The sequence below is a fragment of the Tursiops truncatus genome, chromosome 19 (genome assembly GCF_011762595.2).
Source record: "Tursiops truncatus isolate mTurTru1 chromosome 19, mTurTru1.mat.Y, whole genome shotgun sequence".
Lineage (NCBI taxonomy): Eukaryota > Metazoa > Chordata > Mammalia > Artiodactyla > Delphinidae > Tursiops > Tursiops truncatus.
In genome coordinates this window covers 45,336,635-45,611,075 of record NC_047052.1, presented here as the reverse complement: position 1 = coordinate 45,611,075, position 274,441 = coordinate 45,336,635, and the positions used below count along the sequence as shown (strand labels likewise).

The 274,441-nt window shown below is 51.8% G+C and overlaps 16 protein-coding genes, 3 long non-coding RNA genes, 1 other non-coding gene and 1 pseudogene across 59 annotated transcripts in view; 14 read left to right on the top strand and 7 right to left on the bottom strand.

Moving 5' to 3' along the window:
• Positions 1–46,333, bottom strand: part of PAK4 (p21 (RAC1) activated kinase 4) — a 46,543-nt gene extending 210 nt beyond the window's left edge. Inside the window, exons 1-11 of one of the 5 annotated variants that reach the window (XM_033846248.2) lie at positions 20,748–20,865; positions 16,884–17,057; positions 11,323–11,396; positions 9,739–9,996; positions 6,442–6,903; positions 5,809–6,249; positions 4,301–4,434; positions 3,949–4,075; positions 2,708–2,833; positions 1,319–1,453; positions 1–795 (exon numbers count right to left, since the gene is read on the bottom strand). The exon at positions 1–795 is cut by the window's left edge and continues 210 nt beyond it. In XM_033846248.2, coding sequence (XP_033702139.1) covers positions 640–795; positions 1,319–1,453; positions 2,708–2,833; positions 3,949–4,075; positions 4,301–4,434; positions 5,809–6,249; positions 6,442–6,903; positions 9,739–9,942 — 1,785 coding nt within the window. In that variant the 5' untranslated portion in view covers positions 9,943–9,996; positions 11,323–11,396; positions 16,884–17,057; positions 20,748–20,865 and the 3' untranslated portion in view covers positions 1–639. Of the gene's footprint in view, positions 796–1,315; positions 1,454–2,125; positions 2,372–2,707; positions 2,834–3,948; positions 4,076–4,300; positions 4,435–5,808; positions 6,250–6,441; positions 6,904–9,738; positions 9,997–11,322; positions 11,397–16,883; positions 17,058–18,929; positions 19,091–20,747; positions 20,881–46,166 lie in introns of those variants that run through there. The other 4 variants (XM_033846246.2, XM_033846247.2, XM_033846250.2 and 1 more) reach the window with 4 other exon arrangements.
• Positions 21,048–24,038, top strand: LOC117309262 (uncharacterized). The gene is made up of 2 exons (XR_004523552.2): positions 21,048–21,481; positions 23,411–24,038. It is a non-coding gene; the product is annotated as an uncharacterized lncRNA (long non-coding RNA).
• Positions 46,194–63,304, bottom strand: ACP7 (acid phosphatase 7, tartrate resistant (putative)). Its single transcript, XM_033844020.1, is given in 18 exon segments — positions 46,194–46,442; positions 51,347–51,463; positions 52,593–52,730; positions 55,990–56,061; positions 56,180–56,247; positions 56,339–56,396; positions 56,488–56,595; positions 56,679–56,725; positions 56,728–56,792; positions 56,891–56,953; positions 57,172–57,199; positions 57,202–57,291; positions 58,374–58,556; positions 58,864–58,906; positions 58,908–58,991; positions 58,993–59,072; positions 62,679–62,841; positions 63,224–63,304. Coding segments are annotated over 18 exon segments (1,737 nt in total).
• A 591-nt stretch (positions 63,305–63,895) lies between these two features.
• LOC109550841 (F-box only protein 27) lies at positions 63,896–77,692 on the top strand. The gene is made up of 7 exons (XM_073796819.1): positions 63,896–64,004; positions 64,095–64,154; positions 74,377–74,778; positions 74,883–75,009; positions 75,093–75,188; positions 76,350–76,357; positions 77,394–77,692. Exons 1-7 carry the CDS (start codon positions 63,896–63,898, stop codon positions 77,690–77,692), a joined length of 1,101 nt encoding a protein of 366 aa, XP_073652920.1.
• A 23,339-nt stretch (positions 77,693–101,031) lies between these two features.
• On the top strand, positions 101,032–130,273 carry LOC117309231 (F-box only protein 17). 14 transcript variants are annotated; one of them, XM_073795839.1, is made up of 9 exons: positions 101,033–101,172; positions 121,461–121,913; positions 122,537–122,648; positions 123,599–123,658; positions 124,175–124,207; positions 124,604–124,699; positions 125,176–125,311; positions 127,264–127,351; positions 127,443–128,406. In XM_073795839.1, the coding sequence occupies exons 2-9, from the start codon at positions 121,478–121,480 to the stop codon at positions 127,493–127,495; spliced, it is 1,014 nt and encodes a 337-aa protein (XP_073651940.1). In that variant the 5' UTR covers positions 101,033–101,172; positions 121,461–121,477; the 3' UTR covers positions 127,496–128,406. The 14 variants fall into 14 exon arrangements, with proteins under 14 accessions (XP_073651939.1, XP_073651940.1, XP_033701977.1 ...); XM_073795838.1 differs by lacking the exon at positions 127,264–127,351 and having other exon boundaries at positions 101,032–101,188; positions 127,443–130,273; XM_033846086.2 differs by lacking the exon at positions 127,264–127,351 and having other exon boundaries at positions 121,461–121,826; positions 123,629–123,658; positions 127,443–130,273.
• On the top strand, positions 115,139–115,245 carry LOC117309331 (U6 spliceosomal RNA). The gene has a single exon (XR_004523619.1). It is a non-coding gene; the product is annotated as a U6 spliceosomal RNA (small nuclear RNA).
• MRPS12 (mitochondrial ribosomal protein S12) lies at positions 129,300–132,612 on the bottom strand. Of its 3 annotated transcripts, none has more exons than XM_033846099.2 (3): positions 132,301–132,612; positions 131,947–132,014; positions 129,300–129,990 (listed from the first exon to the last, which is right to left on the bottom strand). In XM_033846099.2, the coding sequence occupies exons 2-3, from the start codon at positions 131,993–131,995 to the stop codon at positions 129,620–129,622; spliced, it is 420 nt and encodes a 139-aa protein (XP_033701990.1). In that variant the 5' UTR covers positions 131,996–132,014; positions 132,301–132,612; the 3' UTR covers positions 129,300–129,619. The 3 variants fall into 3 exon arrangements, with proteins under 3 accessions (XP_033701990.1, XP_033701988.1, XP_033701989.1); XM_033846097.2 differs by having other exon boundaries at positions 132,306–132,612; XM_033846098.2 differs by having other exon boundaries at positions 132,310–132,612.
• Positions 132,545–145,996, top strand: SARS2 (seryl-tRNA synthetase 2, mitochondrial). 4 transcript variants are annotated; one of them, XR_012327970.1, is made up of 19 exons: positions 132,545–132,877; positions 136,864–136,959; positions 138,481–138,510; positions 139,089–139,229; positions 139,312–139,366; positions 139,681–139,744; positions 139,983–140,088; positions 140,774–140,821; positions 141,069–141,177; positions 141,496–141,541; positions 141,626–141,713; positions 141,811–141,920; positions 142,587–142,680; positions 142,776–142,868; positions 142,981–143,046; positions 143,134–143,297; positions 144,493–144,548; positions 145,707–145,747; positions 145,909–145,996. XR_012327970.1 is itself a non-coding variant. In XM_033846081.2 (17 exons), the coding sequence occupies exons 1-16, from the start codon at positions 132,611–132,613 to the stop codon at positions 143,275–143,277; spliced, it is 1,557 nt and encodes a 518-aa protein (XP_033701972.1). In that variant the 5' UTR covers positions 132,545–132,610; the 3' UTR covers positions 143,278–143,297; positions 144,493–144,632. The 4 variants fall into 4 exon arrangements, 2 of the variants coding, with proteins under 2 accessions (XP_033701972.1, XP_033701971.1); XR_004523507.2 differs by lacking the exon at positions 144,493–144,548; XM_033846081.2 differs by lacking the exons at positions 145,707–145,747; positions 145,909–145,996 and having other exon boundaries at positions 144,493–144,632.
• On the top strand, positions 132,887–136,857 carry LOC117309234 (large ribosomal subunit protein eL39-like; annotated as a pseudogene).
• On the top strand, positions 145,318–147,787 carry CCER2 (coiled-coil glutamate rich protein 2). The gene is made up of 5 exons (XM_033846096.2): positions 145,318–145,451; positions 145,707–145,747; positions 145,909–145,996; positions 146,325–146,788; positions 147,444–147,787. The coding sequence occupies exons 1-5, from the start codon at positions 145,376–145,378 to the stop codon at positions 147,531–147,533; spliced, it is 759 nt and encodes a 252-aa protein (XP_033701987.1). The 5' UTR covers positions 145,318–145,375; the 3' UTR covers positions 147,534–147,787.
• Positions 147,788–147,794: 7 nt separating this feature from the next.
• NFKBIB (NFKB inhibitor beta) lies at positions 147,795–156,348 on the bottom strand. Its single transcript, XM_019941142.3, has 6 exons — positions 156,084–156,348; positions 150,438–150,543; positions 150,022–150,355; positions 149,130–149,218; positions 148,782–149,039; positions 147,795–148,012 (listed from the first exon to the last, which is right to left on the bottom strand). Exons 1-6 carry the CDS (start codon positions 156,260–156,262, stop codon positions 147,917–147,919), a joined length of 1,062 nt encoding a protein of 353 aa, XP_019796701.1. The 5' UTR covers positions 156,263–156,348; the 3' UTR covers positions 147,795–147,916.
• A 270-nt stretch (positions 156,349–156,618) lies between these two features.
• Positions 156,619–175,973, top strand: SIRT2 (sirtuin 2). Of its 5 annotated transcripts, XM_073795835.1 has the most exons (17): positions 156,633–156,721; positions 157,555–157,601; positions 158,571–158,676; positions 160,751–160,799; positions 161,059–161,172; positions 164,566–164,607; positions 164,768–164,874; positions 165,003–165,059; positions 165,732–165,800; positions 171,059–171,188; positions 172,997–173,056; positions 173,381–173,436; positions 173,590–173,666; positions 173,753–173,804; positions 174,831–174,901; positions 175,049–175,115; positions 175,236–175,973. In XM_073795835.1, coding segments are annotated over exons 4-17 (1,059 nt in total). In that variant the 5' UTR covers positions 156,633–156,721; positions 157,555–157,601; positions 158,571–158,676; positions 160,751–160,798; the 3' UTR covers positions 175,392–175,973. The 5 variants fall into 5 exon arrangements, with proteins under 5 accessions (XP_073651935.1, XP_033700111.1, XP_073651936.1 ...); XM_073795834.1 differs by lacking the exon at positions 158,571–158,676 and having other exon boundaries at positions 156,619–156,721; positions 161,059–161,163; XM_033844220.2 differs by lacking the exon at positions 158,571–158,676 and having other exon boundaries at positions 156,620–156,721.
• Positions 174,014–175,280, bottom strand: LOC141277146 (uncharacterized). The gene is made up of 2 exons (XR_012327969.1): positions 175,187–175,280; positions 174,014–174,324 (listed from the first exon to the last, which is right to left on the bottom strand). It is a non-coding gene; the product is annotated as an uncharacterized lncRNA (long non-coding RNA).
• A 230-nt stretch (positions 175,974–176,203) lies between the features above and the next one.
• Positions 176,204–185,360, top strand: RINL (Ras and Rab interactor like). Of its 8 annotated transcripts, XM_033844217.2 has the most exons (14): positions 176,204–176,347; positions 177,420–177,511; positions 177,711–177,870; positions 179,145–179,247; positions 180,206–180,278; positions 180,362–180,426; positions 180,682–180,831; positions 180,917–181,315; positions 181,717–182,034; positions 182,295–182,426; positions 182,578–182,741; positions 182,824–182,871; positions 184,079–184,152; positions 185,184–185,360. In XM_033844217.2, the coding sequence occupies exons 2-13, from the start codon at positions 177,459–177,461 to the stop codon at positions 184,112–184,114; spliced, it is 1,701 nt and encodes a 566-aa protein (XP_033700108.1). In that variant the 5' UTR covers positions 176,204–176,347; positions 177,420–177,458; the 3' UTR covers positions 184,115–184,152; positions 185,184–185,360. The 8 variants fall into 8 exon arrangements, with proteins under 8 accessions (XP_033700108.1, XP_073651934.1, XP_033700103.1 ...); XM_033844219.2 differs by lacking the exons at positions 176,204–176,347; positions 177,420–177,511 and adding an exon at positions 178,340–178,609 and having other exon boundaries at positions 177,796–177,870; XM_073795833.1 differs by having other exon boundaries at positions 176,204–177,511; positions 182,824–184,152.
• Positions 185,361–192,186: 6,826 nt separating this feature from the next.
• LOC141277145 (uncharacterized) lies at positions 192,187–197,832 on the bottom strand. The gene is made up of 2 exons (XR_012327968.1): positions 194,935–197,832; positions 192,187–192,530 (listed from the first exon to the last, which is right to left on the bottom strand). It is a non-coding gene; the product is annotated as an uncharacterized lncRNA (long non-coding RNA).
• HNRNPL (heterogeneous nuclear ribonucleoprotein L) lies at positions 197,131–211,593 on the top strand. Of its 4 annotated transcripts, XM_073795827.1 has the most exons (13): positions 199,420–199,713; positions 201,643–201,761; positions 202,382–202,619; positions 202,750–202,837; positions 203,847–203,941; positions 204,028–204,100; positions 207,396–207,467; positions 207,579–207,859; positions 208,935–209,056; positions 209,347–209,548; positions 210,389–210,446; positions 210,549–210,644; positions 211,223–211,593. In XM_073795827.1, the coding sequence occupies exons 1-13, from the start codon at positions 199,453–199,455 to the stop codon at positions 211,279–211,281; spliced, it is 1,764 nt and encodes a 587-aa protein (XP_073651928.1). In that variant the 5' UTR covers positions 199,420–199,452; the 3' UTR covers positions 211,282–211,593. The 4 variants fall into 4 exon arrangements, with proteins under 4 accessions (XP_073651930.1, XP_073651927.1, XP_073651929.1 ...); XM_073795829.1 differs by lacking the exon at positions 199,420–199,713 and adding an exon at positions 197,131–197,163 and having other exon boundaries at positions 207,396–207,859; XM_073795826.1 differs by having other exon boundaries at positions 199,409–199,713; positions 207,396–207,859.
• A 2,538-nt stretch (positions 211,594–214,131) lies between these two features.
• ECH1 (enoyl-CoA hydratase 1) lies at positions 214,132–224,280 on the top strand. The gene is made up of 10 exons (XM_033844395.2): positions 214,132–214,274; positions 214,677–214,884; positions 215,010–215,098; positions 221,985–222,109; positions 222,193–222,241; positions 222,372–222,436; positions 223,175–223,245; positions 223,336–223,407; positions 223,669–223,819; positions 223,998–224,280. The coding sequence occupies exons 1-10, from the start codon at positions 214,142–214,144 to the stop codon at positions 224,100–224,102; spliced, it is 1,068 nt and encodes a 355-aa protein (XP_033700286.2). The 5' UTR covers positions 214,132–214,141; the 3' UTR covers positions 224,103–224,280.
• Positions 224,281–224,425: 145 nt separating this feature from the next.
• Positions 224,426–234,826, top strand: LGALS4 (galectin 4). 4 transcript variants are annotated; one of them, XR_004523239.2, is made up of 12 exons: positions 224,426–225,582; positions 225,685–225,820; positions 226,144–226,232; positions 227,828–228,032; positions 229,405–229,539; positions 230,273–230,394; positions 231,626–231,652; positions 231,776–231,814; positions 231,986–232,015; positions 232,318–232,406; positions 232,595–232,760; positions 232,842–232,981. XR_004523239.2 is itself a non-coding variant. In XM_033844396.2 (11 exons), exons 2-11 carry the CDS (start codon positions 225,776–225,778, stop codon positions 232,986–232,988), a joined length of 972 nt encoding a protein of 323 aa, XP_033700287.1. In that variant the 5' UTR covers positions 224,426–225,582; positions 225,685–225,775; the 3' UTR covers positions 232,989–234,826. The 4 variants fall into 4 exon arrangements, 2 of the variants coding, with proteins under 2 accessions (XP_033700287.1, XP_033700288.1); XR_004523240.2 differs by lacking the exon at positions 231,776–231,814; XM_033844396.2 differs by lacking the exon at positions 230,273–230,394 and having other exon boundaries at positions 232,842–234,826.
• Positions 234,827–239,420: 4,594 nt separating this feature from the next.
• On the bottom strand, positions 239,421–241,768 carry LOC117308997 (galectin-7-like). Its single transcript, XM_033844510.2, has 4 exons — positions 241,658–241,768; positions 241,152–241,240; positions 240,232–240,433; positions 239,421–239,606 (listed from the first exon to the last, which is right to left on the bottom strand). Exons 1-4 carry the CDS (start codon positions 241,670–241,672, stop codon positions 239,493–239,495), a joined length of 420 nt encoding a protein of 139 aa, XP_033700401.1. The 5' UTR covers positions 241,673–241,768; the 3' UTR covers positions 239,421–239,492.
• A 12,398-nt stretch (positions 241,769–254,166) lies between these two features.
• LOC101336034 (galectin-7) lies at positions 254,167–256,462 on the top strand. Its single transcript, XM_004314360.3, has 4 exons — positions 254,167–254,225; positions 254,643–254,731; positions 255,450–255,651; positions 256,277–256,462. Exons 1-4 carry the CDS (start codon positions 254,211–254,213, stop codon positions 256,388–256,390), a joined length of 420 nt encoding a protein of 139 aa, XP_004314408.2. The 5' UTR covers positions 254,167–254,210; the 3' UTR covers positions 256,391–256,462.
• A 122-nt stretch (positions 256,463–256,584) lies between these two features.
• The window catches only part of CAPN12 (calpain 12), a 23,166-nt gene continuing 5,309 nt past the window's right edge, over positions 256,585–274,441 (top strand). The window contains 20 exon segments of the mRNA XM_033845422.2: positions 256,585–265,749; positions 266,282–267,592; positions 267,594–267,686; positions 267,986–268,055; positions 268,239–268,357; positions 268,542–268,675; positions 269,548–269,716; positions 270,821–270,895; positions 270,967–271,052; positions 271,123–271,197; positions 271,825–271,988; positions 272,070–272,172; positions 272,174–272,288; positions 272,744–272,755; positions 272,952–272,980; positions 272,982–273,090; positions 273,092–273,159; positions 273,337–273,376; positions 273,455–273,514; positions 274,044–274,101. Coding sequence (XP_033701313.1) covers positions 267,425–267,592; positions 267,594–267,686; positions 267,986–268,055; positions 268,239–268,357; positions 268,542–268,675; positions 269,548–269,716; positions 270,821–270,895; positions 270,967–271,052; positions 271,123–271,197; positions 271,825–271,988; positions 272,070–272,172; positions 272,174–272,288; positions 272,744–272,755; positions 272,952–272,980; positions 272,982–273,090; positions 273,092–273,159; positions 273,337–273,376; positions 273,455–273,514; positions 274,044–274,101 — 1,747 coding nt within the window. The 5' untranslated portion in view covers positions 256,585–265,749; positions 266,282–267,424.

Sequence of the window (274,441 nt, the reverse complement as noted above, 5' to 3'; positions counted from 1 at the left end):
GTGCAGTAGTCATGTTCTGCAGAGGCTGGGGGTGGGTGGGAAGCCCTGACCCCTGTCTCCGCATCCAGCCACAGAGAGGGGTGTGGGGCGAAGGGAAAAGGCCACTCTTCAGACATTCATGATCGACCCCCGCAATGGCTCAGGGGAGAGGGGCTGTGGATCAGGCGAGGTCTCAGAGACACGCACTCGCAGGCTGGAGGACAGAGGAGCTGGACCTTCTACATGCACACATGCGTGTACACACACACACACACGCGTGCGCACGCACACACACACACACGCACACACACCTCTTTCGTAGTGTTGTCTCCACCCCTGGCGGCCCCCACTGCAGGTTTCCAGTGATGGGAAGGCTGCCCGTCCTTCCTGGAGACAGGACAACACTGGGGCGGGCCTGTCCCAGAGGGTTGGCGGGTCCTGGGAGCCTCGTGTGCTCCCACAAGTCCCTGCGCTTTTTTAAAAGTCCCAAAATCAAAACGGCAGTTCAGTAGTAGGGTCCCGCACACCCCCCAGCAAGGAGGGCAGAGCCATACAGAGTGTCTCCTGGGCTGGGAGGGGCAGGGGCCGGCCCTCCACTGGCCTCTGGCAGGGCAGGGGTGACCCAAGGGGCTCTTTGGTTCAGGGTCAGGGCGCTGGGCCTCATCTGGTGCGGTTCTGGCGCATGAGGGGCACGATGCTGGCGGGCGGGCCCGCTTTGGCCAGGAATGGGTGCTTGAGCAGCTCAGCCGCCGTGGCCCGCTGTGCCGGGTCACGCACCAGCAGGCGGTCCAGGAAGCCCTTCAGGGATGGCGACACCTGTCAGGAGGCGGGCGAGAGGGTCAGGGGGTCTGAGAGCCAGCTCCACTGCTCACTCGCTGTGGGGCCTCAGTCTCGTCCTCTGTCAAATGGGCTGACAACACCTACTGCCTAGGGAGGGGGCAAAGAGGTCCCAGGAGCTTGGCCCCAGGGGCTCATTCCCTCCCCATTTCCAAGGTTCGGCAGGACCCTGGCAGCAGCTGGGCCCTGGAGGCACCCCTTTCTCACCAGGCAACTCCTTCACCACGAAGTCCCCTCTCCTGGACCTGGCTATGCTGTGTGCGTCTAGCCAGGCCAGCCTAAGTACAACTTCTGGGATGTGGGGTGGTGAGGGCACAGAGTTTACACAGACACTCGAGGCCTGGGGGACACGGGGGTGACCCAGCGCACAGTAAGCGCCACCTCGGGAGGGAGCCATCCATACCCCAGTGCTGCCCGCACCCAGCGCTCTGCTTGGGTTCGGGGCTGGGTGGAGCCCTGTCCCCCCACCCCCACCTGCCTGCCGCCTGCGGGAGGGGCCCACCTTGTGCAGGTTCTTCAGTCGGGGTGGCAGGTTGTCCCGAATCATCTTCATGGCTTTGAGGGGTGGCTCATTGAAGTAGGGGGGCTCCCCATCCACCATCTCGATCACCATCACCCCCAGAGACCAGATGTCCACCTGCGGTGGGGACGGGGCAGCAGGGCTGAGCTGTGCAGGCATGGCCAGTGCTCGAGCGACACCCACAGAGGGATGGCCCTGGTTCTGTCTTTGCCTCTTCGCTCCTAGAATCCTTGGGCCCTGAACACCCTCGCTGATACCTAGCCTGCCGGACCCTATGCACTCCTCACCCAGGGAGCCCTCTGAAGGGTTCTGCCCACCCAGCATCTATCCCCTTCTTTTTTGCTAACCCCCCTCCTTCCCCTGGGTTCCTCTGGAGAACTCCCTCTCCCCTACTTCAGTCCATGGAGCATGACCAGGTAGCCTAATCGGCAAGAGTCCGGACACAGTAATTGGTTCAGGAACGGGCACAGGACCCAAGCTGAGCCAGTCACAGTCAACCCTGAGACTTCAACCAAAATATTCAGGAAAACAGTAGGGCTCATGTGATGTGTTCCGGAGTTGCCAGGGTCATGTCTGTGCTGACCAGGGGAGCACCTGCCTGAGTGAAGACTACAGGGGGGAAATTCTAGGGACCCACAGCTTTCCATTTTGCTAAATCCGTTTGAGATAGTTTTGTCACTCACAGGCAGTCCTGATTGAGATGGTCCCTCAGAATCTCCTCCCAGCCTCCCCTCCCAGTGTGATCCCACTCCTGCCTGAGGTTCCCCCAAGATATGCTTCCAAGGGCACCTTGGCCAGGCCCTGGGTCAAGCCTTGTTGACTGTGGAGGAATCCTCAGGGCCACAGGCCACAGCTCAAAGATCAGGCAGGTAACGGCAGGGAGTGAAGCAGGTCAGTGCAGGCAATAGAGCTGGGTGGGGACTACGGCCAAGACGAAGGCGCCCCTGCACTTGCTAACGTGGAGCAGCCCCTCAGCGCCTGCTGACTGTTGCTGTGCGGGAATTTGGCCTCCACATGGCCAGAGCTCTTGGTTTTCTGACAGAGGATAAAATTCAGACTTTCACGTGAGAGCTCTTTTTAAAATGCTCGCAAGAGCATCTTCAGAGCACGTCAGCCAGTTTGTGGCCTCTGCCCCAGGCTGACAGGCAGGGCCAGGGCCAGGGCCACTTCTGCTCAGCATTCTGTTCCCAGCTAAGCACTGGCCTGGCTCCAAACTAGAGCCCAGTCAGCAATGAGTGCACGCAGCCATGCCTACTTCTCCCCCAGACTGTTCCCAGGGACTGAGCCCCCTCACCCCCAGCACTCTGGCTGTTCCGGACTGTCACAGCGTAAACCAGTGCCGCGCGGCACGGCCGGCCACCTCTGGCTCACCTCTGGCCCGTAGGGGAGGCGGGAGATGAGCTCCGGGGCCATCCAGTAGGGCGTGCCGACCAGGGACTTCCTCCGGGGCACCTCCTTGCTCACCTGGGCACAGAACCCAAAGTCCGACAGCTTCACCTGCAGTAGGACGTAGGCAGTAGGGTCAGAGGTGCTGGTGGGGGCAGGGTGAGCAGAGGCATCTACCTAATTGATTCCTTGGCCTCGGACGCGCTGGGTCTCCACGATGCTGCCCAGAGGTCAGAGCCTCTGGGGAGCTCTGCCGTCTCCTGGCTGGGGCCCTCAGCCGTGTCACCTGCCCAAGATCGCACCATCTGCCTCCGTGACAGGGTCTGCGCTGGGGCTCTCGGGGGAAGTGGCCCGAGTCCCAGGGGTACCAAAGGCTGGGCGGGGACTCAGACTGGGGCTGGCTCCCAATGCTGTGCCCTGGGCCCCTGCTTCCCGGCAGGAAGCACACCTTCAGCTGGCAGGTGTCCAAGGGGGGTACAAGGGGACACAGCCTGCCTCTGCAACAGCTACGTCCCCAGACCAAGGATTTATACCTTTGCTGGAACTGTGGGCCCTATCTGGACTCTCGAGGATGTCTGTGGACCCTCCCACCCCCAGAGAGCATGCTGACACATGTCCCCTAGACACATCTGCAGACAACTTTAGGTGTTCGTGGACCCCAGCTGAGACTCCCGGTGACACTGAGCCTTCCCCCCACCCCCCGCCTCTGCTGACTGGCCTAACGTTCCTGGGGGAGGGCGGGCAAATCACCAACAAGAATTTGGTGAAAGTCAAGGGCCCCCTCCCACTGAAAATCATGTTCACTCTTGGAATATAAATGCAGGTTCTGGTCACTGTGGACCACCCATGGACCTCAGACTCAGAACTTCAGCCCAGAAGATGGGAGACGGGACTGGAGTCCACAGCCCACGCCTGGATGCCAGGCTAGGAGCAGGTTCTCACGTGGCCGAGAGGCTGGCCACCCAAATGGAGTCTCCCCTCTCTGGGCCCAGGGCTAGCCTACAGTTCCCAACGGCCCGTGCTGACGGCAGAGCCCCGCCAGCCTGAGCCCCTGACCGCAGGGGCAGAGGCCGCACTCACGTGGACCCCTGACTCTGGACTGCTGCCCAAGGAACGAAGGAACTTACTGCTCCTCACGTGACTGCACTCGGGGGTCAGAGCACACCCTACCAGCAGAGGGAGAGCTGGGCAGAGGCGGGGGAAGGCCAAGCCACCCCGTTCCTCACCCTGCCATCGTGGGTCAGCAAGATGGAGTCGCTCTTGATGTCCCGGTGGATGACCCCCTGGGCGTGGAGCACGGACAAGGCCTGCAGCACGGCCAGGCACACGGCGGCGATCTGCTCCTCGTTCATCCTGCGGGGGTGGGTGGGTAAATGACGGGGACAGACAGGGCCCCGCCCTGGGGTTTAAGGGGGACACAACACTACCCTGGGCTTTGAGGGGGACATGGCCCCACCCCAAGGGGTCTGGAGGGGGCCAGTTCTATCGTGGGAGAGGTCTGAGGGGGCCCAGGTCCACCCTGGGGAGCCGGGGGAGACAGCAGGCTGGCTGTCACAGGGCCCAGCTGTCCAGCAGTACCTGGTGTGGGTGACGATGTCGGTGAGGGCGCCTCCCTCCAGGAACTCCATCACCACCCAGAGCTCGTCCCCGACCAGGTAGCTGTTGTACATCTCCACCACATTCTCATGCTGGTAGTCCCTCATGATCACCACCTGGGCATGGGAGGCCGGGTTGGCGCAGCGGAGGGAGGACGGCCAGCCCCTGCCACCGGAGCCCTCCCCCCTCCCTCTCAGCCTGGGTGTGGACCCTGCCACACTGCGGGTCTGCTTCCACCCGTCACTCCTGCTCATCGGGGTCCCCCTGGGCTGTCCTCCCACGGCCAAAGTCAAGAGACCTCAAAGGCAGCGTGGGCCTGACGTCTGCACTCTATTCCAGGGGTGCTCCCGCCCCGCACACACCCCACACTTCTGACGCTGGTCTCTGACCAGCCCTGGGCTGGGCCGCGAGTGGCTCTGATGGCCAGGCTGGTGTCGGGAGAGGGAGCTGGAACGAGGGCGTCTAAGCACAGGGCTGAGACCAGAAGGCCAAGCAGGTACTAGGCAGGTCAGATAAAAGGCAGTGGGGGGTGGGGGGGTGAGGGAAGAGATTTCAGGGGCAGGAAGGCCTAGCAAGGCAAAGCCTCACGGAGCTGGGGGAACACGATGCTCACAGGGGCCACATTACACGGGGCAAAGCTGAGGAGTGTGGAGAGGTCAGGAGGCAAGAGCTAGAGTCGGACGACCCTGGACCTGACGTCCTCCTGGGATTCCTGCATCAGAGGCCGGGGGCTGCTCCCAACACAGATTCCTCTCGGGAAGGAGCCAGGGGTCTGCCTTTGCAACATGCTCACTGGTAGTGAGCCCCCCAAGGGCCAAAGCCTGAGGTCAGACAGAAGCGAGGCCTAGATGGGGGCGGATCTCAGATGCACGGCCAAGAGGCCAGGCCTTTGTCCTGAGGGCACCAGGGGGCGCTGCAAGGGGCAGTAAAGGGGTGTGTGGCAGCCCTTTGGCTGTGGTGTGCGGAATGCCCAGGGGGCAGGGCCGAGCAGCAAATGGGCTACGGGCTACGTGGGGACAGGAACGGGGATGGGGGAAGGAGTGACAGGCTCAGGACTGACAAGCCGGGGTGGGGGCCAGGGAGGTCCAGAGCTCCGGCCTGCGGACAGGAGTGGCGGGGCCTCTCTGAGACAGGGAACCAGGAGAGGCAGGTTTGGAGTACACGCTTCGGGGCCAGAATGGGACTTGGTGGGTATGAGGGGCCTGGAAGGCACGCAGAGGGTGGGGCTCAGGGGGATTAAGGGAGCCTGGAGCTGGGGCTCGGGGCCTGGCCAGGAACAGGACAGCCGTGGCCATGGGTATCGTGGGGACAGAGGAGACAGCCTGGGGAGGTGTGACGAGTGAGGACAGGAGCCGGGCCCAGGACCCAGCCCTGGGGAACCCCATCCCCGAAGGCCCTTTCCCCTCCTCACCCCTATGTGCCCTCAAAAGCCATGGGGCGGAGGAGCCCCAGGAGGCGAGGTGAAGGCGGGGGCGGGGCAGCAGGCCCACCTCATTGAAGAGCAGCTCGCGCCTCTGCTGCTTGCGCAGGTCCATCTTCTTGACGGCCACCAGCCGGCCCGAGCTGCGCACGGTGGCGATGCACACGATGCCCGTGGAGCCCTCGCCGATCTTGATGAAGTTGTCCAGGTAGGAGCGAGGGTCGCCGGGGTCCACCACCAGTTGCAGGGCAGCCCGGAACTGCTCGTGGGACACTCGCTGGGGTTCCCGCTGTGGCGAGCGGGGTCCGGGGGGTCCGGGGGCGGGGGGCGCAGGGGGGGCGGCGAGGGTGCGGGCTGGAGGGGCCAGCTGGGGCTCGGAGGCGTGGGGGCCCAGCACTCCAGGGCTGGGGGGGCCGTGGGCTCGAGCGGGGGGCCGGGAGGCAGAGGAGGACTGGGGGACGGCCAGGCCCCCCACCGATGGCCCATTGGGGGCCACGTTGTGAGGCTCCCCCTGCAACAGAAAAGAGAGGCGGCTGTCAGTGGAGGGGCCAGAGGGACGGGGACCCCGGCTGTGGGACAGACACATGGTGGTCAGGATGCAGATGGACGGTGGGCTGGGCACAGGTTGGAGTCGGTGGGTGGCAACGGGGAAGCTCCGGGCAAGGGGACAGTGGGGCGGTCCTGGGGCAGGGGGAGCAGTTACCTGGGCGCCCCGGGATGGGTGGTCCGTGTCGGCCCGCGGGTACGTGTTAAAGGGCCGGCCAGCTGCCACTTTCGCCCCGCTGGCCAGACCGGCAGGCTGGTGGGGGGTGCCGACGTCAGGCCCAGAGAGGGGCCGCTTGTCCCGGGAGGACTCCTGGGGCCCCCCTGAGCCCTCCCTGGACGACTTGGGCCTCTTGTCCGGCCCCACCCGCCGCCTGTCTCCACTGCTGCCACCCGCCTCGCTGCGACCGGCGACCCGGCCTTGACCGCCCGCCTTCTCTGGGCCCCCTCTGGCCGTGGTGGCCTGCTCCACGGGCATCCCGTTTTCCTGGCGGGCACGGGCGGGTGGCGGCGGGCTGTCTCTCCGCAGGGAGTTGGAGCGCGTCACCGACATGTTCTCAAACTCGTCGAGCAGCAGCGTGAGGGCCCCATCCTTGGCGCCTTTGCTGCCCCGCACGATGGTCTGGGGTCCGGGGCAATGGCGGGGTGGGGGCCGGGCAAGGAGGAGGGGGACACAGGACGTGTATCCGACACACGAGGACAGGACAACACAACACACACACAGAGACAAGACAGAGACGGAATGAAGAAATGCCATGGGTGATGACAGGGCGGGGCGGCAGGGGGCGCGGGCAGGAGCAGGGAGGCCCCTGCTGCCCCTCCCCCAGCACCTAGCCTTGGGTGGCAGGAGGGGAGCGGGAGGAAAGCCTGCCCATCCGACAGGCTGTCGCCCCCCCCCCCCGTGGGCTGCACCCGTCTTTTTCTTGCTCTCCGGACTGGGGGGCGGTCCCTGCCCTGTGGGGTGCAGGGGAAGAAGGGCAGAGACTATGCCACCCCATAATCAGCCCTGGAGAGCTGCAAATTACAGGATGCTGGGGCCGGGGCCCAGCTTGGCAGTTCCTCCCCTGCAGCCCGCCAGGGCTGTTAACTCCAAACCACGCTCTCTGTCCCTCTGGAGGCTGAGGGCGGGTTAACGGGAGAGTCAGAAAGGTTTGGGCCCGAAGTAGAGGTGCAGGAGTGCCCCAGGAGCAAGGCTGGCAAATGCGAATGCCTGTGTAAAGCCTGTCCTGAACCCACCCTCACCCGCCATGGCCACCATCCTGATCCAGGTCACAGCCTCCAGGGTTCCCCCTGCCCCCGACTCAGCTCCAGGCACATGGGCCTCCTAACTGCTCCTAAAACACACCGGACACACTCCAACCTCAGGCACTGGCTGTTCACACTGCCTGGAACGTCTTCCCCCAAGTTTGCCCTGAGCTCCCCTCCCCAACACACCCCCCTTTCAGGTCTTTGCTGGAGGCTTTCGCTGACCACCCGTGGTCTGAAACGCCAGCCCCTAACACTCCCTATCCCCCTCCCCTGCTTTCCTGTTCTCTAGAGTACTTAAAACCAGCTGACGTAAAGCATGCGTACAGCTGTCCATGGCCTGCTCCCCCAGTGCAATGATCGTGAGGGAGGCCATGGTTTCCTCCTGTCTGTTTCTGTTCTGGCTGGTATGCAGAAGGTGCTCAATAAGTATTTGCTGAACCCGTGAGTGAGTAAGGCAGGCAGGCTGGGAGGAGGCTGAGGGGAGCAGAGCCCATGCCCCTCAGCCCTGTGCCGTCAATCACTGGCAGGCAGGGACACAGGCTGCCAGACATCCTAAAGCCAGAACCACTTCAAATGTGCAGAAAACACAGATCCCACAAAACCCTCCTACAGGCCGCCGTACCCCTGTGGGGCCAGCCCCTGCCCCCGGCCTCTCCTGGGCTTGGCTGCCAGCCTAGAGGCCTGGCCTTGCCCAGGGGCCCAGCGAAGCAAGGGAGACACCTGGTCAGGCTTTGGTGCTGGAATAAGAGGTCGAGAAGTCCCTGGGGGTTGGGGGAGGGTCTGGGAGGACTAGGGAGTTTCTCAGCCGAGGGCAGCAAACACAAGCGCCCACAGGGGCCCCAGGAGAGTGCCAGCCCGTGTGGCACCTTTGTGTGGCTTAAGGTGCCCCTTCCTCCTGGCAGACACAGTCGCAGGTAGGGCTCGTGGCTGGCAGGCCAAGCAGGGGCTAGATTTTAGGAAGCGCCCTAGTGCGGGCATAACCAGCAGACAAGCAGCCACAGGGCCGGGTAGGGGATGGAACTGAGGTGGGCTGGGTGGGGCCTGCGGGCCCAGAAGAGCTGGCACCCCGCCTGCGGTGGCAGCTGCCCCTCCAGTGGCCCCAGCCGATCTGTCAGGAGAAGCCAGAAATAGAGATTTGGATGTGAAGCCTCTTGCTTTTTTAGGCAGTGGCAGAGAATTCAAAGTATCCAAAAGCCCCCTGCCTGGGGCACATGAACGCCTCAGTGGGCTGCCAGCTGGAGACCCTGGGGGAGAGCTTCCGCGCCCCGCTGGCCCGGGGCGGGGCAGGATGAGTCAGCCCTGGGCCTGCCCCCTGGCGCTGAGCCTGCTGACCAGCCGGCCCACCTTCACCCCTCCGAACAACCCGGGTTGCGGTCCCTGGCCCATGGCCCTTCCTGGTTCCCACTGCCCTTGGGATAAAGTCCGTGCTCCAAGGCCGGCTTCGCAGGCTGCGGGGTGCCGCACCCCCTGCCCCCAGAGCAGCCTCACCATAGGCCACGCCCAGCACTGGGATCACGGAGACAGGAAAGGAGTTAAGAACATGGGCCTTGGAAACGGACCTTGATTCAAATCCCAACTCTGCCCTTTTGCTCAGATGGCAGGGAAAAAACCCAAACCAAAAACCCCCAATGCTTCATGTGGGCCGTTTCCTCCACTAAAAGCCCTGCCTCTCCACCATTTGCCCCAATGACTCCTCCTCGTCCTCGGCCCTCAGGGCTCAGCTCCGGTGTCACCGACTCCAAGAAGCTGGCCTGGACCCTGGGGCTGGTCAGGAGCCCCCTCTGGGCTCCCCCAGCTCAGCCCTGAGCACTTGGGGCAGTCGCCATGAGGGAACGAGTCTGTCCCTCGTCCTGAGATGAGAGCCCGGTGAAGGCCCAGGACAAGTCTGTGGTGCTGGGGACCGGAGCACAGAGCTCAGGGCGTGAGCCTCCAAGGACAGGAGCACGACTTGGGGCTGGTGTGGGGGACTGTCGGAGGGTCAAGGTCAGTGTAGGGTTCTCAGCAAGGTAAGGGGGGCATCAGCGTTGAGGCCAAGTGAGGGATCAGTGGGTGGAGGGGTGAGTGAAAGGTGAGGACTGGGGCGTGTCTGTGTGGAGCTCAGCAAGGGAGGGGGAGGTGTTGGCCGCAGGGTCAAGTGTGGGGTTGAGGGCTGGGGTCACCCCAAGGGGGTTGGCGTGGGTCAGGAGAGGCGTGGTGGGCACCAGCATACCTTGGGGGCCCCAGGCTGGATGGAGGTGATGCAGGCGGGGTCGATGAGGGGCTTGGGCCGGCGAGCTGACTCCTCGATCAGGCTCTGCCACTGGCGGGGCAGCCCCGTGAACTTCTGCTCGTGCTGGTCGAAGCCCGTGTGCACGCGGTGCTCGAAGTTAGACGGTGCCGAGATCTCAACCCGCTTCTTCTTCTTCCCGAACATGGCGCCAGGCTCTCAGCGTGGTGAGGGTGCAGAGTTGGGCTCCTGCCGGCAGGCCTGTGGGAGGGGACGGCTCGCCAGAACGTGCTATTCTCCTCGATCCTCTGGCCCCGCCCTGGTCCTATCCATCCTCCTCTCCTCCCTGGTCTCCCCACTCCCCCCCGCCCCTTCCCAGTCTGTCCCCCACATGCAGCCCAAGGGACCCCGTGAACACCCGAGTCAGGCCCCTTGCTCAGAGCCCTCCTGTGGCTCCACCTCACTGAGGAGAGCAGCTCAGTCTTCCCGCGGCCCGCCCCACACGACCTGCCCCATCACTTCTCTGCTCTCATCTCTCCCTCTCACTCACACTGGCTTCCAAGCCTCAGGGACTTGCACTGGCTGTTCCCTCTGTGGGGAATACTCTTCCCCAGTATCCACACACATGGTCCCCTCCCTCCCTTCCTTCACAGTCATTGGTGACTCCTTTCCTGAACACCCCAAGAAAAGGAGTCCCCATTCCCCACTGTCCTTCCATCACATTTCATAGCATGTTTAACTTCTGGAAATTCTGCTGCTCAGTCTTGTGTTTACTAGTTCAGTGTTTAAAACCCCCATCACTAGACTTTCATGCCCCAGGCCAGGTCTCACCTGCCCAGTTTCCTGGCATCCCACTCCCTTGTCTCGGCCACGCCCAGCACACAGTATGTGCTCGGTGACTGGTTCCTGAAGGCCAGCTGACACTATCCCTGCTTTTCCAGCCTGCCCTCTGGGCTGCAAGCACCACATACCTTTGGTTACTTGTTCAACAAATGGTTACCAAGCCCCTGTCCTATGCGTGACCCCTAGGTAGCCGTACTGCTATATGCCCACTTTACAGATGAGGAGACTGAGGCTCAGAGGAGGGAAGTTCCTCACCAAGATCAGAGCGGGGAAAGAGCCACTTCATAACAGATACTAACAGACCAAACAGTCCCTGTCTTTAGGGCCTGTGGTCTCCAGTCCTGTACTCAGAACAGCACCGGCACAGAGTAAATGCTCAATGAGAGCTGATTTAAAAACCAAAGGGGCCGAAGAGGACATGTGTGATGGTGGTGTCCCATAGGGGGACCAGAGAAATGATGGGTGGGGAGCCAGATGGCCAGAGTGCAAATCTCTCTCTGTCGCCTACTACGTGTGACCTTGGGCAAGTGACCTAACCTGTCTGTGCGCTGGATCAGCCCCCACAGGGCTGCTGGGAGGATCAATGAGTTAATACGAGCAGAGCTGGGTGCAGGGCTGGGACACGGAGGGAGGGCCCCGTCGGCATTTGCCCTTCTGATGAGTAGGATGACTCCTAGCCACGTCTGGGGAAGGGGGCCCAGGGGTTGCCCCCCAGCCCGCACATGGGCCCTGAGTCCCACAGACCTGGTTTGACGCTGGCTGTGCTAGAGGTGCCCTTGGGCACGAGGCGTCTCCTCTTGGGGCTTCGGGTTACTCATCTGTAAAGTGGGAAGAAAACATCATTTGTCCATTATTCGTTCGTTCATTCATTCAGCAACAACTCACTCCTTTGTGTCCAGCCTTGCGCTGGTTGGTGCCAGGGATACGGCGGTGACTGAGACAGCCCCTGACAGCCCAGAGTGGTCGGCGCTGGGGTCACAGAGTGCCAGACCCAGCCTGGAGGGATGGCAGGCTGGGGATAAGGGAGGTTTCCCAGAAGAGGGCCCGTGTGAACGAAGACCCAAAGAACTAGGGGAAATGCACTGGGTGGGGATTTCTGTCTGGTTTATGGCTGGCTCCCCAGAGCCTGGCACAGTGCCCAGCACAGGGTCGGCCCCAAGCTCAGTGAGTCTCGTGACCTAGCAAGGATGCTTGCGTGTGTCTGGGATGCGGCCCCTGCAGCCCCTGCAGCCCCTGGTTCCACTCCCGGATCCTTTCGTGGAGCAGCTCTGTGAGGTAAGGACGAAGAGGCTGCCATCCCCAGGCCAGAGGTAGGGCCATCAGTGGGCAGTGATCCAGGGGAACCGGTTTGGCAGCAGGAGCCGCCCAGTGGGAAGCGGGTGGGGACCCAGCAGCCAACCTGCCTCAACTGGCCTGGGCCTCCCGGCCAGCAGGTGACCAGAGCCAGGGCTCCCCCAGGGGTCCAGTTTCCCTGCCTGCTCTGGGGTGGAACAGGCCTGGCCAGGGTGAGGGACCCTCTGCCCCAGCCCGTTCTCTACCCTGCAAGCCAGGAGCCCCTTCAGCAGCGGTCCCGCATTCCAGCCCCCGGAACGCTGCCTATCCCGCCCGCCCAGGCCTCCATTCCTGGCCCACCTGCCAGAGGCCCTGACCTACCCTGTCCTCTCTCCAGGCTTCTCTGCCCTCGACTCTCTCCCAGTTCCAGCTCCTAGCCTCATCCCTACCCGCTGATCTTCCCCCATCTTCCCCGCTCCACTCCATCCCTCCAGATGTGTATACCATGTCCCACCACCTCCTCACTGCCTTCCCAGATTTGCCCCCATTTGGCCCTGGGCCCAGCCTCACTCCTCACCTTGGCCTCTCTCACTCTGCCTGCCCATCCTCCGCCCCCCAGCCCAGGATCTGCGGGCCCCAAGTCAGCTCCAAGCTCTCTGCACGAATAGGGTTAGCCACAGGACCCCTCACTAAACCCAGGAGAGGGAGGGGCTCAGGATCCAGACGGGGTGGGCAGGAGGCAGCCTGGAAGACAGGGCAGCCGACCCAGAAGCCCTGCCGCAAACCCCCAAGCCACCTCTGCACCCCGCCCCCAGCCCCGCCCCCAGCTGCCTGTGTGACCCGAAGGGGAAGGGGACAGAGGGGCACACCTCCGGATATTTGCCCGGGGCCAGCCCTTCCCTCTGGGCGCTGCATGGAGGGCAGGACAAACAGAGGAACCAACCGTGTTTATAATGATCAGGCGGGAGCCCCACCCTGGGGCAGCTCCAAGCACTGCCGGCTCCCCCGACCAGAAACCCCCCTTCCCACCAAGTCCCCAAGCTCCTGACTTTATGGGGGCCACGGAAGGGAGAGGAGCTGCTACATATAAAGGGGCCTGTGCCAGTAGCAGAGGAGGCGGGCAAAGAGTAGGTGCTGGGGTTCTCAGGCAAGCCCAGAATTTAGGGGTCAGACAGCTCAGGGCCAAGAGCCCAGCTCTCTGCCTGTGAAGTGTGGGTGAGCTGACCCACCGTGGGAGCTCACTGCATGGCCCTGGGCTAGCAGCTCAGCTGCTCTGTGCCTCAGTCTCCTCTTCTGTTAAAAGAGGACCATGACAGTACCTGCTTCCTGGAGTTCTTATAAGGAGTCACAGAGAACCCAGGCACTGATGGCCCCAAGGCCAAGCGCACACAGCAAGGAAGCGCGCGGTAAATGTCGGTCACTATCACAGCAGCAGCCAACACTTAGGGAGCACCTACCGTGCCGGCCCCTCTCCTAAGCACTTGACCCGGAGTCCCTCGTTTAATCTGCACGCCCGACCCCAGACAAAGGGGCCGTTTTGGGCTTTGTGTTACAGACAAGGAAGACAAGGCACAGAGAGGGCACCCCACTTGCCCAGGTCACACAGCTTGGGAAGCAGAGTGGACACAAGACTCCAGCCCTGTCTAACACAGAGCCCGGGCCCCGCCAGTTCTCAGAATTACGGCAGGTGCGTCCTTGGAGACTCGTGTGTGCCCGGGTCTGCTTGGTGTCCTGTGTCTAATCGCATTCCATCCTCACCGCTAACCTGTGAGACAGACACGCTCATCATCCCCAGTTCACGGGTGGGGAGACTGAGGCTCAGAGAGGGGAAATCCTTTATTCAGGGCACCTAGAATTTGAACCCAGGCAGTCGGGGACCGAAGTCCAGGCTCTTACCCACCTGTCCTGCGGTGGTGCTTCTGTTTTTGTCATTAGCATCATGGTCCTGGCCTCCAACCCTTCCTCCCTCCTTCTCCACCCTCTCTATCCACACCCAGACCTTGCTCTTCCTCTCCTGTCCTGACCCCACCTGGGGGTGAGGGTCCCCAGCTCCTCCAACCTGCCCAGGCCCCCAGCGGTAGTGTGGGAGGCAGCACAAAGTGGGGCTCCAACCACCGCCACCCCCCACCCAGGAATAAGGAATTACTCGCCCTTTCCACGGGCCTTTGGCCTGTCGGTCTGCAGCAGAAAAGCTGTCCAAGCACCAGTCCCCACCCCAAATGCGGTTTACTGAGGCTAGCCCCAGTACTCACACCCCTACCACCACCACCAGCACCACCACCATGGGGGGCCCACGACCCTGCGCAGATGCCAATGCTGAGCTCACCGGCTCCCCGGCACTTAGGTGGAGTGGCTATTTCACTCCCATTTTGCAGATGTGGAAACTGAGGCTCACAAAGGTGAAATCTCTCGCTAAGGTCACCAAGCAGAGGTGGGCCTGGAAGACAGTCTGATCCACTACAGAGTCAACATCCTTAAACTCCTCCCCGTGGCCCACGAGGTCCTGAGAGATCTGCCCATCAGCTCTCCTCCCACACGGCCCCTCGCTCACTCTGCCCCAGCCACTCTGGCCTCTTCACTGTTCTTCAAACGTCAGACATGCCCCCACCTCAGGGCCTTTGCACTGGCAGCTTGCAACCCCCCCCCACCCCACCCCGTGCTGGAACTCTCTTCTCTGATCTCCATATGGCTCCCTCCCTCCTTCCCTCCACCCACGTCTGCACACAAATGTCCCTGTTCCTGTCCTACCACCCTCTATGCCCCTTTCCTTGCTTTATGTTTCCTCACTGCGTTCACCATATACTGTGTGTGTATGTGTTTGCGTGCGTGAGCTTCTTCAGTGTCTGCTTCTTCCACCAGAACGTCAGCTCCACCAGGGCAGGGCCTGTCCTCTGTCTTGCTCCCCACTGTACCCCAATGCCTACAATACCGCGTGGCAGGCACTCAAGGAACACCTGGTGAACGAACACATTCGCCTGCACCCGCTATGCTACACCCCTGCTCAGACACCTCAGACTCTGCCAGGCAGTACCTGTGAAACTCTGGCAGAGAAACCCCTGGAACTCAGAGGCAGAGGGTGAAGCAGTGACCCCAGCGACACGGCACAAAGGAGCACAGGGTGCAGCCTGCAGCCACCAGCCGGGGCATAGGTGCCTCCGAAGCCCAGTGCTTGATCCCTCAAATGCAGGCACATTTCCCTCCTACTCTAAAATGTTTTATTTCAATTAAAAAAAAAAGTCTTTTGAATTATTTCACATGCGGGATGGGCAGTTTCCGACCTGTCCTAGCAAAAGCTTCCCATTTCCCAGTCACCCCCACGCTCACGTGTTCCACCATCAGACCTTTCATGACACGAAAATGGCACCGCCCTCCCCACCAAGGAAATCAGCGCACGTGGAAGAGCCAGATCTGCTAGTGTGACAACACAGTCAAGGGAGTGTGTGTGCGTGCGCGTGTAGAGGGCTCCTTCCCTCCTGCCCTCCACCTGCTCCAGCAGCCCTGAATAAAGCTGCCCCCCCATCACCCCGGCAGTGGAGGGAGCGGACTCAGCCAGGGCCCCAGGGCGCAGGGGCAGAGCAGAGGATGCGGCAGGGGCCACGGCCACCCCTTCCTAGTCACCAAAATGAAACTAAAGCAGGAAGGGGGCGATGAGGAAGGGCTCACTGGTCCCAGCCTGCGCTCAGCGCTTCCACCGCTGGTTCCCGCCCACCCTTCTGCCGTGATCTCCACCCACCAGCTCCAGAAGCCCCCTCCCTGCCTCAGTTTACCGCCTACCTCCCTGGGCAGTGCTCTGATGATGGAGGGGGAGTCTTAACGTGGCAGCCCATGGCAGGCTCTCGCTGCCCCCCGAAACCCCACACCGTTCCTCCTTCACACCTTTGCTCAGCTCTTGCTGCCCACCTGCGTGTCCCCCACCCCCACCCCCCATTCTCCTCCTGCCCTGAGCCTAGTTCCACCAAGGAACCCTCTGGCACCTTGTCCCCAGACCCTGCCTCACGCTTTGGGGCTGACATGTACTCAAGCCCCTCCTTGGCAAACACCTACTCTACCCACAAATGATCCATCACACTCAGCCCCCCACCCCTCCATCCAATCATCAATGTCTACCGAGGACTGATCTCTGCCAGGCCTGGGGCAGAGGCGCCAGGAGCGTCAGGAATATCCCTGCCCTTGCAGAGCTCACATCCTAGGGGAAAGGAGACAGTCAATAAATGAGATAAATCAGAAAAATAGCTAGTAAGTCAGGTGGTAAGTGCTGAGGAGAGAAATACAGCAGGGATCAGGAGGGTGTGGAGGGTGAGGGGAGGTGGGAATTTTCAGTGAAGTGGTCAGGGAGGGCCTTGCTGAGGAGGTGACGCTTGAGCAGGGACCCGAGTGGAGAGAGGAGAGGAGCCCTGTGGGTAGCTGGAGGAGGAGCACCCAGGCAGTGGGAACAGCCAGTGCAAATGTCCTGAGGCAGGAACGTGCTTGATGTGGCCAAAGAGCAGCGAGGAGGCCGAGTGGCTGGGGCCGGGTGAGCGAGGCGAGAGAGAAGGGCAGATTGTGTAGGCACTTGTGGGCCGTGGGTAGGACTCTGGCTTTTTAAAAATTTTTTTATGTGGACCATTTTTTTTTTTTTTTTTTTGCGGTACACGGGCCTCTCACTATTGGGGCCTCTCCCGTCACGGAGCACAGTCTCCGGACGCACAGGCTCAGCGGCCATGGCTCAGCGGCCATGGCTCACGGGCCCAGCCGCTCCGTGGCATGTGGGACCTTCGTGGACCGGGGCACAAACCCGTGTCCCCTGCATTGGCAGGCGGACTCTCAACCACTGCGCCACCAGGGAAGCCCTATGTGGACCATTTTTAAAGTCTTTATTGAATTTGTTACAATATTCCTTCTGTTTTACGTTTTGGTTTTTTGGCTGTGAGCCATGTGAGATCTTAGCTCCCCGACCAGGGATCGACCAGGGATCAAACCTGCACCCTCTGCATTGGAAGGCAAAGTCTTAACCACTGGATCACCATGGAAATCCCCAGGACTCTGGCTTTTACCTGAGTGAGACGGAGCAACAGGAAGGTTCTGAGCAGGGGAGGGATGTGGCCAGACTCAGGTGTTCACAGGCTCCCGGTGGCTGCGTGTGGGGGCAGGGCAGGAGCAGGGACACCTGGGAGGAGGAGGATGCGACAGTCCAGCAGGAGAAGAGGGTGGACGGGACCACATGGAGCCTGTGGAGGCGGAAGGAATAGGCAGGTTCTGGGCACCCTGTAGAGGTTGAGACGGCAGGATTGCTGAGGACTGACACCACCTTTTGCAACAGCTGGAGCGTGAGCTCCACGGGGGCAGGGGCTTGGTCTGGTCTTGCCCGTCGCCGCATCCCCCAGAGCCTGGCATCCTGGCATCCAGTCCATTCTCTCCCAGCCCTTAGCATCTCCTAACATGTTATATGGTTATGACTGTGTCTGCTGTCTCCCTGCTAAGTCGGTGGCTCGGCGCAGGCAGGAGCAATGCTCTGGTTGGTTACAGGCTGGATCCCAGGTCTCCCCTCAGTGGCTGCTGGGTGGATGGAAGGGACACGTGTTTCAGCGCTGACTCTGGCCTATGCCTGCACCAGGCATGCAGACCAGGCCACAGTGAACCCTCCCAGTGGTTCTTGGGTGCGTGGGTGGAGAGTCCTCTTCCCTCCTGTTTCCCAAACTAGGAAACTGAGGCCCAGAGAGGAGAAGTCACTGCCCAGGGCTGCCCAGCGCCAGGGCACAAAAGCGTCAACTGACCCACGGAGAAGGCCTGTCACTGCCCCCTTAAGCCTCCCGCTTCCCAGCAGCCCTGGCTCCAGCCAAAGCTTCTACTCCAGACAAAGGACCTCAGAGGTTTATGGGACAGGAACATGAACAAAGACAACTCTACTTCCGATGACCAAAACCAAGATCAGAAAGGCTGCTGTGGTCAGCAGGGAATCTGAAGAAATGTTAAACAAAACTCTGCAGGGCTCCCCACCTGGATGAAACTCCCCACTGTGACTTAGCAAGGCCCTGCCCAGCTGGGCCCTGCCACCAAGGGACCCCATCTCCTCCCTGCACTTCACCCCAGCGACGCTGGCCTCCTCCTTTTCAGTCTTGGACACATCAAGCTTGTTCCAGCCTCAGGGCCTTTGCACCCATTGTTCCCTCTGCCCACAGCTGCATGGCTCCCCTTTCTTGATCTTCAGGTCTCAGTGCAAAGAAAACCTCCTCTGGGAGGCCTTCCCTGACCCCCTGACAAAATTTGCACCCCTGCTTTATGCTTCTCCGTGGCATTTATTATCATCTGGCATTATATACCTGTTGACTATTGGTCCCCCCTCCTTCCCCACCCCCCAGCAGAGTATGGGCTCCCCAGGAACAGGGGCCTTTGTCTGTCTCATTCTTGTCGTACCCCTGGCAGCTAGAGCAGGGCCTGGCACACAGCAGGTACCTGGTAAATATCTGTGCAACGGATGAGTGATGTCATCGCCAAAGTGATGAGGCTGGACCCTGAGGAGGTGCAGGGAAGGGTGGTGGGGCAGAGGGCGGCCAGGAGTCCCCAAGGCCCGTCCACACTGCCTGGAAATCTGACCTTGATGCCTGTGACGGAACTGAGCCTCTTTAGAGACTGAATCCAGCTATTCAGTGAATAACCTGGTGTGTGTTCCAAACACAAGGAGCGCCCGGCTGTGAGCCCACTTCCCCAGGCCCTCCCCACCACACGGCCTAGCCTGGGAACTGGAGGAAGTGGTGGTACATTTTGGCCAGAAGCAAGAAGAACATCATACAGGGGGTGTGCCGCCAGAGATCCGCGCTCCCCACGATGGGTGAAAGCCCATAAAAAGACACAGATCGAGGGCCACCCGAGCCTTGGGGAGCAGGGCCTGGAGTCGCATGTGGGAAGTGACGAGCAGCCTGCTCTCCGTGTTCTGGCCACGTAAGCGCCATCCTCCCCTCAGCAGGCCTCTGCACTGAGTTCCGGACAAGGACTCGGAAGGCAGCCGACGAGTAAGAGCAGACGGCCCAGGCTCGTGCCCGCTCCACCACTGCCAAGCTGTGTGCCCGTGAGCAAGTGACTCTGGGCCTCCGTGTCCTCACCTGCAAACTGGGGGTAACGATGGTCCCTATCTCCTGGGAGTGTTTGGACGAGCGAACCAGATGACCCATGCCAAGCGCTCAGAACAGCGCCTGCCGCCGAGTGGGCCCTCACTGCTACAGCCCAGCTGCTGTTATCATTACTGGCACTGCTGCTGCTGCTGCTGAACGAATAAAGGAAGGAACAAGTAAAGGACAGAGGATGCTGAGCACGGTCTCCCAGAGCAAATGTGCCAGTCTGACTACCTCTGTTTAAGACCGTCCTTCTCCAGGGCTGGGATGGGGGAGCATAATGGGCCCCCATCATGCTCTGATGACCCCTGCCCTCCCAAAGGACAGGGCCTGGGGCGCTCTCAGCCACCCTGCGTCCCCGGCCTTGCCCAGCACAGGGCGAGGCACAGCTCAGAGAGTGTGGCTGAATGCACAGATGGCGCTTCCTTTACCCCGAGGTGCTCTAAGCCCCCAGGGAGGCCAGGCGGCTCCTGTGGCAGCCCCAGGCTCAGGTGCCCCCTCCCCGCCTGGCCAGGCTCAATAGAGCACAGACACAAAGGGCACTGCTGGTGTCCCTCACCCCCCAGAGGTGCCCAGGGTGGGGATGGATGCCACAACAAACCTGAGAGTGTGGGTGAGCCCCCAGGGACGGGGGAAATCAGATTCGACTTCATTCATTCCTCCCCTGAGGTGGGGCAGGAAGGAGGGAGGGGGCAACAGGTAGAAAAGAGGCTCCAGTGGCCTCCCAGGCCCCTCCAACCTAAGTCCTTCCCCGCCATACACACACACACACACACACACACACACACACACACACACACACACACACACACACACACACCCCCAAGACACAGAAGCAAATGAAGTCGCTCCACAGTGCACAGCTGTCCTCAGAGACTGACACAGACGTCCAGCCACACAACCACAGAAACACGAGAACACACACACTGGTTGCACGGAAAAGTCCCCAAGCAGCCCGAGACGGAGCAGCCGCTTGCCCCACACTAGCCGGGTACCCTGCTGGCGGCTGTACAGGGGCCTGGGCGCAGGAGGGAACATCCCACCCCAAGCCTCAGCAAGTGGGCCGGAGGCAACTGTGAGGTGTCATGGGAGAAGGTGGGAAAGCAGTCTTAAGAGGGGCCTGGCTCAGAGGAAGTTCTCAGAACGAAAGGGCCACAACACTGGGGACCCACGGCTGGGACCCCAAGAAGTCAAGGACCCGGGGCCCCTCCACAAACAACGTAAAGACCCGTTCACCCCTGAGATGGAGGGACTCCAGAGAGACCCAGAGTCACATACAAGGATCCTGGGGGAGCCAAATAACATAATGATACGGACTTCAGCCACCACCTAGAAACACAGCCACATGCTCACACACACATAACCCCACAAATGCTCCGTATGGCTGGACTCACTAGGAAGGCAGACCCCAAGACCCTCCACACACCCAGGAGCGCTCCTGAGACAGTTAACCATGAGACCCGCACACAGACCCAGGCATGCCCACAGCCAGCCCCAGGGTCACCAGTGGCCCAGGGAGGCACAACCCCTTGGAAACACCTCCATGCAGACCAGACCCCAGGAATGCGCTCCCACAGAGATGCTCAGGGGGACCCGCGCCGAGGTGTGGGCTAAGCCCCAGAAGACAGACGCCTGCCACCGCCCACACGGGCACACACACAGCCACCCCGCCCCTGGCCCCAAGACAGGTGTGGCCCCTGGCGCACGTGCTTACGCTGGCTCAGGTGGCCGTGTGTCCGGACTGCCCTCCCGCACACCCAGGCAGCCCTCCCCCTCCTCCGCTCCTCCCCAAGGCCTGGGCCAGCTCACCTCCACCATCCTCTTCCCTCTGTCCTGGGCCACCCGCAGTGGGGCAGGCCGGCAGACAGAGGCTTCCAGCTGAAAGATCAGGGAGCTGGGATCAAGGGGTTCCCCTGCCCACGGAGGTGAGCTGGCTGGGCTCTGCGCCCTGGCCTCCCTGGCAGCGGCTGGTGACGCGGCCCTGCCCTGGCAGGAGTTGAGCTTGGCTGTGGCTCCAGCCCATGGGAGGGGGAGGGGAAGGGTGGAGGGTGAAGGGAGGGCCGGAGGGAGGCGGGGCTGAGCCTGGAAAGCCTGAGCCATGGGGCCCACAACTGTCCCAGCGGAGGGAGGGCTGGGCAGGGACACAGGAGCAGGGGACCCAACCACAGCCCCTGCTTCGGCAGGGTCAGTCTCCCACCACACACGCACACCCCCATCTCACTCCCTATGCCAGGCCAGGTGCCAGGGGCCAGAAACAGTGGCTCAGCATGGGGCTGAGTGCCCGAGAGTGGCTGGCGGGGCAGCCAGGTGTGAAACACTGGCTGGGGCTGTGGTGCAGGACACAGAGATGGGGGATGAGTGGCCTCTTTGACGGGGAGGGTGGCTGGAGATCCGGGGCTTGCTGTGTCCCCCTCTCCCTGCACACCCAGGCTGCGATGCCAGCAAGAGCCCCAGAGGGTGCAACGAAGGGGGGCCCTGCTGCTCTGCCCCACTCACCCATCAGGATGAACCCGAGACTTGCGGCCTCACCAGGGGAGATCACGGTAAACAGCCGCCACCCCCATGCCACGGAAATACCTAGGCGTGAGAGTGGGGCTGGATGGCGGGAATGTGGAGAGGGAAAGGTGGGGACGGCTGCGACTCCTGTGTCGCTATGCTGGCTGTCTTGCCAGGATGTAACTAACCTTTCTGAAAATAAGTGGCCCAACTTTCCAGAGAACTTCCTCTGGGCCAGGTCCTCCTCTCAGCATCGACACACATTAAGTCATTTTAGCTCACCACTGCCCTAAATGGGCAGGTACTTTATCAGGCCCATTTTACAACAGAGGAAACTGAAGCCTGGGGAGGCCGAGTGACTTGCCCAAGTGGGCCATCTGTCCCAGTGCCTGTGTCCTAGACCAGCCACTCTGAGCAGGAGGCTAGGGGGCCCAGAACCCCTATCGCAGAACAGGAGAGAAGGACGCTCAGAGAAAGGGACTCTAGAAGGGGTCGTGCAGGCCCACCCCACCTCTGCCTCACACCTTCTCCCCGCTTCAGATCTCACTTTCTCTGAGAAGCCTTCCTTGGCCCGGGGCACAGCTCCTGGCACGAAATCTGTTTCTTTCTGTCTCCCCTGTGGGGGGCAGGGGCCGGGGCTGCCCAGTTCATCCCTTTACTGCAGCCCCTCCTGCAGGAAGCCTTCCCTGACACCCCGGGCTCCATCCCCGCGCTGACCCTCAGGCTGTCACCGTCCCTGACCTGTCTCCCCCATTGGTTCACACATTCGCCCCACTCCTGGCACATACCAGGCAAGCCTGTCGGAGGCCCTGGCAATTCAGCAGTGAACAAACCCGACCAAACTGCCTGTCCTGGGGGCGGACAGAAGAGTAGGACTGCTCCCTGACTTGGGTTGGGGGGGTGGTCGTGTGAGCGGCAGCAATGATCAGATTCAAGCAGGGTCCTGGGCCCTGGGCGGGTACTCGGCTGACGGGCAGCCCAGGGAGAACAGTGAGTGCGCAGGTGGCCTGGGCGGCAGGTGGACAGAGGTGCCTGGGTCCTTCCCACTCCCCTGCTCCGGCACCCTACCACGGCTTCTGCCACAGACCGACTCCTCCAGGACTTTACCACGGGGACCAGGAGGACTGACTGGCTCCAAGGGCCTGGAAATCCCATCTACCCCCTTCTGTCTACCACCTGCTCAATAAGCCAGGGGCTCCCGGCCAGGCCTGGGGCCACGGCAGGGCAGGTCTGGCCCCTCCCGCTCCCCCCCACGCCCCAGATCCCAGGCCGCCCCCTCCCCCATCAGGGTGGAGCACCTGTCAGGCAGCCACCCAGAGAAGAGCCAAATGGGGCGGGCTCCCCAAACCGGACCGGCTGGTTTGGGCTCTGGTGAAGGAGGCGGTCAGGACTGGGCAGTTCTGACCAGCCAGGGAAACTAGGTCCCAAGGGAAGGGACCGGGGAGGGGGGAGGAAGGAGGGAGCACCCCTCCTCCAGGAGGACGTCTCACTGGAAACAAGGGATCCTCCTGGGACAGGCCTCAGGGGCAAGGAGAGGTCGGTTCAAGAGCCTCTCACACCGGAACAGATCTTCATTACCAAACTTTATAAACACACCCCAAGCTAGAGACTAAACCAATGAACCCCCATAAAATCCATCGTTGGGATTCTCAACTATTAACATTCTGCCACATTTAGGCTTCATCTATCCCCTCCCTTTCCTTTCCTTCTCTCCGTCTCAGTCTCTGTCCCTTTATAATACGGAACATAGTTCAAAAGCCAATGGCACCAAAGGGAAAACAGGGACAGGACGATGCCCTCCTGCCCTGCCCCACCCCAGCTCAGCCCTGGAGCCACCTCTACTGGAGTTTCTTTGTTTTCTTTCTGAGAGAGCTTATGCACGTGTGTGTGTGCACACGCGCGCACAGAGATGCTTACGCACTTTTAAAACAGCCAGAAATGGCAGCGCACCACTCGTACGATGCTTTTGCCAACAGCATTCCTCGGCCCCGCTGCGCCGTTGGCACCAGGAGGAATTTGGCAGTATCCAGTCGAGGTGAAGACACACTGGGGACCTGGCAAGTGCTCTCCCACGTCTACACCCAGGGACACACATGAGAAGGTTCACACAGCACAGTCTGAATCGGCGAGGGACTGGAAACAACACAAACGCTCGTCTACAGGAGGATGAAGTGTGATCTACCAGCTCCGCGGAATAGTACACAACAGTGAGAATGAATGACCCACAGCTACATTGGATGGACATCAAAAACAATATTAAACAGAAGAAGCAAAACAAAAACCGATACATCCTACGACTTTGTTCAGAAATAGCTTAAAACCAGACAAAATGAAATATGCTCTTTAGGGAAGCATACAGAGGTAGCAAAACCAAAGAGAAAAGCAAGGCAGCGACTGCCTCAAAAATCAGGGGAGAAGCTGCCTCCGGGGGGCAAGAGGGCTTGGGACGGGCTTCTGGGGGGCTGGAACCATCTGTGTCTTCAAATGGAGGCGGGGGTTACGTGGGTTTTCCCTTTAAAGTAACTGGTCATACTATACATTTATGCCTTAGGTAGGCTAATAATTTAAAATTAGGATTTTAAATAAAAAATATATATATGTCTAGTGATCTTTCCATGCTTCCATCTCTGCAAAGCACAGCCTTGTTGCTTTAGCAGCTGTGTGGAAGGGCCACGATGTCTTGAGCCAGTCCCCACGGGGCCAGGTCAGTGGTTTCCAGGCATTTGCTCTTACAAACGGTGCAGCAACGATAACCGTGTGCAGATGTCATTTCACAGGTGTGCCAGCATCTCTGTGGGCCAAATGCCTACAAGTGGGATTGCCGGGCAAAGCTCAGCACTGCCAAGTCGCCCGTTCTCAGCCCCTCCCTCGGCCTCATGCCCAGGGTGTTGTCAAACTCTCCCATCTTCCTCAGTCAGACAGGTGAAGTCTGGCCCCTCTCGGCCTAGTTTTCATTTGCGTTTTTGTACTTAGTAATTGTGCATCCTTTCATATTTATAAAAGCACCACAATTCCTTTTCTGCTAAGTGTCTCTTCAAAGCCTTTGCCTCCTGCATGCTGCGCGGCGTGGCCAAAAAAAAAAAAGTTTTATTTTGGAACTTGCTGGGTCCGTGCTTCCAGTGCAGGGGGCGCGGGCCTGATCCCTGGTTGGGCAGATCCCACATGCCACGTGGTATGGCCGGAAAAAAAAAAAAAGCCTTTGCCTGTTTTTCTGCAAGGGTCAGGGAGACCTCTGTAAACCCACCCCAGCTATCCCCACGTCTCCAGCCTCATCTCCCCACCACCACCCCCAACCATGGGCTCCTTCCCACATTCATGGAGTTTGTCAACAGAAATCCAATGTGCATGCACCAAGTCCAGTCCCAGCCGGTGTGACGGGGCAGCATGGCCCCTGCCCGCTGGGGCCTGCAGTCCAGCATCGCCTGATGAAGTGTGAAATTCCAGCGGAGACGGGTGGCTGGAGGGCTGAGAGTGTGGGGGAGCCAGGCTGGAGCAGGGCAGGAGCCAGGCCACCAGGGAGGCGGGGGAGCAGAGGCAGGCGCTGAGGACGGGCTGGTATTTGGGAGATGTAACTCTGGCTGCCTTGTCTGTGGAGGATGGGATCAAGGGGGCCTGAGAGGGTGTGCGGACAAGTGATGAGACGGAAGCCGTGTTCCAGGAGACTGATGAAAGCAGCCAGTATGGCTGGACACGGAGAGAGAAGCGCAGACCAGAGCTATGTCTGCCCCCAAAAAAGCAACGCTTGTTGATGAGTCAGATACGGGGGGCTGAGGGCAAGGCAGGTGTCAAGGGTGACTTTGAAAGTAGGTAAGCCCTGGTGCCATCTTCTACCAAAGGGAGCGCGAGAGGGGCTCCAAAAATGCCAGGCCCAGGCCCTAGAAGAACTCAGCTGTGAAAAAGGTGAACAAAACGGGAAGACCACTTTCCCCAGTAGTTGCCCCGCTAGTTTAAGACCAGCTGTACAGACACAGCAATCAAGACAGTGGGGATAAACACAGTAATCAAGACAGTGGGGATAAACACAGAGCCCGGGGAACGGAATAGAGAACCCAGAGACAGACCCTTACAAATACACCCAACTGGTTTTTTTTTTTGTTTTTTTTTTTTTTGCGGTACGCGGGCCTCTCACCGCTGTGGCCTCTCCCGTTGCGGAGCACAGGCTCCGGACGCGCAGGCCCAGCGGCCATGGCCCACGGGCCCAGCCGCTCCGCGGCATGTAGGATCTTCCCGGACCGGGGCACGAACCCGTGTCCCCTGCATCGGCAGGCGGACCCTCAACCACTGCGCCACCAGGGAAGCCCCCAACTGGTTTTTAAAACATTGATTTTTTTCACTGTGGTAAAATATACATAATATTTATCTTTTAACCATTTGTAAAGTGTACACTTCAGTGGCCTTAAATACATTCACAATGTTGTGGAACCACCTTCAAGGTCTATGCCTCAAACTTTTTCATTATCCCCAAAAAAGATCCTGTACCCATTAAACAATAGCTCCCCACTCCCTCCTTCCCCCCAGCCTCAGGTAACCTCTATTCTACTTTCCTTCTCTATGAATCTGCCCACGCTAGGTGGAATACGTAAGTGGAATCTCACAATATTTCTCCTATGTCTGGCTTATTTCACTAAGCATGTTTCCAAGGTCCACCCACCTTGTAGCATAAATTAAAACTTCATTCCTTTTTATGGCTGAATAATATTCCCTTGTGTGTATGCACCAAATTTTGTTTATTCATTCATCTGTTGATAGACACTTGGATCGTTTCCACTTTTGAGGTATTGTTAATAATGCATCTATGAACATTAAAGTATACAAATATCTGTTCAAGTCTCTGCTTTCAATTCTTTTGGATGTGTACCTAGCAGTCGAATTGCTGGGTCATATGGTAGTTCTATATTTAACCTTTTGAGAAACCACCAAACTGTTTCCCACGGCAGCCGCACCATTTTACATCCCCACCAGCAATCCATAAGGGCTCCAATTTCTCTGCATCCTCACCAATACATGTTATTTTCCTTTCTTCTTTTGATAATAGCCATCCTGGTAGGTGTGAAGTGGTATCTCACTGTGGTAACTTATTTTTGACAAAGAAGCATAAGCAATTCAACGGAGGAAAGACAGCATTTTCAACAAATGGTACAGGAACAATCAGACATCCCTATGCTAAAAAATGAACCTTCATCTAAACCTCACACTTGCACAAACCTTCATTCATAATGGATCACAGGCTTAAATATAAAATGTGAAACTATAAAACTTTTAGAAAACAAACAAATCGTCAGGATCTAGGGCTAAGCACAGAGTCCTCAGACTTGATACCAAAAGCATGACCCGTAAAAGGAAAAATTAATAAAGCAGACCTCATCAAAATTAAAAACTTCTGCTCTGCAAAAGTCCACGTGAAGAGGATAAAAAGCCACAGGTTGGGAGCAAATATTTGCAAGCACATATCTGACAAGTGATTAATATCTAGAAGTGATAAAGAACTCTCAATACTCAACAGTAAAAAAACCCCCAAACAATCCAATTCGAAAATGGGCAGGAGACATGAGACATTTCACCAAAGGGGATACACAGATGGCAGATAAGCTCATGAAAGGATGTTCAACATCATTAGCCATTAGAGAAATGCAAATGAAAGCCACAATGAGTTATCATTACATGCCTATTAGAACAGCCAAAATAAAAAATAGTGATAACACCAAATGCCGGTGAGGACACAGAAAAACTGATCGCTCATACACTGCTGGTGGGAATGCAGAATGGAACAGTCATTCTGGAAAACAGTCTGGCAGTTTCTTTAAACATGCATCTACCTTACTTTCCAGCAATTGCACTTATGGGTATTTGTCCCAGAAAACCGAAAATTTACACTCACACAAAAACCTGTATGAGACTGTTTATAGCAGCTTTATTTCTAATAGCCCCAAACTGGAAACAACCCAGATGCCCCTCAATGGGTGAATGGTTCAATAAACTATGGCACATCCACTGCTGAGCAAGAAAAAGGAATGAACTATTGACACAGGCAACAACCTGGATGAATCTCCAGAGAACTATGCTGAGTGAAAAAAAGCCAACACCAAAAGGTGACGTACAGTATGATCCCATTTACATAACGCTGAAATGACAGAGTAATAAAAATGGGGAACAGATAGATGAGAGGTTGCCAGGAGTTAGGGACAGGCCAGGGAGGGGATGTGACTATAAAAAGGCATCAGGGGGGATCCTTGTGATGGAATGTTCTATATCTTGACTGTATCTGTGTCAATATCCTGGTTGTGGTCTTGTACTAACCATAATTTTGCAGGATGTTATTATTGGGGGAACTGGGTAAAGGGTACGGGGGCTCTCTCTGTGTTATTTCTTACACGTCCAAGTTAATCTACAATGATCTCACAATAAAAAGCTTAATTAAAAATATTAATAATTAAAAAAATATATTAATAATTTACTGAAAATGCCAGACCCTTTCCCACCTTAGAAGATGCTATTCATTCTCCTTGGAATGCACAGCTTTCCACACACTAACTCCTACTCCTTTTACAGCCCTCAGCGCAGATGTCTCCTCCTCCAGGAAGCCTTCCCTGATTTCCTAGGGTGGAGCCAGGGCTTGCTTCAAGTTCTCGGGGGGGTGGGGGGAGCTTCCTCCACCAAAGCCATGACCCTCGGGCCTGTGCTTTCCTCAGGGTCACTCTGGGCTGTCACTGCTTAGTGCTGTGTCTGTCTCCCATCACTGCACATGAGGGCAGGGCCTCGGGCAGACAGGTCACCATCCTGTCCCAGGCATCAGCCAGCACAGGGCTGGACTCAGAGGAGGCACACAGTGAAAGAGTGAGGGACAATAATGACAATAATACTCTCAGCTAACACTTGTTAAGAGGTTTCTATGTGCTAGCTCTCTTTTGAGTGCTTTACATGGATAAAATAACCTTTATAACAATCTCATTTTACAAATGGGGAAATTGAGGCCGAGGGGGGCTGGAGGGGAGCCACAAGCCCAAGGTCACACAGCTAGTAGGTGGCGGAGCTGGGTAGCAAACCCAGGCCTTCAGATCCAGAGCCTTTGATAGTCATCTCCACCCCACAGGGCTTCTCCATGAAAGGCTGGATGAGACTGGCTAACAGGGGAAGCAGAGGGGCAGAGGAGGCAGGGGAAGAGAAGAGACCCTCCCTGCACCCAGCCCCCAATCCATTCCCATGTGTGTGGGGGGGTCTCACCCTTCTCCAGGGAAGGCCCCTCCGTGGAAGTGACAGATCTGGGATGGTACCAGAACCCCCTTCACACCTTACAAGTGTCAGGGAAGGCCCCTTACAGGTCATGGGCTTACAGCTGAATCCCAATTGTCAACCTGGGAAGCTGGCAGTGCCCTCTCCGGACAGGGACTACCCACCTTCATCTGAGGCAGAGGTGTCACACCCGGCTGGAGCAGGGGGGTGGCAAGCCGAGAGGAGCCCCAGAGCGCCCTCCTGCGGCTCCACCGGGGCAGGGATGCTTTCCTCTGGCTATGGGGAGAGGCTTCCATCTGACCCATGCTGGGGAGCATGCGACTTCACTTAGCCACCCTATTGAGAGCAAGCTGCAGCTGAGTGCTGGCGGTCTGGAGCCATTTACATACAGTGTTAAAACCTGCAGAACAATATGGGATACTATTTATGGAAGCAACAAGGAAGCACAGTGAGTACCTGCGGGAGGGGACCCAGGGGACTTTAACCACGGCAAGCGTTTTTTCTCTCTTAGCTGGGCAACAGGCCCAAGGGAGTCCATCAGGTGATTCTCTGATCTCTTGAGGGCAACTGTAATCTTTCATGATTCACAAACGAACAGGCAACAATTAAAAGGAAGAAAAGAGGGCTTCCCTGGTGGCGCAGTGGTTGAAAGTCCGCCTGCCGATGCAGGGGACGCGGGTTTGTGCCCCGGTCCGGGAAGATCCCACGTGCCGCGGAGCGGCTGGGCCTGTGAGCCATGGCTGCTGAGCCTGCGCGTCCGGAGCCTGTGCTCCGCAATGGGAGAGGCCACAACAGTGAGAGGCCCGAGTACAGTAAAAAAAAAAAAAAAAGGAAGAAAAGAGGGCTGAATTTATTTGATAAACCTGGAAAGAGCACACGAAGGAGGGGGCTTCTAGGGTGCTGGCAACGCTTGTCTTCTTGATCTGGTGGTCGTTAGAAGGGCGTGTGCTTTATGATTATTCACTAGACTGAACAGGGAGGTCTCACGCAGTTTTCTGTACACGTGTCATATTTTACGCTCTGGTGCAGGAAACACCAGGGGTAGCAATTCTGACAGCTGGAAGCTTCCTCCATACCTGCAGGTGTCCGCAGACAGTCTCTTTCGCTCTCTGTCCATCTCTCTCTCTCTCACACTCACACACTCCCAAGGCTGTAACTGCTGCCGCGATCAGAGCAGTAGCCCCCCTTGGCCCCTTGCAGCTCTTGGGCTGTTTCCTGCAAAGGAGACAAAGGCCTGGAAGCAGCCAGACTCAGCCTCAGCCCCAACACCCAGGTCTCTGCACATGCCCAGCACTCTGGTGTCCTGCGTGGATCACACTCCCTGTGGAGCCTTTCTGGCCACGGGGAAGTATCTATCCACGGCGTCCCTACCCTGGGGTGCCACAGCCGGTCACCCAGAGTGGAAGGAGTTAGTTAAGATTTGGTAGGGTCCCCATGGTGGGGACAGCCCTAGGTGGCTCACCTGTGCCCTGCGCTGGAGACAGAGGACACCAGCGAGGCCAGCTACAGAGCCTTACGCGCGCACCACACTAGTGCAAGACAAGGCAGCGAGCAGGGTGCTGTGAACGCCTCCACGTTGCAGAGGAGGAAAGTGGGGCTCAGGGAGGGGAGGTGCTGGCCCAAGATCACACAGCATGTATTAGAGCCAGGATTCCATGGCAGGTGTGACCCAGGCCAGAGTCCACTCACTTAACCACGTTCAGGCTCTTATTCGTCCCGTTCAAGGCTCTTATTCGGTCCCGCACTCAACAATTCTTTATTATGCACTCAGTATGTGCCAGGCATTGTTTTAAGCACTGGGGATACAGCAGTGAGTAAGATAGTCCCTCCTTCCCAGAGATGATATCCTAGTGAGTGAGACGGAGTTAAGACAACACACAAGTAAACAAAAAAGTCCGTAACAAGTGGGAGAGGGGACAGTGGGGGGAGGGGTGTCTCTGAGGGGGCGGCATTTGGGCAAGAGCAGGGGAGTGAGGGAGCCACGTGCAGATCCAGGGAAGAGTTTTCAGGGTGGAAGGAACCACAACTGCAAAGGCCCGAGGACTGAAGCCTGCCTGGCACATTCCAGAATGCCGGAGGAGGCTGGCCAAGGAGGCTGGCGTGGCAGGAAGGGAGGAAGGGTGGAAGGGGAGAGTGGCCCGGCTGAGGTCAAAGAGAGTCTACACTAAATGCAGAAGAACAGCAGCTCCCGGCGCCCAGGCCTCTTGACCACAGCCCTCCAAGGGAGGTGTGGTCCCCCCACCAGCATCATGTTACGGAGGAGGAAGCCCGTGGGGGATGGGAAAGCTTCCCAGGGTGGCCCTGCTGGCCAAGGGCAGAACTGGGGCAGGAGTCCCTAAAGCTTAACCGCCAGGCCAGGCTGAAGGATGGGGGTGGGGCTGGGGGTCAGGGACGGCTCTCAGCTGGGCGCCTCTGGTCCCAGCAAAGCAGGAGCCCAAAGCTGTGCACTTATGACAATGGTTCACTGGAAGCCAGGGGCTCACACACAGCCATTTGCTCCCAGGCCCCGGCCATTCTGCAAGTCAGGCCTTTGGCTTCCTCCCGCTCCGCTCTGCTGTAGCTGGGTACCAGCCTTACTAGGAGTGACTTAAGAACTTTTTTTTCAATCCACTCACTTAAAAAAAAAACTTAATTATATTTATTTTAAAATAGTCACTCAGACACAAATGTTGGCCTGATGTTCCCACAGAGCACCGCCTATGAAATAAGGGAACCTGAATCCAGTAGCGCCTCTAGGCCTAAGGCCCAATATACAGGAAGTACAGGGGACAGAGGAACATGTGAAATGACACCACAAAGATGCATCAGTGAGATCCAGAGTGTGGAAACTTCCAGAGGAGAGAGGACCAGGGTTTTTGACGACCCAATAAGCAAGCACAGGAAAGAGCCGCCAGGGGAAACCCTATGGACTACAGAAGCCTTCAGGGGCCTATCAACCGAACGCAAAGCAGACCCTGTCTGGATGCCAAGTCAAACAAACACATGAAAAAGGATGATAAGACAGCTGGGGAAATGTGAGGATATTAAGGAAGTACTGGTTCTTTTTCTCCTGTGACAATGGTATTGTGTGTGTGTATGTGTGTGTCTGTGTGTTTTAAGGATTCCTTATCTCTCATAGGCAAAAAAAATCTGAGATACTTATGGCTGAAGTCTATGATGTTTGAGAAGTGCTTCAAAAGAATCAGGGAGGTGGGGATGGGGCACAGATGAAAAAGCCTGGTGGTGACTGATAACTGCTGAAGCTGGGGACGGGGACGTGGGGAGGGCAGCAGACCACTCTTCAGAGCATGTGTGGACACTTCCATTATACAAAGGTTTTAAATGTTTTGCAAAAGGAAATGTGACCTAGTCATAACAGTGAAGAATTATGGATCGCTCACCCCGTGAACCTTAATTACTAAATCCAAACACATATCCTGCCTCTAATAACTGTAACAGTAATCACGGCAACAGTAACCAGAATGACATAATGATGACAGCCCTGTGCTGAGTGTTACACACACGCTGACTCAATTCTCCCAGCTACCCTGGGAGGCAACAAGAATCCTTCTCCTCTGGCTCCAAATGGGAACCAGTGCAGAGATACCCAGGGCTCAGGGCCTGGCCTCAGGTCACAGAGGAAGCTCTGTTGGGGGTGGGTGAGGCTGGCAGGAGAGCTGCATGCCCAGCCCTTGCTGGGATGGGGTCGGGGAGAGGAGGCCAGGGAGCCCTTGGTGAGTGGGGACACACAGGGGCACTGGACTCTTGGTCCCCCTTGTTCCCATCAAACAATAACGGCTCCTGCAATGCAATATTCACATATTAGCACAAACCTTTCCTGAAATTAAACCAGGAGCCACCCCACGGGAGCCTGAAATGGTAACCAGCAACAGATGACAACACCACATCTGGGGCCCACGGGACTTGTTAGGCTCCACCCTCTGGATGGTCCTCCCTGCAAGGTTGCAGAGCCAGCCCCAGTACTCCCGGCCCCTGACCATCAGTGGGATGGGTGCCCTGCCTCCCACCCTCTCCCACACCAGGTGCCAGGAGGAGCAAGGGAGGCTGGAGTGTGTGTGGCAGGGGGAGCCTGTGGAAGGAGGGAAGCCCTCCTTCCTGTTCTTGTCCTGGGCCTGTAGAAACCATCTCCCCTCTGTGGCTTCAGCAGGATCCTGGCTCTAAACAGGGAAGCTAAGGAAGCCTCTTCAGGGGAGGAGGGAAGCAGAAATTGAGGGAAAGAGGGAGAGAGATAGGAGGCAGAGACACAGGTAGAGAAAGACAGGAGCGGGGCGGGGACAGAGCGATAGCTGCTCAGACAGAGGTCTGGAGGGCCCAGGGATGGGAAGACAGGACAGCAACAGAGGCTGCACCACCAGGCACGGACGCCTTCTTTGGGCCTCAGCTCCCTTGACAGTAACATGGGAATAATAATCATATCTTCCTACAGTGTGCTTATGGAGGTGACATGACTTAATCACGCCATGTCAGAAACCCAGGAAAGTGCCCAAAGCCAGGAAATCGCAAAAGCTAATATATGTTTCCTATCATTCTGTAAGCCAGTGGCTCTCATCTCGGTTCAGAATTGCACTAGAGTAACCCAGGGAGCTTGAAAAAACCTCACAAAACCCAATGCTCAGGCCTCACAGCCAGAGATTCGGATTCAAATGGTCTGACCTTGGACCCCCGCATGGATGCCTGCACCAGGTAACCCTAATGTGTGGCCAGAGGTGAGCACGGGATTAGGGGTGGGGGGCCTGGACACACAGTCCCAGGCCTGCGTCCTCGAGGGGTGGTGTAAAGTGAGACAGACTGATGGGGGTGTAGGCCTTAGGGGCTGAAAGGGAAAGGGCGGGGCAGGGTGAGTGCCCAGGAGGCCCCCCTCTCTGCCTGCCCACCCTCCCCCACCATAGCCACCGGGAGTCTGGGGCCTGCTGAAGAATGCAAGGAATGAAGCCAGGCCTGGCACGGCCATCTCCAGGTCCCCGCCCCTTTCACAAACTCCCAAGAGCCCTCCCCTGGTCAGGTCACTGGCCAGATTGCCAACCACCGCCCCCGGGAAGGCCTCAGCAATCACTCAGTCCTCCGGGCCTGAAGCCCGCGCCCAGCCCTCTCCTCAGAGCGCCCATCCTGAACCCCTTCTCCTCTTGGGTCCTCCGCAACCCCAATGCTGGACCACAGGGCGCAGCCCAGGGGTGAAGCGCTTATCAGTGGTGGAGGGAGTGACACTGACAGCCAGCCTGTGGCTGGCAGAGCTTATCACCTGCTCTGGAGGCAGGAGTGGCCTGAGAAGGCTTCCCAGAGGTGGTGACCTTTAGGCCAGGACCCAAAGAATAAATGAGGTGAGAGCACTAAAAAAAAGGCCAGCGAGGCTGAAGTGCAGCTGGCAAGGGAGGGGGGCAGGGCCTTGCTGACCAGAGGCGGGACTAGGTCCCCCACCACCCCAGCAGTGGGAACCACAGAGGATTTTAAGCAGGGCAGGGACCCACTCTGACCTCACCGGCATCTGCTGCCCTCCACCCCGTTCTCTCCCAGGGACGGAGAACCGCAGCTGGCCTCCTGGGGGTGCCGGGGTATCCCCAGATCCTGCCATGGCTACGGGGTAAGGGCTGGACCCTGGCTCCTTCCCGCCACGCTGTAAGGAGACCCCAGCACTGCTGCTTCCTGCATCCCTGAGTCTGTTTCCCGATAATTAAACTGTAAGCTGATTAGTCAAGGAAAACCTTTAATTAGCCCTTGAAATCATTCAGGAAAATTACAACCTCCTCTCTGGCACCCTGCCTGCCCTCTGCCAGGGCCCAGGGGCGGTGCCAGGGAGAAAGCAGGGAATGGGGGAGGTGGGCTCCTGCCTCTGCTGTGAGAGCCTCACCCAGTAGAGCCAAGCCCAGTGAACAAGGCGCCTCGTGGGAGAGGAGGCCACAGGCTCCCCCTGCCACAGCACAAAGTGCCTTGGAATAAATCCAGCAAGCGGCGGGCAAGGCCCAGGCTGGAGAAGTGCGATACTTTGCTGAAAGACACCAGAGAAGACATACATAAACGGAGAGACGGACCACGTTCATGGACTGGGAGACTCAATGTCACGTCTGTGTGTGCGGCAAGATGCTTGTCTCATCTCTAAATGGAATCATGAAAAGTCAAACAGCCGAGACACTCGGGAAGAAGGACATGTGGAAGGGCTTGCTCTCCACACCAGCGAGACTTACTATCAACTACAGAAATTAGGACAGTGGGGTACTGACCCAGGAATAGGCAAACCAAGCATAAGAAAGGAAGAAAGTACCCAGAAACAGGCCCACTTATACAGAGAGATAATTTATGACACAGGTGGCAGGGGAGAAACGCTGGTTTGTAATAAATGGCACACGGATGACTGAGGATCCAGATGGACAATGTGAAACTGGGTGCCTATCTCACACCACACACACACACTCCAATTCTAGCACAAAGGAAAACTAGACGTGAAAAGCAGAACTATAAAACTATAAAGGAAATGGGTGATAACTGACTGCATTAAAATTAAAGGCTTCTGTTCGTCAAAAGACACAATAAAAAAAGTGAATGGACTTCCCTGGCGGTCCAGTGGTTAAGAATCTGCCTTCCAATGCAGGGGACGTGGGTTCGACCCCTGGTCAGGGAACTAAGATCCCACACACCGCAGGACAACTAAGCCACAACTACTGAGCCCGTGGCCTCAACTAGAGAGCCCATGCGCCACAACTAGAGAGAAGCCTGAGTGCTGCAATGAAGAGCCCGTGTGCTGCAAGTAAGATCTGATGCAGCCAGATGAATAAATAAATAAATATTTTTTTAAAAAGAAGTGAAAAGACAGGCCATGGACTGAGAGAAGGCAGGAGTACCATCTAGGAAACACTTGTTCTTGACCAGAATCTAGAATTTAACTCACAGAAATTCAAAATAAAAATGCAGACAGGGAATTCCCTGGCGGTCTAGTGGTTAAAAAAAGTACAGACAGCCAGAGGAAACAGAGGCAAGTGACCCGAGTGGGCCATTCATAGGAGGGGCGCTCCAGATGTCTGAGGAGCACGTGCAAAGCTGCTCCAACACCCCGAGGAGATACCACCACATCAGGTTACTCACTACTGGTGCCACCCTCACCGCCCTCATCTCTGAAATGGGTTGAATCCTTCCAGGAAGGACTGAGTAGAAACAGCGTGGGAGTTGTGTGCGGGCACTGGGCCTGGCACGTGCAAACCCGCGATTAGTTCTCCCTGTTAATCAGCCTCAGGAATGAGGACTCCCCAGGCCCAAGGTCTTTTCAGGCCTTCTCCTGCCTCTGACCTGGGAGGTCGGGGGTGTGGCTAGAAGGCTAAGAGTCCAAGAGATAGGCTCCATCTGGGTAGCAACTGCGTCTGTTTATCTACCACAGTGTCCCCGGAGGCCACAAAGGGCCAGGCGCTCCAGAGTATTTGTTGGAAAAAAGGGTAATAAACCAATCACATTCACATTTCTATGCCAGGCACTAGGATACGTATGTTAGGAGCAGAACTTTACACAAGCCACAGGACACGCAGAGGAACCTCAGTTCTAGAGGAAGAAGCTGAGACACAAAGAGGCCCGAGTGGCTGCCGAGATTCGAATCCAGAGCCGTGGGAGAATGCCAGTCTTCCTTCAGCTCCTGGAAGGCTCCCCGCGCTCTCCCGCCTGGAACCTCTGCACAGGCAGCTCCCTCAGCCTCGACAGTCACCCTCCTCCTCCCTGAGCTCATCCTTCAAGCAGCAATTCCTCCTTAGGAAAGCCTGCCCTGTAATTCTCACGTTGGGGGTGGGGCGGGCGGGTGGGGGAAGGACACCCCCCACATCATACACGCTGGCAATGACACTCTCCGCTTATTATGGCTTGTTCGTTCATTCGGCCCACCAGTGTTTACTGAGCGACTACTACAAGTCAAGCCCTGAGATACAACAAGGGACGCAAGAATCCCCCCCCCACCGCCTTGCAGCTAAGTCATTCGGGGCGGGGCGGGGGGGGGGCGGGCCGAGAGGACACTAACCCACACGCCCACAGTCATAACTAAGGATCAGTAGTGACGGTGAGTGGACCAGGAGAACCAAGCAGGGGAAGGTGGGGAGAGAGAGTGACAGCACTACTGTAGACAGGAGTCAGGGAGATCTTCCTGGATGCAGGGATGCGAGGTACTGCAAACAAAAGGGAGCAGCATGAACAGAGGGCCTGAGGCAGGACCAGCCTGGAATGTTCCAGGAATAGGGCGGCAGGAGAGGAGTGAAGGCGAGCAGGGAACCTGGGCCAGGATCTTGTGGGGCCTTGGAGGCGTTCCCAAAAGAGATGAAGCCACGGGAGGGCGCCCAGCAGGGCAGGGAACCCCTGGCTGGGCACGGGGACAAACTGTGGGGGCAGCGGGGGAGTGAGGAGGCGGCCACATGGCCCAGGCAGGAGTGGAGGGTGGCTGGAACGGCGGAGACAACGAGGAGTGGGAGGCGCTGGGGTCTAATCTGAGGCAGAACAGCCGGCTTTTTTTTTCAGTACGCGGGCCTCTCACTGCTGTGGCCTCTCCCATTGCAGAGCACAGGTTCCGGACGCGCAGGCCCAGCGGCCATGGCTCACGGGGCCAGCCGCGGCATGTGGGATCTTCCCGGACCGGGGCACGAACCCGTGTCCCCTGCATCGGCAGGCGGACTCTCAACCACTGCACCACCAGGGAAGCGCCAGCCGGCTTTCTTGACATCGTGGATGTGGAGGATGAGGACAAGAGGAGCCAGGATGACGCCAGATTCCCGGTCCCATGGAGAGGACGGATGGGGTGCCCGTGAACGAGGCAGGGTTGCTGGGAGGAGATGGGGCTTGGGAGTCTGGTCTATTTTACCTGTCTCCGCATCACTCTTTGGTCAAGGTCTGGGTCGCCTGCCAGACTGAGCCCAGCGAGGGAGCCTGCTGTGTTCACCTCCGGGTCCTGGCACCCGGGGCCCCAGCACAGGGCTTATCAAGGAGTAAGCATGGGACTCCCATAGGTGGGATGGGTAAGAGCTGGCCTGGATAGGAGCCCGGGGAGGAGAAAAGGACAAGAGGACTCATCTCAGCGATAAGAAGCACACATGTTACTTCTGTAGGAGAAGAGAATATAAAGTGTTCCAAGGTCAGTTACAAAGTCTGAGAGACCCAGTGCAGGGAGGACGAGCAGCGCTGCTGGGTGGGCGCGCAGTTACGGCCACTCTGGACAGCTGCGTGGCGGGCTCTGCTAAGGGGGTGAGACTCGACCCTCTGAGCTGAGCACCGCAGCCCGGATGTGATCCCTGGAGAAGTGCATGCACACAGGTCCCAGCAGATGTGTTGAAAGAGCACAGTCACCCCCGCGCAGCAGGGGCGGAGAAGTAAGTTATGATTAGCAGGCTGCCCAGCAACGAGGGCGAATGAACCACTCACACCCATAACCACATGGCTGTGCCTCACAGACCAAGGATGAGGGAGGGCAGACCCAGACGAGGATGTGCTGCAGGAGTCCCTTTATGTGAAGTCCCCAGGCCGCGAGGTGGCAGGCTATAACTCAGGATGCACACCTCGTAAAACCTCTGGAAAAGCGGGGGCCTGGTGACCCCCAAGGTCAGGGAGGTGGCCTCTACTGGGGTCGTGGTCAAGAGGGCATGGGAGGCTCCTGGGGTGCTGTGTTCGCAGTCTTCGCCTAGGTGTGGTGAAAATGCTGCTCACCTTATAATTACCTGTTAAACTGACATGGGCACTGATGCACTTTTCTATAGGCATGTTACCCTTCACCACTGTGGAAGGTTTAAAGAGGTGGAATCAGCAAGGTACATAAATACACAAATAATCTGGGGCCAGATTTGGAGGAAGGGAGCTGGGGAAGTGGCTGCAGGCAGCAGAGGAGGGGTCCCTAGGGAGAAAGAAAGCGAGCGAAAGAGAGCGTGTACCTGCGCACAGGACTTGGGGGGTTGTCCTCACCTGGGGGACAGTAGGAGCCCAGCCCTCCCGCAATGCCCTACTTCCTCCCCATTCCCAGCACTCGCGTGCAGGGCTGGCAGGAGGGGCGGGGGAGGGGGAGGAGGCTCAGGCGGCTTCCCCATGTGTGGGAGTGGCTGAAAGCAGCCAGGGGAAGCAAGCCCGAAACTGCCACACAATGCCGCTTTATCAGAGTTTCCAGGGCCGGGCTAGAGCGCTGGAGTGGGAGCAGAGGGCCCAGGAGGGAGGCTCTCTATGTGGGGCCCCTGCCCGGCGTCCCCACCTGCCAAGGTGTGCCCTCCAGAGCTCCCCTGCAGCCGGCTGGGAAGGCAGGAGCCTTCTAATCCCTCCGCTCAGTTAGCGGGTGGCAGGGGGAGCCCGGGGCCAAACCCCAGCCCTGCTGGCTGACACCAGGCTGGTCTCCCAGGTTCTCCATTTCCTCCCCTTAAAAGTGGGATAATAAGAACATCTACATCTAGGACTTCGCTGGTGGTCCAGTGGGTAAGACTCTGGGCTTCTACTGCAGGGGGCCCGGGAACTAAGATCCCACATGCCGCTAACAAAAAACAACCACCACCAAAAAAACAAGAACGTCTACATCTTGGGGTTGCTAGGAGGATGTGACAAGTTCGTTCACTCAAAGCACACAAAACAGTGCCTGCTAATACTAATAATATAGAGTAATACTGTGAGTACTAATACTGGCAGCTATCCGTCTTTGAACACTTACTATGCATTTTGTCTGATGAGTATGCATTTATATCCTCAAAACAACCCTGTAAAGGAGGTATCATTATCATCCCCATTTTATAGATGAGGACGCGGAGGCACAGAGTGGTGAACTGACTTGTCTGGGATCACACAGCTAAGAGTGGCGAAGTTGGCTCCAGAGTCTATGCCCTCAATCTCCACTGCACCCGACAGGTCAAGAGCTCCAGACTGGAGCGAGGCAGGCCTGGATTTGAGTCCCAAACCTGCCACTCACTCACTGTGGGGTTTCCAGCCTATGCCTCAGTTTCCTCTTTTTAGGGAAAGCAAAAATATCACAAATAGACAGGAAAGGAAGTCCAGAGGGCTTTCAACAAACACAAAGATGCTCCCTTTTACTCATATTAAAATCAGGGGACTTCCCTGGTGGTCCAGTGATTAAGACTCTGTGCTTCCCCGGCAGGGGGCATGGTCGGGGAACTGAGATCCCACGTGGTACAGCCAAAATTAAAATAAAATAAATAACAAGAATAATTTTAAAAAATCAGAACCACAATAAGGACCACTTACTGTGGCACCTGCCTGACTGGCAGAGGTCAAAGTATCAGATAACACCCATCCACATGGCGAGAACATGAGGAGACCACGGCGCCACCGGACACTGGGAGTGGGGTGCAAACAGGAGCGTGCTCTCAGGCAGGCTGGGACACTGCCAGCAGAGCTCCCGGGGCACGCATCTCAGACCCCCGAGCACCTCCAGAGGTGTGCCCACAGCTCACACGCGTGTGGGGGGACACCATGCCATGGAACCTCACACAGCCACAGAAAGCACGAGGAAGCCCCCTACATCCTGACACAGAACTTAAGAGTGAAAAATGCAAGGGGCAGGACAGAATACAAACATGGGAAGTCGGCTCCACGTGAGCAAAAACAAAAGCGGGGGAGAACACGTGCAGAACAAACACCCAAGAAAGAAAAGAAACCAGGAACAATGCTGTCTCTGGGAAGGGGCCCGAAGACAGAGACGGGGTGGGAAAGAGACCTTATCGCTGTATATACCCTTCTGCGCTGTGCGTGGTTTCTCAACTGCAAATAGGCAATACATGCAGACAGGGCAAAAACGGGCCTCTTAAAATTAAAATGCAGGAAAAGATTAATGAGGTTAATAACACCTCCTCCTCAGGGCTCCGGGCCGCGCCACGGCGGGATGCTCAAAGAGCACACATCTGGCGCCTGGCACTCAGGGACCTGGCGGCTAGCACGGTGTCACGAGGGGCTGGGAGCAGGCGAACAGGAGGCTGCAGCCCAGAGGGGCACACATACCACGAGCTTACTATGTACCAGGTAATGTGCTAAGCACTCGACAGCACGGTCTCTTCCAATCCCCCCGACAGCCCATTTAACAGGTGAGGAAGGTGAGGCCCGGGGGTGCTCTGGCTCTTCCAGTAGAGGGTCGGGCTGAGGGACGTGTGAGCAGAATGCGTGGCCCTGGCAGGGAAGGTGCCATTGGGCAGGACCAGAGGGCCCCGTGAGACAGGCTGCAGTGAGTGGTGGCTTCTGACACATCTGCTGTAGCTGGCTCCCCTGGGACCTGGGAAAGCTCCCCTTCTGACCCTCCCTGCCCACCCCCACCAGCGTTCCTGTGGGCCAAGGCTGCTGGCAGACAATAAGCCCCAGCCCCGGATGGGTGGCTGGGCCGGGAAGGGTCCCATTTCCCTGGCTGTGACTTGGAAGGAGGCTGCTTCCTGCTGGCAGCATCTGTGGCCGCCCGGCTTGGGTGATGGGAGAAACAGCTGCTGGGGACACCCCGACCGGCGTCTGGCCAGGAAGTCTGGCTCACTGTGAGCCAGCAGGACAAGGAGGGGTGAGGCAGTAGACACGAAAGGGAAGGGGGCTGTGGGAGGTCGTGAGGGAAGTAGGGACCCAGTGCCCAGAAACCACCCAGGCTGAACAGGCCCCCGAAGAGTTTCTATCTAAACAGGAGCCTGGAAGAACAGGAAGTACCTTGTCTTACCAAGACCACTTCCAAAACACTGCAGGGCACTGGAGCCTGAAGGCCTGGAGTTCAAGTCCTGCCTCTGCCACGTGCCTGCTGTGTGACCCTAGGCAGGTCACGTATCTCTCTGGGTCTCAATTCTCTCATCTCTAAAAAGGAGTTGATACCAGTACCTACCTCATAGGTTGCTGTGAAGATCAAATGAGTCCATACGGCTAAAGGACTCACAATCTTGGCCAGCACACGGGACCCTCCAACACCGCCACCCTCATGCTACCCACTCTCTTCTGCTTGGACTATCCCGGCAGCCTCCCCTCAGGTCTCCCGGCCCCCAGCCTCCCTGATCTGTTCCCCACATGGCAGCCTGAGCAATCTTTATAAAAGGCAAAGCAGATGTTGCTTAAAGCCCTCCGATGACTCCCATTACACACAGAATGAAGTCCACACTCCTCACCCCAGCCTGTCACCCCCTGCTGTATCTGCCACACCTCCCCACCTCCTTGACCTCACTGCCAGCTCTGCCACACTGGCTTCCTTGGTGGGAACTGAACATCCCAAGCTCCTCTGGACCTCAGGGCCTTTGCACTTTCCATACCAACTACCTGTTCTGTTCTTTCCAACTCTTCCCAGGCCTGGCTCCCTCTCATCAATCAGATGTCTCCTTCTCCAGAAAGCCCTTGTGCTGGCTCCCCAGGCTGGGTCAGATGCCTCCTCCGGATTCCTACAGTCCCTGTGCGTCCCCCATCACAGCCCTAACCATTCTGCTTGTGCATCCCTATCCCAGACCAACCACTGTGGGCTGTCACCGTCTGGGGACAGGTCTATCTCCTTCACTGTCCTGTAACCCATGAGGGCAGGGCTTGGACTGTGTTGGTCACCACTGGGACCAATGATCTGACACACACCAGTGTATCAAGGCTTTGCCCATCCCTTTCCGAGCTGCACCTCCTTCCTCTTTGCCTCCCTCCTGAGGAGGTTTAAGTCAGTACCGTTTCCCTTCCCAAATGTCAGCCCTGGGAGATGATCCCCAAGGAGAGTTGGGTCAAAGTTTCAGCCACTGTCCTGGATACCCTAGAGGGCGAAGGTCAAAGCCCAGCCTGCCTTCTCCTCTGGGTGTGAGGGCTCAGCAGGTGTCAGGCCCCAGCTAAGCCCGTCACATGAACCATGCCCCTGTTTCCAGCCTGGGGTGAGGGGGGCAGGCAGGTGGCATGAAACCTACCACCTCATGGCTGAGTAAATCGTTTCAGCAAGGGCCGCAGACTTGCCCAAAGCAGACACGGAGGCAAGGGAACCCTCAAGCACTGCTGGGAAGCACATTGGTACAAATGCTTAGGGAAGCAATTTGGAAGGTCCAGCATTTCCACTGTGAGACATATACCTGAGAGAGACTCTGGCCGTGGTACACAAGGAAACATGTCTAGAATGTTCATTGAAGTGTTGTTTGTTACAGTCCCAGTGGGAACCACCTAAATGGCCACCGAAAGGTGAATGGGTAACTCCTGTGTGTCACTAATACAAAAAGAAAACGCAGAAAGGGAAAACGAATGACCTGCTCTAGACCGACACACGTCCACATGGAGAAAAAGCCAAACTAACGCAGAGCAGAAGAAGCAGGCTGTTTACTGTGGTACGCTTTATATGATCTGTAAAACTGTAAAACACTGGGCAACCCTGGCTGGCCATCAGAACCACGTGCCGATGCTGGCCCCACGCCAGACCAAGGGACTCCAAGCCAGAATTTCTAGGGTGGGCCTGGGCAGCAGTATTTTTGAAAGCTCTCCAGGTGACTGCAGTATGTAGCCAGGGTTGAGAGCTATTACTCTATTGTTTGTGAATCCATCCGAGGGCAGGAACAGTAGGCAAACCTGCAGAGGAAGGCTGGACACCAAATCCAGCCCAGCGGCTACCACTGGGAGGGAGGACAGGCAGGGAGGGCGGGGCAGAGAAGAGGCGCCTTTAACTGTATCCGCTGTGTGCTCTGTCCCAGGCTGGACACTGGAAGCGTGGGTGTTTTGCTACATTGAGAGCTCTACTTTTTTCCCTAGTCTAAAAATGTATCACAGGAACAAAACTGGCAAATAAGAAATCACTTGCTCAAGGTCCCATGGCTGGTAAGTGATGGGGCAGGAGGCCGAATGTCTAGTGCCAAAGCCCTATAATTCCCCCATTATCTGTGCTAAGCCCTGAGATGCTGAGCGAGTTGCCGCCGTGAGGGACCGAGGCTGGCTGGCCTCATAGGGCTGCCTGGCCCTGTACCCACCCAGTGACCCTGCCAGAGCCAGGTGGGGGAGGGGCAGCTCCCAGAGTAAGCCAGGAGGCAGGTGGAGAGAGGCCCGGCCACCACCTCTGAGGCCCTCCTCAGGTAGCGGTAGCAGCAGCGGCCTCAAGACCAGAGCTTACACAGCACCTACTGTGTGCTAGGCCTCGGGCCAAGCGCTTTATGCTCTGCATCCTCACAGCAGTTCTATGAAGTAGTCATTATTGTTGTGCCCATTTTGCAGAGGAGGAAACTGAGGCCCAGAAAAGTTAAGCGACTTGCCCACGGTCACACAGCCTGTGAGTGATGAATGTGAGCCAGGCATCCTTGCACCAGCGTCCTTTCTCTGAACCACTCCCCAGTACTGCCTCGGAGCTCCACACACACAGGGCAGCTACTCATCTGCCCCTGCTCCACTGCCCACCCTCCTCCAAGGCCAGGAACCCTAGGGGTCTCACACAGGCTACATGCTGCCGACAAGCCCCCAACTCTGCATCCCTGACCTCCACTCACGCCTTTTCTTCTGCCTGGCGCACCCTTTCCCATTCCTCCTACTCATCCTTCAGAGATTACCCAGGGGACTTTCCAAGGGACAGAGTACCAGGCCCAGGGTCTGGGCACTCTCCTGGTCCTCTGACCATGTCCTCGCAGGCCACGTCACTGCTGGTAGAGATGTAGCCATGTATCACTGGCTAGGGGTCTGGTTCCAGTCCGCTCCCACCAAGGGACACTGAGGGCCCTCAGGGGCCAGGGGCCCGTGTGTCTTGTCCGCTGCTGCAGACTCAGCACCCAGCACCACGCCCGACATTCAACCACCACCAACCCAGCACCCTCCATGGACCAGGCAGTGATTCAAGTGGGGATTCAGGGAAAGAACAACATGGAGAAATTCCTGCCCGTGAGGGGCCCACATTCTAGTGGGAGGCAGACAAGAAACTGCGTGTTGATAAATAAGTTAAAGACCGAGTGAAGGGCTGGGAGAGAACAATAGTGAGATAAAGAATGTGTGTGGAGGGCGGTTGGGAGTTCCCTGGTGGCCTAGTGGTTAGGATTCAGTGCTTTCACTGCAGAGGTCTGGGTTCGATCCCTGGTCCGGGAACCATCCCACATGCCACACAGCACGGCCAAAATACCACAAAACAGTGTCTGGGGGCAGGGTGGTCCTGGTCAGGCTGTGAGTGAGTGGCTCGTGAGTGAGAGGGTGCAAAGTGGGGAAGGGATTCCAAGCAGAGGGAACACGAAGGTCAAAGACCTGGAGGCAGGCATAAGCCTACAGAGTTGAAGAACAGCAAACAGGCCAGTGTGGTTGGACCTCGGGGAGGGACGCGAGAGAGCAGGAGGAAAAGAGGTGGCAGTGACTGAAGATCATGAGGAGAGGTTGGGGTTTTAAGGACAAAGAACACCCAACTTTGTACAGGGTACCACCCAACAACACCCTCCCCAGACAGGAGCCTGCCAGACTCACTTGGACTCCGGGCCACCCACAAACACCCCATCCCATCGGCCCAGGGGACCCTCTCCTCCCAGATCACACCCTTCCACCGAGGCCAAACAGACAATCTGTTCCTGCCCAGGGAGCGGCCCAGCCTTGCCCAGCCCCCTGCTTCCACGAACAGACCTCTGGCAATCTACAGTGTGGCGACCAGGGGCAGGAGCTCTGGAATCATTCAGATCCAGCCTGGAATCTGCCTCCATCACTTACCAGAAGCTCTTTGAGCCTCACTTTTTGTGGCTGTAAAGTGGGTGTATCTAGATTGTAGTACAATAAGACCAGGCGCTGAGCACAGTGTCAGCCCTCATTAAGTATTAACTAACATTATGAGTATTTGAGAGGCAGCAGAGCATAGAACTCTGGGCCCAGAACTCCAGAGTTCCAATCTCAGCTGCAAAACGTACTCATGAGGTGGCCCTGGGCAAATCACTTGGCCTCTTAATAATGGCACCAAGCCCATAAGGTTGTGGTCAGGATTAAATACGTGTAAAGAGTTTAGAACAGGGTCTGACACATAGTGCTTTATGAGTGCTTGGAATTCTTTTCATTATCTGCGGGAGGGGGGCTTCCTTCTCCCCCACCAGAAAGCACCTTTGATTTCTTTCTTGAATGTCCTACCCCTCCTCTCCAGCAATATGTCCCACTTGGGTTTTAACTTTCGACCCTTGGGAACATCATCTGTCGGACCATCAGATTCTGATTTTTGCTCGCTTTGGTCACGCCCCACCTTTGATCTCATAAAGATGCCCCCCAACCTAAGTCTCCTGCATTTGCTCCACTGGCTGCTGCCTTAACTCCAACAGCCGCCCCCACGGTTGTGACCTCTGACCCTCGTAGGCACATCCTCCCATCAAATTATTAATTTGACCCCCTTTTTTGACATTCACCCCGTGCCCCTCCAACGAACTCCCACTTCAAATTTCGAATTTTGCGCCCCCCTTCGCCACGCCCCCTTCGTTAGTTTGACCTCTGACCTCCTATACACCTCCCTCCCTCCCGCTCAGCGTAGACCCACGACCCCCCCGGACGCGACCCTTCCCTCCACAAGTGAACTTTGACCCCAGCGGCCCCGCCCCCTACTCGCCTAAACGCTCTACAACCGCCCGGCACACCTCAATCCCGTGGCCAGACCACTTATCCTACCGGCTCGGCACCGCAGTCGCTCGCGGCCTAGCTGCTCGGCCCGGAAATCGGCTCCCTCACGCCGCCCTCAGCTCTCTTGCGCCGCCGCCACCACGGCCACTGCCGCCGCCATGTTGAATCCCCAACGAACATCCGGGGCTTTCCCCCCTCGCCGTCCACCAGTCCCCATAGCAACGGGGCTGACTGGGCCGGGGGCAGGGCCCGCTCAGGGGCGGAGCTGGGCTCCGGGCAGCGCCGCTCCAGCCTCTGATTGGTGCTGATAGTCCAATCGGAGACCTTCAGGCGGAAAATGCCAAGCAGGGATTGGAAAATTTGGAAAGGGTGCGGAGAGGCTGGCTCCCAGCCCACTTGGATTCTTAAAGGGGAAAATGGCTATCCTCTGGTAACAGAACTTCCCACCTTCCCTCAAAAGGAGTTAGTGGGTGGAAGGCAGTAATGGTAATAATGGCCAGAAACAGTTCGTAAGCATTTACTATGTGTCAGACACCCCGCCAAGTGAAATTTCTCGCTGAATACTCACAACAGACGTATTGTATGTTAATACCCATTTTACAGATAAAACTGAGGTTTAGAGGGGCGAACGAGCTGGTTCGGGATCACAGGAAGTAAATAATGAGTTTTGGACGACGTCTGGCAGTCTGTCTGAGTCCGGGAACTTGGCCCGGAATCAAGGCACAGTTTGATTTAATCTTTTTATAAGGTTTTTTTGTGTGTTTTTGTTTTGTTGTTTATAGTATTTATTTGTAAAAAATTTTTTTGAAAAAAAAACCCCGTAATCTAAACTCGGACATCTTTTTCTGTGATTGCACTCATTGAGCTCCAGCCACTTTGCTCTTCCAAAAAAAAAAAAAAAAAATCAGGTGCTCTCCCACTTCAAGGTCATTGCATTGCATTTTCCTTCTGTCTGGAATAGACTCTTTCCCCAGGTATCGTCATGGCTACCTCCTTTCTGTCCTTCAGGGTTTTACTCAAATGTCATCTTATCAGTGGGACTGTTCCTGCCCATGCTGACTAATGCAGCAAACATCCCTCTCACATGCTACTAAAGCCCTTACCTTGTCTGCTTTTTCTTATTTTCTGTTGCTCAAATCATCTTCTAACATACTAGATGATTAGATAATCATAGTTACTGTTTTTTGGCTCTCTCTGCTGCTGTCGTGTCAGCACCATGAGAGCATTGATTTTTGTCTGTTTTGTTCACTGTACTTGCCCATTTGTTGAATGGATGGTTGGATAAGTTGTAAATCCACCTCCGCAGAGGTACTTTTAAATATTTAGTGCATCTCCCTTGCCCCAGCACAGTGTCTAGCACATAGTAGGCATTTAATTAATACCTGCAGAAGCAATGAATAAGTGATTGCATAATGTCTTTTTTTCTGTGCATTTACCTACCTTTTATTTATTTTTAAAATAAATTTATTTTATTTATTTTTAATTTTGGCTGTGTTGTGTCTTCGTTGCTGCGCTCAGGCTTTCTCTAGTTGCGGCGAGCAGGAGCTACTCTTCGTTGCGGTGCGCGGGCTTCTCATTGCCGTGGCTTCTGTTGTTGCAGAGCACGGACTCTAGGCGCGTGGGCTTCAGTAGTTGTGGCCTGCAGGCTCTAGAGCACAGGCTCAGCAGTTGTGGCGCCTGGACCTAGCTGCTCTGCGGCATGTGGTATCTTCCTGGAGCAGTGCTCGAACCTGTGTCCCCTGCATTGGCAGGTGGATTCTTAAGCACTGCGCCACCAGGGAAGCCCCCTACCTACCTTTTAAAACAGAATTGGAAACACATTTATAAAGAATTTTGTATCTTTTTAAAACAAGACTATAAATATCACCAGTAACTTTCCAGGTCATTAAATATTCTTCAAGAACATTTGTTTTAATGGCTGCATAAGATGCCATTCTATCAATGAATGCTAATTTGTCTGAACCACTCTTTCTTGTTGAACATCTAAACTGTGATAAATATTTTGCTATTATAAATAATTTATCCCACCCCCAAAATCCAAGCAGTTAAATATTTGTGCACATCTTTAATTATTTCCTTTGAAAAGATTACCACAGTTGGAACTGCTGGGTCAAAGGAAACGTACATCTTTAAGATTTAATAATAGTAACAGTTCCCATGCTTCAAACATTTCTGTGCACTATACATGGTGCTAAGTTGCATAATTTAATCAGCAGGGGCTGTGATTATCCCTGCTCCACAGAGGAGGAAACTGAGGCTTAGAGAAGTAACTTCATTTGCTCGAAACCCCACACTGGGTTCATCCCTAGCTTTGATGCCCAAGCAAGGCTCTCGCTAACGTCCCTCTGCTGCCTCCCCACGGCCTGGGACACACATTGCCAAGTTGTGCTGCAGGGATCCAATTCACACACCCGCCAGTGTTCGGAGAGAATATGCCCTTTAAACTACCTTTGCCAGCATTAAACATTCTTGTTCTTGTGCTCTTTTGAAGTCTTTCTGCCTTACTGAGTCTCCGTTTTTAAAAAAAAAACAAGTCTTGGGACTTCCCTGGTGGTCCAGAGGTTAGGACTCTGCCCTTCCACTTCAGGGGACACAGGTTCAATCCCTGGTCCCTGGGCGGGGAACTAAGACTCTGCAACCCCACCTCACCCCCCCCCCACACACAAAAAAACAAGCAAGTCTAGTAGCCGAGACGATGGCACTTTATCCAAATCCCAGTGATGGGAGGATGGCCGGGTACAGCCTTTGTCTCTCTCTTTTTAATTTTACATTGGACTATAGTTGATTTGCAGTGTTGTGTTAGTTTCAGGTGTACAGCAAAGTGATTCACTTACACATATACATATACCTAGTCTTTGCCTCTTTAATACCCTGCACACAGTGCAGGGCATCAGGCTCTAGAACCCATGTTTGGGGAAGCCCTCCTGTAACTTAGTTGGGGATTTCAGTCAGCGATCAGAGCCCTGGAACAAGCCCAGTGGTAGATCTGCTCCAAGGGTTTCCTCAGGATGGGCAATCAGGCCCTTCTACTTCAGGGCCCTGGGAGAGGAAATCGGGCCCAAAGAGCCTCCTATAGCAGGCTTCCTGGAGGGGTTGGTGAGGAGGTGACCCTCAATAGATGGAAAAGGTGAGGAGAGTGAGGACGATTTGGCCTCATAAAAATGATAAATTTTGGGCTTCCCTGGTGGCGCAGTGGTTGGGAGTCTGCATACCAATGCAGGGGACACGGGTTCGAGCCCTGGCCCAGGGAGCAGCTAAGCCTGTGCGCCACAACTGCTGAGCCTGCGCTCCAGAGCCCATGAGCCACAACTCCTAAAGCCCGGGCGCCTAGAGCCCGTGCTCTGCAACAAGAAAAGCCATTGCAGTGCGAAGCCCGCGCAACGCAACGAAGAGGAGCCCCTGCTCGCCGCAACTAGAGAAAAGCCCGCGCGCAGCAATGAAGACCCAACACAGCCAAAAATAAATAAATTTTTTTAAAAATGATAAGTTTCAATACATCATGGGAAAAGATCAGTGGCAATATATAGATGGCAAGCAAAGCTTCCTGTCCTTTATATGTAAAGAGCATTTACAAATTTGTGGTCCAGTGGTTAAGACTCCACACTCCCAATGCAGGGGGCCCAGGTTCAATCCCTGGTCAGGGAACTAGATCCCACATGCCGCAGATAAGCGTTCACATGGCACAACTAAGGAGCCAGTGAACTGCAACTAAGGAGCTCTCGAGCCACAACTAAGGAGCCCATGTGCCACAACTAAGAAGCTGGTGAGCCTCAACTAAGGAAACTGCCTGCTGCAACTAAGGAACCCAACTGCTGCAACTAAGATCTGGCACAACCAAGTAAATAAAAAAAAAAAAGAAAGAAAGAAAGAAACTGCAAGGAGCCTTGGGCCTAGTGGAGCCTGGGGGGGAATAAGATGTGAGGAGGCTGAAACTGCATGGCGCAATGGAGGAATACATGTGCCATCAGCCAGAGCTAGGGGCTCACAGGCTTCTCTCAGGGGAGCCCTCAGCCCTGGGGCCAGAGCCCAGCCTTTGCCTAGGACTTCTGGAGTCAGATCCTGTCCATCCCCAGCTCAGAGCCCTCCCCTGGTTCCATGTCACTCAGGATAAAGGACAGAGTCCTCCCTGTGACCCACAAGGTCCCACGCGATCTGCCCCAGTCACCTCCCTGCCCTCATCCCCACTCTGCCTCTCACTCCCTCTGCCCTCTGACAGGATGGGCGTGCTTCTGTCTCGGGGCCTGTGCATTAGCTGTTCCTCTGCCTGAACTGCTCTGCGCACATGGCTCCCCCTTCAGATTCCTTCAGATCTAAACATCACCCTCTCAGTGAGGTCTCCCTGACGACCCTCGTGAAAACTGTCACTGCCCCCCACTACTCTCTATCCCCCTTCCTGCTTTTTCTGTGCATTTATCACTATTTACCATTATATGTTTTACTTATTTATTGTGTTTGCTGTCCGACACCCTGGATAGAATGTCAGCTCCATGAGGGCAGACATCTCTGTGTTGTTCACAGCACGGAGAACAGGTCCTGGCACATGACAGGTGCTCAATAAATACCGATTGAATACAGGAAAGGAAGAAGGGAAACAGGGGGAGGGGGAAAAATTTAAAAAGGGAGGAAAATGGCAGCCCCGTGAGCTCCTAAGCTTGTCACCTGCCCCAGTTGGAAGTTAGGAGTGTTAACACTTCCCGCCTTCCAGGATAAGTCAGTGCCAGGCTGGGAAACTGAGGCATGAAGGACACTGGTTACCGCTCCTTGGGCCATTGGAGACAGGCCTCTGATTGGCACTAAGGGCCGGCCTGGAGGAGAAAGTCACCATCGCCACCTGCTGGACAATGGTGTCATGACAGCCATGCCCACCCTGCTGACTTGGGGCTGGTGATGGCCCTTGCTCCGTGGTCAGGAGAGGAGTCGGCCCAGTGGGGCATCCCCAGCAAAAGTTCAGAGTCCACGGAGACACAGCCATAAGCCTCTTTACTCCTGAGGCCCTGTGGACACTCTGCCCAGTCAGTGCTATGCAGGAGGGCAGGGTTGTGCCACCCAAGACCTGTCTTGCTTCACTTTGTCCGTACAGCTGCTCTCCCAACACAGCAGGTTGGGACCCCCACCTCTCGGGGAGGAGAGAGCTGCTCCAGCTCCCTCAGGGCTGTATCCACCCCACATGGGACCTAGGAAGGTAGAGGAGTCAAGGACCTCCCTGACACCCTCCCGGGCCTGGGTACCCCAGCCAAGGTAGCAAGGCCCAGGGTTCCTGATGAGAGCTGTCTCCATCCCCAGAGGTACATCATCCAGCCAAGCAGAGGTCTCACCACCCAGACATCGTCCACAATCTTCCCATCATGCAAGGGACAGAAAAAAAATAATAAAATAAAAGGAGGTAATGAAGGCTGAAAGCCCAGATTCTGGGGCCAAGTGGCCTGAGTTCAAATCCCAGCTCTGCCTCTGATAGGCTGTGTGACCTTGGGTGAGCTATTAGACCTCTCTCGGTGTCAGTTTTCCTCAACTGGAAAGTGAGGATGATAGTAATAGTACCTACATCATAGCTATCATGAGAATTAAGTGAGATATTTGGAAAAGGCTGGAAAGGGAACCTGGCACAAGGCAAGGACTGGGTAAGTGTGGGCTATTATTATTAGAGCACAAACCCTGGAGTCAGACAAAACTCACTTTATATCCCAGCAAAGCCACTCCCTATGTGGCCTTCAGCACATGCCCCTACTCTGAGCCTCACTTCCATATTGCATAAAATGGGGAGAACTGAATAGATAACATACACAAGAGCCTGCCTGTGGTGTATGGGCTACACAGTAAATAGTAGTTATTTATCATGAAAAGAATATGGTCTTTGGGGTCAGATCTTAGTTCTGCACCCTCTGGCTGTGTGACCCTGGGAAAATTACCTCCCCTTTCTGAGCTGTAAAATGAAAAGAAAATTTGTCGCATGGTATTGTTGTGGTGATTAAAGGAACTAACTATAAGGCATCCAGTTCAGAGTCTGGAACACAACAGGTGTTCAATCAGTCAGTTATTAGCACCTTTATAAAACTACAATGGCAGAAATAAAGAAAGGTGAGCCATGATTATTTGGGTCCATCTAACCTTAAGCCATCCCTACCACACACACACATCATATTGCTTTCCCTTTACCTGTCTCCCACAACCTAGCTTTTTCTTCCCCTGCTTCATGTGATAAATACCTATAGAATCGACTGTGTTTTAGAAACTGTTCTAAGCACTTTATATATAATAAGTCATTCAACCCTTGTGAGGTAGAGACTATTAATATCCCCATTTTTCAGATGGGAAAACTATGGCTCAAAGTTGCTTGAGGTCATCCAGCTGGTAAATAGCAGAGGCAGGATTTGAACCCAGGATTTCCAGCTCTCACGTCCACTTCTGAAACCACTTGGCTCCAGAGCATGCTAGGCCTGGTTACTCAGGCAGGTGATTGGGCCACTGCTCACTGACCTGGTCATCAGACACCTGCTGGATGTGGACACGGGTCTCACTGAGGTTGTATAGCCGTGTGTACCCGTTCTCTTTGATGCGCACGGTGCTCCAGGGCCGCGGGAAGAGGGTTAAGGGGGTCAGCCGCTCCTCACAACCCTGCCGGAGAGAATCATTTAGACCCAGGGCTGGCGCAGGTGGAGTACCCACTGGGGAGCAGAAAAGACCTGCCAGGCTGGGACCCTGCCACCCCCAAGGAAGACAAAGCCAGTTAAGACTTGATCTTGATAATGCTCACAGCTGAGTGTTTTGACCCAACCAGGCTTCCTGGTTCTCTGACTTCTAGAACAGTGCCTGGCTGTACAAGACTGTCCACTGCAGCATTTTCTCGAAAAGCCCTGAGCGGGAAGCCAGCCAAACGGCCATCAGTGGGGGTAAGTTAAATAAATTATAGGGTAGCCATCACAAAGTGGGGTGGTAGAGAAAAATGGCCAAGACGTATGGTTAAGGGGAAAATGCAATTCACAGAATAGAAGAAATTGGTGGCTCTCAACCATCGCTGCACAGTAGACCCTCCAAGAAAGCTATTGAAATCGTCATTGCCTGGGGGAGAGGAAGTGCTTATTCTTGCAGTAGAAACCCAGGTAATGTGAGCAGAAAGGATGAGGGAGCATCAGCCTCAAAAACAAAAAAAATCACCATTTTGCAGCCATCATCATAGTAACTGATTGAAGCCAGAACCATCAATGGATGGTCAAAGTAGCGGCGAAAATTTGAGGAATATCAGGATGTTTGTGGAGTCTCAAAGTACCTCCAGGAGACCCTTGTTAATTTTAAAGGGGAAAACCGTGACTATGGTGGAGAAGATGTGTAAACTGAGACTTAAAGGGGCTAAAGAGATACCACGCACCTCCTCATAGGGTGCACTGAAAAGAACACAATATCGCTTTTTATTCTTACCCAAAATGTGTAACTTCAGTCTAATCACCAGCAAACATCAGACAAATCCGAACTGAGGGATAGTCTACAAAACAACTTTGCTATGCTCTTCAAATTTTTCAAAGTCATGAAGAATGAAGAAAGAGTGGGGAAATGTTTCTGATTAAAGGAAGGGAGAGGGGGCTTCCCTGGTGGCGCAGTGGTTGAGAGTCCGCCTGCCGATGCAGGGGGCGCGGGTTCGTGCCCCGGTCCGGGAGGGTCCCGCGTGCCACGGAGTGGCTGGGCCCGTGAGCCATGGCCGCTGGGCCTGCACGTCCTGAGGCTGTGCTCCGTAGCGGGAGAGGCCGCAGCGGTGAGAGCGAAGGGAGAGAGATAAGACACGGAAGTAGAATGTATGATCTTAGACTAGATTCTGGACCAGAAAAAAAAAATTCTTTAATTTAAAGGACATGAATAGGACAATTGGCTAAATTTGAATGAGATTAGATAATGGTATATTATCAATGTTAACTACCTGAATCTGATTATTATACTGTACTGATGTAAGAGAATGTCCTCGTTTTCTTAGGACATACAGATGGAAAGATAAAGGGGCATCATTTCTGCAACGTACTCTTCATCGGATCTGAAAATAATAGTAAGATGTATACACACACACACACACACACACTTAGACAGACAGACAGACAAAAACAGAGATTGAAACAAGCGTGGTTAAATGTTCACATTTGGGAAATCTTGGTAAAGGGGATATGGAACATCTTTGTATTATTTTTGCTACTTTTCTGTTAGTCTAAAATAATTTCAAAATTTAAAATGAAAGAAAAAAGCTAATCTGCACTGATTAAGGTCAGAATAGTGATCACCTACACCTATGAGGAGCCACCTGCACTGATAACATTCTATTTCCTGCTGCAGGTGGTGGCCGCACAGGGGTGGCAATGCCAGGGCCGAGCCCTCGGAGATTCTGGTGTTTGTTCTGGGGTTGGGCCCAGGCACTGGAGTTTTAAAACCTCCCCAGGTAATTCTAACGTGCACCAAGGCTGAGAACTGCTAGGGTGTGAAGCATGATCCAAGCTGTTTTTAAAAAGTGGGTGATGCCGTAACACAACTCCATTGAGACAATGACTCATTTGCATACATGGAAAATATTCTCAAATGCCACCCGAGATGTAACCGTTGAGAGTGGGACTAAGAAGGGTGTGGAGAGTTTTACCTCCTGCCCTCTGTTCTGTTTGAATTTTTATCATGAGAGGTTCTTACTTTGATCTCACTAATTTGTAAGAAACAGCTTAAAAAATAAGCCCTCGCTTCTTGTGGAAGTGACTGATTCCAAGGCTCGGCGGGTGGGGGTAGGGGGACAGAAGATGATCCTGGAGCACCCTGTAGTGCCAAAAAGTAAGAGAGAGCCCACAAAACGACAGGGACACATCGAAAGGACACGGCCTGATCTGAAGAGTTCCCAGTGGCCAAAGTTAGAGCAATCTAGGCAGCAGCGTAAACGGCAGGAGTATTGGATTAGAGCCCACGGGAGAAGATAATTACCCATGAGGCCATACTAGTATAAATCCATAACTAACTAACCAAATAAATGGGGCAGAAGGGACAACTCTTCCTCATGGGAGGATGCTAACTAATAAATCGAGGAGGAATGAGGGAAATAGAAGATCCCCAGTGGAACATCCCAGTGATCACTGTAACAGACAAGACCCACTGATGGGTTCAAAAATTAGCAGGTGAAAGTTAGAGGAGAAACAGGACATTTGCAGGGTCTAAAAGCATCTCCCCCAAGATGTTTATCAACTAAAAAGGGAAATACAACAACTTTACAGAGCAAGAACCCAGCAGACACTTCCTTAAACAGGTGATTCAGAGAAATCCCTCCAGGAATGAGACACAGTGAGGACAGGGACCCCCCCGGTATGGCCCGCTGAGAAGGACAGACCATCATTTGTGACTGTGTGGCCCCAAATGCATAACCCGAATCTTGGCAGGAGAAAATATCAGACAAACCCAGATCCAGGGGCATTCTGAAAAAAACAACTGACCTGAATGAAAGACAAGGGAAGAGGGAGGAACCATCACAGTTTGGAGGAGACTAAGGAGACACAATAACTAAATACAGTGTGGGATCCTGAAACAGAAAAAGGTCATTGGTGGGAAAGCTGGTGCAATGTGAATGAAGTCTGGAGTCCAGTTACAATGCTAATAATAAGCCCTCTGCCCTGGATCCATCCAGTAGACCTGGGCAAGCACCCCCTGCCCCCGCCACTTATTGATCCTGCGATTCTGAAGGAGTATTTTACTGTCTGAGCCTCTGTTTCCACATCTGTGCAATGGGCATGCTATTGATACTAGGTGCATCTAACCACCTAAGAGATAGCAGCTGTATAAAGGATGAGGCACCCAGGCTGGTACAAGTGCAGCCCTCAATAGATCAGAAGCCAAAGCAGCACCCCCCTCCCCCCACCCTGCTCGCGGCAGATCCGGTGATGATGTGGACGGGGGCACAAGGGTGGGTGTTGGGCATCTCTCGGCTGCCATTAAATACCTGGAGAAGGGACAAAGGGGAGGGGCCTGTCATACCCAGCCAGGCCCCGCGGTTCTGACCTTGAGGGGGCGGTCCACTGACACCAGCCACATGGCTCTCAGCCCACCCCAGGCCTCACATGGTAGTTGTAAATTGGCCACAGGCATTCATAGGAGCGTTCGTGAGCCCACAGCTGCAGGTCCACCCCTGATACAAAGCAAGAGGGGGGTCAGGTCCCTGAATCCAGGAGAGATGGGGCGTGGGGTCTGGGGCTGGGGAGTCCCCTGGGGTCACTCACCGTATTTATAGAAAAGATCCTCCAACTCATAGAACTTGCCAAGGAGGCCTCTGCGAACCTGGGCCGGATGAGCAAGGAGGTGAGGGGTGACTCGGGCCAACCCCCCAACCTGGATTTCAGCACCTTTTCCCCAGGGAGGGGGTCCTCACCTTGCTTTCATGCCAGGTGCAGTCATCCCAATCAGCACTGGAACAGTACATGGGCCGGTGACCCATGGTAATGATCCAGGGCGGGGCTGCTGGGTTCTTATTGGCTTTCTGCAGAGAAGGGCGCAGTGTGAGGGGCAGGGGTTGCAGGAGGGGGAGGCGAGGCAGGTCCAAGGGGGACATCCACAGGTTACCTGGAGGTCGCTCTCCAGCCAGCGAAACTGTCTCTCTACCAGGTGGCGCCGTAATGGAGAAAGAAATATACCTCGGTGGAGAAGGAAATGATGTGTACCGGGCCCAGATCCCAGCTGGAAGGGTCAAAGGGCAGGGGTCAAATATGGGGTCTCTCCTGCATCTCCCATCCTTCAGGGGAGGGAGGCCAGTCCCCCAGCTTCCCTCAGGTTACCGGTACCACAGGCCTTCACTGTCCCCTGGCATGACGAAGCGAGCTTTGTAGTTGGAGAAGTTGCTGGATAAAAGGAAGTAAAACGGTGGGGAGAAGGTCTGGGTGCCCCCGCCCACCCCCACCTCCCACTGTCAGGCCAGGCCTGGCTCCCAGCCCAGCCCTCATCTCCTTTCCTCTCACTTCCACAAATGAGCTGCTGCAGTACGAGAGACTAAGGTGAGACACTAGGAAGGACTTTTCTTTGGCCAGGCCCTTGCCCACCCTGAGCCCTCAGGCCTCACTAGCGGTCTTCGTGATTCCCAGGACACGCATGTATGGAAGGCTGGCGGCCACAGGTTCGAGATTCATGAACTTGTCCCTGACGTGAGCGTTGCCCTGATTCATGTTGTAAAAAAAGTCTCCTGGGGGGTGGAGGAGAGAATGAGGACCCAGACCTGGCTCTGCTTTCTCCAGATTTGAGAGACCTGGTTGGTCACGTGCGGGCTGTGCAAGTCCTGGTCGCCCCCACTGTGAGGCGTCCTGATTCTCCGATCCCTACCTCACACCCACCCACATGTGCGCTTGGAACCATTTCCTGAGCCTCTGGTCCCCGAGGGCCCCTGCAGGACCTTGCCGGTCTCCTGTGCTCTGAGCACACCAGCCGCCATCTCACCCCTTCTCAGAGTAATAACAACGTTAAGACTGACATAGTCTGGGAAATTCCCTGGTGATCCAGTGGTTTAAGACTCGGTGCTTCCACTGCAGGGGGCACAAGTTCAATACCTGGTCAGGGAACTAAGATCCTTCATGCCCCTCGGAGGGGCCAAAATAAACAAATAAAAAAATATATAAGGGTGAATTAAAAAAAAAAAAGACTGACATAGTCTAGTCAGGTACCAGGCACATTTTCAGATGCTTTACATGCTCGATCACCTGAATCTTCAAAACACCCTCTGAGGTGGATGTTATTATCATCCCCATTTCAGATGGGGAAACTGAGGCCCGGAGGGGTTAAGTGCTCGTTTAAGGTCACAGAGCTGGTTAGTGAGGATCCAGGAATCGAACCCTGGGAGCCTGATTCCAGAGTCTACTATGGCTTTGAACTATATCGGCCCCAATCTCCATCTCCCATCTGGTTCCCGTCCTCTCAAATCACAACAGAAATGATCATGACAACAAACACTTATGTAGCACTTACAACAGGACAGGCAATATCGACTTATTTAGTCATCACAAGAGCCCTGTGAATTCTAACCTAGTCTTAGCCCTTATAACAATAATACAGAGGAGAAAACCAACGCACATAGCTCGAAGCGTCAAGACTGATTTTAACCTGGGCAGCCTGGTTGACCACAGCACCGTCTCTGTGGCCAGTCTCATCCCCCAGCCTGCAGAGCCACGCTAGCCCCGGCCCAGGTCCCCTCCGCGGTCCTGGCGTTGCCTCCCACCCAAGCTTCCCCTCCCCGACCCCAAACCTCCAGGCGCACCCTGGCTGATGCCTCACCCACATGAAGAACAGTGTCGTACCTGCCCTGCTGGGTGTCACTGCACAGTCAGGGTAGGGCCCTAGGATTGTCAGTCCCTATGTCCCCAAACACAGCCAGACAGGGGCTCCAGTGGGGCCCAGTCTTCAGGGCCCTGAAGAGGAACCGACGGCTCCAGCCCTGAGTACTGCCGCAGCAGTAAACTGAGGGGAAAGGAAAAGGTCACAGTCGGCTGGGGAGCGGGGTGGGGGGCACCCCAGGATGTCTCCTTCACCCCCATCCGTCTTCAACTGGTGTGGGGATTGAATGGGTCTGCCCTATGCCCCTTCTGTCCACCTCACCCCAGGTCCCCAGCCTTCCATTTTCATCCCAGGGTCTTATACAATAGGCTTGCAGGTAAGCAGAAGGGGTACCAGCCCACCTGAGCCACCCGCCAATAGCAGCTTCTAGCCCACATCCCACTCCTCTTCCCATTGCCCCCTCAACACCTGGGCCCAGGGCCCCTCTCACCATACTGGACCCTGGGCAGCAGCCCCTGCAGTGTGATTCGGTCGGTGTATGTAGAGCTTCCGCCAGAGGATGCCCCCATCCATAGAGGGGCTGGAGGTGCCCTGAGCCCGGAGGGGCAGGGGCCCCCCCTAGCTGCAGCCCGAACAACTGCACTTCCGAGGGGGTTGGGACCCATGTGGTCCAAGTTACAGTCATGCAGCCTGTCTCACCTGGAGAGAAAGGAAATGGGGGTCGGGCAGTGAGGCCTGGGCAGGGGTGGGGAGGGATGTGAGGAGAGTGAGGGGCAATAACGAGAGACTGAGGGGCTCTTGAACATTTAGTAGTTAAGATCACAGGTTCTGCAGCTTTCCAAGTTCAATCCCCGCTCCACAATTTCCAAGCTGTGCTTTCCTTGGGCAAGTCACTTCACCTCTCTGAGCCTCAGTTTCCTTCTCAATAAAATGGAATAATAATAGTATCTTCCCTATAGGGTTCTGTGAGGCTTAGATGAATAAGTAAAAGTAAAGTAATATGTATAGCTGATTCACTTTGTTATAAAGCAGAAACTAACACACCATTGTAAAGCAATTATACTCCAATAAAGATGTAAAAAAATAAAAGTAAAGTACTTGAAACAGTGCCTAGTACAGTCAGGGTTACATGAGTGAATGAATATTATTATTAATATCGTTACTGGGTGCAGGCCTGTTCCGCGTATTTTACACATGACATAGTTTAGGGGTTGTCAACTCAGATGTCTAGAGGCCAGCTAGGTAATACACATGGGGACAAGGGCCAGCTGTAAGGAGTAAGGCAGCAGGGAGACGTGGAGTATGTTGCAAAGCGTAGAGCCTGCCCTGCCTCAGAGAGGAGCCATCGTTCAGCTCTGGTACCACTCAATCTGTCAACTTCTAGAGCAAATCTTTATACGGTGTTTTTTTTTTTTTTTTTTTGCGGTACGTGGGCCTCTCACTGTTGTGGCCTCTCCCGTTGCGGAGCACAGGCTCTGGACACGCAGGCTCAGCGGCCATGGCTCACGGGTCCAGCAGCTCCACGGCATGTGGGATCTTCCCGGCATGCACCTGCATCGGCAGGCGGACTCTCAACCACTGCGCCACCAGGGAAGCCATATACGGTGGTTTTTATAGCCCAAAAGCATGTAAGAGTAGATATACAAACTTTTAAGTGATAGCTCCTAATTCTTAAACGTCAGCAAATCAAGGTTTTAAAAATACCATGTGGTATAGGATGACGTTAAGAGCATGAGCGGGCTTCATATTTATACATTCATATATATATAGAAATATAGGTGTGTACATATGCATATCAACATATCCTCATGTATTGTCAAGCCCTGTTTGTGAGAGGGCCTAGGAGCAGCGACGCCTCAGTAGCAGTGAGCACACCTAGTGCTCAGATCTTAGTTTCTAAATACCCATTCTCCAATCAAAGGAACCAGGGCTCCTTGGAGAAGTAGTTGATTCCAGAGATGGGGTAGGAAATATACAAGATGAGTCTGGGATAATTGGTGGTGCCAGAAGGTGAGGCAGTACTCAGGACACGATGGGAGTGGGGTTGTGGAAAGAACACAGAAGCCAAGCTGGAGGAGTTCTAAAAGACCAAGTCAGAGACAATTTGAGCCACAAAATAAATAGCAATGGTACTGAGTTTAATTCATGGGATAAAATAAATATCCGAGAGTCCATACCAAATAAATAAATAACCAAAACAAACAAACAAATAAATAGAGGGGGCGGGGAGGGATAGCCCTTCCTTACAGTAAAATTTCAATTAGACAGAGAGAGGGAATTAGAAAGTTACAAAATCACAATTAGGCACACCCCATGCTAATAATTGTGGCAGACAAGATTTACCAATGAATGCTAAAATTAGTGCACAAAAGTTTCAGGAGAAACCTGATTTCCAGCCTTAAGGAATCTTCCCCTAGATATTCATTACAAGGATATTTATACAAAGGAAAGAATAAAAGCTTTACAGTGGAGAAACCCAGCAGGCACCATTTTAACCAAGCAATGAAGGTTCACATTACCAGTGACAGCAATAAGACATGTCAGTGTCATGAACACTCTGATACCATGCACTGAGAAGGGCACTACATCCCACTAGGACAGTCTTGCCAGAAAAATACGTAATTCAATACGTATTCCAATCGTGAGAAAATAGCAGATAACCCCCAAATGAGGACTGTTCTATAAAAACCAAACAAAATCAGAAAGACAACAGCTCAGTACTCCAAAATGTCAAGATGTTCACGTTAGGAGAAACTGGGTGAGGGGGATATAAGAACTCTGTAATATTTTTTGCAAAATTTCTGTTAAATCTAAAATTAGTACAAAATTTACAGTTTTAAAAACAAATATGACAGGCTTTTGAGCCAGCCTGCCTGGGTTCAAATTCCAGGCTATGTGACCTGCGGTCAGACTCTTCATGTCTTTGAGCCTCAGTTTACTCTTTTGTAAAATGGAAGGAACAATAGTACTTACAGCTTAAGGTCCAATAAGAGGTTAAATGAGTCTTCCATCTGAATCGCTTGTAAGAGTATATTTGTTATTATTATCATTATTGTGTAGGCCAAACAAAGGCCAGCTGTGATCTCACTGGGTTTTCACAGTGAAATGGGTTTTATTTTTGTTCCATTTTACAGAAGCCTCCAGGCAAAGTGCCTTGTCCAAGGTCACTTAGCCAGCAAATGCCAAAGCCAGTTCATTCGTGTGGTTTCAGATTCTCATTGCAACTAACCCTTAAGAAACTACCTTAAAAGTGTCAAGGACACACAAAAGAACAAGGAAAGACTGAGGAATTGTCACAGATAGGAGGAGTAATTAAGGAGACTTAAAGAGAGATAAACCAATGCCTCTCCTCACTATATTCCCTTTCTTTTTTTTTTTTTTTTTTATGGTACGCGGGCCTCTCACTGTTGTGGCCTCTCCCGTTGTGGAGTACAGGCTCCGGATGCACAGGCTCAGCGGCCATGGCTCACGGGCCCAGCTGCTCCGCACCATGTGGGATCTTCCCAGACCAGGGTACGAACCCATGTCCCCTGCATCGGCAGGCGGACTCTCAACCACTGCGCCACCAGGGAAGCCCTCCCTTTCTTTTTTAAAGTGTAGTTATTTTTCATGAAAAATGTCATCTACCTTACTAATGAATGGGTTTATTATTGCTCATTTTTAATGATTGAATCAATAGTTTTAAATGCCTCCATTTTAGTTTCTGTTATGGCAACTATCATGGATGTAACTCACATAAACTGAAGCTCTCTAAGGTTCTTATAATTTTTTTAGCTGTGCCAAAGCGTCCTGAGACAAAAACGTGTGAGAAGCACCGCCACACGCCAAGTTCCCTTTTGCTGCTTCACAGCTGATATTTCACTTACTCGTCACTCTGAGGTCACACTAATATTACCCCATTGTCCAGATGAGGAGACTGAGGCCAGAGAGGTTAAGTCACTTGCCCAAGTTTACACGGCAGGTAAGCAGCAAAGCTGGGGTTAAAACCCAGGAAGTCTGGGTGCAGAGGGTCCAGAGTCCAAGGTCCTACTACCTCCTTGCACCTCCACCAGAAGATCAAGGACCAGGAGGGAGCTTTGTGGGAACACCGCGATGAGCGAGGACGACAGCAGCCCCCTTAGGAGAGCGCTTACTATAGGCTGGGCTCCAGAGGCATGTCCCACACAGCCAGATGCGCCGCTGCTTATAATCTCCATTTAACAGAGGTGGACACATGAGGCTCAGAGAGAACCGCCAGCCTAGAAATCAGTGTGGGATTCCTGATTCTCACTGGGAAATGCCCAGGGAGAGGTCGCAGACACTCACCTGGGTAGGACAGGTGGGCTTGCTCAGGGGCAGCGCTGGGAGCCTTTGGGGACCCCTGGACTCCCAGGGAGAAACAGAGGAGCGGACAGCAGCAGGACCAGCAGGGACGAGGGGAGCACACGGTAGAGGGAAGGGGGGAAGCAGAAAGGGGAAGGGCAAGGGTCTAACGTGTATGAGATCCCTTCAGAACAGCAGGAGCGGCTGGGGAGGATGGGGAAAGAAGGGGGATCAGGCAAGATCACACGGAGGGAGGGAGGACGGCAGGGAGGTCTTCACAGGGATGGTTATCCAGATGCTGGAGAAAAACAAAAACAGTCATCACTACTGAGAGGCGAATGCCCTCTGAGCCTCGCTGGCTGCTAAGCATTTTACATAGATTAACTCATGGGAGCCTGACGACATTCCTCTGTGTGGTGGCCACTGCTCATCAGCCCCATGTCACAGATGACGGAGCTGATCAACGGAGTGACTCAGTTGCGTGGCTCAGGTGTGATGGAGCGGGGATTGGAACCCAGGGGTCCTGGCTCCAGAGCCCTTGCTCTTACCCACCGCTCACTCTCAATGCAAGAGGCTTGGGAGTGGGGCTGGGGGGTCTCAGTGTAGGAAGTTGCCTTTGGCAACCCCATCCCCAGCATTCCACCCTGCCCTCAGAGACCTCATCACCCTCTACTCCATCCTCCAACCTTCCATTTCCATCATAGTAACCTCAATCCCCCCACTCCATCCCCAGACGGCCCAAGAATTCCGTCCCACCTGGAGCAGCCCCGTCCTCCTTGCCCCTTACCCAGCATCCCATTCTGCCTTCAGTGACCCCAATTCCTCCCCATCTCCACCTGTCTCCCCTGACCCTGCACCTGTATACCCACCCTCCTCCTCCCCAGCCCTTCCCTTCCCGCTCCAGTTCGGTCTCCAGCCCCTCGAGGACCTGCCTGCCTGCCTGCCGGGGCAGAGCCAGGCCGGGACTGTCAATCTGGGGGCCGGGAGCTGGGCCTGGAGGTTCCCCCCAGGTCCCTGGCTCACCCGCTGGGGCTCCAACTCCCAGCATGCGCGTCTCGGGGCACCAGTGGGACAGCGGTATTTTATGAGTTTGTAGGCGCTGAGACATCCCGCCGCCCACAGCTATCCCAGCCCCGGAAGAGCCTGCCTTCTCCAGGTGACGGCCTCCCCAGACAGCTGGCGCCCCGGGTTCCACAGGTCCGGCTGGTCTTGGGCGGCCCATGCCCACGCGCCCACCTCCCCCCGCCCCCGCCTCCCCGGGCTGGGCGGGGGAAGGGGACCTAGGTAAATTTGATAAGCTGCTGCCGCCACCTCCAAGCCGGCCTCCAGGTGAGCACCCGGACAGGAGGTCTTTGCTCGTCCCCCAGGAGCCCCATCCCGCAGCTACGGAGCCCCCAGGGCACTGACACCGGTCCCCAGCTCTGGCCCTGCCGGATCCTGAGGTACCCAGGTGTGCTGGCACCTGCGCCTGCGACCGAGGTGGGTGTGGGGAGATTCTCCCATCCCTTCCCGCGGCGCCGGCTTTGTATTCTTGGCAGTTCCTTCCGCCTTCCTCACTCTGCAAGCTTAGTCCACGCCGGTTCCTCCTCAGGCCCCCGGGCATGCTGAAAACAGAAAATCAAAGTCCACCGAATGACGGTGCTGCTTCTGAGTCGTGCGCCCGAGGCCGGTTACTCGACCCCGCTGGGCCTTGGTTTCTTCACCTGTGAAATGAGGGTGATAACAGTATGGACACTATGGGCTACTGTGAGGATTAAACCAGTTGACACATGAAATTTCACGCTGAGAACAGGGACTGGCCCAGAGTAAGGGCTGGATAAGAATCCGCTGTTATTTTTATTATTATTAATACATGAGTTCCAGAAATTGCCCTGGGGTCTAGGTGCGAGCAAGTGAGTATTTTCTCTGTAAACCTTTGTGAGCTGTTTGAAGGTTGTGAGTGGCTTGCTGCAAAATACCCTTGGGTATTTTCCCAGAGCAGCAGGAAAAGTCAGAGGGTCCAGGTTTTAGTTGTTTGGTCTTCCTGTCTGCAGATCAAATGACTCCACAATTTGGCTTTGTCAAGTCAGGTATAGCAGTGTCTGCTGATTGGGAACACTGATTCCATAGACTGACACTGAGGGTGTAGGGGTGGTTCAAGATGGGCTTTTGCACTGTTTGGACTTTTTTCCCCCACCTTCTGGAGTCTCCATTACAGCTTAAAATGTAATAAAAAGCAACTCTCTTGGCCATATTCAAATACCCTCAAGACCCTGCTCACCCTCAGCAATTTTAACTTCCCCTTAGTTCTAGTTTTTCTGGTGGTCTTCCAGGAGCTGTGGTTACGAACGTTGTTTTTGTTAAAGTCACCTGTGGCAGGCTGGTGAAGCCCTTCTCCAAATCATGTTTTAACATGTATTAAAAAGAAAAAAAAAAAAACACAGGATACAAAAGAAACGGATGCTATTGAATTACAGATACACGATTTTTTTTGGATATGTAATACAGTAATATATGTACTTCTTTATCAGTGCATTAAACTTCAAGATGTAGGGACAGGTCCAAAATTATAGTAATATAGAAACTTTGTTGAGTGTATAGACGATGTTTGAGAGTCTTGCGACGACTACAGTGGGGTTGGAAAACAACTGTTAATTTCTTCTCATGACAAAGCCAGAAATCTGCTAACTGTCCTGTGGTTGGCCCTTCCAACACTCACCCCCCCCCCATGGCAGAAGGACCTGGTAAATTTCAATTACAGCAACAGTTTATAAACATTACCCTCTTAAAAAATTTTGAGGACCCCAAAGAGCTTTTGTATGTGTGGGTTATATCTTTTAATACTTACCATGTAAGAAAATAAAACTGGGAAGTGTTTTTTTCTTTTTTCTTTTTTTTTTGGCTGTGCTGCGCGGCTTGTGGAATCGTAATTCCCCGACCAGGGATTGAACCTGGGCCCTCGGCAGTGAAAGCACTGAGTCCTAATCACTGGACCACCAGGGAATTCCCAAAATTAGGAAGGTAGGCCTTGTTACCATCCCAGTTTACAAAATGAGAAAAAAAGCTTGGGGAGGGCAGCAGCCTGCCCAAAGTCACACAGCTGAACCCCGGTCCACAGGAAGGAGGCTCCTGAGCCCGCCTCTAACCTGCTGTGCGGGGCATCTGAGCAGGGCAGTAACGGAAGGGAACCAGTCTCAGCCAGGAGCTGGCTCTTGGGGGGCAGGTGGAGGCAGGTGCCCTGAGCCCCAGGTCCTTCTCCACCAGCAGTCCCTGAACTTGGCATGGAGCCTAGGGGAGCCGTTGGCATCAGTTCTGAAGCCGAGACTGCCAGGTCTCAAACCTTAGCTGGGACAAACCAAACACTCCATACCTGCCCCCTCCCTCCAATGCCACTCCCCACCCCAAGCTACCTTCCTGGGAAGGCACACGCTTTGGGTTACGTTCTCCTTTTTCTCCATATGTTTGGCCCACAATTATTATTTTTTAAAAATCTTTAAAAAAAATTAATTATTTATGTTTGGCTGCGTTGGGTCTTCGTTGCTGCACGCGGGCTTTCTCTAGTTGAGGTGAGGGGGGTTACTCTTCGTTGCGGTGCACGGGCTTCTCATTGCGGTGGCTTCTCTTGTTGCAGAGCACGGGCTCTAGAGCGCAGGCTCGGTAGTTGTGGCACATGGGCTTAGTTGCTCCGCCGCATGTGGGATCTTCCTGGACCAGGGCTCGAACCCACGTCCCCTGCATTGGGAGGTGGATTCCTAACCACTGTGCCACCAAGGAAGTACCTGGCCCACAATTATTATATAGCATTTTTTAAATGTGTTTTTAAGTTTTATGGAAATGATATATTGTACTCACCAACCCACAGCTTCATGTTTGCCCTGAGGCTGTGCTTTTGGATTAGTCCATATTGTTACCTGGAGATCTTGTCCTCTTGTGTGTCAATACTTAACTCTTCTTTAATGCCCTTCAATAAAGTTTTATAAATTGTTCATAAAATATTGCGTATCTTTTGCTGGATTTATTCTGAGCCACCTTAAGATTCTGTAAATCGAATTTAAAAATTTTTTTAATAAAAAATATTCTTAAAGAGTCAAATTTCACCATCTTAACCATCTTTGAGTTTAATAATGTTAAGTACATTCACATTGTTGTGTAACCCAGCTCCAGAACTCTTTTCAACTTGTACAATTGAAACTCTGGACCCATTAATCCGTCTCCCCACTGCAACCCCCAGCAACCACCATTCTACTTGGCCTCTATGCGTTTCCCTACTCTAAGAACCTTATATAAGTGGAATCATACGGTTTTTGTCTCTTTGTGCCTGGCTTATTTCTCTTAGAGAAATGTCCTCAAGGTCCATGTTGCAGCATGTAGCGGAATTTCTTTCCTTTTTAAGGCTGAATAATATTCCACTGTGTGTAAACACCACATTCTGTTTATCCAGTCATCTGTCAAGGGACACGTGGGTTACTTCTGCCTTTTGGCCGTTGTGAATAATTCTATGAACATGAGTGTACAACTATCTCTTCAAGACCTTGCTTTCAGTTCTCTTGGGTATATACTCAGAAGTGGAATTGCTGCATCATATATGGAATTTAATTCTTTTTAACCTTGAACTTTAACACACACACACACAAGGAGAGAAAATGGCATAATCAAATCTCATGTCCTCATCGCCCAGATTCAACAATTACCAGCTTGGGGCCAATCTCATTTTTTGTTTGTATATTTGTTTTACCTTTTTATTGAAGTATAATGTACACACAGAGAGTGTAACCTGACTCCATCTATAACCAGCCACAGACTGAGAAAAGGCATTTGCTCCTTTTCGTCTGGTGTATTTACCTTATCCATAGCCTTCTAAAGTCCATCCATGTTGTTGCACGTGGCTGTAGCTTACTCTACAGGAGCCCTCCAGAAGACAGCCTTTTCTGAAATAACCATCCCACAAGGTGGAAGTCCCTTTGCTACTGAGTCTAATTTAGTTTTGAAGCATAAAAGCAAGTCATCTGGGAATTTCCTGGCAGTCCAGTGGTTAGGACTTGGCGCTTTCACTGCGGGGCCCCGGCTTTGATCCCTGGTCAGGGAAGATCCTGAAAGCCGCACTGCATGGCCAAATAAATAAATAAATAAATAAAGCAAAAACCATAAAAAAAAAAAAAAAGCGAGTCATCTACCAGCATTTTTGTAAAAGCATCAGTGTAAGACAATAATTGTCTATATATGCAAAAGACTGAAAAAGAAATTTGTTGTGACTTACAACTTTTTAAGATAACAGCTAAAACGATGACTGACATCATACCAGGACACTTCAAATTTTAAGAACTTCCTGTAATTTCTAGAACATTTATATTAATAATATTTACCTTTACAATGTAACTTAAGATTTATTATTACTCATTTGGCATTGTTTCCCAGGTCATTTAATATACCAAATATACCTAACTAGTTTCATACCTCCCTTTGGGATGTTCAGGGGCCCTCACTGAAGCATCCCAGAGTTAGCTGGAGGTCAAAAGAACTTCATTTAGAATTTGATTTGAGAAAGTTTGTCAAAGACATCAAAATGTTTTAAATTTGGTCAAATAGAATCAGAAGTCACTGTGAGGCAATACTGATACATATAACCAAAATGACGATAAAAGATCTCAAAGGCAAGCGCAGGAAGTCACTGGTAAAGAAACTCTACAATCTCTTATCAAAAGCAGAACCATATTTCAAGAAAACTTTGTCCTCTCAACAGAGAAAAAACCAAATTCTAGTTTTACATCATTTTACCTTTATTATTAAAATTCATTTATTTAATTAAATTAAATCGAAACTTAATCTTGATCATGCATAAAACTCTCTTCTCAGTATTCCCTTTTAAAAATTAATTTCTAGAAATATATGCCATTTCATAGTACAATCTTTCAATAAAGCACAAAATATATCTATTAATAGTTTCATACATATTTAGTCTCTCTGTAATAAGAGGTCAAGAGTAGGTAAACAGAGGCCTCTTTAGCAATTAATGTTTTAGTATTTTATCTTATTAAAAATGATCTAGACATTCAATGAATTTCCAACATTTGATTTGAGTTAGCAGAACTCTAAAGTTTCAAACTGCCAAAAATCTGGAGAAACTGTTTGCAGGTAGACATACAATAAAACATATTATTCTTAAAGCATCACCCAAAAGCTTTTATCCCATTTATCTCTATTTAATTACTTGTGAAAATAACATCATACCATTAATTATCTTGTTGACAAATTTTATAACATAAATAACACGAGCTTATTGACTTTCAGTAACCCTAGGTACAATAAAAGTATTATACTTAATTAAAGTTGATGACTCTAAAGACATGTCTATATTAGTTAAACCATCAGTTTAAACTTGTTTTTAGTCATTAAAGATTAATTCTAGATCATGTGATCCTTTAAAAATTTGGGTTAGTTTTTTTTTTTTTTTTTTTTTTTTTTTTGTGGTACACGGGCCTCTCATTGTTGTGGCCTCTCCCGTTGCGGAGCACAGGCTCCGGATGCGCAGGCTCAGCGGCCATGGCTCACGGGCCCAGCCGCTCCGCAGCATGTGGGATCTTCCCGGACCGGGGCACGAACCCGCGTCCCCTGCATCGGCAGGCGGACTCCCAACCACTGCGCCACCAGGGAAGCCCAGCGCTTGCTTTTAAGTCCATTAAACAGAGCTCTTTTACAAATTAATTTTGATAACACCGTCTGGAGGTAGGGACATAGCATATTTACAACATACACACAGACACGGATACATCCAGACAGACACAGAGACCTCATAATTTTCCTGCTTGAACTTAAAAAGCCTCTTTCCCTTCTTTTCCTTCCTTTCAGTTTTACGTTCTACTAACTGAGCTAAGGCTGTATTCTCAGATGATGTGGGCTGTGTTTACATTTCAAGGATGTAATAAACGTTATAACTTCAAGCTTTCTCCTAGGAGTACTTTTTTTCTTTAACTGGCTCCACCTCACAGCATGTAGGATCTTTGAACCTATGCCCCCAAGCAGTGGGAGCGTGGAGTCTTAACCACTGGACCAACAGGGAAGTCCCTCCTAGGAATACTTTTATTCTCTTGGGGTCAGAACTTTGAAAAGGTGTTTTTTCAAGCTGACTTTCTCTAAAATGTGAAAAGAGCTCCCTCCTGGCCATTTAAGAGTTAAGATAAGTGCATTGGCTTTGTTCCAATTGTACATGAAACCAGGCAGAGTTCCCGCGAGTGGCTGCCCATCCAGGAGCTGTTTGGCCTTTGAGGCATGGTTTCCCATTACTAATTTGGCAGCCTAATTCAGATATGATCTGAACAACTTTCTGAAGGCAGTTGTGATGGAGTGAATGCGTGCTGCTTCTGAGTCTAGTTCACCAAGGGAGTTCTATCCTTGGGTTGGTTTGACTCTCTTACGTGTCTCAGTTTCTCCCTCCAGTGGTCTAAAACTGTCAGGGGTTCTCGGGGCACTACATGATCAGCCTTTATTATGCCCCGATGACAAGCAGAATTTACTTACTGATTGTAGTGGATCCTCTGTGGGACTGCTACAGGTCACGAGGATTGATCCTCAGACACTTCCCCTAGGTTCTCAGTCACCTCAGACCACCTCGTGGCCAGAAGGAGCAGTTGTCCCTTTTCCTTCAGAGCTGTGCAGGCTCAGTCTCTCATTTCACTAGCAGACAGTTTGTTCAGACCATATACACATAATCTTCCCAATTTAAGCCAAATTTTACAAAAGGACAAGACAACCCAATTCGCTCCAGATTTCCCCCTAGGTCCTTGCCTAGCAAATGTACCTGAACCCCTTCAGGACTCCAAGTCCCAAGAAAAAGAGATAAATTTCAGGAGTAAAATTCAGGACAGCGTTTAAGCAATGATGTCCGGATATCAGGAGAACTTGGAGAAGCACCTGAGGAATACCAAGAAGCTGGTGGGGCTCAAAGTTTCAGGGTGGGGGGCTCCTGGTGTCCTTTGGTGGGTGTCTCCGATATCCTGCAGACTACGCCAAGAAAATGTCGATGAAAATTCAATAAACTCTCAAGTTAAAAAAGAAAGAAAAAAGGGAATTTTCTTCAAGCCAAACAGGGTTATAATGCTGGAAGCAGATTCTCAGAAAGCTCTGAGAACTATTCTGCCTGTTAGAAGTCGAAGGTACAGTCATATACATTTTCTCGACAAAGGATTGTACAACAAAATGACATATTTTACATCAAGTTCACCAAGGATACCTTGCCCAGATAAGAATATACAAAATGAGTAGCAAGTCACCATGACCCCCACAGAGCTGGGAAAGAATTCTATTCTTCAGGAAGGTACATTGTGAACCTTCAGAAGAAAGGGGGAAAAATGATCTTTACAATTGAGCAGGCACTGCCGTCTTTGAGGAGCTCTGGGCGATTGCATAATGCAGGCACACGTTGCATTAGGGAGGGACAGAGGAGGCCCAAAAAAGCACATGGAGAGAATTTTATTTTTAATTTCTCTTGTCCTGCCTCAAAATATACATTTTATTTCATCACACCACGATCTCACTAACGCGGATTTATTGTGATTGTTACTCGTTTCTTCTTGGGGTTTTATTGTTTGTTTGTGTAGCCATATGGCTTATCACAGGACACTAAGTACAGTTCTCTGGGCTATACAGTAGGACTTTGTTGTTTACCCATTCTAGATAAAATAGTTTGCATTTGCTAATCCCAAACTCCCAATCCTTCCCTCCCCCAGCCCCCTCTCCCTTGGCAACCACAAGTCTGTTCTCTATATCTGTGAGTCTGTTTCTACTTCATAGATAAGTTCATTTGTGTCATATTTTAGATTCCACATATAACTGATGTCATATGGTATTTCTCTTTCTCTTTCTGACTTACTTCACTTAGTATGATAATCTCTAGGTCCATCCATGTTGCTGTAAATGGCATTATTTCCTTCTTTTTTATGGCTGAGTAGTATTCCATTGTATATACGTACCACATCTTTATCCTTCATCTGTCCATCTGTGGATGGACATTTAGGTTGGTTCCATGTCTCGGCTATTGTAAATAGTGCTGCAATGAACATTGGGGTGTATGTATCTTTTGGAACTATAGTCTTCTCTGGATATATGCCCAGGAGTGGGATTGCAGGATCATATGGCCACTCTATTTTTAGTTTTTGAGGAAACTTCATAATGTTTTCCATATCGGCTGCACCAATTTACATTCTGCAGCATGGCCAAAAAAAAAAAGTACTGCTATGGGCAGCAGGGTGTGGTTTCTAAGATATGCTTCAAATTGCCTGGAGGAGCAAGTGGGTGGGAGTAGAGATGAAACCAGATTGGTCAGGAGTTAACTGCTGGAGCTCCTTACACTATTGCACTTTGGAATATGTTGGAAAACCTCAATAGTACTAATTTTATCGACAGTGTATGTAACGAAAAGAAATTTGGCCCATGTAATAGTCAATCCGTCTCTCAGAATTCAGGATCTCCCCACCCAGATTGCTTATGGCCCTTTTCCCCTTGCCTGCTCTGTTTCCCAGAACACTGATCACCTACACTACACACTACACAATTTCCATGTCACGTCCACTGCTCATCATGGCCCATGTGAATTACAGTCTGATTTAATGTTTATTCCATCATAAAACTCTGAATCTTTTCTACAATTGTGAAGAGGATGTTGGGGGTTGGCAGATTATATTTTTAATGATTTCCCCAACAGTATATAACTTGCTTATTCTGTCTCCTGTTTACCACGTCTCTCCCCCTTGAGGGTAAGTTCCATGGGGGCAAAAAACCATGTCTGGTTTTACTTGCTGATACTGAAAAATTATATGTGTAGCACACATTTTATTTTTATTGGGTAGAGTTGGTATACAGATTAAAAGCAAGGATTCTAGATGCAGCCTGGTTAGGTTCAAATCCCAGCTCTGTCACCTACTAGCTGTGTGAGCTTGGGCAGGTCACTTGGCCTCAGTTTTCTCACCTGGGAAGTGGGGACATAGCCATACCTATCTCAGGGGGTTGCTACCCTGACTGGTAGTAAGAGGCTCCATGAAGTTTGGCTGGGGTTATTACTGGTTACAGCACTCATTTAGGGAGTCAGATCGAAATGCATTTAGCTCCTGCTGGAGCCTGCTTTCTCCTGTGCAATGATCTCTGAGTTAGTGATGCTGGATCCTTAAATGTGATAGGAATTTTTACAGGAACTAAGGAATATTGTTGCAGCAAAAATAGAAATGAAGTTTTCCCTCCCCTGAGAACAAGGAAAATAAAGGGAACGGTGAACAGGCTAGAGAAGAAACATAACCTGGCCTGAAAGAGTTAGTCATGTTGCAGTGTAAATAGAAGTGAGAGTTTTCTTTCTTCTTCTCCCGAGACCAGGGAAAACAAAGGGAACAGCGAACAGGCTAGAGAAGAAACAAAACCTGGCCGGGAAGAGTTCATCACTCCTTGTTTTACTTCAACTGTCACTAATTTGTAGTAACTAGATTTGTACCTTACAAAGCGAACCTCACACCCTGACACTATGTAATTTACATTCGGCACCTATCACCCCTAACGCTGTGTGAGTTACATCCCGCGCCCCTCACTCCCTAACCTTATTATGTCGCGGCACTTATATTCTATACGCCCCTTGTAACAAATCACCTCTTAGAGTTTTTGCATTTCAGAGACAAGGTCAGCAGCCGATAAACGGGAGGCAAACGGACGCAATTACCAGGCTGCCGGACCCCAATTATCGCGCGGCCTGACGCCAGCTCTGACTGTTTTGAAATAATGCAAAGGAAAGGAGGAACGCAAGACCTTCACTACTTTGATCCTTATCACATACCCCGGACTTCGAGCCCCACATATAAAATCTTCTCCGATTCCCAAGGATTCCCACAGTTCTTGAGGCGCTGGCCTGCTGTGTCTTCCCTTCTGCCCGGCCGAAAAATAAAGCTATCCCTCTCTTCCTAAAATCCCTGTCTCCGTATTTCTGTTCGGCCTCGGTGCCCAGGTAAGCCGATATTTCGGCAACAATATGAGGCCTCCCGTCCGGAGGCCTGACTGGAAAGCAGCAGTTGTTCAGCACCAAGGGCTTTACAGCCTGGTTAGGGACACTCCAAGGGCCCACTGGGGCGGACGAAGAGCGAGAGACTCTGCATCCTGGCGTTCCTACTCCCTCCCTCTTCTGCGGATTCTGTGTGGTAGTTTCCTCGGGATTTGAATACAGCCCAAAGGAGAGGGTGTCTGGAGATTACTGGAGGCGGGGACGGGAGGTCCTGGCCTGTAAATTGGCGCGAAGCAGAGGGAGGAGGGTGCAGGTCGGTGAGAAGGGAGTGGCTCTCAGAGACTGGCAGTTAGAGGGAGGATGGGGCCGCAGGGTGGTGCCGGCTGTTAAGAAGGGAGGGGCGGGTGAATTAAAAGGGGGGAGGAAGAGATAAGGGCACGTGAAGCAAGGTGGTGGCCCACCCAGGAGGAGCGCTCGCTGAGATGCAGGGTGGGACTCAGGGCTCCGCGCGGCCCCAGAGCCGGTTGGCTGTCCAGGGCTGTGTTTGGGGCGCATGGTGGAGAGGGGAGGGGATGGGAGCCCGGCAAGGATAGGTTGGGAATCTGGGGACTTGAGGACAAGACTGGGGGTGGTGAAGATGGGGAGGCGGCTGACGGGGTTTGGGGGCTGACAGTCTTGGGGTGTGGCTGGCAGGGGCGGGGCTGACGGAGGCTGCAGGTCTCTGACATCTTGGCCCTGGTTGTCCCGCAGTCGCAGCGGAGCCTGGCGAGAAGACCTCCTCCAGGGGCCAGCCTGTCGGGATCCCCTTGCTAGAGCAGGAACCCGAGGAGCCGCTGGGTCTGGGCCAGCTGCCCACGGAGCTGCTCGAGATGGTGCTGAGCCACGTGCCCCCTCACGTGCTGCTCGGGCGCTGCCGCCGGGTGTGCCGGCGCTGGCGCGACCTGGTCGACTGCCAGGCCCTGTGGCTGAGCATCCTGGCCCGGAAACACGCCGCCCTGTGGCCCATCGTCAGCACCTGCCTGCCGGCCGCCGACGACCCCAGGCCCTGCGTCCTGGGCCGCTTCTGCGAGCGCAGACCCATAGGACGCAACCTCCTCCGGAACCCCAGGGGCCTAGGTGGGGAGCCCAGGAAAGGGGTCCTCAAGGGAGCCGGTGCGAGGGTGCGGAGGCCTGCGACCGACCTCTAGGGTTTGGAGGGTGGGGCGGCGATGGACCACAGGGGAAACCCCTGGGCACAAAACTTTTTTACTTAATAGATGGCTCCCAGAAACAGCCTATGCTGAGCGGTGGGGACGGCTGGACAAAGGAGGGAAAATGTAAGGGCATGCCTGCCCCTCCTTGTGATGTCCACTTCCTACCTGCCTACTACCTACCTGGTTACAGGTAAATGTCCCTCCCCATTCCCCAAGGGCCAGGGCTGTGGGGGTGAGTACTTGGCCTGCTCTCTTGACCTTTCTCTTTCTTAGGTGGTTTCAAAAGAAGGAAGTGTTGGACCTGGAGGAAGAGGGTTTCTGGCCAGAACTCCTGGACAGTGGAAAGATTGAGATCTGTGTCTCTGCCTGGTGAGTGTGATGATCAAAACTGCCCTTCTGCTGAGCGCTGACTGACGGCAAGCACGAAGCCAGTGCTCTGAAGTTTGAGCTGTTTCAGCACCCTTCGTGATCCTTGATCCTGTGGGAAAGTGTATTTTAAGACCTCAAATTGCGAAGTTCAGAAAGGGAGGTGACTTCCCCTAGGGGCACAGCCAGGGCTTGGCAGGACCTGGCAGGAGGCTCGTACTTGTCTGACTCTTGTGCACTGTATGATGGTCTTGAAACTGAGGTCCATGAAGACTTTCCAAGGGATGCATGACCCAGATAATTTTAAGGGAGGCAAATTACAAATTCTCTACACTTTTATGTTCCCTGTTTTCAAATTCATCAGCTGCAGATCACATCTATGGTGGGAGCATCATTGGTTATGCCTTCCCAATTCCTATCTCTCATCCCTCCAGTTTTACAGAAAAAAAAAAAAAAAAGCCCCTCACTAAGATGTATGGTCCACAGATGTAAAGACCTCTGGGGAGACAGGCAAAGTGACCATTTTGAAATTTCAGCCTTACCACATTCAGTTTCAATCAAGACATCTTAAACTCCCCCCGCCCACCCCACCCCGAAAACCCACCTCATTAGGAGATATATTTACAGTAAGCTTCTGTTTTTCACTTAATCATTTGTAAGTTATTGAAGCACATTTGTGTTGCTTAGAGCAACGGTGTAGCTTTTCATTGTAATAATCCGTGATTCCCAATTTTGCCATACATCACCCAGGAACACTGAAAACTCTTGATGCCTGGGTCACACATCATATTCATTAAATTGGAGTGTCTGGGGTGAGGGAGTCAGGCATCAATATCTTTGAGAAGTTTAGAGCCAACTGCAAGGTTAGAGGGCACAATTCCAAAACCACCCTCAGACTCAGTAACTGACTAGAAATAAATAGAACTGAATGAAAACTCTTATTACAGGGAAAAGATACAGACTAAAATTAGCCGTGGGAAGATCACAGGGCAGCATCCGGGGGAAGTATCCAACACCAGACTTCCATTGCCCTCTCTCTCCCTGTGGAGTCAGGACACCTGACTCTGCTGGCCTCCATGGGTGACTACGCATGGAATATTGCCAACCAGGGAAGCTCGCCTGAGTTTATAGGGGCTTTATCATGTGTATCATCTCGGCCTCCAGGTCAACCGGTACTGCGTGATTCATCCTAAGTCATATTGTTGGTTTTGCTGGAGTGGCTGGCCCCCATTAGAGACTATCTATATGGATGTGGCCAGCTCCCACCAAATCACATTGGCTGGCTGTCCACTATGACCCAAGTCTGTAGGCAAACAAGGTTATTCTTGTCAGACATAACATTCCAAGGGTCCAGAGATTACATCCCAGTAGCAGAGGGCAAAGACCACAGCTTTGGACAGGCCAAAAAATTTTTCTACACGATATCTTTTCAAGAATGAAGATGATTCCAATCTGTAGCTATAACTGGAACCACTAGTAGGTAATAATCGAAAAGAAAAGATGTTGACACCTAGAGCTTTATGGTCACAAGAAAATTTTAAATGTCTAATTATGTTCTTTGTGTGTGTGTGGTTGGCACAGAACAGCATGAAAGTCCAAAGAACATAATATTATTATATAAGGACAAAATCTGGGAGAAGTAGAATGGACATCTAAGTCTAAGAAGTGGAGTGATGTGAAGTCTCTGTAAAGAAAGTTACTTCTCTGTGTATTTATATAACCAATTACTCTTGCTTTTAAATTTTTAATTTCTAATATCAAAAATGCACATATCTTGGGTGTGAAATTCAAAGAATTATGACCAATTGAACACTTTCACTTACACCAAGAACGGGATGTTGCCAGCCATCCCCACCCTCAGCGTGCCTCATGCCCCATTCCCCATCACTTCCAACACAAGGGTACCGCCATCCAGAATTCTGTTACCATAGATAGATTCCCCTGGATCCTTTTAAACGACTGATAAGAAAACTGTATCTTAAAACATCACCATTGTACCCATTGGAAATGACATCTTTTGCTACCAGTGAAATATAGAATGAGAAATAATATGGGAGGAGGTACCTTGAAGAGCACAGCTCTAGGTCATTCCTCCTGAATGTGCCTGCAGACCAGCTGGGAAGCACATTTGGGACAGATGGATTCATTGGGTATGCAGAGGGGCCAAGCTCCCAAGTGACCTAATGGTGCTACTTCTGGGGACCACAGCACCATTTTGGGTTTGTATACATGGGAAGGCCATTCAGGTCGGGGAGAATGGGCGGCAGGTCCAGCCTGTAAGGTTTCCCTTCTCCCACAGCTGGATGGAACAAAGAGGCACTAACCGTATACGTATATATCAGCTAATTGTGCAAATTCTAGACGTCAACCAGGCTGTCCTGCATCATTTCTCTTCGAATCCTTTTCCCATCCGGCGGTGGAGGAGAGTCCCCTTTGAGGTCAGTCTCTGTGGGGAAAGGATGGTAGGGCCTCCGCTGATCTACTGCTGCGTAACAAACTGCCCCTGAATTTAGTGGCTTAATATTGACAGCAGTCATTTTCTCACCTCTCGTGGGTTCTACGAGTAGGGCTCTGCTGGGCGTTTCTGGCTCTGGTCTCTCATGTGGCTGCATTGCAGACACTGGCTGGAGCTGAAGGGCAGGGTAGGGTGTGAGTGTGTATACAGCTGGTGGCTGGCCAAGCAGCTCTTGGTTTAATCTCAGAGCTTGGCCATGGGATCTCTCTGCGTGGTCTAGTTCAGGCTTCCTCACAGCATGGCGGCTTCAGGGCAGTCAGACTGCTTCTTGGTGGCTCAGGGTTCCACCATGAGTCTTCAGGAGAAACCAGCAGAAGCTGCCTTGCCTTTCTGACCCAGCCTCGGAAATCACTTGGCAAAAGTCACTCAGTACCACTTCCACCACACTCTGGGTTACAAGGAAACCCACCCAGATAGAGTCAAGGGGACGGAAATTAGACTCCACTTCTGGGTGAGGAGTGGCATTGATTCTAGAAGTACATGTGGAACTGGAGACATTGTTGCAGCCATTTATGGAAAATACACCTGTCAGAAGACCCCCAACTCAGCTTTTGAGGGGAAGGCTATGTCACAACGAGGCTTACCTTTTTCTGTCTGTAGGGCAGCCATGTGTTCTCCAACCTCAAGAAGGGCGTTCGCTTTGTGTCTTTTGAACAATGGGTGTCGAACCTGGAGTTTGGGAACGAGCAATATGGAGTCCTTTTTACCAACTCCAGTGTGATTGTGCGGGTCTGTCTGTCCTAGTCGTGGGCTGTCCTTGCAAAACTACCTGACCGTGCCTTCCAGGAGCTGGGCCCATTGGCTGGACCATCTCAGTAATCAAGGGCTTGTAGCTCCCTGGCATCCTGGGATCTCCTGGGTCCATTCGAAGTTCCTGCTGGGCCCTGTCTTCAGGTTTTGGAAACTACTAGAAGAAAGTTTCTGCTGCTCTCTAAGGCAGACCCTGTTCTACTGAATGGAAACCCACGGTTGATCACAGGGAAATGCTGGATCCTGAGAGCTCCACGATCCCCCAGAGGCCCTCTGGTTCAGCCCCAGTGCCCTCTGCCCTTGTCTCCTCCTGTTTCTGCTGCAGAGGCTATATTCGTCCCTTCCAGGAGGCCCTCTTTCACCTCTGAACTAGAAGCTCATCCCTATGGCTGGGAAAATTCCAGCCCCCCTTGGGTGGTGAACTTAACCTCATGGGGTTTCAAGCAAGACTGGGACCAGGACTCACAGCAGGAAGTCAAACTAGTGCAAAAATTGTTTGGAGACAGAGGGTTCTGCCCACCCTGCGAACAATGAAGCGGTTCCCTGAGCCCAACCCTACCCTGAATTGTATGGGGTATATAATAATTTTGTTATTTTGAAATGCTTTTTAAACATGGAGAGAATAAATGAGCAATATATCTGCCGATCTTAGGTAATAAATGTATCATTTTGTCAAAAGTGTCTCATGTCTTTTTAATAGAAATACAATGTTACAGCCTTGGTGAATACTTGGTTCAGAGTAAGGAGTTGTCCCAGGTGAGGAGGGAAAATTGTACAGAAGAAAACACCATAGAAGGTGTTCCCCATTTGAGAGCATGGAAGTGTTAGCATCCCATTTCCCAAGCCCTAAGAAAATCATGGAGTCAAAGATTATCAGTCAGGGGTAAAAGCATTAGGCAGGTGGTGGATGTGGGTACAGTGTCACAGTGACACCACATTTGTGACATTCTAGTCATGATGAGGGTGAGAGAGGACCATGCAATGGCAGGATCTGGCTGTCCTCACCCCAGTCCAGGGGTCGTGGCTAGCCTCACTGCTGCAGGATCCCTAAGGAGTTCCAGTCTCCTGATGTAATGCAGGTGAAGCCTGCCGCTGCCTTTGATGTAACTACCCTGAACTGCCCCACCCACCTGCAGTATCAGCATGGGACACACCCACTGAGGACAGTGTTTTGCTAGTATCATCAAAAGGGGAGTGTGACAGGTTGAAACAGACCTAAGAACCATGACCACATGTAGTGTGTGGTCCTGGAGTAGAGACTGGTTCAGACAATTTAGCTCTGGAGGATATTTTTAGGTCAACTGGAGGAATTTGGATACGAGGAGTATGAGACAGGCATTTACAGGTAGTTATAGCACATAGAGCTTTCCCCCCTGAAACATTGAATACATTTCCAACTCGATGCACCATCAACATCACTGCAAAATCCTTCCATGTGTATTTTCTACAAATGTGGACATTCTTCTACATAACTACGACCAAACCATTGGAACAATGAAGGTCACATTGATTAAATAACAGAAAGGCTTCACATAGCTTGTCTCTCTTCTTTGAAAGGCCTGTTTGCAAGGTGGGCTGGAATCTGGGAACTTGATTTGGTAGTTGTCCACCATTTCCTAACAGATAAGAAGGCTCATTGTTCTTAGACTGTGCAAACACGATGGTTTCTCCTCAACACCTGTTTTCATATGGGGAGCCTGGAATTTTGGTACATGCCAGGCAGAGGGTCCTCTGTGTCTAGGGCCCAGTGAAACCCTAGTGTGCTGGGTCCCTCATGAGATCCCCTGGACATCACACACATGTGGCTGCATTTTTATTGCTGGGAGAAGAGTACACTCTGCATGTTCCCCCACCGGGGAAGGGAGAGGACGGAAGGAAGAGGCACATGGATTCTTCCAGTCTCTGCTTGTGTGTTTTTCCCTTAGGATCCACTGTGCATCCTTACGGTACCCCTGTAGTTCATCTCTGGAGTGAGTCCAACTATATGCTGAGTCCCCCAAGTCCTCCTGGCAAATATCCAACCATGGGGGTAATCTTGGGGCCACACAAACATGTGTACAGTTGTGGCAGGGGTGGCATTGCTAGAAGGATCCTAGCTACCTAAAATATGGCTACTCTGTTTGGGGGAAAGGGACGGGGTGGGGAATGGTGAACCCCCAGTGCCTGGTGGCCACGGATTTGCTCATGGTTTGAAACAGCTGAGCTGCTGTCTGTTTGAAACTGAGTCCCCCTAAAACTGTAATCCCTACCAAGTCTACGATTAACCTCTCTATCCAAAACTTTATTCCTTTTCTTGTTCCACCCCTGTTCCCCTCAAGATTGAGGAGTATCAAAGAAAAGGGGGGATTGGAGCTGAGGAGGACCCTGCAGGGCCCCCCCGAGTAAAAAGTCTTTCCAAGGCCCCCGTTTCTTGTTTGTAGGGAAAAGGCCTCAGCCTCCTAGACCTTCCCTGATTTCTGATGAAAGAAATTTTCACATATTGAGGTCTGGGGAAGACGGTGTGGCTTATACATGATGTAACTCAAATTTTATGCTAACTAAAACAGCCTGTTTACGGCCTATCAAACATACATTGTACATCTGCTTTAATTATTAAAGAAAAACGTGCATTGACCAGAAGTAAAAATGTCCATCTTAAGAATAAAGATTAAATGCCCCCCTTCCTAGGACGCCAACGCTGGTACTGCTTCCATGATAAGACTCCCTTGCCAAGGTCATACTGATTCACTGTGTACATGTTGATCTTTTTCTTTTCTTTTCTCTTTTTTTTTCTTTTTTTTTTTAAACCTTGAAGGAATGTATCTCTGACTTGTTCGGTGTTCTTTGTTCTGACAAGTGATTAAACCGTGTTGAAAACCATGCTTCTCTGGAGCAGTTCCTCAGAGTTCTCTGAGAGGGCATCTCCGGGCTATAGTCCTCAGTTTGGCTCAAATAAACTCTTTTCTATTCCTATTATAGATTGTTTATTGATTATTTTTGTCAACTGTTCCAAAGGGCAGATTCAAACAGTTACTAATTAGGGAAGTGAGGGAATGCAGAATGAAAGGAAAAGGAGTCAAGGAACAATAATGCAGGGGAAAAAAACAGAGTCCTAGCTCCTCCTCAAGGGATATACATAACAATCTCATACATATTTTTGAGTTCTTCTGCAGGAACTAAAGCCCCCATGCAGGCAGAGGATGGCAACTACATGCTGAGACTCCAGACTTGGAACCAGAAGACTGACGATCGAGATTCCTTGTACACCACCCTGTTACCTCACCACCGGCCAATCAGAAGAAAGTCATACACCCTGCAGCTCTCAGCCCAAATGTTACCTTTCAAAAACTCTTCCCTGAAAACCTCAAGGAATTCAAGTCTTTTGAGCATGGGCTGCCTGTTCTCCTTGCTTGGCCATTGCAGTAAAACTCTCTGTGCTCCAAACTTTGATGTTTCCGTTTGTTTGGCCTCACTGTGTGTCAAGCACATGAACTTGGGTTCAAAAACATGTTGTGAGAGGTAGAAGTTACCTATGCAATGAAAACAATAGGTCCAGGGGCTTCCCTGGTGGTGCAGTGGTTGAGAGTCCGCCTGCCGATGCAGGGGACACGGGTTCGTGCCCCGGTCCGGGAAGATCCCACATGCCGCGGAGCGGCTGGGCCCGTGAGCCATGGCCGCTGAGCCTGCGCGTCCGGAGCCTGTGCTCCGCAACGGGAGAGGTCATCAACAGTGAGAGGCCTGCGGAAAAACAATAGGTCCAACCCCTGGGGAGTTGGCCCACAGGACCCCCTGGCTAACTTTGGCCCGGAAGTGAAGATGATAATGCAGCCTGATGATGCCTTTGGTTTTTCCCACTTTCCTCCAGGTGGGAGTTTGGGGTGGGTCAAAGACAATAAATATTAGTTTGCAGTTGCTCCCTATTCTAGGTGGGAAGAGAAAAGGGCCGAACTTCCCAAAGATGGGTTTCAGGTGAACCTAAAAGTTTGCACTGCTTTCTCCTCCGAGTAGAAGGAAACTAGGTTAAAATCCATTCCCAAGACTGGATCGAAGCTTTAGGTAAGCCAGAAGAAAAAGAAGAAAGGAAACATTCCAGCTCTTAGGCCTGGGGGCTGCAGCAGCCCTCCCTGTTCAGGTGGCCATGATGCTAACCCTGAATGCTGAATTTACTTCTAGGGATTTGAGTAAACTCCCAAGGAGGAAAAGAAAAAGGGAAATCTACAATACAATATGGCCTCTCAATGAGATCTCAAAGGAAAGGGGAAATTTGTATTTTCTGGGTATTTCATCTGCACGTATGATTTTAAAAGATCAATGATCAATGTATACATATATATACGTACACACGTATTATATATATAATACATATGTACTTTATCCACACACACAATAGTTTGTTTTCTCTGTATTACTGTTACCAAAAGCTCCGCCTCTCTGTATACCGGTGATGAATCGAATCTCCGAGACAGAGTTTTGGGTGAAGTAGAAAAGAATCGCTTTATTGCTTTGCCAGGCAAAGGGGGCCACAGCGGGCTTCTGCCTCGAAACACTGTGTCCCAACCTGGGAGGATTTGAGGAGGGGTTTTATAACAATGATTCAAAGGTGGGGTCTCTGAAAAGATTAGGGTGTGTGTAGGACCTGCACTCCTTTAATCTTGTCTCTCAGGTGTTCGGTCTTCTAATCTTTCTTTTTTTAAAAAAGCGTTTATTTATTTGGCTGCACTGGGTGTTAGTTGCGGCACACATGCGGGATCTTTTCTTTAGTTGCCGGGGATGGAACCCAGGCCCCCGCATTGGGAGTGCAGAATCTCAACCACTGGACCACGAGGGAAGTCCTGGTCTTGTAACCCTGATGAACTTCTCTGGTCCCTTTAATCTGGCCTCAGCCTCCCTTGATTAGCAACTGTCCCTCTGGAACTCAGGGAAGGTCATGAAGGCTGGCGTGTTGCTTACAAGAAACGGGGACAAAAGGGCCTCACTCGGTTTCGTTATGACATTTTGACAGCTTTTAAAAGACGTTTCTGGGGCTTCCCTGGTGGCGCAGTGGTTGGGAGTCCGCCTGCCGATGCGGGGGGTTGCGGGTTCGTGCCCCGGTCCAGGAAGATCCCACGTGCCGTGGAGCGGCTGGGCCCGTGAGCCATGGCCGCTGGGCCTGCGCGTCCGGAGGCTGTGCTCCGCAACGGGAGAGGCCACAACAGTGAGAGGTCCGCGTACCGCAAAATAAAAAACAAAAAACAAAAAATATATATATAAAGGAGAGGTGCCAGAGTTGGGGGAGAGATATGATCTTTATCTTTCAGAGCTACTGGAAGATTTCCTCTCCTCCCCAGCTGAAAGAAAAAAAATGGGAGGAAGCCCAGTGTCGTCTTTCCAGGCTGCTGGACCACTTTGAATTCAAACTGTGAGCCTACCTCTGATGTCTATCCCTCCAACTGGTCACATCTGACAGATCTGACTAGGAGACAGCAGGAGGGGACCCCAGTCACAAATACGTCCAGGTGTTGTCCATGCTAACGAGGTGGATGAACCACCTTCATGGCAAAACAAACTGTTTGGAACTGATTGCCTCAGGCGTTCCCCCTGAAAGCTAGGACTGAGCTGAACCATTTGGACTGGTCTGGCAACCCTGGAGTGGGAGGACCCAGGGCAGGCGGCCACACTGGGGGCTCTGTTAACCCATTCTGCCTGACCAATGCGTGTCCTACTTGGGGTGCCCTAACGATTATAAATTCTTTGCTTCTAGGGGTACCATGTGTGCCCTCTGGGGTTGTTCTTCTCATGTGTGTGGTGCCCTGACATGCCTCAGCCCTGGAAGGCTTTGAGGTCAGCTTCACCTTCTTGGCCAGAGTGTGCAGTGCCTGAGTTGATGCCTCGGGCCAGGAAAAAAAGTTCAAACAGAAACTTGAAGACTAGAAACTTGAGGAAGCCACCTGATTTTCTGAGACAGACCTTTATGGTTAGTGGGATTTGCTTTACCTGGCTAAATCCAGGACTCCAGGGACTTCCCTGGTGGTCCAGTGGTTAAGAATCCACCTTCCAATGGGGGGATCCCTGGTCGGGGAAATAAGATCCCACACGCCGCGGGGCAACTGAGCCCGTGCACCGCAACTACTGAGCCCGCACGCTCTGGAGCCTTCTAGCCACAACTAGAGAGAAGCCCGCGCACCACAACGAAGACCCCACCTACCGCAACTAAGACCCGACACGGTCAAATAAATAAATAATAAATCCAGGACTCTGGAGGGCATAACTGAGGCCAATACTGCAGGTTAATCTCACCCTGTGAGGATCTACTGATAAGAATTTTGCTGTAAAGATGCCCTGGCCAAGGGTCAATGTAGTGGACTGCAGAAAAGAGTTATCACAGCAGGCCAGAGGCCCCATTTTTAGAAGAGCCTGCTTACGAGGTTGGCCGGCATCTAGGAGCTTGGTCAGAGTGTCCCCATCATTCTCTAATTGATAAGGATGGCTCACTGAGCTGGAATTGCAGACATGTGGTTTACGCTGAGCACTTTCATTCTTTCTTGGAGTCTGGAATTTTGGTATATGTCAGCAGACGGTGCCTATGTGAGCAGCCCCCAATAAAAATGCTGGATGCTGAAATTCTAATGGACTTCCCACGATGGAAACAACACACACGTGTTGCTGCATTTTGTTGTGCTCTGTGAGCCCTCATGGAAGGAAGAGAGCGTAAGGAAGCCTGCACATGATTACTCCAGAACCCACCCATGTCTTTTTTCCTTACCATCTGGCTGTGTGTCCTTAGTACCTGTTGTCATAAATCTTCGCTGAGTACAACTGTACGCTGACTCCCATGAGTCATTCTAGAAAATCTCTAAACATGGCAGTGGTCTTGGGGACTCCCAACACTGTACCTCTAATCCTTAGATTCCATCCAAGTTTTGCCAAATGTTCCAATGGCTTGTTTTGTTTTGTTTGTAGCAAAAAGATCCAGGTCAAAATCATGTGCAATGGCTTGGACGTTCCTTAAGAAACTAAAAATAGTGTTGCCATGTGATCTAGTAATTCCACTCCTGGGCGTATATGTGGACAAAACCATAATTTGAAAACATAGGGACTTTCCTGGTGGTCCAGTGGGTAAGACTCTGTGCTCCCAATGCAGGGGGCCCAGGTTCGATCCCTGGTCGGGGAACTAGATCCCACATGCATGCCGCAACTAAGAAGTCCGAATGCCTAAGATTCCACATGCCGCAACTATGAGCCCTCATGCCGCAACGAAGATCCTGTGTGCCGCGACTAAGACCTGGTGCAGCCTAAATAAATATTTTTTTAAAAGATACATACATCCCAATGTTCATTGCAGCACTGTTTACAATAGCCAAGACATGGAAGCAACCTAAGTGCCCATTGACAGAGGAATGGATTAAAAAAGATGTGGTACATAAAAAAAGATGTGGTACATATATACAAAGGAATATTACTCAGCCATAAGAAAGAATGAAATAATGCCATTTGTAGCAACAGGGATGGACCTAGAGATTATCACACTAAGTGAAATAAATCAGACAGAGAAAGGCAAATATCTTATGATATCACTGATATGTGGAATCTAAAAAAATGATACAAATGAACTTATTTACAAAACAGAAACAGACTCACAGACTTAGAGAATGAATTTATGGTTACCAAAGGGGAAACGTGGGGAGGAAGGATAAATTAGGAGTTTGGGATTAACATATACACTACTATATACAAAATAGATAACCAACAAGGACCTACTGTATAGCACAGAGAACTCTATTCAATATTCTGTAATAACCTAAATGGGAAAAGAATCTGAAAATGAATAGATACATGTATATGTATAACTGAATCACCTTGCTGTACTAACACCACATTGTAAATCAACTATACTCCAATATAAAACAAATAAATTTTTAAAAAGGCAAAAAAATCACGTGCAGTGGCTTCTGGTCGTCATGTCTCCATAGTCTCCTCCGGTCGGCAACAGTTCCTCCATCTCTTTTTTACTTTCATGATATTGACAGTTTCAGACCTTGTAAGCCAGTTTTGCCTTGTAGAATGTTCCTCAATTTGTTTTTTTCTGACGTTTCCTTATAGATTCAGATTATGCCTCTTTGGCAAGCATATCACAGAAGTGACTTTTTTGTCCTCATTGCATCCCATCAGGTGATACATGATTTCAATTTGTCCTGTTACTTACGATGCTCACCTTGATCACTAGATTTAAGGTGGTGTCTGTCAGCCTTCACTGTCAAGCTACTCTTTTCCCTTTCTAAATAGCGTTTTGTGGGTAGCACCATTAGGCCTGCTTGTAAGGTTGACCCTTGACTGACTTCCGGAGACTTGCATTTTGGGAGTGACAAGGACTGATAAGGGTGATTCTCTGTGCCTGGAATTGTGTGAACAATATGGTTTATGCTACTTTCCTTCTGGAATTTGGGTACATGCTACCAAATTAGGAATTAGGTACATGCTGTGTTCAGCATAAACCACATTGTTTGCACAAATAATCCAGCCACAGTAAATCACCCTTATCTGTTAGGGAATGGTGGGAACACTTCCAAAAGCCAGGTTTCCAGATGCCAGCCAAGAGCCAGTCTTTTTTTTTTTCCTCTATAAATTTATTTATTTTTGGCTGCCTTGGGTCTTCGTTGCTGCGTGTGGGCTTTCTCTAGTTGCAGTGAGCTGGGGCTACTCTTCATTGCAGTGTGAAGGCTTCTCATTGTGGTGGCTTCTCTTGTTGCAGAGCATGGGCTCTAGGCACACGGGCTTCAGTAGTTGTGGCACACGGGCTCAGTAGTTGTGGCACATGGGTTTTGTCGCTTTATGGCACGTGGGATCTTCCCGGATCAGGGCTCGAACCTGTGTCGCCTGAATTGGCAGGCGGATTCTTAACCACTGCACCACAAGGGAAGTCCAAGAGGCAATCTTGTAAGCTGGTCCTTCTAAAGATAGAAGCCTCAGGCCAGCTGTGTTGACTCTTTTCTTCACAGTTCTCCATTCAGTTCTATGTGAATGTAGCCACAGCCCCAAATCTCTTTTAGTTACTGTTCTAAAATATGAGGAACTTCCTTTTTATCTCTCTATTTGAGCAGCCCAACCCTCTCTCCCTTGACTAGAGGGTTGCAAACTTCAGGCCAGCTGAATCAATAGCTTGAGTGTGATGCCAACATCTTCCATATGATGTTTGCATCTGGGTTGCCTTCTACTGTCTCGTGGAGACATTGTATGGAAGCTTTTGAGAAGGAGTCTGAATGACAGGAGCACACAGTGTTAGCTTGTCCAACTTTCCTAGGTGGTGAGTGTCTGGAGTCTTGTTACCTTAGACTACAGGCCACAGGCAGAGAAGAATCCCTTAGTAGAGTCCAGTTCCTTCCATCCCTACTTACAAACTGGCCAGTTCCTGCCTGAGCTCATCTCTCTTATAAGGATATTGCAAAAAGCAAATATGGGTAGTATACACACCAACAATACTCTGAGTTTTCCAACCAGTTCCCTAGGGCTACAAGTTCAGGTGAACAATGGGCCGCTAACCTCACTGTCAAAGAAGAGAGTTCTACAAAATGTTTTCTCCTGGCACAATAAAGGCCACCGGTTCTCATCCTACAATAGCCAGTCTGCCACCTGCTGCATGATCACTAAGACAATGCCACATGTCTCAGAGTTTTATTTTCTACATCAGCATTCCACTTCTGGTATCAATTTCTATATTAAGATGCAGCCTAGGCTGTTGTAACAGACTTGAACACACAGTATCTACAAAACATGGAAGCTCATATCTTAGTTAATAATTTATAGGTTGGTGCGCGGTCTGGGGCAGATAGATGGATCTGATCCTTGACCTATCATTTCTACCATCTTCAACATGTGTCTTCCATCTCCAGATCCAAGAAAGCTGCTAAAATTGCTCTGTCTCAACCAGTGGGGAAGGGGAGAAGGGGAAGTATGGGAAATTGGGATTGTTTTCAAGGAGATGAGCTAGAAGTCACATACGATATCTCTACTCACATCCCATATCCCACTGGCCTGAATTTAGTCACATGGCCACATCTAGCTGCAAAGGAGACTGGGAAAAGTAGTTTGTGACTGGGTGGCCAGCTAAAACTTGGGGGCTTTTAATAGTAAAAGGAAGAAAGGGAAAATGGAGGGCTTCTCTGGTGGCACAGTGGTTAAGAATTCGCCTGCCAATGCAGGGGACACGGGTTCGAGCCCTGGTCCAGGACGATCCCACATGACGCGGAGCAACTAAGCCCCTGCGCCACAACTACTGAGCCTGCACTCTAGGGCCACGAGCCACAACTACTGAGCCTACGTGCCTAGAGCCCGTGCTCCGCAACAAGAGAAGCCACTGCAATGAGGAGCCCACGCACCACAACGAAGAGTAGCCCCCACTCGCCACAACTAGAGAAAGCCCGCGCACAGCGAAGACCCAATGCAGCCAAAAATAAATAAATAAATTTTTTTAAAAAAAAACAAGAAAGGGAAAATGGATATGAGGAAACTGTTGAAGTTAGCAGTCTCTGTCATGGACCATGTGAGATTAACTACTTGATGTCCTCCAATGTCCATCCTGCCCTTGATATCTCTGATCACAAGGCTTCCTAAAATAAAAACTATATATCCCAGCTTCCCTTGCAGCCAAGTGTGGCCATGTGACTAAGTCCCAGCTGGTGGAATGTAGGGAAAGTGATGTTCACAACTTCTAAGATAACGACTTTAGGGTGGGGGGCAGCATGCCCTTTCTACACCTTCTTCAGCATTCCTGCTTCTCGGAAGGTGGATGTGATGGCTGTAGTTACATCGTGGGCCATGAGGACAAGAGCCACATCCTAATTAATGTTGGCAGAATGAGAAGCCAGAAGCAGCTTAGATCCTAGAGCCACCATGCCCAACCTGCACAGCCTACTCCTGAATTTTCCCCTAGAGAGAAATAAACTTATATCTTTTTTTTAAACATCTTTATTTGAGTATAATTGCTTTACAATGGTGTGTTAGTTTCTGCTTTATAACAAAGTGAATCAGTTATACATATACATATGTTCCCTTATCTCTTCCCTTTTGCATCTCCCTCCCTCCTACACTCCCTATCCCACCCCTCTAGGTGGTCACAGATCACCGAGCTGATCTCCCTGTGCTATGCGGCTGCTTCCCACTAGCTATCTATTTTACATTTGGTAGTGTATGTATGTTCATGCCACTCTCTCACTTTGTCACAGCTTACCCTTCCCCCTCCCCGTGTCCTCAAGTCCATTCTCTAGTAGGTATGTGTCTTTATTCCCGTCTTGCCCCTAGGTTCTTCATGACCTTTTTTTTTTTCCCTTAGATTCCATATATATGTTTTAGCATACGGTATTTGTTTTTCTCTTTCTGACTTACTTCACTCTGTATGACAGTCTCTAGGTCCATCCACCTCGCTACAAATAACTCAATTTCGTTTCTTTTTGTGGCTGAGTAATATTCCATTGTATATATGTGCCACATCTTCTTTATCCATTCATCTGTCGATGGACACTTAGGTTGCTTCCGTGTCCTGGCTATTGTAAATAGAGCTGCAATGAACATTGTGGTACATGACTCTTTGAATTATGGTTTTCTCAGGGTATATGCCCAGTACTGGGATTGCTGGGTCGTATGGTAGTTCTATTTTTAGCTTTTTAAGGAACCTCCATACTGTTCTCCATAGTGGCTGTATCAATTTACATTCCCATCAACAGTGCAAGAGGGTTCCCTTTTCTCCACACCCTCTCCAGCATTTATTGTTTGTAGATCTTTTGATGATGGCCATTCTGACCCGTGTGAGATGATATCTCACTGTAGTTTTGATTTGCATTTCTCTAATGATTAATGATGTTGAACATTCTTTCATGTGTTTGTTGGCAGTCTGTATATCTTCTTTGGAGAAATGTCTATTTGGGTCTTCTGCCCATTTTTGGGTTGGGTTGTTTGTTTTTTTGATATTGAGCTGCATGAGCTGCTTGTAAATTTTGGAGATTAATCCTTTGTCAGTTGCTTCATTTGCAAATATTTTCTCCCATTCTGAGGGTTGTCTTTTTGTCTTGTTTATGGTTTCCTTCGCTGTGCAAAAGCTTTTAAGTTTCATTAGGTCCCATTTGAAAATAAACTTAAATCTTGTTTAAGTTACTATGATTTCGAGTGTCTATTTTACACAGTCAAACCCAAATTCTAATGAACACAGAGAATGTCGTAGTTTCATATTCATCTTTTGCAACTTGCTCTTTTCACTCAACATTACATTTCTTACATGTATCCATATGGATTTGTGTATATCTAATTCATTAAAAATTGTTTTTACATGGTTCCTTCAGGAGTTGTTTCCCTGAGACTCTTTATTTTATTGTGGTAAAATAAACATAGCATGAACGATTTTTTTTTTTTTTGCGGTACGCGGGCCTCTCACTGCTGTGGCCTCTCCCGTTGCGGAGCACAGGCTCCGGACGCGCAGGCTCAGCGGCCATGGCTCACGGGCACAGCCGCTCCACAGCATGTGGGATCTTCCCGGACCGGGGCACGAACCCGTGTCCCCTGCATCGGCAGGCGGACTCCCAACCACGGTGCCACCAGGGAAGCCCAGCATGAACGATTTTTAAGCATACAATTCTGTGGCATCAGGTACCTTCACAATGTTGTACAACCACCACTATCCATTCCAGAACTTTTTTATCATCTCAAATAGATATTTTGTACCCACTAAACAATAACTCCCCATTCTTCCTCCCCACCCCCAGCCCCTGGTAACCTCTATCCTACTTTCTGTCTCTATAAAATCACCTATTCCAGGCACCTCATAAAAGTGGAATCTTACAATATTTGTCCTTTTGTGTCTGGTCTAATTCATTCATCTTAACTACTCTATGACGTAGCATCTGTCTCCTTGTTGAGGTCATCTTTGTCATCCTTTAATGAAGTCTCATAATTTACTCCAAAATGAACTTGAACATCTTTTCTTGGCATTTGGGCTCTGCACCTTACTTTTTGTTGTATAAGAGAATGGAATCTTTTCTAAGAATTATATTTTCTAATTGGTCATTGCTATTATTAGAGGAGTCTTAATGATATTTTTGTATGTTGATCTTTAATCCAGCAGACTGGCTGAAATTTCGTTTTTGTTTTTTACAGGGAAGTTTTCTAATTAACTTGGATATTTTGAAGGTTTCCAGTGGGGTCCTTATATCACGCTGATGCTTCCCTTTTATCTCTAGTTGGTCACAAAGGTTTTGTTATAAATGAGTGTTGAACTCCATCTAATGTTTCATCTCCCTTAATTTGATAATATGGTGTGTCACATTAGTAGATGAAAAAAATGTTTTTTGATGTGAAATTGTCATAGGTAGGAAAGTGGACTGGTTGCTATGATATGCCACCCAAATACCCCCTTCAGGATGGAGGAATTGTTTCCACCAGCTGTCAGGAGTGTTGGCAGCTGGTGGCTTAGAGCTGAGCATCTGTCTGGTCAATGCCCTCAGCTGAAGAAAACCATCTCGCTTAAGCTTATGTCCCTTTCCTAGGGGCAGCCCATATTCCATGTCTGGTCAATGAGGGGACAAAAGCCTGGCTCCAGGGACTTCCCTGGTGGCCCAGTGGGTAAGATTCCACGCTCTCAATGCAGGGGGCCCAGGTTCGATCCCTGGTCGGGGAACTAGATCCCACATGCTGCAACTAAACACGCCACAACGAAGATCCTGCGCAGCCAAATTTAATTAATTAATAAAATTTTTTAAAAAAGCCTGGCTCCATGCCTCAATTAGGGACAACCCAGAAGGCCAGCCCGCTCCAGTTTCCCTGTAGGATGGACTGAGGCCCTGCTGCAACCACGTCAGCTTCTCCCTGTGCCTTTCCTGCCTCCTCTCTTCCTTATAAATGTTGCCCCAGAGAGCTCTTCCCAGAAGCCAGGTGTTTGGGCTGCAAATCTCTACCTCAAAGTCTGTTTCCTAGGAAACCCTACGTGTCAAAAATGTGAATGTTATGTGTGTTTATTTATTTATTTATTTTTGGCTGTGTTGGGTCTTCGTTGCTGCACACGGGCTTTCTCTAGTTGCGGCGAGCAGGGGCTACTCTTCGTTGCTGTGCACGTACTTCTCATTGCTGTGGCTTCTCTTGTTGCGGAGCACCGGCTCTAGGTGCACGGGCTTCAGTAGTTGTGGCGCACGGGCTTAGTTGCTCCGCGGCATGTGGGATCTTCCTGGACCAGGGCTCGAACCCGTGTCCCCCGCATTGGCAGGCGGATTCTTAACCACTGTGCCACCAGGGAAGTCCCATGTGTGTTTATTTTTAAACAAAAAATAAATAAATATTTATGTGTCCACAAACTAAGTTCTGGAATAGAACATTGCCAGTGCCTTAGAAGCCCCTTGTGGGTCCTTCCCCGTCCTTCCCCTTCCAGCTTACTCAGATATCATCACCATCTTGATATTTGGTAATAACCTCTTGGTGTGTGTGTGTGTCTGTGTGTGTGTTTAGTGTTTTGTACCTATGTATTGCATCTATATCTATCTATCTATCTATCTATCTATCTATATCTTTGCTTTTGAATTATACAGCATGTATTCTATGACCTGCTTCTTTCATTCAGCATCGAAGTGAGATTCACCCAATTTGATGACATAGCTATCGCTTGTTAATTTTGTTCATTATGTGAATAAACTACAATATGCACGTCTGTTCCACTCTTGACAGACATGCGTGTTGTCTCCAGTTTCGCGACTATTATTACTCACTGCTGCAATGAACGTTCTCGTACCTGCCTCTGAGGTCATGGGCACAAGTGTCTCTAGGGCAGGGTTTCTTAACCTCAGCACTCCTGCCATTTTGGCCTGGATAATCCTTGGCCGTAAGGGACTGTCCTGGGGTTCGTAGAACACTTAGCAGCATCCTTATTTTCATATTTAAACAATCATAAAAAATTTCAATCCAGGACTTCCCTGGTGGTCCAGTGGTTAAGAATCCACCTACCAATGCAGGGGACACGGGTTCGAGCCCTGGTCTGGGAACTAAGATCCCACATGCCATGGGGCAACTAAGCCTACACGCTCTGGAGCCCTTCAAAATACAGGCAAAATCTGCCGCCTCTCTGCCACCACCTGGCTCTGGTCCCGGGCACGATTACCTCTCACCTCAGTGATGATTCATCTAGTTCAGAGACAGCAGGACCCAGGAAGGCGCCCCGCACGTAGTAGGTGCTGCATGCAGTAGGTGCTCATGTCCAGGCTGACTGATTGGCCTCCTCCCCCCCTCTTGGCTGGGCTGTGAATTCACTTGGCCAGCGTCCTGCCATCCTTCCACTGTCCCCCTCCAGCACCCCTGCAAGAGCCCGATCTCTGATCTTCCTCCACGTTGACCCCTTGCATCCCCTCCTCCAGGCCATGGGGCCTCTGGGGTTTTTAAGAATTTGAACCTAGAGAATTCCCTGGTGGTCCAATGGTTAGGACTCAGCGTTTTCACTGCCGTGGCCCAGGTTCAATCCCTGGTCAGGGAAGTAAGATCCCCTAAGCCACATGGCACCGCCAAAACAAAAACAAAAACAATTTGAGCTCAGCTGCTCCCCTCACACCCAGGGTGGTTAATTCCAGGCTGGTTGTACCCTTGCCACACTCCCATTCCGTTGACATAATAGTGGCAGTTGATCCATCCCAGGGACAACCTCCAAATCTCTGATCTCCAATCCCTGTGGGACCTTCTAAGACATCCCCGTTCATCTCCGGATCACAGCTCTGACTTCAGCCTGGTCAGGAGCAGAGCCAGGCAAAGGGATGCTACATGATGCCATTAACACACTGGACGTCATTTAACTACCTCCTGGGATTATGGCCAGGCCCAACAGTGAGACTTAGGAAAGAAGGCAGAATAGAGCTGGGCAGTAAACAGACCAGCTGATGCCAATCCAGATGTGAACAACCCGGCTAGTGCCGCAGACTTTCTCTGATTTCACTGGCTGTGAAATTGTACACGTGTCAGGTAATGGTACAGCCCGACATGGGATGCAACCCAGGGGACAAGAACTTGGTAGCCCGCGAAGCCGCTTTGTTTTGGTAACTATTTAAAAGGGGCCCCGTGGGTTTTTTCATAACCAGCAAGTCAGAGCTCCTGTTCCAGTCCCAAATTCCCGGCCAAGAATCGCCCTCACCTCACTAGTAAAATTTTCCTTATGAGTGTCTTTTAATGCCCAGTTAGTTGTAAGAAGGCTTACAATCAGAGAAAGTCAGGTGAACCCACAGAATTAATAGTTTTGTGTTATGTTTAAGAATCATCTGGGATATTTGGTATTTAATATATTTGAAATGTTTAAGAGAATCTGGCATAGGAGAAAATGTGACGAATGTGTCCTGTAAGTGTAAGTCTTCCAACTTGAAGTGTGTAATTGAGTAATACATTATTTTAGACGTGTAATTTGTCACTGAAATGTGAAAGGGAATTTTTCAAACAGAGTAAATGGTACTAGAATATTTAAAAGATCTTGACACTCTTGTAATTTATTGTAAGAGTTAAATACTTGGGAAGGTTTCGCTTTTTAGAAGCTTCTGTTGAGCGTCCAAAGAAAATTAAACAGTTAAGGACTTCCCTGGTGGCACAGTGGTTAAGCATCCACCTGCCAATGCAGGGGACTTGGGTTCAATCCCTGGTTAGGGAACTGAATCCCACATGCTGCGGGGCAACTAAGCCCAGGCGCCACAATGAAGAGCCCGCGTGCCGCAACTAAGAGCCGACGCAGCCAAATAAATATTAAAAAAAGGAAGAAAAGGAAACAGATCCTGCTCGGAACAAAGAGTGCCAGCCTATCTGCTTGTTCAGAGCCAATACCGTGGACAGTTTTGAGGAAAGACCACATCAGTGGGCTGCTGCGGTGGGTGCCCCCCCATCTCCTCACTGGTCCTGAATCATCGGCCATCCCGAAACTGGCTCCACCTCCACCCAAAACCTCAGCAGCTCTGAGGCAATAACTCTGACTCTTCACATTGGCAAATAAGATCATACTCCCAACAGGAAAGAAGAATACACATTGGAACAGCCATCGTCAAGAAACAAATTCAAACCCACGGTGTCAGCACATTTGTGACATGTGTCAGTACAAGTAATTAGTTTTACAATCATTATAATATCACACAATTGCCTCATCTATTCGTTAAGGTATTTACAATGTTTGCAAAGATCTGATATTAGATTTGTGAAGGGTTTAAGTGATTACGTTTGGAAGGAGTGTTTAATTGGTTAGGGAATTCTGATATAGAAGAATAACTGCTTAACGATTTTATCAAAGAACAAAGATTAGCTAGTATTCCTGTTGACACGCCAGCCCCGTGGCTGTGAGCAAATCAGCAGCAGGGAGAAATGGCTGCTTGCATACGTTACTGGTGAGTAATGGGTAATTCTGCAGTAGCTAAGAAAATTTTATGCTGCACATACTTTTTCATAAGTATCACTTTTTTATTGAGATAGAATTCACATAACAAAACAATTAATCATTGTAAAGTGTTTGAGTCTGTGGTTTCTAGTATATTTACAATCTTGTGCAATCATCACCACTATCTAATTCCAGAACGTTATCCTCTCCCCGTTCCCCGCAATTCTCCCAGCCCTTGGCAACCACTAGTCTACTTTCTGCCTCTGTAAATTTGCCTATTCTGGTCATTTCCATGTAAATGGAATCGGTACAGCATGTGGCCTTCTGTGTCTGGCTCCTTTAACTTATCAACAGGATTTCAAGGTTCATCCACGTGGTAACATGTGTCCATACTTCCTTTCTTTTTCTGGCTCAGTAATCCCATTTCAATAATCCCATTGCATGGAAATATCACATTATGCTTATCTATTCATTAATTAATGGACACTTGGGTTGTTTCCATCTTTTGGCTATTATGAATAATCCTGCTATGAACACTTGTGTACAAGTTTTTGTGTGGAGATAAGTTTTTCTTTCTCTACAGTATATACCTAGGAGTGGAATTGCGGGTTTTATGGGAACTCTAAGTTCAACTTTTTGAGCAACTGTCAGATTGCTGTCCAAAGCCGCTACACCATTTTATGTTTTCACCAGCAGCGGTGTATGAGGGTTCCGATTTACCTGCACCCTCAGCAACACCTGTCATTGTTCCTTTTTAAAATTACAACCATGCACATATCTTGTGATCCAGCAGTTCCGCTTTTAGAAATATACACATACTATGATGACACACACTGTACATGGCAACACTGTTGGTAACAACAAAATATTAGAAATACCCTGTATTTCCATCAGTAAAGGATGAGAGTAAGACATGGGGTACCCCCATACATAAAAGTAAATAAATAAGGAAGCTCTCTATGTAATGATATGGAAAGATCATCAAAGTATATTAAATGAGGGGAGGTGGGGGAGGGATGGATTGGGAGTTTGGGATTAGCAGATGCAAACGATTATATATAGAATGGATAAACAACAAGGTCCTATTGTAGAGCATAGAGAACTATATTCAATATCCTGTAATAAACCATAAAGGAAAAGGATTTTTAAAATATATATTATACGGTAAAAGCAAAGTGTCAAACAGGGAGTACATGGTATGTTATTGTTTATTTGAAGAGAGTGTGTGTCTGCATAATTCCTCGTACATGTATAGAAAATCTCTGCAAGAACATGTCTGAATCGAGGGGAAAACTGGGGTAGCTGAGGGCAGTGGTAGAAGAGAGATTAGCCCTAGAAACCTTTTTTATACTTTTAAATTTTTATACCTTGTAAATATATTATCCAATTCAAAATAAATACAATGAGAAACTTTAAAACACTGAAAGCTAAACAAAACAGATCTGTAGGCCTGACAGAAGCTGGAGGCGACTTCTGCGTCATCCAGTTTGACCTTCACGCCACAAGGAAAATGACAACACGGTGAGACAGCAAAGTGACCTGCCTCGGGTCACTCAGTAATCAGCGGTGTCACCAGGAGATAAAGTCTGACCCAGAGCCCCCCCACCCACCGTCTTAGCACCTTAGAGGTTATGATACATTCCCATTTCTATAAAGTAATGGAATAAAAAAGGAAATCAGCTGACAGTGCAAAGGGATGGGGGAGGAGACTGGATTCATTTCCTGTTGCGGCTGCAACGAATGACCATAAACTCAATGGCTTAACACAACAAAAGTTATTCTTTTACAGTTCTGGAGGTTACAAGCCTGTAAAATATTTTGTGCCGCATTCGGCAGTATTCACAGGTCCCAAGGATTAGGGCACAGATATATTCAGGGGGTCTTTACTCAGCCTACTGCAGAGACCACCCACATGTAAGAGATTCCCACACTTTTCTGGTAGGCAAACCTGCTAGAGGCTTGGGGATATGAATCAGAGTGAAGAGGTCATCGCACTCAGGACAGGACTGCAGGGAAGAGGGAGCCCAGCATGACCCGGGCTGTAGGAGACAGGCAGGAGTGAGAAAAAAGGGCCAAGGCAGGCTCAGATGATAGTTTTTCCACACTTCCTGCACCCTCTCCTCCCCCCTTCCCCAGGGCACAGGCCACCCAACATTCATGGGCAGGACAACAAGAATCGAAGGGCGCTTCCCTAAAGAGATCCAGCTCTCTGCCAGCCTGAGGTGGTAACTAGGCTAGGTGTCAGCTTCTGGAAAAAGCCAGTCCTATTTCGGCACTTGTGGAGGAGGGGAGGGGCAGCCGGAAGTGGGGCTTCTGGTCTCTCACCATCCACATGTGAGGCTGGCCCGACAGCAAGCCCCACGCCCAGACACAAAGCTCCCATTCACCCTGAGACCTGGCGGGAAAACAGTCCAACATTTATAACAGGAAGCACAGTCCCATCACCTACCAGACACCAGCCTTGCTCCTCAGTTGAGAATGGCAAGGAACAAGCTAGATCATCAGACAGGAAAAGAAAACTAGCCCCGAGCAAGACAGAACCCAAAGGAAATCACCAATTCAAGACCCAATCAAGGGGACTTCCCTGGTGGCGCAGTGGTTAAGAATCCGCCTGCCAATTCAGGGGACATGGGTTCAATCCTTGGCCCGGGAAGATCCCACATGCCACAGATCAACTAAGCCCATGTGCCACAACCACTGAGCCCGCTCTCTAGAGCCCGGGAAACACAACTGCTGAAGTCTGCACACCTAGAGCCCATGCTCTGCCACAAGAGAAGCCACTGCAATGAGAAGCCCGCACACTGCAATGAAGAGTAGCCCCCGCTCACCGCAACTAGAGAAAGCTGGCGTGCAGCAACGAAGACCCAACGCAGCCAAAAATAAATAAATAAATAAAGTTATTTTTTTAAAAAAATAGGGAATTCCCTGGAGGTCCAGTGGTTCGGACTCTTCACTTCCCCTGCACCGGGCCTGGGTTCCATCCCTGGTCGGGGAACTAAGACCCCACAAGCTGTGCAGTGAGGCTCAATAAATAAATAACAACTTAAAAACATTGTTATAGTTTCTTACCCTCAAACTTTCTTCATAAATTAGGCCCCAGTCTCTTCAAGCAATAAGACCTGACTGAACTGACATCAGGTACTCATAACTATTCCACTAAGTAGTTCTTTCTACACACAATTTAACGCAGAAATATCACATGATCATGGAATGCTGCCCTGATCCTGCTGGGAACACTGCAGATTGCTGTCTACATGTTATATGCATTCTACTGCCTTCTAAATTTGAAAAGTAAAAAATAAACAATCCGGAATCCAGACCATCCAGTCCTAGGCCTTTCAGATAAGGGACTGTGTGTGGATCGATACCGTACACGCTACCAATAATACAACAATTTTACAACCCACCGCAGAAAATGCTTCGAAAGGCAGATGGTACAAATAACGAGAGCTGACGTTTACTGCGCGCTGCAGGCACGGACCTCACGCCGTCCTCATGATGGCGTTGTGGTGCCTTTCTGAGGCTTCCGGCGGAGGGGACCTGGGGAACCGAGGCTTAAACCCTTTCCTGTGTGACCACCAAGCCAGTGACTTGCGCCTCGTGCAAAGCCTACGTATCTCTGGGCCTCAGTTTCTCAGGAGAGGTGCCCATGGAATAATGCATATTCCATTTAGCATAGTTGATAGGGACAGAGTAAAGGGACAAAGTAGGTGATTAGTTAATCCCACTAGGGGATTTTAAGTAGAGAAAAAAGTATGGGAGACCCCTGTAAGTTAATGATCACTCAAGAAAGCATGTTTGCTTAACTACAACACCAAGCAGCCTCGCTTAGCAACAAAACCATGCAACAGAAGCATGAGACATGCCCCAAAACAATAAAACGATGGTGGCATGAGACCCATGTCTTGCCCAGTGAGCTCAGTAGGTTAATGATTCCTAGGACATGCTCCTCTGGGCACACTGAAAACAAAAATATAAGGAAAGGGTGACATTATACTGAACCCTGAGATGATTTACATTTTTTTAGCATACGTTACCGCCTTTTTGCTCATTTCCATTGCGCCGTGACAGTCCCGGCTTGACCATGGAGGGACAAGAAAACTCCCCCACCTCACATGGAGGAGGAGCTGATGATGGAAGCTCACCATCTACTCAAGAATGAGGAAAAAGGTGGTCTTCTCCCCCTCTCCACTTTTCCTTTGATTATAAAACTGTAGCCCACTAAGTTCTCCAGGCGTGGTACTCCCTTGCCCACCAGCTTGTAGGCCTCAAAAGTGTCCTATACTAATACTGTAAACTCTTTTCTTACCTGTCACTCTGCCTCTCCCTGAAGTCTCTCTACTGGGAGACAGAGGAACCTAGGCTCTGCTAAGTACAGAGACGTGTTCTATCAGTTTCAGTGCCCGTGATGAGTGAGCGCTGGGGTAACTGGGACTGGTGACGATTTCCTAGGTTGTGGGAGGCCTGGAGCTCAGAAGACTGGCTCTGGGGAGGCTAAGGTCAGTCCTTGAGGTTCCTTGCGCAGTACAGGGCAATCCGAAGAAACTGTGCAGGGCCAAGGGCAGAGGTCAAGAGAGAAATGGGTCTTGGCCCCATCCTTCCTGTGAACCTCGGATTAATTACCTTGTCTGCAATTTAGGGGAGGGGGCAGGTTTCTAATGTAGGAGCGCCCAGGTTGTCACCCCAGAGAGGTATGTTTGGCAGAGAGGCTCAACTTAAGAACAAGCCTGGGCTTCTGAGACACTACCACCCTGGGGACACAATGTAAATTCGAGAGAACCCCTGTGGATAGAAGCTTCTATCCAAGTGTTTCACACCAAGCCCAGGGTCGAAGTCACAGCTCGGCCATTTACTAGAAGTTGACGTATGGTGGGAGGGATGTTGTGAACGGCGAGGCGGTTGTAGGCAGGTGGCGGGAAAAGGAAGGAAAGACATGATTTAGGGGGGTGGGGGCAGCTGGGACCATTTCCACGGCGGGAGGCTCCCCGGGAGGTGGGACTCGCCCACCGGTGGTGCCTGCGCTAAGCGCCGGGGAACCCGGGTCTCAAATCGCGGGGCGCCTGGGCAGCACGTAACCACGTGGAGAAAATGTAAACTCTCAGAGGAGCGGGCCCCGAGATGCACGAGGGCGGGGTCTGGGTCTCCTCCCCGCCAGCCTTGCGGCAGCTGGGCCCTCCTCCCAGCGCCTACAACCTCCCAGACCCCGCCCCTCCCTCGCTCCGGCTTCGCGCAGCCGCCCGCCCGCGGGATCTCACAGCCGTCCGCCCCGGAGAGGACCGACTGCCCAGAGCGCGGGTCCCGGGGCTCCCTGGGCGCGGCCGTTCCCGGGGAGCCCCCCGACTGCCTCTCAGAGCAGGGTGGGGAAGGGGATCCTAGCCCGCCGCCGCCTCCGAGCAGGCCGCCAGGTGAGCGCCGGGACAGGTAGGGACCCAGGTCGGGACCGGTGTCCCGTCCCCACTCGCGGCTGAGGCGCCCCGGGAAGGATTTCCGCCCCAGGCCCTGCCCGGAGGGGCGTGTCCCGAGAGTCCTGCGCCCTAGTGCCCCTTCCCGGCCTGCCCCAGCCAGCTTCTGCCCCTTTAAGTCCAGAGTTACACAATCGCACGTTTGAAAGCCCCAGATCGTTCGGAAAGGGCTTTGCTAAAAGCAGTCCTCTAAAGCCCTCGCCTCTCCGCTCGGCTGCTGGCCCGCGGAGGCCACCATTAAATAAATCCCCCTCCGAAACGTACCCGACCAACACGTGTTCGCAGCAGCTGGTGAAAGGCCAGACCACTTTTTACCAATTCTGGTTTTTGTTTCCTCTGACTGGCGGAAAAATCTGTGAATCAGAAGATCTTAGAGCGCCGTTTCTCGATTTAGCAACTTGGGCACAGTATGTTTTTAGCTGCGGCCGCTCCACCCAATTTAAATTTTGTTCTAAGTTAACCTTTGCAGTAATATTTGTTAACACTCCGTATCTTGATCCTTCAACTTTAGACAGCAGCTGTTTACCCCTTATTTTGAATATTACCAATATTCAAATTTACAATATTACCAACCTACTTTTAAAATAAATAATAACAATTTTTTAAATGTCCCAGTAACACAAGAACAAAAGACAAACGGGACAAAGCTTTGCATGAAATATCAGTCGTTTAAACAGCGCACCCTCCCCCGCAGCCAGTTTTAAAACTTTGTAATTAAATTACTTTTCAGAAATGGCAAAAGTAACTTGTGATCCGTGGTGCATGGGTTTAAACCTTTCTCTGCTTTTTATTACTCTGGTAGTTACTTCCAAATTTTTAAAGCAAATTCTTCCATTGTTATTTCTTAGTTTATCAATCATCTCCACGGTTTCCCTCCTTCCTAAATAATCATGACATTCCTTTTAGTTTCTCTATTGGCACTTTTGTAACATGAAATAATTTTTGTAAACTTTTGTTTTTCTTGTTCCATTAAATATATCTATATATAACTATATATATATATATTTGTTATATATATATGTATATAATCTGTTGACTCCCATTTTTGTATGGCCTGACTGAGGAATCTACTTTAAAAAATATACATATTTTTAATTTATTTGTTTGGTTGCACTGGGTCCTAGTTGTGGCTTGCGAGCTCCTTAGTTGTGGCATGCGAGCTCCTTAGTTGTGGCATGCGAACTCTTAGTTGAGGCATGCATGTGGGATCTAGTTCCCTGACCAGGGATCGAACCCGGCCCCCTGCATTGGGAGCGTGGAGTCTTAACCACTGTGCCACCAGGGAAGTCCCTAAAATATTTTTAATAAAGTATTTATATTTATTTAAATGCTATTTTTTCAATCCAGTCAAGTTATACATATGATTCACAAATCAAATAGAAAAATCTGCCTTAGTTTTTTCCTATGATAAAAGAAATATAATCTCTTTAAGAAAAATGGAAAAGGCAGGGGCAGTGTTTTAGATTAAAAGAGATTAGAGAGACATGAGCACCCCCAGCAGTGTGTGAGCCCCATCTTTGTTAGGAAGATACAGCTCCAGAAGACCTTGGGACAATGGGAAAAAGTGTTCATGGAGTGAAGATTAGATGGTAGAATGGATTTCTCTTAGTGGATTAAATGTTAGTATAGACTTATAGAGGGTCCTTATTCTTTCTTAGAAGATGCATGTTTAATAGTTCATCAAAAGAGACATTGTAAATCAACTATACTCCAATAAAAAATAATTTAAAAAACAAGCAAAAACCCGGTGGATCCCTGAAGTTACCCAAAGTCATCTTGCCTTGGCAACAGTAGCTAGTCCTCTGGAGTCACAACATACCAAGACAGAAAATGTAAAATGCAATTCAAATAAAATGCCACGTGGTTCAAGACCATCAAAAAAAGAAAAAGGTTAATCAAAAGAGAGGGAGGGAGAGAAAGCCAATATGGCAAAATATGGAGCACATTGAGATATTCGTTTTAACTATTTTTTTCAACTTTTCTGTACGGTGACATTTTTATGGTAAAATTTGATGTAAATAAAGTAAGACAGTATAGAAACTCAGAGATGAAGACGTGCACAGTGGCACAAACCCTGGAGTCCTCCACACTGAGGTTCAAATCCCCGACCTGCTTGCCTGTCAGGTGACCTTGGGTCCGTTGCTTCCCTCCTCCAAGCCTCAGTTTCCCCAGCTGAAAAATAGCGCCTGCCTCATGGGGTTGTTGTGGGGCCTTCTGTGAGATCTTGTAAAGCACTTTCCACGTGCCTAGAGCAGTTAGAGTGCAGTTAACATTAGCTGTTAGTATTTTGTGAAGGATTTTTCTTAACTACCATGGTCTGCTCACCTGGGAATAACTACTCATAACATCATCACTGCTCTTGAGCCCTTCCTTCTACTCCTTTTTTTTTCTGGAGATAGATTTTGAATTTGCCATTTTCTTTTTTTTTAAATTTAATTAATTTATTTTTTGGCTGCATTGGGTCTTCACTGCTGCACACGGGCTTTCTCTAGTGGCGAGTGGGCGCTACTCTTCATTGCGGTGTGCGGGCTTCTTATTGCAGTGGCTTCTCTTGTTTCAGAGCATGGGCTCTAGGCGCGTGGGCTTCGGTAGTTGTAGCTCGCGGGCTCTAGAGCTCAGGCTCAGTAGTTGTGGCGCACGGGCTTATTTGCTTTGCGGCATGTGGGATCTTCCCAGACCAGGGCTCGAACCCGTGTCCCCTGCATTGGCAGGCGGATTCTTAACCACTGTGCCACCAGGGAAGTCCCAAACTCGGCATTTTCTCTTGCCGTTTTTAAGTTCACTGAATGGCTCTGACCTTGCCGTTGCTGCAGTTTCATGTCCTGCTGTGCTTCGTTACTCCCTAAGGATCCCCTTAGCCCACATTCCTCCAGTCATGGCTTTAATGGCTGCGTGATTCTGACATAAGGAGGTGCAGCCACAGACTCCAGTCCCGTAGATGGACTTAAGTGCTAATCGTAGTCACAACGTTCACAATGGCAGCTAACACTTGTCGAGGGCCAGGCCTTGATCTCACTGAATTTCCCCATCACCATGAGAAGTGAGAGTTACTACAAGTCCACAGTGTCTTAGCCAAAACTTTTGAGGCCCAATGCGTTTGGGAAGTGACTATGAGGCAAGCCATAGGAACCATCCTGTACATTAGATAAGATTCCTGGTGGGGCTGGAGAGTAATCAAACACACTGACATTTCTTCAGTGAAATGCAAGTTCATACCATAAATAAAACCTTCCATCCGTTCCAGGCAGCTCTGCCACCAAATGGGTCTGTGAAAGACTTGGTTTGCAGAGCTTTTGGATTTAGGGATTGTGGACGGGAGATGTGGACCTGCACATTTCCGATTTTCCAGAGGGGAAATCTACGCTTCGAGAGGGAAAGCCACATGCCCCAATTCACGAAGAAGTTTGAATTAGGGCTGGGGCGAACCCGGGGCTGACTGAGTGTGGAACTGGCAACATTTCACCTCTCCCCAGTGCCACCTCCTCTGCAGGCTGTCACCAGCAGTTCCCAAAACCAGTGTCCCCGGCTAGCCCTGTGATGCCCCAGAAATGTCAGTGCTGCCCCCAGGGAATGAGGTGATGCACGTAAAGAATTTCTCAGGATGCCTTACACAAAGAAAGCATCGACAAATATGAGCTATTATTTGCACTAAGATGCAGTGCGACTGTTTCCTTCTTTGACTTAAATAATCATGGTGTTCACTGATAGCACTAATAATTGTTAAATGGCGAAATATAACACTCATACAGAAAAGTACATAAAATGTACATGTACAGTTTAACAAATAATTATGAAGTCTATAACCAGCACCCAGGTCAACAAGGAGAACATTACCAGCCCCCAGATGCTCCTCTGGTTAGTAGCCCTTTCCATCCCCGCAGAGGGAACCAGCGTCCCGACTTTTATAATGCTTGTCTCCCTGCTTGGTTTTTTTTAATATGTGTGTACATCCATAAGTAGTATTGATTAGTTTAGCTTGTTTGTAAACTTTCTAAGAGTAGAACAACTGGTGTGAGTATATAATTTATCATCTAAACCAGGGAATTTTGGAAGCGATAGGGGTCACTATTAACAATGACCCTAATTACCCTGGGACACTAGGTGTAGACAGGACTGCCCCAGGCCACCCAGCTGTCTGGTTGTCCTGGGACTCGCACTCTGGGTGACTTGTTGTGTCTGGCAACTTCACCCAAAATTATGCTTTTGAGGTCCATTTGTGTTGTTGTGTTTACTTGTCGTTAACTCTTTTTTATTGCTACTTAGTATCCCATTCTGTGATTGCCTTAATTTGTTTATACACCTTACAGCGGATGGGCACCTGGGTCATTTCCAGGCTGAAGCTGTTAGGGGCAATGCTGTCGTGAACATCCTAGTATGTGTTTCCTGGCTCTGGGGTCAAATTGCTGGGTCATGGAGAAGGCACATTTCTAACTTAAGTAAAAAATGCCTTGGGACTTCCCTGGTGGCGCAGTGGTTAAGAATCCGCCTGCCAATGCAGGGGACATGGGTTCGAGCCCTGGTCCAGGAAGATCCCACATGCCGTGGAGCAACTAAGCCCATGCGCCACAACGACTGAGCCTGTGCTCTAGAGCCCACAAGCCACAACTACTGAGCCCACGTGCTGCAACTACTGAAGCCTGTGTGCCTAGAGCCCGTGCTCCACAACAAACAAAAGCCACCACAATGAGAAGCCAGTGCACCGCAACAAAGAGTAGCCCCCGCTCACCGCAACTAGAGAAATCCCGCACGCAGCAACGAATACCCAATGCAGCCAAAAATAAATAAATTAAAAATGTCCAACTAGGGAATTCCCTGGCGGTCCAGTGATTAAGACTCCGCACTTCCACTGCAGGCGCGGCAGGTTCAATCCCTGATGGGGAACTAAGATCCCACATGCCCTGTGGTGCGGCCACATAATAAATAAATAAATTTTAAAATACCCAACTAGTTTCCAAAGTGGTTCCACCAATTTTTACTCTCGTCAGGTGTGTATGGGAGTTCTCACTAGTGGCATTTTAAGTAAATTATGGTGACATTGCACTAGTTGGCTGGTTGGTTGATTGATTTTAATACGCATGATGTTCGTGACATTTAAACTAGAATATACCAAAATCAGAAGTAACTTTGCCTCCCATTTCACCCATGCTGTGGCCCAGAAAGCAGCTGAATAACTGAGAGGGGGATGACAATGAAAATGACAGAGAAATAGGGAAATTCAGTATGGTCTGTTACTGTCTGCTATGAAAGATGGTGTTTAGCTCACTGTGTATTCGCTCCACTAATTTTTAATAATTGTACTTTTTAAAAGATCATTTCTTATTTACCTTTGTAACTTTAAATTTTATGCTTCACTTGTATTTCTTATTCTGGCAACGTTTGATTCCCATGATACTGAGTGAGTGAGAGAAGCGTCTTGGCTTCCCCTCCTCCCACCTTTTCCTTTCCCATCTTTTGTCAGTTGTACACTTGCTTTCACACTGTCAAGGTTGATTACTTCTACAGTCTGTTCCGTTACACTATTTAAGTCTTACATGCTTTAACTGTAAAGTTTGCCGGGTTTGGGGTTTGTTTTTTTTTTCTTGGACAGCTTTATTGAAGTGCAATTTACATACCATAAAATTCAGCCCTTTTAAGTGTACAGTTCAGTGATTTAGTGAATTTACAGAGTTTTGCAGCCATCGCCACAGTTTTAGAGCATTTCTATCACCTCCAAAATATCCCTTGTGCCTATCTGTGATCACTTCCTGTTCCCATGTCCAGTCCCAGGCAACTACTAATCCTTCTGTATGTCTTTTCCGGACATTTCATATGAATCCATCATACAATACGTGATCTTTTGTGTCTGGTACTTTCACTTAGCATACTGTTTGGGGGTTCATTCTCATATTGTAGCATGTACCAGTACTTCATTCCTTTATTGTTGAACAGTATTCCACTGTATGACTATACCACATTTTGTTTATCCATTCACCAGTCGATGGACATTTGGATTGTTTCCGAAGATATAATGTTGCTATGCACTTTTGCAGTCAAGTCTTTGCGTGGACGTGTGTTTTCATTTCTCTTGGGTAGATAGCCTAATAGTAGAATTGCTGGGTTTCATGGTAAGTTTATGTTTAACTTTTTCTTTTTTTTAATGTTCAACTTTTAGATAAACTGTTTTCCAAAGAGGCTGTACCATTTTACATTCCCACCAGCAGTGTGTGAGGGTTCCAGCTTCTCCCTGTCCTTTGCCAATCTTTTGGACAATAGCCATTCTAGTGGGCATGAAGTGGCATCACATTGTGATTTCAAGTTGCATTTCCTTAATGACTAATGATGTTGAGCATCTTTTCACGTGCTTATTAGTCATTTGTATATCTTCTTCAGTGAAATGTGTATTCAAATCTTTCATCAATTTTTTTTTTTTTTGCGGTACGCGGGCCCCTCACTGCTGTGGCCTCTCCCGTTGCGGAGCACAGGCTCTGGATGCGCAGGCTCAGCTGCCGCGGCTCACCGGCCCAGCCGCTGGGCGGCATGTGGGATCTTCCCAGACCGGGGCACGAACCCGCGTCCCCTGCATCGGCAGGCGGACTCTCAACCACCGCGCCACCAGGGAAGCCCCTTTCATCAATTTTTAAATTGGATTGTCTTATTATTGAATTTTAAGTGTTCTTTATATATTCTAGATACAAGTCCTTTATCAAATATATGGTATGCAAATATTTTCTGTTAATCTATAACTTGTCTTTTCATTTTCTTAATGATGTCTTTTGAAGTACAAAAGTTTAAAATTTTGATGGTGTTTAATTAATCCATTTTTTCTTTTATGAATCCTACTTTTGGTATTGTATCTAAGAAATCTTTGCCTAACCCAAGATCATGAGATTTTTCTCCTGTTTTCTTCTAAAAATGTTATAGTTTTAACTCTTACATTTAGGTCTCTGATTCATTTTGAGTTGATGTTTGTGTATGGTGTGAGGTAAAGGCCTAAATTCATCCTTTTGCATGTAGATTTCCTAGCACAATCCAAAAGATTGTCTTTTTTTGAAAAGACAATCTTTATGTTAAGAGACCAGATCTTAAATGTTCTCACCAAAAAAGGAAATAATTATGTGAAGTGATAAAGGCATTGCTAATAAATAATCATATTGCAATATATAAATGTATCAAATCAACAGGCTGGAGAGTTCCCTGGCTGTCTAGTGGTTAGGACTCCTTGCTTCCACTGCCGGGGTCCAGGTTCGATCCCTGGTCAGGGAACTAAGATCCCACAAGCCACGTGCTGAGGCCAAAAAAAAAAAAAAAAAAAAAACCAAAAAACAGGCTGTACATCTTAAATTTACACAATATTAATTATATCTCAATAAAACAAAAACAATATTTTCCCCATGAAAACCAATAAACAGAGCTAGTATAAGGAGAATGCCCCTAGCCTCCAGGTCAAATGGATTCCTTTTTCTTGTACGTTATCAAATGGATATAACATGGATATGGTTCAGTGTATATCATATTTGTGCCATGACTTTCTTAAACAGTTTTTTGTTTTTCCTGCAGTTCTTTTAAATAGCTTTACTTTTTCTCTTTTGAGAGAAGGATTTTCCTGTTTTTAACTCATCCCATCTATTTCTTGGAATTCTTTTTTTCTTCTTGACGACAGTCTTCCTTTTTTTTTTTTAAAAGACATTCTTCCTTTTTTAGTATGCTGTTCTTGTTTTGCTTTGAATTTCTTCTCAAATCTACGTGTACTCAGGACCAGCTACATAATTTGCAGGGCCCAGTACAAAATGAAAATGTGGGCCCCTTGTTCAAAAACGATTAAGAATTTCAGGTTGGCAGTAGCAGACCATTAAACAGGCATGGAGCCCTTCTAAGTACAACTCCAAAGGTCACACACCCATGAAGCCTGAAGCCGGCCCTGAGTGTACGAATTAGGGTTTTTCTTTTCCTTTACATTCTTTTGGCCCTCTGAACTGTCTCTGTTACCTCTGGGGTCAGTTCACTTTTGCTCTGCATGTTTATCTTTTTTTTTTAATTAATTAATTAATTTATTATTTATTTTTGGCTGCATTGGGTCTTTGTTGCTGTGCGCGGCTTTCTCTAGTTGCGGTGAGCAGGGGCTACTCTTCGTTGCAGCGTATGGGCCTCTCATTGCGGTGGCTTCTCTTGTTGTGGAGCATGGGCTCTAGGCGTGCAAGCTTCAGTAGTTGTGGCACACGGGCTCAATAGTTGTGGCTTGCAGGCTCAGTAGTTGTGGCGCACGGGCTTAGTTGCTCCGCGGCATCTTCAGGAACCAGGGCTTCAACCCGTGTCTGCTGCATTGGCAGGCGGATTCTTAACCACTGCGCCACCAGGGAAGCCCTGCATGTTTATCTTACTGGTTCTTTTTCAGGCTGCTGGTTTTCTTTAAGCATCTGGTGATCCCTGCTTGTCCAATCACATTTTCAAACGAACAAGGGGCTGGGTGACTTATTTAAGTAACTGGTATGAAATTTGGGGCTTTCGTAAATATGGTCCTGCTTTCCCACTGGCCTCTTTGCCCAGCTGAAGGTATGACTGAGAACCCTGTGTTTGGAGGCAGCACTTGTCAGTGATAACTTGGGGGAAACCAGGCTGCTGGGAGCTCACTCCCAGATGCCAGAGTGGGGAAGGCTATCTCAGGAGCACCAGCAGCCTGGGCTCTTCCTGGATGCTTCATGCAATGTTTTCAAAGAACAGTCATCCAGTATTGTTTTGTTTTTCCTGTATGTGAATGTTGGGCAGCTTGAGATCTGTGTGGCAAAGCGTGGGGGAGGAAGGTGAGGGAACAGGGAACCAACAGGCACAGTTTTTCAGAGATGGACTAACCTCTGTCCTCCCTCTGCCCTCTCGACTCCGACCTGCACTTCTACCACAGCCTGGGCCCCTCTGGATCCTCAACTCTGGGTCCAGAGCCTCTGGGGGTCCTTGAGGCTCCATTGTCCCCACCTTGAGTTCTGTCCTAGCCCCTACACTTCCTTCTGCTTTCTGTCTTGCAGAAATTTATCAGCATTTCTTTCTTGGTGATGGTCTCCCTCCTGTTCACTTTGCTTTTTAATTTCTTTGCTGTACATAGGGAGGATGCCCTTTGAGAGGGAGATCAGACTGCCCAGATTCCCATCGCCACTCCACTTCTGACTGCTGTGTGACCTTTTGTGCCTCATTTCACCTCTCTGGGCCTCAGTTTCCTCATGGTGTGAAGATCAACTGGGATAATACAGAAGCCACAAAAGGCTGCCCGCAATCAGTTCCTGGGTCTGCAGATCTGTCTCACCTGGCCCACACTGTTCTTTATTTTTTTTCTTTAAATGCACTGCTAACATTTAAAAATTGGGTGATTTCACATAAAAACAGGGATTTCCAATCACTTGACAAACTGGAAAATGTAGCCGAACTGGGCCCACCTTCCTACTGGGCAATAAATCAGCCCCAGTGAACACTGGCACAGCCTCCAGCCTGGGCTCTTCTCTCCGGTTTGCTTCCACCCAGTTGGTCTCACTTTGGATACTGCCTGTCTCTTGTAGGCATTTGAACTTGGGATTCCTGGGATTCTGTTTTGAGAGCCTCTAGCACAGAACTAGCTATTATTATTATGAGGCCAGCCGGGGCCTTGAACGCAGCCCTTGCTCTGATCACCAGGCCCTGCTACCCCCGGCTTGCATTCACCCAGAAAGGGTACCATTTTTTAAAAATCTACCTAAAAACTCTTCCAGGCCAGTAGAGGCTCTGATTATCAATAGCTCAGTCTGCCTTCTTAAAGGAGAAGACACACCAGATCTTTGTACATGCAAATAATTCCCCAAAGCAAAGAATTTTCAATCTTGTTTTATTGATGGTTTTTCTGTAACCATTTGTCACAGGTTAGAAACAACACCGGCGCCACAGTTCAGAGTCAAGAGTTAAAATTAATAAGGGAGAGAATTCCCTGGCAGTCCAGGACTGCACACTTCCAATCCTGAGGGCGCGGGTTCGGTCCTTGGTCGGGGAACTAAGATCCTACAAGCCGCGAGGGGCAGCCAAAAAAAAAAAAATTAATAAATGAGGATGTCAGGTAGAGGAAAATCTCCCCGGGGCATCAAAAGGAAGCCATTCTGTCTAAAACTGAAAAGACTCACAATACGAGGTGCTGACAGCTGCAGCTCTCATACATGGTTGATGGGATCGCCAATGGCACAATCACGCTGAAACAAACGATGGGCGTGTTCTTGTAAAGTGAAATACACACTTACCATGTGATCCAAGAATTCCACTCCTACATAGTTACTCATGAGAAATGAAAACATATGTGCACACAAACACTTGGGTGTGCACGTTCATAGAAGCTCTATTCATAATAGCCCCAAGTTGGAAACAACCCAAATGTCCATCATGCTGGGTGGGTAAACAGGTCGTGGTGTAACCTGTTCAATGGAATACTACTCCGCGATAAAAGGGAGTGAACTGCTGATGGATACATGCAACGATGTGGCTGAATCACAGAATGTGATGCTGAAGGAAAGAAGACACAGGGGCACATTCTATAGTTATCAGTCAGGGTCCAGTCAGGAGACTGGAACCACACAGGAATTTGAAGGGAGAATGTTTAATATACAGAATTATTAATTATAGCAGAGGGTTAGAGTTAGAGGGATTAGCCGCTAAGAAATAAGAGAATGATAAAGAATAAGAAATAGCAACTACAAGGAGCAGCCACTACCCCTAAGATCTAAGACAGAGAGCTTGAGAAAGATGCCAGTCCCAGGCCATCCGTGGCAGCCCCAGAATCCCTGCTGTTTTTGGAGAACACTTGGAGATGGCTCACTAAAGGGCAAAAGAATCCCTTTGTGCTGCACCTGTAGAACTTGCTGGAAATCCACCCTCTGGAACTTGCCAGAAGTCAGTCCTCTAGGATGCCAGGGAAAGCAGTTCCCAAGGAAGTATCCCACCAGCGGCACTCAGCTAGGAAACCAGCTGAGGTGGGTGCCAGGGGAGGGTGCTGGCTGAAGGATGCTGCTGACTGCCCGACACCGGAGAAGCATGCATGTACGCCTGGGAATGGGGCAGGAGAAGCTGCCTATCCCGGCAGTCTGGAAGTGGGAAGCAAAACCCCTTCCTCTGTATCACAGACTCTAGGTCCATCCACCTTACTGCAAATAACACATATATATGGAATCTAAAAAAAAAAAAAAATGGTACTGATGAACCTAGTGGCAGGGCAGGAATAAGTACGCAGACATAGAAAATGGACTTGAGGACACGGGGTGGGGGGAGGGGGAAGCTGGGGCGAAGTGAGAGAGTGGCATGGACATATATACACTACCAAATGTAAAATAGATAGCTAGTGGGAAGGAGCCGCATAGCACAGGGAGATCAGTTTGGTGCTTTGCGACCGTCTAGAGGGGTGGGATAGGGAGGGTGGGAGGGAGGCTCAAGAGGGAGGGGATACGGAGATATATGTATGCATATTCACTTTGCTGTGCAGCAGAATCTAACACTACTTCCTCCTGCAGTGCCTCTCTGGCTCCCTCTACTGGAAATATTTAACATGTCAGCCGGCAAAGGGAAAAGATTTACACGCCCAGATTCCAATTTCTCAACTTGGAGCTGTGAGGAAATAAATTAATAACTGGCACACCATATGATTCCATTTATATGAAATTCTAGAAGAGAAAACTCGAATTTATAGTGACAGAAAGCAGATTAGTGGCGGGGATGGAGGTGGGGCTTAACTGGGAAGGGGTAAACCTTTCAGAGTGAAAGAAATGTCCCACATCTTGGCTGTGGGCATGGTTGTACAGTTGTACACAGTTGTTAGAACACAAATTGTACACTTGAAATGTGTGCATCTTATTGGATGTAATTTATACATCCATGAAGGTAATTTTTTTAAAAAGGTACCCATTCTGGGAAACAGGGCTCCCTGTGTGCAAATATAAATGGAACATGTACGTGTACACACACAGCAGAAATGCACCACAAAACCCACCACCAAGATTCCCCAGCTTATGCAGGTGCATATCTCTCCATGGGGTGTTATTGGAAGTAGTTTCTGGCTTTGGCTTGGTGGTTTGCTCATGCATTCTCCCTGAGGAATTCAAGTGCAACATGGGTGCCCTGGGTAGTTGGCAGAGTTTTGAAAGGGTGATGAGGTAGATGTGTGCCCACCCCCTCTCCCACTTCCCTTCTCCCCAAGGGGGATCCACAGAGAGCATCTCACTAGGTTCCTAATTCTTTCAGATTATCAAATCCTCATCCAAAGGGCGAAAGCCTACAGCTCTTTTATGACCATTGAGAGTTATTCCTTGAGTCCCAGGCATGGCTTAGGGATATTTGTCCTTCGCTGCTCACATCCATCATTTGAGGTAGAACAATAGTTATCCCCGTGTTACAGACAAGAAAACTGAGGCTCAGAGGCCAGCAACATGCCTAAGTGATGGCCTGCCCAAGAAGAGGCAGAACCAGGATTTGAACGTTGATCGTCTGCCTCCATAGTGGGAGCTCCTGACCATCAGCTATCCTGCTGGGAGCAGCAGCCCAGGATCCTGGAAACCTTCAGTTGCTCCCTGCCCTCGGTAGAGGGTCCTAATAGGCTTTACAGACACTGAATCTTGTTTTTTTTAACTTATTTATTTTATTTTTGGCTGCATTGGGTCTTCGTTGCTGCGTGTGGGCTTTCTCTATTTGCGGCGAGTGGGGGCTACTCCTCGTTGCGGTGCGCGGGCTTCTCATTGCAGTGGCTTCTCTTGTTGCAGAGCATGGCCTCTAGGCATGCGGGCTTCAGCAGTTGCAGCATGCGGGCTCGGTAGTTGTGGCTCATGGGCTCTAGAGCGCAGCCTCAGTAGTTGTGGCATCCGAGGCATGTGGGATCTTCCTGGACCAGGGTTCGAACCTGTGTCCCCTACGCTGACAGGCGGATTCTTAACCACTGTGCCACCAGGGAAGCCCGGACACTGAATCTTTGGCAGTTGGGTCTTTTCTACCCCCATGATTATATTCTGAAAAAATTCAACGATACAGAGAAGCGAATTCAAGCATACAGAAAAGCTGATTTTTAAAATTTTTTTATTTTTATTTTTTGCCACGCTGCACAGCTTGTGGGATCTTAGTTCCCTGATCTGGAATGGAACCCACGCCCTCGGCAGTGAGAGCTCCGAGTCCTAACACTGGACTGCCAGGAAATTCCCAAAGCTGAAATAATTATACAGTGGATAAACACTGACTCCTAAGAAAGGGAGACAGGGACAATACCCATGTATTTTTTTAGACCGATACTGAAATATTACTATTCACAGTAACTGTTCAGTCTTCCAAATTCATAAAACAAAAGTTAACGACATGATATTTCAAGTACCAAAATGTACCGGGGTTTGATCCCTGGTAGGGGAACTAAGATCCCACATGCTGCGCCGCACGGCCAAATAAAAAGAGAGAGAGAAGGACAATTCCATCATCGTGATTTGTACAACAACAAAGAAGATAAAGTGTTTACTTTTATGTGGCAAAAAGCATTAAAAAAAAAAACTGGCTACTCAGGGAAAAGTATGTGCTAGCAGGAGACCACGTGGAGACGGAGAAATGCTGGGGAGCCCCCAGCTGTTTGAGTCCCCACCTCTGGTGCTCGACAGAGTGATGAGCCTTCAGGTGACCCAGCACCAGCCCCTGCCTGAGGACCGCTGCATGAGAGCCGCTGAGAACTGATTGGCTGAGCCCAGTCAGTCCCTAGAGCCATAAAAAATAATCATAAATAATGGTTATTATAAGTATGTGCCACCAAACCATGGCAATGGTATCACCACTGAGTCACGGAGGTATTTTTGTGCAAAATTTTCCATCACTATAAAAAGGCCCTACTTGATTGGAGGAACCACTGAGGAGAGAGAGAAGCTACCGCTTAATGCTCTCATGGGGCCCTTAAGTTAAAAAGAATCCTATCGTGCTCACTTTGGCAGCACATATACTAAAATTGGAACAATAGAGAGAAGGTGAGCCTGGCCCCTGCACCAGGATGACACGCAAATCTGTGACGCGTTCCATAGTTTAAAATCATAGTAATAATAATAATCCTATCTTTTGTTTGATAACAGTGGGGAGAGCTTTTTGGACATCCCTTGGTTCCTTTCCATGGACTACCATCTCTGTTTTTATTGTTGTTATCGTTTCTAGTAAACCTTTTCTAGAAAGTACACAAACTGTACAGCCTGATGAATTTTTACAAACGAACGCACATGTAACCAGCCCTCAGATCAAGAAACAAGAAGAGGGCTTCCCTCTTCTTGGCGCAGTGGTTGAGAGTCCGCCTGCCGATGCAGGGGACATGGGTTCGTGCCCCGGTCTGGGAAGATCCCACATGCCGAAGAGCGGCTGGGCCCGTGAGCCATGGCCGCTGAGCCTGCGCACCCGGAGCCTGTGCTCCACAACGGGAGAGGCCACAACGGTGAGGGGCCCCCGCACCGCAAAAAAAAAAAAAAAAAAAAAAAAAAAGAAAGAAAAAAAAAATCTTTCTAAATGTTTCTAAAGGCAGTTCCTCTGCCCAGGTGGAACTTTTTTTTAACTTATTGAAGTAGAGTTGATTTACAATGTTGTGTTAATCTCTGCTGTACAGCAAAGTGACTCAGTTACACACATATACATTCATTTTTATATTCTTTTCCATTATGGTTTATCACAGGATATTGGATATAGTTCCCTGTGCTATACAGTAGGACCTTGTGGTTAATTCATTCTATAATATTTATAATAGTTTGCATCTGCTAATCCCAAACTCTCAGTCCATCCCTCCCCCACCCCCCTCCCTCTTGGCAACCAACCACAAGTCTGTTCTCTATGTCTGTGAGTCTGTTTGTGTTTCACAGATAAGTTCATTTGTGTCATATTTTAGTTCCACATATAAATGATATCATATGGTATTTGTCTTTTTCTGATGTGCTTCACTTCGTATGATAAGCTCCAGGTCCGTCCATGTTGCTGCAAATGACATCATTTCGTTCTTTTTTATGGCTGAGTAGTATTCCATGGTATATATGGACCACATCTTCTTTATCCATTCCAGATGGAACTTTTTTTTTTTTTTTTTTTTTTTCGGGACGCGGGCCTCTCACTGCTGTGGCCTCTCCCATTGCGGAGCACAGGCTCCAGACGCGCAGGCTCAGCGGCCATGGCTCACGGGCCCAGCCGCTCCGCGGCACGTGGGATCTTCCCATACCGGGGCACGAACCCGTGTCCCCTGCATCGGCAGGCGGACTCTCAACCACTGCGCCACCAGGGAAGCCCCCAGATGGAACTTTTAATGCTGACTGGAATTCTCTTGGCCACCCTTTGTGAGGGGTACCTGTCCCCTGAAATGCAGGTCACTGAGCATCGTTACATTTAGCGAGTGCTGCGTAACAGACCACTCAAGATGCAATGACTTAAAACAATAACCATTCCTTTATTATTCTGGCGGCTCTGGGGATTGACTGGGCTCAGCTAAGCAGCTCTCAGGGGCTCTAGTGCAGGTGCCATCAGGCAGTGGTTGGGACGGGGTCATCTGAGGGCTCATTCACTCCTCTCTGTAGCACCTTGGATGGGGAGACCCAAACAGCTGGGGCTCCCAAGCATGTCTATCTCCCGGTGTATCTCCAATGTGACGACTTCAGGGCAGCCAGACTTACATGGTGACTCAGGCCGTGGTGTGCTGGAGCTGGCTCGCACCGGATCCTGGAAGCACGTTGTGGACAGCTCTTTCCAACGCCAAAGTCCAGGGACATCATGTTGGTAGCTTGCTGTCAGCCATGGAAGGTGTATTCACACCACAGAAATCAGCAAACGTTACACACCCAGACTCTTTTCTTTTTTTCCCCTACAGAGCCAGTTGTTAAACATTTTAGGAGCACACCACTGGACTCACGGCACCCCATGCATGCATCCCCAGAGAGTCAGGCAGAGGCTGTATCCTCTTTCCTGACCCAGCCTCTGAAATCCCTTAGCAATGTCACTTCTGCAATGCTCTGAAAGGCGAAACAATCCCAAAGGCCTGCCCATGTCAAGGGGAGGGCTGTGGACGCCACTCCTTAATGGAGAATGACCAGTTCCCGGAAAAGAGCACATCAGTTTGCATACGTTGTTATAACCATCTGGGGAAGATGTCTGCCATGCATCACAGGTCCCTGGAAACTGAATATCAGTAGCATCCCCCAGTCACTGTGACAACCAATACAATATCCTCCCCACTAAACACACACACACACACACACACTCCCGAACACCCTAGCAGCAGGCAGCGCCGTGCCATTCTGACCCAGCCAGTCGTTGGCATTCAGCCGTGTTGGACATGTTGGCTACAGGGCACCTCGTGGTCCTCAGGAGAGCATCACACACAAGCATTTTGAATACCCAGGGCTCGTATGGTACATCACTTGAAGGTCCTTGCCCCTCAGTGAAGTCTGGCTGCCCTCGTTGTGTGAGGGGACCACCCCCAGCTCCAGGGATCCCCTGTTTGCCAGTGATCGGCACACATCCATACCGGGCAAGCTGGTGGATTCGCTTGTAAATTGCAGCTAATTATTAATGCAGCTAATAACCACCTGGGGCAAAGCACACCCTAGTCTCTAAAGCGTGTCTCCACAACTTCAGTTCTCTGTTGCGGGGGTGAAGGGGAATCGGGCTTTGTGCCACGTGCACGGACCACTGGCTTGATAGAGCCTTAATCCTTAACAAGACCTTAATCAATTTATTTCAAAATAGTAACCGCTGACATGAATGGAGCACTTACTGGCATTAGATAGTATAACAAGCATTAGATCATTGAAGCCTCTTAACCCAGGGCAACCTCCAAGGATTGTTTTGGACATTAAAACACGATGATGGGATTCAGTGCGATGATCCAGCTTAAATGCTCGGCACGGGTGGTTTAGTCAGGGCTCAGTAAATGTCACCAGATGAAAATATTGTAGCTAAGTGGTTGCTCACCAGCTTTTTATGGTGTGTAATAATAATAGCAACTAACATAATTTAGTGTCTAATATTATATCAATACCACTTTTATTTATGAAACACCAGCGATTATTTAAGCGCTTTACAAATAAATATTAATTCGTTTCATCCTCACAATAACCCTATGAAGTGGGTAAGGTTAACATCCTCATTTTCAGAAGAGGAAACTGAGGCATAAAAAGTTGAAGTGATTTGCCCTTGAGGCAAGAGGCTTAGCTGGGACTCAAACCCAGGCTGGCTGGACCCAGGCATGAGCATTTCATCACTAAGCTCTTCTGCCCTGATGGGGAAATGAAATGCGTTTCTCACTAGGTCTTGAGCTATTCACTGAGTTCTTGTTAAATAAAGGTGTTTCACCTTGCTATGCCTCAGTTTGCTCATCTGTGAAGTGGGTTTCTTTAGGGAAGACTAAAGTAAGAAAACGGGAAGGAGGAGGAGGTGATGGTCATGAGGCCCTGAAATTGTAAATAATGTGGCCAGGGACAGTCTCATGGAGAAGTTGACATCTGAGCAAAGATTGAAGGGAATGTGGAGGTGAGCCAAGAAATGCTCTGGTTCCAGGTGGAGGAAACAGCCTGTGCAAAGGCCCTGAGGTGTGGAGGCCGGTGTGGCTGGGGCAGAGTGAGTGAGGGGGAGATGAGGGCAGGGAGGTGATGGGTACGGATCGTGTGGGGCTTGTGGGCTGCACTGAGGACCTTGCCCTGACCCTGACTGAGGTGGAGCCACAGGAGGGCTCTGAGCAGCGCAGGGACAGGACCTGACTCAGGTGTTCACACCTGACAGCTGGGGAAAGGAGCAGGGAGACAGTAATGGTCCAGGTGAGAGGTGATGGAGAATAGAGGCGGTTCAAAGACTCATCCCTGGGACTTCCCTGGTGGTGCAGTGGTTAAGAATCTGCCTGCCAATTCAGAGGACACGAGTTCGAGCCCTAATCTGGGAAGATCCCACATGCTGCAGAGGAACTAAACCCGCACACCACAACTACTGAGCCCGCGTGCCACAACTACTGAAGCCCACACACCTAGAGCCCGTGCTCCGCAACAACAGAAGCCACCTCAACGAGAAGCCCATGCACCCCAACAAAGAGTAGCCGAGTAGCCCCCGCTTGCCGCAACTAGAGAAAGCCCATGCGCGGCGACGAAGACCCAACGCAGTCAAAAATAAATAAATTTGTTTTTTAAAAAAACACCGATCCCTGACACTGAAATCAGAGGGAGGAGGAAGGAACAGCTGAGGAGACCGACTAGGAGCCACAGGCAGACGGGAGGGGTCCAGAGAGACATGCTGGCCCAGAGCCAAGTGAGAAGAGCGTCACCTCACTGTGTCAGGTGCTGCTGACAGGTCAAGCAAGGTGAGGATTGAACAGTGACTACTGGCTCAGCACCAAGGGGGGTCATTGGTGACCTTGACATTTCAGGGTAGAGAAGGAGGGCAAAGTCTGATTGGAGAAGGTTTGAGAGAGAATATCAGTAGAAAATATGGAGGCAGTGAGCGTGACAACTTTTTGGAGAAGATTTACTATAAAGAGGAGCAAAGAAATGGGGTCAGAGCTGGAAGGGGAGGTGGAGTCAAGAGGAGTTTAATTTGTTTTCAAATGAGAGATGACTCTGTGCGAGCTGACGGGAATGATCCAGTGCAGAGGGGGAAGCTGAAGGTGCAGCAGACAGAGGGGAGAACCGTGAGACGGTGACCTGGGGTGGGCGCAGTCACGGTGGGAAAGCACAGTGGTACATGGGGCGGTGGGGGTCTCTGGATGTTCACTTCCCATCGATTTTAGTTTTTCTGCAAAATAAGAAGCAAGGAGGGAATTCCCTGGTGGTCCAGTGGCTAGGACTCCATGCTTCCACTGCAGGGAGCATGGGTTCGATCCCTGGTAGGCAAACTAAGATTCCTCCATGCTGCGCGGCGCGGCCAAAAAAAATATAAATGAGAAGCAAAGAGAGAGTGAAAAGGTGGAAGGAAGTGTGATGTGTTGGGGATAGGGGAGAAGGTGTGAAATAGTTATCTACAGAGAGGAAGAGCAAGAGGATAAGAGACCATGTAATCTGATTGCCAGGCAGCACTGTGGGTACACTTGAGCATCAAGTGCACAAACTTAAAGTGAGACCAGCCAGTGGAGTTGTGTGTTGTTCTTCAGCTGCTTTAAACGGTGCGGGTACAGGCACAGGTAGGTGGAGGGCTGGATTTAACCGGGGCACGCGTTGGAAGAAGCCAGAGGAGGCAAGGGTGTATGCAAAGAATGTTTTAAATGATTAACCAAGGAATTTAAGCTGGATAAGGAAGACTGAGGACTTGAGGGGGTGTGGGGCAGTGAAAAAGAGGTAGGGACAAAGGATGGGAGATCATAGTGGTTGGAAGGACTGTGTGTGTGGGGGGGGGGTAGGTCTAGGGCACTGGAGGGAGAGAGCTGGAAAGAGAGGAGGTGATGCGTGGGGAGTGAGAAGCCTGAGACTGAGGTTCTGAAGAGGCTGTGGTTACTGAGACAAGGTGTAGGTGCGACCACGGGATGGAGGGGCTAGAAGAACAACTGGTCAGGGAACAAGAGAGGCCTGGTGGCAGAGGAAGGATCGTCATCCTGGATACGGAAATCACCAAGAATGTTGATAAGAACAGCTTGAGTGGCTGTGAGCCTGGAGCTAAAATCATGGAGAAGTGAGGGGTAGTCATCTGGGTCAGCAGATGATGACGACAAGGTGACAAACGATCTACCCTGATGATGAGATTCATAGCTGCGGCATTTGGGGGAGGATGGAGGGAGAATCTCTGGAAACAGCACCAGGGAGCAAGGAGATTTACCCACTTGGAAGGCCCACAGGACAGCTGGGTTCTGGTTAGAGCAAAAATGTGACAAGAATCTTCAGCGAAGAGATTGAAGAAATAGATTTTGCTGAAGGACAGGATTCCAAAGGCCCTAGAGTTGGGACAGGTTGGGGGATGGGATGGAAATGGCTTCCTCCTCGGTGGATTTTTCTCATGGGTCTTCAGTGTGTATATGGTCATATGCAAAGTGCTTAGCCAGAGGAAGAAGTCGTGGTTAGCAGTCCTGGTGGGGTCGTGATCAGGCCAGGGGTTTGTTGCTTGAGGGGGAAAGGTGGGGAGAAACCGGTCCCCGTTCCAGAGCCAAGTGGTAGGAAATAGATGCTGCATTTTCTTGGTTATGGCAGTCCCCCGGTCGCCCGTGTACCTGGTGAGGTCACGGTCAAGTCGCAGGGGACTTGCGTCCTGGAAGGAGAGGTGGAGGGAGGCCGGGCTGCTCTGACCCGCCGACCCCTCTCGACCTGCAGGACTCTAGCGGCCGGAGATGGGCGCCCGGCTTTCGCGGCGGCGGCTGCCCGCGGACCCGCCCATAGCCTTGGACGCGCTGCCGCCGGAGCTGCTCGTGGAGGTGCTGAGCCACGTGCCACCGCGAGCGTTAGTGACGCGCTGCCGCCCAGTGTGCCGCGCCTGGCGCGACGTGGTGGACGGGCCCACCGTGTGGCTGCTGCAGCTTGCCCGCGACCGCAGCGCGGAGGGCCGCGCTCTCTACGCGGTGGCCCAGCGCTGCCCGCCCAACAGCGAGGACGAGGAAGAGTTCCCGCTCTGCGCCCTGGCGCGCTACTGCCTGAGAGCGCCCCTCGGCCGCAACCTCATCTTCAACTCCTGCGGAGAGCGTGGGTGCCGGGTGCACGGGCTAGCAGCAGGGGCGGGAAAAAAGAGACCAAAAGGATGTGTGGCCTGGGGACCCCAGGCGAGGTGGAGTGAGTGGCCGCGGCCAGGGTGAAGCAGACAGGGGCGGGGCCGGGAGCCAGGGAACGTGGTCGAGGCTCTTGGGAAACTGGGTGGGAGGAGCCAGGGGCTGTGGGCCGTATAGCGAGCCAAGATGGCTGGGCGAGACAGAGCAGAAGGATCCAGGGGACTGGGCCGGGAAGCTATGCTTGAACTGTAGATTAGGTGGGCGCGGTTAAAGGGGGAGGAGCCCGGGGAGGCCTGGGGAGAAGCCGATTGGGTGCTGGCAGGGGCGGAGCTTGCATAGAAATATAAGGTCGTATTGAGAGGCTGTGGGGAGGGGAACTGAATGAGTGGGCGGGACCAAGGTAGGAGGGGCCCGGAAGCGGTGGTGTAAGGAGCCTGGGGCGGGGCCAGAATTGAAGCCCAGTAGTTTGAGAGTGAAGGGAGGCAGGACAGGGGGCGGGGCCTAGAGAGGCTGGGGAGAAGCTGAGTGGATGGGCAGGGCTGAGTGACGCCGTTGTGGGGTGGGACCACGAATACAGCCTGCTGGGAGGGAGGAGCTGGTGGGCGGAGCAAGCTAGGTGGTGGCGGGTTCTCTGCGGGGCGAGCTGGCGGGCGAATTCCTGGTGTTCAACCCTTTTGTATCTCACAGAGGGCTTCAGAGGCTGGGAGGTGGAGCACGGCGGGAATGGCTGGGCTGTGGAAAAGAACCTAATACTGGTGCCGGGCGCTCCTTCCCAGACCTGCTTCGTGACTTCTTTCGAGTGAGTGGCCCTTGATCCCTGGTGCGAGGGAGGGGGACTCTACCCTACCGTCCTCATCCTCACCCTCACCCACTTTCAGCCTCTCCTTCGCACATTCATTTGTTCAGTCAACCAGCTAATATTTGTTAAGGGCCTACCAGGTACCAGGCACTGTTTTACATGTCAGAGACACAAGGAAAATTCAGAAAGATCAGGAAACTGCTCTTTTTTCATTTGCATTTTAGATGTAGGGTTGGGGAAGCCATTAAACGCATAAACAGTAAAAAAAAAAACAAAAACATAATAAACATTTAGAGGGCTTACTCTATGCCAGATGCTTTACATGTAAATTTTTAAATCCTGGCAATAACCCTATGACACAAATACCATTATTATAAATGGTGGATCTGGGATTCGAACCCAGGTAGTCTGACTTCAGAGCTTCTGATGTGGTAAATGCTGTGAAGACATAAAAACAGTTTGATTGGCTGATTCTCTATCCTCATACCCCATACCCATTTTCCTTGTGCCCTCCCCCCACAGTCAACCATTCTCGTGGCATCTAGCTTTCTAGTAGTTACCAGTATATTAGGGGTGACGGGATATCTCATTGTTATTTTAATTTGCATGTTTCAGTTTACTAATAATTAAACATCTCTTCATGTGCTTGTTAGCTTTTTGGATTCCCTCTTTTGTAAGTTGCCTGTTCATATTTTCTATTAAGGTTGATATCTTATTCTCGTTGATATACAAGAATTTCTTGTATATTCTAGCTGTCAGTCCCTTGTCCATCCTGGACATTATAGAAATCCCCCACTCTACCATCTGCATTAACTATGTCCATGTGTTATTTGGTATTTACATATGATCAAATTCATCTTTTTGCTTTAGAATTTGTTCTTTGAAATTTTGTTTAAAAAATCCTTCCCTACCCTTAGATCCTAACAGTGTTCTCTTATACTCTCTTCTAGTAACCTCATAGTTTTATCTTTTACATTTAGATCTTTAATCCACCTTGAATGTGATGTTCGGTAAGGATCCAGTTTTCTTTTTATCCCCCTCCTTATATTGAGCCAGTTTTCCCAACACCATCTACTAAAGAATCCTTCCCTTCCCCCATGGAATGGCGGTGCCACCTCTATCATTTATGAAGTTCCCATACAAACCTAGGTCTGTCCTTGAGCACTCTGTTCAGTTCTGGTCAGTTTATCAGTTCTTCTGATAAATCACTATTTCTGTTATTATGGCACATTGAAATTCGAGGAGAAGGACTGTTTACAAAGGTGCAGGCAGAACACAAGAGATACTACAGGACTCTAGGCTAGTAACAGTGGGGGGAAGGGACTTTACCACCCCTAGGCCTGGCAGGGGTAAGGGGAGGAAGCAATTACTGAAACATGAAGACAGAGAAGGCTGGGAGGAGAGGGCACTGTGGAGAGGGCCCTTTCGTTGAGAAATACAACAGTCCCACGATGATCCCTTGGGAGGGAGCCAGGAGAATAAATACCCTGATTTCACTCTCTTCTCCCTTCTATCTGCTGCTGGAGCTTCCCATTGGCGGACCCAACAGGAAGTAGAGGGTAAGGGAGACCCTTCCATACAGGCAACACAACCTTAGACCATGGGCCTCTTGGTGCTTGAGGAGACCCCAGAATTCTCTGCTCAGATGTCTAGTATGTGGGCCTCCATTTGTATTCATGTCCTGGTCCCCACAAATATTAGGGGCAGGCCTGCATACAGTCAGCCTCCTGGAGTCCACAGCAGAGTGAAGGGTGGAGGGGATCTGAGAGGCCAGTGGGGTTGCACAGCCCATCATACATCTTGTCTGGTAGAGCAACCCTGATGGGCTGCTTTAGACAGGGTAGTCAGCGGAGGCTTCTGGGAGGAGGTGATTTCTGGGAGGAGGTGATTTCTGGGCTGACTTGAATGATGGGACTCTCTACCCCCCCACCTATCCTATCATCCCCCCTTCCTAGATGGTGCTTCAAGAGGCAGCTTGTGGACTTGGTGATGGAGGGTGTGTGGCAGGAGCTGCTCGACAGCTCCCAGATCGAGATCTGTGTGGCCGACTGGTGAGTGGAGAACCCCCCGTGGTGGCAGCAGTTCTGCAGAAGGGAGTCATTTCACACCCCCATCGACCCCACGGGCTGGCACTGCTACTGTGCCCCCTTCATAGTGAGGCTGACAGAGGGGAAGCGATGCTCTCATAGTAGCAGAGCCAGGGAGGGGCGGAACTTTGGTGAGCCCAGAACCCCCAGATTCCTACACCCTCAAGCTCCTCCCCAAGGTTGTGGTTCCTCCCCAGGACGCCATTACCTCCCCACCCCCGTCCATATACACCTGACCCACAGCCTCCTGAATCTGCCCCCAGGAGCACCCAGGCTCTTCCCCCAGGCCCTGGCTCCACCCCAGGGGCACCTAGGCTCCTCCCCCTAGGTTCCCAGGCCTAACCTCATCAAAGTGCAGGGAGGCCAGACCTCAGTCGCCCTCCCCAACCCAGAGACCTGAGCGGGTGGTGAGGCTATCAAGGCTCACTGCCACCCGGCAGGTGGGGTGCCCGGGAGAACTGCGGCTGCATCTACCGGCTCCGGGTCCGCCTCCTGGACATGTACGAAAACGAAGTGGTCAAGTTCTCTGCATCACCCAACCCGGTCCTTCAGTGGACTGAAAGAGGCTGCCGACAGGTGGGTCCAGACTACCTTCCCTCACCCAAAGGCACACCCACCTCTCACCCTGCTCAAATTCTGCTCTCAGCACTGCTGGGTATCTATAACAACAGCTAACAATCATTGAACCCTTATTACAGGCCTGCCCAAGAGTTTCACCCATTAATTCATTTCATTAGCACAATGGCCTCGTTGTTCAACAGACATTTTTGAGCACCTACTGTGTGCCTGCTATGCTCTAGTTGCTAGAAATGCAGCAGTGAACCGAAGTCCTTGCTCCATCCCCATTCTAGAGTTGGGGAAACTGAGGCATGGGAGGTTAGGTGACTGGCCCGAAGTCACGCTAAAGCGTGCAGGGCCTGATTCAACCCCAGGCTGGCTCCTGAGCCTAAACTGTCATGGTCATCATACCTCACTTATCAAAGTAACCTTTTAGGTGGTCTTTTGGTTTCCATTCCTGATCTCTTCCCACCCACCCCCAACCCAACACACAGACTCAGCATCCAGAAAGCTCCTATTAAAAAGTGAGTCAGGGGCTTCCCTGGCGGCGCAGTGGTTAAGAATCCACCTGCCAATGCAGGGGACACAGGTCCGAGCCCTGGTCTGGGAAGATCCCACATGCCGCGGAGCAACTAAGCCCGTGTGTCACAACTACTGAGCCTGCAGTCTAGAGCCCGCGCACCTAAAGCCCATGCTCCGCAGCAAGAGAAGCCACCGCAATGAGAAGCCCGAGTACTGCAACAAAGAGTAGCCCTCGCTCGCCGCAACTAGAGAAAGCCCGCGTGCAGCAATGAAGACCCAACACAGCCAAAAATAATAAATAAATAAAATAAGTTTATTTTTATTTTATTATATTATTTTTTTTGCGGTACGCAGGCCTCTCACTGCTGTGGCCTCTCCTGCTACGGAGCACAGGCTCCGGACGCGCAGGCTCAGCGGCCATGGCTCACGGGCCCAGCCGCTCCGCGGCATGTGGGATCCTCCCGGACCGGGGCACGAACCCGTGTCCCCTGCATTGGCAGGCGGACTCTCAACCACTGCGCCACCAGGGAGGCCCATAAATTTATTTTTTAAAAAAGGTGAGTCAGACCACGGATCTCACCTGCTTGTAACCCTTCCGTGGCTACATCTCAGAGCAAAAGCCAACATCCTATCATGCAGCTATAAAAAGGAATGAAGTACAGATTCACACTTGAACATGCGTGAGCCTTGGAAACTGTGCTAAGTGAAACAGAGGCCAGACACAAAAGGCCACATATTGTATGATTGCATTTATATGAAATTTCCAGAATAAGCAAAGCCATAGAGACAGAAAGCAGATAGATTACTGGTTGCCAGAGGATAGGGGGAGGGAGGAATTGGAAGTGACAGCTAAGGGATTCGAGGTTTTCTTCCTAGGGTGATGAAAATGTTCCAGAATTAGTGGTGATGATTGCATAACATTACGAATATACACACACACACAAACAAAAAAACCACTGAATTGTACAGTTTTAAATGGTACATTTTATGTTGGGTGGATTTTAGCTCAATTTAAAAAATTAAAGAAGATTAAAAAGCTAGAAGCCAGGGACTTCCCTGGCAGTCCAGTGGTTAAGACTCCACGCTTCCACTGCAGGGGGCGTGGGTTCAATCCCTGGTCAGGGGAACCAAGATCCCACATGCCGAGTGGCGTGGCCAAAAGAAAAAAAAAAAAGCCAGAAGCCAGAGTCCTTCTGTGGCCGATCTCAAAGGCCCCACACGATCTGCCCGCTACCTCCCTGACCCCACCTCTTACTTCTCCCCTCACTCTGCTCCAGGCACACTGCCACCTCAGGGCCTTTGCACTGACTGTTCCTCTGTCTGGAACACTCCAGATCCCCACTTGGCTCCCCTGCCCCATCAAGTCTCTGTCATCTCAGTGGGGCCCTTGCTTTACAATCCCACCCTCCTGCAGTATTTCCTCCGCCCTTTCCCCCATCTGTCTTCAGCGTCACAGTCTAGACTCAGCTTCGCCAGGATACGATCTTTTGGCTGCTTTCTTCACGGCTATATCCCCAGCGCCTGGAGCAGGGCCAGGTACCTACTTGGTGTTGGGGAACATCTGTTGAGGTTGCGGAGGAAGAGGAGTCCATGGAGCCTCACTCCCTCACTCTCCTTCCCTGCACAGGTCTCCCACGTCTTTACCAACTTTGGCAAGGGCATCCGCTATGTGTCTTTTGAGCAGTATGGAAGAGACACGCGTTCCTGGGTGGGGCACTATGGTGCCCTCGTGACCCACTCCAGCGTGAGGGTCAGGATCCGCCTGTCCTAGCTAACCAGCCTGATCCAGCCTTCCGGGACAGACTGCCATCTGCCAGACACCATCGTCAATCAAGGTCGGCTCTGCAGCCACGAGCCGGAGGATGCCCGAGGACAGTGGGGGTCCCGTGTAGCCTGTTCCCGGAATGTTTCCAGTGAACCCCACTTGCTGCTGCTTCAGTGTGGTGGCCCCCATGCTATTCGAGAAACCAGGGATCCAACCAGGCTGGTCACTTGCTTCCCCAGCTTCCCAGGGGGAGTGTCAGAGAGTAACTCAGAGACCTGTACGTTACTTGCAAATTTTTTTCTCACATGTGTGGATATCAGTTGACAGACTGAGTCAGAAAACAAAGGCCAAACCAGGATTTCAGACAGAGGAAAGCTGCGGGCAGTCGTGGACAAGGACTCTTCTCAGCATGCTTTGGGGGCAAGGTGATTGCTGACAGGGAGCAGAGGTCCTTGAGGGGACCAGCAGCAGCCTCAAAGTGAACTCTTCCTGTTGTTTTGGGGAGTCTCTGGGATTTGGCAGCGGGCCCGTGCAACCACCTCCAGCACCATGCCCATCAGCACCTCCCCTCTGGGCCAGGTGCCATTTCTTTCAGAATTTCTGAGGCCAGTTCTGTGCTGACCCCCAAACTGTATCCTCCACCCCTACCTCCTGCCCCTGCCTCGGGGGCAGCTCGCCTCCTGTCAGGCGACAGCCTCCTTTTCTCCACACTTGAGCCCGCTTGGAGATGGACCCCAGGAGCAAGGCATGCTGTGAAGGAAAGCTCTCCTTTCCCCAACTGAGCGCAGCCAACAAGCTCGCTCAATAAACTCGGTGCTAAGCATGACGTGATGGGGGATTTTTGTCTGTAACTGATGCACTTTTCTGCCCCTAGCTCCGATCCTAAAAGGCCTTGTGGGATGTTTCCAATCGTGAGAACTTCAGGTGTGCTAAGTGCCATGCAAGAAACAGAGGTGGGCTTTGAGAACCCAGAGACGGGCTACAAGGGCTCACCCAACAGCTCCTGTGCCCGATCTCAGCTGTTCTCCCAGCAGCTCTCACGGAGGCACTGTCATCACTGCCATTTAGTCCAGACAGAAACGGGCTCAGAGTTTAAAAGGCCTGCCCAGCGTCACCTGGCCAGGAAACAGGGGAAGCCGGACTTATACCAGACATTGGGTTCCAAAGCCTGAGGATACAAGCTCAGCTCCCAAATTTTCAAACCTAACATGGCCAAGCACATGATCACGTGAGGGCAGCACCACTCTCAGTGCCATTTTCCAAGGGAGGAAACTGAAGCCAGAGGGGGAAGCAAATATACCCAGAGTCACAGAACAAGGAAGAGGTGGAGGCAGGATGTGAACCCAGGTGTGTGTGTCTGAGAATGACAGAAGAGCAGCACACACCATTAATCCTTGCAACACCCCTTCGTGGCCAACATTACAATTACTGCCACTTTTCAGATGAGGAAGCTTGACAGCAGGGCTTTCGTGCCCAGGCCCTCAGCCTGCAGGAAGGGGAACTGGGCCTCAGTGCTGCCCACTAACTCCAAAGTTTAAAACAGAGTGGCCACTGCATGTGTTATACACATAAAGCACCCAGGTTAATCTTCACCAAACCCAACAAAGGCGATACTGCAAGTGGAGCTATTTTTTTCTGCAGGAGGAAACTGAGGCCAGAGGGGATGTCGGTGCCCAAGACCACACAGAGGGCAAATACCATGCAAATACCACAAGGGGGTGGGGGGGGCGTGTCTCTGTGTTTATTGCAACCCCTTCCCAGTAGATGGCACTACAGTGTCTCGTCCCAGCAGAAGAGGTCCCTGGCGCCAACATGGAAACCAAGAGTGTTGGGAGAGGGGCGCCTTTTTTCTGACTCACACCCAGGACCACTATGGGTTAAGGGTGGTCCTGATGGAAGAGGCGGCCAGGCTTTGAACCATGACCAGCTACTTCTAGAGTTGTACTAGCTTCCCAAGGACACTGCAGGGGCCCCGAGGGGAAGGTTTTGTTCTGCGGTGATCACCCACCCGCCGTGTCCCGGGGGAGGTGGGGAGGGAGTCACTTCTTCTTCTGCACGTGGCCACAGTCGTACTTGCCCCGCACGATGGTGAGCTTGACGCCGGGCAGGTCCTGTGTGCGGCCGCCCTGCACGAGCACGATGTGGTGCTCCTGCAGGTTGTGGCCTTCTCCGGGGATGAAGCAGACGGCCTCCCGACCGGTGCTGAGCCGCACGCGGCAGCATTTGCGGTTGGCCGAGTTGGGCTTCTTGGGCTTGCGGATGAACGTGCGCAGGACCACGCCCTTCAGCTGTGGCCGGCCCTCCGTGGGGCCCACTTTCGTAGGCGGATGCTTTGGAGGACCCCGCCGGTGCATCTGGTTCAGGGTGGCCATGGGACGCGGGGCCCAAGGCCGCGGGGCCAGGGCTAGGCCTGGAGAGACACAACCGGGAGGGCCGCGGTTATTATCCCAGCGAACAGATGATAGCATCAGCCACTCCGCTCTGGTGTTCTCGGCACCGTTCCAAGCACTTCGCCAGGGTGCATTTGTTTACGGCTAGGGGTACTCACGGCTGAGAGTAATATAACATTTATGGAGTAACCACCACGTGTCAGGTCCTATTTTAAGCATTTTCTATGAATTAACTCATTTTATTCTGCAAAGAAGACATTAATTTTAATGCTGTTTAAACAACAGTAAACGCAAACAGGCTCCCACTGTGTCCTGTACTGTTCTATGCATCGTACCTACGTTAATTTATGCTGCTCCACAGCGACCCCAAGGGGTATCCCTGGGAGGTGTCACTCCTCCTCCTCCCGTCGCACCCTCTCCTATCCCGGTGAGCAGATCCCATCAACTGAACCTTCACAACTGATCAGAATCCCTTTTCTCCCTCCCCCATGGCATCCACCCTGGTCCTGTCCACCCCCGTCTCCCACTGGACTCTCCTGTCCTCCTTCCTCCTCCTCCCAGGTCTCCCGACTCCTACTGTCTGCTCCCCACTCGAAGCCACAGGGACCCCATGGACACCTGGGTCAGATCACATCCCTCCCCTGCTCAGAGCCCTCTTGTGGCTCCATCTCAGTGAGGGTAAGAGCCGAATTCCCCCCCGGGGGCCCACGAGGCCCCACATGGTCTGCGAGCTATTTCTCTGACCTCATCTCCTCACTTGCCCCCTCGTTATCCCTGCTCCAGCCTCAGCCTGTGTCCACGAACACATCAACAGAAAGGAGGGCAGTGTGGCTGCAGTGCAGTGAGAGGAAAGGCAGGTGGGGGAAAAGGGCAGGAATATGGTTCTAAGGTAGATGACAGGATGTGCTCATAGACAGGAAATAGGACATAAAAAGACTCAAACAACTGGATTCTCTTCAACAAACATTCATTGAGCACCTACTGTGTCTTGGCCCCAATCAATAATGGAGACGCAGTGGTGACTGAGACAACCCTGGGCCATGTCCTCTTGGAGCTCCCAGGCCAGAGCTGTGAGGTGCATCCTCTCTCTGTGTCACTAGCACGAATGCCCTCTCACACCCAAATGTCACACTCCCCTCCAGATTCAGGGCAGGTCCTGGCCCTACAGTCCATTTCCATGTGTCCTTATGCCTCAAGTTACAGCACAATCCTCAGGACGAGACATTCCTAGAAGTCTCTTCCGACGGGTCTGCCCTTGACCAAGACTGTTCACCTCTCAGTGCCTCAGTGTCCTCATCTGTATGGTGGGCACCACAGTCAGGTCTCCCTCCTGAGCACCGTGTGTGAGAGGCTTCCATGAAATATGCATGTCAAGCCAGCCCAGATTCCCCAAGCAGGGCACAGATCTGTCTTGTCCAGTCCTGTGACCCTTGGTGAATAAAGGTCTGCAGAGTGACTGAGTGGAATATTTCTCATAAGGGCACGGCCCAGGAGGATCATTTGATGTTTGTGGAAGAACTAGGTTCATAAATAAAGTGTCCCTCTCAGTGCCTGGCATGTAGTAGGCTCTTGAAAAACATCAGTTGGGGACTTCCCTGGCGGTCCAGTGGTTGAGACTCCACGCTTCCACTGCAAGGGTGCAAGGGGCGCGGGTTTGATCCCTGATCAGGGAACTAAGATCCCACAAGCCGTGTGGCTCGGCCAAAAAAAAAAAAGGAAAAGAAAACGTCAGTTGAATGAATGACTTCAAAGTCTTGCTTGGATGTCTCACCCATGGGAAGTATTTAATATCATTTGGTGAAAAAAATAATTGATCCGAACTCCTGATACCCACCAGACGCCTAAATGCTACTTCCTACCTCTTGCCCTTGCAACCCCTGCTCCGCCGAAACTCGGGGCTAAGGCAGAGGGACACAAGTCCCAGGGGAAATAACCCTCACGCAGCCTCGTCTCTGCAGCCCAAGCCCCCCATTTACCATGATTTAGGGACGTGCGGAGGCCACGGAGAAGGCCGGACCAGGACATCCCGCCGCCTGCAGCGTCCCTGTGTTAGGGGATAAGAGACTCATTAAGCAGGAGGAAGGGAAAGTGGCCGTAGTCGGGGGAGGGTCCAAATTCTCCCCATCCCACTCTCAGAGCCTTCCGGTTAAATCTAAGGAATTTCCTCTCATTGTAAAACCACAACCCCTAACGCTGCTAACAGAAAATCCCTCCGTAAATTTAGTCTTGCTCTGAATAGGCTCTCCCAACCGCCCCCGCTCACAAACAGAAGGAAACTAGAAACTGAGAGGAGGCCCGGGAAGTTTGGAGGACCCGAGAAGTCTGCCGACCTTACCGACCCTAGCCGGGTCCACAGACACGCCGAACGCTGCCTCTGGCACGGTCTAGGGATTATCCCGGCAGGGATTGGCTGGTTCTGCCTCTCCCGTACACTGAAGGGGCGGGGAACAGACGACGATTGGGCAACGACAGTGTCAATCTCGGTCAACTGTTCTCGCTGATCTTTTTTCTTCAGGCATGGGAGAGGGCTCACCCCTTCCAGGTTCTGATTGGCTAGTCCCAAGAATAGCTGCTTTGCAATTAGTCTAAACGCGTAGTGGGCGGGACGAAGAGTGCGTGTCTCTTTGTCCCCCTTCCAAGATGGCTGCGTCCATAATGCGGCGCTTGTGGCCTCTGGTGGCTGCTCGGGGCTTGCGGCTCCGGGGAGGCTGCGTTTGCAACCAGAGCCCAAGGAGAAGTTTCGCTACGGAGAGACGAGACCGGAACCTCCTGTACGAGCACGCGCGTGAGGGCTACAGCGCGCTCCCTCAGCTGGACATGGAGCCGCTGTGCGCATACCCGGAAGAGGCCGCGCGCGCCCTGGAGCTCCGCAAGGGGGAGCTGCGGTCGGAGGATCTGCCCGCGATCGTGAGTGCGCTTGCGCCGGCCGGTGGTTGCGAGGCCGGGCCGCTTTGTCTATTGTCTGTTCGTTTTACGGACGAAATGGGCTAGCAAGAAACTCTCCAGCAGGGGCCGGTCTTATCGCAGGAATTTTAGTTCCTTCCCAAGTTTAGCCAACGTGTTGTACTTGGCACCTAACTACGTGCCAGTTAGCCAGAGTGCTAAGGCCCTACTGTCTAGATACCCATGATGCGCTTGCCCCATAAAGCGTGCTGGGTACCCACTCTGCGTTAGGAACTTACTGTCTGCCAGCGTCCTCTGTGCTTAGACCTCATGCCAGGCTTATCCTAAGGCCACGAAGGAAAATGGGGGACAGGGATGTGAATCAGCGGCGGGGGGGTGTGAATCAGCGGTAGGGGCGGGGGTTGCCTCTTGCCTTTGGAGAATGAGAGGTAGAGTTGTGCACCTACCCCACAGGTAGTAGCCAGTTAAATAGTGTTATTTAATGAATGAATGTGCTTTTGAACAGATATGTAGGGAGCACCCCTGTTGTGTTCCAGATGTTGAGAATAAGGCAGTGAATATTATTATTAATAATAATAAAGGTAGCACTTATATAGTACTGCATGCTGGGGAACTAGAACCAGGGTCACCATACTTCTAGACCCTGCTGGGGTGCTGAGGATGATGGGGACCCCAAATCCTCCCAGCCCTCTCTTGGGCCCCCCTACCATCCTATTTTAAGTGCTTTACACAGATGAGTCTCATTTAAATTTCACAACTTTATGACGTGGGTACCATTATTTCCCCTATTTTATCAGAGGGGAAGTTAAGGCTCAGAGAAGTTAATTAAAAAAGAAAACCTAGGAACTTCCCTGGTGGCGCAGTGGTTCAGAATCCGCCTGCCAACGCAGGGGACACAGGTACAAGCCCCGGTCCGGGAAGATCCCACATGCCGCGGAACAACGAATCCCATGCGCCACAACTACTGAGCCTGTGCTCTAGAGCCAGCGAGCCACAACTACTGAGCCCGTGTGCCACAACTACTGAAGCCCGCGTGCCTAGAGCCCAAGCACCGCAACAAGGGGAGCCACCGCAATGAGAAGCCCGCACACTGCAAGGAGGAGTAGCCCCCGCTCGCCACAACTTAGAGGAAGCCTGTGCACAGCAAGGAAGACCTGACGCAGCCAAAAATAATTAAAAATTAATTAATTTTTCAAAAAAGAAAAACAAAAAATATATGGCAGTTCCTCAAAAAATTAAACATAGAATTACCATGTATTCCAGCAATTCCACTTCTGGATATATACCCAAAAAGAACTGAAAGAAGGGACTCAGATATTTGTATGCCCATGTTTATAGCTGCGTTAGTCACAGTGGCCAAAAGGTGGAAGCAACCCAAGGGTCCACTGATGGATAAATGGATAAACAAAATGTGGTAAATACATACAATGGAATAACATTCAGCCTTAAAAAGGAAGGACATTCTGACACATGCTACAACGTGGATGCACTTTAAAGACGTTATGCTGAGTGAAATTTGCCAGTCACAAAAGGGCAAATACTGTGTGATTCCAGTTGTGTGAGGCACCTGGAGCAAATTCACAGAGACAGAATGTAGAATGGTGGTTGTCAGGGGCAGGAGGGGAGAAAGTTTAATGGGTACAGAGTTTCAGTTTGGGAATGTAAAGAAGTTCCAGAGATGGGTAGTTATGATGATAGCACGACAATGTGAATGTACTTAATGCCACTGAACTGTACACTTAAAAAAAATTTTTTATTGGAGTAGTTGCTTTACGATATTGTGTTAGTTTTTGCTATACAGCAAAGTGAATCAGTTATACATATACATATATCCACTCTTTTTTGGTTTTTTTCCATATAGGTCATTACAGAATATTGAGTGGAGTTCCCTGTGCTATACATTAGGTCCTTATTAGTTATCTATTTTATATAGTGTGTATAGGTCAGTCCCAATCTCCCAATTTATCCCTCCTCCCCGAACTGTACACTTAAAAAATGGTTAAAGGACTTCCCTGATGGCACAGTGGTTAAGAATCCACCTGCCAGTGCAGGGGACATGCGTTCCAGCCCTGGTCCAGGAAGATCCCACACGCCACGGAGCAACTAAGACCATGCGCCACAACTACTGAGCCCACGTGCCACAACTACTGAAGCCCATGCACTGTGTGGAGGCCGTGCTCCACAACAAGAGGAGCCATCGCAATGAGAAGCCCTTGCACTGCAACGAAGAGTAGCCCCCGCTCACCACAACTAGAGCAAGCCCACATGCAACAATGAAGACCCAATGCAGCCAAAAATAAATAAATTTTTAAAATGCTTTTTTAATTATTAAAATGGTAAATTTTGGCGGTTGGATTTACTCCTCGCCATGTCTTCTCACAAGACTTTCAGGATCAAGCGATTCGTGGCCAAGAAACAAAAGTAGAATCGTCCCATTCCCCAATGGATTCGAATGAAAACTGGTAATAAAATCAGGTACAACTCTAAGAGAAGACATTGGAGAAGAACCAAGCTGGGTCTGTAAGGAGCCTCACATATGAAGTGGCGCACATTGTCAGAACATCACTAGTGTCTGGAACAACTGCCTGTGTTTGATGCTCTCTCCTCTTTTCTTGATCTTTCCTCACCACTGCTCACTGTGTAGCTCAGTAATAAACATGTGAACCTTTTGTTGGGAAAAAGAAAAAATAAAAAGGTAAGTTTTATGTATATTTTACCTCAGTTTACTAAAGTGCTGGTTTAGAGACCCTAAGTTACATTTATAACCCACAAACGGATCGCATTCCAAAGCTTGAAAAGCACTTCCTTAGGGCATCAGTATGGAGAGGAATATGGCGTGTGGCTTGTCAGGCAGTAGCAGGGCATGCAGTTTGTTCCTGGGGGCGCTGGGGGCCAGGGGTGCTCTCAGGCAGGAGAGGATTGTATAAGAACTCTGGCTGGACTGGAGAAGGTGAGCCTGAGGGCCAGGAGGCTGGCACAGGGCTTCTGGGGGGTGATGACGGGATCTGGGGTGGGGCAGGAGTGGGGAGATGAGGAAGGACAGAAAGGTCAGGACGTGGTACCTGGCTGCGGGGCTGGGGTGGAGGGTGGGCGTTAGTGGGGCTGTCCCTGAGGAGGAGCAGATGTGGGGGAGATACTTTTCCCAGAGTCACTCTTGCACACGGTGAGCTGGGAGGTGTCCAGGAGACATCCAGGGGGAGCCACCAAGTGGGTAACAAACCATCCTGTGATCTCCCTCTCTCCCCTCTGGCTTCCCCTCCCCCTTCCAGGGAGGTAGGACAGTGTTGCTTGCACCATTTTGTCGAAGGGAAAACTGCAGCCAGAGAGGACAGAGGGCTTTGCTCGGGGATCTGGGCTCACAGAGGGACTCCACAGCAGTAGGTGTGCCCAAAGAGTGAGGGCTGGAGGGGGCTGCGTCTCTCCCGCCCCTCCTGACCCTCCTGACCCCCCTGGGTTGGTGAGTGCAGGTGTAGCTGCCGTGGCCGCCCCATAGGACAGAGGCTGTTTTGCTCTCACATGAGAGTCAAGAGGTAAGTGCGGCTCAGCTCCACGTCCCCCAGCGTCCAGGTCCTTTCGTCTTCTTGCTCTGCATCCCTTAGGGGGTTGTCCTGTTCACCTCTCCTCAGGGTCCGTCGTCCAGTCCAAAGGGAGTGAGAAAGTCCAGAATGGGGGCTTATCTTTAAGGAGGCAACTCAAGAGTGACACCTACCACTTCAGCTCATGTCCCTTGGTCAGTCTTGGGCCCACAGACACATGTAGCTGCCCGGGAGGCTGGGAGTGTGTCTTAATTCTGGGCAGCTGTGTGCCCGGCTAAACATCAGAGGGTTCAAGTACTGAAGGGAAGGAGGGGAGAATGGCTACTGGGGGACAGTGAGTGGTCTCTACCTCACCCCACTGCTGGTCCAGGGGGCCGAGGGGACGAGGCTCCAGCCAGAAGGGGCAGGGGACAGTGGCCGCTTCACATCTTTCCCTCCTGTGTCCACCCCCAGATCTCAACATGGCAGGAGCTGAGGCAGCAGCGGGAGCAGATCCGGAGCCTGGAGGAGGAGAAAGGGGCCGTGGCTGAGGCAGTGCAGGCCCTGCTGGTGAGCGCGGGGGTCCTGGGTGGGTGGGGTGGGGTGGCAGGAGGATGCCTCTGGCTGCAGGTAACAGGAAACCCAATTTATGGAACGTGAAGGAGGTGGACATTCATTATGTCACGCAACAAGCCACCCAGGGCCAGGCATCCCTGGGACTGATGAATTAGCAGCTCCCCCCAGCATCCCTAAGCCAGGTTCCTTCCCTCTCTCTCCACCTGCAACCTCACCATGTTGATTTGACCTCAGTTGCCCCCTCAGGGTCCCAGGGTGCCTGCCGTAGTACAGCGTCTCCTGGCATGTCTCTGCCAGAGGCAGAAAACAGGACTTCTCTGGCTTGAGTGCCTTTTCCAAGAGCAGGGAGACCTTTCCTGAAGCATCCAGCAGAGTCCCCTCATGTCTCACGGGCCCAGACACCCCACAGCCACACCAGTCAATGACAAGAGGCAACCTTGGCTGGGCCCACGTTCCCTGAACTGCAGGCTACCCAGGGGAGGGTGAACTGAGTCAGGGATCTCTGGCTAGAAGGAGGAAGGAGGGCAAATGGTCTTGGGTTAGACAGCCAACAGCGTCTGCCACAGAGGGCTGAAAAGCAGTCATTGTAATAATAGCAGACGTGTCCATAGCCATCGCTGCCTGCCAGGCGCTGTCCTAGGTGCTTTCCTTACTCTCAATCGTCACAGCTCTGTGAGTCAGGAACAATACAAACCCGGTTCTACAGCTGAGGAAACCGAGACCTCAAGAGGTTCAAATGTGCCTGTCTCACAGCTAGGAAGCAGGAGAGGTGGGATTGGCACCCAGGCATTTGGGCAGCTTTTCACCACTCTCCCAACCCTAACTACATCTCCCAGTGACCTGCTGTGTCTTGCCAGGCCCTGGGCTACATGCATCACAGGTGAGCAGCCAGTGAAAACAACAAGATTGATCACAGTTCATGTTCAGTGAGCACTAGCTCATCTTCTCAGGAAGCCAGGCAACAGCCCTACTAAGGAGCTCCTGTTAGCCCATTTCACAGACCAGGATACCAAGGCTCAGCGAAGGGAAGAGATTTGCCTAAGGGCGCACAGCTGGTAGGCACCCAACATTCAGACCCAGATCTGCCTGATTCCCTCTGGTGCTCAGGACCACAGAAGGTTCAGAGTATCACAGACCCTTGGTCTCAGGCCTCCAAATGCATGCTCACAGACCTTACCGCTCCGAGCCTCAGTTTTCTCATCTACAAAACGGGCATCACATTGACGCGCGAAACTCATGGAGTGGGTTATGAAGAAATAGGATCATATGAGAGTCCTCTGCACCTGGCCAGGCATGAGGCAGCACTCAATAAATGGAGCTGCAGGCATGATTACTATTATGTTACCTTGCCTCCTCCCAGCTTTACTGACAGAGAAACTGAGGCACAGAGTGGAGGAGGGTCCAGCCAGGCACCGGCAGAGCAAGGAATTCAGATCCCCTGGCCCTGACCTTTCACCCCTCCTCTCCATCCCCAACTTCATCAACCTGATCACCGCCTCCTTCTCTTTTCTACAGGTAAACCAGGACCACAATCAAGTGCAGCAGGTACTACAGGGAGTTGATATCCTGTCCCTGGTGAGGGGTGGGCAGCAAAGATCCCATTATCAGCCAGGAAGTCTCCATTGTATGTAATAGAAAACATAACTCAAATAGGAGTAAGGAAAATAACATCAAGAGGCTCTATTGATTCATGAAACTAAAAAGATTGGCTTCAGGTACAGCTGGATCCAGGTCCTGGCCCATATTTGCTTCTGCTTCCTTCTTATTCCCAGACCAGCTTTCTCCCCTTGGGGCAAGGGGAGGCAGGGTCTGGTGCAGAGAGGACCATTTTCCTGACAGCTCCAGACACAGCCCTGGGGCTGACTCTCATGAGTTCGTCTTGGGTCATGTGCCTGTCTTTAAGCCAATCACTATGGTCAAAGCAATGGAATGTTCTAGTAGACCAGGCCAGAGCCATGTCCCTGTGGTGGTGAGGGGAGGTTCCTGGAAGGAAATACAAGATGTTGAGTGAAAACAGGCAGCAGCAGACATCCACCACAGAGGTTGTGCTAGCTGGGATCAAGGTCAAACTGGTTGAGGGACCCCACCCGCTCCTGGGCTGACCCTGCCTGCCCCACTCCCAGGACCCCCAGTATCAGAGTCTGCGGGCACGTGGCCGGGAGATCCGGAAGCAACTCATGCTCCTGTACCCCAAGGAGGCCCAACTCGAGGAGCAGTTCTACCTGCGGGCGCTGAGGCTGCCCAACCAGACCCACCCAGACGTGGTGAGCGTCGCGCTGGGCAGCGGGGGAGGCCAGGGGTCCACCTAGTGCCACCGTCCCAGTGACACCCACTGTTTCCCTGCAGCCCGTCGGGGACGAAAGCCAGGCCCGAGTGCTCCATGTGGTTGGAGACAAGCCAGGTGGACCACAGCCCAGGCCAGGGGACCCCAGGCTGGGGGCGGGGGCTCCTGGGGTCTGGGACCATGGCTGGAGCCTGTAGAGCCCCAGGGCTTTCTCATTTCTCACCCTGTCTCATATGTGTGTGTGTGCGGGTACACGTGTGTGTGTGTACACGCACACATGTATTTGTCTTTTTTTCCTCCCCCCTCTCTTTTCCTCTCCTTTTCTCTCCCTCCCTCTGTCCTCCTCTCCTTCCGCTCTCTCTCTAATCCTCTTTCTCTCTGTCCCTGTCTCTCCTCCCCCTCTTACCCCATTGCTTTTCATCCGTATATAGCTTTCTCCTTCCAACCCCGGGGCCACCTGGAAATAGCTGAGAAACTCGACATCATCCGTCAGAAGTGAGCCCCCCTCCCAGCCCCCATCGCCCAGCCCTCCCAACCCAACAGCTGGCTGCCGGCTCTGCCTCATTGGGCTCAGCATGGGATGTGGAACTGCCAGGGCCTTGCCCGGCATGAATGTTTGATGCCTGGCCCCCCGCCTGGCAGCTGGGCCTCTGCCCCGGGGTGCTTGAGTCCCCCTCTTCCCCCACCAGCCCTGGCCCACGTGCTCCCGCCTGTCTGCCCATCTGTCTCCCAGGCGTCTGTCCCACGTGTCTGGCCACCGCTCCTATTACCTGCGTGGGGCTGGGGCCCTCCTGCAGCACGGCCTGGTCAACTTCACACTCAACAAGCTCATCCACCGGGTATGGGCCTGGATGGGAGGGTTGCCTGGAGGGGGTGGCATTGAAGCTGAGCTCTGAAGGCTCAGGGTGGAGAGGAGGGGGTGACCTCTGCTCCAGTCACTGTTTTCAGAGCTTTACATGTATTATTGACATATTTAATTCTTAGGGCAACTTTACGAGGTGAGTGCTATTATTATTCCCTTTAAAGATGGAGGAGGGAGTAACTAGCCAGCGTCTCCCAGCTAGCGTGTGAAGCCGCACCTGTAACCACTGCCCCTCACTGCCTACTTGCAGTGTACAGGGAGTGTTGGGGAAATACAGCATCCGTTGAAACTGGAGGGGTCGGCAAGGGATGAATGCTGGGGATGTTGGCCATGGTGAGGGACTCAGACATTTCCTGAGGGCACTGGGGAGCCACAGAAGGCTTTCAGCAGGGGAGGGACATGGTCAGATCTAAGTGGTATATCCAAGTGAGGAAACCAGGAAGCACCAGCAGAGGGGGCCCCAGTGACAGGGGCCCAGGACCCCGGGTCCAGCTCCAAGCCCACTGCTCAGGCCTGCCTCGATTTCCTCTGAAGTGAAATGGACTTTGGAGTGACACGGGGGAGCCATTGGCCCACCCTGCAGCGTCCTTTCTTCAGGCCTGAGCTTGGGGTCTGGTGGGGGTCCTGGCTGTGCTCCTCACCCCTCCCGTCCCCCCTCACAGGGCTTCACCCCCATGACGGTGCCAGACCTTCTCCGAGGAGCTGTGTTTGTGAGTGAGGACTCTGTTCCCCATGCCCAGCCGTGTGTCAGGCCCCATTCTGAGGGTTCCAGGTGGAGAGACCAGCCTGTCTCCCCCGAGGAACCTGCCCTGGGGCTGCGTTGAGGGGGTCAAGCCATAACAGGGAGCTCAGGGTGATTCCAGATGCTTTCAGGGGAGGAGCAGGGGTTGTGACTGCAGAATGGGGGCCACCCAGGTTACCTGACTCCTGACCTCTGTGGCCTGGCCTCCTCCCCAGGAAGGCTGTGGGATGACACCAAATGCCAAACCATCCCAAATTTACAACATCGACCCCTCCCGCTTTGAAGACCTCAACCTGGCCGGGACAGCAGAGGTGGGACTTGCAGGTGAGTTCCTACCTGGGCGCAAGAGTGGGGTGAGGACACCTCCAGTGTCCTCAGAGCAGGAGGGGATCGAAAGGGGACAGCCAGGAGCCTCCTGGCGGGTGATGGCTGCACGCCCAGGATATCTCAGCGACCCCAGGGCCTACGTGTACAGTTGTGTAGGTTGTTTACTGCACAGTGGTACGGTGAGGATCCAGCCACATGTCCTGACTTGAGGTTGCGTCTGCTAGAGGGGACGCCTTTTCTAATTCTCACAAAGGTTTCCTATGGCTGGATGGATGGTGGCCTTGGCTGACCCATTCTGTCCTCCTCTCCTCCCAGGCTACTTCATGGACCACTCTGTGGCCTTCAGGGATCTGCCAATCAGGTGATGCCCAGTTCCTTTAGACCTTGTCCCCACCAGTGACATTCCCTCTCCTCTCCCTGACCCCACCTACCCTGCTCCCCCCAGGATGGTTTGTTCCAGTACCTGCTACCGGGCGGAAACAGACACGGGGAAGGAGCCGTGGGGGCTGTATCGAGTGCACCACTTCACCAAGGTTGGCATAGCTAGGACTGGCAACAGCCCAGCGCCCCAGCCCGTCGAGCCCTACAGCCTAGCGCCTCCTGACTCCTGTGCCCCCCGCCCTGCCCCAGGTGGAGATGTTTGGGGTGACAGGCCCTGGGCTGGAGCAGAGCTCGCAGCTGCTGGAGGAGTTCCTGTCCCTTCAGATGGAGATCTTGACAGAGCTGGGCTTGCACTTCCGGTGCGGGGAGGGGCCGGGGGCTGAGGTGGGTGGCAGAGGATGGGGGTGAGGGAGGAGGGAGGGAAGGGCTGGCTAGGTGCTCCCCCATCTTGAAAATCCTCACCACCTCTTCTCCCTCTGCCCCCTTTTGCCTGTGTTACGATTATATATAGGATGTCCGTCTACCTATCAGTCTATAAATCCCGCATAGGATCGTAATGGCCGCATAAGCTGCGCAGGGCACTCCAGCGTCCAGACCAGGCCCCTTCCCTCCTGTTGCTCCCCATCCCTAGGGTGCTGCCTCATCTGCGTGGTCCAAGATGGCTCTTCACCCTCCAGGGGGCGAGGGCACACCCCTTCCCTTTAAGGGGGTGACTGGACGTCACAAGCCCCACCTCCTCGCACCCTGTCAGTCACACGGAGCTTTCAAGAGAAGCTGGGAAGGGTGGACTTTTATCTGGGTGACCCATTACAAAAACCTGAGGGTGCTCCTGTTACAGAAGGAAGCACGGCGATGGTGAACAGCCCACTCGGCCACCTCTTCCCCTTTGCCGCTGTCCTCTACCTTATCCCTTGCATTTCCCTCTTTTGGCTGCCTCCTCTTCCATCGCCTCCCCTTGCCCCTGCCCCGCTCCTCCACCACCTCTCACCTGCTGGCCCTTGCCATGTCTTTCTCCTGGGCTGCAGGGTCCTGGACATGCCCACCCAGGAGCTGGGCCTGCCCGCCTACCGCAAGTTTGACATCGAGGCCTGGATGCCGGGCCGAGGCCGCTTTGGCGAGGTGAGCCCCCTGCCCGGCGGGGCGACAGGGTGGGAAAGAGGACCCCACCGCCGCCGACGGCCCATCGTCTCAGCCCACCCCACCCCCATGCCCAGGTCACCAGTGCTTCCAACTGCACGGACTTCCAGAGCCGCCGCCTCCACGTCATGGTCCAGACGGAGGCCGGGGAGCTGCAGTTCGCCCACACGGTGAGCCACACACCCTCGCCCACCCTCCCCAGTGCCCCGGCGCCCCGGGCCCACCACCTCAGCCCCTCCCTGGGCCGGCCGGCAGCTGGGTCTGAGCGTGCCCCTCTCGCAGGTGAACGCCACAGCCTGTGCTGTCCCCCGCCTCCTCATTGCGCTCCTGGAGAGCAATCAGCAAAAGGTGAGGGGGCAGCGGGAGGATCTCACGCAGGGAGGCGGAGGCTGCAGGGCTGGCAGGGCAGCCGCCTGAGGCCTGCTCTCTCCCCAGGACGGCTCGGTGCTCGTGCCCCCTGTCCTCCAGCCCTACCTCAGCACCGATCGGATCACGACCCCCACCCACGTGCCTCTCCAGTACATCGGCCCCAACCAGCCCCAGAAGCCCAGGCTCCCGGGCCAGCCTGCCTCGAGCTGAGGACTCATCCTCGTTGGCCAGTAGGGTTGTCGCTGTTTCCTGGAGCTTAGGGGGTCGCTGGGCCCCTGGGACCTGTTGTCCTGAGCCATCCCGACATTTGCCTTCCTCATGTCAGCTCCCCGCCTGGGCCCCTGGACTCCAGGGTCCACCACTCCTGTGCCCCTACTTCCTCAGGATCAGTCAGTGACCCTGTTGTCGTTGGAGCTCCCAGCCTGTGCTGGGAAGCAGTGTTTCCTCCAAGGGGACTTGGAGGTTCTAGGGATGGGGGAAGGCCTCCATCCCTCCTTCCTTCTTCCCGCCCTCAGTGCTTAAGAGAAAGTCCCCCAATAAATAGTGGAACAAAGGCCTTTGTGGGTCTGTGAGTTAGGGGGGTGGCCTGGCCAACCTGCTAGGGATGCTGGGCTATTGCTCAGAGGTGCTGAATCCTCAGGGGGTCTGTGGCTGCAGGAACCAAGCCAGAAGTGTCCAGCGTCCCCAGAGCACGTGGAGGGTAGCTTGGGGGCCACTGAGGGAATTGAGAGGATGCCGAGGCCTCTCCCCTGACTCTGGGACAAGTGGCACCTCACGTCCAACCTCCCCCCTCATTCCCCAGCTCCGGGTGGGGTCCAGGAGGCAGCCCAAACTCGGTGAAGCCAGAACTCACTCCTCCCCTAAGTGCCCCTGTCTCAGTACCTGGAACTGCTCTCCCAGCTCCTCAGGCCGCAGCCCTGAGAGTCATCCTCGACTGTTCTCTCCTCTCCACATCCACATCCCATCCTTCAGCAAACCCCGGCAGCTCCTCCTTCAAAATATTTCCAGAACCCTCCTCTGCCCTCTCGTCCCTGGCCCCTCGCTGGGCCTGTCCACTGGTATCTCCCATTTGGAGAGTCGCGGCAGTCTGTCGGCCGTCTTCCTGCTCCCTGTCCCCCGCACAAAGCCAGAGGGACCCTGTGGACACCTGCGTTGGGTCACATCCCTCCCTGCTCAGGGCCCTCCCGTGGCTCCATCTCAGGGGAAAGGGCAAGCTGTCACCATGGTCCACGGGGCCCCACGTGACCCGCCCCCCACCTTCCTCTTCAACCAGCCTCTTCCCTGTCGTGCTCTGGCCACCCCCCAACCTGCCTTGCTGTTCTCATTCTCAGACTTATTCCCAGCTCAGGCCTCTGCACTTGCTAGACCGCTCCCTGGCTACTCTTCCCCTAGATCTTGTGTGATTGCTTGCGTTTTGTCACTCAGGCCTTAGCCCAGATGTCACCTCCTCCGAGAGGACTTCCCTGACCAGCGTGGCCAAAGTAAACACCCCAGCACTCAGCATCTGTGCCGCTGTGCTGTGCTGCGCCGCAGCCTCCTTCCTTGAGTGTTGTCTTTCCCCATTCTCAGATGTCTGCTCCAAGAGGCCAGGGAAGTTTGCCAGTAGCCCCATTCATTGTTGTAGCACCAGGGTCTAGAAGAGGACTGGGCATGTAATGGGCGCTCAACAAAAATGACTGGGATGAGGGAGCTCGGACCTGTGTAGTTCGCAGTGCCAAGCACTGCCCACGCTAACGTGCAGTAACTGATTTAATCTTCCCCGTCAAGCTGTGGAGTAGGTTGTCACCAGCCCTGTTTCACAAGTGAGGAACAGGTCTTAGATTAAGCAGTTGTCCCAGGGCTGCACAGCTGGTAGTGGAGGAGCTGGGACTCAGGTGGGGCCCAGATACAGCTCTGAGGAAGTAGATTTATGAGACCCACTTTCCAGAGGAGAAAATGGGCCAAGGAAAGGAAGGAGTTGCCTAAGGTTGGTCTGTAAGTGGCTGCCTCTGGATTCAAACCCAGGTCCCGCCTCCCAGTGGGGCCTTAAGCTCATCAGACCCTGTTTACCTGGGCAGAGAATCCCCCCCCCCCGCCCCCGCGCTGGAGCTCAGGGGCTGGAAGCTGGAGGGGAGGGTGCAGGGAGTGGGCCCCCATGAATAATTGAGGGTCTCAGGCGGGTCTCCGCCCCGCAGCTGTTGCCCTCCATCTGGCGGGGAGCGGGTGGTGGTGACGTCACTTCCTCCCGTGGGGGCCACTGGGGGCGCGGGTTATAAGGAGCTGCCTCCCCGGCCGCACGGTGCGAGGACCCTGGTCCGGACGCCCCGCCATGCAGCGCCGCGAGCCCACCGTGCCGCTCTTGCTACTGCTGCTGCCTCCTCTGCTGGCGCTGCTGCTCGGGGCGGGTGAGCGCCTGAGACCAGGGCGACCCCCCCGGCCAGCCTGGGGAGCGGGGGACTCGGGTGACCGGGGGCGGGGATGGCGCACCCAGCGGGGCCAGACTAGAGCTTTCACGGGCTGAGCTTCCAGGTGGAGACGGCGCACCTGGCAGGGGGGCTGGGGGAGGGGACTTGTGGGTACCGGGACGACCTCGGAGCTGGAATCAGCACCCGGGACAGCGCCCGGAGTACGAGCCCAGCGCCCCCGTCCTTCCTCCACAGCCACCGCGGCTCCCCTGGCACCGCGACCCTCCAAGGAGGAGGTGAGGACTGCGGCCCTCTTGCCCTGCCTCATCTCCCTGGGGCCCTGGTCCCCCCTGCCCAGCCCCCTCCATGATCTTTTGTCTCCCCTCCAACCCTCCCACTGTTCTCATGCCCCCCATCTGCCCTACCCTCAACCTCCCCTCTGACCCTTCACCCCCAGCTGACCCGCTGTCTGGCAGAGGTGGTCACAGAAGTGCTGATGCTGGGCCAGGCCAAGCGAGGCCCCTGCATGGCTCTGCTCCACAAAGGTAAGGAGGGCCCAGGCCCCAGTTCCTCTTAGGAGCTCCCACCCCACCAGGGCTGCCTGGAGGAAGGGGTGTCCTCTTCTCATCCTAGAGCCATTGTCTGGGCTGGCCCAGCATTGTCAAGTGTGTCCAGACTGAAGGAGCCTGGCCCCTAGCCCCACCCTCGGGGCTCCCTGCAAGGGTACAGGATGGGGGCAGAGAGTGTCTCCCAGCACCTGACTCTCCCCTCCCAGGTCTGGGCAGTGCCCCTGTGGGACCTCGGGCAGCCCCAGAACTCCTCTAGGGCTGTTTTCTGTTTGGCTGCACAGAGAACATCCTCTCTTTCCTCTAGAAATGTGTGAGACAGAGTCCTGCGGCTGTGGGTCCACTGAAGAGAAAGGCCTCCTGGTTGGGGATTTTAAAAAGCCAGAGGCTGGGAAGACAAGGTCCAGCCAGGAGGTGAGGGACGAGGAAGAGGAGGCAGCAGAAAGGACCCACAAGGCCGAAGTGTGGGAACAGGCCATCCGCGAGCAGCTCCACGGCCGGCTGTGCCAGGAGGACCACAGAAAGGAGGAGGAAAAGGAGAGAGGGCCCGTGGAGACCATTGAGGGCCCGTGGAAGCGGGTGGCAGAGCAGACCAGCGATGAGGAGACGGCCCAGTTCGAGGCAGAGGAGAAGGGGGTGCAGGTGCTGGGCAGGGGCCACAGCCTGTGGCCGGGTGCCGAGGCAGGTGGAGAGAGGCACGAGGACCGCCACCACCTCCACCAGGCAGAAGCTGAGCCCAAGCAGGAGAAGAGAGAGGCTTCGGACAGGGAGGTGAGTGGAGGAGGCAAGGGGGGAGTGGGGTGGAGCAGATGCCAGTGGACTTCCTACCGAACAGCCACCGGTGTTGGGCCATGAACAGCAAGACCCACCACAAACGGGCCGTAGAGACCAGGACTGACACGAGGACTAGGCAGCAGCATCTAAGCGGGGCCTTCACTTGACCAGGAGGGCTTCCGTACTTCCATTGCAGTAACCAAGAGGCCACCATTACCACACAGAAGTGCCTGGGTTAGCCACCATTGCTAGCCTGTGACCAGCAAGTTGGCCACCATGAGAAGTAGCTGCCGCGGCTGGTTCACTGGGCTCTAGATGGACACCACTGCTGGGTCATGAGAAGCAAAGGTGGTGGCAGTGACCGAAATGGCCATCACCTCACAGATGGGTCACAGCATCCCAGCGGAGCGCCTTTGCTAGTCCTCTGTCTGCCGCCGTTGGCTATGGCACACACCACAGGCCTCACCGCTGGCCACGTTAGCTGCCGTGACCCTTCCAGGGTTGCAGCAACCAGCAGGGCGACCATCGCGGCCCACGATGACCACTGCTGGTTGCCACTAAGTGAACTGACCTGGCCCACATTCATGGGCAACCACTGAGGTGGCCTGCCTTTGAAGGTGGGTGCTGAGCACCCCACTTCTGATCCCCCCAGGAGCATGACGTGGAACGGCTGGAGCACACGAGAGATGAGCTGAAGAAGGCGAAGGAGATGCTGGGAGAGGAGCTCAGGAGGGCGGGCTGACCCCTGACCTCGTGTCCTCCTTCCTCACACACCCTCCGGCTTAGGACTGTTGACACCCAAACCCTTCCAGTCCGTCACCCCATTCTGCTCCCCAACCTGCAGGAGTGGGGAGAAGGGTGCACCTTGAAACCAGGCCTGAGGGGCCAAGTCTGAGCTGGGTAGAGGGGCTGGGCTCAGACTGACTCAGGAAACAGCCCTGACACCAGTCTAACGCAGTCCAACCCTCCCGAGTGAATAAAGCACAAAGAAAACCACCAAGGCTTATCGTGTAGCACTTGATTTTAGAGGGACAGGAGCTGAGGAGTGGGCGGGAGGCCTGGGAAGGAGACTGTTGTCAGAACTGGGATTTTTTTATTAAATTGGAAACTCTATTCACAATTAAGTCAGATGGGGTCATCAGGGAGCGGTTTCGAGGCTGGGGTGGGAGGTAGCTGGTTTGGGCTCCGGCCACTGTGGACCACGATGTCGTCATATTCATCCTGGGGGCAGAGGGGGCCAGGCAGAGGGGCTCAGGTGGCTGCCACCTTGCCCGCTGCCCAAGTTCTCCCACCCACCCTGAGAACCGGGTGCTGCCTTGAAGCCCAAGTTCCCCGCTCCCAGTTCAACTTCCCTGCTTCTAGTTCTCTAAGCACCACTTTCCAGGTCACCTGTGTTCTCCCAGCACTACCGCGTGGGCTCCAGCCCTGCTGCCTCTCCAGCCCTTCAGCCGCCGCAGCCTGAGGTCTCCCCCTCCGCCCCTTCCCTCTGCCTCTACCCAAATTCCTCAACCCCCACCATTCAACGACAACCCCTGCCCCCAGCAGTGTCTCTGCTGCCTGGGTTCTCCAATAAAGCCTCCTCACCGCTGGCTTAGGTCTCTCCCGACCGCTGCCCGTGTTTGAATCACTGCTGCCCAAGGTCATCTTCCCACAGCCTAAATTCTCCAGCTCTTGCTCCCACAAAACAACTCCCCATGCTGCCACCCTCTGCTGCCTATGTTTACCAACCACTAGGACCAAGGTCTTTTCTCTCCCTCTGCCTGAGTTCTACCTTAACTTCTCAACTGCCACTGCCTGAGTTCTCCCCGCCACCCCTGTCCAGGTCTCCCCTGATCGCTGTCTGGTATCACTTTCACTGCTGCCTGAGTTCTCTAATCACAGCAGCCCAACGTCAGTCTCAACGTGCTGCCTAATTTCTCTTCTCCCCCTTCCACCTGCCCGTTTACTCTGACCCCCAAGCTGGGCCGCCCAGTCTTTCCTCCTGACTCACGCCCTCGTCCCCGCTGTCGCTGTCGCTACTGCTGCTGCAGGGGCCAGGCTTGTCCTCGTCCTCGGGCTCAGGGGCTCCGTGTGCACGGAGGAGGCGGGCGAGGATGGGGTTGGTCCGGAGCATGGCGCTGCCGAGTGGGGTGCGGCCACCGTACATGCGGGTGGCGGGGTTGGCACCGGCCTTCAGGAGAAGTTCCAGCACATCGGCTGCCTGGGCCTCCACTGCCAAGTGCAAGGGGCTGCGGCCACATGTGGGCTCCTGTGGGGTGCAGCAGAGAGGTTAGAGGAGGCCCTGCCCCGCTCGGGGACGATCCCCACCCTGCCACGCCTTCTCCTTAGGGCAGCTCACCGGTTTGTTGAGGTCAGCTCCGGCCTCCCAGAGCAGTCGGACCATCTCCGCGTCTTTGTGGATGACAGCCACATGGAGTGGGGTGTGGCCTGGGGACAGAGTGACCTATGTCAGATGATGGGGGGGTGGGCCTGGGCCCCCAATGCCACGATCCTAGGGGATGGTTCTGTGGCCTGAGGGTGATGGAGTTTGGGGTCTGGCTCCTGAATGCCTGGGTATATCAAAGAGGCTCCTGCATCCCAAATGCCTAAGTCTCAGGTGGTCTGGAACTTGCTGGTGGTGCCAATGCCTGGGTTGTGGGATGTCTGGGGCCCATGCGTGAAGAGCCCAGGGGCTTTGGACAGGAGGCCTGGATCTTGGGGCTAGGAGACCTGAGTCTCTGGTCTTACTTCACAAAGAACCAGGACCCCAAATTCCTGGGTCCTGAGTAGTTGAAGGGCCTATGACCTTGGGGGGTGGGGTGGGCCATGAACACTGGACCCCACCCTTCTACCTGTGGAGGGGCCTGGTCCCAAGTAGTTGGGTGGGCTTAGAGACGGGGGAGCTGAGACTCAGATGCTAGGGCCCTGGGTAGACAAGGTCTATTTTCCCATGAGGCCTGGCTGAGGAGGGCTGTCCCTGAACTCCAATGTCAACCTCTGGGAACCTGGGCTGCCAGAGTTTCCCAGAGGGCTTGGCGCTTGAGTTCCCTTGTCCTGGGTGGCCTGGGGCTTGTGGTTCTCAATAAGCTGGGACCTGAGCAGGAGCCCTTGGGCCTGATGCCTGGGTTCCCTAAAGCCTCGGTATTATTTCCCAAGGGGCCAGGCTTTGAGTCAGGAGAGCCGAGCCCAGAGCCAGGCACCCTTACCCTGCCTGGGAGCCCGGGCCCTTCCCAGTGACAGAGGACACTCACCCTCATAGTTTTCAGCCTCCAGCTGCAGTTTCCAGTCCTCTTCACTCTCATCCTCTTCCTTCTCCAGGTCAGGTTCAGGGTACAAGGCAACAGAGGTGTGGTTGGTGTCAGGGGTGTGGTCAGAGCCCTGAGCGAGGTAGGTGTTGGGGACTCCCCTGGGGCACTGGGGGCGGGGCTGGAGCAGCACACGAGCGCAGGCGTGTGCCCCGACGCGGCAGGCCAGGTGCAGCGCCGTGTGGCCCCCACGCTCCGCCACCAGCAAGCTGGCACCCGCTGCATACAGCTTCTCCACCGTGGATGCCTCTTCCAGGATGGCTGCCAGATGCAGGGCTGTCTGCAGGAGCAGAAGGCAGGGGTTAGGGGGTCACACAGAGAAGCCTGGCCCCCAAGCCCTACGGTGCCTACGGGTGGCTCACCTGGCCCAGGTCATTCTGCAGGTACAGGTACTCAGTCCCAGCGGCGAATCCTAGGAGGAAGTCCAGGAAGGGCTCGTGCTGGTGAATCACGGCCAAGTGCAGGGCCCTGAGGACAAGGACGGGGTCAGAAGGCAGAGGTCTGGCACTCTCTTTTTAGTTTGCTTGGGTGTTTGTTTGTTTTTTTTGGTTTGTTTGTTTTACTTCTTATGAGGTCAAGTACTCTAGCATGCGTTCATTCAACAAACGTGGAGCACCTGCTGGGTGCTAGGCATTATGACCACAGTTCTGGAACCAGCTGTCAGGAACCTGGGAGGGTCAGGTCAGAGTTAATTCAGCAAATTTGTTTAATCAATGTTTTGGTTTGGTTTGGTTTGGGGGTTTTTTGGTTACACCGCACAGCATGTGGGATCTTAGCTCCCTGACCAGGGATAGAACCCGAGCCCCCTACAGTGGAAGCGTGGAGTCTTAATCACTGGACCAGCAGGGAAGTCTCCAGTGTTTATTAAGTAGACTTCTACTCCCTCCCAAGATGAAGTAACATGGACCAGATTTCACTCCCATCTCCAACCAACCAAAAAAAACCAGACATAATACAGTATATGAAACAACAGTTCCCAAGATACTGGACATCATGCAATGAATGACAGCAATTCTAGGGAAACAGGCAGCACACTCGATGAGCCCTTCAGTTGACTGCCACAGCTTTCTGTCTTGAGAGTTTCCAAGCCATGATGCAGAAAGGGGAATGCAGGCAGATTTGCCTGAGGTGAGGAGACAGAGCTGAGTCTCAGGAGAGCAAGGCAGCTGGAGTCACAGGACAGGGAACCAGAGAGGAGACAGCTGCCCAGGGATCGCAGAGGGGCCTCTTGAGTATTTAGAAGAATACTGGTCAGTGCAAGGGTGTAAGGAAACTACCCCAGGCTGGGGGAAAACCATCCAAAAGGATTAGAGAGATATGCCTGGTGCTCACACAGGGCCGGGACTAGGACAAACCCACAATTCACAGGATATTGGGTAGAATACTCCGGAAGGTCTTACTTCATCAGTAATGAGGAATAATGAGCCCCAGATTAGGTGGGTGCTCAGGACCCACCTAACAAATCATAAAAGCAAAACCCCAAAGGATCAAACTACTTACAAGTAATTTAACCGCATCCCAGAACAATATTTAAGAGTATTTATAGGAATACAAAGCTAGCTAGCCTGACAAGGTAAAAATTACAATGTCTGGCATCTAATCAAAGATTAGATGGTTAAGAATCCGCCTGCCAAAGAAGCAGGAAAGCATGATCCATAGTGAGAATAATCAACCAATGGACATTGACCCAGAAATGACTCAGACGGCAGAACTAGCAAACGAGAACATTCAAACTGTATCTTATACATGCAACAAGTTAAGTAGAGACATGGATAAAAAAAAGAAAAAAAAAAAGACTCAAACTGAACTCCTAGAGATAAAAACTACAGCACCTGAAATGAAAAAGACACTGGATGGAATTAACAACAGATTACACACTACCAAAAAAAAAAGATTAGCAAACCTGAGGACTTCACAATAGCAACTCTCCAGAATGAAACACAGAGAACACTTCAGAACGGAAAGGACATCAGTGAGCCGTGGGCCAACTTCAAGCGGCCCAGTCTATCCGTAACAAGTTCCTAAACGAGCAGGGGGATAGAAAAAACGTTTGAAGAAATAATGTCTAGAAAGTTTTCCGAGTCTGATGGAAACTATAAACCCACGGCTCCAAGAAGCTCTATGACTCCCGAGCACAAGAAATATGAAAAGTATATCGAGGCCCCACATGAAAAACCTGTTCAAAATCAACAACTAAGATAAATATCTTCGGAGCAGCCAGAGGAAAAGATACCTTAAGTATAAAGGAATAAAAATAAGCACGACAGCAGGTTTCACAAAGGAAATAATACAGGAGAACACGATGCGGCCACATCTTTAAAGTACTCAAAGACGGACTGTCAACCTAGAATTCTTTAACCCAGCAAAAATATCTCTCAAAAATGGAGACAAAATACAGCTGCTTTCAACTATACAAAAGGAACTCATCACCAGCAGACCCACATCACAAGAAATGTTCAAGGAAACCTGTAAGCAAAAGGAAAATGACGTCAAACGAAAATATGGATCTATACAACAGAATAAAGAACACTGAAAACAGTAACTATACGGGTAAGTACATAAGATTTTCTTTCTTAATATGTAAATTTCTTTAGAAGATAATTTTTTAAAAAGAATTGACTGTTTAAGCAAAAATTATAACAGTGTCTGGTGGAGTTTATAACACATGTATAAGTGAAATGTACGACAGCAATACAACAAAGGCCAGGAAGAGACAAATGGAAATATACTATTCTAAGGTTCTTTTATGCTATGAGAAGCGGAATCATATCACTTGAAGGCAGACCATAATAAGTTAAAGTGGCACACTATAAGCCCTAAAGCAGGAGTCAGCAAATTTTTCTGTAAAGGGACAGATAAATAATTCAAGCTTAGTGGACGACATGGTCTCTCTTTCACCTACTCAGCTCTCCTGTCAGGATGCAAAAGCAGCCATTGGCGATATGTAAATGAATGGGCATGGCTGGATTCCAACAGAACTTACTTAATGGCGTCTGCAATTTGGATTTCATATAATTTTCACTTGCAATGAAATGTTTTTCTTCTTTTGATTTTCTTCCAACCTTTTAAAAATGTAAAAACCATTCTTAGCTCACAGCCATACAAAAGCAGGTAGCTGGCTGGATTTTGCCTGTCTTTGTTGGCAAAGACCATAGTTTGCCAACCTGTCTTTCAGAGCAATCACTAAAATAAAAAACAAAGAGTTAAAGGTAATAAGCCAACAAAAGAAATACAACGGGGCTTCCCTGGTGGCGCAGTGGTTGAGAGTCTGCCTGCCGATGCAGGGGACACGGGTTTGTGCCCTGGTCCGGGAAGATCCCACATGCCGCAGAGCGGCTGGGCCCGTGAGCCAGGGCCACTGAGCCTGTGCGTCCGGAGCCTGTGCTCCGCAACGGGAGAGGCCACAACAGTGAGAGGCCCGCGTACCGCAAAAAAAAAAAAAAAAAAAAGAAAGAAAAGAAAAAGAAATACAACGGAACAAAATTTGCTCGTTCCAAAAGACAGAAAAAGAGGAAAAGGTAAACAAAGAAGAGATAAGTAGAAAACTAATAACGAGATGATAGACATAACTATATCAATAATTAAATTAAATGTAAATGGTCTAAAAGCTCCAATTAAAAGGTAGAAACTGTCAGATTGAATAAAAAAGCAAAACCCAACTATATGCTACCTGCAAGTAACACCCTTTAAAATAAATTTTAAAATAGGTTAAAAATAAAAGAATGGAAAAAGATATACCATGCTAACACCAGTTAGTCAAAAGAAAGCAAGAGTGAAGGACTTCCCTGGTGACACAGTGGTTAAGAATCCGCCTGCCAATGCAGGGAACACGGGTTCAATCCCTGGTCCGGGAAGATCCCACATGCCACGGATCAACTAAGCCCGTGTGCCACAACTACTGAGCCCGCGCTCTAGAGACCATGAGCCACAACTACTGAACCCATGCGCTGCAACTACTGAAGCCCGTGCGCCTAGAGCCCGTGCTCCACAACAAGAAGCCACCTCAATGAGAAGCCCATGCACCGCAACGAAGAGTAGGCCCCACTCGCCGCAAATAGAGAAAGGCTGCCCGCAGCAATGAAGACCCAACGCAGCCAAAAAATAAATAAATAAGACAGCATACACGAAAGCCCCTAACGTTGGCTAGCATAAAAAACAGATACTCAATGAAAAACAAGTTTAAAAAAAAAAAGAAAGCAGGAGTGAGTATTTTAATATCAGAGTAGATTTCAGAGCAAGGAATATTACCACGGATAGAGAAGATTATTTCCTAATGATAAAGAGGTCAATTAAGGAAGAAGACATAATAATCCTAAACATTTGTGCCCCTAATAACAGAGCGTCAAATTACACGAAGGAAAACCTGATAGAACAAGGAAATCCACAAATCCACAATTATTGTTGAAGATTTCAATACCCCTCTCTCAATAACTGATAGAACAAGTAGACAGAAATCATCAGCAAGGATACAGTAGACCTGAACAACAGAAGAACCAAAGAAACCAATACAACCTCTAACTGACACTTGGAGAACACTACACCAACAGCAGCAGAATACACATTCTTTTCAAGTGCACACACAATGGAATTAAACTAAAAACCAATAAAAGGAAGATATTTGGACTATCTGGAAACTAAATAACATACTTCTAAATAATCCACCAGCCAAAGGAGAAATCAAAAGAGAAATTAGAAAGTGTACTGAATTAAGTGAAAATAAAAACACAGCACACCAGAATTTGTGAGATACTGCTAAAGCACTACTCTGGGAAATTTACACGAAACACCTATACTAGAAAAAAAGAAAGGTCTCAAATCAATGACCTCAGCTTCCACCTTAAGAAAATAGAAAAAGAAGAACAAATTAAACCTAAAGTAAGCAGAAGAAAGTAAATAATGAAAGTCAGAAGAGAGATCAACAAAATAGAAAGCAAGAAAAAAAAAAACCTATAGAGAAAATAAATGAAACCACAGCTGGTTCTTTGAGAAGATCGGTGTTTCTTGAGTGCCTCCTATGGGCCAGGCACTGTTCCGTCACTGGGGATACAACTGTAAACACAACACACAAAAACCCCAGGGACATTCCCTCAGTTGGGCCTTTACAGCATTGTTCTTTCTACCTGGAATGCTCTCCCCAGATTATCTACTTATCTCACTTTCCTACTTTATTTTTCTCCAAAGAACTTACTATCTTCTGACATACCATTTTTCTTATTTTTTTTTCATTTTTCCATCTTTGTTTCTTCCTATCTTTCTTCTCTTCTGTCTCTCTTTCTTACTTTGTGTCTATGTGGCTTTCTGTTTCTTTCTTTCCTTCCCTCTACCCTTCTTTCTCTTTTGTTCCTCCCACCCTTCCTCCCCTCCTTTCTGTAAGTCTGTCTGCCCTGCCATCTATATACCCCCACTAGAATGTAGGCTCCACAAGTCATAAGTTTTTGTGCTTTCTTCACTGCCTTAATCACCGGCACCTAAAACAGGGCCTGAAACGTTGTCGGTGTCGGATAAATATTTGTTTAACAGATGAATCCCTGCTGTCATGGAGTTTACATTTTCTGTTTGAATGTAAGGTTTGAAGATTAGTGCTCAGAAGGTGGGATCTTAGAGTCAAAAGCCAAGTATTAATTTCGGAAATCAAAATCTAATGCGTCTAAGTTAGGAGCTAAGGATCAAAGATCATATTTAGAGGTGAGATGTCAGGAGGAGCCTGCCCGAACTTCAGTTCTAACATAGGTCTCAGGACCGCAGTCAGGAAGGTCAAATCGAGGCTTGGATGTGGAATCAATCAATGGATGTGGAGCTCTGAGAACCAGAGTTCCAGAAAGGAAGGGGTTAGGATCAAAATTAGATTGGAAATTGATTTATCAAAGGTTAGACTTGGGGGTTAGAGGTCAGGGAAAGCATTAGAAGACAGATTTAGGATTGAGAGGTTGGGAAGTCAGGATCAGAGACTAATAGGGAGTCAGATGTGGGATTTTAGGGCCCGGTGTGGCAGCCTAAGGTTCACTCACGTGTCGCCATCCTCAGTGACGTAGCCAAAGACGAGGGGCGCCCACGACAGCCCCGGGCCCAGCTCCGCGCCTAGCCCCGGTCCTCCGGGGGCCGCCGCGTCCGGACCCAGAGAGCCCAGGCCGCTGTCGCACCATTCGTCGGCATCCGCAGCTTTCCCCAAGCACGCGACCCCGGCCATGGCCCCCAAAGCCTCAGGGGACCCCAGCGGCCGCCCGCCAGTCGCTGGGCTCTGCCTGGAATTCTAGCGCTTCCGCCCTGGGGGGAATTCCCCAACACGCCCCCTGACTCAGCCAATCAGACTGGGCTAAATAGTAAACGCCCCGCCCCCATACCACACCGTGACCAATCAGAGTATTCAGATGGACTGCGACTCTCTACCCTTTCCCACTCTTTCCGCGCGCCCTTTACCAACATGGCTGCGGGAGCGGGGCACTCTGGGATGCGTAGTCCAGCCCTCTCGTGTCTTCCTTACCGCAGAGGGGCTAGCTCCGGGAGTTGTTGGCGGCCGCGATGGCTCCTGGGAGTTGTAGTTCTTTGCCCTGTCTCGGACCCCTCCTGTTTCCGGTGCCGTCACGGGGCAGAGCAGTCGGTGACAGTACCGAGGGCCCCCGCCCCGCGCCCATGGCTGAGCCGGATCGTGAGTCGGGGGCCCTGGTGGGAGGGTCGGGCCGTGCCGGGGCCTGGCTGAGGGCTGCAGGCCCCGGGGCCCGAGGGCGGGCGTGGTGGGGCAGGAGATGGGGGCTGCACGGGGGGGAATGGAATTCAGGGGCCGTTGCAAAATGATCCATATTGCTAGCTTGGTGGGTTTCTGGGTCGCGAGGTTTTAAGGGTCCGTTTGCCACGTCCCCCAGGTTACTAATGATCGCGTCTTTCTCTCACTTTAGTTGCTAAGGACCCTCGTTGCTAGAGACTTAGAATGCCGCGGTCCAGGTTGCTGAGGGTACCTGGTTGTTAGTGGGAACTGTAGGATGCTAGGGGACCCCTGGTGTCCCCTCCTATCTCTTCCTTCCTCTCCTAAACCTACCATCCCACCCTCCCTGCCCCCCACCACCCAACACCTCTTCCAGGCGGAGTATCTCTTCTTATCTTCTCACTTGCTTTCTACGCTTCCCTCTGCTTGTAAACCTAACCCTCCCCGTACACACTCACACACTACTGCGTCCTTCCTAACTCCTCCTAAGTCTTCCTCCATACCCTGTATGCTTTACTTTCTTTTCTCTCTCCTAAACCTTCCCGTCCCAGCCTCTTTGTCCCTCACTAACCACCTGTCCTCCCAGCACTCCCCACTCTGATAAGATCTGCTTTTCCCCATTCCCTCCCTCCATCTACTCCATTTTTACACTTCCACCCCAGTATAACTAGGTTGGTGGGTCTTCTTGACCCCCTCTGCCCCCCGCTGCTTTGAAACCCTTCATTCCCCCTTAACCACTCCCTTCACCATAACCACATCTGCTCCCCCTCCTCCCCCAGCCTCTGACCCTGTGGAGACCCAGGCAGGGAAGGTGCAGGAGGCTCAGGTGAGATGGAGGGAAGGGTGGAGGGAAGGAGAGAGATGGACTTCCAACACCCCACACGGGGGGAGGTGGCAGAGGGGAGACAGATACCCCAGGGCCCTCAGCTCACTGCCCCAGTCCCTCACCCCACCTCCTGGTTCATCCTCCTGGGGAATGGTGGATTCTGGGGACTGTCAGAGAAGGGTGTGCAGCCTCAACCCCAGGCCTGCCCTTCCAAACTTTCCTTTCTCCTTGCCCTCCCCACCGCGGCCCCCATCCCTTCTGAAACTCATTTGCACTGGGCATGGAAGAGCTTTGGTCCCTGAACTCACAGATCTCACAGGACAAGTGACTAGACAATGACCCTATGGGGTGATAATGAAAGTAGCTCAGGGCACTCTGGGAGCCCAGAGTAAACTTTGTGGGGGTCACACAGATTCCTGCCAGTCCCTTCCCTGGAGGAATCCACAGGCTGATCTAGGAGTCAGATTGAGATACAGCACATGGTAGTTAGTGTAGAGTGTTTTAGAATCTTCTCAGGCAAGGTGAGAAATGGTGTCCCAGACAGAGGATACAGCTTTTGCAAACACTGAGGGGCATGAAAGAATGTGATGTGTTCAGTAATCAGGTGGCTGGGGAGGTCAGCTAATTATATTCATGGTTAGCATTTATTGAGTACTTACTCCAGCCGGGTACTCTGCTTAGTGTTTGATGTGCCTCATCTCATTTCATCTTCCCAGCATCCCTGTTGGGGGGCAAGGTCTACTGTAGCCATTTTATAGATGAGGAATTGGAAACAGAGTTGTTCAGTAACTTGTCCACTGTTCCTTGGCTAGAAGGGCAGGGACGGGTTTGCGACCCACGGCACCCGGCACATTGCGTCCCGGACACTTCTCTGGAAGCAGGCTCACAGAGGCCCCACCAGCACCTCCAGCTCCCCCTTAGGCCCTGTTGCTCCCACGTTCTCAGCAGGGCCCTGAAATCCTTCCACAGAGCCTCACTGTCTGCAACCTGAAATCATGCCAGCCCACCCACAGACGCGAGATCGCAGTTCAGATGTAGGCCAGTGCAGAAGCTGTGATGAGAGCACCCCACAGAGGCACGGCAGAGCCACACCGAGGGGATAAGAGCTTCCTGTCAGGCCGGGCTTCTCCCTCGCCTGGCTCCCAAAGCACGACCACTGTCAGGGAAAAAGGTTTCATGTGAAAAAGCGATCCTCAGTCCCAAAGAGATTCGAGGATGTAAATTGCAGCATTGTCTCATACAGAAAAACTGGAAACAGCCCAAACGGCTATCAGTTGATGGGTTAAATGAACTATGGGGCATCCTCACACTGCAACGCTATGTAGCTGGTAGGTCTATGATATATTGTTTGGCGCAAAATGCAAGTTGCAGCATCGTACTGTGGTATGACCCATTTCTGGGGAAATAACGAGTTTTACCCGCAGAGACAAAATCTGGAGTAATTACCATTGTACTGTTAATAAGAGTGGTTAGCTTGAAGTGGGGGAATGGGACGGGGGTTGTGGGTGAGGGAATCATGAAGCAAGTGCCCCCAAGTTATACATTGTCTAATGGTCGAAGTTTTTGTGCAGCATACGTAGTCCGAAAGTAACAAAAAGTTTTCACTATGTTTGGAAGGGAGGTTTCTATTCAGAAAGGCTTGGAACCAGAGTTGTGAGTGATGGAGAGGGGTCGTTGGAGGGGTTTTAAACAGGAGAGCGAATTGGTTAGATTTTTTTTTTTTTTTTTTTGGCTGCACCACTCGGCTTGCGGGATCTTAGTTCCCCAGCCAGGGATTGAATGCAGGCCCTTGGCAGTAAGATCGCGTAGTCCTAACCACTGGACTGCCAGGGAATTCCCCAGAATTGCATTCCTACCATTGCATGAGGTCCATTACAGGGCCCAGGCCTGGGCTAGCACACAGCACAGCCGGTGTCCGTTTGTCCAGTGGTGGATAGTTCTGGAACTCCCGCCGAGTGCCAGACCCTGTTCTTGGTGCTGGGCTTCCAGCGGTGATGACGAAAACTCCCAGGCTTCTTGGAGCTGACATCATGGTAGACGCCATAGATGTTCGTGATCAGATGATTAGACTGGAGAAGCCACAGAGAAGGGCCTTTGAAGTGGAGGGGAGCGGGCCGACCCAGGCAGGCCATCACACACAGGGCAGCAGAGTAGATCAGAGGTGAAGACTGAGGCTGGGAGCCTAGGGAGGAGGTCGGGGCAGGACCGCGGGGAGGACAGGCTGGGCCACGTGGAGCCCTGGAGAGGGGACGTGTTATGGCAGGAGGGCAGGGGAGGGAGGCAGGAGGCGTCTGGCAGACCGGGGGCCGGAAGCCACACTGAGATGGGGCCCAGGAGGAGGAGCAGGTTTGGGGGAGATGCTGAGGCCAGTTTGGGACGTGGTGGGAGTGAGGGACCGGGGGTCACTTAGAAGGAGGCATACCAGGAGGCTGCGGGAACCCTGGATCTGGAGGACAGACCAGTGGCGTGGATGAGGCCGACCAGGGAAGGTGAACAGAGAAAGTAGGGAGGGCCCAGGACAGAGTCCCAGACCCTCAATTTGGAAGTCTGGCTGAGGGGAGGAGTCGATAAAGGAGATGGAAGGGTTGGAAAGGTGGAGTGGGGGGCTTCAGGCAGGAGGGCTGACGGCCGCAGGGTGAGGACCGAGGCGTTATTCACAGGAGTGACGTAGGTGAGGAGGGCTGCAGGACTGCTGGCCGGGGCAGGGGACTAAGGGGTTGTAAGGCGAGGCCGTGGACACCGGGAGGTGATGAGAACATAGCCAGTGCTTCCTGAGCGATCACCACCACACACCCGCCCCAGGGCTGTTCTGAGCACCTCCCAGAGGTGAACTCACTTCATCTCACAGTAGCACTCTGAGATGAGTGTCCTCTGAGCTCCATTTCTAAGAGGAGGAGCTCGGAGACTCAGAAAAGCCAAGTCACCCACCGGAGACTGTGCTCCTTGCAAGTAGCAGAGCTGGGTTTTCCAACACAGGCAGCCTGTCCCAGAGCCCACACCCTGGCCCCCAGCGCTGTCCCCTCCACCCCTCACTTCCTCGGGCCCAGCTCCCAGCCAGAGCCTTTTCCCCAAACCCGGTGTCACCCCCACTTCCTTCCCTCCCTCACCCCACTTCTGGGGCCTGATCACCCCACCCCCACCCCTTCCAGGACTCAGATTCAGACACTGAGGGAGGAGCGGCTGGCGGAGAAGGAGAGAGTGAGTATCTTCCTTGAGAGCACGGTTCTGGGGGGCGGTTTAGGGCAGGGATCTGGGTGCTCACCTCCGCCAGGGGTGACATTCAAAGTATGTAATACCAGATGCAGTGTGAGCGCCTGGAGGCCCCTGACTGGGCCAGGCATTGAGCTCTTAGTTGCGGGAAGGCGGCGGGGCCCCAGGGCTGGGCAGGGGCACTCGGGGCCTCTGGGCACCCTGACTGAACACCCACCCGGCTGCTGTCTCTCTTCTTTTTGGCCAGTGGACTTCCTGCGGAATTTCTTCTCCCAGACACTGGGCCTGGGCACCCAGAAGGAGCGTCTGCTGGACGAATTAACCCTGGAAGGGGTGACCCGCTACATGCAGAGTGAGCGCTGTGAGTCCTCTGCCTGCCCTGGGCCCCTTCCCCTCTCCTGGCCCCAAGTGACTTAATTCACAACTTTCGTCTGCAAGTCACAAGAACCTCAACTCAAACCGGCTTATGCCAGAAAGGGAGTGTGTTGATCCTGTAATGAAAACCCCGCTTTAATCGTGGCTGGATTCAGCGGCTTCCACGCTGTGTCAAAAATCTGAACCCTCTCTGGTGCAGCTCTTCTCTGTGTTGGGGTCAAGGTTGCTCCTGGCAGTGGCAGATACAAGTTCCAGCAGCCTAGTGGCTCCCACTGAAGAGAGCACCTTTCTCCCAGTAGTTCAGGCAAAAGAGCAGAGATCGGCTCCAATTGGCCCGGGTTGGGTCACATTCCTACCCCTGAACCAATCACCGTGTCTCTGATTGGCCAGGCCTGTTTGACAGAATGAAGACGCTAATAATAGTAATTACCTTATAGGGTTATGAGGGGGTTACATAAATTCATAGATGTAAATGCCTGGAACCGGGCCTGGAACAGAGCAAGGGCTGCCTAAGTGTTCCCTGTGACGATTATTACAGGAGGCTTGTTTCAGGTGTGGTGTAGAGGTGCCTCTTTATGGGGTCACCATGTAATTTATATTTCTCGCCACGAGTTGAGGTCGCCAGAGGCTGAGAAACCGAGCCCTCGGCAGTCCTCGACTAGAACAATCCACTCTTTGAGGGTCCTGGACAGCCTTTTGTTGAGGACGTCTTCTCCAGTTTCCCTGTCCTCCAGCTGCTGCCGTCTCTCCGAGGGCAGCCAGGCCAGCCGTCCTGAACCTCCCTCTCCTAGGGCAGGCCAGACAGCTGTCTGCAGCCATCTCTTGGCTTGGGTGGGCCCCCAAGAGAACGAAGGCAGTGGCATCAAAGCTTTCATTCCTTCTGTCCTCCTGCACATGGGTTTTAGGATAATTGATTCATGAGGGCGCCTATGAGGGGATAATAATAAATAATAACAATGGGGACTTGCATGGCGGTCCGTTGGTTAAGACTTCGCCTTCCGACGCAGGGGGTATGTATGGGTTCGATCCCTGGTTGGCGAGCTGAGATCCCACATGCCTCACAGCCAAAGAACCAAAACATAAAACAGAAGCAATACTGTAATCAAAATTCAATAAAGACTTTAAAAATGGTCGACAGAGGGGCTTCCCTGGTGGCGCAGTGGTTGAGAGTCCGCCTGCCGATGCAGGGGACACGGGTTCGTGCCCCGGTCCGGGAAGATCCCACATGCCACGGAGCGGCTGGGCCCGTGAGCCATGGCCACTGGGCCTGTGCGTCCGGAGCCTGTGCTCCACAACGGGAGAGGCCACAACAGTGAGAGGCCCGTGTACCACAAAACGAACAAACAAAAAAAAATGGTCCACACCAAAAAAATCTTAAAAATATAAAAATAATAATAACAATGAATTGAGCTCTCGCTGTTTGCCAGGCACTGGGCTAAGCACTTGACAGGTGTCCCCTCCTTTGATCTTCACATGATACCTGTGAGGAGTGATCTGGACAGAGGAGGAAACTGAGGCGCAGAGAGACTGTGACTGGGTACAGGGTCACACTTCTGGCAAGAGGCAGAATCAGGGCTCGATGCCAGGCCGCCTGAATCCAGGGCGCACGCTCCCTTCCACATGGCCCCTGGTGGGTCCACTGGGCCGAGTCCAATGGCATTCTGAGACGAAGCCAAGGGCTGTGGCTGTAGCAGGCCTCAGCCTTTGTCACCCTTGCTGTCCTCCTTTGCATAGAACACCCCAGAGGCGCCCGGTTCACAGGCGCCTCACACCCGTGTCTGTCCATCAGCTGAGGGGCAGATGCCAAGGGTGCTGCGTGGCAGGGCTGCCAGCCAGCCAGCCACTGAAGAGGCAGCTGGGCTATTTCTGCACAGCCCCACGTGCTTGTGAAGTGATGCCACCCCTACCACGCCTCCCCATCTTCTTCTCTGAAAGCTGGTGACGATGGGGGAGTAAAGCGCTTATAGGTGTACGAATCATGGGGCTAAAGAAGTTGAGCACGAGTGACTTGTAGAATCATCAGTGCTGGGCACTGATCTAAGCTTCCCAGGGATGAATTCATTCTCTCAACAGCCCTGCAAGGTCAGTACTGTGATTATGCCCATTTTACAGAGCAGGAAGCTAAAGCCCAGAGTGGTGATCTGAACTAAGACGCCCCCGCTGGTATGCAGAAGAAGTAGGATTGGAAGCCCTTATCCACTCTGCTGCTCACTGGGCATGGGCTGAGAGTGGCCAGTCTTTGGTCTTCACCTGAAAATTACCAGACTTCCGGCGGCTGATGTGCATTTGATTATGGAGGGAAGGAATAGGATGAAGGAATGTGTATCATATGCTAGAAATAGATGGCCATCCAAGATTATGTCCAAAAGATGAGGGGTGGCCAGAGATTTTTTTCACAATAACCTGCAGCTCTTCCGGGGGAACCCCCCACCCCACCCCTCTCACTAAGATCTCATGCATTTTTGTCTAGATCTAGCGAGGAGAAATTTCTCTCCAAGTGGCCTTTTCTTGAATCTTACTACATTGCTATAATTTCATTTCTTTTAATATAAATTTATTTATTTATTTTGGCTACGTTGGGTCTTCGTTGCTACGCGTGGGCTTTCTCTACTTGCAGTTTGTTGCAGTGCGCATGAGAACGTTGTGGTGGCTTCTCTTGTTGCGAAGCACAGGCTCTAGGTGCGCGGGCTTCAGTAGTTGTGGCTCGCGGGCTCTAGAGCGCAGGCTCAGTAGTTGTAGCACACAGGCTTAGTTGCTCTGTGACATGTGGGATCTTCCCAGACCAGGGCTCGAACCCGTGTGCCCTGCATTGCAGGTGGATTCTTAACCACTGCGCCACCAGGGAAGTCCCCATTGGTGTAATTTCAAACAGTGGATTCTTTGACCCCATGCTGGCTCTTCCATCAGTCACCTGTGTGACCCCTTCCCCTATCTGAGCCTCAGTTTCCTCATCTATAAAGTGGGATGTTAACACCTCCCTCCTTGAAATGGTTGGGAGAGCCATTCAGGGATCTGAAATGCTTGCCCCAGGGCCAGGCACAGAGTAAACGGCTTCAGGGACTGTGGTGGGTGGTATTATTTAAGGGTAAGAAAGGGAAGGGGAAACTTTGGTCTTTTAATGTAATCATTACATTCAGTCTGTGATGATATATTTGATTATTAGACAGCAGAGCCACTAATAATTTTTTAAGCTGTCAGAAGTTCATTGTGAACACCAGCTCAGTACTTAGTTTATGGCAAAGACAACTGTCTTAAGATAAATGGTCACATTTTGGAGCAGTGTTTGATGTTCAAAACAAAATGTTACAACGGTAAACAAACGTAAACTGAAAAAAAACAAAAACAAAAAACCCATGCTGCATAAACTCTTCTCCTCCAGGTCGCAGGGTTATCTGTTTGGTGGGAGCTGGAATCTCCACTTGTAAGTGCCCCCCTCCCCCAAGAGAACTCCCTGGTTGGGGGTGCCCCTTCGAAGAGCTGGGGAGGAGCTGTATGGGGGCCCTTGCCTGGGAGGGTCAGTGTGGTAGAGAAGGGGCCAAGGTCCCTCATCGATTGAATGCCCGCTGCCACTCCTCCCCCAGCGGCGGGCATCCCTGACTTCCGCTCCCCAAACACGGGCCTCTACGCCAACCTGGAGAAATACCATCTTCCCTACCCGGAGGCCATCTTTGAGATTGGCTACTTCAAGGTACGTGTCCTGCAGGGAGGAACGTCTGTAATGGGGGTGGGGGGTGGAGGCGTGGCCGCCTCTCTCCAGCTCTCATCTCACCAGGGCCATCTGGGTGCCCACCTGCCCTCCGGCTCTCTCTCCCACAGAAACACCCAGAGCCCTTCTTTGCCCTCGCCAAGGAACTCTATCCTGGGCAGTTCAAGGTGAGCTCTCTTTTGCGGAGGCGGTGACAGGAAAGGTTGGGGGCCAGCAGGCATGGGAAAGCCCCCTCCAGGGCCCTTCAGACAAATATGATAGCCATTAAACACATGGGCTCTGGGGAAGTTCCCTGGCCTAGTGGTTAGGATTCCGGGGCTTCACTGCTGTGGCCTGGGTTCAGTCCCTGGTTGGGGAAATGAGATCCTGCAAGCCGTGTGGCACCGTCCAAAAAAAAAAAAAATATATATATATATATACACATGGGCTCCGGGCCCAGACGGCCTGGGTCCAAGTCCTGGTCCCTCATTTCCTGCTCTTGTGTCCTTGAGCCTCTGTTTTCCCTTATGTAAAATGAAGCTGTTAATAGTCCACGGGAAGGGTTGTCGTGAGGCTTAAATGAGTTAACGATACATGCAAGAGCCCAGACCCCAGAGCCAGTCCTCTCTGTGCAAACCCCAACTCCACAACCTGGGTGACTCTGGCAAGACAGTCACCCTCTCTGTGCCTCAGTTCCCTCACCTGTGAAATGGGGATAACAAAGGTGCGCGCCTCGCGAGGTCGGTGTGACGATTCCGTGAGGGAAAACAGGCGTGGCGCCTGGAACGGTTCCCGCACACGGCGGTGCGCGGTCAGTGTCTTCCGTCTTCATCGGCACTGTCATGATTGCTCCCCTCCAGCCCACCGTCTGCCACTACTTCATCCGCCTGCTGAAGGAGAAAGGGCTGCTCCTGCGCTGCTACACGCAGGTAGGCGGGACCGCGGGCGTGCTGGGAGGAAGAGCGTGGGCTGGAGGGGCCCCGAGAGCTCAGGCCACGGCTTCTCTGTCACGTGACCTGCAGTGACTCACGTCCCCTCTCTCAGCCTCAGTTTCCCTTTCTATAAAACAGAGGCCAGAACAGCTTTGCCCTCTCAGGCCTGTGGTGGTGTGGCAGTGACCTCCCTCAGGGCCATCCCAGGAGTACTTCTCTGAGCAGACACTATCGGCACCATAGATTTCGTATTTGGCGGGGCTTTCCAGCAGATGACTCCAAACTGAGTTGATTTAATATGATCACTACACCTGACAATTTTCCGGCTGGTAGCTGTAAACTCTTAAGGAAAGAGCACTATCGTTTTTTTTTTTTTGTGGGGCACCTTTTAAAAATATATTTATTTATTTGGCTGTGCTGGGTCTTAGTTGTGGCAGGCGGGCTCCTTAGTTGCGGTTCGCTGGCTTATTAGTTACGGCACACCAGCTCCTTAGTTGCAGCAGGCGGGCTCCTTAGTTGTGGCATGCATGTGGGATCTAGTTCCCCAACCAGGGATCGAACCCCGGCCCCCTGCATTGGGAGCGTGGAGTCTTAACCACGGCACCACCGGGGAAGTCCTGGGACACCCTTTTGTAATTTGCACAAAGGCCTTGTGCGTACCGTGGGGCCGTGGCTCATACAGGTCAGGTGCTTGGCGGAGGGCCTCGCCGGGGTGTCCTCAGGGAAGGACAGCTCACATTGTTGGCTTCCGAGTTGGTGAGCCTTTTAGGATCTCGCACCCCTAATAGTGAAAAATGTTTGCACCTCTACCTTTGTTTCATAAATACGTATTCAAATTACATGATGTACTATAGCCCTGATACCATGCCTGCTCTAATTCATACCTCAGAACCCAAAATTACGAAATAGAGAGAGAACACATGGATAGAAATAGGTGTTCTATTATTTTCTTCCTGCGCCTGGCAATCGGGAGCCTGCAGCCTCAGAAGTTGCCACCAGGGGGAGGATGAAATCTTTGTAGGTCCGGAATTCTCAAGTGGGGTACGTGCTCCCACCCAGGGCTGGCGGGGGAGGGGATGGCCTCCTCCTTCCAGCAGGAGCCCCAGTTCAGAATAAACCTGACCTTTCTTCCCAGAGAGTCAGTTTTTTCCATGAGATGTGACTCAGACTTGATACGAACAGCTCACCTGAAGCCAAGTGCCTTCATGAAATCCTCACCATAGCCCTGCTGGCAAACCTGTTTGTAAGCTTCTGTCCCAATGTTTACTGAGTGCCAACCCAGTGCCAGGCCCTGCAGGCAGTGAACGGAGGGAGCAGACATCCCTGCCCTCCTGGAACTGACACTGTAGTGTGGGGAGAGACAACGGACGAGATGGGTGAGTTGCGTATCTACGCTGATGCTGAGAGGTCTATGGCGCGCAGCTGAGCAGGAAAGGGGACTCAAGCTCTGTGTGTGCGGGGTCGGGGGTGCTGTATTGAACAGGATGTCAGGGAAGGCCTCACTGAGAAGCAGGACATTTAAACAGAGACCTGTAGGAGGGGAGGGAGGGAGCCATGGGATCATCTGTCGGGGGAGAGTGCATTCCAGGCAAAGCGAACAGCCAGTCCAGAGGTCCTGAGGGGAGGCTGCATTTGGCGTGTTCAAGAAGCTGGATCTGGACTTCCCTGGCAGTCCAGTGGTTAAGACTCCACGCTCCCAATGCAGGGGGCCCAGGTTCGATCCCTGGTCAGGGAACTAGATCCCACATGCCACAGCTAAGACCCGGCACAGCCAAATAAATAAATATTTTTAAAAAGAGAAAAGAAGAAGAAGAAGAAGCTGGATCTGAGTGAGCAGGGAGGACAGTAGTAGGAGAAGATGGAGGAGACGAGGTCAGGGAGGTGACGGGGGTGGACCGTGTGGGGGCTTGGGGGCCACAGGGAGGGCTTTGTCCTTTCCCCTGAGTGAGATGGAATCACAGGAGGGCTCTGAGCAGGGCAGGGATGTGACCTGACCCAGGTGTTCACAGGGTCCCTCTGGCTGCGTGAGGGGGGCAGACTGTGGGAGCAGTGGGGGGCGGGTACCAAGACCAGGGAGGAGGCTGCAATGATGTTCCAAGCAGGAGAGGATGGAGGCTGGGCCGGGGAGGGGGCCGCCGAAGGGGAGAGGTGGGCGGCTTACGAACCCGTTTTGAAGGTGGAGCTGGCAGGACTTGCCAATGGGTTGAATGTGAAACGATTCGTGAGAGAAGGAAAGGAGTCAGGGATGACTGGCTCCCTGTCAGCCTGAGCACCTGCTGCCTTTTATTGAGATGGTGGGACGTGCAGGCATGGGGGGCAGAGGAGGAGCTTGGCTGAAGGCATGTCGGGGTTGAGATGCCCATTAGACAACCACCTGGGGACATGGGCAGACAGCTGGACACAGGAGTCTGGACTCAAGCTGGAGAGCAGCAGATAGACGACGTTTAAACCCTCCAGACAGGATGAGATCACAGGGGTCCCAGCACGAGAAGCCCAGGCCCAGGCCCAGGTGGCTCATGGGGGCAGCTCAGAGGGCTCGCTTCCCAGCTCTGTCTGAGGCAGAACCCCCTGCCGCAACCACGAAAGCACACCAGCTGTAGGCTATTTTTAGACGAAAGCCAACACCAATGCGTTGTGAGGTCAGCGTGAAATGTGGTGGCATTTCCCCCCAGTTGCAATTCTTCATGTGTGGATTTAAGCACGCATACGTATTCAAAATGGCGCATTACGTAACATAGACAAAGGTGGAAAAAATTTTTCCAGTCTCACGTTTCACGAAACCTTTTTTTTTTTTTTTTTAAACTCATCACCCTCTTCTTTAACCTCAGCCACTTTTTGAGTCACTGACCCAGTTTTCTGGAACACATTGTCTTCACGTCTTTCTGAATTGTGACGATGCAGCACTTTCGAAGCCACGCGCGATGCTATTTTTATCTCAAGACACAAGTATCCATTCAAACATGAGAACAGTTGTCGCCTTCGTTCAAGTCACTGTGATCTCCTCAGCAAACCAGCTTATCGCTCTTTTAAATCTATATCTATGGCATTTACATCATACATAGGGTTTGTACTTGGCTTTCTTTCATTTAAGCCCTGTCTGGAGGATCCTTCCATATCTGCACCCACATAGCAGTTTCATGCTTTTTTAAAAAAAAATTATTTATTTATTTTATTTTTGGCTGCGTTGGTCTTCGTTGCTGCAGGTGGGCTTTCTCTAGTTGCGGCGAGCGGGGGCTACTCTTCGTTGCGGTGCGCAGGCTTCTCATTGCGGTGTCTTTTCTTGTTGCGGAGCACGGGCTCTAGGCGCACGGGCTTCAGTAATTGTGGCATGCAGGCTCAGTAGTTGTGGCTCGCAGGCTCTAGAGCACAGGCCCAGTAGTTGTGGCACATGGGCTTAGTTGCTCTGTGGCATATGGGATCTTCCCAGACTAGGGCTTGAACCCGTGTCCCCTGCATTGGCAGGCGGATTCTTAACCACTGTGCCACCAGGGAAGTCCCAGCTTCATGCTTTTTAAAAGCATGTCAGAGACGTGATGTCTTGAAACCAGAAGTGAGCCAAGGTTTAAAATTCAAGAGATTGCAAATGAAAACCCAGACATCAGGCTCCTCTTGAAAATCGGGAAGAGCTGGCTGTACCCTGGGTGGCTTTCTGTGGGGGAGAGTGGTTGGCTGGAGCTGAGCGGCCGCTGCCCACCTTGCCCAGGGCCCGCCTCCTCACCATGACCTCTTTCCTGCCTGATGCTGAGGCCAGACATCAGTTGCTGTGTGTTGCCATGCATTCATTGCTGCTTGGCCTTTATAGCGAACCTCTTGGGCCATATTCCCCAGCCCCAGCTTCCCTCCCGGGGGCCACGGCTGCTGCCTACTTCTTGGGTCTCCTTTGAAGATATTCCATACTTAGGCAAGCAAATACACAAATTCATATATTGATTTTTTCACATCCTGTACACACTGCCTTTGTGCTTTGGGCCTTCTAACATCTTGGAGAGATCCCTTCACACCAGTACATACGGGTTGACCGCATTCATTTTTGTTTGTTTGTGGTTTCTCCATCAAAAGTGGCATCAAGGGAATTCCCTGGTGGTCCAGTGGTTAGGACTCTGTGCTTTCACCACTGAGAGCATGGGTTCGATCCCTGGCCAGGGAACTAAGGTCCCGCAAGCCGCACAGCATAGCAAAAAAAAAAAAAAAAGTGACATCAAAGGGTAACACAGAGGCGTGTAGGCAGACCTTTGACGTGCCATTTAGTTATATGCGTGCATACTGCTTACTTACGTGTCCGGGAGTTGGTAACTAAGTCAAGAAACAAAGGCAAAACTAGCATTTCTAGTAAAGGGGGGAGAGGGAAAGCCACAGAGAGTCTGGGGACAGTGACTCTTGTCTGCATGTGTTGGGGATAAACTGATGGCTGGCTGGGAGCAGAGAGGGCAGTTGGGGCTGTCTGCCCTTGCAAGGGAACCCTCTCAGTTGTTCACGGAACCTCCAGGAAACCTCGTCAGGTCAGCTGGGGGCTGCATATGCCCGGCCATCTCTGTAACGTCTGCCAGTGTCCTCCAGCAGCACCTGCCCCAGCAGCATTCCTCGTGGGCAAACGAAAGCTGCTCCGGAGGGGCTGGAGAAAGCGCAAGTGTCTATGTGAAAGAGAAGAATATTCTTGCCTGTTGAATAAGGAAAGTATCTCTGTCTGAAAAGACTACAAGTTAATATACTATCAATGCAGCAGATCATAGTAAGGTTAAGTAGGAAAACAGTGTGATGAAAACCCAAAAAACCCTCCTGATTCATTGATTTATGTTAATGCCTGGCCAGGGCTGCCACAGACAGCTGTGCAGGTTGGGTACTGCACAAGGATGCCATATCTGAGGGGGCTGCGTTTACAGTGGAGACACTGGAGAGTTGTATGTTTATTTCAGCAAATTTCTGGCAGGTGCCACTAGAGTGTCTGGTTCTAACAAAACACATTTGCAGCAAAACGGAAGCAAAGTGGCCCAAATTTGCCAGGGCTGGTTGGTGGCAGTGGGTCTGGGCTCATAGAGATTTGAGTTTGGGCCCCTGCCTTTAAGTGTCCATGACTTACCTTTTCAGAGGCACCATCAGGATGAACAGAAGAGTTTTAGACACACCCTGCCCCTTGCTTCTCCCTTCCTTCTTCCCTGTCCCACTTGCTTTCCTCAGCCGCAACTGCTGGCTATGCCTTCTGCCCCTTGGGGGGTGTGGTTCGCTCCTGACCCTCTCTCCTCCATCTCTCCCTCCAGAACATAGACACCCTGGAACGAGTGGCGGGGCTGGAGGCCGAGGACCTGGTGGAGGCCCACGGCACCTTCTACACGTCTCACTGCATCAGCCCCGTCTGCCGGCAGGAGTACGCGCTAAGCTGGATGAAAGGTGAGGGGCTGGAGGTTATTATCCCCGAGGGCAGGCCTCCCGTCCCCTGTCTGCTCCCCAGCGCCAGGGACAGGGTCTCCACGCGCGGACGCCAGCTCTGTCCTGCACAGCTCTGCAGCTCTTTTTAGCAGATAATGGCAGCCCCCAAAGATTGGAGGTGGCAGTGGGGGTTCATTTCTCCCGACACCACCTCACAGCCAGGTTATGATGGATGCAGACTCCAGACACAGAGACGTGCGTTAGCAGACAGGCCCCCACGTGGTCCTACAACCTGTTCTGTGAGGTCATGAAACCCTAGCTCTTTGTCCTTTGGGCGCTCTGACCCCGTCTCACATGAGGGGCTCATCCAGGCAAGCGCAGCTACACTCCAAGAAGAGCAGAAGTATCTGAGAGAACTTTCTGGGGTGAGGGGAATGTCCAACACGGCAGCCACTTGCTACATGGGGCTGTTGAGCTCTTAAAATGTGGCTAATGTGACCGAGGAACTGAATTCTTAACTTTCTTTAATTTGTATTAATTAAAATTTAAAAGTCACATGTGGCTCTAACCAGCATACCGGCCAGCACTGCCCCAGAGGCACAGGATTCAACCGGCCAATTAGCTGGATTCAGGCGAGCAGAGGCCATGGCGTGTGAAGCTGGGCACAGCCCTGGTTAGGAATGAAGCCTGGGGGCTGTCCTTAAGGATGCAAACTCCAGGGCTTGCTAAAGTCCTCATCCCTGTTCTTGCCTGGGCAGAGTGTCCAAAAAGAGAAGGAGGAACAAAAAATCCAGCCAATCCACATTTCCTGAATGCCAGTGAGAGCTGATTTCTGACATCCATTGTGCTAATTAAGAAGCCACTTACTTCATCCATGGAAACCCATTTCTGATGTTCTTTATGCTGATTTCACAAAGCCTCTGGTGTCCCTGTGTGATAAGGACAGCTGCAGCGCTGATAGTAGGGCCCCTGGAGTGTGGCCCTTCTGACAACATGCCAGCTGCCCGCCCCTGGGGTGAGGATTCCTGAATAGCCCAAGTGCACGCAGCTGGGGGTGATGGACAATTAACATTACCCCATTATGTCTCTCTTACAGCAGTAGCACAAGCGTCACCCGCAAAATGTCATGTACTGTCAATGCAAAAATATTCTCAAGTAAATGACAGACCTGAAAGCAGTGCTCTGTAAATATCTGTTGAAGGAATGAGTGAATAGTTGAATGAACAAGCCAGGATTCTGTGGGTTGCAAGTGACAGAATGCTTTCAAGCTTCCTTAATCAATAGGCAATGAGGACGATTGTCATAAGCATGGGGTGTGCGTGGGGGCAGGGGTGTGTCTGTCACAGAGCCCGAGAGTGGGAAGCAGCTGCACCTAAGGTTCTGTCCCCGTCCCAGCATCATCTGCATAATTCTTCCCTCTCTGCCACTAGGCCTGGCGCCTACCAGGCCTCTCTGACCCACGGGGAAGTAGGGCTGCCCTCAAAGACCCACTGGCCGAGCTTCACTCCCAAGTCCAGATCCCCCGGGTCGGGGGTTGGTGGAACCCAGCTGCCCCTTTTAGGGGCGAGTGTCTGCTCATTTGTTTGTTTGTTCATTTAATAGCTATAGGCTGGTGCTGGGAGCCACCCCAGGAATGTTGGGGGCAGGGGAGGGACAGCTGTCTAAGAAGGGAGGTCCCTCCTGAGCAGGGCAAACACCCCAGGAGGCCCGCCCGGTGACTGAGGTGTGTTTGTGTTGACAGTGAAGGAAGGATGGGGTGGGCAGGCAGGCTGCGGCCCCAGCCCAAAGCCTCTTACCTCCTCTTCTCCCTCCCCGTTCCCCACGCTCAGAGAAGATCTTCTCCGAGGTGACTCCCAAGTGTGAGAAATGTCGGAGTGTGGTGAAGCCTGGTGAGCCTTGGGGCCGGGGACCAACCGCGGTAGACTCAGGCTGGGACCCCCTCAGCCACTAACCCCTTCCCAAGAAGGCCACGCGCCCTATCCGTCCATCCAGCCCCGTCACCCTCTCTCCCTGACCAGTGCCCGGAGTCTGCCCCAGGGAGAGTGGGTACCATAGCCCCTAGTCTGTCCCCAGCGCTCCACACTCCCGTCCCAGCCCTGCGGTCCACCTTCTGCTCCTGCCTGTCCTCTCTCTCCCTCCCTGTCTCTGCCCCCCTGCTTTTTCACTGTCTCTATCTCTCCCTGTGTCTGTCTGTCCATCTATCTCCACCTCAGATATCGTGTTCTTTGGCGAGAACCTCCCGGCGCGTTTCTTCTCCTGCCTGCAGTCAGTAAGTATACCCGCCGCGCCCCCCATCTCGGTCCACGCAGGGGCAGCCTGGGTCCTGCCCTGGGGAAGGTGGCTTCCCCAGGTAGCTGCGGGTGGGCTTGCAGCGGGGGCCGGGGACCGCAGCCCAGCCTCACTGGCCGCTCCCCCTTCACAGGACTTCCTGAAGGTGGACCTCCTCATCATCATGGGCACCTCCCTGCAGGTGCAGCCCTTCGCATCCCTTATCAGCAAGTAGGTTGGGGTTCTGGGCTATGGGGGGCTGCTGGGGACTGGGGGAGCCGGGACAGGCCCTCACCACTCAGCTCGCCCTCCACCAGGGCGCCCCTCTCCACCCCGCGCCTGCTCATCAACAAGGAGAAGACTGGCCAGGTGAGTCCTTTTAGTCACACCCTGCCACCCCCACACAGGGGCCCCACATTGCCTGCCCCCGGCCTCCTCAGGAACCAGGGGACAGGTCTCTGGAGAATCCCGATACTTTGGACCCCTCAGCTCAGACCTAAGGGTTCTGGAATCCACAGTGTTCAGGTTCCAGGCTGCCCTGACTCCAAGATTCCACAGGCCTCTGTGCCATTCACCCCTTTTTTTTTTTTTTAATTTATTTATTATTTATTTTTGCCTGCGTTGGGTCTTTGTTGCTGCGCATGGGCTTTCTTTAGTTGCGGCGAGCGGGGGCTACTCTTTGTTGCGGTGCACGGGCTTCTCATTGCAGTGGCTTCTCTTGTTGCGGAGCACGGGCTCTAGAGCGCGTGGGCTTCAGTAGTTGTGGCACACGGGCCCAGTAGTTGTGGCTCGCTGGCTCTAGAGCACAGGCTCAGTAGTTGTGGCACACGGGCTTAGTTGCTCCATGGCATGTGGGATCTTCCTGGACCAGGGCTCGAACCCGTGTCCCCTGCATTGGCAGGCAGATTCTTAACCTCTGCTCCACCAGGGAAGTCCCTCATTCACCCTTTTGAACGAGTGACAGAACCCCAGCTCAAAGCGACTTAAGCCAAAACGAGAATGTCGTGCTTCCCGTGACTGAAGAGTCAGGGCTAGCTGGCCCCTGGGCCTGCAGCAGTTCTGTCAGGAGTTACCCGCTCCCTCTCTCATCTCTCTTTTCCTGAGGTAGCTTCACTCCCAGGCAGGGGCTCCCTCCTGGGGACAGATGTTTCTCCAACAGGCAAAAAACGTACGGTGTGCCAGATACCGTGCTAAGCATTTCCTCTGTATTAACCCGCTGACAGTACAACCCTAGGAGTGGGTTTGATGATCACCCCCACTCTACAGAGAAAGAAACTGACGTTCAGAGAGGCCAGGCCACTTGAGCAAAGTCACAGAGCTGGGATTCCAACCCAAGCCACCTGGCTCCAGGGTCTGTGCTCTTAGCTCCCCCCGACTCCACCCCCTTCCCCACAGATGGACCCTTTCCTCGGGATGATGATGGGCCTCGGAGGAGGCATGGACTTCGACTCCAAGAAGGCCTACAGGTGAGGCCCTCCCGTGGCAGTGCGGGGGCAGTGGAGCCTTCAAAGGACAGGGCCAAGGTGGGAGGGAGGGCACGGAGGCACAGGGCAGGGCAGAGCCGACAGGGCCCTGGGACAAACCTGGGAGCTCTGACTCTCACCCGCCCACAGGGATGTGGCCTGGCTGGGTGACTGCGACCAGGGCTGCCTGGCCCTTGCCGACCTCCTCGGATGGAAGGTGAGGAGCCTGGGCCACCCCCGCCCACCCTGAGCCCAGTCCCTGGACCCCCGTCCCACAGGTCCTCTGACCTTATGATGCATGATGACCTCTGACCTCTGTGAACTTTGTCCCCTGCAGAAGGAACTGGAGGACCTTGTCCGGAAGGAGCATGCCAGCATAGATGCCCAGTCGGGGTCAGGGGCTCCCAACCCCACCACTTCAGCTTCCTCCAGGAAGTCTCCACCTCCTGCCAAGGAGGAGGCCAGGACCACGGAGGGAGAGAAACCCCAGTGACAGCCGCATCTCCCAGGCAGGACGCCCAGCTTTGGGACAGCTGAGCCCCAACCAGGCCTGGCCCCCTCTAACTTACAGCTCTTTTCTGGGGAGCTCAGAACATTTCCTCAATCTACTAACTACTCCCTCCCCAAACTGGGGTCCCAGCACCCCTGACCCCGGCGAATCTCTAACATTTTTAGGGGCTGAGGCTTGGGCAGCCAGTCTCTAACAGCCCGCAGCCCCTAATCACCCTTAGGGCCAAGGATCAGCCTCCCCTAATCTCTAACTGCTCAGGGGGCCAGGGGTACCTCCAAACTGCTAACTGTCCCAGGACGAGAGCCCCAGGGCCCCCATGCTCTCTACTGTTCCCAGGGGCTTGAGGCCAAGTCGACGAAGTCTAACCTACCCTGGGTGAGGAGGTGCGCCCTCCAGACGTAACTCACACCCAGTGGGGGGGTCCAAGCCTCAAGGCCTCCCAAGTCTCTGCCTACAACTCCCAAAGTGGGTGCCAGGCCCCCCAACTCGGGACCCGCTTCCCAGACGGGGGTGGGCAGATGGTGTCGCTTATTAGAGACAAATTAAAAACAAAAAACAACTAACCATCAGCTGTCTGGCCTCGCTGTTCTTTCCTGCGGGCCCACAGGGAAGCTGCCGGAGGAAGGGACTAGACCTTGGGCCCCTAAGAAACAAGAACATCCACAGGCTCTCATGAGAAAGGGTGAAGGGTGCCGAAGGGTGCCGAGAGGGGACTCCTGGGGCCGTGGGAGCCTCATGGGTCTTACCCCTGGACTCCCAGACTGCCAGGGTCCCTTCCTCCAGAGCCCGGTCACCTAAGGCCTGAGCCCCCGGAAAGAGGGAGGAGGGTCGATTTCAAATAACCCCAGCCCCGCCTCTTCCCCCTGCCCACTCAGCTTCCTCTCTCTGCGAGGAACACTTTCACTTCCTGCTACTCCAGGCCTCCCCTCGGAGAACAGGTAGGGGTCCCCAGGGACTGAGCAGCTGGCATCATCACCCCCCCACTGACCCACTGCCTCCCTGAGGTATCAGGCAGCTGCCGCCGTCCCATCGTGCCCAGCACCACCCATCTCCTTCTCCCCTTCTCATGGGACCCAGGCAAGCATCTGTCTCCCTCCCCCCACCCCTCCTGACTGCTCTCCCCTGGCCAGGGCACCTGCTCTCTGTCCCCCACTTCCTAATACCCTGGTCAGTGGGCTGATTGATTTGTTTAGCTGTTTATTTTCCATCCCCTGTACCCACCCCAAGAAGAATGGAAGCCCCTGGGAGCAGGGGCCTATTCTGCCCATCACCCTCTTCCCCAGGCACCCTTTTCCCCTACTCTGGGCCTGTACTCAATAAATATTTGTTGGATGGATGGGTGCACGGATGGATGGATGGATGCATGGATGGACCTAGGACTCCTACTCCTGGGACTGCTGCAGGGAAAATATTTTAGAATGCCCACCTTAACTGATAACCCACTGTAGGACTCTCTACCTGGTGAGAAGGGTTGGGGTCCGATGGATAGAGGGACAGATGTGTGATAAAGCAAAAAGAATAATAGTAAAATCTAGGTAGCGGGTATGTGGATGTTCCCTGTAAAATTATTGCAGCTTTTCTGAATGTTTTAAATCTCTCATAATAAAACGTTGGGAGAAAATATCTGAGGGCTCCTCTGTGGTCTGGGAAGGGAGGGAGAGGAAATGTGGTATAACATTTGTCACCGTTACAGAGTGCCTGCTGTGGGCAGAGCCCTTTTCCGGGCACTGTATTTTGACAAGGTTGTTAGTTAGCTGGTCCACATTCATAAGGCTGCACCGGATGTTATAATCTGAAATATTACCCTACCCCTTGGTAAATAGCTATCAGTTTGAGTCATCTTCCTCCCCCACTACGTCAAGACTCAAGACTCCTGGGATCCCCAGATCGCCCCACCATCCAGCAAATAAAGAATTAATACCTGGCACAGCAACGGGTCTCAAGTCCATTCTGATTGGTCAAGGTCTCTGCCATGCGGGTTGTAAATAGACTTATCTTTCTCCCTGCCAGAGGCCAGACCATGGCTCACTGGCCTTCTGCAACCTGAGGATGATGGTACAGCCAGAGGACAAGGCCTCAGCAGGCCCCACCGATGGGGAGAGGTGAGGGCTGCTGGGGCTGTCTCCAGCTCCTGCCCCTGGATTCAGAAGCCCCTTCCATCCAGTTCCCATCCGCCACAGGACCCAGAACCCCATCTCTGACCCTTTGCCCCTGGGCTTCCCCTTCCTGTACCTTTGACCCCATCTCAGTGTCCAACTGCCTTCCTCTGTCCCCTGGTCTCCTGGTCCCTGTGTGTCCCAGACTAATCCCATCACAGGCGAATGGAGCAGGTGAGACCCCCTTAAGAGTCCTTGGGACCCCAGAGCCACTCCTTCGCCTTCAGAGGACATGGGGGGTGTGGCAGATCCCAGAGCTGGATGCCCAGGATGCAAAAGCCCTTCTGGAGCTGTGGCCACCAGGGGTAAGTGCTCACAGCCGGGGACCCTCTCTGACCCTCCCCATGACACTCTGAATCAGTTCGGACCCTGCTGGTTGCTAGTGACAACCACAGCACAGACCAGGCAAACTGAAAGGCTACTTATTGATTCAAATGACTGAAAAGCCCAGAAGTAAAAGTAATTTCAGGAATGTCTGGATCCTGAACATCAGACAATGTATACATTTCTCTTCATTCCACTTCTTGGCTTGGTTTTTCTGTTTTTCCCTTTTTTTTTGTTTTGCCACAAGGCTTGTAGGGTCTTAGTTCCCTGGCCAGGCGTTGAACCTGGGCCCTCAGCAGTGAAAGCGCAGAATCCTAACCACTGGACCGCCAGGGAATTCCCTTGGCTTTGCTTTAAACTGCAGGGAATTCTAAATATTTGGGGATGCAAGTAAACACTTGTTCTGTAATAGCTTAGATAAATAGGCATTTATCTTTCTAACATAACCAGAAAGGTAGCTGCAGGCTCCAGTTCTGCTCCTCGGGTGACATCAAGGCCATCTTCTCTGCAATTCTCCTGGACTTCCCTCATGGTCATCCAGTGGCTGCCCCGGACCCAAGCACATGTGTGCATTCCAGGCAGGAGGAAGGAAGAAAGGAGGCACCAGTTGCATTGTTTTCTTTTACTAGGAAAAACAAAAGCCTTCACAATTGATTCAGAATATACAGATAAGGCCCAGGTAGCAACATTTTTAAAAGCTCACCTGGGAGTTATACAGAGGTGAGAACCACTGCCTACATCACTCATTATCCATCTTCTATGGCTGGGCCTATTAATGCCCTGAATAAAGCTGGAGTTCTGCAAGGAATAGGGAATAGATCTGGATAAAGCAACTAACAGGTATACCACAGTTTCCTCCTCAGGGAGGCTTTCTCTTTGTAGTTAGAGAGATGGCTGGCCCCAGCTCAGGGCCACATCTCGCCAGCTTAGCAACCTCCGTGTAAAAAGAGGCCTCTTTCCAAAGAGCTCCAGCAAAAATCCTGTGGAAGATTTCCATTGGCTGAGCTTGGTGCACGTGCCCATCTCTGAACCAATCACAGTGGTCAGAGAACACTGTCAATCCTATTGGCTAGGTCAGGTCATGGACCCACCCCTAGAGCTTGACAGGAGAGTTAGTCACCCACAGGACCTAGAGTAGAGAGTGGAGTAGAGAGTTTTCTAAAGGAAATTTGAGGTGTGGAACCCAAAATAAGGGCAATGGAGGCTAGGCAGGCACAAATCCTCTTCAAGCTGAACTTTGCCTCCATTCCCCCAGAGTTTCCTGGTCATAGGACATGATCCCAGACAGGTCCTTGTGTTGAGGACAGGACCTTCACCAGGGGAAATCAACACCTACCAGATCCTGAAGCTTCCTGGAGGTGAGGAGCCTATACCCCCAAGTTTGCAGTCCACAGCAAATTTATCACCAAGATTGGTCAGTTTTAATTCTAAAATATCTCCTGAATCTCCCCAATGCTCTCTACCTCCATCACCCTAATCCTAGCCACCATCACCTCTTGCCCAGACAATTTCAGTAGCCTCCTCTCTGGTCTTCCTGCTCCCACCCTTTTCTTCCATTCTGAACACGGCAGCCAGAGTGATATTTTCAAACATCAATCAGATGTTATACATTCCTGCCCTAAACCCTGCAAAGGACATGCAACATCTTTAGATAAACATTAAACTCCTTACAACCCATCATGGCCTATAAGGTGATGAATGATTAGCTCCCGCCCACCTCTCCATCTACAGCCCTTCATTCTCTCTACTCTAGACACACTGTTTTCTCTGTTTCTTGAGCATTTTAAATGTGTCCCAACTTCAGGGCCTTTGTATTTGTTTTTCCTGCATGAATGCCCTTCCTTGAATGGTTAGTTTAGTCTCCATCGTTTAGGCCTCTGTAGAAATGTAATCTTCCTTGGCCACCACAGCTAATGAGAGCCCTGGTCACTTTCAATCACTCCATTTCATTCATAGCACTCAATACATTATACACTTATCTTTATTTGTTTACTCATTCATTTTTGTCTCCCTCCACTAAAAGGTAAACTACAGGAAGACAGAGAATGTATCTGCCTTTTGACAACTGTATCCCTAGTGCCTGAAAATGAATAGGTGCTCAATAAATATTTGTCTAATGAATGAATCCTATTTGGTGGCATAAGTGGAATGCAAGCCTAAAGTCACAGGAAAAGATAGGGACTGCAAGGGTAGAAATTTCCTTGTTCTGAAGGTTCTTGGGGGACCTGCAGGACTGGGGAAGAGAGAGTCCCAGGGAAAAGAAGGCTGCTACCCCTCGAGTTTTCTAACTTGTGCCTCCTTGCCCTCTCCCCGCAGGTGTGTCTCTGGAGTCCTCTAACCTCTGCATGTCAGACCTGCCCCATCTCCTGGCCTTCCTATCAGCCAGCAGGTACAGGTCACCTTTCAAAAGGGCTAAGGGGGATCCTTCCCTATGATACCTCACCCATACTGTGACTCCTCATTTTTTCTCAGGGATGTTTTGCCCAGAACACTGCTCTTGCCCCCTCCCACTCTAGGGCCTGGAGACCAAAACACAGGTGAGGCATGATTCTCTAATGGAGGAAGAGGCCACCTTTCCACCTCCTTAGTCCAGGAGGATGGTACTTGAGGGACCAAACTACAGGGTTCGAGGGAAGATAAGGCTGGGGTTTGAGAAAGGTGGGGGGGTGCTCGACTCCTGGGCCCGAATGAGGAGGTGCCAGGGACCAAGCCTCAGTTCTTCCAGTAACGAAGCTGGACACTAAGGCTGGCCCCTTGGACACCTGGGACACCTCACTTCTGCTGGCCCCCAGATCCTCTGCAGATTGGCAGCATCCAACTCAACACCTCAGGGAGGGTGTTCTTTGTGGTGAACAAGCTCTACCTGGAGACCCACAGAGGGTGGGAGATGGAGCAGATGCCCCCAGAGACAACTCCAGAGACTGCCGAGAGACATGGTCCAGGTTAGATGAGCAGGGCCCCGGGCCCCTGAGGGATGAAGGAGCTGCCGCCACTGTTTTGTGGAACTCAACCCTCTCTCCCCATCAGCCCCCAGGACTCCAGCCCCTCACCAGGTCTCCTGGGTGGAAGGCCCACTCAGCCCAGAAGTACACCATCCTAGGCCAGCTCTGGCCAGCCTGGTGGAAGAGAAGAAGGAGGATGACTACAAAGATGAAGAAGAGGGAGCTGAGGATGCGCTCACGCGTCACATCCGGGCTCTAGCCAGGGCCCGGAGCAGCTACGTGGCCAGGCAGTTCCGGGGCTTTCGGGTGCGCCTCACCTCAGAGGCTGAAGGTCCCCACAGGCCTGGGGACCCGGCCACAGAGCTGCTTCAGGATATGCGGCACCTCCTTGCTGACCTCCAAGATCACTTAGCAAAGGACCCCGATGTCAGGGCTGTCTTTGAGAGCAGGGCTCCCGGGGCCCCCCAGAAGGACGAGGATCTAGGTAATGAGGAGGGCTGAGAGGGAACTTAGGGCCACTCTCCCAACCCGCACAGGTTCACGTTTGCCATCTCTTGGCCCTACATAGGTGTTCACACCCAACTTCCTTCTCTCCATCTGTGTGCATACCTGTTTCCTTTTCTACTCACACGCCCTTTCCTACATGTAATAATACCTATTCTGTTCACCACTGCTCCATCTCACACACGTGTGACAGCCATACTCTCTCTCCCACGCGCTCGTTCACACCCAGGCTCCTTCCACACGTGCTCACACCTAAGTCTACACAAGTGGGTGGCCACAGGCTAGGAAGGTGTTGCGGTTGGCGAGGATGGGTCGCTGGAGAGAGAGGGTAGGCATAGGTCAGCCTGGCGACCCTTCCTTCACCCATCTCAACCCCTGCAGGCCCCGCGGTGGAGGCGGCCCTGTGCCGGGCGGTGCTGGCGCCTCTGAAGCCGGCCCTGTGGACTCGACTCCGCACGCTCCGCGCCCCAGCTCTGCGGCAACTGCGGCGGCGACAGATAGCCCTGCGGGCGGAGGCGGGGCCTCCGGGAGCTCAGGGGGCGGGGCATGAGAGGCGGGGCCCCGTCCCCGCCCTGCGAAGCCGCATCCACGCGCGCCTGGCGCGCCTCCACTCAGCCTGCGCCCCACGCCGCAAGGCGTCGCTCCTGCTGGCGGTGTGCAGTGACGTCTACGAGGGCCTGGCTCGGGACGAAAACCAAGGTAAAGGAGGAGTCTTGAGTCTACCTGAATGTGGAGTGGCTTGAGGGTTACAGGAGCCAGGTAGAAGGCTCCCGTGCACACGTCGAGGGGAAGATGGCATGCTCTAGCAGGAGGCGTCTACGCGGGCCGCGGGAATCTAGTAACGGGCGTTTGCATGCCCGGCAAAGTGGAAGGGCAGCCAGCACTTGCGGTCCTGGGGATCGGATGGAAGGTGCCTGCACGCCCCGTCCACCCCAGAGCCTGTCCTCCGGCTCCCCTAGAGCCCCTGGGGGCCGACGCCTTCCTGCCAGCGCTAACAGAGGAACTAATCTGGAGTCCGGACATTGGGGAGACTCAGCTTGACGTGGAGTTTCTCATGGAGCTCTTGGATCCGGACGAGCTACGGGGAGAGGGTGACGCCCCAGCCCCAGAACGCCGGGACCCAAGAGGGGGCGCCCTAGGCCGCCCGCCTGCAGCGGGAGGGAAGGCGGTCAACCTGCAGGGAGCCTGCAGGCGGCCAGGGAACCTGAGGGGGCTGCGCTGACCTCCCCTTCTTGCCCCTAGCCGGGTACTACCTGACCACGTGGTTTGGGGCCCTGTACCACATTGCCCACTACCAGCCCGACACGGGCCGCGCGCCCCAGGGGCTCAGCTCTGAGGCTCGGGCCTCCCTGCGCCAGTGGCACCGCAGGCGGACGCTGCATAGACAGAGCCCCACCGAAGCCCAGGTGATCGCCCCTCTGGACTGCGGGTGGAGGGGAGGGCTGGATCTGTTGCCTTTCTGACCCAGGCTCCTGCCTCTCCCCACAGGCCAAGCTGCCCTTTGAGGAACCATGGGCAATAGAGATTGTGCAAGAGGCCAGTGATGATTAGAGTCTCAGACCCTTCTGCTCCGCAAGCAAGATTCAGGAGGCACCTAGGGCAGCACCAATTTCTGACCCCTGTAGTTTAGACTAGAGGCAGCAAGAAGGAGGGGCTTCCAGGAAAAGGAAACGGGTCTGAGGGAAGACCTCTGAGCCTTTGCATTGGCTGTCCCTGCTTCCTGGAATGCCATTCCCGGATATCCACACTGCTCCTTCCCTCCCTTCCTTCAGATCTTTAGGCAGATGTCACCTTCTCAGTGAGGCTCTCTTCCAGACACCCCTGTCTAAAACCACAGCTTCTCTGGCTTGCCCTTTCTGTGGTAAACAGAATAATGCCCCCCCAAGATGTTCACCCCCTAATCTCCATACTCTGTGAATATGTTAAGTGGTAAAAGGGACTTTACAGATGTGATTAAATTAAGGATCTTGGACTTCTCTGGTGGTCCAGGGGTTAAGACTCCGCGCTTCCACTGTGGGGGCTGGGGGTTCGATCCCTGGTGGGGGAAGTTCCGCATACCGTGGGGTGCGGCCAAAAAAAAAAAAAATTAAGGGTCTTGTGATGGGAAGATTACCCTGGATTCAGGTGGGCCCGATGTAATCCCCAGGGTCCTTATTAGAGGGAGGCAGTGGGGTCAGATTCAGAGGAAGAGATGTGATGATGCAAGCAGAGGTCGGAGTGATGTGTCCAGGAGCCAAACAATGTAGGCATCCTCTAGAAGCTGAAAAAGACAAGGAATGGATTTCCCCCTGGAACCTCCAAAAGGAACTCAGCTTTCGATTTTGTTTTTTTTTAATTAAAGTATAGTTAATTTACAATGTTGTGTTAGTTTCAAGTGTACAGCAAAGTGATTCAGTTATGTACATATATATTCTTTTTCAGATTCCTTTCCATTATAGGTTATTACAAAATATTGAGTATAGTTCCCTGTGCTATACAGTAGGTCCTTGTTGTTTACCTATTTTATGTATAGTAGTGTATATATATTAATCCCAAACTCCTAATTTATCTCTCCCTCCCTCCCTACCTCTGCTATCCCTTTTGGTAACCATTAGTTTGTTTTCTATGTCTGTGAGTCTCTTTCTGTTTTGTAAATAAGTTCATTTGTATCTTTTTGGGGGGAAGGGATTCCACATATAAGTGATACCACATGACATTTGTCTTTCTCTGTCTGACTTACTTCACTTAATATGATAATCTCTAGGTCCACTCAAGTTCAGCCTTTGATTTTAGACCCTAAGACACATTTTGGACATCTGACCTTTAGAACTGCAACAGGTAATAAATGGGTGTTTTTTTAAGCCACTAAGTTTGTGGTAATTTGTTACAGCAGCCATAGGAAACACTCCCCTACCCTGATCTTTTTTTTTCCATAGAAGCTTTCACTTCCAATCATTCCATATAATATACTTATTTACTGTGTTAATTGTCCATAATCTTCTCCCTCCCCTTAGGACAGTGCTGTCCAATAGAAATAGAATACAAGCTACACATGTAATTCTAAATACTCTCATAGCTACATTAAAAAAGAAAAAGAAAAAGAAAAAAGAGAAAAATAAAAATAAAAAAATAAAAAGAAACGAGTGAATTTAACTTTAATAACATATCCGATTTAACCCATTATATCACTTCAACATGTAATCAATATTTTTGAATTATTGAGATATTTAACATTCTTTTTGTGTGTATCCTAAATCTTCAAATTCCAGTGTGTTTTACACTGTAGCACATCTCAAGTGCTCAATAGCCACTCAGGGCCTGTAGCTACCATTTTTAGACAGTGAGTACAGCCTTAGGACGTCAGCTCCAGGAGGCTATGGATCTCTGTTCTGTTCATAGCTGTATCCTCAGTGCCTAGACAAATGCCTGGCACACAGTAGGTGTTCAATAAATACTTGTTCAATGAACACATTTTCTGTGGTAGGCTGAAAATGGCTCCCCGCAAAGATATCCATGTCCTAATCTCTGGAATCCGTGAATGTTACCTTATTTGGAAAGGGGTCTTTGCAGATGTTATCAAATTAAGGATTTTTTTTCCCCATGCCCTGAGGCTTGCGGGATCTTAGCTCCCAGACCAGGGATTGAACCTGGGCCCATGACAGTGAAAGCGCTGGGTCCTATCCACTGGACCTCCAGGGAAGTCCCAAATTAAGGATTAAAATGGAGGGATTATCCTGGAATATCGAGGGGGGCTCTAAACGCAACCACATGTGTCCTTATAAAAGGAAGGCAAAGGAAGACTTGACACGAACAGGAGAAGGCACTATAAAGGCAGAGCAGAGAGAGATCTGAAAATGTTGGCCTTGCAGATTGGAGTGATGTGGCCACAAGCCAAGGAACACTTTCCAGAAGCTGGAAGAGGCAAGGAACGGAGCCTGCAGAACAAGTGTGGCCCAGCTGACACCTTGATTTCAGCCCAGTGATACTGATGTTTAATTTCTGGCCTCCGGAACTGGAGGAGAATAAATTTCTGTTGTTTTAAGCCACCGAGTTTGTAGTCATTCGTTACACCAGCCCCAGGAAACTTACAGAGTCTCAGCACTATTAATGAAAAGGAAAAATAAGAGTAGAATTAATACTCAACCTCATTCCAGCAACAAGGACATTTGTCTACTAGAAAAATAGGAAAATCCCTCTTAATCCATCTAATGAAGAGATGCATTGCCATTAAAAATTTACATTTTATAATGATCAAAATGCTGTAATTTTAGATGTCAACTGAAAAATGTCCCAGGGAATAGAGTTTTTTCACAATTGTTTTTGAAAGCCAAGAACCTTGAGGATGGCTGCATTGGGCAGTGAAGCAGGAAGAAGGGATTGGAGAGACTGCAGGACACAGTATCTGATCTTATGTTCATACAGCACTGAGGGGGGTGGTCAGACCCCAGGAGATGGGAGGGGTCATGTCCTGTAAGAAGGAGCTGACCTCCAGGGCAAGCAGGGCATCAAGAATTTCATTGATTTATTATGTGTTTATGTATGTACATATGTATTTATTTATTTTAAATTGTAGCAAAAATATATAATTTACGCTCTTATCTTTTTTTAATTTTTATTTATTTATTTTTGGCTGTATTGGTTCCTCGTTGCTGCAGGCGGGCTTTCTCTAGTTGGGGCGAGCAAGGACTAGTCTTCGTTGTGGTGCACGGGCTTCTCACTGCAGTGGCTTCTCTTGTTGCGGAGCACGGGCTCTAGGCGCGCGGGCTTCAGTAGCTGTGGGTCGTGGGCTTAGTTGCTCCACAGCCTGTGGGATCTTCCCAGACCAGGGCTCGAACCCATGTTCCCTGCATTGGCAGGCAGATTCTTAACCACTGCGCCACCAGGGAAGTCCCTACACTTTTTTCTTTTTCTGTTTGTTTGTTTTTGTTTTTTGGCCATGCCGCATGTGGCATCTTAGTTCCCCAACCAGGGATGCAACCCGAACCCACTGCACTGGAAGCTCAGAGTCAACTACTGGACCACCAGGGACATCCCCCATCTTACACATTTATAAGTGTGCAGTTCAGTAGTATTAACTATATTCACATTGTTGTGTAACAGATCTCTGGAACGTTTTCATCTTTTAAATCTAAAACTACCCATTGAACACAGCTCCTATTTCCCCTTCCCCCCAGCATCAGGCAACCACCGTTCTAATTTCTGTTCCCATGATTTTGACACCTCTAGATATCTCATGTAAGTGAAATCACACAGCATTTGTCTCTTGGTGAACTGGTTTATTTCACTAAGCATAAAGTCCTCAAGCCTCATCCATGTTGTAGCATAGGACAGGATTTCCATCTTTTAAACTTTTTTTTTTTTTTTGCAGTACGCGGGCCTCTCACTGCTGTGGTCTCTCCCGCCGCGGAGCACAGGCTCCAGATGCGCGGGCCCAGCGGCCATGGCTCACGGGCCCAGCAGCTCCACGGCATGTGGGATCCTCCCGGACCGGGGCACGAACCCACGTCCCCTGCGTCGGCAGGCAGACTCTCAACCACTGCGCCACCAGGGAAGCCCTAAACTTTTCTTTTTTTTCTTTCTTTCTGGCTGTACCACACGGCATGCGGGATCTTAGTTCCCCGACCAGGGATCAAACCCATGTCCCTGGTAGTTGAAGCGTGGAGTCTTAATCGCTGGACCACCAGAGAAGTCCCCCATCTTTTAAAAGACTGAATAACATTCCATTGTTTGTATATATCACATTTTGTTTATCTAGTCATCCTTCTGTGGACAACTGGGTTGCTTCCACCTCTTGACTATTGTAATACTGCAATGAACAAGAGGGTGCAAATATCTTTTTTGAAATCTTGCTTACATTTCTTTTGGATATATACCCAAAAGTAGCATAGCCAGATCATATGGTAATTCTATGTTTAATGTTTTACAACAGTTTTTAATTTAATTAAAATTAATTTTTTAACAGTTTATCTCTAGGCTGTTTTCCTGAACAGCTACACTACTTCACATTCCGACCAAGAATGCACAAGGGTTCTGATTTCTCTACATCCTTGCCAACACTTATTTTTCTCTTTTTTGGATAGTAGCCATCCTAATGGGTGTAAGGTGATTACCACTGTAGTTTGGGCTTGCATTTTCCTAATGATTAGTGACGTTAGGCATCTTTTCATATGCTTGCTGGCCATTTGTACATCTTCTTTGGAGAAACGTTTATTCAAGTCTTTTGCCCATAATTAAATCGGGTTATTTGTTTTGCTGTTGTTGTTGAGTTGTGGAAGCTCTTTATATCCTGCGTGAGTATGTCTTGTGGACAGCCCCACTTGCTGGATTTGTCTGATGTTTCTTCACGATTAGATTCCAATCCTGCAGTTAAATGAAGAATACTGTGGAGGTGAGGCTTGGTCCTTCTCAGTACCTCCCATCAGGCACCCCGTGATCTGTGATGCTAAGTTTGCCCATTGAGTTAAAGAGTATATTAGTTTGATTGGACTGCTGTAGCAGAATACCACAGACTGGGTGGTTAAAGAACAGAGATTTGTTTTCTCATGGATCTGGAGGCTGGAAGTCTATTAAGGGGTCAGTAGGGCTGATTTCATTCTGAGGCCTCTCTCCTTGGCTTGAAGATGCCCATTTTCTCCCTTTGCTTCATATGGTCTTTCTTTTGTGTGTGTCTGTGTCCTAATCTCTTCTTCGTATAAGAACACCACTCACGTTGCATCAGGGCCTGCCCATATGATTTCATTTTCACCTCTTAAAGGCTTTTTCTCCAAATATAGTCACATTTGGAGGTACTGGGCGTTAGGACTTCAACATATGAGTTTGGTGGGGACACACAGTTCAGCCCATAATAGGAAGTGACTGTCAGATTTCTTCCCATTTGAATTATGATGTTATCCGTAGGTGGTACATTGAGACCCTGTGAATAACCTGTCCCCCAACAACTTTTTTACCCAATGCTTTCAGCACCTTTTTTTTTTTTTTTTTAGATATTGGGGGTAGGAGTTTATTAATTAATTTATTTATTTTTGCTGTGTTGGGTCTTCGTTTCTGTGCGAGGGCTTTCTCTAGTTGCGGCAAGCGGGGGCCACCCTTCATCGCAGTGCGCAGGCCTCTCACTATCGCGGCCTCTCTTGTTGCGGAGCACAGGCTCGAGACGCGCAGGCTCAGTAGTTGTGGCTCATGGACCTAGTTGCTCCGCAGCATGTGAGATCCTCCCAGACCAGGGCTCGAACCCGTGTCCCATGCATTAGCAGGCAGATTCTCAACCACTGCGCCACCAGGGAAGCCCCACCTCTTTTTGATCCTTGCTGAATCATTGGATTTATTTGTACTATTATATTCTATTCATGGCTGTTTTCCACTTCCTGGAGTAAAATGATGTTTCCTGTATAAATAAATGTGTTGAATTTTTTAAAAAAAACAATGAATCGATTTAAAGAAAATGATTAAGTAGCTAAGCGTACAGGTGATGCGTGGATACGAGGCAAAGTATGGGAAAGTGAAACCAAATGGCTGATGTTTGGGGTATCACTGGTTTAGGGCTTTGGCTACACTTTGGAGCTCTGGGCTTCGTGCTGGATGCTTCCTCTTGGCCTCCCATTCCCACGGTGTCCCAAACTGGCCACAGCATCTCCCTGAAACCCATTCCTTCTAGTGCCCATCTCAGGGGGCCCCCCGATCCCCTGGTCCCTAGGCCAGCCAAAGCCTGAGCCTCGTCCTGCACCCTTCCTCTCCCCACTCCCTCCCACCCCATCCTCCCTTTCCACAGCCCCATCCTGGTCCAGCCCCAGCCTCCCTCTGCCTCCTGGTTCCAAGTCCTGGGGATCCTCTGCGATACCCACCCACGTGGCAGCCAGAAGGGAATTTTAAAAATAGATCTCAGAGGTCTATCTCTCAGACCAGAAATTAGGTTTGCAAGAAACACTATTTTATTTTTTATTTAGAGAGATACACATTCCATAGGCAGAATGTCGACCATCTCAGGTGGCGTGGGGGGTAGTTGGTTTTTAAAGGCTGGGTAATTTCATATGCTAATGAGTAGAAGGAATAGTCTAACTATTTGGGGGAAGGGGCAGGGGTTTCCACGAATTGGGCCACTGCCCATTTTTTGACCTTTTTTGGTCAGCCTCAGAACTGTCATGGCACCTGTGGGTGTGTCTTTTAGCATATGCTTATGTATTACAATGAGCATATAATGGGGCTCAAGGTTTATGGGAAGTCACATCTTCTGCCATCTCTGGCCTAGTTGATTCTAACTAGTTTTTGTTGTATTCTCAAATGGCGCGTCATTCTTTTAACAGTTGTGCCCTGCCCCCGTCCCTCCTGCCTCACCTGGAACGTCTTCCCCAGACGCACGCTTGTCTGACTCCCTTGTGTTTTGCAGGGCTTTGCTCAACTATCACCTTTTCTATGACTTCTCAAAAAGTACAGCCTCCCTTCCTGTTTTATTGTTAATCTTGTTAGGGAGCTGTTGACCAAAACCGCCCAGCTTGGCCAGGCAGGATGATAACCGCTTGCCTGAGTTGTCTCACAACAGAAGGTCCTAGTAAAGAACGAGGTGCTGCCACTGAAAACTAACTGGGAGAATTCGGGAGGGGCTGAAAGGAGGGAGGACGTGCCCGCCCATAGTATCTCTCGTAAAACCAGCCCAGAAAAGTTTGGGAGGGGCCAAAAGGTGGAGGGAAGAGATGATATATCCTGCCAACCTCCCAGAAACGCTCACACTGGAATCCATCTAGGCTGAGTGATGTGCGCGCCACCAGGAAGGACCCTGAGTCAAAATGATTGGCCAGGGACAACCTGGAAACTAACCCTATTATAAAACCAGAGACTGTGAGCCACGTGGCAGAGCAGTTCTCCTGGGTTCCCTAACCCTGCTGCTCTCCACCCGGATGCCCCTCTCCAATAAAGTCTTTTGCTCTGCAGCGTGTATTTCTCCTCGGACAATTCATTTCTGAGTATTAGACAAGAGCCCTCTCTTGGGCCCTGGAAGGGGTCCCCCTTCCTGCAACAATCTGATACTATATATCAATGGTTTTCAACAGCAACTTGTTAAAAATGCAAATTCTAGAAATAAACCCTGGCACGTATGGTCAAATGATTTTCGACAAGGGTGTCCGTATCATTCAATGGGGAAAGGACAGTCTTTTCAACGAATGGTATTGGGGAAGCTGGATGGATATCCACGTGCAAAAAAGAATGATGTTGGACCCTTATCTAACACCCTATATAAAGATTAACCTAAAATGGATCAAAGGCCTAAATGTCAAAACTATAAAACTCTTAGAAGAAAACATAGGGGAAAAGCTTCATGATATTGGATTTGGCAATAATTTCTTGGGTGTGATGCCAAAAGAACGGGCAACAACAAAAAAAAGTTAATTGGACTACATCAAAATTTAAAAGTGTGCATGAAAGGAAACAATCAACAGAGTGTTACATCAACCCACGGAATGGGAGAAAATATCTGCAAATCATAAAGGGTCAATATCCAGAATACATATAGAATTCCTAAAACTCAGCAAAAACCCCACAAAAATCCAATTTTATTTGTTTGTTTGTTTATTTATTTATTGGCCACGCTGCATGGCTTGCGGGATCTTAGTTTCCCGACCAGGGATCGAACCCGGGCCCGGTGCCCCCAGCTCTCCCCTGGGCAGTGGAAGCACAGAGATCCTAACCACTGGACTGCCAGGGAATTCCCCACAATCCAATTTTTAAATGAGCAAAGGACTTAAGTAGATATTTCTCCAAAAAAGATATGCAAGTGGCTGATAGGCACATGAAAAGATAATAAACGTCACTAATAATTAGGGAAATGCAAATCAAAGCCACTATAAGCCACTATTTCATGCTCATTAAGGGACAATGTATGTTTTGCCTGTTTATTCTCTGGCTCCCCCCACCCCCCAGCACAGATAATAGCTAATGCTTAGTGGCTTGTATGCCTGTTGGCGGAGGTCATCAAGAGGACACACGTGACTGCCAGTTGACCTGAGAGCTGGGCCCGGGCAGTCAGAGTCTCCTCACCCGCTCCCCTGTCCTTGGAATGTACGCTGCCCACTCTTCCCACAGTGGGAGCTGTTCCAAAGACACAGCCTTGGGAGAGAAGGGTTTTGTTGAGACCATCTCGACGGTATGTGTGACTGAGCCCAGTTAAGGCCTCTGTATGTAAACTCTGAAGATTCTGGCAGGTGGGTAAGGAGATCTACTTATCTTGTGGCTGCCCAAGATATGAAAAAAGTTCGTATGAACTTTCCCTTGCTTCTTAAACCTGCCATCTACCAATCTGGACATGCCTCTTTCTTGGGTCTCTCCTTGCCTTCTGTGTACAGGGGCCAGTTTGCAAACCAACAATGCCACAACCTTAGGAGGTAAAGATTGTATTATCAGCACCCCCTTTTAACAGAATAAGACTCAGAGATAAGGGGTCTTGCCAAGGCCACATAGCTAGGAAATGGCAGAGCCAGGATTTGGACCAGGCCATCTGGCTCCTCAGCACGTGTGTGGCCCCAACCTAGAAAACCAAATCATCTGGGCTGAGAGAGGATAAGTCAAACATCATCTCCCCGAGGGTGGGAATTTTGTGTGCCTTGTTCACTGCTGAATCCCCAGTGCCTAGAACAGGGTCCGGCACAAAGCAGTACCCAGTAAATATTTGTCAAATGAAGGAATAAATGAATTAAAATAAATACTAAATTTTCAGCCAGTTTTTATTGTTGTTGTTGTTAATAGTAATAGTAGTTGGACACCGTGGTACAACTACTTTGGAAAATAACTTTTCTTTAAAAGTTAAATATATACCTACCACATGATCCAGACATTCCACTCCTAGGTATATACACTAAAAAAATGAAAACATATCCACACAAACACGTGTACATTGATGTTCATAGCACCTTTATTTGTATAATTGCCAAAAAATGCAAACAACACAAACGTCCATCAGTGGGTGACTTGATAAACAAATTGTGGTGACTTGATAAATAAACTATTCCACACAATGGAACAGCACTCAGAAATAAAATGAATGGGCTTCCCTGGTGGCGCAGTGGTTGAGAGTCTGCCTGCCGATGCAGGGGACACGGGTTCGTGCCCCGGTCTGGGAAGATCCCACATGCTGCAGAGTGGCTGGGCCCGTGAGCCATGGCCGCCGAGCCTGCGAGTCCGGAGCCTGTGCTCCGCAACGGGAGAGGCCACAACAGTGAGAGGCCCGCGTACTGCAAAAAAAAAAAAAAAAAAAAAAGAAAGGAAAAAAAAAGAAATAAAAAGGATGAATTATTGTTAAACATGTATGAATCTCAAAATAATTATATTGAATGAAAAAAGCCAGACATGAGAGTACATACTATATAATTCCATTCTAGAAAATGCAAACTAACCAACAGTGATAGAAAGTAGATTAGTGGTTGTCTGGGGATGTGTGTGTGGAGGGGTGAGGGATGAAGCGTTTATCAAGAGGCAGGGGGAAATTTGGAGATGATGGATATATTCATTACCTTTTTAGTCATTATCTTCTTTTTTTTTTGATGTTCCTGAGAATTTATATTTTATTTATTTATTTTTAAATTTTTATTTTTTTCATGGTTAAGCCATTCATTCTTCTTTTTTAAATGTATTTATTTATTTTAATTAAAAAGAATTTTTTGGGGGGCCGCACTGTGTGGCTTGCAGGATCTTAGTTCCCTGACCAGGGATCAAACCTGCGCACCCTTGCAATGGAAGCACGAAGTCTTAACCACTGGACTGCCAGGGAAGTCCCCTCTTTTTATTTTTTTAATTTTTAAATTTTTTAAAAATTAATTTATTTTATTTGTAATTTATTTTTGGCTGCGTTGGGTCTTCATTGCGGGCTTCTTCTAGTTGCAGCGAGCGGGGGCTACTCTTTATTGCAGTGCACGGGCTTCTCATGGCAGTGGCTTCTCTTGTTGTGGAGCATGGGCTCTAGGCGCGGGCTTCAGTAGCTGTGGCACACGGGCTCACTAGTTGTGGCTCGCGGGCTCTAGAACGCAGGCTCAGTAGTTGTGGCGCACGAGCTTGGTTGCTCCGCGGCATGTGGGATCTTCCCGGACCAGGGATTGAACCCGTGTCCCTAGGGATCTTAGTTCCCTGACCACGGATCAAACCTGCGCACGCTTGCAATGGAAGCACAGAGTCTTAACCACTGGACTGCCAGGGAAGTCCCCTCTTTTTATTTTTTAAATTGAAGTATAGTTGATTTACAACATCATGTTAGTTTCAGGTGTACAGCACAGTGATTCTGTTATATATTCTTTTTCAGATTCTCTTCTTAAATTTTTTTAAATTAATTAATTTTTTATTGAAGTATAGTTGATTTACAATGTTGTGTTAGTTTCAGGTGTACAGCAAAGCGATTCATATATATCTATATCTATCTATCTATATTTTTTTTCAGATTCTTTTCTCATATAGGTTATTATGAAATATTGAGTATAGTTCCTTGTGCTATACAGTAGGTGTCCTTGTTTCTTTTGGTCATTACTTGATTGTGGTGGCGGTTTCACAGGTTTATACGTAAGTCAAAACTCATCAACCGTATTCTTTAAATATGTATGGTTTCTTGAATGTCAGGCATATCTCAATAAAGCTTGGGGAAAAATAAGTCACAACTGTGTGATGCAACTGAGAACTTTTCCTCTACCACAATGGCTTCACCCATTGACCCCTAAAGGCATCTGAGTTTTCAATCTGAGGCCCAATAGACCATGAAGATATTTCTGCTTGGAGCCCTGAAGAGGCTTTAAAAAAAGAAAAGAAAAGAAAGCTGGCCTATTTCTGCTTTGGGGCCTGTCACATTTCTCTCCTGAAACCCTGAGCCCACAGGGGACCAATTTCTTGACTAGGGAAGAAAAAAATGAGAATAGGCATAGGAAAAAAAAGAAGCCCAGCAGATGGGAACATGGCTAGCTACCCCACTCACAAGTAGGCAGGAGGAGAGTGGATATGGGGGGAGGGTGGCTGTAGTTCTCCCAGGAAGCAGGGAGAAAGTCACTGCTGAGAGTGACGAGGAAGACGCTGTTAGAGAGGTTTGAGGAGAAGATCTGATACATCATCTGGGAGAGTCAAGGGACCAGGGGCAGAGGCAAGATTCGTTAGGCAGCATTCCAAGTCGGTGGGTATGAATTTAAGGCGAGAGCAGTTAGCATGATTGTGTATTTTTTTCCATCCACATTCATCTGCACAGATGCAGGCATGCGATAGATGGAATCTTAGATTTAACAAGGATTGTGGTTTTGCCAGATGAGTAGGGTGGAGAGGGGGAAGTGTGTAGAGAATGTGCGTAAGGGGGCGATTATAGTGGTTTGTCAAGGAATTTAATCTGTGTGAAGGTATGAGGGGGTGGAGGGGTCATGGAAACATGGTAGGGCTAATGGATTATCGGAGTTGAGCTTCTGAAGGGAGTGAACTAGAAAGACAGGTGACCGGGAAAGCGCAAGATGCATGAAACTGAGGTTCTAAAGAGGCTGTGGTAATTGAGACAAGGTCTAGGTGTGATCATGGGAGGGACACATAATACTGTACATCAACTATAATTTTTTAAAAAAATTATTGTTTTTTTAAAAAGTGTTTTTTCAAAAGGCTACAAGCCAGGGGAATCCCCACCTCCACCTGGATGGGCTTGCTGTAGGTGTTTGAGAGCAGTTATGCACACTCGCGACACTGATGTGGATGGCGGGTCCTGGGATGCCATGGAACAGGCCTGTGTCAAAGAGAGAGGGAGAAGAGATGCTCCTTAAAAAAGAAGCATCTCATAGTGGATAGAGGACCAAAAGGAGCTGGGGAGGTTGGCCACCACTATGAGCCCTGCAGTTGGGGTGGTTTTGAATCATGAGGAGTTTTGACCCCTCAGCCCATCTGGGCTCTACTTTCAAAACAGATCCATAACCTGCTCACTTCAATCCCTCCACGGCCCCCATCCTGACCCCGTCCACCTTCTCCAGCTCATTCCCATTGAATTAGCCTCCTGTCTTCCTGCTCCCACCCCACCTCCCACAGTCTGTTTCCCACACCCACAGCATGCAGCCACAGGGCTCCTGTGAACACCTGAGCCAGATCAGGGCCCTTACCTGCTCGGAACCCTCCTGTGGCCTCACCTCAGAGTAAAAGTCAAAGTCCTCCCCTCCCCATGGCCCAGGAGGACCCTCACAGACTGCCCTCTCCCCCTTTTCTGATGTCATCACTTACCATTTACTCCTCCCTTCCTCTACTCCAGCCACAAAGGTCTCTAGCAATTCCTGGAACACACTAGGCACATTTCACCACAGGGCCTTTGCACTGGATGTTCCTTCTGCTTGGAATGCTCTTCCCCCAGTATCCACATGACTTCCTCTCTCTCCTATTCAGACCTTTGCTAAAATGTCACCTTCTCAGTGAGGCTTCACCTGAATACCCTTTTGAGCAAACTGCCCTCATGTACTCCTCAGCCTCCTTCCCTGTTTTATTATCTTCATAGCAGTTATCACCTCTGATACATATTTTACTGATGTATTGTGCATCTTTCACTAGAATGGAACCCCTGGAAGGAGGGAATTTTTTCCTATCTGGTTCACCATTTTTATCCCAGATGCCCCAAAGAGTGTTAGTTCAATAAACATCTGATGAATGAGTGAATGACCCCAGGGTAGGTCCTTAGAGGGGTGAAAACATACCCACTTTTGGCCCCCAAAGAGCCCAGATTCTAGTGAGGAGACAAAAATTAAATAACTGGTTGTTTTCACATGGCAATAAGAGCAAAGAGGGAGATAAATGGGAAGCCATGATTATAACTGTGTATGGCGACTAACTAGGCTGGGGTGCTCAGGAGGTGACATTTGAGCCAAGGCCTCTCAAATGAGGAGCAAAGATCTGGGAGAAGGGTGTTTTAGACAGAGGGAACAGCCAGTGCAGAGTCAGGAATGAGCTCTGGGTATCTGATGAACAGAAGGAGAACCAGTGTTTGTGCCATGTAGAGGACAAGTGGAAAGGGTTAGGCATGGATTTGGATGGGCCCACAAGGGTTGGATTACGCAGTTCGGGACCTAAGGAGGGGAGGACTTGTTCTTTCACATGCTGCCCAGCTGTGGTGAATTTCAGTTGGTCTTTCCCCTCTCTGAGCCTCAATTTCTGAAATGGAGGTGGACCTGAGATTCCCTCTGCTTCCAGACATTCTCAGCACTTCTCAAGACCACCCAGTGTTGCAGGTGCTATTACCAACCTCCTACCGGATGAGGAAACAGAGGCCCCAGAATGCTAAATCACTTTTCCAAAGCCACAGAGTAAGTAGGTGCACCGTCCATGTTTGAACGCTGGCAGTCTGACCCCAGGACTCATGCTCTTAACCTCCAAGGGATATTGCAGACCCCATCACCGTAACAGGCACTGCAGTGCACTGGTTATGTGTCTTTGGTGGCAGACAAATCCTGCTATATGCCACTTACAAGCGGTGGGATCCCGGGTAGGTCGCTAGCGTCCCCTGAGCCCATTTCCCCGTCTGTACAATGTGCACCGCAACATTTACCTCAACCAACAGAACACTTGGCTGACCAGGAGGAATGAGGCGTGATTCCCAAACAACTGTGCGACTTTCTGTGAGGGATGGGGGGCGGGTATTGAGGGGCTGGGGATGTTTGGGGAAAAGGGACGCGGAGTCTTCCCGTTCCTTTTTTGCGTTGTTTCCTCCATTCAACCGCAGAGCAACTCTCGATCTCCCCCCTCTACCCCCCCATTTTTTTTTTCCCCCGGGCTGGAAAGAGGTCGTGGTCCCTTTAAGTCCCGCCCCTCCCTCCCCCAAAACTTCCCAGTGTCTGCTCTCTTTTCGATCTCGGACGGCCGGCCAGGCTCGCCGCCGAACTGGTAGGGGCTGGGGGCGAGGGGTCAGGGAGGAGTGAGGGGGGATCCCAGGGAGGCGCCGCCCGGGGCCCGCGACCACGGCCCGTGTGCAAGGGGTGGGGGAGGGGCGGAGGCCGGGAGCGCGGGTGTGCAGATAACGCGGCAGCCCGGTCGCCAGCCGTGGGCGCGCTCGGGCGGCCAAGCTGCCTGGAACTTGCCGCGCGTGGGACGGTTCCGTCGCGTCCCGTCGGCGCGCGCCGGCGCGAGGGGCGTCCGGGCCCGGCGCGGGGGCGGGGAGGGGAGGGGCCCCTCTCTCCCCCTCCCCCCACCGCATTCCTCTGACGTCTGGACCTCGCGACCCCGCCCTTCAGTCGGAGCCGCACCGCCTTAATTCCGTCGCACTGATCACGTGTTGGAGGCGCTGCGCCGTCCCCCATCTCCGTTCGGCCGGCTCTTTCGGATCTTTTCGGGGTGATTGGGAGCTGATTTACATCTCCACCAGCCCACTCCAACTTTCGTATCTCCTCAAACCCGCGGACCTACCAGGACGGTCCCACTCCCTTAGTGCCACTGACCCCATTTCAAACTTAGTTTCCACTAGGACCCCTATTTCGGGAACCCCCTTTCACCCGAGTGGAAAGGTTCCAGAGCATCTTTGGTGGGCGTCCCCGCATTTACCACGTCTGTCTCCTCGCTTTCTAAGAGCAGCGTCCCCTCCTCCTCTCCCCCCTCCTCCGCCAGCAGGCAGCCCCATAAGGTTAAAGCCCTTAGGGCGGGATCCTAGGTCACCCCCCAGCCCCGCCCCCAGGTTCCGGCTGTTGGGCGTCGTTGCACCTTAGACTTGGGAAGGTGTACTCTGCGGGGTGGCCCTACCCGCCTCGGAGGAAACAAGGCCCGCCAGACGCTTAGAATACCCTAACTACTCCCCTTTGCAGAGTGCTGGCACTGTGCCGGGTGCTGTACCTGGCGCTTGGTAGGGTGGCCAGCTTCACTAAGGCCGAGGCAGAGACCACCGCTCCCTTGCTCACACAAGCACTTCAATGCTACGGAAAAAGCCACCAAATTGTGACGACCCAGAGTAGTAAGGGCTGTCGCGTAAGAACCATTGGCCTGAGCGATCAGGGGTTATTATGGGGGAAGCCGAGGGTCTGGGCTGGTAGGGATAAGGAACGCTTCTCAGAGTGAGCAGAGCACGAACAAGAGAAATTTATTCTTTAGCTCTGGCAGGAGGAATAGCGGAGAAAGTGTTCTAGTTGGAAGGGCCTGCTCGGGCCAAAGATCCAGAGGTGCGCGAAAGATCCTTCCCTTTCTGCAAACTGAAAGGAGTTATTTGTGGTTGAATTTAGTGGTAGAGTGGTGAAAGGACGCCGGAGAACTGGACTGGGTCATAAGATAGTCGGCAATAGCAAATGGTTTTATACTGAAGGAAAGGGTCAGATTGGGTTCAAAAAATTTTTCACTGGCGTTGTGAAGGTTAGAGATGGAGAGGAATAGAATATAGTGATGGAGACAGAGCTGCACTGGCAGTTGCCCTTCTAACTTAGTTTGCCCTTGCGGGGCTGCTTACAGCAGTAAATAAAGACCCAGGATACTTCAGGCCTTCCCTCCTTTAGAGGGTCGCCCCGCCTCCAGAGGCGCCTGAAAGCGATTCGCGCATGCGTCCTCTCCTCCGATCCTTTCCTAGACTGCGCCAAAGAGCGCCTACGGGTCAGGGATGGGCTCTCCTTTTTCACCCAATCAAGGGCCACCAGTGGTCCTACCGTCTGGTGAGAGGACTCTTTCCACTCTCAACTGACTAATCGGGCGTCTTGCAGAAGATGGACACCTGCAGTAGCCAGTGGAGAGAGGCAAAGGGGAGGGGCCTCCTTGGTTCCTTGCGGAGAGGCGCGGGAAGGTAGTCGCTGTGACGTAAGACTAAGGGCTTTCGGTTTGATGGATTAGCGAGAAGACCAATGAAAGTGGGAAGGAGGCGGGGCTTTGGGGGAGAGTGGGGAGCGCCGCTCCTATCAGGTGCTCCTAACGAGGCCAGGCGGTATCAGAAATCTGACCAATCAAGTTGGAGTTTATTTTAAGGCGGCGGGGTCGGAGAAATGACTGGCAGAAAGCGCTCGCCTATAAGGAGTGTCCCAGACAAACAAGGGCGGGCACTCCTGCAGAACGGCGTGAGCTTTACCCAATCGTTGAGCAAGGCGTATGGAGGCTTCCCCTCCCCCAGCGGCGGGACCACTGGCTCCCCCTATCGGGTGGGGGCGGCCGGTGACGGGCGTGTCCCTCCCCCAATGAGAGGCGGGGGGAGGCGGGTTCTGGACCGCCATGTCGCGGAGGCTGCTGCCCCGGGCGGAGAAGCGGCGTCGGAGGCTGGAGCAGAGGCAGCAGCCGGACGAGCAGCGGAGGCGGTCCGGAGCGATGGTGAAGATGGCGGCGGCGGGCGGCGGAGGCGGCGGTGGCCGCTACTACGGCGGCGGCAGTGAGGGCGGCCGGGCCCCTAAACGGCTCAAGACTGACAACGCTGGCGACCAGCATGGAGGCGGCGGCGGCGGTGGAGGAGCCGGGGCGGCGGGCGGTGGCGGCGGGGTGAGGCCAGGGCCCTAAGCCGGAGACGGCCGGGAAGGGAGAGGAAAATTCTCACGTTGAGAACATTTATTTTGGGGAGAGGGGGGCTATGCGCACGCGCCCAGGCCCTCGCGCCGTGGACGGGGTGGGGGAGGGGAAGGCGTTGGGGAAACGGCGGGGTTTGCGCGAGGACAGGCGCTTGCGCGTGCGCGCTCTACAGAGCGGGGTGTGGGGGGGCGGAGGAAACTGCTCGCGCTGCAGGTGGCGCAGTGCGCAGGCGCCGCGGGCTGGCTTGTGGGGCCCGGGCACGCGGTCGGGCCGATTTTTTCTTTATCATTTTCTTTTCTGACCCCATGCGCAGGCGCACTTCTCTTGCCCGGGCCTTGTGGGTGGTTGGGGGCGGGGGCACCGCGTGAGCGGGGAACGAGTGGGCGGTAGCTTTTTTCCGTGCCTGAGTGGGGTATTCTGCCTGATCGCTATTTGATCTTTGTAGCGTCATGGTTTGTCTCAGTACAGAGATTGATATCTTTGAGGATATTCTCCCAGTCCAGAATATCTGCCTCATTTTTGTGGGCATTATAAACCGGAAGAAAGCGTTGTGAGAGGTCTTTTTAGCCGTTTGGAAGTTGAACCAAGCTTTCGAGTTATCACAAGTTTGCTTACATTTTCTGAGGGTTAACTGGGTGCCGTAGGTTTGATGAACCCAAATGTTCCTTGAGGGGTGGGCACTTTGTAAGGGATTCAGCCTCTTCAGTCTCCTGCTCGGAAAAGACAACCAGTTGTTACTCCTGGCTTGGAGCCCATTCCCTCCTCCTTGGAAGTTCCTGAAGCCTTGTCTCGTTCAGCCATTTGCAGAGTTTTCCACGGTTTAGCGGTGCTCTGTAGCCGTGATTTACTAGCATTTAAACCATGCCAGGCCTTGTTGCACGCATTTGAAAGGTATCTTAATTGAATTCTTAACACTCCTCTATGAGGTAAGGAATGGGCTTACTATTCCCCATTTACAGAGGCGAGGTAAATTCCTTTAGGTCTTGTAGCTAGTCTGAGGAGGGGCAGGGATTAGAACTCAGGACTGTGGAGCTCCAGGTCGCTGATCTGGTAACCCTCAGGCGAGTGTGGCTCCTGTGGTTTGTGTGGTTCATTCCTGAAATAGAATCCAATTCTGCCCATGTTACATGGGCTTCTGCTTGGTGGTTCTCACATGGGAGGCTGGGCCCAGAGCCCAGGAGAGGTGGAGAAAGTTACTTTGCTCTTTCTTGATTCCCAGACACTTTTGTCTGTGGGTGGAAAGATACTTCTCCTGGGAAGGGAACTGTCTTGATTTTTAGTGGTACAGGTTGGATCTTCTCTTCTTTTGAAAGACTTTACTGTCTTTTTCGTTAGTCTGACCTAGGTAGTATTTTCCAATACAGATTTTGGTGAGAGAGTAAAGACTAGACGCAGACAAGACTGGCCTGGATGCCACGGTGTCTGAGGCACCTGCTGGACCTGGGGATGAGTGGTGGGGAGCAGCAGTGCTTGGCTGTGTGGTGATCGTAGGTTCCTCCACTAGGGGAGGGGCAGAAAAACTTGGGTGAATGCAGCAGAAAATTGAGTCCCCTTTCCAAGCCACTCTTTTCCCACATTTCTTTGACCAGTGGGAAGAGACTGGTGCTGGGAAGACTGTAAGATGGGACTTGGGACTTGTCTGGTCTTCCATTTTGCCTTCATCAGAAACTACAGTAAGAGCCATTAGGTATGTGGCCATACACTCAGGCCTTCTGCTCTGCTGGCCCAGAATCCTTTTGGGGTGATTGGTTGAATTGCTGCCTCTAGTTGCCTGCCCTGTGTGTCTTTTCTGGGTGACACACTCGAATGTTTTATCTGTCTGAGTCCCCAGTGGCACAGAAGCCAATAATCCACCATCTTGTACAGCAGAAAATGAAGTCTTATTTTTGCTTCCTTTCTCAGGAGAACTACGATGACCCGCACAAAACCCCCGCCTCCCCAGTTGTCCACATCAGGGGCCTGATTGACGGCGTGGTGGAAGCTGACCTTGTGGAGGCCTTGCAGGAGTTTGGACCCATCAGGTACTCAGCTCAGAGGCCAGGGGTTGGGTATTCAGCTGAGTTAACTCCTTGGTGTCCTGTGTGTCACCGGGTTTCTGGTTAGAAGTAATTCGGCCATTTCGGTCCAGGTTCCTTTAGCTAGGTCCTGGACCTCCATTACTCCTGGGGTTAGCCATTGTACTTGGATAAGTTACAGCAAGTTCCGTGTCTTTTCCTCCTTCCTTTTTTTTTTTTTCTCATTCCTTTTTTTTCTCTCTCTCTGCCTTGTAATTTTGGCACATGGTGAGTAATGGGAATAGAGTGGTGAACACCACTGTCTTTATTCCTCCCAGACAGTTGCCTACCCAGAGTGGTCAACACTGTGATAGGGGAAACCCAGGCGTCTGTGGGAGGCATCTGACTCGATCAGGTGAGGGAGGGGTTGGGAAGGAAGGCTGCCCAGAGAAGCTGATGCCAAAGCCGCACACAGCTCTTCTGCTTGTCGTGCCACTTACAGCAAGGGGTGTTCAGGTCAAGAAACCATGACGGGCACAGCGGAGTCCAGAGGCCAGGGAGGAGTCAGATCACAGATAACTGAGGCCGTCCTCTGACTCTTGTCTCCATCCCCCTGAGAGGATTGCAACCTGTGTTCTCTTTGCCAGTTATGTGGTGGTAATGCCTAAAAAGAGACAAGCGTTGGTGGAATTTGAAGATGTGTTGGGGGCTTGCAATGCCGTGAACTACGCAGCCGACAACCAGATCTACATCGCGGGCCACCCAGCTTTTGTCAATTACTCTACCAGCCAGAAAATCTCCCGCCCCGGGGACTCGGATGACTCCAGGAGCGTCAACAGTGTGCTTCTCTTTACCATCCTGAACCCCATCTATTCGATTACCACGGTGCGTGCCAGTGGTTATTCGTTAAGCTGCTTCTGTGGAATCTCCCTCCTGCCTTTTCTCCCTGTCTTCTCCCATGAGCCAGACTGACCTGCCAGTGTCCCTTCATCTTGCTTGTGTTTGGTTTTTACAGGATGTTCTTTATACTATCTGTAACCCTTGTGGTCCTGTCCAGAGAATTGTCATTTTCCGGAAGAATGGAGTCCAGGCTATGGTGGAATATCCTTTGTTGGGAAATGGGTGTTCCTTGAGATGGGAGCTCACAGGGCTTGGTAGGAATCCATCTTTTCAATCAGCACGTGTCTCCTGAATGCCTGCCATGTGCCAGATGCCTTCATAGAGCCCATGGTCTCATGGAAGGGATGGTTAATAAACAATCACAGCTAAATAGGCCCTTGAACAGCACAGATTTGGACTCTGTGGGTCCACTTAAGGTGTGTCTCACTCACTAAGTGTATACGACAGTGTTAAGCCATCTGTGGTTGGTTAAATACATGGATTTTCAACCGCACAGAGAGTCGGCGCCCCTAAAACACACACACACACATGTTCAAGTGGTGTGTAGTGTGAAAGTACAGGGTTTAAAGTGTGACGGGAAAGAAGAATGTGCCCTGAGATACAAGAGGGAAGAACTGATATTCAGGCTGAGGACACCACATCTGCAGAGGTCCTCAGGTGGGCAGGAGCTTAGCGTTGCAGGAAGCAAACAACCTGACAACTGAAGAGTAGCTGACGAGGGGGAGAGGGTTCCTTAGGCCATTGGAAGAAGTTACGGCATCCCGGGCAGTGGGGTGAACTTGGGTCAGGGTGCAGTGGTGGGAAGTCACTGATGGGTTTTCAGGGCAGGAGTATAATCTAGTTAACGTTTCAGAGATTGTTCAGGCTTAGTCAAGGCGTGTAGAAGTGGGGGGGGCCGGGAGATGAGGCTGAGGAAGAAGGTGACTTGGCCCGTGAGGCTGGCAGAGAAGGTTGTTGCCGTGGGGCGGGGCGGGGGAGTACAGGTCTCGGGGGAGTACAGGTCTCGGAGGAGCTCAGGCCGCGTCTGCGCATTTGGGGCAGCACTCCAGCTGTGTCTGCACAAGTGGCTGGTGGCTGTGGGCAGTGAACTAACCCCGAAGCCCGCTTGGAGCAGTCTTTGGGGTGCTACTTGTCCTCATCCCTCTCTGGTGCAACTTGAAGCTCTTTTCAGAGAGCTCTTGGGATGGGACTTTCCCTTAACTTTACTCACATTTGACTCTGTGCAGAGTGCCCAGCGGGCCAAGGCCTCACTCAATGGGGCTGACATCTACTCAGGCTGTTGCACTCTGAAGATTGAGTATGCGAAGGTAGGTCTGGGAAACGGCTGCCCCTTGTCAGCTTCCTAGGTAAGCCTGGAGCCTGGCTGACCTCAAGCTTTTTTTTGTCCCTGCAGCCTACACGCTTAAACGTGTTCAAGAATGATCAGGATACTTGGGACTACACAAACCCCAATCTCAGTGGACAAGGTAATCCTGACGGCAGCTTTGTTTTAAACATACCCGCCTTGCCTTCACTTGACTAGCGCACTTCATAGACCTGGACTCAGGGTTATGTAATGCCATTGGGCTCCTGTGGACATGGGAGGGCCTTGGGGATCAGCTCTTGGAAGATACACTCCAGTGGGAGGGGGTGAATGAGGGGCCTCTGTAGGTCCTAGCTGCTGCTTGTGGCCCTTTGACGCAGCAGAGGATGCAGGGTCAAGGCAGAGGCCTGGGTGGGGTGGGGAGCAGGGCCTCACTGAGCACAGGCCACGGCAGTGGCTTACAAACCAGTAGCAGCTCCCAAACGGATTCTGCTGCTTTTCTTCTAGGAGCCTGCTTAGGGTCACTGACCCCGTTCTCACTGGGCCAGGAATGGTCCTCTTGCTCTCCACTCTTGACAGGGTCTGCTTCTGGGGGGACAGATTGGGGATGTGACGAGGGCTCCCAGGCCCTTGCAGCAGAGCCTTTGAGCAAGTTGACCTTGTGGAGGTGAGACACCCTGGATTGGAGCAGGGCGGACACGCCTCACCTCACTTGTAGAGGGAATGCAACATCTCTGCAGGGGGCCCAAATGGACAACCCCGTTCCTAGAATCTGTCAAGAATGGTTTGCCTTGGATAGGAGGGAGAGGTGGAGCCTTGCCTTTGAAAAACAGCGGCGCCCCCTCAGCAAGACCATCCATCTCTGTTTCTGTCTTGGTCTGATACGTCGGACTAGGCCATGGGCTGAGGGAGGTGGCTGGTTGCTGACATCTCACAGGCCCCCGTTCCTAGGCAGGCCTGTCTTGTTCGCCCTTGCAGCTGGGAAGCCGTGGGCCGGGTGGGCTAGACTCTTCCCCAGGACCCTCACAATGGGCGCTGTGGGGCTCGCTGCCCCCTCCAGAGGTCAGAGACAAATTGGTGACCGAGTGAATGTACCAGAGCGGGCAATGGCATTACATGACTGCTAACAGAAACACGGCAACCAACCATTTCTTCTCCAAGGAACATAAATAGAAGATGTGCAGACCGGCAAGGGCTAGTGGCAGGGGCTGGCTGTGCATTGGTTTTGATGCCTCTCAGCTTTGGCCGCCCCCAGGCTGGGGGTCAAAAACGAGAGCTGTTGAGGTGACCTGGAGTGAGGGAGGTGCTTCGCCACCCCCTCGGGAACCAGACTTCAGCGGCTCTGCCTCTGCACATTGCTCACCAACACACAGGGTAGAAACCACTAGCTCTTCCTGGAGAGAACAGAACACGCAGCCTCCACCACGTCCCCAGAAACAGCCGCAGACTTGAGCTCACTACATCAAGAACACCACACCGCGCTCCAAGGAACAGCTACAAGCACAGAGGCAGACAGAGACAAAGAAAGAGACGCAACATGGCAGCAGACACTGCTTTTTTACTAAACATTAAAAAAAAGTCAAAATCCAAGCAAACTTGAACCCGAAAATGTACACAGAAGTAGGAAACACAGAGAACAGAGCTCTCCCAGCCAGCCAGCGGCGCTCTTTTCGGAGAACGTTTCATAGACTGAAGTAGATTCCATGGGCCTCCAAGACAATAGGATCCTCTCCATTCCTCGCCATGTGGGTTTGGTTTTTTTTGTTTTTCGTTTTTTAAGTCCTTTGGTTTGGGGAGGGCCTTCTTTTTTTTTTTTTTCTGTTTTGATATTTTTATTTTTTCTGCAGTCATCGGCTGCCAACATAATCTGCACCAACTGGAGATCAGAAACCAAAAAAAACCAAAAACTTAAACCACAACAGCAGCAAAAAAATCAAAAAAACCAAAACAGACCTAAAACCAAACAGCCAAACAGCTCAGAGGTACACAGTTACCTGCTGGCGGGTAACTGGGAGTGCTCCCAAGGCCAAAAGCGCGGGCATAGTGGGGCCACTGGCACACCTCATAACCAGGAGACACGCACACGGAACGCTACACAGCCAGAAGCACCGCACTGCAGCACACAATGTGAGGAGGTGACAACATGGAGGGACACTACCCACTTCATACACCTTTATTTTCCACTTTTCTGATATCTTCTGAGGACAGAACATCTGTGAGCCATTTTTGATTTAATCAGAACATTGACTTTTAAAACAATTCTTTAAAAAAAAGTTGTATCGGATGTGTACCGTAACTTGTATTTATGACTGTAAAACCATGTGATGCAGGGTCGCAGTGTATGTTTGATGGGACGCCATCTTTCAGAACTGTGCTAACTCACTGTTGAAGCGTCCAATGGTAAGAGAAAATACAGATTTGTTTTTTGTGACAAATGGACATTGTACTCTGTACTTCTGCTGTAAGTAGCCCTTTTCCATCTTTGTAATGACTGTTGGAAAACAAAACCCAGGCCGGGTGGCAGGAAGGGGCAGTGTTCCCGAGCCCTGGGTTTTTGGAGTCAACCAGGCCTGGGTTGAAGTCCCGGCTTGGCCACTAACTTGCTTTGTGACCTTGGGCCAAAGTGTATTATAACTGCTCAGTTAAGTGCTCATTTTCCTTATCTGTAAAACGGGACTAAAATAGTACCTACCTCATAGGGTTGTTGTGAGGAATTTAAGAAACGGTGATGTCTGTTTGTAAAGTACTTAGCACAGTGTTTGCCACTCAAGTGCTAAGTTAACGGTAGCGATTTTGAACTGCAGTTGGGGTTGGGGCGGGGTGGAACTGCGCCATTGTCTGAGACTGTTGATGCCTTGTACATGACTGCTCATTTGAACTGATGTTGATGTCGCCCTGTTTGTCCTTTCCTACAGTCCCTCTTCTTGGGGTGGATGTGACTAGAGGGGAGGGTGACTGGTACCAAGATCGAGAAAGTCTTCTCTCTAGAGAGTGGGCCCTAGCGCACTCAGACCCTTGGGGCTTTGTGGGCCCAATTTTATTTTTCTACCCTTCTCTGTGTTATTTTCTGGCTCTTAACTCCTTTCCCTTCATTGGGAGTTATTTTAGAAATCTGTTCCCGGCCCCCATATCAGCTTCCATAGTGGCTGCAGCTTCCCCAGAGGGGGAGCTCGGGAAGGTGAGAGGCCCGGAACCTGGCTTCATCCTTAACGGATGAAGGAAAGCAGCCTGCTTGGAGTGGGCGGCGGGAGGGACAGTGGGCTCCACCCTTGAGGCCTGGGCTTCATGCCCACCCTGGGTCCGGCCACAGGAAGGAAGCCCCAGTAACCCTTGTGAGGAAGGAAAGGCCGCTGCCCAGGCCCTCAGGAGCTGAGGGACGCTGAGATCAGCCTCTAGTCAGGAGGGAGAGAGAGAGCTCTTTTTCCAAGTTAGGTTCTAACTGTTCTCTCTGTCTGCAGGTGACCCTGGCAGCAACCCTAACAAACGCCAGAGGCAGCCCCCTCTCCTCGGAGATCACCCCGCAGAATATGGTGAGGGCAGGGGGTTCCCCTCCGTGGACTCCCGTGGCTCATGTGCCCCTGCCCGCCGCCCGACGCGCAAATTCTCACCCGTCCTCCCTCTCTTTCCTTCCCACCCCCCAGGAGGGCCCCACGGTGGGTACCACAGCCATTACCATGATGAGGGCTACGGGCCCCCCCCACCTCACTACGAAGGGAGAAGGATGGGTCCACCAGTGGGGGGTCACCGCCGGGGCCCAAGTCGCTACGGCCCCCAGTATGGGCACCCCCCACCCCCTCCCCCACCACCCGAGTATGGCCCCCACGCCGACAGCCCTGTGCTCATGGTCTATGGCTTGGATCAGTCTAAGATGAACTGTGACCGGGTCTTCAATGTCTTCTGCTTGTATGGCAACGTGGAGAAGGTGAGCTTCCGCTAGGTCCACTGCTTTCCTTATAGACCTGGCAGCCCCAGGGGAGGCCCCGACCTTTTGGCCCCCCAGTGAGCAAAGAAGGGGGAAGGAGCGTGTTTAGGAGCAAGCAGGTCCAGAGAGGGTGACTAGTTGTAATCAGGTGACATTGCAGATGGATTTTATTTGGTCCTCATGCTATGTGGGTGATTTATTTTTTTATTTTTTTTAATTTTCAGTGTTTTTTTTTTTTTTAAAAAACAAGGCTTTATCACATGAAAGTGTTAGTACTTAATATTACGTAAATATTACGGTGTATAAAATTTACCCATCACAGTTAAAGATCATTATGTCAGGATTTTCTCTGGAACACTTCAGATGATATGGCAACACTGAGCCTTCCTGCCTTGCCTGGGATAATAGTTGGCTGGGGCTGTCTGGTGACTGCCCACTTCAGACTAGGTCGTTTCTTCTGTCAAAGCCATCTGGGTCCTAGAAGCCTTTGAGTTTACAGCCCCTGGCCTGGCCCATTAATATTAGCAGCTAATAACGTGTGAAGCGGGTTTTTTTGTACCACTGTTAAAAGTGCTTTAAATGTTGTAAGTTGTTTCATTCTCACAAGAATCCTTAGTGAGACAAGCAGGGGAAGTAAAAGCATGGGGGGCAGATAACTTGCCCGGGTTCACATGCCTTTTTGTGGAAGCAGGACTCAGAGCTGACACTGTTTTTAGTGTTTTTATACCATAACCCACATAGTCATGACTCAGTATCTGTATATATGTCTGTTGATGGAAATAGCTGCTTTTTTCCTCCCACCATTCCTGCTTTTCTGTTGTGCTTTGTTAAATGGCCCGCTCATGGGTCAGGTCCTGAGGTTAGGGAAAGACTGCCTAGTCTTTGCTGCCCAACTTGGGCTGAGCACTTGCTGTGGGCCAGACATGCTTCTCTGTTCTCCTGGCTCCTCACAAGTGAGGAAATGGAAGCCTCGATCCAGAGCAGGAGTTGACTTCCTTCTGACTGACTTGGAAGGGACAGGAGAAGGGTCTCTGACAGCTGGGCGGTGGTGCTGATCACGGCTACTCTCCTCAAGGTGAAATTCATGAAAAGCAAGCCAGGGGCCGCCATGGTGGAGATGGCTGATGGATATGCTGTGGACCGGGCCATCACTCACCTCAATAACAACTTCATGTTTGGGCAGAAGCTGAATGTCTGGTAGGTACCCAGGCTCCTCGTGGAGGGTTGGAGAGGGACTGAGGAGAGGAGGGAGGGGGAATGGGGCCCACTCTGGACAGAGGTCAGAGGAGCACAGAGAAGCCAAGTGCTTATCCAGGCTGGAGTTGGGCGTGCAGGTGTGTTCCCAGATGCTCTTCTGAAACAGCGGGCGAAAGTGTGTCGGCCTCTCCTCAGCTGTGGCATACAGTGCTGTCAGACAGGAAGGAGGCCACAGTAGGAGGTGGGGGACAACTTGAGGTCTGACACAGGGCTCCCCTTCCCTCCTGCAGTGTCTCCAAGCAACCAGCCATCATGCCCGGTCAGTCATACGGGCTAGAAGATGGGTCCTGCAGTTACAAAGACTTCAGTGAGTCAAGGAACAATCGGTTCTCCACTCCAGAGCAGGCAGCCAAGAACCGCATCCAGCACCCCAGCAATGTGCTGCACTTTTTCAATGCCCCTCTGGAGGTGACTGAGGAGAATTTCTTTGAGGTGGGTGCCATGGACTTGGTCCTTCAGCGTAGCCATCTGAGGAGGCCATTCATTTTTGAATTTTAACGAATATCTATTGAGTTGCTCTGCTGGGCTCTGGGTTGGGTGCTAGGGATGTAGCAGGGACCAAGAAAGGCTCAGAATGGCACCAGACTTCCAGCAGCAGTGGAGTTCGCCATGCTGCTTGTATTTTTGGCAAGTCAGAGTGGCTGCTCATTTGCCTTGAAACATTCCTCCCGGTCTGGGTGACGGACTGGTGATTGGAGTCCAATCTCGAAACATCCACACTGTCAGGCCATCTGGGGCCTAGATGACATTAGAAGGGAGGGTCCCATTATGGTGCTGTCAGGGAACTGGGGCAGCTTTGGGGAAGGGTGGAAGTCTGACTGTGGAGTTGGACTTTGGGCCTTACTGTGGCCTGAGGTGTTGCTATTCGGTTTAGCAAACATTTACCTAGTGCCAGAACACACCCAAATAACAGCTGAAAATGGGAAACTTAAAAAGCAGTTTCCCGGTTTTAGGCAACAAAATAGCTAAGAGCAGTGTTTCTCAACCTTTGGGGGGATTACAGGGACACCTTAGAGCGTGTGACAAAAGCTTAGAAACTCTTGTCCCGAAAAGTCCAAGTGTTCAGCTGTGGCGTGCTTCAGTTCCGCCATGTGGCACTCCTTGTGTTTCTAAGTCTGTCTGTTCTTTGTTTTTGTTCTGGCCACGCAGCATGCGGGATCTTAGTTCCCTGACCAGGGATCAGACCCATGCCCCCTGCAGTGGAAGCGTGGAGTCTTAACCACTGAAACACCAGGGAAGACCTTTTGAGTCTATTTTCTGTTTCTGTTGCAGATCTGCGATGAGCTGGGAGTGAAGCGGCCATCTTCTGTGAAAGTATTCTCAGGCAAAAGTGAGTAAACTGCCCCACCTTCCTCGCCCATTTCTTGACTGTAGATGGGCAGCTCCCTGGCTTTTGCTCAGGTCAGCCTTAAACCTTTGTTTTTCCCATCAGGTGAACGCAGCTCCTCTGGGCTGCTGGAGTGGGAGTCCAAGAGCGATGCCCTGGAGACTCTGGGCTTCCTGAACCATTATCAGATGAAAAACCCAAGTGAGTATCTGTGGGTCCTGCGGTCATCCATCCCCCTTGTTGCTTAATGGGTTGGCTCGCTTCGGGCCAGAGCCATCCTTCCTGCCATCAAGATAGGGCCCCAGGGATTTCCTTATTGTCACTGACACAGGCAGGTGGGACCTGGTCCCCAGGAGAAGCAGCCTGATGTTTCATGTGGGAGGGCCAGCCCAGCTGCTTGCTGCCACCGGCTCTGCCAGCTTGGGCGTTGCTCAGGCTTGTCCTCCAGGGAGCTGCCATTCTCTGTGCATCAGAGGCTGGCTCAGTACCCAGGAAAGGGGGCTGTAATAGCCAGCAGGTGAAATTTGCCCACCCAGTTCCTGGGCAGGCCTATTGTGCGCCAGCTGAAAAGCTGGGAATGGGATCCTCCATGGAATTGAAGGAAGAGGAGAAATGCCTTGTGTGTTAGTCTTGTTTTTGAGTCTCAAAAGTGGCAGTGAAGAGTTTGACCCTTGCAGTTGAATTGCAGAAAATGAGAGGTGTGTGCAAAACCAGGGGACTCTGGGTGGGGGGAGCATCCAGAGAGGGGTCCGGTTACACCTCTGTGCTCTCTTTTGCAGATGGGCCATACCCTTACACCCTGAAGTTGTGTTTCTCCACCGCTCAGCACGCCTCCTAATTAGGTGCCTATGGAGAGTCCCACCTGAGCAGGAAAACATTGCTTTCCTTTATGCTGGTTTTTTCTTTTGTTTGTTTTGTTTTGCAGATGTTCCTGTATTCCTTTTTTTTTAATGCTAGGTTAGTAGAGGCTTAACCGTAATGGAAACGCTGGAAGTCTAAAGGGGGAGGGGAAGGGGAACTGATATCTCCCAAGATTAACCTTCACTTTTTAAAAATTATTGTACATGTGATTTTTTTTTTTTTCCTGTTCATACATTTGTGCTGTCCGTGTACTCTTGGCACATTTCAATAAAATTGTTTGGAAAATAAACGTAGCACTTTCTGGGATTCTGGGGGTGTCTACTTCCCTCACAGTCTTCTGAAGAGGGGCAGGCCGGCCAGGACACAGCTGCAGCCCTTCCAGAGGGGCCGACCCAGCCCTGAGGAGCAGTGTGGGCCAGAGCTGCAGATTGGGAAGTGATGAAGGGTCTTGAGAATCTGGGAGACCTGGTGGCATCCTTCATGGGCTCTACCCAAACAAGCTGGATCTAGTTGAAGAGTTTTTTTTTTAAGTAAATAGTTGAAACAATTAAATTGAAGAGATTTTAAAAAGAAGAAAGCCTTAATCTTAAAAAGTAAACACCCGCCTTTCTTTAAGGTTGGAAAATGAAACCTCAAAAGTGAAAGTCATCTCCCCACTCCCCTTGAAAACAAGTTTTTCTTTTTCCATAAGGAAAGTTCTATTTGCATATGTGTCTTAACAGAAAATGCTTTGTACTGTAAGATGTTCTCATATCACATGAGGGCAACCTCATTATCTTCAGTCTTACACAGTATCTTGTGTGGATATGTCATAATTTACTTCGTTCTGAAGGTAATTTCCAATTGGCTACTGCAAACAGTACTACTATGCATCTTCATACAGATGTTATCCAACTTCCTTGATACTGATCTGGAGGTAAATTCCTAGCAGTGGAATTGCTGGGTTAAAGGATACATTCAGTTGCAACTTGATAGATATTCCCCAGTCTTGGTGTGTGGGAACTTGTGCTTATGGTTGGGGCTGGGCCATATGGGTGGAGGGCAGACGATAACCTGAAAGGGAGCCGCCTTTAAGAACCTTGACTCATACTGGAGGGAAGAGATCCTGCAGAGGAGCAGGTCAAAAAGTCCAGTTCCTTGTGTGCGCTTGAAAAAACCCACTTTGCTAATTTCCTGTAGAGTTTTTAAACATTAACATCTACTGAAGTCAGATGGCATTTATCAAAGTTTCATCAGGAAAAGCTTCAAACCTCTAGACAGAGACTACAGTCACCTTGCAGCTGTAAAAATCTAGGATTATTTTAAGCTAATCAAGGGGGGTAAAAAGTAAATTTCCCCATTTTGTCTGCCAGCACCCAGTCTTCATCCCATGTTAGTAGCTATGAGTCTCCTAGATGTTCTATGCATATATTGTTTTTTATGAAGGTACAGCCATCTATAACTTTTTATAGCAATCTAACTAAATGTTCTACATCTTTAAATTTTTTTCTCTCACATCTTGGTATCTGCATAGTGGTTCCAGAGTTCTCCATTGTGTAGCTGACCAAACAGTTCTGTTTTCCAAAAGATCCTTACTATCTGACACATTGAGAAGGCAAAGTAGGACTGACTTGGTGATCCTGTGGTTAAGACTCAACCCTTCCCTTGCAGGGGGCTCAGGTTTGATCCCTGGTCTAGGAAGTTCTGCCTGCATGCAGTGTGCAGTGCGACCAGAAAGAAAAAAAAAGTGTTTCATTGGTGGTACAGTGGTTAAGAATCCACCTGCCAATGCAGGGGACACGGGTTCCAGCCCTGGTCCGGGAAGATCCCACATGCCCCATAGCCGCTAAGCCCGTGGGCCACAACTACTGAGCCTGCGCTCTAGAGCCTGCAAACCACAACAGCTGAAGCCCAAGCGCCTAGAGCCTGTGCTCTGCAACAGGAGAAGCCACCGCAGTGAGAAGCCCACACACCACAACGAAGACCCAGCACAGACAAAAAATTAAATAAATTAATTTAAAAAAAAAAAGCAAAGTATTCATTACAACCCTATTTGCCAGAGACAGAGACCTTGAACTAGTGACTTCTCCCCAGCCCGTTTCCTCTGCATACAACATAAAATAGTACAATCGCGTGGTGGTGTGGCAATTCAGGTTATACAGTCAGCGCTTAATGGTGGTGGGCCTATATTCCCATTCCCGTACATGGATAAATTCAGTAGTAACTTTTTTCTTTTATTTTTTAATATGTATTATTTTTTAATTTATTTTGGGCTGCATTGGGTCTTCGTTGCCGCTCGCGGGCTTTCTCTAGTTGCGGCCAGTAGGCTTCTCATTGCAGTGGCTTCTCTTGTTGCAGAGCACTGGCTCTAGGCGCGCAGGCTTCAGTAGCTGTGGCTCGGTGGCTCTAGAGCGCAGGCTCAGTAGTTGTGGCCCATGGGCTTAGTTGCTCCGTGGCATGTGGGATCTTCCCGGACCAGGGCTGGAACCCATGTCCCTCGCATTGGCAGGAGGATTCTTAACCACTGTGCCACTAGGGAAGCCCCCTGTGGTTTTTTTTTTTTGTTAATAAGGCACAAATGCATGATTGCAAACTTGCAGAGCTGCAGTTATTCTGCCATTATGCCCTTAGACATTCATCTGTCTTCAATTTCTCCACCATTATGAAACAGCTGTGGTGAATTCTGTACAGAACGTCCAAGAGCAGCGTGAACCATTTTCTTAGCCCGGGTATCTACTGGTCCAAAAGTTCCATGACCGAATCACTCTAATGGCCGGCGAACCTAGAAGGCTGTTTCCGGTTGCCCTTGGTAAAGATGGCGAGAAGAGGACCGTCACCGGGGTCAGGCTGCGAACTCGATGCCCTCACCAAACATGGCGGCCTTTTGTGCCCGCCCCCTTAGCTTCCTCCTGTCGGTTTACTCCAACGAATCAGTAGCTATGGCGGCGGTGATTCCGGCTTCTCGGAGGCTCCGCAACTTGCTGACCTGTCGTGAGTCACCTCTTGACCTTTGGGGGTCCGTTGAGCTTTCGTGCTGTCACAGCGACAGTCGGACGGGGAGGCCTGTCCCGGGTCTCGCAGGGTCCGAGCCCCTTATTAAACTCAGGGGTCCGTGCCCCCATCCAAACGGCCTGTGTCTTACAATCGGGTCGCTGACGGCTCAGTGTTCCCAACCTGGAGTCAGTACCACGATCACGGGTCTGAAGTGTTCCTCATACTGAGGCCACTGATAAGTGCGCCCTAATCTTAAAGTCTGTATTTCCCTAAATCAAGGCCTCTAACAGGACTGTGTTCCCCAATCTAGTGTCACTGAGATGTGTGCCCTCTGCTCTTGAAGGTGCTGTGCCCCCAGTCTGGGGTCATCAATGGCTCTCCCTTCCTTCATCTCCCCAGGATTGACAGCCCGCACCAACCTGGGTCTCAGCCTTAACCTTCATCCCTTGAGTTCCTTTGCACAAGATGAACCCTCCAAAGCAGCCCCCGAGGAAGCACCAGGCCACAGCTATGAGTCCCTTCGGGTGACATCTGCCCAGAAACACATCCTGCATGTGCAGCTAAACCGGCCGGAGAAGAGAAACGCCATGAACAAGGCCTTCTGGAGGTCCGGCCTGCAGATTCTGGAGGCCTGCCTGCAGGAGGAGGCAGGGGCTAAGGGACTGGGCAGGGGTGGGCCTGAGGGCAGGGGATTCCCACGCCAGACATAGCCCTTCCCCCTTTCCCCCACAGCGAGATGGTGGTGTGCTTCAACAAGATTGCAGAAGATGCTGACTGTCGTGCTGTGGTGATCTCTGGCGCAGGAAAAATGTTCACTTCAGGTACGAGGTGCTCTCCACACCCACCCCTGCCAGTCTCCCCTGCTCCTGGGAATAGAGTAATGCTTCATAATTAGTGTTTTAAGCAGCTTCTAACTTCCACTTTGATCATTTTCAAATACAGAAATTAGTCCATGGGACTTCCCTGGCGGTCCAGTGGTTAAGACTGCACGCTTCCACTCCAGGAGGCATGGGTTCATCCCTGGTCGGGGAACTAGGACCCTATATGCCGCACGGTGCAGCAAAAACAAAAGAAAAGAAATTAGTCCAACAGAACACGACAGGATCATCGGCTCTAAAGTCAGGGTTTTCATCCTGAATCTGTGGCCTTGATCAAGGCCTTTAATCACCCAGAATCTGTTTTTTTCTAATGTCAGTAAAGCGTGTTGTAATAATTACACGCTTTCTGGCAATTCCCTGGCAGTCCAGTGGTGAGGACTCAGCACTTTCACTGCAGGGGCCCTGGTTCAATCCCTGGTCGGGGAACTAAGATCCTGCAAGCTGCGAGTGGCGTGGCCAAAAATAAAAAATTGCATGCTTTCGTGCAATTAATTACTCAGTCCACATGAACTGATTCCCGGTTACATGTCTGTTAGATCTTTTGATTGTCCCACAGGTCTTTTCTTCAGGTTGGATAATTTCTATTGACCAGATTCATCGACTCCTTTGTCACCTCTGTTCTGCTGTTAAGCCCATCCAATGATTTTTAAAAATTTCAGATACAGGCATACCTCAGAGATATTGTGGGTTCAGTTCTAGACTACCACAATAAAGCGAATATAGCAATAAAGAAAGTCACATGAACTTTTTGGTTTCCCAGTGCATGTAAAAGTTACATTTACACTATACTGTAGTCTATTAAGTGTGCAGTAGCATTATGTCTAAAAAAAAAGTACAGGGGCTTCCCTGGTGGCGCAGTGGTTGAGAGTCCACCTGCTGATTCAGGGGACACGGGTTCGTGCCCCGGTCCAGGAGGATCCCACGTGCCGTGGAGCGGCTGGGCTCATGAGCCATGGCCGCTGAGCCTGCGTGTCCGGAGCCTGTGCTCCGCAACGGGAGAGGCCACAACAGTGAGAGGCCTGTGTATCGCAAAAAAAAAAAAAGTACTTACCTTAATTAAAAGATAATTTATTGCTAAAAAATGCTAACCATTTGACAATGCAGGGTTGCTAGAAACCTTCAATGTGTAAAAAACACAGTATCTGTGGGACTTCCCTAATGGTTCAGTGGTTAAGATTCACTGTTTCCAATGCAGGGATGCATGGGGCATGGGTTCGATACCTGGTCAGGGAACTAAGATCCCACATGCTGTGTGGTGCAGCCAAAAAATCAAAAGGAAAAACAGTATCTGTGAAGTGCAGTAAAATGAGGTATGCCTGTATTGTACTTTGCAGTTCTCAAATTTCCATTTGGTCCTTTTTTATATTTTCCATTTCTCTGCTAAAGTTTCATATCTTTTTGTTTGTCACAATCATATTTTTAAAAAAATATTTATTTGTTTATCTTTGGCTGCATCGGTTCTTAGTTGCTCACTCGGGATCTTCATTGCCGCGTGCGGACTTCTCTCTGCTTGTGGCCCGCGTGCTCAGTAGTTGTGGCTTTCGGGTTTAGTTGCCCCTCGGCATGTGGGATCTTCGTTCCCCAACCAGGGATCAAACGTGAGTCCCCTGCATTGAAAGGCAGATGCTTAACCGCTGGACCACCAGGGATGTCCCACAACCATATTTTTCTTTGCATCATTGACCGTAGTTACAATGGCTGTTTTCAAATCCTTGTCTCCTAATTCCAACATCTGGGTCCCCTTGGCGTCAATCTCTGTTTCTTATCTTTTCTCTTGAAAAAAAATGGGTCTCATTTTCCTGTTTCTTTGTTTTCAGAGTAAGCTTAGATTGTATCCTGGATATTGGACTATGGGAGAAAATGATGTGGAAATTCAGGATCCTATTACATAATTCCAGAGTGTTGAGTTTCCTGTTTTAGCAGCTGAGTTGGAGTCAGTGTTTTAAATCTCTTTGCTGGGCTGCCTGCCTGCTTCGTGGGTCAACAAGAGATTTGGGCAGAGCTTATACACAGAACCTGGGGCTCCCCTCTCTGGCTCTCTGCTTTCTGGAATGTCCCCCCCTCACTTTCTATCAGCTGAGGTCACCCTGGGCTCTGTTTGTCCTTTGGTTCTTCAAGCACAACTTCAGCCTGCCCTCAGGTTAACTTTAAAAACAGGTAACTCGGCCAGTCACTTCTTCCAGAGTCTGCCAGGTGCCTTCAGGTAATTGGATCTTGTCCAACAAGGGCACCTAGTTGGCACCTGTAGGAGGGTCCATACCAGAAGTGGAAGGTCACATACACTGATTTCTGCACAGGGCCCAGCCTAATGTTGGGGTCCCAGTGGTGACTGAGGCAGCCCCAGGCCCTGCCCTCATGGAGTTTCCAATTCAGTGGGGAAGACAGACAGTAAACAATGTATTTCTTTCTTTTTTTTTTTAACTTGCTTTAAAATATTTTATTGGAATTCTTTTGATAAGACCAAGTAAAGGCCACCTAAATGATTTTGGCCCCCAAATTTCTAGGCAGTCCCCTCTCCCCACCCCAGGAGGTTGACAGCTGCTCACACAGGTTAAGGCAGGGAAGATGTGGAGTTCCGAGGGTCTGTCCAACACCAAGTAGAGGACACCCTTTGTGTCAGCAGAATTCACAGTACCCAGGTAGAAGGTGCGCTGCTCTCCACTTCTTATCACAGCCTGTTAATGAAGTGGCAGGAACCATTACCGGGGCATCCCAGCTATCCCAACAGCACTTCTCCAAGAGGAGAATTCCAAACCTTAGGCCTTCAGTCACCAGGCTAGCCCTGAATCTCTGTGAAGGGACACTGCCCTGGCTGGGCTTCCAAAAGCTCTCCTGCTTTATTCAAGAATAACACAACAGTGGACGTCTTAAACACCCTCGAGGCGCTCAGGAGCCTCCTTCAAGAATCAGGGGCCTGGGGCTTCCCTGGTGGCGCAGTGGTTGAGAGTCCGCCTGCCGATGCGGGGGACACAGGTTCGTGCCCCGGTCCGGGAGGATCCCACATGCCGCGGAGCGGCTGGGCCCGTGGGCCATGGCCGCTGAGCCTGCGCGTCCGGAGCCTGTGCTCCGCAATGGGAGAGGCCACAACAGTGAGAGGCCCGCGTACCGCAAAAAACAAAACAAAACAAAAAGAATCAGGGGCCTGGGAAGAAACCAGTGAGTCAGCAGAAGCCAGGGCGACTCCAGACGAGCGCCCCCTGCTCTGAGCTGGGTCAGTTCCGAGCAGTGGTGTCACAGAGACATCAGACGCTCTAGTCTGTAATGACAGTTCATCCTGCTCAGACAATGCATTTCTTTCTGTTTCGTCTGTTAACATCTCCGCACGTCGTGCCCGTTGTTTTCCTTCTACCACTCTCTCTGTTCTCCTTCATTCCTTTGTTCATCCATTCAACATTCCAGTGCCAGCCCCCTTCCTGGGTGCCTCGGACCTAGAAACAGAAAGCAGCCCCTGTTTCTGAGCCCTTTCCCTCGTGGAGTGCAGGATGAGGGTTCATGTGTAGCCGTGCCAGGCCTGGGGTCCTCATCTTTCAGCTCACAGCTGATTGTGGCCGTCTCGTCCCATTTTCAATCTGAAGGCCAGAAAGAAGAAACTCAACTTAATTAGCAGTTTCAATGATAGAATGAAACTACTAATTTAAAAAAAAAAGAAAAAAAGAACTAGCCCACACTTACTTACATTTGCGGAGTGTCTCTGAGCACCTTACACATATTAATTCTCACCACGACCCTATGAGACAGGCTCAGTCCCCATCCCCATTTGACAGGTGAGGAAACTGAGACCCAGAGAGAGGAAGAAACTTGCCCAGTTCTCACTGCTGCGATTTTTGAACATGGGCTGCCTTGCTGCAGAATCCTTGCTCTTCATGGCTAAGTGACCCAGGTGTCTGACAGGCTGGTTCAAAGTATGCCTAGCCGGAGGAGCCCGCCACCTCCCACCCCTGCCAGCCGCACACACCTTCACCTCTCTGTGGTCTCATCTGAAGAAAAGGGAGATGCTGTGAGCCCCCACCTCATCAGGTTGCCGTGAGGATGAAACGAGTTAATAGGCACAAAACATTAATTCATGTGGAACTTTTATTAATGTAGCTATTATTATTTTTAAAAATAAATTTATTTATTTATTTATTTTTGGCTGCATTGGGTCTTCGTTGCTGCGCGCGGGCTTTCTCTAGTCGCAGCGAGCGGGGGCTACTCTTCGTTGCGGTGCGCTGGCTTCTCGTTGCGGTGGCTTCTCTTGTTGCAGAGAATGGGCTCTAGGCGCGTGGGCTTCAGTAGTTGTGGCACGCAGGCTCGGTAGTTGCGGCTCACGGGCTCTAGAGTGCAGGCTCAGTAGTTATGGCTCACGGGCTTAGTTGCTCCGCGGCATGTGGGATCTTCCCAGACCAGAGCTCGAACCCATGTCCCCTGCATTGGCAGGCAGGTTCTTAACCACTGCGCCACCAGGGAAGTCCCCGTAGCTGTTATTATTGATGATTATAAATAAGTTAATTGTTATGATGAAGGAGATCTGAAACACTGAGGTTCCCAGGGAACGAGATAGGGGACCTCTCCGGAATGACTTCTGACTCTGGAGGGGGACACCTTGTTCCGTGGTCTGGGGCCGTTTATTCCAAGGGGTTGCAGACACCCGTGTCTGCAGATCCAGGTAGGGCAGATAAACCAGCAAAAACAGCGGGAGGAGGTGTGGCCAGGTGCCAAGCTGGGCTTGTTCTGGGGGTAAGCTTGGTCCCACTGAGTCATACAAGCTGTGCAGGCCTAGTGGGAAGCTGGCAGATGTCTGCAGGCTGATGGAGGCGCTTCTGGCCTCGGCTGAGATGGAGTATATAATAATAGTAACTGTGGTGATGCCATTACGTGCCAGGCATTGCTCAAAGCGCCTCTGGGCTCTGTCACTTGAATCCTTGCAGCCCCATCAGCTCTCGGGAGGATTTTAGGCTCATTTTACAGAGCAGAAACCCGAAACCCAAAGGATGGAGTGACCTGGCCAGGGTCACACAGAGGAGTTCTGTCTTACCCATATTTAACTTGCACAAATTCAGCTCTACCCTGAGTCAACACTCCTGTGTTCTCGTTCATTTAAATAAGCCTGTGCAGGCACCAGAGCCTCAGAGGGTCAGGCGTGTGGCTGAAGGTAGGAGTGACTTTTCAGGTTTGTCAAATAGCATTGTTCAGAGGACAGGCAAAAGGATGAGAGTGATTCACCTCGGGAAGAAGAAAATTCTGCTCAGAACGACCCCGTAGCTCCACCTCACTCAGAGTCAAAGTCAAAGTCCTCCTCTTGGCCCACAAGGCCCCACAGAGTCTGCCTCTGTCACCTCTCTGACGTTGGCTTTTCCTGCTTTCCCCCTTGCTCACTCCACTACGCTGGCCTCAGTGGTCCTCCATACAGACACCGGGGTCATTCCTACCGCAGGGCCTTTGCACTGGCTGTTCCTGACATGTAGAACTCTCTTATCCCAGATATCCCTACAGCTCCCTCCCTTATGGTCCTTCAGATCTTTATTCATATGTCACTTTTTCAGTTAAGAGGGTCCCTGACCACCCTACTTAATAAATACTGCAAGAGCCCTCACTGTGCATGTGCACGCACGCGCGCGCACACACACACACACACACACACACACACACACACACTCCATTCCACTTCCCTCCTTTAATTTTCTTTTAGTACTTATTGCCACCTGACAAAATGTATCTTCTTACCTGTTTGTTTCCCATAGAAGGGCAGCTCCATGGGGGCAGAGATTGTTGTCTGTCTTGTTCACTTATTGAGCACCTGCTGTGTGCTAGGCCCTGGTAGGCACTGGGGATACAGTGGTGGGCAAAAAGCCAAACTCCTTGGGGGTGGGGAGATGGGGAAGACAAACTCCTCCGCTCATGGAGCTCACATCCTAGAAAGGGAGACAGGCACTAAACGAGATAAGCATACAGTTATGTGGTAACAAGAAGGCAGTGCGGGAGATATGGCCAAGAAAGGAGGTGAAAGGTGACAGGCTGCAATTTAGCCAGGGTGCCCAGAGGAGGCCTCTCTGAGGAGGTGACCTTTGAACTGTGGCCTGATCGCTGGGGAAGGGCTGTTCTAGGCAGAGGGAGGAGCAGGCACAGAGGCCCTAGGAAGCGAATGTGTTGTCGGAATGGCTGATGGAGGCCTGCGTGCCCAGTGGCATAGGCTGGAGATGATGCTTGTGCAGGGCTGGTAAGGTCTTGGCAGAAGACCTGGCATTTCATTCTAAGTAAGAGGGATGGGGGGCGTCGGGGAGAAGAGAGGGCCCTGAGGTGATCACAAGTGCCCTCTGGCCGCATGTGGGGAACAGACTGTGGCGGCAGGTCAGTGGAGGAAAGGTCAGGCTTGGGATTGTCTTAAAGTTGGAGCCACAAAAATTTCTCCATTTCCGAGCTTCCTGTCTCAGGAAACATCACCACCTTTGACGCAGTTGCTCGTGCCCAAAACCTTGACCTCCAGGCCATCTGGCATCACAGTGAAAAGCACGGCCCCTGGAGCCGGCTGCATAGTTCTGGGCTTGAAGTCGCAGTTCCACTGCTCACAAGCCAGTGTGACCTTGGGCGTGTGATTTAAGCTCCCCGTGCCTCAGTTTCTCCCCCAGGAAAATGGAGGTAGTAATAGGACCTACCTCAGAGGGTCATTGTGAGGCTAAGGTGAGCAAAGACTCGATACACGTTAGCTTGCCTTGTCTTCACACCCCAAAGGCAGTCCCTCCTGTGTGAGTTGCTGCCTCCACCGTGGTGGTTTGCGTGGCCTCTGAACCCTAGCCAGGGCAACGGGTTGGGCCTGGGCGGCTAGGTGAGCCTCCCCAGATCTCCCCACCAGGTATCGACTTCGTGGACATGGCTTCAGGCCTCCTTCAGCCCGCGGGAGACGACGTGGCCCGTATCAGCTGGCACCTCCATAGCCTCCTCAGCAGATACCAAGAGACCTTCAGCGTCATCGAGAAGGTGACCCTGGGAGGCTAGCGGGGCAGCCCCCTTCCTGCCGCTCCTGGACCAGCCTTGACCCCGCCCCTCCTGTCCCCTTCCAGTGCCCTAAGCCGGTGATTGGCGCCATCCATGGGGGCTGCATTGGTGCAGGTGAGTCTGCAGCCACCCACCCAGATCTGTTGCCAGTTAGACTTTGGCCCGAGGCGCAACCCCACAGTCTGGGGGTGGGGGTGGGGAGCAGTCCTGTGGTTGTTTAGTGTCCCTGGCCTCTCCTTCCCAGGAGTGGATCTTATCACTGCCTGTGACATCCGGTACTGTACCCAGGATGCTTCCTTCCAGGTGAAGGTGAGCCATCCTCCTGAGCTGCTTCCTTGGGCCCCGCTTAGAGCTGGGAAATGAGTGGCAGAGACAGGTCAGAGCAGGGGCAGAGCAGGGACAGAGCAAGCTAAGGGGGTGGGCGTGAGTCTAGACGGCTTCATGGAAGAGTGAGTTAGAACTGAACCTTAAAAAGTAACCCTTGGGACTTCCCTGGTGGTCCAATGGTTAAGACTCCGCGCTTCCAAGGCAGGGGGTGCCTGTTTGATCCCTGGTCAGGGAACTAAGATCCCACGTGCCACAGGAGCAAAAAAAAAAAGAAAAGAAAAGTAACACTTGGCCAAGGAGGAAGTCAAGGGTAGGCCATGCAGTCAGTGTGAGGTCAGGAGTGAGTCAAGTTGTCAGGGAGGGGTTGAGGCTAGGGGCGCTGCTTGGCGTCAGTGCTGGAGGGGGCGGGAGGCACGATGGAGCTCATGGTTGGAGGGGGGCAGGGCAGGGATAAGCAAGGCTTCTGTCTGGAGATAGATGCAGCTGACCTCAAAGAATTGGGAGGGCAGAAGAATTGGAAGGTGGGCTGTATTCTAGACCGAAGGAACCTACATGGGCAAAAGTACGTGGATGGGAATGAAACGGGGTGTTTGGAATGGGAGTCTCTGAGGTGGGGGTGGGGTGGGACCTCTGCAGTAAATGCGGAATTTCATTGGCATTGAGGTTGCATGGGGACAGTAGTGGGCAGAAACTAAGCACGGGCAGGATTGCTCCCCCCAGGAGGTGGACCTAGGTTTGGCAGCGGATGTGGGAACCCTGCAGCGACTGCCCAGAGTCATCGGGAACCAGAGGTGGGTGAGAGGAGCCTGGGGGAGGGGACGGCAGGACATCTCCTAGACCTGGGATGACTGCCACCCCCGACACGCTCTGCCCTCTTGCAGCCTGGTCAACGAGCTGGCCTTCACTGCCCGCAAGATGATGGCTGACGAGGCCCTGGACTGTGGGCTGGTCAGGTAGGGGCTGAGGCCTGTGCTGGATAAGAGCTCAGGGGCAGCCAGACCTGGGTGGGGCTCTCTGGATCCCCGAGTACCTTAACTCATGGATTCCAAGTGGCCTCCTCTCTCTGGGTGGTCTGGAGTCTACTGCCCTGCTCTGATTGGTCCATTTCACTGCGGTATCTTCCATTTTCTACGGTGATTGGCCACTTGTTCATACATGAGAGGGAGAGGAGAGCTCTTCTCAGACCGCCGACTGCAAATGCCTTTCATCCTCAGCCGGGTCTTCCCAGACAAGGAGGTCATGCTTGATGCGGCCTTCGCCCTGGCAGCCGAGATTTCCAGCAAGAGCCCCGTGGCGGTGCAGAGCACCAAGATCAACCTGCTCTACTCCCGCGACCATTCGGTGACCGACAGCCTCAACTTCATGGTGAGACTCTCCGTCCGACCAATCACATCCCTTCTCTGATCCCAGCGCAACCAATCAGGGCACAGCGGCCCCTTGCAGGCCTTGTCCTCTGACTGGTGCGCTGCTATCTCCTATTTTTCATTGGTCCAATTAAAATCTTCCCGTATCCTTTCCATTCCCCGCCGCCGTCTTTATCCAGAAATCCTGGAACATGAGCATGCTGCAGACAGAGGATGTCGTTAAGTCTCTCCAGGCCTTAATGGAGAAGAAGGAACTGAAGACCATCACCTTCTCCAAGCTCTGAGAGGCCCTTCATCCCAGGTCCTGGCCCAGGGTCTAGCTTTGTCCCGTCTCGTGACTGCGCTTCCTCATTCACAGAGAGGGAGGATTAGTGAAGATGGTCCCCCTCGCTGTCTTCTTTGCCAGTCTCCCTGTTTTCATGCCTTGTCTTCGCCCCACGAACAATAAAGCAATATAAAGAAGCCGGTGTCCTTATTGGAGAGAGAGGCGAGGCAGAAAGGGGGTTAACATGATGATCCTGGGGGCTCCAAAGACCATGGTTGTGCTGAAAGTTGGGGACAGAGATATGACCAATGGGCATGGAAGACATGCAGGTGATGACCATTCAGAGTGGCAGTGGGCAGGCCAGGGCTGGTAGCAAGTCACGTGAAAGGCCACAGACGGTCTTCCTGCCTGCCCCAGGCTCGTGGGCGGCATTTCCCCTGCCTGGCCCCCACTCACTACACAGCGTAGTAGGTTCCGGTGCTGGAGTCTGGCTAGGGTTCTGCTGCTACCCAGTCTTGGGCCAACTGCCTCACTTCTCTAAGCTCTGAGTTCTCTTTTCCATATATAATCCCAACCTCCTGGAGAATTCCCTGGCGGTCCAGTGGTTAGGGCTTTCACTGCAGCGGCCCGGGTTCAGTCCCCTGTGGGGGAACGACGATCCCGCAAGCTGCGTGGCGTGGCCAGAAAAATAAATAAATAAATAAACCAACGTCCTGGATTTACGTTTGGAATGAGGGCAAGAGACCAAGCATTAATTTACAAGGTATTATTTTCCTTTTTTTCTTCTTTTTCGGCCGCGCCGTGCGGCTTGTGGGAGATTTGTGGGATCTTAGTTCCCCGACCAGGGATGGAACCCGGCGCCACGACAGTGAAAGCATGGAGTCCTAACCACTGGACCACCAGGGAAGTCCCCAAGCATTAATTTAGTGTCTCCTATATGCCACGTCCTGTTATGAATATTTATTAACTTAGTAATTCCTTTCAAGGACCCTATGAGGTTAATACTATTAATATTCCCTATTTAACAGATGGGCAAATGGGCAAATTGAGGTTAAACCACTGACGCAAGATCAAACAGCGAAGAAGCGGCAGAGGAAGGAGTTTAACCCAGAACCTCAGGCCCCAGAAGTCAGTGATCTAAACCACGACATACACAACATGACGCACATACTAGAGGCGCGCAGCAATAACTGAGGTCCTCGAACAGTTCCTGGGAGTATCAGGAGTGCCCAGTTCCTCCTTGCTTTTTCACTTGTTTCCGTTGCCCATCTGTCCTGGGCCACTCCTTTTAGCCTTACCCTGCCCAACCCTCCTGGCCTCACCCTCCCTCTGACAACAAAGGGTCAGCCAGGTTTTTATGGGCTCCGATAAGGCCCTTGAAGGGCCAAAGTTCGCCAGCACTTCCTCTTTGCAGGAGGGCCTAGAGGAGGCGGTCCTGAGCTGAGTACCCCAGGCCTGGCCCAGAAGATCTGGGTTCCGGCTGGTTACCAGTGAGGCTGGTAAGAGAGGGAGACTGGGGGTGCCCTAGAAGATGTGTGTCTAGGATCCCTAGAAGAGGGACCCTGTGGACCCTGCCCTGCCAGCCACTCCCTTATCCTCAGGTATAAGGGCCAGCCACCAGCCGCTATCTGCCGCCATTCCCTACTCCTGCAGCTCTTCTCACTGTAGAAGCCACCAGCCCAGCCTCTCAAGATGGCCTTCGTTCCTGCACCAGGCTACCAGCCCACCTACAACCCGGTGAGATACCCTAGTCCCTGGCTTAGCTCCACCCTGACCGCCACGCACCAATTTACCCTCACCCTGATCCTCAGAGGCAGCCACCCGGGCGTTGTGGGTCTGATTTACCCAGTACTGACCCTGGGGCTTGACTTACTCCCACCCTGATAGACTATTTACATCCGGCTCCAACTCTCAGCCTTCTTCATCTTCACGCTGATCCCTCACCCCTTGGTTTCCTCTCCCTTGCTTAAGGGAGGGGGACTGGAGGGGCTGCTGACTGAGTAGTAAGGGCTGCAATAGGCAGATGACCTTTGAGGCCCCTCACCTGGCCCCTTCTGCAGACGCTGCCCTACCACAGGCCCATCCCAGGCAGTCTCAGAGTTGGAATGTCCATTTACATCCAAGGAGTGGCTAGCGAGCATATGAAGAGGTAAGACCCTCCCCCATGCCAGGCTAGGCTGGGAGGGGGCTAAAAACAGGGGGCTTCCAGCCCAGGTGCAGGAGGCCTATTTCCCTCCCTCCCCGCCGCTGAGAAGAGGGCTCTATGCCACCGCACCTGATGGCCAAGGAACAGCTCTGGTCTGGGGAGTCCAGGGCTTGGTGATCAGATCAGGAGGGGGGCTGGGAGGTGTTAGGGAGACTCACCATGACAGGTGGCCCCAGAGTTGGGACACTGGATTGGAATTGTTGGGTATGACAGCATGAATTAAGATCACAGGCTCAGAGCCGGTCCACCTGAGTTCATGTCCCAGCTCTGTCACTTACCAACCGTGTGACTGGGAAAGCTCTGTGTGCTTTAGTTTGTCATCTATAAAATGGGTTTTGAGGATTCAATATGTAAAACATATAGAGTCGTATATTCAGCACTACAACAACTCTTAGCTTTTTGTTTTCTTTAATTTTTTAGATTTATTTTTGGCAGCGTTGGGTCTTCATTCCATGCGGGCTTTCTTTAGTTGAGGCGAGTGGTGGCGGGAGGGCTACTCTTCGCTGCGGTGCGCGGGCTTCTCACTGCGGTGGCTTCTCTTGTTGTGGAGCACGGGCTCTAGGTTTGTGGGCTTCAGTAGTTATGGTACGTGGGCTCAGTAGTTGTGGTGCACGGGCTTAGTTGCTCCGCGGCATGTGGGATCTTCCCGGACCAGGGTTCAAACCTGTGTCCTCTGCATTGGCAGGCGGATTCTTAACCACTGCGCCACCAGGGAAGTCCACTTAGCTTTTTTTATGGTTTTAAAATTGTGATGATAAAAAAAAAATGGTGATGATAATTGAATGATGTCATAGGACTGTTGTTTCTTTGGTCATTGTTTCTGTGTCCACCGAGTACCCACTCTGTGCCTAGGCGCTGGGGACAGAGCATCCAACAGGACAAAGATCCCTGTCCTCGTGGAGCTGACATCCTAGTAGAGGAGACAGATAAAAAATAAATAAGTCAGATATATAATAAGTCAGATGGCAATAAATGCTATGGAGACAAATGAGGAGGGAAGGGAGATGGGGAGCAGATGTGGGGTAGGGGTTGTGTGGCGTCCCTTTGAATAAGGTGGCCAGGGAAAGGTTCCTGGGAAGGGAATTTTTCAGCAAAGACCTGAAGGAGGTGAGAGGGAGGGAGCCTGGGGTGTATCTGAGGGAAGAGCATTCCAAGCAGAAAGAACAGCCAGTGCAAAGGTCCTGAGGCAGGTGTGTACCTGCCCCCTTGGAATAATTTGGGGGCTGCTGGTGTGAAGGGAGCTGTGGAAGGTGCTCCGATTTGGGTTTTCACAGGGTCCCTCTGGCTGCCTGTGGGGAATGGCCTTCAGAAGCCAGGGAGGGGGCAGAGAGACCTGAGCCGATAGAGACTGGGCTGGGGTAAATGCAGGAGTCCCAGTAGCAGTCTTATTTGAAGCTGGGTCAGGGAAGGGAGTGAGCAAAGGGGTAGCGATGGGAATCTGCCCCTTGGAGTGCAGGGGCACGATCTCCCCCTCCAGTCTTGGGTCAATAGTGCGCTGGCATGGGCGGCCAGGGGAACAGCCCTTCGTGTCCCACCAGGTTCTTCGTGAACTTCGAGGTGGGGCAGGGCCCAGAGGCAGACGTCGCCTTCCACTTCAATCCCCGCTTTGACGGCTGGGATAAGGTGGTCTTAAACACGAGGCAGAATGGCAACTGGGGCAAGGAGGAGAAGAAAAGGAGCATGCCCTTCAGCAAGGGTGCCGCCTTCGAGCTGGTGTTCATGGTCTTGGCCGAGCACTACAAGGTCGGAGTCTCGAGGGCGAGGCCTCCCCTCCCCACCCCTCCCTCCCCCCTTCCCTTCCTTCCTCCCTCCCTGCCTTTCTGCCTTCCCCTGATCCCTCCCTCTCTCCCTTTCTTTCTTAGTTTTTCCTCTCTCCCTTCCCCCTCCCTCCTCCCTTCCTACCTCACTTTTCTTTTCTTTTCTTTTCCTCCTCTCCTGCCTCTCTTTCTCATTCCCATTCCTCCACCTCGGAGAGCCTTCTAATGTGTTTCATGCATAACATCTTGCTCCCGTGTTCTTGCGAGGTATGTATTTTGGCCCTTTCTTATCAGGAAGTCTAAACACACACAGAAGCACAGAGGCCTGGGAAGCCCTCCTCTCCTTGGCCAGCACCGATAGCTGTCCACTCCAGGTTCCTCTGCTCCTATCTCTACCTCCCACTTCCCCTCCGGTTATTTAGAAGCAAATCCCAGCTATCATATAATTTCATTCATAAATATGAATGGAGTTCTCTCCATCCCCTGCCTCCCCATAAATGACACACATCAGACACCCTGTGCACATCTGTCCCAGCCTGACCCATGGGAGAAGTCTTCTGGGAGGATGACCTACCTGGACGTTATCTGCCCTCATATAGACACCAGATATCTAACCTCATCACCAAGGTTAACATTAGGGCTCGAGCTCGGACAGACACGGGTTCAAGTCTGGGCTTTGCCTCTCCCCAGTATGTGACCTTGAACTGGTCACTCTACTACCTGGAGCCTCTGCTTTCTTGAACAACAGGGACAGTGTTTTGTCCTCCCTCACGGAGCTGTTGAGCCCATCACCATGTTGATGCCAGCAGGTAAAGTGCTTAGCACGTAGGAAGCTCTCAGTCCTGGGGAGCTGGGTCTCGGCTGTGCCCGTTGCTTAGCACTATAACTAGAACCGTGAGGGCTTACAGTACTCTTGAGATGTGATGACAAGGCAAAGCTCTACCTGGGATTTCCACAGTGCCTCTGACAAGCCTTCCCAACAGTCCCAGAGCGAGATCCCATTTTACAGAGGCAGAAACAAAGACTCAGAGAAGTGAGTGACTTACCTAAGGTCCCACAGCCAAGACATGTCAGAGCTGGACCTGACACCCAATCATTTGGTACCAAAACCAGGACTCCCATTCAGTGATCTCCCAATCTCCATCCTCAGGCTAAATTCTCTATTCTCGTCTGCCCACCAATCTGTGAGCTGACTTTTGACCTCTGACCGGTGGACTCAAGATTCCTGACTCTGAGGCTGTCCCAGCTCACCCTCAAAACTCATGACCCCCAAGTTAAAAATCTCCCTGTTTCCTGCTTCCTGTTTTCTACCCTCCAGGGTCAGAGGTGCCACCTCTGACCTGACCCCTGCCCTCCAGGTGGTGGTAAATGGGGATCCCTTCTATGAGTTTGGGCACCGGATCCCGCTACAGATGGTCACCCACCTGCATGTGGATGGCGACCTGCAGCTTCAATCAATCAACTTCATCGGAGGCGAGCCCGCCCCAAACCAGGTGTGTGGTGTGTCCCCCTCTTGTTTGCTTGCTTTCTTCCTTAATTTACCCCTACATTCACTTATTTCCTGAGCACCTGCTCTGGGCCAGACCCTTTGCCAGGTGACGCCACAGACCCAGCGGCAACCAGGACAGTCTACTGGGAAGACAGACGTGTCACCACATAGTAGTGGCCACAAGTTGTCAGTGCGGGGGTGGGGCGCATACAGGAGGTCTGGAGAGTCTTTTTTCTTTTAAGGTATTGGCACCATTTTCTACACCATCGTTTTATTTTATTTACTTATTTAATTATTTTGGCTGTGCCACGTGGCTTGCAGGATCCTAGTTCCCTGACCAGGGATTGAACCCTGGCCCTTGGCAGCGAAAGCGCAGAGTCCCAACCACTGGACGGCCAGGGAAGTCCCTGGAAAGTCTTAGGAAGGGCTTTCTGGAGGAGAAGTAGGTGTGTAAGCTGAGTCAGAAAGTGATGACAGGGAGGGACAAAAACCACAGGAGTAGCAAACGTGTTTCTGAGAAGTTGCCTGACGTCATGAGTCAGCTGGGAAATTCACTGCCAATCCCAGGGAGCTACCACTACGCACCCGCCAGAAGGGCTGTCACGGGAAAGGCACATCATACCCACGGCTGGTGAGGCCGTGGACTGGCCGACACTCCCATACCTCGGGAAATAACTGGGCAGCATCTACGGAAGCTGAACAGACACACACCGGTGACCGTGAAACCCCACTACCAGGTCCACGGTGAACAACTGGCCAGGACACAAGCACTAGAAACCCACAGCAACACTACTTGGAGAAGCCCAAACCTCAGAACCCTGGCATGTCCTTCAGCTGAGGGCTCTACCCTTCCCAACCTGTAAGTCCCCCAGCCCCTCCAAGGGGAAAGGGCACTGGTGATCCTGAGCCCCATTCTACAGATGTGGGAACTGAGGCACGGAGTGCTTCAGTAACTTGCCCAAGATCGTGGAGCTCGTAAGCGGCAGAGGCACGGATCCAACCACTCCTCTGCCTCCCTGATGAGGAAATGCTGGGATTGTCTTCATCCCTAAGGTGGCCTTGGGCCTATGGGTGTTCATTTTACTGTCGTGCTTCATCAGTGTATTTTATTTTATTATTTATTTACTTACTTACTTATGGCCACACTGCATGGCTTGCGGAATGTTAGTTCCCTGACCAGGGATCAAACCCTGGGCCCCCACAATGAGAGTGCCAAGTCCTAACCGCTGGACCGCCAGGGAATTCCCTCATCAATGTATTTTAAAAAGAAAAACAACATGGGAATTCCCTGGCGGTCCAGTGGTTAGGACTCCTCACTTTCACTGCCGAGGGCCCGGGTTCAATCCCTGATCAGGGAACTAAGATCCTGCAAAACGCTCAACGCGGCTAGAATAAAAAGAAAAACAACAATGAAGCAATTTTTAAAGGACCTTCAGGATAGCTGGCTTAAAGGGGAAGTCGAGGCAGAAATGAGTGCATCAGAAACAGAGAGAAAGAGTGAATAAAAATTGTTTGGCGGGGAAAGGAACCACTGGTGAGAAGGTGAGGACGAGAGAGAGGAACAGAGACAGCGAGTAAGAGAGGCTGAGAAACAGAAACAGAGTCACACACAGACTGAAAGAGCTGAGACAGACAAGGGAGAGACAGGAGCTTGGCTGGCTAAAGCACCCCTAGTTGCCCCAGGGGTGCGCATGTAGAGGGAGGGGCAAATCACGGTTGGAGACGAGGTGAGCAGGGTGTTGTGTGGGCCTGCGGGTGTGTAATGGGGGTGCACGCTTTATCGTGTGGCTCCTGGAGGGAGGAGAGCAGTGGATGAGGGTCCTGGGTCAGCAGGAAGCCAGGACAGAGGTGGGGACAGAAACAGAATTTACCAGCCTTGTCCTAAAGGAGTGGGCTGAGGTGCGCTGTGCACTGGAGATCCCTAAACACGGCGAGTTCCTCTCCCTGAATGAGCCATCTGGGTGCTACCCTTTGACCCCGAGTTCCCTTGGATGGTGGTGGTAGGCTGCCCTGGGGCAGGCATCCTTGACACCCTCCAGGCCCTAGTTTAGGGTCCCCCTCATTGCCTCCTTCTCCTTCTGTGCCCACAGATACCCATGCCTAATCCGGCGTACCCAGTAAGTACCTGCTGGTGGGTGATGGACTTCCCCTTGAGGTGGGGTTCAGTGGCTGAGGAGGTCGTAGGGCAGCCAAAGGACCCCCAGCCTCTCTCCATTCATGCCTTCCGTCCATCTGTGTAGGGTCCCGGGCAGTGCTACCAAGAGCCAAGTAACCTCCCTGTAAGTGGGAGGGTTGTGTGGCCATTTGGGGGTGGGTGGCAAGAACTGGAGGGTGGTCAGAGAGACTGGATCCCCAGTTGTACTAATCCAGCACCTAGAGCTACGCCTGCATGGAGTAGGTGGGCCTAATATTTGCCGAATATTATAGAATAACTCTTCCTCACTTCACAGACCATGGAGGGACCCCCAGCCTTCAACCCGGTAAGGTCTCTGGTGGGAGTTTAGGGTTCTGTGGTGGGCAGTTTGTGGGGAAGCAGGAACTGGTGGTGGGTCGGGGGTCCTGAGCCATGGGGAGCCCTGAGAAGGTAGGAAATAGAGTGGGCAGAGGGTGTTTGGGGCGGGAGGGGGGTGGGGAGAGGGTGGAGTTGGTGGTCAGAGGGTGTGGAGGTTGGGGGTTTGGGACATTTCCCAGGACAAGTGAGAGCCCCTCTCTGAAAATTTGTCCCTGCCTCTGGCTTCTGGGGACCTGAGAGACGATGGGACACCATGTTCTCTTCCCACAGCCTGTGCCATTTAATGGGAGACTGCAAGGGGGGCTTACAGCCCGAAGAACCATTATTGTCAAGGGCTACGTACCCCCCACAGCCAAGAGGTACAGAACCTAGACTGAGGTGTGAATCCTTGGTCCTCCTCATCCCTCAGTCCTAGGAGACTGAGCCCTCAGCCTCCTCCACTGGAGACCTGGGAATCCAGTCCCCAGTCCCCTCCTTCCTTGGGGAGCAAAGCGCTCCCCCACCTCCTCCCCACCCATCTTACTCCTACCCTTCTCTCTGCCCCCAGCTTTGTCATCAACTTCAAGGTGGGGTCCTCAGGGGACCTGGCTCTGCATATTAACCCCCGGCTGAGTGAGGGCAGTGTGGTTCGGAACAGTTTTCTGAATGGCTCGTGGGGAGCTGAGGAAAGGAATGTCTCCTACAACCCGTTTGGTCCTGGACAGTTCTTTGATGTGAGTCTGGGATCTCTTTCCCTGCTTCCCTCCAAAGCCTCTGTCCAGGCTCTGGCCTCATGCCCTCCCCTCTCTCTGCAGCTGTCCATTCGCTGTGGCATGGATCGCTTCAAGGTGTATGCCAACGGCCAGCACCTCTTCGACTTCTCCCATCGCCTTTCGGCCTTCCAGAGGGTGGACATGGTGGAGATCCAGGGTGATGTCACCTTGTCCTATGTCCAGATCTGATCTATATCTGGGGCCATAACCCCTGGGAACACAGAGGGAGATCCTGTAGGACTCCTTTCTAAGCCCCTAATAAAATGTCTGAGGGTGTCTTGTGAGTGTACACGACCCCGTTCGCCTCCCTCACTGTTCCTTCCTTCTTGGTTCAGTCGTGCACTGTCCATTCAACCATCCAATCATCTGCCCATCCATCCTCTCATCATAATAAATCTAGGGCTTTATGTGTATGAACCCATTCACTCCTCACAATGCCAGGAGGTAGGAACTATTATTATTTTCCATCTGTAAATGATGAAGAGACAGGCAAAGAAAAATAAAGCTGTTGCCCAAGGTCACAGAGTCCGTCAATGGCAGAACTAGTATCCAAATCGAGGTGGTCTGGCTCCCAAGGCTACGTACTCAGCCACTATACAGCCTGTTGTCCCATCCACCCTGCATCCATCCAACCAAAAGTCCATATACCCATTCGACATCCAACCATCTAGCCACTCACCAATCCATCTATCCGTCTGTTTGTCCAGCCATCTTTTCATCCATCCCTTCATCCATCCACCCATCCATTCATCCCTCCATCCATCTATCTCATCATCCATCAGTCTTTCCAAACATTCATCTGAGCATATGTTCATCCATCCATCTAAACATTCAATGATCCATCCACTCTACCTCTCCATTTTAGCTGTTTGTTCATCCATTCATCATCCAGCCGGTCACCCATCCATCTGACCATCCATCCATTCAAACATCTAACTACTTATTTATTAGTCCATATGTCTATTCGCTCAGCCATGCTTACATCCAGATTTCATTCATCCTTTCATCTCTTCACTCCCTCCATTTGTCCATGCAGTTCTCTGCCTTCCAGCACATCCATCCATCCGTCCATTTGTCCATTTTTTATCTATCCAGTCATCCATTCTTCTCTTCATGATCTATTCCTCCATCCATTTCCAATTATTTATCCATACATTTATCTCTTCATCTGTCCACTAACCATGTGTCATTCATTCAAACATCCTTTTATCATCATCTTTGTGTTGCTTTAATAATTTGTTCCTTTCCTTACACTTTCATGCATCCATTTATTCACTCTTATTCATTCACTCACTCGCTTGTTCACATATCCAGTCATTTGTCACTGTCTATTCAATTACTCATTCAGTTTATTGTCTCATTCATTCACCTAGTGTAGTTCTTAAACAGTCCTACATTGCAATCCCCTGGGGAGCTTTTAAAAAATATTGATACCTGACCCCAACCCAGACCATCATTAGGCTAAGCCACAAAAATGCCATTTTTGTAGGTTAAATGTGGTTAAATATCAATAATTTCGTATGTTCTAGTCTAGTAAGTCTGTAGTGGGTCCTGGGCATCAATATTTTCGTTGAGTTCTCCAGAAGATTCTATGGATTTGTCAAACATTGATCAAAGATGTTCTGGGGGCCCTCAGACCCTGGATGGATGCTGAGGATGTCAGGAAGGGCGGAGGGCTGACCTGGGCAGCCTCCAGTCTGAGGCCGTCTTCTCCTTCTTCTGGGCTCCCTCCTCCCTTACTGAACAGTCACTGCCCAGGGATGGCTGTCAGGAGATACATCAGCCACGAGCCTAGAGGGGCACAGGAAGAGGGTCCCCCAAAGAGCTGGTGAGGTCATGTTTAGTTTTCTATCACTGCTGCAATATGTTTGAAGAAATAATGCCTGAAAACTTACCCAATTTTATGAAAGACATTCGTTTCTAGATCTGAGAAACTCAATGAACTGCAAGTAGGATAAATACAAAGAGATCCATACCGAGACCCATCATAGTTAAACTGCTGGAAGAAAAAAAAAAAGACAGAAAAATTTGAAAGCTGTAAGTGAAAAAACAACTCATCATGTACAGGGGAAAGCAGTACGATTCACAGCTAAATTTTCATAGAAACAATGAAGGCCAGAGGCAGTTGAATGATTTATTCAAAGTGCTAAACAAAAGAAAACTGTCAGTAATTCTATACTCAACAAAACTATATTTAACAACTGAAGGCAAATGTTAAGAAGAAAAAAAACAACAAAAAACTGAAGGCAAGGGCTTCCCTGGTAGCACAGTGGTTGGGGGTCTGCCTGCCGATGCGGGGGACGCGGGTTCGTGCCCCCGTCCGGGAGGATCCCACATGCCGCGGAGTGGCTGGGCCCGTGGGCCATGGCCGCTGGGCCTGCGCGTCCGGAGTCTGTGCTCCGCAACGGGAGAGGCCGCAGTGGTGAGAGGCCCGCATAACGCAAAAACAAAAAACCAAACAAAAAACTGAAGGCAAAAGAAAGATATTGTGAGATAGAAGAAAACTGAGAATTCATTGCTAGCAGACCTCCCTGTAGGGAATACTAAAGGAAGTCCTTCACATTGAAAGAAAATCACATCAAATCCACAGGAAGAAATAAAGAATCCTAGAAATTATGAATATGTGGATAAATATTTTTCAAAATTATATAAATAAAATTTATTTTTTTTCTATTTTCTTTAAAAATGTGATGGTAGTGAAAATTATAACACTATATTGTAGAGTGTATAACATATATGAATGTGATATATATAACAACAATAGCACAAAATAAGGTGGGAAATGGAGACATATTGGAGCAATGCTGCTATATTTTACTGGAATTAAATCTGTATTAACATAAAGTAGACTGTGATCATTTACAATGCATATTGTCATCCCTAGAGTGACCATTTAAAAACCAGCTTTCAAAATATACAGTTTAGGGCTTCCCTGGTGGCGCAGTGGTTGAGAGTCCGCCAGCCGATGCAGGGGACGCGGGTTCGTGCCCCGGTCCGGGAAGCCCGTAAGCCATGCCGCTGAGCCTGCGCGTCCGGAGCCTGTGCTCCGTGGCGGGAGAGGCCACAACGATGAGAGGCCTGCGTACTGCAAAAAAAAAAAAAAAAAAAAAAAAAAAAAAATCAAAATATACAGTTAAAAAAAAACAACAACAGAGGAATTTAAATGGTATACTAAAAATTGTTTAACACAAAGGCAGGTAGTGAAGGACTAACAGAGTAAAAACAAATAGCAAAATGGCAGCTGTGAAGCCAACTATATCAATCACAACATCAAGTGTGAATGAAATAAACATTCCAACCAAAAGTCAGAGATCAGGGCTTCCCTGGTGGTGAAGTAGTTAAGAATCTGCCTGCCAATGCAGGGGACACGGGTTCGAGCCCTGGTCCGGGAAGATCCCACATGCCGCGGAGCAACTAAGCCCGTGCGCCACAACTACTGAGCCTGTGCTCTAGAGCCCGCGAGCCACAACTACTGAAGCCCACACGCCTAGAGTCTAGTCTGTGCCCTGCAACAAGAGAAGCCACTGCAGTGAGAAGCCAGTGCACCGCAACTAAAGAAAGCCCACGGGCAACCACAAAGACCCAACGCAGCCAAAAAAAGTCAGAGATCGTCCGTGGTGGTCAGCTTCCAAACTGGCCTCCAATGATATGCAAACCCTTGTGTGAACCCCTCCCAAATGGTACCAGGGTTAGTATGTCACTTCTCAAACGGGGGTATAAGAGACACTACAGCTTCTGTCGTGGCTTGCTCTCTTGCTCTCTCATTTCTCAATGACTCCCCCGGGAGGAGTCAGTAACTTCTTGAACAGTCCTATGTAAGTGCTCATGTGACAAGAAACTGAAAACTCCTGCCAACATCCATATGTGTGAGCCCTCTTAGAAGAAGTTCCTCCAATCCCAGTCAAGCCTTTAGAGCAGGGGTTGCAAACTTTTTCTGTAATGGTCACATAGTAAATATGTTAGGCATTGTGGGTGACCCAGTCTCTGTTGCAGCTCCCGAGCTCCACGGGTGGAGCACAAAAGCGGCCAGTAGGCTATACGTAAATGAAAGAGCATGACTGTGTCCCAATAAAACTTTATTTATGGACACTGAAATTTGAATTTCGCATCATTTGAAGTGTTAAGAAATGTTATTCTTCTTTTCATTTTTTTTTCAGCTATTTTAAAATGTGAAAACCATTCTTAGATTGTGAGCCTTACTAAAACAGGCAGTGGGTGGGTTTAACCCAACAGCCATAGTTTGCCAAAACTTCTTTCAGGTGCTAGCAACTTCTCTTATAGTTTGACTGTAACTGCATGAAAACTCAGCACCACAACCTAGTTAAGCCACTCCTAGGTTCCTAACTTCAGCAACTGGAAGACAATAAGTATGTGTTATTTTATGATGTTACTGGGATAATTTGTTATGAAGCTACAAAGAATAATACATTTTCAGCCTGGATAAGAAAACAAGACCCAAGTATATGCTATCTACAAAAGACACACTTTAGATCTAAGACGTAGATAAGTTGAAGGTAAAAGGATGAGAAAAGAAGTACCGTGCAATCAGTAACCGTAAGAGAGTAGAAGGACAAAATTAGTATCAGACACAATAGATGTTAAAAGAAATTTTACTAGAGACAAAGGACATTTCGTCATGATAAAAGGGTCAATACATCAAATATACACATCAAACTATGCACGTATATTGCTAAGGGACAAAAAAGAGGTGAGTGGGTGAAAGATGCTCGATTTTATGCAAGGAGGGAAAAAAATTGCATATACATGTGTTTAGAAGGGCAGAGAGTTTTGGAAAGATACACAAGAGATAAAGACACGGGTAACAGAAGTTTGCTCTTAAAAGGAGGACTTTCATATACATATTTTATATATTTATAGTTTTTTTATTTTGAAATGACTAACACAGAAAGTTGTAAGTACAGTACAAACATTTTTTTCCCTACACTCATTTGAGAATAAGTTGCCAACATGCTTCCTGATCACCTTCAATTACTTTATTGTGTATTTCCACAAACAAGAACATTCTCTTGCATGTCCACTGTAAGGCAACAGTGAAAATCAGGAAATTAACAGATGGATAACAGATTAACAGATGGATAACTACCATCTATTCCGAGACCCCAACCACCTTTACCAGTTGTGCCAACAACTGTATTTTCCACTGCATACTTTGAAATTTGTACCGTAGGTATATCTTTAAATTAATATATATTTTAAAATTATATATATTAAAAATTATTTATATATAAAGTGATATTATATATATGTAATTCCTTTAACAGGCAAATAAAAATAAACATAGTAGCCCTGGGACCAGGGGAATTCAGACTTTCCCGGGTCCTCCAGTGGGAGAGGGTGTCCTTCATTCCACGACCCACCCAGAGATACACTCTTGAGGGCCGGGCACGGGGGTGAAGTGGCTTCAGCCGAAGGGTCTCAAGGGGCAGAAAAACGGGTCCAGAAAAAGCTCAAGTGCCGCAGCAGGGTTTGGTCTTCCCACCACCCTAGCTGTTTCAGGTTCAGTCGGCAAGCAGCCCCACCTTGCCGAGCCTCCGTTTTTAAACCGCAACTTCTGCAGCGGCCCAAGGGAAGGAGGGAAATTTGTCTGTCACACTTTGGCCGGGAGTCCGGACCGGAAGCCTGTGGTACATCCGCCAGGGGTGCGGATCCAGACTTTCCGAGACCCGGGTCCGAACCCACTGTGAGCTGCTGGCATGCTGCCCCACCCCACCCCCCGCCTCCATCCGCAGCTGCGAACCACGTCCGCTGCGAGCGCCTCGCTGAGGGTGCGAGGCTGGGGGCGCTCGCTTGGTCCCGGCTCCCCCGCCAACCACAGCTATTCAAGGGCGACCCAGCGACCCCCAGAAACCAGAAAATCCCCACCTGCAGGTCGGGGGTGACTGGGCGTCTGTATATACCCAACTCCCCCTACCCCCTAGAATCTCGGGGAGGGCCGGGGTCTCGGGGCCGTCGGGCGAGCCCAGATGGACGAAGTGTGTGAACACGCTCGAAGGCAGCAGGGACACAGGAGCCCGGCCGTTCGCGTTTCCCGTCTTCTCCGCGGGGAGGCTGCAGCTCCAGTGCGCGTCTGCCCCGGGGCGCGACCATCGGAGGCCTGTCCTGACTCCCGAACAGATGGGAGGCAGGCGAGGCCCGGATCTGCCTCCAAGCCCCGCCCCGCGCCACCCGTCTGCAGGCGCCAGTAGGTAGGCGAAACCGGCGAGAGGCAAGAAGAGGGACTTCGGCGCAGGGAGCCTGAGATTCACGCACCCGGGGTCTCCAAGGGACCTGTTGGCAGACGGACCGATTGGGGGGTCCGTTATACCCACGGAGCGGGCGCCAAAGGATGGCTGGGGCCCCTGTAAATTCCGTAAAGTCGGCCCGCACCGCATTGCCACCTGGCTGCTTCGCAAAGTGCTGCAGGGGGGCAAGCCAAAGCCCCACCCCCGCCAGATCGTGACCCTCCTCAGGCCTCCAGGGACAAAAAGTGCCCTCGGAGATCCAGGCCCGGACCCGCCCCGGCCATGCAATCGCTGTGTGACCCTTAATCAGTGTCTTCACCTCCCTGAGCCTGCTATCCTCGTCTATATGAAGGAGACACAGACACACAAGAGGCGCACAGACGAGAGGCTAAGACTTTATTTGTCACTCAAGAGCCCTGTGCCCCGTCCCCACCTGCCCTCCTGGGAAGGCTCAGAAGAGCTTCACAAACTCCAGCTGCACGTCCCCGCCCACTTCCATCCAGAGCGCGCGCTGTGGTGGGAGCCGGTAGCTGAACTGGTGGTATTCCTCGTCCCCGATCACAACCTGCAGGGGCAAGGAGACACGGTTTATGGTTCCCGAGGCGACTGCGGGGTCATTCCCGACTCGTACCCACGCTGCGTGACCTCGTCACCCACGCAACCCCGCATTAGGGAAAAGCGCTGCTCTTGATTCTAAGCCCTTGCCGGGAGGAGTCAATGAGTTCATTGCTGGCACGGGGTGCTTTGTAAGCTTTGGCGGTGGATGTGGTCTCCACGGTGCCCGCGTCCACCGCCTCACTGTGACGCACAGATTGAAAGTGGAGAACGGCCTGGGTGGTGGAGGGTCTACAGCGACCACTCCCTGCCGGGACTTATTCTGGGTTCTGTCTCCCAACCCATCCATTCCCCTGCCCCAGAGCCGCTACGTCAGGCGCCAGTGGACAGGGAATAGGGTCCGGGGTGTCCACGCCTCCCCGCTGGACACCCACCCTTTGGGCTCGTTCTCTCGCGTCCTTGTCACCGCCATACGCCTGCCTTCTAGTGCGCTTGCGCCAGGGGAGGTGAGGGACTAGGGACGCCGTGGCCGGCCTTGGCCGCGCCTTTGCTCTCCACCTCCGACAAGGGCCTTCCTGGCCTTGCCAAGGAAAGAGACCTGGGTGTTGGCGGCCACCCCTGTGGCAGAGACGCACCTGGAAGCCGTCTTTTTGGGCAATGAGGTGCAGTTCGAAGGGCTCCCCACGCTGGAAGGCAGGGCTACCGCTGCGCTCCTCTGAGCCCCAGGCGCTGCACTCCATGGTGTTGAAGACCACCGAGGATTCATCCAGACGGGGGTTGAAATGCAGGACGATCTCACTGTCTGGATCATCACTGCACAGCAGGTTTATGTAGAACCTGTTAGGTGGCGGATGGGAGGGGGCGTCAGAGAAAGGACTTACCGATTGCTGAAGCACATCCAAGTCCACAGGGACCTGAGAGCCACACGCCAGTGAAGGAGGGGTGGTGGACTGGAGGCCAAGGAGCCCAGATTCCAGGACATCCAGAAACCAACTGGGGACCTGGACACACATCCACCCAGGCAAGGGTCACTGTACTACGGCCTGGGTCCCCCGCATTTCCAGAGTCTGGGAGTTGCCGAGGAGTCATGGTCCTGAGACAGGGGTGCCTCCGATCTCCCAATTCCCAGAGGGCCGGGAGCAATACCAGGGACCCCAGTATTCCCAGGCATCGTAGATTCCCAGAAATCCTGAAGCTCCCGACCCAGGAAGTCATAGGTTTGATTGCTGAGGCCTCCCAGGTGCCCAGGGCACCTCTGGCTCACAGGCTGTGTTTCCACAGTTGCTTCAGACTCAGACTGGAAGTCTTACTATAAGTAAGAGCCTTGGATTGCCCTGGAACTCCCAGATTCTTAGAAGGTTGTAGGGACCCCAGGTACACTGTCCTGGGACAAATGAGTAAAGACATCAGATTCCAGAAGGTGGGAAATAGCTTGGAGATTCCAAGATCCTGGTGGGCAAAGCTGGCCTGGGGCTTGTTCTCTGGGCTGTAAGAAGTGGGGTCAGCTGAGCCTGGAGACCTCCCACCCCTTACCGCAGAGGCTTGGAGGTCTCACCTGGCAGCATCTTTGGGGACAACACCACGAATTCTCAACACAGTGCCGACTTCGAAGCTCTTGGCCAGCGAGGTCCTGTAGGGCACGTTCTGCAGCAGCAGGGGTGCGGGGGCCAAAGTGGATCAGGGAGGCAGAGGAGAGAGACACATGGGTCAGTGCCGGGGAGAACATGACCAGGACCCAGGCCAACAGAATCAGAGAGCAGAAAGGGCACAGAGGCAAAGGAAAGAGAGCCAGGCGTAGGGAAAGGGTTGGAGAGAGGAACACAAAGAATCAACAGGAAGATATTCAGAGAGGTAGAAAGTAAGGGGGAAACACCAAGGGGGAGATGGGAGCGTGGGATGGATTGGGTCAACCCAGAAACAACAGCCCAGAACGTTATAGCACCCCCAAACACCCGTTTTCTCCTTGACACAGGAGACCTCAGCCAAGCCCCAGCCCCTACCCCATTCCAGTGCAGCCTTGGGTCCAAAACCTCGCCACCTCCACACCCCTGGAGCACTCACATATACCGGTGGCATGGCTGGAACAGCGGACAGGCAGTGGTGGTGGTGGGTATGGCTGCTGGGACCTTAAGTAGAAGCAGGGCGTGGCTGGCCCTGGTGACTCACCGTCACCCATTTCCACACCCACCACCCACACCTGGCACAGACCCTGGCCCTGGGGCCATGCTGGCCAGCACCCTCCTTCTATGGCCTCTGACACCTCTGCAGTCTCTGAGGATTCCCAGGTCCCTCTCCTCTGGGCTAATAATGATAGGAACAGTTAACAATAATAATAATAATAACACTATAGGGATTCCCTGGCGGCACAGTGGTTAAGAATCCACCTGCCAGGGGAGAGGACACAGGTTCGATCCCTGGTCCAGGAAGATCCCACATGCCTCAGAGCAACTAAGCTGGTGCACCACAACTACTGTGCCTGCTCTCTAGGGCCGGTATGCCACAACTACTGAGCCCGCGTGCTACAGCTACTGAGCCCGTGTGCCACAACTATTGAAGCCCGCGGGCCTACAGCCCGTGCTCTGCAACAAGAGAAGCCACCGCAGTGAGAAACCCGTGCACGGCAACGAAGAGTAGCCCCCTCTCGACACAGCTAGAGAAAGCCTGTGTGCAGCAACGAAGACCCAACGCAGCCAAAAATAAATAAATACATTTATTTATTAAAAAAAAAACAACATCAGAGAAGGCTCATTGAGCCACCATCCCTCCAGCCCTAGCTTCCTGGTGCCTGGCGGAGAGAAAACACGCTCGTGCCCATTTCATCATGGAAAACTCGAGTCCTGAGAGGCTAAGCTGTGGGCTGCAACTCTGGACCCTCTCTCCCAGGTTAGGACCTGTTGACTAGGGCTAAGGACGTGTCTGCTCTGACATTCCAGTTTATGCTTCTGGAATATAATAATAACCATGGCAACAGCAATAATAATAGAAAAGGGAGCTCAGAGGGGCAGGGTATTTTGCCTGATGGTCAAGGCTGTCTCCTTGGCGCCTAGTGCAGTGCCTGGTACACATAAGTGCTCCGTAAATATGGGTGAAAGAAGGAATGAAAGATAACACAGCTGCCATTAACGAAGCCTCCGGCCTTTCTAGCATGTGCCAGAGACCACTGATTTCAGACAGGCCACTGAGGCAGGGCCATTGATCCCCCTTATTTGACAGATAAGGAAACTGAGGCTCAGAAATGAGAAGCCGTTTGCCCAAAAAACACAGCTGTGCAGAACCACGGACACTGTGTCTCTGGCTTTCTTGATCTCTGGAAGTTTCTCTCTGGTTTATTCTGTCTCCAGGATGCCCTAGTCTCTCTGACTCTCTGTCTCTCTGGCTGTCCTGTGTCTCTGTCCCCCCACCCCCCGACGTGTTCCTGTTTCTCTCCTTCGAGTCTCTCTCCCTCCTCCTCCCAGAACCCTTCCTCTCTCCCATCCGATGTTCAGGACAAGGGGCGGGGAAGGAGGGGTGTCCTACACCCGCCCCCCAGCCAGACCAAGGAAGAGAAAAAAGTGGGACCCTCCACCCAGGCCCATTTCCACTCCCCACAGCCCAAAACTCCAGAAGAGGAATCCAGGTATGAAGGGTGGGGTCAGAGGGAGAATGCTGAAAGAGGGTTCTGGGAGACAGGGAACGGGGAGGTGGGGAGCTGGGCAGAAGCCCCTCCTAGCAGCCCCTTCTCCGTTTCCGCCGCTCTACTCCCTGCACCCCACCCGCGTTGGCGCCCCACCCAGCAGAGGGAGAAGAGGCCTGGAGCAGAGCCAGGAATGGAAACTCTGGGTGGAGACAAGCCGACTCAGAACCTGATCCACAGCCTTGCAGGCGTCCCAGCCTCCCTCCAGGCCCCTGACCACACAGCTAGGGCAGCTGGAGGAGCCAGGGCCTCGGAGACGGAGGCTGGGCAGCTGCATTTAGGCGTTTGGTTGGGGGCTGCAGGCACCCCCATTTGGCAGAGGACAAAGCAAGCTTAGAGAGGGCCAGCCTCTCCCCAAGGCCTCACAGCAAGGACGGGCCAGGGCCCGGGCTGGAGCCGCTCTGTGTGCCAAGGGCACCTCATCGGGACTTTCAATAGAGAGGACAGTGGGGTCTGAGGTGGTGACACCAACATCTGCTCGGGTGGAGAGTTTCCCAGGACGAGGGACTCCATTACTCTGATCACTAAGGGTGTCCCCTTTCTGTACCTCATTCTGTATATTGCTGTGTATCCCACTAGCTCATCTGTTCCCCGATTTCTTCATGGTGGTTGGATGTTTCCCCACATGCTGCCGACCTGCAAGTCCTGACCTTCGTGTTTGGCCGTATGTTTGCACTGAGTGTGTTACCAGCTTGATTGCTAGGTCATCTCTCAGCTGTCAGACACGGGCATCCTGGCTGGATTCGCATTCATTTGTGCTGGTTATCTTTCATCGGTTCTGGAATAACATGCTTAGGAGCATTTTTGTCTCACCTCTAAATAAGTGGCGGATGTCCTCATTTCCCAATACTCTTTTTGTTTTGTCGAGCTGTAGGTCACGCTCGTAAGTCATCCAGGTTTTACCGGAACACTTCCATGAGCCTTGACAATACACGGACCTGGGCAACCACCACCCCAATCAAGTTTTAGCCCCTGAAACAGCCAGTCCCCCTCCACCTGCCCCAGGAAACACTGTCGCTCCTCAGCATTTGAGAGCCACCAAGCTCATCTGCGATGAAAACAAAGAAAGGGATGCCCAGCGGGCCGAGTCTGCTGGCCCTCCCCTCCTTCCGAAATAACTGGGGCGAAAAGTACTGAGTGCACCACGGTGTTTGTAGGAATTGAAAATCCCAGGCTCTGTCCATGTCAGCTTCTTGGAGACTTTGGGTTGGTTTTCATATACAGCGAAGAAAGTTCAGGGGCTGGATTGGTTTTGTAAGTTAGTTTACCAATGAGGAAAATGACATGTTTTAAAAATCTGACCTTTTTTTTTGGCCGTGCTGTGCTTGACTTGTGGGAACTTTTCCCCCTGATGAGGAATTGAACCCGGACCCTCGGCAATGAAAGCACCGAGTCCTAACCACTGGACCACCAGGGAATTCCCCCAAATGTGACTTTTTCTTAAGCTAGGAAGTCCGCTGGAAACCTTACAGTCCTATTGATAAATATAGTAAATTGTATCGATGCAATCACTTGCTAAGGAGAAGCAGTTGCTGTCATATTTGGTTCCATTGATAAACTGAGTTCATTAAACCCCCTTAAACATTTTAATCAGAATGCGGGATTTTGACATGTTGAGTTTGAAGTATTTCCACTGTCTCTCCAAGGCCAAAGTAATCTTGTACATTTCCGTCTCGCTCTGTGAAAACACTGATTTGCTGTTTCTCCTCCTCTTCTCCTTCCTTTCCTTCTGCTGATCAGTTGGGTGCTCCAGCTGTCATGCTGGTGAGTAAGTGCTGCCTCTGGGGGGTGGGGGGCCCACAGGGCGGGGTGAGGGGGCTGAGGGGGCGCCCCTCCCCCAGGGCTGGGTCAGCTGGGGTGTCAGAGGGAGCCGGTGAGGAGGGTGCTCAGCAGAGGCTGGCCCTCAGGAGGCGGGTAAGGAGGGTGGCGGGACAGCAGGGAGCGCAGCCCCGACGTGGGAGGAGGTGTCTGTGCAGGGCTGAGGGTCACTGAGAGGTGCTGGAGCCCAGCGGGGGAGGGGGGCTTCCCCAGGGGGAGGAAATGCTGTGTGGGTGTCAGCGACGGAAGCAAGTCCAGAGCTGCTCTCTCCCTGTCAGAGGAGGGACGTATAGATGTGGACCAAAGAAATGGGCCGTGAACCCTGTGACATCGGTCTGGAAACGGAAGTCTGTTTGAAGTAATGATTGCATGAGTTGGAGATTTATTTGGAGAGGATTATTTTAAAACGTTTTTTAAAATTGTGTTAAAATAGAAAACCATGGAATTTACCATTATAACCCTGTTTTAAAGGTACAGTTCAGTGGCCTCAAGTACATTGACATTGTTGTGCAACCCTCACCACCATCCATCCCCAGAGCTTTTTCACCTTCCCCAACGGAAACCTGTACCCACTAAACACTGGCTCCCTGTTCCCCTGTCCGCACCCCCTGGCCACCACCATGCTACTTCCTGTCTCTGTGCATTTGACTGTTCCGGGTACCTTGTCTGAGTGGAGTCATACTTGCCCTCTGTGACTGATGAGTATTACATACACATAAAAGAGAAAGAAAGATGGATGTAAATATGTGTGTGTGTGTTGAAGGGTGACAAATATGCCACCCAAAATATTACCCTTTGGGACTTCCTTGGCGGTCCAGTGGGTAAGACCCCACTCTCCCAATGCAGGGGGCCTGGGTTCGATCCCTGCTCAGGGAACTAGATCCCGTATGCCACAACTAAGAGTTTGCATGCTGCAACGAAGATCCCGCATGCCAAAATGAAGACCTGGCACAGCCTAAATAAATAAATATTAAACACCACCACCAACAACAAAATATGCCCCTTTGGCATGAGGACTATTTTGAGCTAAAAGCACTTGAAAAGCAGCAAATACAGGAAGGGCATTCTAATCTCCCCTTTTCTCCTGAAAACAGGAGATAAAAACTACTAAGTGAAAGACACCCTACGTGGACCCAAGGAAAGTAACATTTTTATCAGCAAGCTGAGACCTAGAGAGTCCAATAAAAACAGGCCTTGTTAAAATAATTCTTATCTTCCTTTAGCCTCCCCACACATTAGTTACTTTTCCGCAATTGCTTTTATGGTTCTTAGCTTGAAGGTTTAGCTGTTTCTTTGCATTTATTTCCTTATGAGGCCTCCAGGATCATGTGAAACATTTAAATGTGTATACAGGGACTTCCCTGGCGGTGCAGTGGTTGAGAATCCGCCTACCAATGCAGGGGACACGGGTTCGAGCCCTGGTCCGGGAAGATCCCACATGCCGCGGAGCAACTAAGCCCGTGCACCACAACTACTGAGCCTGTGCTCTAGAGCCCCCGAGCCACAACTACTGAAGCCCACGTGCCTAGAGCCCGTGCTCCACAGCAAGAGAAGCCACTGCAATGAGAAGCCCGCGCACCGCAACGAAGAGTAGCCCCCGCTCGCCGCTACTAGAGAAAGCCCGCACATAGCAATAAAGACCCAACACAGCCAAAAATAAATAAAACAATTAATTAATTAATTAAAAAACGAAGTCAGGCAAGGCAAAAGATGTGTGGACCCTCTGTGTCATCTGAATATCTACAAACATTGTGGCCCTACCAGGCAAGAAAAATAGGAAAGGAGCTCAGCTCCTCAACTCAAAACACTAGATCGAGTTTGGTCAGGCAAAAATGTCATCTGAATGCATGTGGCTGACACATCAAACTTGGAGAATGTGTCATTTGAATGTGGCTCCCTTCCTAAAACCCACTAGCAGCAGTTACTCCCATGCAAATGGCATATCCTGGTGTGTGTCACACAGCTCTAGGCACTTGATCAACTTTCACCCTTCAGTTTCTCACTGTAATTTAATCGAATCTAGGAGGTAGGGACTGCTGTCATCCCTGTTTTACTGACATAACGAGAAAAGCAACTGTCTTCAGATCACGCAGTCAGGGAATGCAGGGCCAAAAACACATCCCAGGCGTCTGGCCCTTAACCAGTATGTTTTAAATGAGTTTTTAAAGTTGTCGACCCTCAGGGCCAAAGAAACGGAGAGAGAAGACAAATTTAGGTACTGGATACGTGGTAACCTCTTAGTAAATCCCAGAAATTGAACCCTAGGCTGGAGTTGGAAAACTATAGAAGAAACTCAGTGAATTCAGAGCCACCAAACAGCTCGGGAATCCATGGCACCAGGTGCTTCTGGAGGTGGGACAAACAATGGGAGGCAGGCTTTCCGGGCAGCGGGAACGGAGGTGGGCCTGGCGGGTCCACGTTGCCTCGGGGCTGGAGCCCGGGTCCCCGCCCGCCCCAGCGCCCGCCGCCGACCGGCTGAGCCCCACGCCTCCGTCCGTGCTGGGCCGCGGTGGCCGGAGGTGCGCCCAGGTCCGCGGGACAGGTGGGCGCAGAGCTCGCTTGTTTTGGGGGTGGCATGCAGCGAGGTTCCGGCGCCTCCGCGGAGCATCGCGGGTCCCGGGCTGCGGGCTCCACGGCTTGCTATGCGCTCCGCACTTTCCCGGCTCTGAAGCCTCGAGAACACGGCTAGGCAGCAGTAGTTTAAAGCGGACTTTGCCTACTGGGAACTAGGGGCCTGCTGGGGTCTCAGTTCTTGGCTGGCCCCGGAACACGAGGTTGCCAGGCGTGTGACGGCAGCAAGTAGGAGAGAGCCGCTGGTGCGGTGATGAGAAGGAAAGGAAGGACACTGGCTGTTGGCCTGTGAACCTAGGCAAGAACGAGCAGCCAACACAATGCAGACCAAGGTCCGTGGGCCCACCTCGGTCCTGGGCGGCTGGTCAGTGGAACAGACCTGCAGGTGTGGCTCTTGTCACTCTCGGACTGGCTTCGGGACAGATCCTGCTGATGAGCCCAGGGCACAGCCCTCAGTCCTCCAGGAGAGTGCGCCGGAGTGGAGCCGGGGGTGTGTGCCCACTGGGCACCACGGCCACGCCCCTCCAGTCTGCCTGCGAGGGCAGTGGGGAGCGGGGGGAAGTTCCGGTCTTGGGAATGTCCTCTGATAAAAATGAACCTGCGGGGCTTCCCTGGTGGCGCAGTGGCTGAGAGTCCGCCTGCCGATGCAGGGAACACGGGCTCGCGCCCCGGTCCGGGAAGATCCCACGTGCCGCGGAGCGGCTGGGCCCGTGAGCCATGGCCGCTGAGCCTGCACGTCCGGAACCTGTGCTCCACAACGGGAGAGGCCACAACAGTGAGAGGCCCGCGTACAGCAAAAAAAAAAAAAAAGAAAAGAACCTGGGCTTCCCTGGTGGCGCAGTGGTTAAGAATCCGCCTGCCAGTGCAGGAGACGCAGGTTCGATCCCTCGTCCGGGAAGACCCCACATGCCGTGGGGCAACTAAACCTGCGAGCTACAACTACTGAGCCCGTGTGCTGCAACTACTGAAGCCCGCACACCTACAGCCCGTGCTCCGCAACAAGAGAAGCCACCGCAGTGCAATGAGAAGCCCTCGCACTGCAACGAAGACCCAACACAGCCAAAAATATACAAATTAAATTAAATCTTTAAAAAGAAATAACAAAAGTATGAAATTACCACCAAAAATACCTCCACCGGTTCTTTGGCACTTCTGCTCCATGAGGTGGAGGCTTAAACGCAGGCCAACCTCAGTTGTTCACTCCTAACAAGTAGAGTGCAGCATGGAGAGGTTTGGCATGACTTCCCAGACCAGGTGAGAACAGAGGAGGCAGCTTTCGTCTGGTGAGCTGAAAGGGCGCTGGCTTTTGGAGCCCTGAGCTGCCATGAAGGAAGTCCGGCTGCTCTGAAGATGCACAGGCTTCCTAGGAAGGCTGTGTGCAGGTCACCCAGATGATCCCAGCCCCCTAGTAACAGAGGTTGCCCAAATATCATGGAACCTTAAGAGACAAGCCATTCCCTCTGTGCCCTGTCCAAACCCTCGACCTACAGAAGCCATGAGCCCACACACACACGATGGCTGTTTTAAGCCGCAAAGCGTTGGGGTAATTGGCTTCACAACAAAAGTAACTGGAACCCGGGGAAATGCAACAGCCACATGGCCATCCTGGACGGAGTCAGGACTCTGATTAAGAGAGAAAGTGATAATGGATATTGGATGGTCAACTGGTGCTCCCTGTTACAGTGCAGCCCTTTGTCTACAATAATATTCATCTGTACTCTTCCTCCCCTACCCAGACCACTCACCTCCCCTTCCAGTGGAGATAACCTTAAGCTCCCATCTGGTTACTGTGCCCAGCCCAGAGGCCAGGATTTTGGTGGAAGACACTCACAGTCCTCTTTGTCACGCCCAGCCAAGGCTGGCCCTAGACACCCAATAAACTAAGGTGAAGGCATTTTTGGGTTTTTTTTTGTGTGTGTGTGGTACACGGGCCTCTCACCGCTGCGGCCCCTCCCGCTGCGGAGCACAGGCTCCGGACGCGCAGGCTCAGTGGCCTATGGTTCACGGGCCCAGCCGCTCCGCGGCACGTGGGATCCTCCTGGACCGGGGCACGAACCCGCGTACCCCGCATCGGCAGGCGGACTCCCTACCACTGCGCACCAGGGAAGCCCGGTGAAGGCATTTTTATGCAGGAAACGGGAAACAGGGCAACGTGCAGCAGACACTGGTCCATAGCAAAGATAAGCCCACTGGACATGAAGATCAAAGACTCGTTCTGGTTCTGCCTCCAGGGAGGTTCTTCTTGTCTCCACTGCTTTCCAAGGCCTCATCTGGGGGGTAGGGATGTTGGAGAGGATGCTCTTTCTGGGAACCGCGGTAGTCCGGATTCTGTAAAATCAGAACCCCAAGTTTGATTTATCCCCCCACCATTTTGAAAATTTTCACACTTACAGCAAAGTTAAAAGAAGAGGACGGTGAACGCCTGCAGAGATGTCATCCAGGCTCCCAGGCGCGTTCATATTTTCCACATCTGCCATTTCTCTCTGTGAACCACTGCAAGGCAGGTTGCAGGCATCATGACACTTCACCCCTAAATACTTCAGTGTGCATTTTGTACAAAATGTATTGGGCTACACCAGGTCTTCGTTGCAGCAGGGGGGAATCTAGTTCCACGACCAGGTGTCCAACCCGGGCCCCCGGAATTGGGAGCGCGGGCTCTTAAACTGGACCACCAGGAAGTCCCTGCAGTGTGCATTTCTGAAGCATAATTCTCCTATATAATCACAGTACAAATCACACCTAAAATGTTAACATAAATTTAACCTTGTAATTATTAGCTCACACGGTCACCTCCGTTTCCAGCCCGATGTCACAGGGTTCACGACCCATTTCTTTGGTCCACATCTATACGTCCCTCCTCTGACAGGGAGAGAGCAGCTCTGGACTTCCTTCCGTTGCTGACACCCACACAGCATTTCCTCCCCCTGGGGAAGCACCCCTCCCCCGCTGGGCTCCAGCACCTCTCAGTGACCCTCAGCCCTGCACAGACACCTCCTCCCACGTCGGGGCTGCGCTCCCTGCTGTCCCGCCACCCTCCTTACCCGCCTCCTGAGGGCCAGCCTCTGCTGAGCACCCTCCTCACCGGCTCCCTCTGACACCCCAGCTGACCCAGCCCTGGGGGAGGGGCGCCCCCTCAGCCCCCTCACCCCGCCCTGTGGGCCCCCCACCCCCAGAAGCAGCACTTACTCACCAGCATGACAGCTGGAGCACCCAACTGATCAGCAGAAGGAAAGGAAGGAGAAGAGGAGGAGAAACAGCAAATCAGTGTTTTCACAGAGCGAGACGGAAATGTACAAGATTACTTTGGCCTTGGAGAGACAGTGGAAATACTTCAAACTCAACATGTCAAAATCCCGCATTCTGATTAAAATGTTTAAGGGGGTTTAATGAACTCAGTTTATCAATGGAACCAAATATGACAGCAACTGCTTCTCCTTAGCAAGTGATTGCATCGATACAATTTACTATATTTATCAATAGGACTGTAAGGTTTCCAGCGGACTTCCTAGCTTAAGAAAAAGTCACATTTGGGGGAATTCCCTGGTGGTCCAGTGGTTAGGACTCGGTGCTTTCATTGCCGAGGGTCCGGGTTCAATTCCTCATCAGGGGGAAAAGTTCCCACAAGTCAAGCACAGCACGGCCAAAAAAAAAGGTCAGATTTTTAAAACATGTCATTTTCCTCATTGGTAAACTAACTTACAAAACCAATCCAGCCCCTGAACTTTTTTCGCTGTATATGAAAACCAACCCAAAGTCTCCAAGAAGCTGACATGGACAGAGCCTGGGATTTTCAATTCCTACAAACACCGTGGTGCACTCAGTACTTTTCGCCCCAGTTATTTCGGAAGGAGGGGAGGGCCAGCAGACTCGGCCCGCTGGGCATCCCTTTCTTTGTTTTCATCGCAGATGAGCTTGGTGGCTCTCAAATGCTGAGGAGCGACAGTGTTTCCTGGGGCAGGTGGAGGGGGACTGGCTGTTTCAGGGGCTAAAACTTGATTGGGGTGGTGGTTGCCCAGGTCCGTGTATTGTCAAGGCTCATGGAAGTGTTCCGGTAAAACCTGGATGACTTACGAGCGTGACCTACAGCTCGACAAAACAAAAAGAGTATTGGGAAATGAGGACATCCGCCACTTATTTAGAGGTGAGACAAAAATGCTCCTAAGCATGTTATTCCAGAACCGATGAAAGATAACCAGCACAAATGAATGCGAATCCAGCCAGGATGCCCGTGTCTGACAGCTGAGAGATGACCTAGCAATCAAGCTGGTAACACACTCAGTGCAAACATACGGCCAAACACGAAGGTCAGGACTTGCAGGTCGGCAGCATGTGGGGAAACATCCAACCACCATGAAGAAATCGGGGAACAGATGAGCTAGTGGGATACACAGCAATATACAGAATGAGGTACAGAAAGGGGACACCCTTAGTGATCAGAGTAATGGAGTCCCTCGTCCTGGGAAACTCTCCACCCGAGCAGATGTTGGTGTCACCACCTCAGACCCCACTGTCCTCTCTATTGAAAGTCCCGATGAGGTGCCCTTGGCACACAGAGCGGCTCCAGCCCGGGCCCTGGCCCGTCCTTGCTGTGAGGCCTTGGGGAGAGGCTGGCCCTCTCTAAGCTTGCTTTGTCCTCTGCCAAATGGGGGTGCCTGCAGCCCCCAACCAAACGCCTAAATGCAGCTGCCCAGCCTCCGTCTCCGAGGCCCTGGCTCCTCCAGCTGCCCTAGCTGTGTGGTCAGGGGCCTGGAGGGAGGCTGGGACGCCTGCAAGGCTGTGGATCAGGTTCTGAGTCGGCTTGTCTCCACCCAGAGTTTCCATTCCTGGCTCTGCTCCAGGCCTCTTCTCCCTCTGCTGGGTGGGGCGCCAACGCGGGTGGGGTGCAGGGAGTAGAGCGGCGGAAACGGAGAAGGGGCTGCTAGGAGGGGCTTCTGCCCAGCTCCCCACCTCCCCGTTCCCTGTCTCCCAGAACCCTCTTTCAGCATTCTCCCTCTGACCCCACCCTTCATACCTGGATTCCTCTTCTGGAGTTTTGGGCTGTGGGGAGTGGAAATGGGCCTGGGTGGAGGGTCCCACTTTTTTCTCTTCCTTGGTCTGGCTGGGGGGCGGGTGTAGGACACCCCTCCTTCCCCGCCCCTTGTCCTGAACATCGGATGGGAGAGAGGAAGGGTTCTGGGAGGAGGAGGGAGAGAGACTCGAAGGAGAGAAACAGGAACACGTCGGGGGGTGGGGGGACAGAGACACAGGACAGCCAGAGAGACAGAGAGTCAGAGAGACTAGGGCATCCTGGAGACAGAATAAACCAGAGAGAAACTTCCAGAGATCAAGAAAGCCAGAGACACAGTGTCCGTGGTTCTGCACAGCTGTGTTTTTTGGGCAAACGGCTTCTCATTTCTGAGCCTCAGTTTCCTTATCTGTCAAATAAGGGGGATCAATGGCCCTGCCTCAGTGGCCTGTCTGAAATCAGTGGTCTCTGGCACATGCTAGAAAGGCCGGAGGCTTCGTTAATGGCAGCTGTGTTATCTTTCATTCCTTCTTTCACCCATATTTACGGAGCACTTATGTGTACCAGGCACTGCACTAGGCGCCAAGGAGACAGCCTTGACCATCAGGCAAAATACCCTGCCCCTCTGAGCTCCCTTTTCTATTATTATTGCTGTTGCCATGGTTATTATTATATTCCAGAAGCATAAACTGGAATGTCAGAGCAGACACGTCCTTAGCCCTAGTCAACAGGTCCTAACCTGGGAGAGAGGGTCCAGAGTTGCAGCCCACAGCTTAGCCTCTCAGGACTCGAGTTTTCCATGATGAAATGGGCACGAGCGTGTTTTCTCTCCGCCAGGCACCAGGAAGCTAGGGCTGGAGGGATGGTGGCTCAATGAGCCTTCTCTGATGTTGTTTTTTTTTTAATAAATAAATGTATTTATTTATTTTTGGCTGCGTTGGGTCTTCGTTGCTGCACACAGGCTTTCTCTAGCTGTGTCGAGAGGGGGCTACTCTTCGTTGCCGTGCACGGGTTTCTCACTGCGGTGGCTTCTCTTGTTGCAGAGCACGGGCTGTAGGCCCGCGGGCTTCAATAGTTGTGGCACACGGGCTCAGTAGCTGTAGCACGCGGGCTCAGTAGTTGTGGCATACCGGCCCTAGAGAGCAGGCACAGTAGTTGTGGTGCACCAGCTTAGTTGCTCTGAGGCATGTGGGATCTTCCTGGACCAGGGATCGAACCTGTGTCCTCTCCCCTGGCAGGTGGATTCTTAACCACTGTGCCGCCAGGGAAGTCCCTATAGTGTTATTATTATTATTATTGTTAACTGTTCCTATCATTATTAGCCCAGAGGAGAGGGACCTGGGAATCCTCAGAGACTGCAGAGGTGTCAGAGGCCCTAGAAGGAGGGTGCTGGCCAGCATGGCCCCAGGGCCAGGGTCTGTGCCAGGTGTGGGTGGTGGGTGTGGAAAGGGGTGACGGTGAGTCACCAGGGCCAGCCACGCCCTGCTTCTACTTAAGGTCCCAGCAGCCATACCCACCACCACCACTGCCTGTCCGCTGTTCCAGCCATGCCACCGGTATATGTGAGTGCTCCAGGGGTGTGGAGGTGGCGAGGTTTTGGACCCAAGGCTGCACTGGAATGGGGTAGGGGCTGGGGCTTGGCTGAGGTCTCCTGTGTCAAGGAGAAAACGGGTGTTTGGGGGTGCTATGACGTTCTGGGCTGTTGTTTCTGGGTTGACCCAATCCATCCCACGCTCCCATCTCCCCCTTGGTGTTTCCCCCTTACTTTCTACCTCTCTGAATATCTTCCTGTTGATTCTTTGTGTTCCTCTCTCCAACCCTTTCCCTACGCCTGGCTCTCTTTCCTTTGCCTCTGTGCCCTTTCTGCTCTCTGATTCTGTTGGCCTGGGTCCTGGTCATGTTCTCCCCGGCACTGACCCATGTGTCTCTCTCCTCTGCCTCCCTGATCCACTTTGGCCCCCGCACCCCTGCTGCTGCAGACGTTGCCCCACAAGATCTCGCCTGTCAACGGCTTCGAAGTTGGCACTGTGTTGAGAATTCGTGGTGTTGTCCCCAAAGATGCTGCCAGGTGAGACCTCCAAGCCTCTGCGGTAAGGGGTGGGAGGTCTCCAGGCTCAGCTGACCCCACTTCTTACAGCCCAGAGAACAAGCCCCAGGCCAGCTTTGCCCACCAGGATCTTGGAATCTCCAAGCTATTTCCCACCTTCTGGAATCTGATGTCTTTACTCATTTGTCCCAGGACAGTGTACCTGGGGTCCCTACAACCTTCTAAGAATCTGGGAGTTCCAGGGCAATCCAAGGCTCTTACTTATAGTAAGACTTCCAGTCTGAGTCTGAAGCAACTGTGGAAACACAGCCTGTGAGTCAGAGGTGCCCTGGGCACCTGGGAGGCCTCAGCAATCAAACCTATGACTTCCTGGGTCGGGAGCTTCAGGATTTCTGGGAATCTACGATGCCTGGGAATACTGGGGTCCCTGGTATTGCTCCCGGCCCTCTGGGAATTGGGAGATCGGAGGCACCCCTGTCTCAGGACCATGACTCCTCGGCAACTCCCAGACTCTGGAAATGCGGGGGACCCAGGCCGTAGTACAGTGACCCTTGCCTGGGTGGATGTGTGTCCAGGTCCCCAGTTGGTTTCTGGATGTCCTGGAATCTGGGCTCCTTGGCCTCCAGTCCACCACCCCTCCTTCACTGGCGTGTGGCTCTCAGGTCCCTGTGGACTTGGATGTGCTTCGGCAATCGGTAAGTCCTTTCTCTGACGCCCCCTCCCATCCGCCACCTAACAGGTTCTACATAAACCTGCTGTGCAGTGATGATCCAGACAGTGATATCGTCCTGCATTTCAACCCCCGGCTGGATGAATCCTCGGTGGTCATGAACACCTGGAAGTGTGGCGAGTGGGGCTTAGAGGAGCTCGGCTTTGGCCCTGCCTTCCAGCGTGGGGAGCGCTTCGATATGCTCATCATTGCCCAAAAAGACGGTTTCCAGGTGCGTCTCTGCCACAGGGGTGGCCGCCAACACCCAGGTCTCTTTCCTTGGCAAGGCCAGGAAGGCCCTTGTCGGAGGTGGAGAGCAAAGGCGCGGCCAAGGCCGGCCACGGCGTCCCTAGTCCCTCACCTCCCCTGGCGCAAGCGCACTAGAAGGCAGGCGTATGGCGGTGACAAGGACGCGAGAGAACGAGCCCAAAGGGTGGGTGTCCAGCGGGGAGGCGTGGACACCCCGGACCCTATTCCCTGTCCACTGGCGCCTGACGTAGCGGCTCTGGGGCAGGGGAATGGATGGGTTGGGAGACAGAACCCAGAATAAGTCCCGGCAGGGAGTGGTCGCTGTAGACCCTCCACCACCCAGGCCGTTCTCCACTTTCAATCTGTGCGTCACAGTGAGGCGGTGGACGCGGGCACCGTGGAGACCACATCCACCGCCAAAGCTTACAAAGCACCCCGTGCCAGCAATGAACTCATTGACTCCTCCCGGCAAGGGCTTAGAATCAAGAGCAGCGCTTTTCCCTAATGCGGGGTTGCGTGGGTGACGAGGTCACGCAGCGTGGGTACGAGTCGGGAATGACCCCGCAGTCGCCTCGGGAACCATAAACCGTGTCTCCTTGCCCCTGCAGGTTGTGATCGGGGACGAGGAATACCACCACTACCGCTACCGGATCTCACCAGAGCGCGCGTTCCGGTGCGAAGTGGGCGGGGACGTGCAGCTGGAGTTTGTGAAGCTCTTCTGAGCCTTCCCAGGAGGGCAGGTGGGGACGGGGCACAGGGCTCTTGAGTGACAAATAAAGTCTTAGCCTCTCGTCTGTGCGCCTCTTGTGTGTCTGTGTCTCCTTCATATAGACGAGGATAGCAGGCTCAGGGAGGTGAAGACACTGATTAAGGGTCACACAGCGATTGCATGGCCGGGGCGGGTCCGGGCCTGGATCTCCGAGGGCACTTTTTGTCCCTGGAGGCCTGAGGAGGGTCACGATCTGGCGGGGGTGGGGCTTTGGCTTGCCCCCCTGCAGCACTTTGCGAAGCAGCCAGGTGGTAATGCGGTGGGGGGGCGACTTTAGGGAATTTGCAGGGGCCCCAGCCATCCCTTGGCGCCCGCTCCGTGGGTGTAACGGACCCCCCAATCGGTACGTCTGCAAGTAGGTCTCTTGGAGACCGCAGCCTCGCGGAGAAGATGCGTGAATCTCCGGCTCCCCGCGCCGATGCCCGAGGCTTTATTCCTCTCCGTCGCTTCCCCGGCCTCCCGGCGCCTGCAGACAGGTGGCGCAGGAAGGGGCTTGGAAGCCAATCAGGGCGTCGCCGGCCTCTCATCTGTCCCCGAGTTGGGACAGGTCCCGCCAGTTCGCGCCCCGAGGCAGACGCATACTGCAGCGACACGGGACGCGTAGGGCCGTGCTCCCGTGACCCCCTGCTGTCTAAAGCGCCGTTCTCACACTTCTTCCTCCTCGGCTCACTCAACGGCCCTGCGACCCCGGCCCTACCCGAGGGATTCTGGAGGGGGAACGGGGAGCGGGGTACATACAGAAGCCCAGTCAGCCCTGAGTGCCATGTGGGGATTTTCTGGTTTCAGGGGGGTGGTTTGGTTGTCCCTAAAAGGCCACTCGTGGGAGAGGAGCCCAGACAACGGGAGCGCCCCCGAATCCCGCACCCACAAGGCACTCGCATCGTATGTGGTTCTCAGTAGCGGACGGAGAAGGGGGTGGAAGGTGCGTGCCGGCAGCGCACCACGTGTTGGAAAGTCCGGAGCCGCGCCCCTGCCGGATGTTTCTCAGCCTGGAACCTTGCGAAACCAGTGACATGTTTCCCCCTCCTGGCCGCTGCCAACATTGCAATCTTGGCAATCGGTGCAGGAGCAGGGCCCTGTTTTCCTTGGTTTCACCTTAAAGAGAGGTGGAAAATCCTGTGGGACCACCAAGCCTGGGCGCCAGTTCGAGCCCTTTCAGGACCTGAGCTTTTTCTGTACTTTGCAAACCGCCTATAACTACCTTTCCCCATGCTGGCCCTTCTGAATATGTTTCTGGGGGGCAGTGGAATGAGGGGTCCCCTGCGGAGACCTGAGAAAATCTGGCATCCCTTGGGACTCCAGGGCTCATTGTTAAATGAATTAATTTTTATTTTATGTGTGTTTTCATGTAGTTACTGAACATTAAAAAATGTTTGTAAAGATAATATACTATACAGTTCGAATTTCAACAAATACAGTGGAAAGGAAGGCACTATTAACACAATCACAAAGGGGTTGGATTCTGCCGTTTAGATGGTAATGATTCATCAGTGTTAATTTCCTGACTTTCACCTCTGTCTTACCGTGTATATAGTGGAGAATGTTCCTATTTATACAAAATACAAACTATTTGGAGATAAAGAGGCAGCATGTTGGCAACTTATTCATAAATCGTTCAAGAAAAAACTGAAGTTTATATTGTACTTAAAACTTTTTGTCATTTCAAGAAATATATATATATATTATATCATAAATGTATGATATGATCTTATATGTAGAATTCCCTAAAGATTCTCCCCCCCCACATTGCTAAAACTTGAATGAATGAATTCAGAAAAGTGGCAGGACACATAGTCAACACACAAAAATCAGCTGCATTTTCCTACACTGAGACTTTGTTTTTGTAACAGAGAGATATATACACAGCTTCACTCATTTTGCTGGCTTCCCAGGACTCCACTGCAAGGAGGAACACAACTAAAGTCACTTGAACCCGCTGGATGTCCACTGGTGTCACATCATCTCCTACCTACAAACTACACTTCAGTGAGTTTCCTTGGACCTACCTACAACAGCCCGAAGCTTTTACCTTTTTAATAATCTCCACTGTTATTAGAAAATATATGCATAAAAAAATAAGGAAAATATATGCACACTTATTGTACGGTTTTGAATGAGAATTTTTAAATTACCCACAATTTTACCACTCTGAAATAATCACACAATATATTAGTGTGTTTCTTTCTAGTCATTTTTCTCTAATAATTTATCTACATTGTACATTTTGGGGGAAACTGGAATATATATATTTATATACCTATTTAGCTAACATTTCCTGAGTCCCTACTATGTGTTAGTCACTGTGCTAACCATTCGTTCAATCCTTAAAACGACTCTCTGAGATACTTTTTTTTTTCATTTATAGAAAGACAATATTTTTTATTTTAAAAAATTTAAAAATTTTTTTATTGAAGTATAGTTGATTTACAGTGTTGTGTTAATCACTGCTGTACAGCAAAGTGATTCAGATATATATATATACATTCCCTATTTATTTATTTATTTTGGGCTGCACTGGGTCTTTGTCGCTGAGCGCGGGCTTTCTTTAGTTGCGGCGAGCGGGGGCTACTCTTTGTTGTGGTGCGCAGACTTCTCATTGCGGTGGCTTCTTTTGTTGCGAAGCATGGGCTCTAGGTGCGTGGGCTTCAGTAGTTGTGGCACGAGGGCTCAGTAGTTGTGGCACGCGGGCTTAGTTGCTCTGCGGCATGTGGGATCTTCCTGGACCAGGGATCGAACCCGTGTCCCCTGCATTGGCAGGCGGATTCTTAGCGACTGCGTCACCCGGGAAGCCTCCCGTTTTAATTAGATTGTTTGTTTTCTTATTATTGAGTTATGAGTTCTTTATATTTTCTGGATATAGTCCTTTGCCAAATATATGTATTGTGAATCTGTAATATGTATTCTCCTCTATGTAAACACAGACTAAAAACAAAAGACTAATTTTTTTTCATTTTTTAAACTGTGCCTTTCTCAGAGCAGAAGTGTTTAATTGATGAATTCCACCATATCAGGGTTTTTTTTTTTTTTTCTGTTATGCTGTGTGCCTTTGTGTCCTATTTAAGAAACCTTTGGAAATTCCCTAGCGGTCCAGTCGTTAGGACTCGGCACTTTCACTGCCAAGGTCCAGGTCCAACCCCTGGAGCGAGAACTAAGATGCTGCAAGCCTCTCAGCATGGCCAAAAAGAAAAAGAAAAAAGAAAAAAAAGAAATTTTTGTCTACCTAGGGTCACAATTTTAAAAATGTTTCCTTCTAGCTGTTTTATAGTTGTAGCACATATGCTTGGGTCTATGATCTATTTTTAGTTAATTTTTTGTATGGTGTGATGTAAGGGTTGCGGTTCACTTCTTACCATATGGACTTCTAGCTATTTCAGCACCACTTGTTGAAAAGATTGTCTTTTCTCCCATTGAATTACCTTGGCTATTTTGTCAAAAGTTAATTGACCATATATGTGTGTGTTTATTTCTGGCCTCACTAGTCTTCTAACTCCTTGATCTTTTTGTTTACCTTTATGCCAATATGATACTCCTGATTTCTGTAGTTTTATAGTAAGTCAAAAATCACATAGTGGGCTTCCCGGGTGGCGCAGTGGCTAAGAATCTGCCTGCCAATGCAGGGGACATGGGTTTGAGCCCTGGTTCAGAAAGATCCCACATGCCATGGAGCAACTAAGCCTGTGCGCCACAACTACTGAGCCTGCGCTAGAGCCCCCGAGCCACACTACTGAGCCCACGTGCCACAACTACTGAAGCCTGCGCGCCTAGAGCCCGTGCTCCGCAACAAGAGAAGCCACTGCAATGAGAAGCCCGCACACCACAACGAAGAGTAGCCCCTGCTAGCCACAACTAGAGAAAGCCCGCGTGCAGCAACAAAGACCCAACACAGCCAAAAATAAATAAATAAAATAAAATCTATTTTTAAAAAGTCTATAAAAAAAAATCACATAGTATAAGTCTTGCAACATTGTTCTTTTCAAAATTACTTTGTTGTAGGTCTTTTTTGTATTCATACACATTTTAAAATTTTTATCAGCATTTTTAAAATTCATTAATTTATTTATTTTTAAAAATTATTTATTTATTTATTTTTGTCTGTGTTGGGTCTTCGTCGCTGCACTCAGGCTTTCTCTAGTTGCGGTGAGCGGAGGCTACTCTTCGCTGCGGTGCGCGGTCTTCTCATTGTGGTGGCTTCTCTTGCAAAGCACGGGCTCTAGGCGCGCGGCCTTCAGTAGTTGTGGCATACGGGCTCAGTAGTTTTGGCTTGTGGGCTCTACAGCACAGGCTCCGTAGTTGTGGCACACGGGCTTAGCTGCCCTGCAGCATGTGGGATCATAGCTCCCCGACCAGGGATTGAACCTGTGTCCCCCACATTGGAAGGCAGATTCTTTACCACTAGACCACCAGGGACGTCCCTTGGAGTCTGTTTTTAAGGAACTCACACTAAGACACAGGGCGATTTAAATATATGTTTCATTTAAGTTAAACTCCAGGGGCCATCAGTTGGCCTAAGGTGGAATACACACTTCCAGAAGAGTCAGCCAGCATCTGATCAAAAGCCAAATAGGCAATTACCTCAAGGGCTTCAACTATCTTTGAGAAACACCAGAGACTTCACTAATTAGCATGATGAAAGTTAGAAATGGCTTTTCATTTGCATATTGAATGGCTTGTTAATAATTAACATAGTGGGTGTTAAAAATGGCCTGTTATTGATGAAATTGGTAGCTTGCAGTGTTGACTAAAGTATTTTAGACACTTTCCACCCTTGTTTGAATAGTGTATAAGAATCTAGTAAACTTTCATCATTTTCCGTAAGGTGAAAAAAGAAACCTACAGATTAAAAGCGATTTAAGAGGCATGTCAATCAACTTCAGTGAAGCTACCTTATTTGGGTCCTGATCCAAATAAACTACTAATAATTTTATTACATTTATGAGGTAATTGGAAATGTGGATATTTGATGATATTAAGGAATTATTGTTAATTTTCTTGGTGTGACAATGGTATTCAGGTTATGGTTCTCTTTAAGAGTTTCTATCTTAGAGAAATACATTGAAATATTTACTAAGGAAATGAAATGATGTCTGGGATTTGCTTCAAAATTATACAAGAGGGGTGGGGTAGAAGTGAAGCTGGATTTGAGTTAAAAATTGTTGAGTCTGGCTGATCAAGATACGAGGCTTCATTATATCCTTCAGTCTGCTTCTGTTTGTGTTTTAAATTTTCTGTAACAAAAGGTACTGCTTTTAGAGAACAGTGTCATACTGTGGGTATTCTTCTGAGGCTTGCTTTTTCACTGAACATTATGTTTCTAAGGGTCACCCATGCTGTATCTGCAGTTCATCCAATTTTCACTTCTGTGAAGTCTTCCCTAATTTTCTCATTGTGCTGACAAAAGATATTTGAGATGTTTTCAGGTTTTTGCTATTACAAACCATACTGCTATGAACGTTTTTGAACACGTCTCCTGGGATACATGTCACATGCGTTTCTTTAGGATACGTATACCTGGGAGTGGAATTGCTGGGTTATAGCATAGGCATTTGCTGAGTAATGCCAAATTGTCTTCTAAAGTGTTTGTACCAAGTTACACCTCTCCATCAGCACTTCTGTTGCTCCACATCCCTGCCAACACTTGGTATTTTCAGACTTCTTAACTTTCTTCCTCATCTAGTGGGATAGTGGTATTTCATATGGTTCTAATTAGCATTTCCTTAGCATATGCATATTAGCATATGCTTATTGGCCATGCTGCTTATTCGGCAACTGCTTATTCATGTTTTTGCCCGTTTTCTATTGAGTCAACTTGTTTATTTACGGGGGCTCTTTGTATATTCTGAATACTGACCTTTTGAGAAGCAGTATAGTATAATCAGTAAGCCAGACCACCAGATTAAAATCCTGAGTGTGCAACTGTGAGAGCATGGCCACAACACCACACTTCCCTGTATCTCAGTTTCCTCATCTGTAAAATGGGGTCACTATAAACCTTACCTTTTGCTATGGGCTGAATGTTTGTACCCCTCCCCACCAATTCATATGTTGAAGCCCTAACTCCCAATATGGTGGTAGTTAGAGGTGGGGGCCTTTGGGAGGTAATTAGGTTCAGATGAGATCATAAGGGTGGGGAATCCCCATGATGGAATTAGTGCCCTGATAAGAAGAGGAAGAGAGGGAATTCTCTGGTGGACCAGTGGTTAGGACTCAGCACTTTCACTGCCGGGGTCTGGGTTCAATCCCTGGTCGGAGAATTAAGATCCCACAAAAACTAACAAACAAAAAAAAACAGATGGGACATAGAATTAAATATAGTGAAAAACTATAGATCTTCCAAATGAAAAAAAATAAATAAAAAAGAAGAGGAAGAGACACCAGAGCTCTCTCTCTGCCATGGAAAGATACACCAAGAAGATGGCCGTTTGCAAGCCTGGAAGAGAGCTCTCAGCAGAACCTGACCATGCTGACACCCTGATCTGGGACTCCCAGGCTCCAGAACTGAGAAATAGTCATTGTTGTTTGAGCCCCCAGTCTGTGGTCTTTGCTATAGCTGCCAGAGCATATTTATGATCTCTTGTGCACAGTCACAGCAAGTGCTCGGTAAATAGTAAGCATTTGTTATTATATGTGTAACAAATACCTGCTCTCTATGGTGGGTCTTTTCATTTTCATGATAGCATTTCAGGCAAAAAAAAAAAAAAAGTTTTTTTTAATTTGGCCCAAGTGCAGCCTTAACTTGGTGAAACAGGAACACTCTACTTTGCTGGTTAGGTAAGGAAGCAGGAGTAGAAGCCGAGTAACTGGCACCAGACCCCTTACTCCATGACAGTGAAGGATTCCTTACTCCACAGGGAATTGATGTCCTCGACATTCCGGCTAGCGCACCGCTGCAGAAATCATGCCAACTGAATTAGGAAGGTTTCTTTTGGTTGCTAGTGACATAAATAAATAAATAATAAATGGGAAAAAGAGAGGAGAATTATTGACTCCGTTAATGTAAAAGTCTGGTTTTGAGCACACCCGATTGAGGGGTTGTCTGCTCGCGGGAATCTTGTCACTGGCTCTGCTTCCCTCAGCGTTGTCCTCACTCTCAGGCAGGGTCTCCGGACTACACGGCCAAGGTAGAGCTGAGCCACTCGGGGCTTACATGCCGTCCGCTTAGTGGCCTCAGGAAAATAGAAGCCCTGTCCTGATTCCCAGGTACTGAACAAGGGGTGTGACCGAGGGGCGTGACCAGGGGCTGAGGTGCTCTGATTGGCTGTTCTGAGTCACATGCACTTCCCTGGAGCTGGAGGGAGGGGCCAGCCCTACCAGAGCCACAGGGCTTGAGAATAAGGGGCCCGTGGGTCCCCAAAACATAATGGGGGTGCTGATTCCGGAAAGAGGTCGGGGTGCTGGGCTCACAAAGCATCTACTACAGTAACATCAATGCGTTCTTCTTACCTTGGCTGGGGAAAGCATATTTGGGACTCCGGATTCAAGGAGCAATGTGGGGAGTGATGATCGAGAGAACACTTGCTTGTGGGTTGTGAGCAGAGCCCTGAAGCATGGCAGCCGGCAGGCAGCTAGGAAGAGCAGCAGCCTGGAGGGGCCTTGCAGGAGGGGCCGGGGAAGGGGCAGGTAGGAGGCCAGAGCATCTGACAGGATTTTTACATCATTGCGAGATGTCAGGTTTTACTAAAAGCTTCCTCCTACTGTTAGTGGTACTTTGGGGCAAATAAAGGGGAGAGGGCCGTGACCTCGCGGGGTGAGAACATGGAGAACAGATAATGGGATGGTGGAAGTGACTGTAGAAATGGCAGAGACAGCAGCCAAAGCCGGTGATGATAGGTGACCATAGATGGGATCACAGGACGTAGTCATGACATAGAACGTTCATTGAGCAACTACTGTGTGTCGGGCACTGTTCTGAACATGTCTCACATATCGACTCATATGTTTCTCACAACAACACCCAGAGATAGGTCTTATTATTACCCCCATTGTAAAGATGAGGAAACTGAGGCACAGAGAGGATAAGTGACTTGGCCACGACACACAGTTCTGAGTGGCAGCTCTGAGATTTGAACCCAGGCCCTCTGACTCCTAACCCTGTCACCTGCCTCACGTGGAGGGTTGGTCTTTGCAATTCTATAGGAAGAAAACCTGTTTATAACCTCCTTTTTGTGGCCACACAGCCGGGAGGCACAGACAATATCTGTTTGTCCATCTGGAGGGAAAGATGCCAGAGGGCTGAGGGACATCTAGTATCACAGAGGAGACAAGGCTCTGCTGGGGCAGGAGACCCCCCTGCTGAGTGTGGAAGGGCTGTGGGGATGAAAACTGGTGAGTTTCGGCCACTTGAAACCTATTTCTCCCATTTCTTCCAATGGCTCTGAGGTAGGAGATAGATAGGCCCCAGACTCAGCAGCTGCAGCTGGTCTCCTGCTGATGCTTTGAGATGGGATACCAGCGGGAGCATTGGGCCCTGATTGGGTGCATTCTTGTGGATTTCCCAGCCCAACACATGCGCAGAGAAGGCCTCAGTCTAGGTTCAACCATCAGTGTCGAGGTAAAACCAACAAGAGGGAATGCTTCAAATATAAGTCAACTGGCCACTGGGCCTGTAAATGCCAGGAGCGCCCCCAGGCCATGCCCAGTCTGCAAAGAGACCGGTCTCTGGAGATGGGCATGCCCTCAGTCCTGAAGGGGAAAGGCGTCTCTGCTCCAGATGGCCATGCTGGACAACTGAGGCGGTCCCAGGGATTCTGGCGTCTCCCCCATGCCCCCTCACGAGCTGTCTGTCTCTGTCGAGGAGCCCCAGGTGGTCCTTGATGTGGCAGGTAAGAAGATGGAGTTTTTAAATTGATACGGGAGCCACTTATTCTGTCTTGATTTCTCATGCTGGGCCTCTTTCCTCTAAAAGTTGCACAGTTAACTGGTGTTGACAGAAAGCCTGAGCGCATTACTTCCCTGGGCCCCTCGCTTGCCGGTTTGAACAGTGTTTGATCTCACATGCCTTTCTAGTTGTTCCTGAGTGTCCTACCCTACTACTGGGGTGAGACCTTCTGGGCCCCCTTGGGGCTATATTAGGGTTAAGGGTGGGCCTAGGGCAGCCCTTTGTCTTGACCCTGGCTAAGGCAGATGGATGGGAAAAGCAAGGGCCTGCTCGAAGGCTGATCTTCAGCGCTTGCTTTTTTAACCTGCTTGTTAAGTTTGCTTTTTCCAGGTTACAGCAATTCAAGATGATGGTGATGCCGGGATTGCATCCACTGCCTGAAACCAGTCCTGCCGGAATAACAGCGGAAGTTGCCCTGGGGCCCCGAACAAGGCAAGGTAAGAGCTCCATGGCCCCGATGAGGTCGGGTCTGTGAACCCAGTGTCAGCCTGAAGAAGCTACAGAAGATGAACCATTGCCCTTCAGCCTCCCAATAAGATGTTTTTGAGTCCACATCTCTCGGGAGGGATTTGAGGTAGGAGATAGGCCCCCGGGTGAGGAGTTGCGGCTGGTCTCCTGCTGCTTCGAGATGGGATACCAGCAGAGGTATTGGGCCCTGACTGGGTGCGTTCTTGTGGATTTCCCAGCCCAAAACATGCTCAGAAAAGGCCCTCAGTCTAGGGAAAGGGCAAGAGGGAGAAGATGCCAGCTGGAATCCATCTTGGCTGAGAGATTGGTGCCCACACCAGGACCAAATATGGAGATGATTGGTCAGAAAAAAAACCCGGAAAGTTGCCCCTATAAAAGCAACCTAAGCTGCCCCTATTGTGTGCAACCTCTGTGGCTCTGCCACGTGTACTTTGCTTCTAATAAACGCTTTTATCTTTTTCGTAATCTTTGTCTCTTTGCTGAATTCTTTCTTCAAAGAAGACAAGAACCAAGGTCCTTCTTCCAGCCGCTCCACCACCAGAATCAGCTACAGCGTCCTTTTGGGGAAATACTATTCTACCGAACCCTGAGCCACAGGTGGGCAGGATGGGGTGTCATAGTCACCGGTGGGCCTTGCCCCAGCCCAGGACAGGTAGGTGCAGAGCGGCCCCTCCATGGTCAGCTCTGCCTGGGGCGACCAGGCTGAGGTCTGCCTTGTCGGGGAGGGGAGAGATGGGGGTCCCACTTTGGGTGACTGAGGAGTTACAGGGACAGGGAGAAAAATGGAGAGGGACAGAGAGTGAGGCACATACAAGAAAGACACAGAGAGAAAAAGAGACACAAGAAGAGATATAAAGAGAGAGATGGAGGGACTTCCCAGGCGGTCCAGTGATTAAGACTCCATGCTTCCAATGCAGGGAGCGTGGGTTCGATCCCTGGTTGGGAACTAAGATCCCACATGCTACGCAGCCCGGCCAAAAAAAAAAAGAGAGAGAGAGAGAGAGATGGAGACAGCGGGAGATACAGAGAGAGATACAGATACAGATAAACAAAAAATGGAGAAAGACAAAAGGAGACCAGAGAGATGGACAGAGGCAGTGAGGTCAAGATAGAGAAGAGAGATAACAATGGCAGGCAGAGAGAGAAACTGTCAGATGGAGAGAGAGATACAGCAGTAAAGATAACTCCCTCCAGGATAAAGCAGGCTATAAAAAAGGCAGATCAAAGGCACTAAAAAAAAAAAAAAAAAAGATGCCTCTCTCCCCATCCCTGCCCTTCTCAACCCCACAGAGGGAGGCCTGCAGGGACAAGCTGGCGGAGATGCACCGCCCACACTGACCTCCTTCTAGGCACTCCCACAGCAGCAGCCGGTCCTCCTTCAGCTCTGCCCACCTTCCCTCCTGCTGCTGGCCAAGCCCATTAAGCTGCTACCCTGGCCACAGCTGAAGGCCCCACGCCCTGAGGAGGAAAACACTGAAGAGGCATCCTTGCTCCCTGCACGCCAAACCATCAATTAGTATTAACGAGGGAAGGTTCCTCTCTGCCTAAAGACCCCCATCTGGGCTCAGATGGAGGGGAGGCCCTACCCCCATGACTCAGGAGGTTAAAGGGCCTAGATCCGGCCTGTGAGCCCACAGTGTCCGGATGGCGTGTGGCAGAAAGAGAGTCACCATCCAGCTGGTGAACCAGGAGGCAGGGCCTGGAACCAAGGGCCCAAAGCCCTCTCGGGGCCAGAACTACAAAGCAATCCAAGCAGCCTGCCTGGATGAGGGGATCCTGTTCCGAGATCCCTATTTCCCTGCTGGCCCTGATGCCCTACTTCCCTGCTGGCCCTGATGCCCTTGGCTATGACCAGCTGGGGCCCGACTCGGAGAAGGCCAAAGGGGTGGAATGGAAGAGGCCCCATGTAATGTGGGGATGGGGGTTGGGCTCCCAGGTCTGAGGAAGGAGGCTGGGGGCTGGGCTCCTGGTCTGAGGGAGGAGGTGTCACTGTGGGACCAGCTCAGAGCAGGTTCAGCAATCCTGGGTCAGGGGAGGCCCAGGGAAGCCAAACGGCTGCCCACAGGTTTCACAAGCCTCTCATGGGGTTGGAGGCGCCCATTACTCCAGAGCCGCGAGGGCAGGAGGGGGCCCGGGCATCTGACCCCCCAGCTGCTTCTTCCCTCCCCTTCCTGGCTGAGGTCTGGATTCCCCCATCTCCTCCAGGAGTTTTGCGCTAAGCCCCAGTTCATCTGTGAGGACATGAGCGGAACAGACGTGTGTCAGAGGAGTCTGGGTGAGACCACTGAACCCCTGCTGAGCCCCCAGATCTGGCAGGTTTCAGTGGGGGCCCCGACAGCTCCGCCCTCAGCCTCCCCCTGCCCTGTCCCTGCCCCTCCCCCTCCCTCTCAGGCTCTCCTCTCCTGGTGCCTCGGTCTCCCTCTTTCCACCCTCCCCCAATCCCAGCCTCTCCTGCCAGGTAACAGCTGGTTTCTTGCAGCCGCTGCCTCCATCACTCTGTACCCACGACTCCTGTCCCAGGTGGTCTCCCCGGGACAGGGCTTCCAAGACGGCTACGCAGGCGTCTTCCACTTCCAGGTAAAGCTCGGTTCCTCTGTTCATGCCTCAGTTTCCCCCAGGGTGACATGGATTTCATAGTTGACACTGTCCCCATGGGGCTGTAATTTTCGGACTGGTACAGCAGGGTCAGGCATCAGAGGTTGGGGCCCAGCAGGGTTGGAGGTGGGAAGCCGAGCCCAGGCCCCTCCCCTTCTCCCACCAGCTCTGGTAGTTTGGCTGCTGGGTGGACGTCGTGGTGGACGACAGGCTGCCTGTGCGTGAGGGGAAGCTGATGTTCGTGCGCTCGGATCAGAGGAACGAGTTCTGGGACCCACTCCTGGAAAAGGCCTACGCCAAGTAAGGACCCCGATGCCACCAGGGGCAGCCCCAAGTCCCAGCCAGCAGGCCCCAAGCCACAGGGGACGCCCGGAGCACCCCCGACTTCTGGGATCCTCTAGACACCCCACCAAAGATCTCAAACCAAGGTACAGCCCACAGGACCCTCATGTCATACCATCGCCTGAGGACCTCCAAATCATAAACACCTCCCTGATTTTTTTTGGGGGGGGGCGTGCCTTGTGGCATGCGGGATCTTAGTTTCCTGACCAGGGATTGAACCCGTGCCCCCTGCATTGGGAGCACAGAGGCTTAACCACTGGACCACCAGGGAAGTCCCCCTCCATTGATATTTCACACAAAATATTCCCAGATACCAACCGAACACTCTTAATTCTGAAGGAGACTGAAATCTCGTATGAGGCCCCGGAGTCACCAAATCTAAGCAGTCCCCTTGGGGGACCTGTAACCTCAGACAATCTCTCCTGATCCCTTGAGAAACCAAGACACCTCTAAAATATTGGGTGCAATCCTGGGACCCTTAAATCTTCACTTTTCCCTATTCTGCAGCTCTGAAATCCCTGACAAACCCCTTAGGGATCACCCCCCAAAGCAGACATCTCCCACAGACTCAGTGTCAGACACAGACCCCAGGATGCCCAGAATTCTGACAGAGCTCTTCTGTGACCCCCAGATCACACAGTCCTGGTGGCCCCAAGAGCCACCAGCCAAATTTCTCAGGGCCTACCAAGTGCACCCTCCTTAAGAGTCTGCCAATTTGGGGGATAGCCCTTGGGACCTCACAGCATGAGACAGAGGCCCCCCACATTCCCATGGTTGCCCAAGATACTCGCCCATGACTCAGACACCCCACCCGAGACCTGCTTCCACAGGCTCCATGGCTCCTACGGGGTGATGCGAGGCGGCCACATGAATGAGGCTTTCGTGGACTTCACAGGTGGTGTGGGCGAGGTGCTCTACCTGAGGCAGGACGCTCCAGGCCTCTTCTCTACCCTGCGCCATGCCCTAGCCGAGGGGTCCCTCGTGGGAGCCGCTGCCCTGGTGAGAGAGTCAGACTCCCATGAAGACCCCCGCCAGGACCAGAGCGCAGTCACAGCTAGAGAGGGGCGGTGTCCTGGGTCCTTCTCCCCTCTGCTTTCACTGCTGGCTTATTGTCTCTCACAAACCTAATGCCAGCAAGTCAAAAGGACATTTATTTGCTCTCATGACTAATGAAGCTTCAGGCACAGCTGGATCCAGGTGCTTAGTGGCTGTTGTGAACGTGTTTTTCTATTCTTGCTTCTGGGTTAGATTCACTCACAGGCAGGCTTTCCTCTCATGGGCACAAAAGTGGGCCCCACAGCTGCAGGTTCCTCCTACTGCCCCCGGGGGATGTGTGTGTGTGAAAAAAAAAAGTGCCTCTTTCTGAGAATTTCAACAAAAGTCTCAGGACTGATTTTTCATGGGCTCAGTTTGGGTCATATGTCCATCTGTGACCCAATCACATATTCATTCACTGAGTCAGTCTAACTCATTCGTTCATTCATTTATTTAATCCTCTACTCAGTTACTGAGTGTCTTTTGCATTTCTCCACCTCTTTTCCTCTCTGTTCTGTATCTTTCTTTGTCCCCGTGTCTCTCCTCTTTATTTATTTATATTTTTAGTAAATTTTTTTAAAATAAATTTATTTATTTATTTTTATTTTTGGCTGTGTTGGGTCTTTGTTGCTGCACGCGGGCTTTCTCTAGTTGCGGTGAGCAGGGGCTGCTCTTCATTGTGGCGTGCAGGCTTCTCATTGCGGTGGTTCCTCTTGTTGAGGAGCACCGGCTTCAGTAGTTGGGGCAACGGGCTTAGTTGCTCCACGGCATGTGGGATCTTCCCAGACCAGGGCTTGAACCCGTGTCCCCTGCGTTGGCAGGCGGATTCTTAACCACTGCGCCACCAGGGAAGTTGTATGTCGCTCCTCTTTAAATCTGTTTTGGTCTCTTGTCTCCATCTGCCTCTCTCTCCTTCTCTTGCCTTCACTTGCCAACTCCCAGCCCCTCTCAGAGCCTGGTGCCATTCAGTTAGGTGCTCTGGGTGACTCCTGCTTTGGTGAAAGGAGGTGGGGATGCACAGGGGAGCTCTGTCCCCTGCTATGGCTCACTGTCCTGTCCTCTTCCCAGAGTGATCGGGGCGAGTACCGTACAGAAGACGGGCTGGTGAAGGGACATGCATATTCAGTCACAGGCACACACAAGGTGAGGAACCCCCAGGGTGGGCTGGCAGGGGGTGTCCAAGCACCAAACCCCACTGACCACGTCTCCCTTAGGTGTCACGGGGCTTCACCAACGTGCGTCTGCTGCGGCTGCGGAGCCCACAGGGCCGAGTGGAGTGGCCTGGGGCCTGGAGTGATAGGTGGGATGGATCTGGGGTGGGTGGGTGGCTCGGTCCCACCTGCCCACCCCTTACACCTCCATCTCCCCAGATGCCCATGCTGGGACGTGCTCCCCGCTGAGTGGCGAGATGCCTTGCTGGTGAAAAAGGAGGATGGTGAGTTCTGGTGAGTGGCGCAGGGTCCCCGGTCTGCTTCGGGGAGGGGCGCCAGGCCAGCAGGGTCAGGGAGGGGGCAAGTCCCGCTTGAAGGGACATGGGAGAAGTTCATGGGGGTGGGTCCTAACGGGGAGAAACTGTCCATGTCTGTGGTAATTCGGGAGTTGGGTTCTATTTCGCGGAGTCGAATTAGAATTAGCAGTAACATTAGGGAACTTGGAAGCATAGTAATCTTTGGAGGGTTGAAGGGGGATGGGTAATATTTAGGGCAGTTGAGGGAGGCTTGGTGACATTGGGGCATTTCTTGAGATTTGGCAATACTGAGGGGCTGAAGGGCACTTACTGGTAATAGAGAATCTGAGGGTCTTGGTATTCGGGGGTTGAAGGCAATTTGACCGTATCTGGGGGGAGTTTGTGGACCTTGGCTATTTGCAGGGCATTTCTGAGGACTTGGAGAAATCTGAGGGAGCTGGAGGGCTCTAATTTGAGGGTCATTTCTGGAGACATGTATTATTTGGGGGACTGAAGTGTACTTGGCGACATTTAAGGAATTTAGGGGCTTTGTGACTTGGGGGGTCATGAGCTATTTGGGGTGGGGGCCGGGCCACCCCACCTCTGACTGCCGGCCACCGTCCAGGATGGAGCTGCAGGACTTCCTCTGCCACTTCGCCACCATCCAGGTCTGCTTGCTGAGCCCTGAGGTGCTGGTCCGCAGCCCGGCTGGAGGCGGCAGGCACATCCACACCTTCCAAGGCCACTGGGTACGCGGCTTCAACTCTGGCCGGGGCCAGCCTCGTGCCAGTGAGGCCTGGAGGGTCCCCTAAAGGCAAGCAAGGGGGGCCGTGGCAGGCTGGGTAACCCTGTTTCTTTGTCCTTTACTAGAAACCTTCTGGACTCACCCCCAGTTCCGGCTGACGCTGCTGGAGCCTGAGGAGGAGGATGAGGGGCCCTGGGAGGGCTGGGGGGCAGCAGGGGCACAGGGCCCGCACTGGGGGGCGCACCCCCAAATGCACTGTGCTTCTGTCACCCATCCAGCGCAACCGGCGGCCCCTGAGGGCCCAGGGCCTCACATACCTGACTGTGGGCTTCCACGTGCTCCAGGTGGGACCCCGGGCTGGAAGAGGCAATGGGGGGAACACAGAGGCATGGAGGTGCAGGAGGCCAAAGGGGGGATCTGAGGGGGTAGAGGATGGGGGCCGAGGGTCAGAGTCAGGAGACAGCTGAGGAAATCGGAGGTGGGGATCAAGGAGACACTGAAGGGCTAGGGAGGGCGCAGAGGGAGAGGCTGGGGGTCAGAAGGGTAGAGGGGTGAGGGGTGAGGGGTCAGAAAGCAGACAGAGAAAGGGCTGGAGGAAAGGCTGAGGATCAGGGAGGGGACCGAGGAGCAGAGGGCACAGATGGGAGGGAGGGGTCCGGAGGGGCTGGGGCAGGGGCTTTAGAAGGGGTGGGATGGGAAGAAAAGAGAGGGAGGGGTGTGGAGGGAGCCGGAGCGGGGGGACTCTGAGGGGTGGCTGCCTCTGCCTGGCCCTGACTCCCCTTGCTCTTCCTTCTTACAGATCCCAGAGGAAGTGGGTATCAGGTAGGACCCCAGATTCCATCCATCTCTGAGCCAGCCCCAGCAGCTGGGACAACCTGGGGGCCTGGGACGCGCTTGGGGTGATGGGTGACCAGTGGGTTTGGACAGAGCGGTGTGGAGGATGCAGTGGGTCGGAGGCTGGGTGGGGTGAACTTGGACGGCGGTGGTCACGTCGCCCTGCCCCCCAGCTGCTGGGACTGTGGGACTCCCCGCGCAGTCTTGCGGGGCCTGCTGCGCGCCGACCGCTCGCCCTTCTGTGCCCGCCGCGACGTGAGCCACCGCTGCCGCCTGCGCCCCGGCCACTATCTGGTGGTATCCAGCCGCCCGCGCCGCCCGCGCCGCCCGCGCCGTCGACTTCACGCTGCGCGTGTTCTCCGAGCGCCGCCACACCGCAGTGTGAGCCAGGATCCCCTGCTCCGCCCCGGGATCCCCTGCCCCGCGCCTGGGTCAGCCCAGCGCCCCCAGGGTCCCACCTAGAGCCCACCCGAGCCTCAGCTGAGACCCCGCGCGGCCCATATCCCCAGCCGCGGGGTGGGCAGTCCCCTCCCCCCATCTCCCGTCTGTAATTTGCAGGGAGGTAGATGTGATCAGCGCCGACCTGCGTGCCCTCATGGTGAGGCGCTGCTCTGGGAAGGGGTGCGAGGGTGTGTGTGTGCTGGGGGACCAGAACTAAACACCCCCTACCCCACAGGTCCCCTACATTACCCTGGAGCTAGAGATGCAGCAGCTGTTTCAGGAGCTGGCAGGAGAGGTGAGGAGATGGGGCAGGGCTAAGGGGGTCCCTTCCCTCCCCTCCCCTACCCTCGCCATGTACCCCTCCCTCCCTTTCTCCCTCATCCTAGACATCTCATTTTGCTTTGATTTCTCAGTCTGTCTGTGCTTAAATCTCATGAGCTTCTTTTCTCAAAATGCTCACAGCTCTTCCCTGCCTCAGAGGCTTTGCTCAGTCCGTACCCTCCCCCTGGACTGCTTTCTCTCCCTTCACAACCCCTGCCAGGCTAAGGCCTTATCTTTCCACCGTGCCCTGACCCTCCCCCAGGCTGGTCAGCTGCTTGTCCTCTGTGGGCTCCCGCAGCCCAATGCTTCCCCATTGCAGCCCTGACCACTCTGGGGACAGGGCTCACTCCCTTCCAGGACCAGGAGCTCTGAGAGGGCAGGCCTGGGCTTCTCTCAGTCCCTGCTGTGTCCCAGCACCACCCAGCATACTGTCTGGGCGGCCCAGGGCTGTTTGCTGAATGACTGCCCGAGTGCAGGCTCACAACCGGCTCTCTCCTTACCAGGAGGAAGAACTCAATACCCCTCAGCTCCAGACCTTATTAAGCATTGCCCTGGAGCCTGGTGAGTTGGGGACCAAGAGCGGACTCCAGAGCCCCCATGTGTGTTAATCCATGATGCTTCTGGGAGTCAGGCCATGGGAACCCTGGGCTCAGCCTGCTGGCATCTCCCCTGTAGCCAGACCTGTGGGTTCTGTGATAGGACCCGTGGCCAAGGCCATGGCCACGTATAAGCCCATCTTCCTTTATGGAAGTGTAACTGTCCTGAGCACAGACCCAGAGCCCCGTGCCTGGGTTCAAATCCCAGCTCTACTAGTTTCCAGCAGTCCCATGGCTTTCTGCACCTCAGTTTCAGAAAGGATTATTGAGGATAACAATAATCCCTAGCGCTTATACTAATGGCC

What these genes read in the sequence shown, in the direction of transcription:
- LOC109550841 (XM_073796819.1), top strand. Translation starts at nt 63,896, where the DNA reads ATGCCCACGCGCCCACCTCCCCCCGCCCCCGCCTCCCCGGGCTGGGCG. An exon ending in ACCTCCAAGCCGGCCTCCAG is followed by an intron (nt 64,005 to 64,094) that starts GTGAGCACCCGG and finishes ACCGGTCCCCAG; the next exon opens with CTCTGGCCCTGCCGGATCCT. An exon ending in TACTACCTACCTGGTTACAG is followed by an intron (nt 75,010 to 75,092) that starts GTAAATGTCCCT and finishes TCTCTTTCTTAG; the next exon opens with GTGGTTTCAAAAGAAGGAAG.
- LOC117309231 (XM_073795838.1), top strand. Translation starts at nt 121,478, where the DNA reads ATGGGCGCCCGGCTTTCGCGGCGGCGGCTGCCCGCGGACCCGCCCATA. An exon ending in CACCTTGAATGTGATGTTCG is followed by an intron (nt 123,659 to 124,174) that starts GTAAGGATCCAG and finishes CTGCTGCTGGAG; the next exon opens with CTTCCCATTGGCGGACCCAA. An exon ending in GACCCAACAGGAAGTAGAGG is followed by an intron (nt 124,208 to 124,603) that starts GTAAGGGAGACC and finishes CCCCCTTCCTAG; the next exon opens with ATGGTGCTTCAAGAGGCAGC.
- MRPS12 (XM_033846099.2), bottom strand. Translation starts at nt 131,995, where the DNA reads ATGTCCTGGTCCGGCCTTCTCCGTGGCCTCCGCACGTCCCTAAATCAT. An exon ending in CCGCACGTCCCTAAATCATG is followed by an intron (nt 129,991 to 131,946) that starts GTAAATGGGGGG and finishes GTGTCTCTCCAG; the next exon opens with GCCTAGCCCTGGCCCCGCGG.
- SARS2 (XM_033846081.2), top strand. Translation starts at nt 132,611, where the DNA reads ATGGCTGCGTCCATAATGCGGCGCTTGTGGCCTCTGGTGGCTGCTCGG. An exon ending in TTCTCCGAGGAGCTGTGTTT is followed by an intron (nt 140,822 to 141,068) that starts GTGAGTGAGGAC and finishes CCTCCTCCCCAG; the next exon opens with GAAGGCTGTGGGATGACACC. An exon ending in AGCTGCAGTTCGCCCACACG is followed by an intron (nt 142,869 to 142,980) that starts GTGAGCCACACA and finishes CCCCTCTCGCAG; the next exon opens with GTGAACGCCACAGCCTGTGC.
- CCER2 (XM_033846096.2), top strand. Translation starts at nt 145,376, where the DNA reads ATGCAGCGCCGCGAGCCCACCGTGCCGCTCTTGCTACTGCTGCTGCCT. An exon ending in GGCGCTGCTGCTCGGGGCGG is followed by an intron (nt 145,452 to 145,706) that starts GTGAGCGCCTGA and finishes CTTCCTCCACAG; the next exon opens with CCACCGCGGCTCCCCTGGCA. An exon ending in CGCGACCCTCCAAGGAGGAG is followed by an intron (nt 145,748 to 145,908) that starts GTGAGGACTGCG and finishes CTTCACCCCCAG; the next exon opens with CTGACCCGCTGTCTGGCAGA.
- NFKBIB (XM_019941142.3), bottom strand. Translation starts at nt 156,262, where the DNA reads ATGGCCGGGGTCGCGTGCTTGGGGAAAGCTGCGGATGCCGACGAATGG. An exon ending in GGAGGCTGAAAACTATGAGG is followed by an intron (nt 149,219 to 150,021) that starts GTGAGTGTCCTC and finishes CTCTGTCCCCAG; the next exon opens with GCCACACCCCACTCCATGTG. An exon ending in GAGCTGACCTCAACAAACCG is followed by an intron (nt 149,040 to 149,129) that starts GTGAGCTGCCCT and finishes TGCACCCCACAG; the next exon opens with GAGCCCACATGTGGCCGCAG.
- SIRT2 (XM_033844220.2), top strand. An exon ending in GGAAGGTGCAGGAGGCTCAG is followed by an intron (nt 157,602 to 160,750) that starts GTGAGATGGAGG and finishes CACCCCTTCCAG; the next exon opens with GACTCAGATTCAGACACTGA. An exon ending in CTACATGCAGAGTGAGCGCT is followed by an intron (nt 161,173 to 164,565) that starts GTGAGTCCTCTG and finishes CTTCTCCTCCAG; the next exon opens with GTCGCAGGGTTATCTGTTTG.
- RINL (XM_033844212.2), top strand. Translation starts at nt 177,502, where the DNA reads ATGGGGAGAGGTGAGGGCTGCTGGGGCTGTCTCCAGCTCCTGCCCCTG. An exon ending in GCCTGGAGACCAAAACACAG is followed by an intron (nt 180,427 to 180,681) that starts GTGAGGCATGAT and finishes GCTGGCCCCCAG; the next exon opens with ATCCTCTGCAGATTGGCAGC. An exon ending in GGCTCGGGACGAAAACCAAG is followed by an intron (nt 182,035 to 182,294) that starts GTAAAGGAGGAG and finishes CGGCTCCCCTAG; the next exon opens with AGCCCCTGGGGGCCGACGCC.
- HNRNPL (XM_073795826.1), top strand. Translation starts at nt 199,453, where the DNA reads ATGTCGCGGAGGCTGCTGCCCCGGGCGGAGAAGCGGCGTCGGAGGCTG. An exon ending in AGTCCAGGCTATGGTGGAAT is followed by an intron (nt 202,838 to 203,846) that starts ATCCTTTGTTGG and finishes CTTTACTCACAT; the next exon opens with TTGACTCTGTGCAGAGTGCC. An exon ending in CCCCAATCTCAGTGGACAAG is followed by an intron (nt 204,101 to 207,395) that starts GTAATCCTGACG and finishes CTCTGTCTGCAG; the next exon opens with GTGACCCTGGCAGCAACCCT.
- ECH1 (XM_033844395.2), top strand. Translation starts at nt 214,142, where the DNA reads ATGCCCTCACCAAACATGGCGGCCTTTTGTGCCCGCCCCCTTAGCTTC. An exon ending in ATGAACAAGGCCTTCTGGAG is followed by an intron (nt 214,885 to 215,009) that starts GTCCGGCCTGCA and finishes TTTCCCCCACAG; the next exon opens with CGAGATGGTGGTGTGCTTCA. An exon ending in ATGCTTCCTTCCAGGTGAAG is followed by an intron (nt 222,437 to 223,174) that starts GTGAGCCATCCT and finishes TGCTCCCCCCAG; the next exon opens with GAGGTGGACCTAGGTTTGGC.
- LGALS4 (XM_033844396.2), top strand. Translation starts at nt 225,776, where the DNA reads ATGGCCTTCGTTCCTGCACCAGGCTACCAGCCCACCTACAACCCG. An exon ending in AAGAGCCAAGTAACCTCCCT is followed by an intron (nt 231,815 to 231,985) that starts GTAAGTGGGAGG and finishes CTCACTTCACAG; the next exon opens with ACCATGGAGGGACCCCCAGC. An exon ending in GTCCTGGACAGTTCTTTGAT is followed by an intron (nt 232,761 to 232,841) that starts GTGAGTCTGGGA and finishes CTCTCTCTGCAG; the next exon opens with CTGTCCATTCGCTGTGGCAT.
- LOC117308997 (XM_033844510.2), bottom strand. An exon ending in GTCCCCAAAGATGCTGCCAG is followed by an intron (nt 240,434 to 241,151) that starts GTGAGACCTCCA and finishes GCCACCTAACAG; the next exon opens with GTTCTACATAAACCTGCTGT. An exon ending in CCCAAAAAGACGGCTTCCAG is followed by an intron (nt 239,607 to 240,231) that starts GTGCGTCTCTGC and finishes TTGCCCCTGCAG; the next exon opens with GTTGTGATCGGGGACGAGGA.
- LOC101336034 (XM_004314360.3), top strand. An exon ending in GTCCCCAAAGATGCTGCCAG is followed by an intron (nt 254,732 to 255,449) that starts GTGAGACCTCCA and finishes GCCACCTAACAG; the next exon opens with GTTCTACATAAACCTGCTGT. An exon ending in CCCAAAAAGACGGTTTCCAG is followed by an intron (nt 255,652 to 256,276) that starts GTGCGTCTCTGC and finishes TTGCCCCTGCAG; the next exon opens with GTTGTGATCGGGGACGAGGA.